Source organism: Lineus longissimus, chromosome 12 (genome assembly GCF_910592395.1).
Source record: "Lineus longissimus chromosome 12, tnLinLong1.2, whole genome shotgun sequence".
Classification (NCBI taxonomy): domain Eukaryota; kingdom Metazoa; phylum Nemertea; class Pilidiophora; order Heteronemertea; family Lineidae; genus Lineus; species Lineus longissimus.
The window spans coordinates 17,293,551-17,578,429 of NC_088319.1; the positions used below are offsets into that span (position 1 = coordinate 17,293,551).

General features: G+C 42.1%; 20 protein-coding genes and 2 long non-coding RNA genes across 45 annotated transcripts in view; 10 read left to right on the forward strand and 12 right to left on the reverse strand.

Moving 5' to 3' along the window:
* The first annotated feature begins 4,562 nt into the window (after positions 1–4,562).
* Positions 4,563–12,171, forward strand: LOC135496747 (uncharacterized). 2 transcript variants are annotated; one of them, XM_064786227.1, is made up of 3 exons: positions 4,563–5,470; positions 10,437–10,604; positions 11,213–12,171. In XM_064786227.1, exons 1-3 carry the CDS (start codon positions 5,335–5,337, stop codon positions 11,272–11,274), a joined length of 366 nt encoding a protein of 121 aa, XP_064642297.1. In that variant the 5' UTR covers positions 4,563–5,334; the 3' UTR covers positions 11,275–12,171. The 2 variants fall into 2 exon arrangements, with proteins under 2 accessions (XP_064642297.1, XP_064642296.1); XM_064786226.1 differs by lacking the exon at positions 11,213–12,171 and adding an exon at positions 10,956–11,191.
* Positions 12,172–13,446: 1,275 nt separating this feature from the next.
* Positions 13,447–21,238, reverse strand: LOC135496746 (ubiquitin carboxyl-terminal hydrolase 48-like). Its single transcript, XM_064786225.1, has 17 exons — positions 21,148–21,238; positions 20,391–20,670; positions 19,689–20,080; positions 19,278–19,386; positions 18,905–19,124; positions 18,409–18,606; positions 18,042–18,253; positions 17,730–17,805; positions 17,420–17,574; positions 17,043–17,203; positions 16,147–16,859; positions 15,847–15,971; positions 15,467–15,642; positions 15,081–15,200; positions 14,511–14,814; positions 14,224–14,415; positions 13,447–14,120 (listed from the first exon to the last, which is right to left on the reverse strand). The coding sequence occupies exons 2-17, from the start codon at positions 20,664–20,666 to the stop codon at positions 13,896–13,898; spliced, it is 3,654 nt and encodes a 1,217-aa protein (XP_064642295.1). The 5' UTR covers positions 20,667–20,670; positions 21,148–21,238; the 3' UTR covers positions 13,447–13,895.
* A 462-nt stretch (positions 21,239–21,700) lies between these two features.
* Positions 21,701–27,718, forward strand: LOC135496700 (trichohyalin-like). Its single transcript, XM_064786168.1, has 13 exons — positions 21,701–22,097; positions 22,518–22,614; positions 22,866–22,985; positions 23,205–23,380; positions 23,578–23,763; positions 24,020–24,101; positions 24,403–24,480; positions 24,668–24,801; positions 24,988–25,151; positions 25,467–25,553; positions 25,731–25,808; positions 26,147–26,315; positions 26,445–27,718. Exons 1-13 carry the CDS (start codon positions 21,917–21,919, stop codon positions 26,945–26,947), a joined length of 2,055 nt encoding a protein of 684 aa, XP_064642238.1. The 5' UTR covers positions 21,701–21,916; the 3' UTR covers positions 26,948–27,718.
* Positions 27,719–30,832: 3,114 nt separating this feature from the next.
* Positions 30,833–59,585, forward strand: LOC135496463 (calmodulin-binding transcription activator 2-like). Of its 7 annotated transcripts, XM_064785789.1 has the most exons (22): positions 30,833–30,951; positions 33,612–33,645; positions 37,861–37,953; positions 38,966–39,043; positions 40,007–40,101; positions 42,380–42,447; positions 42,689–42,824; positions 42,947–43,154; positions 43,346–43,398; positions 43,710–44,849; positions 45,121–45,247; positions 45,431–45,574; positions 45,710–45,810; positions 46,029–46,295; positions 46,495–47,299; positions 47,480–47,857; positions 48,022–48,170; positions 48,446–48,639; positions 48,972–49,046; positions 49,668–49,706; positions 52,043–52,073; positions 53,182–53,354. In XM_064785789.1, exons 3-22 carry the CDS (start codon positions 37,908–37,910, stop codon positions 53,233–53,235), a joined length of 4,188 nt encoding a protein of 1,395 aa, XP_064641859.1. In that variant the 5' UTR covers positions 30,833–30,951; positions 33,612–33,645; positions 37,861–37,907; the 3' UTR covers positions 53,236–53,354. The 7 variants fall into 7 exon arrangements, with proteins under 7 accessions (XP_064641859.1, XP_064641860.1, XP_064641861.1 ...); XM_064785790.1 differs by lacking the exon at positions 49,668–49,706; XM_064785791.1 differs by lacking the exons at positions 49,668–49,706; positions 52,043–52,073 and adding an exon at positions 50,254–50,282 and having other exon boundaries at positions 53,182–53,290.
* A 3,251-nt stretch (positions 59,586–62,836) lies between these two features.
* Positions 62,837–65,668, reverse strand: LOC135496739 (mitotic spindle assembly checkpoint protein MAD2B-like). Its single transcript, XM_064786216.1, has 5 exons — positions 65,545–65,668; positions 64,942–65,060; positions 64,547–64,719; positions 64,055–64,316; positions 62,837–63,851 (listed from the first exon to the last, which is right to left on the reverse strand). Exons 1-5 carry the CDS (start codon positions 65,585–65,587, stop codon positions 63,813–63,815), a joined length of 636 nt encoding a protein of 211 aa, XP_064642286.1. The 5' UTR covers positions 65,588–65,668; the 3' UTR covers positions 62,837–63,812.
* Positions 65,669–65,704: 36 nt separating this feature from the next.
* On the forward strand, positions 65,705–68,584 carry LOC135496575 (small ribosomal subunit protein mS22-like). The gene is made up of 8 exons (XM_064785937.1): positions 65,705–65,840; positions 66,025–66,206; positions 66,512–66,676; positions 66,941–67,084; positions 67,261–67,344; positions 67,536–67,681; positions 67,984–68,095; positions 68,403–68,584. The coding sequence occupies exons 1-8, from the start codon at positions 65,705–65,707 to the stop codon at positions 68,496–68,498; spliced, it is 1,065 nt and encodes a 354-aa protein (XP_064642007.1). The 3' UTR covers positions 68,499–68,584.
* Positions 68,585–69,369: 785 nt separating this feature from the next.
* Positions 69,370–77,362, reverse strand: LOC135496740 (DNA excision repair protein ERCC-6-like). The gene is made up of 17 exons (XM_064786217.1): positions 77,224–77,362; positions 76,828–76,994; positions 76,340–76,524; positions 75,985–76,110; positions 75,469–75,634; positions 75,166–75,291; positions 74,888–74,980; positions 74,417–74,583; positions 73,834–74,269; positions 73,528–73,690; positions 72,966–73,155; positions 72,577–72,725; positions 72,196–72,296; positions 71,802–72,056; positions 70,437–71,478; positions 70,015–70,240; positions 69,370–69,854 (listed from the first exon to the last, which is right to left on the reverse strand). Exons 1-17 carry the CDS (start codon positions 77,261–77,263, stop codon positions 69,728–69,730), a joined length of 3,759 nt encoding a protein of 1,252 aa, XP_064642287.1. The 5' UTR covers positions 77,264–77,362; the 3' UTR covers positions 69,370–69,727.
* Positions 77,363–77,982: 620 nt separating this feature from the next.
* Positions 77,983–80,910, forward strand: LOC135496862 (protein SCO1 homolog, mitochondrial-like). The gene is made up of 7 exons (XM_064786421.1): positions 77,983–78,125; positions 78,470–78,628; positions 78,955–79,045; positions 79,306–79,503; positions 79,699–79,791; positions 80,039–80,154; positions 80,405–80,910. The coding sequence occupies exons 1-7, from the start codon at positions 78,048–78,050 to the stop codon at positions 80,540–80,542; spliced, it is 873 nt and encodes a 290-aa protein (XP_064642491.1). The 5' UTR covers positions 77,983–78,047; the 3' UTR covers positions 80,543–80,910.
* Positions 80,911–81,760: 850 nt separating this feature from the next.
* On the forward strand, positions 81,761–88,074 carry LOC135496707 (OTU domain-containing protein 3-like). Of its 3 annotated transcripts, none has more exons than XM_064786177.1 (10): positions 81,761–81,937; positions 84,258–84,484; positions 84,744–84,868; positions 85,124–85,272; positions 85,476–85,588; positions 85,815–85,937; positions 86,207–86,365; positions 86,733–86,838; positions 87,168–87,358; positions 87,502–88,074. In XM_064786177.1, the coding sequence occupies exons 2-10, from the start codon at positions 84,395–84,397 to the stop codon at positions 87,673–87,675; spliced, it is 1,230 nt and encodes a 409-aa protein (XP_064642247.1). In that variant the 5' UTR covers positions 81,761–81,937; positions 84,258–84,394; the 3' UTR covers positions 87,676–88,074. The 3 variants fall into 3 exon arrangements, with proteins under 3 accessions (XP_064642247.1, XP_064642246.1, XP_064642248.1); XM_064786176.1 differs by lacking the exon at positions 81,761–81,937 and adding an exon at positions 82,785–83,006; XM_064786178.1 differs by lacking the exon at positions 81,761–81,937 and adding an exon at positions 82,799–82,870.
* Positions 88,075–89,334: 1,260 nt separating this feature from the next.
* Positions 89,335–93,645, forward strand: LOC135496933 (DDB1- and CUL4-associated factor 17-like). 2 transcript variants are annotated; one of them, XM_064786530.1, is made up of 12 exons: positions 89,335–89,708; positions 89,908–89,969; positions 90,171–90,212; positions 90,303–90,402; positions 90,715–90,918; positions 91,189–91,281; positions 91,436–91,640; positions 91,957–92,093; positions 92,275–92,384; positions 92,697–92,883; positions 92,961–93,140; positions 93,333–93,645. In XM_064786530.1, the coding sequence occupies exons 1-12, from the start codon at positions 89,595–89,597 to the stop codon at positions 93,510–93,512; spliced, it is 1,614 nt and encodes a 537-aa protein (XP_064642600.1). In that variant the 5' UTR covers positions 89,335–89,594; the 3' UTR covers positions 93,513–93,645. The 2 variants fall into 2 exon arrangements, with proteins under 2 accessions (XP_064642600.1, XP_064642601.1); XM_064786531.1 differs by having other exon boundaries at positions 92,985–93,140.
* A 653-nt stretch (positions 93,646–94,298) lies between these two features.
* Positions 94,299–100,392, forward strand: LOC135496736 (F-box/WD repeat-containing protein 11-like). 2 transcript variants are annotated; one of them, XM_064786211.1, is made up of 13 exons: positions 94,299–94,432; positions 94,653–94,824; positions 95,193–95,361; positions 95,565–95,683; positions 95,849–96,023; positions 96,292–96,413; positions 96,590–96,676; positions 97,038–97,124; positions 97,237–97,325; positions 97,921–98,143; positions 98,433–98,555; positions 99,018–99,186; positions 99,510–100,392. In XM_064786211.1, exons 1-13 carry the CDS (start codon positions 94,310–94,312, stop codon positions 99,706–99,708), a joined length of 1,857 nt encoding a protein of 618 aa, XP_064642281.1. In that variant the 5' UTR covers positions 94,299–94,309; the 3' UTR covers positions 99,709–100,392. The 2 variants fall into 2 exon arrangements, with proteins under 2 accessions (XP_064642281.1, XP_064642282.1); XM_064786212.1 differs by having other exon boundaries at positions 95,208–95,361.
* A 9,173-nt stretch (positions 100,393–109,565) lies between these two features.
* LOC135497030 (uncharacterized) lies at positions 109,566–114,677 on the reverse strand. Its single transcript, XR_010448753.1, has 3 exons — positions 114,272–114,677; positions 113,143–113,216; positions 109,566–110,928 (listed from the first exon to the last, which is right to left on the reverse strand). It is a non-coding gene; the product is annotated as an uncharacterized LOC135497030 (long non-coding RNA).
* Positions 114,678–114,725: 48 nt separating this feature from the next.
* Positions 114,726–176,442, reverse strand: LOC135497031 (uncharacterized). Its single transcript, XR_010448754.1, has 3 exons — positions 176,366–176,442; positions 175,010–175,133; positions 114,726–114,814 (listed from the first exon to the last, which is right to left on the reverse strand). It is a non-coding gene; the product is annotated as an uncharacterized LOC135497031 (long non-coding RNA).
* Positions 176,443–180,731: 4,289 nt separating this feature from the next.
* On the reverse strand, positions 180,732–197,007 carry LOC135496602 (uncharacterized). 4 transcript variants are annotated; one of them, XM_064786009.1, is made up of 3 exons: positions 196,380–197,007; positions 186,791–188,149; positions 180,732–185,559 (listed from the first exon to the last, which is right to left on the reverse strand). In XM_064786009.1, exons 2-3 carry the CDS (start codon positions 188,124–188,126, stop codon positions 185,318–185,320), a joined length of 1,578 nt encoding a protein of 525 aa, XP_064642079.1. In that variant the 5' UTR covers positions 188,127–188,149; positions 196,380–197,007; the 3' UTR covers positions 180,732–185,317. The 4 variants fall into 4 exon arrangements, with proteins under 4 accessions (XP_064642079.1, XP_064642077.1, XP_064642078.1 ...); XM_064786007.1 differs by lacking the exon at positions 196,380–197,007 and adding an exon at positions 193,127–193,461; XM_064786008.1 differs by lacking the exon at positions 196,380–197,007 and adding an exon at positions 191,211–191,259.
* A 13,418-nt stretch (positions 197,008–210,425) lies between these two features.
* Positions 210,426–221,632, reverse strand: LOC135496795 (dynamin-like 120 kDa protein, mitochondrial). 3 transcript variants are annotated; one of them, XM_064786311.1, is made up of 23 exons: positions 221,493–221,632; positions 220,199–220,529; positions 219,677–219,808; positions 219,320–219,425; positions 218,587–218,622; positions 217,979–218,055; positions 217,599–217,760; positions 217,300–217,386; positions 216,837–216,913; positions 216,405–216,669; positions 215,694–215,793; positions 215,337–215,540; positions 214,904–215,092; positions 214,414–214,555; positions 214,004–214,096; positions 213,468–213,696; positions 213,163–213,271; positions 212,688–212,821; positions 212,405–212,491; positions 212,054–212,170; positions 211,719–211,812; positions 211,381–211,491; positions 210,426–210,987 (listed from the first exon to the last, which is right to left on the reverse strand). In XM_064786311.1, exons 1-23 carry the CDS (start codon positions 221,513–221,515, stop codon positions 210,923–210,925), a joined length of 2,970 nt encoding a protein of 989 aa, XP_064642381.1. In that variant the 5' UTR covers positions 221,516–221,632; the 3' UTR covers positions 210,426–210,922. The 3 variants fall into 3 exon arrangements, with proteins under 3 accessions (XP_064642381.1, XP_064642382.1, XP_064642383.1); XM_064786312.1 differs by lacking the exon at positions 218,587–218,622 and adding an exon at positions 219,124–219,141; XM_064786313.1 differs by lacking the exon at positions 218,587–218,622.
* Positions 221,633–224,343: 2,711 nt separating this feature from the next.
* On the forward strand, positions 224,344–230,302 carry LOC135496697 (general transcription factor IIH subunit 2-like). Its single transcript, XM_064786165.1, has 12 exons — positions 224,344–224,661; positions 225,538–225,758; positions 226,609–226,723; positions 226,952–227,038; positions 227,305–227,516; positions 227,774–227,952; positions 228,308–228,384; positions 228,511–228,541; positions 228,803–228,866; positions 229,035–229,138; positions 229,351–229,502; positions 229,763–230,302. The coding sequence occupies exons 2-12, from the start codon at positions 225,700–225,702 to the stop codon at positions 229,901–229,903; spliced, it is 1,221 nt and encodes a 406-aa protein (XP_064642235.1). The 5' UTR covers positions 224,344–224,661; positions 225,538–225,699; the 3' UTR covers positions 229,904–230,302.
* A 205-nt stretch (positions 230,303–230,507) lies between these two features.
* LOC135496758 (beta-lactamase domain-containing protein 2-like) lies at positions 230,508–235,406 on the reverse strand. Of its 2 annotated transcripts, none has more exons than XM_064786244.1 (7): positions 235,213–235,406; positions 233,403–233,591; positions 233,057–233,156; positions 232,693–232,921; positions 232,277–232,482; positions 231,586–231,831; positions 230,508–231,224 (listed from the first exon to the last, which is right to left on the reverse strand). In XM_064786244.1, exons 1-7 carry the CDS (start codon positions 235,344–235,346, stop codon positions 231,036–231,038), a joined length of 1,293 nt encoding a protein of 430 aa, XP_064642314.1. In that variant the 5' UTR covers positions 235,347–235,406; the 3' UTR covers positions 230,508–231,035. The 2 variants fall into 2 exon arrangements, with proteins under 2 accessions (XP_064642314.1, XP_064642313.1); XM_064786243.1 differs by lacking the exon at positions 235,213–235,406 and adding an exon at positions 234,342–234,551.
* Positions 235,407–235,931: 525 nt separating this feature from the next.
* On the reverse strand, positions 235,932–241,688 carry LOC135496696 (splicing factor 3B subunit 4-like). The gene is made up of 10 exons (XM_064786163.1): positions 241,651–241,688; positions 241,257–241,340; positions 240,826–240,971; positions 240,445–240,573; positions 239,924–240,104; positions 239,354–239,572; positions 238,924–239,061; positions 238,520–238,636; positions 236,949–237,104; positions 235,932–236,626 (listed from the first exon to the last, which is right to left on the reverse strand). The coding sequence occupies exons 1-10, from the start codon at positions 241,682–241,684 to the stop codon at positions 236,493–236,495; spliced, it is 1,338 nt and encodes a 445-aa protein (XP_064642233.1). The 5' UTR covers positions 241,685–241,688; the 3' UTR covers positions 235,932–236,492.
* Positions 241,689–242,465: 777 nt separating this feature from the next.
* On the reverse strand, positions 242,466–246,760 carry LOC135496880 (Y-box factor homolog). Its single transcript, XM_064786449.1, has 7 exons — positions 246,600–246,760; positions 246,285–246,348; positions 245,033–245,156; positions 244,631–244,820; positions 244,227–244,387; positions 243,821–244,039; positions 242,466–243,468 (listed from the first exon to the last, which is right to left on the reverse strand). The coding sequence occupies exons 1-7, from the start codon at positions 246,658–246,660 to the stop codon at positions 243,400–243,402; spliced, it is 888 nt and encodes a 295-aa protein (XP_064642519.1). The 5' UTR covers positions 246,661–246,760; the 3' UTR covers positions 242,466–243,399.
* A 375-nt stretch (positions 246,761–247,135) lies between these two features.
* On the reverse strand, positions 247,136–250,606 carry LOC135496995 (uncharacterized). The gene is made up of 4 exons (XM_064786613.1): positions 249,998–250,606; positions 249,493–249,664; positions 248,652–248,726; positions 247,136–248,349 (listed from the first exon to the last, which is right to left on the reverse strand). Exons 1-4 carry the CDS (start codon positions 250,062–250,064, stop codon positions 248,100–248,102), a joined length of 564 nt encoding a protein of 187 aa, XP_064642683.1. The 5' UTR covers positions 250,065–250,606; the 3' UTR covers positions 247,136–248,099.
* Positions 250,607–252,034: 1,428 nt separating this feature from the next.
* Positions 252,035–263,032, reverse strand: LOC135496830 (peroxisome biogenesis factor 2-like). Its single transcript, XM_064786373.1, has 8 exons — positions 262,912–263,032; positions 262,456–262,533; positions 262,020–262,082; positions 254,095–254,301; positions 253,704–253,856; positions 253,474–253,521; positions 252,946–253,137; positions 252,035–252,502 (listed from the first exon to the last, which is right to left on the reverse strand). Exons 1-8 carry the CDS (start codon positions 262,948–262,950, stop codon positions 252,395–252,397), a joined length of 888 nt encoding a protein of 295 aa, XP_064642443.1. The 5' UTR covers positions 262,951–263,032; the 3' UTR covers positions 252,035–252,394.
* Positions 256,446–284,879, forward strand: part of LOC135496828 (rootletin-like) — a 50,908-nt gene continuing 22,474 nt past the window's right edge. For 3 of the 7 annotated variants that reach the window (XM_064786364.1, XM_064786365.1, XM_064786363.1), the window contains exons 1-3: positions 260,199–260,399; positions 268,922–269,215; positions 280,260–280,451. In XM_064786364.1, coding sequence (XP_064642434.1) covers positions 260,223–260,399; positions 268,922–269,215; positions 280,260–280,451 — 663 coding nt within the window. In that variant the 5' untranslated portion in view covers positions 260,199–260,222. Of the gene's footprint in view, positions 256,605–260,198; positions 260,400–263,480; positions 263,500–267,278; positions 267,693–268,921; positions 269,216–278,660; positions 278,805–280,259; positions 280,452–284,879 lie in introns of those variants that run through there. The other 4 variants (XM_064786367.1, XM_064786369.1, XM_064786368.1 and 1 more) reach the window with 4 other exon arrangements.

The window sequence follows — 284,879 nt, forward strand, 5'->3', positions numbered from 1 at the left end:
TCTGTACAACTATCGAAATATACGATTACTTGGAACTATTTCGGTAAATCACTCTGCCGCCTGCGCGACCTTGTCACAATTGCGGCGCGCTCGTTTGCATATCGCATATAAGAGGCGAATAAAATCGTCACTTCAGCACGAAAGCCTTGACGGTTCAGCGCTGAGAGTGTTTGACTGTGGATCAGCTGGTCACAGATTCGACTCCCGGTGGATCTGCCGCAGTTTTCTCTTTTTTTTTCTTCTTCCTTATCATGTTATCTAACCATCCACGTACAGATGTGAAACTTTTCATTATTATCATTATCATACCCCGTACCCAAACTTTTCAAACTGCAGCACATACTGATTCCGGGCGTTCGAGGACTACCGAGGATGGTTCTAATCGGCAGCTGGTATTTTCGAGGCTACATTGGGGCAAAAAAGTATTGGTGTCGGACCGTGAGTTTCAAATCAGAATCAAAGAGTTTTCTCAGGTACTGGTACGGCAGTGGCGCGCGTCTTTTTCATTGAAACGACCTCGCACGACCGGCACCGGCACATATGGTCGGTGATGATGGAGAGAGCGGTCGCCGGTACATATTCAGCACGGTTCACTGGCAGTTCAATGTGCTCATGACATGACGAGAGCAAATCTCACGGGTGGGGCGGAAATCTGCCATATTGCTGACATCATCGGCGCCAACAACGATGTCTTTTGACCCTGCCAGAGCAACACTCTGTTGATTGACTCTGACCCTGCTGACCTCGATTTTTTAAAACATTAAAAAAGGCCATTTAAACGTTAAATCAACTGCAAAGATAATCTTTTATATCACTGAGGTATATAGATACAATATGTTGAGAAAAATCTGTACAACTATCGAAATATACGATTACTTGGAACTATTTCGGTAAATCACTCTGCCGCCTGCGCGACCTTGTCACAATTGCGGCGCGCTCGTTTGCATATCGCATATAAGAGGCGAATAAAATCGTCACTTCAGCACGAAACCCTTGACGGTTCAGCGCTGAGAGTGTTTGACTGTGGATCAGCTGGTCACAGGTTCGACTCCCGGTGGATCTGCCGCAGTTTTCTCTTTTTTTTTCTTCTTCCTTATCTTGTTATCTAACCATCCACGTACAGATGTGAAACTTTTCATTATTATCATTATCATACCCCGTACCCAAACTTTTCAAACTGCAGCACATACTGATTCCGGGCGTTCGAGGACTACCGAGGATGGTTCTAATCGGCAGCTGGTATTTTCGAGGCTACATTGGGGCAAAAAAGTATTAGTGTCGGACCGTGAGTTTCAAATCAGAATCAAAGAGTTTTCTCAGGTACTGGTACGGCAGTGGCGCGCGTCTTTTTCATTGAAACGACCTCGCACGACCGGCACCGGCACATATGGTCGGTGATGATGGAGAGAGCGGTCGCCGGTACATATTCAGCACGGTTCACTAGCAGTTCAATGTGCTCATGACATGACGAGAGCAAATCTCACGGGTGGGGCGGAAATCTGCCATATTGCTGACATCATCGGCGCCAACAACGATGTCTTTTGACCCTGCCAGAGCAACACTCTGTTGATTGACTCTGACCCTGCTGACCTCGATTTTTTAAAACATTAAAAAAGGCCATTTAAACGTTAAATCAACTGCAAAGATAATCTTTTATATCACTGAGGTATATAGATACAATATGTTGAGAAAAATCTGTACAACTATCGAAATATACGATTACTTGGAACTATTTCGGTAAATCACTCTGCCGCCTGCGCGACCTTGTCACAATTGCGGCGCGCTCGTTTGCATATCGCATATAAGAGGCGAATAAAATCGTCACTTCAGCACGAAAGCCTTGACGGTTCAGCGCTGAGAGTGTTTGACTGTGGATCAGCTGGTCACAGGTTCGACTCCCTGTGGATCTGCCGCACTTTTCTCTTTTTTTTTCTTCTTCCTTATCTTGTTATCTAACCATCCACGTACAGATGTGAAACTTTTCATTATTATCATTATCATACCCCGTACCCAAACTTTTCAAACTGCAGCACATACTGATTCCGGGCGTTCGAGGACTACCGAGGATGGTTCTAATCGGCAGCTGGTATTTTCGAGGCTACATTGGGGCAAAAAAGTATTAGTGTCGGACCGTGAGTTTCAAATCAGAATCAGTCAAAGAGTTTTCTCAGGTACTGGTACGGCAGTGGCGTGCGTCTTTTTCATTGAAACGACCTCGCACGACCGGCACCGGCACATATGGTCGGTGATGATGGAGAGAGCGGTCGCCGGTACATATTCAGCACGGTTCACTATGAAGCAGTTCAATGTGCTCATGACATGACGAGAGCAAATCTCACGGGTGGGGCGGAAATCTGCCATATTGTTGACATCATCGGCGCCAACAACGATGTCTTTTGACCCTGCCAGAGCAACACTCTGTTGATTGACTCTGACCCTGCTGACCTCGATTTTTTAAAACTTTAAAAAAAGGCCATTTAAACGTTAAATCAACTGCAAAGATAATCTTTTATATCACTGAGGTATATAGATACAATATGTTGAGAAAAATCTGTACAACTATCGAAATATACGATTACTTGGAACTATTTCGGTAAATCACTCTGCCGCCTGCGCGACCTTGTCACAATTGCGGCGCGCTCGTTTGCATATCGCATATAAGAGGCGAATAAAATCGTCACTTCAGCATGAAAGCCTTGACGGTTCAGCGCTGAGAGTGTTTGACTGTGGATCAGCTGGTCACAGGTTCGACTCCCTGTGGATCTGCCGCAGTTTTCTCTTTTTTTTTCTTCTTCCTTATCTTGTTGTCTAACCATCCACGTACAGATGTGAAACTTTTCATTATTATCATTATCATACCCCGTACCCAAACTTTTCAAACTGCAGCACATACTGATTCCGGGCGTTCGAGGACTACCGAGGATGGTTCTAATCGGCAGCTGGTATTTTCGAGGCTACATTGGGGCAAAAAAGTATTAGTGTCGGACCGTGACTTTTCCTGTCAGAATCAGTCAAAGGGTATCCTGAGCTTTATTGTAGAACACCTTCGAAGTGGTGTAAGTACATCTCCATCAAGAAGAGGTAGACATCAACAAGATGCAGGAAACTCCAGCTGGTTATCTGGTCAGGTTGGGAAGACATTGACACAACCTTCAAATGGTCCTTTAGCTGTACAAGACAACATAACACTCAGTGATGTAACGTAGCGTACGGCGTATGATGGCTTTGAAAATACGCCAGACTGCTGCCAGACATCGATTAGGTCTCAAGAGAGTCACTATGCCTTTTTCTACCAAGGTTACGACCGCCACGGTTCACTCCTAAAAAGTGACCGTTTCTTCTTCCTCCTCCTGATTGCCAATTATGTACGCTTTATGCCTGGTAAAGGACGCTTCGAGTCTGGTATAGAAGCTAAGTGTAGATATCACTGGCCAGAAGGCAAGGTTTATTCTAAAGAGACCAAATATAGCTGCCGGGTAATATCTGTTCCCTCAACTATACCAGTTAATGGCCAAATCACAAAGCTGAACCGTGCGCGGCAAGACTGTCTAAATGCATGCTTTCAACGCCTGAGTATCTCCAAACATTACACTTCCGCTTTTACGCACGAAATCAACAAAATGTGGAAGTTCAATATTATAGTATCGATGCGTCCTTCTTGACGACGGAAGGTGAGGGCGGTACGGGATGACGTCATTTCGATCGGAGTATAATATGCCAAAACAATCTTGATAGGCAAAACGTTCACGGCTCATGCCATGCGAAGTTGTTAAATACATGTACTCTCTTTAGGACGTGTATAGAGGGTGATGGCTAACCAGCTATTTCATGGAGGAGGTCTCTGTAGATTTGTTATTGGCGCTTTCGACTCTATCACCGAATAGAAGCAACACTAGAGCGGCTAGTTGTGTTTTGATTGACCGAAAAACTTTTATACGGGAAGAGACAGCAGTAGAAAATTAATTTGATTATACAAGACTTATCGAATCGCAACTGAATAATATAAGAGAGTGTGTCCCGAGATAGGTCAAACTCCTGACTTCGTCCTAAGTAATTTTCCAACTGCATGGGTAATATTCAATTCAATCATAAAAGGAATACATGATTGCCAAGTTAACGCGAATTGCCACAAATATATGCATGAATTCAGCGTATAATTCGGTCCGAGGAGTTAGCACATCGATAGAAGTAGCGCGTGGATCACTCGACTTTTGGCGGAAGGTTTAAGTTGAGAGAACTCGTCTTGAAAGGCCGATATTCCTCAAAGCTGATCCACGGTTGGCATCAAGAGAAGGGAAATGAACTCAGAAAGAACAAGGACAAATCTGCGGAGGTTCGAATGGAATGTCATCGGATTCGTTTCAGCGGAAGATTATGTGACGGACTGTGAATTGTATAGCGGGTTTAATAATATTATACCTTGATAGGCCGGCTGGTCAGCTGGAGGGTCATTACTGCTATCAATCTACTTGGAGAACAGAAAGGATAAAAAGTAGCGAGCAGTTGTTTGTAAGAAGCCAGAGATAACAGGGGACCAGTGTGGTCAGCGGTCAGCTGTCCCGTCACGTGAGATTACGATAGCAACGTCATCACATTGCTTCCCGGCTTTAAGGAAATGACGGAAACATGAGTTCAGCTTTAACGACGCTTTGGCGCTGAAAACCAGCAACACTCCTGAACCAAATACGCACTATATCATAAAATTCCAATAGGGGACGCCAGAAGCGCAGTCAACGACGAAACATCAAATCTATATATTTTGCGGTGAGGATCTCCCTTTGGATCAAGGCGGCTTTGGATGTCTCTTTCTAAGATCTGGTGACACTGGGGACGTTTACTAACCTGTCCATAACGTGAACCTTACTGGTCGTGTTATGGAGATTACGAGAGTGACTCAAGCAGAGTATCAATCAGTCGCTGTTTGCCTGTTCGTTGAGGATAAAGCTTTGGCGGCATCGCATATAACGAAGAATATCACAGCCTACTGCATGGAAGACTCTCTTTTCCTTTCGTTCAGACCAAGGATATTTGTCAAGATGGGTAACAAGAGCTGAGGTGCTTGGAATTATAGACAACATTGCTTGGGTCTTAATTACATTAACTCGTGATAATCACGTATCAAATGCACTGAAGAAAGACTTTGACTGGATTCTTCAACAGAATGGGCAAACTGTCTTGAAGGTATAATGCAAAATGCGTAGTTTTGACTGGATAATGTAAAGATTTTTGATAATTTGTTGGCTGTAGAGCTTCTAAGGATTTCATTAATGCCATTATGGATAGTACCATGAGCTGATTTAGGATACGGTTGACTGTCATCCGGTTAGGAAATTGATGATTTTGACAATGGGGATGTATTTCAGACATCGGCGATGTGGCTTCTGGATGTGTTTGGTGACGCTGCTGATGCTGTCGCGATTAGGATCAGGATACACCACTAATGATATTTTAGAGAATGCATCGAGGCCAGGTGAGTATGACTTCAAGGCCTATACCCACATGCGCGATTAACAAAGCGTATAGCACCCAGGTCTTGAGCATCAAGCGCTCTCAAACGCGTACCATGTGTGGGAATAGACATCTCATTATAGTTTCAGGTTTTAAATGATGAATGGCTGGTTTTGAAAGCGTTATTAGAGCCTATCCCCTGCTGAAAAGTAGTCCTTTAGGTCAAAAGCGGTTCAGGTCCGAAATGCTCTGGTCGAAAACTCGTCTATGTAACTGCCATAAACGTACTTGAATGGAACCAGCCTCCTGACTGTGACGTGCACCATGGAAGTTTTATTATTTGACCAATAAACCAATGTTTTGATATTCATATTGCGATGAATCAAATCGTACTCGTGATATAATCATATTGATCCGAGGGAAACAACCTCTCGGTTAAAGTGTTATGAACGAATCATTAGGAGTAACGCTGGTTTGAAAGTGCAATTGTTTTTTTACTCATATTATGAAAATATCGTAAAGAGCAGAGTTAATTTCAGCCACCAGTATGAAAAGGAATACACGTGTTAGCACATTGCTCGACAATGTTTGTGTATTATTACTCTATATATGAGATATGCTTGAATGGCATACTATACCACAACCTAGATATGAATAATGTCGCGATCCATTCTGAGGCGAAAGCCCTAAAGGGCTGTTGCCGTTAGTTGGAAAAAATAGCCACTTTTACGACCACTAGGTGACCATGCTTCGCAAGATGAATGATGATTATGATGATGATGATGATGATGATGATGATGATGACGATGATGCTAGTTGCGCAATTGCACCTGTTAAATGGTACCCATGAATGCGCTGGTCGCCCTCGGTATGCTGATGATGGGTGACAATAAAAATAAATTATATCATGAATGCCGAACTTTACCTTTAAACCTGAAAAAATTGTTGGCACTACACTTAGCAAACATTTCATATCACAATATGATATATTAAGTCCATTCTTAGCTAATCCATACCAATTCAGGCCATTCATGTCAGCAGAATACTGAACCAATAACCCAAATCTGATCGTTAGAAAAGAAAATATTTATGTTGAATATGCTTGATATGCTTAGTCAACATTATTATTATTTTATAGATTGATAAAAACATATACATTTAGAGGTCTAGGGGCGTTCATGCCCCTCGTGACCCGCCTCTATTAGGCCCCCAATATCAACAAATCGAGTTTTTATGACAGACGGTCACGAAAATCATTCTATATCGGTTCTAGAAAGGTGAACTGTACCGCCGCCAGGCTTGTCTGGTAAGGAGGACAAAATCGAGAGATGCTGGTGCAAGAAGGTTATTGCGTTGAAATTGAGGTGTACCATCGCCGGATCTGGTGTCGCCAATAAGTAAGTGTGTGGCATTCCTGATGCATGTTCCATTGCCAATCCTTCAAAGAAAATTGATAAAACACTGCACCATTCATCTTTTTTATCGTTTGCAATACTATATCGTCGTTCTTGCCTGCGTTATATCAAACTAAGAACGAAAATCCAAGGCCAACAATAGGTGGTCGTGATGGCAACAGACACACACACTAACCTAATTAGCTGATGAGCAGCTGGCCAGACCCCGCATCATTATAGAAAAAGCCATCGCTTTGGTCCCTTTTCAATGTTTGCGACTATAATGATATCATCTCCAACTGACCGCAGACGGCCCCCATAACAACTCATCTCTTATCTACCTTCTCGCCCGATAGTCAGTTGATACCAGTCAGTTTGTGCGTGGTGATCACCTTTTGGTTCAGACGCAGTGTGTCACCGCCTCCGATCGTTGACGTAAAGGACTGCCCCGGGAGTCTAAAGCGACCTTGGCGCGATCCTCCCCTCTATTCTCACCGACTCCCAACTCCCGCTTTCAGACTTATCTGCGCCCTAATCTCGCATCATCAGGCAGACGAACAGATGAACCGCATACGAAACTACTTGCTCGACTTGGCACCAAGCAAAGCCGTCGTTGGATAGAATTGAAAATTAGTGCGTCTCAGCTAATTACAAAAGATTGTCGAGCCCGATAAATGAGGAGCGGAATCCCCTACTAATTCAATTACATCTTGTAAGAAGTGTAATTTGCTCATCTTTTCTAATCTTTTCCTGCTATACGCCCTGTCACCACTCTCCAAGCTGAGATAATGTATAGCCTAGTCAAAGCTTTGTGCACAGGCGTAGTTTTGTATACATGCTTGGAGGTTGCCTTCTGTCACATGATCTAGCAGACGACAGATTAATGGGGCTATGATTGGATTAGCGTGATTGGTTGAAAATCAAGACAAATAGCAGTTGCTGGACTGACAGACACTGACCGCTTCCTATGCCGCCAATGATTTAATCCAACATTCGATGCCCGCCACCTTAGCAACAAATATCTTGGCATAATCAGTGGTTTTCAACACACTCCGCCTCTCGATATTTTTTTGTATGACGTTGTAGTGAAAAAAACCTGAATCTCTGGATGAGCAGCGTCTCTAACCGAGCTAAATCTTCATCCACCCATAAGATATTCGTGCCGGTCCTGATATCAATCCTCCTGACCGGTATTGACAATATTATCACAAAGCAAGCAACCAAAAAGATTAGACCCGAGTAAATATTTGACACTTTGGCTATAGTGATTTGATCTAACTCTACTAAACTGTATACGGAGGCCACCAAATCAGTTTTTCTAAGTCAATTTACCTTGCTCTTGGCAGACCGAGATCTGGCCGGGGAAATTATTGATCAAATAGATGAAATAATCTTGGAGAACTATTGATTACAGAGGTTGGTTTCCTTTCCTCACTCCAGTAGACTTTCAAGCTTGTCATGAAGGGAGCGTGTCTCGCCATGGGGCCACCCCGCCTCCCATTAGTCAAGTATCGCGGCAAAGCAACCGACCTCTGTTCCAGAAACATAATACTGTAGTGGAGCCTAGTGGCGCCAGGATTAACCCTTTTGCCTCCATCGCACAGGATTTCGAAAGAAAGATAGAAAGCATGTCTGTCTCTTCCCACGTCAGCGTTGTCATTTGAGATCTAAGCCTATCTATTACCTCAACACTCAGACTGATCACATTCCTCGCTTGAAGGATATCTATCAAATCACTGTAATAACTGCGTTTGGCAAGGCCATAATTGCATTCCTTGCTACCCAGCTGAGTATGCTAGAGTCATTACCACCGCCTTCTTCAAGTGTTAACGTTCTGGACCATAACGCAATGACATCGCATATGATTCACCTCTCAAATTTGGTCGGCAAACCCAATTACCCGTGGCCAAATCTATCATGATAGTCTTAAAAGGAAGAGTTACCCTCCAATCGGTAACCCTACTTGTAATTTCGGTGTCAAGAGCGTTTCGGAGTTGATTTCAGGCGACTTCAGGCGGACTTCACCAGATGAGGGCTAATCGTGGCAGGGACATGCGCAAATCGTCGAACAAAGGGTTAATCAAACTTTACAAAGCAGTCGAACATCCACCAGCAATAGTGGCGCGTTAGCCCAGAGCATAGAGCGTCGGACTGGCATGACCTGTATTGCGGGTTCGAATCCTACCTAGCGCAACTTTAATAATGCATTTTTTTGGTCTGTAAAGTTGGCTCCCAGTTCCCAGTTCCTTGTTTGTGCCCATTTTGAAAGTTGTTATTTTGCCTGCCAATACTTCCAGTTCGGCCACGAATATATCAGGATAAGTATTCCTCAGTTCCAAATTCAAATTTCTTTCAAATATTAACCCTTCAAAGTCCGATAACTCCATCGATTGGTTAACCCATTGTTACTCCAGCTCCCGATTCAATGACCAATCAGTTTAACCCTTTGTAACTCCATTTCCCGGTTTGAAAAGGTAGCTCCTTATTCGTTTCCCGATTCGTTTAACACTTTCTAACTTCAGCTCCCGATTAAACTGACCTGTAGTTGAATAGGGAGCTAGCAATCGAATCGGGAGCTGGAGTTAGAAAGGGTTAAACTAACTGGTCGTTGAATCGGGAGCTAGCATTTGAATCGGCAGCTGGAATAACAATCGGTTAAAACCAATTGATGGAGTTATCGGACTTTGGAGGGTTAATATTTGAAAGAAATTTGAATTGGGAACTGGGCAATGCTTAGCCTAACTCCCAGTTCCTTATAATCGTGCCCGAACTGGAAGTATTGGCCGGCAAAATAACAACTTTCAAAATGGGCACAAATAAGGAACTGGGAACTGGGGTAGGAACCAACTTTGCAGACCCCCCCGAGACTACACTGTCGTCGAATAGAACAACACTCGCTGCGAAGCTTGTTCGACTTCACTGAGAGGCTGCACTAACCTCACGGAGCGTTCATGTGTGAGCAGACGACAGGAGATATAATGGTGCATGGTCACTTACACCAACCAACAGTATGGACTTCCTCCTCCGCCAGGCTTGTCCTGGTTTCACTAAGTAAGACATTCGGTCATTGGTCTCGTGGAGCGTTCTTCTGATAGATGACAGGTTGATAACATGAGAGACATTGGTGGTCACTTCAGTCAGCCCATCTTTAAATGCAATGATGACATCTCTGCGCTCACCTGGGAGAAGGAACTGTTATCAGCAGAGATTCCATGACTACGAGTGACTCTTAACCTTTTGGTTATGGGTAGAGATGGTTAATATGATAAAGATCCCATCAATTAATCAAGACCCTCCATAATATGAGAGGAAATGAAATGATTTATAATGGTATCATGATGAGATCTTTGTTGAGCTGATCAGACTTGAAATATGTATGGAGTCTAATCAGTAATGACCGAGACATTCAGCCGTTTTCTTGGTGTAGAAAGGGTCGTCCTATCTCTGAAGTGGCCATGATCTTCCCTATGTCTTTTTGCCGCCGATGGAGCAACCGAGCCATGGTTAAAAAGAACCAGTCTCCTATATCTGTCAATGTGGGATACAATCAGAAATCTGTGACAAGCTTCTATTTCGATGTGCCATCTCTTCCAGCAAAAGTCAAAGCGTTCGTAGCCTGTCGCAAGGAGTGTATCCAGCGATGTGACACGCTGGTCTACCGATTTGAAAGGAACCAGTACCACTGCCACAAATGCCTTGATGAATGCATGCGACTCTTCCTGAAGCAGGCACAGAGTGTCGGGGTGGAGTTTGGAAATACAGGTTTGTATGGCAGGTCTTCGGCTTGATAGCAGAATCCCTGACAAATACGTCAAGGAAGTGTTAGCCATTGAACGTTTCGGCAGTGATGACCTCTTTGGGGGGAATTGTCAAAGTTTCCGCAATTGAGCCCATGTAAATAATTTTTCTGGATCATTGGTATAAAATGTTTTGAAAATTGATTGTGAGCACTGTCCTTCGGTGGTCTTCCATCCTCATTATACTGTTTGAGATCATTAGTCAAGCCTGAGTCTCGGGACAAAGTTTCAAATTTGAGACAGGAGGACCAAGACCACGATCACGTTATTCCCAGGAACTCTAACTAGAAATAGTGCATAACTTGTTTCTTTTCAGGTGAGGATCGGATAGAATTCAAACGAGACAAAACGGCCAAGCATAGATTAGATCACATTTTGGACGGAAAGAACAGTTACTCCTGTCGCCATGGTTTCTGAGACGGACATGTGCGACAACTTTCTCACCCAGCTTTGCAATATTAACCTTGCAAGTTCTGAGGGCTTTAAGAATAAATGATCGTAACATGATGTTGTTTCCCATCCTCCTCCTCAAAGCTACCCTCAGACCTTAACAGGTTAATTATCTGCTTTCAGGTGGCGACAAGAAGAAGAGGAAGAGAAAAGTCAAACGCATCGCTAAGAATGACACGTTGTGAGGAGGAACCAGCGGATGGTATGATTCTAGACTGGAGCAATGAAAACAGAGGGATTTCATTTGTCAGAGATTAGCACTAACATGAGGAAAAATTAGTCCAAAATCACAGTGGCAGAGCTAGATTTCACTTGAGTTACTAGTCACGAGCTACAAGAGACTCGCCCAAATTTCTCAATGGAATTCTAGAGGGATGAAACACACTCCTCAGCTTCACAAGGCCTGAGAGATTGGTTCTGGCAGATTTATTATGGCCCGTATTCATTACGATTGGCCACTGTGTAAGTAAGTGCGGTAAACGGAGGTGACTTTGGCTGGGAAAAGCACAGAAGGCCTACCTCGTCCAAAATATCGTTCAGGTATCAAATCTACTTGGAGAGGCTTTAACAAAGGTTTTTGAATTACATGTGAAGTCAAAATATTTACATGGTTAAAGATGGAGGGGGGTCGATTTCTGGGTTCATATCAACCTGCTTTGTAAGGCATCTAGTGTGAATAGACGGTTTCCCTGGGATATGTCAGTGTTTGACAAAAATCAAGAGTGGGTGGGTCGTTCTCAGTTTTTTTCCTAAATGTTGTGGTTTAAATGATATCATTGGTTTGTACATATAAGACATATACACAAGTAAATGTGTGTTGTTGAATGATTCCAAGAATATAAACAGCGAATTTTTGATTATACTGTACTCCTCTCACTTGTGGTCACATTGAGCCACCAGAGTTCAGGCACTGTGGATGACGTCACATATACGCCAACCAATCGGGTGACGGTATCTCAACCTGCCAAATTTGCTGTGAAAACCACCAGATGTTGTTGTTCCTCTTGAGGTTGACTGGTTCAAGTGATGTCACATCACCAGGGAAAAAGAGAACACTTTCCATCCAATGTGATTTCGTCATTTATTCTAATAAACTACACTGCAAGAACAACAGTCTCAAATTAATGAAATCAGTTTTGTCTACAAGACAAATCAAATAATATAAATGCAACGAATCGGACATTCAGACTACCAGGGTTTTAACATGATTTGGCCTTATCATAACTTACACGACAGGTGTTGGAATATCAGGCTTTCTTTGAAATAGTGTTGACAACTCTCACTCGTGATGACTCCAGGAAGTTCACCCCATGGAGAGCTTTCATCACTTATCTTAAACGCCAACTGAGGAGTGTGAAGCTCTCCAAAATACAAAATAAATCTCCAACATGTCCATGGAAGTGGCTGATCGCTCCCGTTCAAATCTTTAACAGGTAAGCCTCCAATAGAAAGCCTTTGTGTCAAGAATAGATGAATACCAGTATGGCAACTTGACTGAGATAGTTACCATTTTGACAAATGTTGTGCCCAGAAAATGATTTAAGTTTGAAGTACCAAGATGCAAGTCATAGGACTCCCCATATATTTTGTTTCCAAATCATGCATGGATTGGTGAACAAACAAACCATGGTACAAACAAGGATGTCAATACAAATGACAACAATAGAAACCACTCATGAGTCATATTGAGGTAGACCAGCATAAGAGTACATGAATTAACCTCTTAATACATGAACTAACAGAGACCTGTTTGAAGCAATTAAGGAATCTTAATGAATAGACGCGTTATAGAAGTCACAACAAGAACAAGAAATCAGACATTAGCACAACAAGTCATGAACAAATGAGTATTTTGTGGCAAAAGAGCTGCACGATACAGTATGTCCCAAAAAAGTGTCATTTTACAAAATCTGCATGAGGATCACATCGCCTACTCTGAACCATGAACCTTTTGTGAGCATTTCATTTTTTCAATTCTCGCCAATGTACCGTCAAATGCAAACTTAGAAAGCATGAACATTTCAACTGTGATGAATCGATGATACATTCATGCATACATATATACATGCTTCACATTTTAGTCATCTTGTTCACTCTTAACTGTGGTATATTAGGAAGAAAAAACTAAAGATGCAGGAGTAAGATTGCAAAGCCTTTGTAATAGAATGAGCGTCTCATGTGTATATCTTATTTCTTTCAATAAAGAAGATTTAAACAAATCATACTTCACTCATTTTTCATATCAGTCCAAGCGTTAAACAAGTTTGTTCTTTCCCCCGAGGCCATCTCCCTCAAAAATGATTTCCAAAGAAATATTTTAAAATACTAGAGAAATGCAATTCAACGCAGTGTCTTGTAGAGCCACCCTACCGGCCCGCTAGTAACCCAGTGTCTTGTAGAGCCACCCTACCGGCCCACTAGTAACCCAGTGTCTTGTAGAGCCACCCTACCGGCCCGCTAGTAACCCAGTGTCTTGTAGAGCCACCCTACCGGCCCGCTAGTAACCCAGTGTCTTGTAGAGCCACCCTACCGGCACGCTAGTAACCCAGTGTCTTGTAGAGCCACCCTACCGGCCCGCTAGTAACCCAGTGTCTTGTAGAGCCACCCTACCGGCCCGCTAGTAACCCAGTGTCTTGTAGAGCCACCCTACCGGCCCGCTAGTAACCCAGTGTCTTGTAGAGCCACCCTACCGGCCCGCTAGTAACCCAGTGTCTTGTAGAGCCACCCTACCGGCCCGCTAGTAACCCAGTGTCTTGTAAAGCCACCCTACCGGCCCGCTAGTAACCCAGTGTCTTGTAAGGCCACCCTACCGGCCCGCTAGTAACCCAGTGCCCTTGAATCCCTCCTCCGGTGCAGATGACGGAATCTCCTCGATAAGATAAGCACCATCCATTGGTTCGTCCACTTTCAACTTGAGCACAGATTCAGGTAAAACACCAAGACTCGCCAACGTAGCGCTCTGGTCCATTAGCTTTTTCCCGTTCAACACAAGGTGTTGGTCGAATGGTGCCACTGAGAAGAGCTTCATCAACTGGAAGAGGAATGATAACAAGGTCAGTGAGCGTGTGGTAACGTTCATGGACATTGCAGGACTTCATTTAGGTTAAGAGAGGTTTGAGGTATGAGATTGTTACCTGTAACTTGAGGTCTCTCAGTGTATGGCTAGAATCGACAGTCACAACTTTCTCCCCTCGGACCTTGCGGTGACGAGAACTTCGCCGAATAGACGCATTATTGCATCGTGTGACCTTGGCTGGAATGACTTCCTCTGGAACTGGAGGTTGGCCATCTTCACCAGATAGACGCTTTCTCTTCTTTGGTCCTGACTGAAGTGTGAATAAACAGAGGTTTTATAACTGCAGAGGACTAACAAAATCAAAGGAATCAGTGTTTAAAAAACAACACATGACTTCATCCTCACCTCTGAAAATTCTGGATCCTCCCGATCAGAGCTGTTCCCAGAATTACTCCCATCACCGTTCCCCGATGGTGCAAAGTCCGACCCAGGAGAAAGTCTTTGCACATATATTTTGGCGTTTTTATAATCCATTCTCTCAAAGTCTGCGGCGCTGAGGCGCATTGCTATACAGTCATCACAGACGTCTGGGTTTGTTATGAGTATTGTCGAGTTGTCTTCTTGTTTTACAGGTAAGACCGTCACTGTTTCATCCACGACCACGTAACGTTGCAAGATTTCCCACTCAATGGGAGTTAGCAGTGTTACACTGGAATAAAGAGAAGACTGAACATATACTGAGTGGAATGAAGTATTACTACAGGAATCCATTTCATTTTACTTGAGGGAAGGTCCAGCAAGTTACCAACTCCTCACAGACCACCGATAAATTGTGATTATTTCTGCCTCTCTTGACTACTGATTCGCCTCGTCTCTTCGGCCAAGCTATCGCATCGTGTTTGAGACTCGTTTGGTCCATTGCCAGGATGGAGGGCGTGCAAATGGTACCCAGCCTGCCACAGGCGCCAAACTTACGCATTGTCTTCACTGGCATCACAGGCATTCAGCGTCTCTGGTTGGAATGTTAGTTTGTCATGGTCGCAGAGTAAGACACAGTTATTCAGGTCGGTGATCCGATCACCGCGGCCTGGATTCCTGAAAATCAAAAGTCAGAGTTGGATTTTAGGTCCTTTTGTCTGTGTTTGAATTCACTTCCTAAGTGAGATGTAGCTGCAGTAACTAACTTATAGATGCTGTAGAAATCTCCCTATTGAGCGAATATCAGGCAGTCTTTTAACCAGTTCACCCTCCAGAACCTGTGGTTTTATGAGCCACTTTGTCGCTGCATGAATATAATAACAAAATCATGATAAACAAACACATCAGTGGTGACATTAGAGTGAACCCTTTCATGTCCTCACCTTATAAACTTTCTCCAAGATTCCAAGAATATGTTGTTGACAACATACAGTTCTGTTTGTGAAGTGTAGAGTTTTGGCCTCACTTTGCCATGATAGAGGTCTGGAAGAGACTGCTTCTGTTCAGCAGCGAAGGTCTTGCTGTCTTCCTTGGCTCTCGCCTCTTCAAGAGCTTTAGCCTTAAGTGTAAATATTGGTACCATCAATGATTAAAGCAAGATACAAATGAATTGTTTACACGTAAACTGTATCGGGGATCAATTTCTTCTTCTTTGAATATTTGATCAATGGCACCTTGACCAGATAACCTCGATTATCTCTGATTCAAAGAAGTGGTCTTACGAGGACAGTCACAACAAGAAGCCAGGATAACGTTAACTTACTGTGCAATCCTCACAAGGATTACTCGTCTCAAGATACTCCGGTGCATCAGGAAAGTAAGACTTCAATCTTTTCCACACTTCTTCAGAGACCAGACGACGCTCGGCTGTCTGAGTACAAAGCTTACCTGAAATTAGAACACCATCACAACAACATAACTGACTAAGAGAGGTTGGCCGACCCAATTAGTAGCTGGCAAAGAAAGGAATGCTCATCTTGATATGTGACTTTCACTCAAATAGTATGTTTTATTCTTGAGGTTGAAGCAAATTGGACAAAGAGAAGGACCGCGCTTGACTCACCATGCTCCTCACAGAGGAGATCTTCATTGAAAGCAAAACTCTCATCCTCCGCCTCTTCTTCCTCATTGCCATTGGCAACCTGCGACGTCTTCTCGCCGCCATCTTGGGAAGTGCGTTTATCGCCAGAGCGTTTTTCAGAATCTTTGGATGTTTTCTGATCTGTTGATGTGCAAGGAAGTCCAACAGAGTCTGAGAGGTCATCTACCTCAGAGTCTTTGATCGGTTTCTGGGACCTTTCAACACCAACAGAATGATCCCCATCGTTGGAAGAACTTCCTTTCTCTCCTTGACTAATTCCACCTGAAGACCTCACATCAGCACTTACAGACAATTCTTCCAAAGTCGTTTCAATCACACTTTTCAATGTTGATGATTTGCTATCATGACCATTGACCTCTGATGTTATGTCGCATGCTCCACAACCTTTGACCTCTGATGTTGTGTCATCTGCCTCGCATGCTAGAGAAGAAATGTGGTGAGACTGTACACCAACACACCTAGGGGCATCAGAACTGTCCTTAGCCGTCAAACTCTCACCCTCTTCTTTGATGCCAGAATCTTTGTTACGGTTTGCTGTGTTCTGTGATGCTGAGCCATACTCGGCAGTTTCCTGCGTCAGGCCGTTTGTAAGCGACTCGTCAGAATTCAGCTGTTCTAGCGCCATCTTTTTCCAGCTGCGTAACGATTCCTTCCCGACCCAGTAGCATGTTCCTCTGGAATGAAGACATTTCATAACTTAGCTACTTCAACCCAAATATTACAATTAGTGGGGAGAGTCGCTTATCCTGACAAAATATCTCTGATCAAACAGAACAAACATTGCATTGAAACTCCAACAACAAATTCGCAATATCTCGACAGGACTATAATATTCAAACTTAGGCCAACATACTAACTCTGGAGTGAAGTTCTTGAGAGCCGCGGAGATGAAGAGACTATCCTCAGTCGTCTTGGTCTTGAGGCGAATACTACGACAGCGTTCTCTGACGCAGTCCAAGCAGAGCATATCACTGGTCAGCCTTGGTCCACCATCGTACTTGCAATAGAGAAGGTCTGCCTGAAGATGTGAAAGGAATAATCGCATGGAATTCAAACATTTCCACCGAAGTGGTGAGCTGCTTTGGGGTGAAGTTAGGGATAGAGGAACAATGGGAAAATGGTGTATACCATGCTGTAGGTCCTAGATTGTCTAATCGAGACTGTTCGGGTAGACCTCAAATTACGTCCAAAAACCTCTACTGGGGCCTTGTGTTTCAGGCATCCATAAACTTACCCCTCTTGTGTTGACACACTTGAATTTGGTGACTATGTCTGGGTTCAGCTTCTTGTGCACACAAAGCAATGCTGTGTTTTCAATTTTCTTCACGTTGTCAACATCCGTCAGCCATTTTGACAACCACTCCGTGCTCAGCCACTCATAGTCACAATCTGAAAAATCGTCCATCGAAAATCGTATTCATAAGTCATATTTCACATTTTGTACTCGAGTATGTGGAAGCATCTTTGTACATAATCTTGACTTGTTTTACTCAGCTGGATAGCACTTCTGAACAAGAACGACAACCATGCATGCGAGCCCTTACCCTTTGTGAGCTGTATCAGGTGATACATGGTCTTGATTTCTTCCTGCTTTGCTTTACCAGTAGCTACATTCCTGTCCTGAAATCGGATCAAATATCACACATCAGTCCTGTTATTGCTTCATCAACATTTCACAAATTGAAGCCCATAAAGGGTTAAAAACAACTTCAAAATGCAGTATCGCCCTCTTTACAGGGGTTGGGTTTGAATATCTGACAGCTCTCAAAAATGCATTTTCTAGGAGCATGCCTCCTACCAACACAAGGCAAACACTGTTAAGAGCAGATATCCTTCAACCATTGAGCAGTACCTACCCTCATCTCCACCATTTCTTTGCACCACTCCTCAAAGCTGACATTATCCTTGGCGACATGCTCCTGGACTGATACTGGGATATCATAGCCAATGGCGTCTGTAGACTGGCCTAGTTCATCTGCTTTCTTGTAGTAGACCAACATGTAGGCGTTCTTGGAGGCATGTGTGCCCTTCATCAAGCGGGGCTTCTTGCTGGGCTTGGCGGCATTGTCTATAGAAAATGTAAATATCTTGTTGAAAATGGAGTAATCAGAAATTTTTTCTGAATTCATTTGCTAAATTGGGGACATCTGGTGCCTCTTACACCAAAACCATGCAATTGAAAGTCTGGTGGAACCACTCAGCTACTAATCTCCAAGTTCTTACCTGGGTTCACCTCTATCTCCTCTTCATTGCCAAGCTGAAGATTATTGCCCTTCATCTTCTCAACTTCCTCATCATTGAACTTGTACCAGGCTGCATTCTTCTTGTCCTTGATATGGGCGATGTAATGGCCACTGTAAGCTGTTGGACCACGGTGGATTAGAACGGCTTTCAGTTCGTATTTGTACGGCTCGGCATTTTCTGTAAAATGAAGAGATTCAATTAAAAAAAGGTTTTCTTTTCTCATGTTATCAAATGCACTAGAGTTGAAATGTTCACATTTTCCTCCCGAATTGCAGAAACCAACCGGCTAAGAATATTCTTGGCTTACAGTACTCAAAAAGTAAACTTTTGGTCACAGCAGACATCGTCTCTAAGAGGCATCATGCTAGACAGAGTTATCAAACTCTTTCTAGCACTGACTGGCTGGCTTTCCAGGCAGTGCGACAAAGAGACATATACTGCCCTTGGGTCCAGCTACTCTCTTGACAATACGTACCAACGTCATGGTCCAAATACTGACTCATATCAATCTCCTCGGGAAACTGAATGCACGTGTTTAACTTTTTCTTGTGGCCCGTATTTCTATCAAATACAAATCTGAGTAGTTGTAGATTAAGTACTCTTGGGAGATGAGTCAACGCTATCTTCCTTCCAGCATTCTGCTTTGACTGGCACACATGACACATATATTGGTTGTCGCCCTCCAACTTCTCTTCCTGAAGAGAAAAACAAGAAAATCTCACACAAAAATGCCACGGAGGGGTTGGTTTATGGCTTGGATTCTTTCTTTCGTGTATCTAATGTAAAATCAAAGTGTCAAAAACAATATTATTGTGGTTTCCAGTCGTCTAAAGGCATAACAGACTCACCTTCAGGAACTCTTCTAAACACTGATGAAGGTCTTTGTGACCTTTGATGTTCAAGTCAAGCTCATAGAATTTTGAAGGACGCTTGGAGACGTTTCCACATTTGGTGCATCTGGAAATTCAAATGTATAGAAACAACTGAAAACATCATCCCTACCGGTATACACACTTAGGGTCTTATTCTTCCCCAAAAGGTCATCACTAGGAATCTGTTCTAGTCATGGTAGCATGACATCAAGAGGCAACAGACATATCTTGTAGTTTACACAACCCCACCGCCTCTCAAAATATATCCTCTCCCTTGCGTGTTACTTGGACAGGATTCACAGCTTCTTTCATCTGCACTGGTGGACTTGATAATGATGTCCAGATCCGGGAAGCTGTTCACAGCATTTATCATAAAGTTGTTCTCACCTTGTAACATAGGCATATTCTCCAGAAAACAACTCCTGCACAATGCTCCGGACGAGAGGATTCATCTGAGAGGATAACATGTCTTCTAAGAGTGAGATGAAGAGCTTGCTGAACTCCTGGGCGTCCTGCTGCTGCATCGTGTCCAGACCAAGTGAGTTGATGAACGGTGTCGGGTCAATGTATCGACGCATACTCTTCTCGAGCAAGGCGAAGACTAGTTGTAAGTGGCCGCAGATAGTTTGTGGGTCAGATGACGAGTCTTTATCTGACTTTGATGGCTCTTCTTCATACTGATAGATTGCTGCACGGAATATGGGGTTGTGGAACCAGACTTGGAGGAGCGAGTTGACGTAACAGGTGGCACCGAGGTTCTTTAGACCAACAAACAAATTCTGGAAGAGACAGAGTTGATAACAATTCAAAAGTATATAAACGTTTTTTGAGGTCTGTTAGAGTCATCAAAGATCGACTGTCGGTTGTTGTATTGTAACTAAATATTTTGACTTAGCAAAGCTCTTTAATGGATATCAGGCCTCAGGGTTTGTTTTACTAAGGTTACATCAGTGGCCAACAGCCGAAGACATTTTGAGCTGAGCCTGAAGTCTCACATCCATTTTACTCATGATTTCATCTGAGTTTACTTTCAATCAACTACGCTCTTTGCTGATTACTCCTCTTGTCTCAAACATGTCTGTTTGGTACCTTTTGTCTCCTCTCTGTCTCTGGATCTTCGATGTCGTGCCAGTTCTCATCAGCGATCTCTCCAAGCCATTCCTTCTCTCCTAAGCCAATCAAGCACATAGGATTGCCCTTACAGTTGCGGCGCTGTCCAGTGTGGTCACACCGCTTCAGGTTGAGACGATATGCCAGCTGGACGTGCTCTTCCTGGATGTCAGCTGGGTCAGTCGTCTCAGCCCATTTCCAGGCCAACTTTTCAACATTAGCTTTTGATGGACCTTTTGAAGATTTAGGAGGCATCACTCTAGAAAAGAAGAAGAAAGAATTGGCAAAGTTTGGACTTTGTCCTTGGACAGTTGGAGTGTTGCAAAGACTGTGCAATGCATTGCATTGCCTGGCATGCGCGGCATGGGGCTGGGAGAAAAAAGTCCAGAGCGTATGCACACTCAGGCCACTGCCTCTGTTTGCGGAGCAACTGCAGAATACCCGGGACACTCTGTGCTAAATGATAGGAATGTGGACATAATGTACAGAGGGACAGAGTGTACATAATGTACAGAGCTACTACTGTCCCGGCTATTCTGTAGTTAGGCCGTGATCGCGACAGTGTAGCCTAAAAGTCATGAAAGTCAAGTGTTTGTCATGATTCACTCAGGCTTGAGGCTTTACCACAAGTCATGGAAAAGCAGAGAAAGGCAAATATCTCAGAGACGAAAATTAGCATCGTATTCAACTAATATCTTATTGGTAGAACTTTTATCATTCTTTTTTTTACACGTACAGTTGTAAGATTTAGTCCTTGGAGAACGAAGCAAATAGGGGAATTTGAACATCAAAACTCAGAAATTTGTCCCAAGACCGCCATGTTGTTTACGAGCTTCGCGCCCTCAAGATTCATAAATATCATCGATAAAAATAAGACAATTTGCTGTCACTTGCAAAAGTTTAACTTAATAGACTTGCCTGTGCTTTTAAATATTTTTGATAAATTCACTATTTTATTTTGATCAGAAAAAGGATCACACTAAACAGCGTCAACCAGCGTCCACCAGCGTCCACCGGATTTCATATTTAAAGTCAACAAAATATCTGATCTAATGGTCATAAACGAAATAAGCAGGACATTTTCCAAATTTTCTTATCGTTTCATGACATTTGTGTGCTAGATTAGCGAGTTATTGTATAAAATGTACCAGCGTCCACCACCCAGTCGGCGGCCTTGATGACTTTATAAGGTCTGACTTTAAACCTGGTGGACGCTGGTTGACGCTGTTTAGAATGACCGCAGAAAAGAAAAGGTCCCGGATGAATTTACATTGGTTTCAAAATGGTGGTCCCTCATTTCATTGGAACCATTTCATTTCACTCCTAACAAAATATTCATGATATTGTTGCCCTATTTTGTATATTTAGAGCTCTTTTTAATCGTTATGTACCAGCTCTTCGTGAAGGCAAGTTAAACAATCAATGAATGATGTTGTTATTTCGAAAAAGTCGAACACACAAGCTCTACCTTTGAAATTGGATTACCAAAACAGTAAACATTTAAAATGGCAGAGGAGTCCCTAGAACGTCACATACCAGAGCATCCACTGCCATCAGAGATACAGAAGATGCAGAAAGATGACACTGTTTGTAAATTCTGTGGTGTCAGTTACCTCATCCATCATGAGATGAAGCTGCTGGAGGAGCGGGTGAAAGCTGCTGAGGAGGAGTTGAAGTATTATAAAGGTACATACGATACATGTACTTGTCTTTCTCATCCCATGTCATGTGTCATCTCCCGCACCGCTAGGACCTTGATTGAATAGACACTTCATATTGAGTGTCTTGCTTCAAATGTGGGTGTTGATGTGGCTGTCCTTTCTTTGTGTTGGACGAACATTTGTTTGTCTGTTTAATTGTGACATTGTATTGTAGTGAGTTTTGGACAATGGACCAGCCCAAATTCTGTAGCATGGTAGATGGTGCTCATTGCAACTGAATTCACAAGTCCATAAAACTCAAAGGATTGGTCAGCTTGGTTATTGAGGCTGGTGGTTGGGTTGTTTTCTTGAGTCTGTTTAATTATCATATCTTTCTAATGAAACCATTTCTTCTATAGGGACAACATTTTTACCTTGTCCCTGAAATATTCGATTGATTTTGCAGGTGCTGTAGAGAGGGAGGTCCAGTTGAAGGAGGAGGTGCGAAGATATCAGGACGCCGTGGAAGAGTATCAGAAAACACTACGGATGAAGGAGGCCTTGTAAGTCTTCAAGAGGATTCAGTCAACATCCAAGTTGGAGACAAGTTTTCAAACTGATTTTACTGAACGACAATTTGGTGGTGTAAAGATTCATATTTCTGTTTGTCTAGGCTTCATAAGAGTAGTTTTATCTGACAGTTAATCTGTGTTTGTATGACAGAATTCACTTTGTCTTCTCTCCTGGTGTCTTGAAAGATACACATGATGTTCTTTGCATGTTCAAAGAATAATGTTTTTCATGCATATTTCAGAATATCGACATTGACGTCGGATAGTAAAGTATTAGATGATGAAATACTGGACTTGAAGAAAACCAAGCAGGTCCTTGAGGATAAACTAGTAGAAGCAATACGCGACGGCGAAAAATATAAGTAAGTGGTCTCAACTAGAATGGTAACGTGTCTCAAACAATAGCACTCCATTTGCTTCAACCCCTTCTCCAGAACCTTGTAGCTAAATACTACGCTCTATTGCACAAATAACATGAAAACTGGGACAGCATATCAGGTATAACTGTTGCATGTTTAGCCTCTTTGTACACTGTATGCAATTTAGTGAAACGATCTACACGTAATTGAAATATTTTTCAGGTTGTCGCACACCTCATTAGTCGCTAGACTGCCAGACATACAGCGTCTTGTTACCAATCAGAAAGCTGCCCTGGTCTACATCAAGTCACAAGTTAAAGATTCAGACCGATTTCTCCAAGAAAGAAGCGAACAGATGAATGCTGTGATGTCGGAGTTCTGTCAGAAACAAAAGCAGGGTAGGTAGGATGTTCCGTGTTCATGCTCCGGTCCTATTTTCATGTCTTGCATGTCTTGAATGAAAAATGTTGTTAATAGCTTCAGCTGTCGGTTATAAGAGTGTCACTGTTGAAGACTTAGTGTAGTAATATACCAATATATCCGAACTAAGGCGATAGTTTGGCACCTTTCCCATCTTCAAATTGTCAAATTTCAGTTCAATCGATGATGGAGGTGCAGGTGTCCTCCCTTCAAGCCCAGAACCTGTCTCTCCAAGAGAAAGACGAGAAAATCAGACAGGAACGAGAAGGGGAAGTTGAACACATGAAACATCTCAAGCAGGTGGAGAATGAGTTTAAGGATTTACAGCAGAAATATGCCCGGCTTGAGAAGGACTTGCAAGGTAGGATGTATGAAGAGTTTGACTGGTGATTGTGAAGCCATTTACTGTAAATGCTCACAATCATATTATTTTCACAATTTGGGAAGCAAACACGAATATAGAACTCGCTATAAAACTCTAATACATTGACCAGTTAATTCTGGCAGCAAACACAGTAGTGAAATGAGCAAATTTGAAAACACTTGGCTTTTCAAACCTTACTGGAAATTTGGCCTACTGTCCTCAAGAATTGATATTTGCTCACCATATTTTGCAGCCTCTAAAGATTTAGTGGAGAAAGAAATCTCAAGGAGGAGGATGATCAGTATCCAGGCGGATCAGTATAAAGAACAGCTCAAGTAAGTGAAGGACTGAAGTTCATTTCCTCTGACCTTAATAGGAGATACTGACTTGGACTCTATCAAGCCATAACTCACTAATACACATTGTCACAAGGTTATAACCAAGTCCAACTAAGTCATGATACAAAAGAGATCAAATGATTTTACCTCAAGATTTACCATGAATACTGGATGAAAGTAGTCCTAGCTTGGCCCCAGGAAATCATTTACAACCATAAGTACAGGTTATTCAAGGATATCACTGCATAAGGCACCAGCCGACTAGGCTGTTCGACATTTCTGCTTTTGTATTTTTCAGTTCCAAGACGAAGGAAACGGAGAACATTTTGTCAGCAGGAAGGACGAATGAGAAGAGTCTTGCTCAAAGCATTGAAATGTAAGTTACAGGGTGATACCTCATCCATCACTCATCCAAGTTTGTCTTATCAGGTCAGTCGCAATGAGAAGGCTGGAATTAAGTTTTTTGACTTCTTTTTTTGTATGTTAATTGCTTCGAGACAGTTACACCATCTTTTCCCTCTTCACCTGAAGTATTTCAGTTGATAACTTCACCATATTTTCAGCTTACAAGACAAACTTCGTAACAAAGAAACAGAGTGGAGAGAAGTGAAGGCAGAGTGTCTAAAGTTGATGAGACAGACAGAGGAGCACAAGGCCCGGGGAGACGAAATCAGCAGGAAAGTCGCCATGTCTCAAGGTATCTGCCTTACTTGAAATATTCATCGCATCCGCTGGCTGACAGCCATGTTGGTGCCTGGTAGAAAATGCAACAGAGTGTGTAAATTTCCATGTTGGCGAACATCTCGGTGAAAAAATAATGTCACCTTGATCAAGTAAGAAACTGTTGTTTTGTCAATAAATAATGTATTCCATTCTGTCATAGGTGAAAGAGAGGAGTTAAAGGAGTCATTAATACGAAGTCAGGATGAGTTGATGTCACTAAAAGCTGAGCGTGAGGCCATGATCTCGGCTCATCAAAATCGTATTGAACAGCTGCGAGAGAGCTTCAAAAACAAGATGGCAGAGGCAGAGAAATGGCCAGAAAAGGTTGGTTTGTAGTGGTAGGGTTGTAAATGGGGTCATTCTGACTCCATTTTCACCCAGGAAATCCATCCGAAATACTCATGTTTCCCTCTTTGATAGGCTATTTTGCATGCCCTGGCACTGGAATGCCAGTTTTAACCCTTTTCAAATATCATGGCCTAAGAAGTGACTTGTCCATTAACTGATGTTCCCCTTTCTGGTACCGAACTCATAGTATTCAGATAACAAGTTGGACATCTCCACCACTAGACCACATGGCCCTCATTCAGCAGTTGTAGTGGATCACATTACCTACATATTGTGTGTATCTTGTTGCAGATGGAGGAGATGCTACGACGAGAGCGGGAGAAACATGTTCAAGAACTACAGTTACTAGAGGAGAAACTGAGGGAAAACTTTGTTATGGTAAGAAATGTTTTGGGATCGATCTTTGGAATTGAGCTGCAGCTTTGGAGGTCAAGCCACTTATCTTTTGAGGATGTCCATGTCATGTCTACAAGTACTTTAGCATTAGACCCAGTTGTTTTGTCCAGTGTTACATCAAGTGATGCTTCCACTTTAGATCAAAACATTCCGTTTTAGGAAATGCAGATTGAGAAACAGAAACACCAGCAGTTGATTGATCGGTATGCAAAGGAAGCCAAGGAAACAGAAAATAAGGTCAGTAATCACTTGGTTGCGATGCTGGTGCCAGTTTACGAAGAATGAACCAACAATAGGGGATTGCCAATTTTGAACATGAATTTTTGTTCGTCAAACTTTCTCCAAATGTACCCATGGACACATTTTACTCTTCCAAGATCTTCTTTGCTTTCACACCCGACTGCTATATACCTAGCGGTCATTCAAAGTCTACCTGACACATACAACTTGGTCACCATCATAGTCTTCTGACCTGATGTCAGTGTCCAAGTTGGTGGACACACAGGTGTCTGCTCCTTTCTTCAAGAAACCATGTGACATGCACTTCAACACTTCATTAGAATTTCACATTCCAGTTGAAATCACAGCTGCTGTCATCTGTGCACCACACGCACAAGGCTGAGGTGGAAGACTTGCAGAGGTTGCTGAAAGAAACGAGAGAAAGAGCCAAGACTATGGAGGAGCAGCTGAGAGCAGAGGTTGAAAGTCTCAAGAAGATCATTCGCGATTTGGAGGAAAGACTCGGTAAGAAATGAGAAAATTTTGGAAAAAATCGTGGCTGTGCGCAGTTTGTTGCTCTTACTGCACTCTGTATTCGAAGATGTTCCATTTGCTGAGAAGTAACACTCTGATTCAATATATTTCCAATTTCAGGTCGTGTTGATCTTGGTAGTCAGGAGAAGGTTGTCGCATTACAACTTGAAGGAAAGGAAAAAGACACTGAAATTCTTAATCTGAAAAACGAGTTAAACATTCAGGAAAAAAAGCTAGCTGACTTGAAAGAGGAGGTGGGATTTCTCCAGGACACTGTCCGTAGCGAATGTGAAGAACGCTTCGAGTTGACAGAAGCTCTAGGCTTAGCAAGAGAGGAACTTTTGACACTAAAGAAGCCAGCTGGGGGTTATCAGACCCCAACACACGCTTCCCGCACGTCTAGCGTGTCGTCATTATCAGAACAATCACGCAGGGGAAGTTTGAATGGTGTGGTGCCTCCACCACATCCACCTGTGGCACAGTCCTCACAACGAGAGCCTGTCAATTCAACAACCATGGGTTTTGAAGGAGAACCTGTTGCAAGTGTTTCTAAGAATAAATTTAAGGGGAAGAGTATGAATGATAGTCGGAAACGAATCGCGGCAGCTGTTGGTCGTCCATAGCTTGACTGTGATGTAGAACCTCCATATCCATTACAGAAATGATTTAACTGAACCTATCCGTCCAAAATATTCCAATGGAATTTACATGTATCCTTTCAACAATAGAGGGTATGAGCTGTGATCCATGATATCGTAAATGATGCGAAGGTATACTTTTCCCTGGTAGTTAAGCAGATGGTGATACTGCCTGAGGTTCACTGTGATAGAATACTGTGACACAGCTGGGAGAGTTTTTCCTCAGTTTCTACTCTGTGAAGATTGCGAATTGCTGTGTACTGTCTGATGGTGAAGATTGCGAAATGATTTCCTGTTTTCTGGTGACATGACTGCTTGATTCTGTTTAAAGGTGTTCATTTTATTGGCTGCTGGCATCACATTCAGCCTCAGTACAGCAATGAGTGCGTCTCAATATGTGTTTTTAAGAGACGCAGTGTACAACAGAAAAGTAAAATGTATTTTATGTCCGGTTCAACTTGTGTCCTGTGTGTGTGATAGGTGCTATTTTAAATGTAAACAACCAAGTCTGTGTCATTTTGTGTCATCCTGAGAAAATATAGGTTATTTTTGCTTCTCTGACCATGCACAATACTACAAAGCCAGAGAAATTAGATTTTAAAGGATTTCTTCAGGATGCTTTGTATGAAAGCGAACATGATGTACATCTTCTGGCAACTTGCCTTGTCCTTCAAAAATGACTGTATGTTAAGTACATCTAGAAATATATTTATTATTTTGAATTGAATGGAATAAAAATGACTGAAAGAGTTCTATCCTTCTTCCGCATATTCTTTTTCTGATCTTAAATTGCTTTGCGTCAATTAAAGTTCGCCAGGCTTTAAGTGTCAGTGTGTCAAGGCCTTCACAATCTGAATAGATGAGCAGCTGGCAGAGGTTGATTGTTTCGTCATCCCACACGGAGAAATGAGACAGTCACAGCCAGGCCAAATCAGTCTTGGCTACTCTGCCAAGTTGTTAACATGGTGAGAGAGATGAGACAGTCACAGCCAGGCCAAATCAGTCTTGGCTACTCTGCCAAGTTGTTAACATGGTGAGAGAGATGAGACAGTCACAGCCAGTCCGAATCAGTCCTGGCTGCTCCACCGTGCTGACAACATGATGAGAGAGATGAGACAGTCACAGCCAGGCCGAATCAGTCCTGGCTGCTCCACCGTGTTGACAACATGATGAGAGAGATGAGGCAGTCACAGCCAGGCCAAATCAGTCCTGGCTGTTCCACCTTGTTGACAACATGATGAGAGAGATGAAACAGTCACAGCCAGGCCGAATCAGTCCTGGCTGCTCCACCTTGTTGACAACATGATGAGAGAGATGAGACAGTCACAGCCAGGCCGAATCAGTCCTGGCTGCTCCACCGTGCTGACAACATGATGAGAGAGATGAGACAGTCACAGCCAGGCCGAATCAGTCCTGGCTGCTCCACCGTGCTGACAACATGATGAGAGAGATGAGACAGTCACAGCCAGGCCAAATCAGTCCTGGCTGCTCCACCGTGCTGACAACATGATGAGAGAGATGAGACAGTCACAGCCAGGCCGAATCAGTCCTGGCTGCTCCACCGTGCTGACAACATGATGAGAGAGATGAGACAGTCACAGCCAGGCCAAATCAGTCCTGGCTGCTCGACCGTGCTGACAACATGATGAGAGAGATGAGACAGTCACAGTCAGGCCGAATCAGTCCTGGCTGCTCGACCTTGTTGACAACATGATGAGAGAGATGAGACAGTCACAGCCAGGCCGAATCAGTCCTGGCTGCTCGACCTTGTTGACAACATGCTGAGAGAGATGAGATGGTCACAGCCAGGCCACATCAGTCTCAGCTGCTCTGCCAAGTTGTCAACATGGTAAGAGAGATGAGACAGTTGACGTGTACCTGCAATACGCCATTGCCGTAGTGTGTAAACAGATCTATTTTTGGACGAAACTCAGCCCCTCACAAACTTTGGTCCATTTCGCCAATGATGACACTGCTTCTAGACTGTACCACAGCACTTTAAGCTGTAGCAGCGCTAAGCAAGAGTCAAGACAAATGTCCACTGCCAGCCGCTGCTGGACCAACCCCCTCGCCCGCCCCCCATCATGATATCAGATTCAGAGGCCTGGCTGAGCCCTGTGATTTAGCCAAATTCAATATGATTCTTTTCTACTTTGATGTTAAGGCCCTTGTGTCATGCAGCGTATTCCGTTGCACCGGTACACAACTTATGTTAAACCGCGACGTCTGCTGCAATTCAAATTGCATATGACGCCAACGGAATTGTGACGACTTTTTTCGTCTCCAAAGTTTATTAGTGGTAACCTCGGTATAATTTTTAAGTTGTTTCAAGGTCTTCCCAACCTGACCAGCTAACCAGCTGGCAGAGGGTAGTTGTTTCAGAGTTTTTAGGTTCCTTCAAGTGGACCAATGATCCCAGTGCTCTGGCATGTGTCCATTGTCACATTGTGCGGTAGTTCTCATCACTCGGACTGACGTAACAATCACAGACTGCCCAGACCTCAGACGAAGATTTAAGTTTTGCAACAAACCAATGTAAACTGCATCCTGAACTTCCCGCTGCAACACTCTGCACTGGACTATCATAATGACCGAGTTGTGCGAGGGGAGGAGCATACAGTTGACTAGGCCCACTGGTATCTGCCCATTCCGCCTCAACCTTATTCGCCTTATCCAATTTTGCCTTCTCCCATTTAGCCTTCTCCTAACTTGCCTTTTCTCAATCCGCCTTCTACGATTTCGCCATCGTCTTATCTCGCCTTTGTTCCAATTGGCCTTCTTCCTAACTCGCCTTCCTCTCATCTTGCCTCATCCTAGTTTGCCTTTTCTTATTTCGCCTTTGTCCTATTCTGCCTTGGTTCCATCCTGCCTTATCTCATCTTGCCTTTTCTTGATTGACCTTTATGTCAATTCGCCTTCTTCCCGTTTTGCCTTCTCCCGTTTCGCCATATCTCACCTCGCCTTTTATCAATCCAAAAGTTGGTTTTGGAGATACATGTAAGCTTACATGTAGATGGTTCAGAAGTTATGAAGATTTGAAAATATTGGTAATTAAGCAACAGCCTTGGGTAGGGTACCAAAACATAATTCCTGGAAACACTCTTATATGAAAGATTGGCCCCACAAACATGGGTAAAACATGGGTAAAAGAGACAAAAGTCTTTTGTAATATGGTATGTAATGTAATATGACTATAATGGCTGAGAAGTTATCTACACTTGTAATTTTGGCAATGTCCACCGGGTTTTGGTTGCGGGTACCCCCGAATGGACCCTAGAAGCCCTTCAACACTGTTGAAGACACTTTCATATGAAAGATTGACTCAACAAACATGGGTAAAGACACCAAGTTTGTTGCAAAGTAGGAAGAAGGCGAAATGGGAAGAAGGCGAAATAATACAAAGGCGGGGCGGGTAAAGGCGAGATAGGATGAAGGCGAATTAGGACAAAGGTAAATTAGGACAAGGTGAAATAGGAGAAGGCAGATTAAGACAATGGCAAACTGAGACGAAGGCAAGAATGGATAAGGCAACTTGTGATAAGGCAAGATAAAACAGAGGCAAAATAGCATAAGGCGAAAAATGAAAAGGCGAAAAAAGACAAAGGCGAGATAGAATAAGGCGGATTGGGAAGAGGCAAAATTGGAAAAGGCGAAATAGGAGAAGGCGAAATGTATATTTTTTAAAGGCAAAATGGGAAAAGGCGAAAAAAGACAAGGCGAAATGGGCATGAACCGGCCCACTTGGTATCCGGTCGTTTCGCTCACTGACTGTTTCGCCCCCAGTCGTTTCGCGAAAGGTCAGGGAGCGAAACAACCGCAATTCATATACTTACTTCCGGATGCGCACGCGCATTACAGGGAAAATAAACCTGCAGAAAATTCTGACTTGACAAGCCCTAACTTTGCAAATTGTGGAATATCTCGAAACCAAGCCAAAATTTTTTTTCTCATTTGCGTGGTTAAATCATCTACACTGTCGATTAGACTAGGTAAAGTCAATTATTATATAACTTCTTTCGTTGTGTTTTGATTTGGTCGGGAAATCGAGAAATTTTTTAATTTTTTTCAGATATCTTGACAAATGTAATGATAAAGTCAAATGCATATAGGCCTAGGCCTAGCAAATTCAACTTCAACACCAACACTACACTACAGTGCTTGAAACATCTACACTCGGCAATTAAAACCATCTCTGAGTGAGCTAGTAACTCCATGTTTTGAATGGAGGACGGAACCCAACATAAATGAACATGCTGCCAAATAGTGGTGGTTGGTAGGCCTAGACTTATAGTTTAGTTATAGGCCTAGTCATGTCATTTCACATTTGCATGCCAGATGCACTGTGACTGTCGGTATCACCGGTAACATTCTTACCACCTGTGCCCTACGGCTAGGGTCGGACCAACAAACCATCTTTACAATAGATCTTCACGGCAAAAGACGCCAGAAATGCGATTCAGCTTGAACGAAGATGCATTGTCCAAGATGGCTTAAGGCCTTTCTGACCTGCGTGTTCCGCGCAATTTGCCGATCTGCGCTATCTTAAGATCGCGCTGCGCGTTTTACCGATCCTATGATTGCGCGGCCATCTCGAGATCGCGCAAGGTGGTTTAGACTTTAGGCCTATGCTGTGCTGGTTGTAAGATTGTGCTGCGCGGACTTCTCTCTGAAGGTCCTGGAGTGTATCCAAATATTCTTATGAGTATTCTTATGAGTGAATATATTATGACGATTCTAATTTAATTTGCATAGGTCATGGTCGTCGGTCATGATATGGGTGGCTGTCTCGTCAAAATTTTGTGGATATTGGAACAACAATTGACCTGCTACTACAGTTTGAACATCTTTATTGACACCCTTCCCTTGGGACTGGGAAATTGGCTGCTCATACTGTCCTTGAATTCAGAGGTGTCCTAATTCAATGCCAAAAAGTGTGCATTGTGTCATTCTAATATTCAAATATTCATGATTCGGAACACAATTCTATTGCTATATTTTATATTATTTCCAACTATAAGCGCCCCATAGATGGGTAGGTAGTGGTGTAGCAAAAATTCAATATTGCCGTCAATAATAATGTAAAAAAACCACCACCGAATCGCCATGGAATGACTATAAACTCGGATCCAAAAAAGCGCAGATCCTAAAAACGCGCAGGACCGGCCTTGTGCGATCTCGAGATGGCCGCGCAATCATAGGATCGGTAAAACGCGCAGCGCAATCTTAAGATAGCGCCGATCGGTAATTAGCGCGGAACATGCGCATTTGATTTGTTTTGGCGTTCTTCGAATTCGTCTGTGAATGGCGATGGGGACATCAATGAGGAAAGTCAAGATTCTGAAGGAGACAGGACTAACACTAAGAGAGTGCCTCAGCTCACCTGCTGTACTGCCCCGACATCCCCGTGTGGAGTTCTGATGAGCCTGGACATAAGATAAGAGAGTCATACATGTATAATGTATCTGTAGGATTTTATATGTTTATCAGTTGATTGGAGGCTCATCAATTGCTGTTATGATTCTGATCTTCATGTGCCTGTGATCACTCCTAGAATATTGTATTAAAACTTCGGTAGTGGCAGCCTGTGTTGGGTGTAAAGGAATGATTTCATCAATAAATGTCCACCGCACTTGATTTTATCAGGTTAGACTTCGCTTGAAGAAATCAAACATTCTTGCTGCCTTTCCACAAGGTGTTAAAAGGGTTGTTATGATCACTTGGCAGCCCCAATCCCTAGACCGCTTGTCCTCACCAGCACAAGCATATCCAATCCCTCCATATACCTGGTATAGCATCATTTTCTGTTTCCATGGTTACCTGGTATCTCATCTACTGCAGACCTGAATGTGTATGGCATTGGGCAAATAAAAAGAGGATCCATCTTCCATTGAACCGAACTGTCCGACAGTGTAGTATTCAATGCATTTGTTGTTCATTCATATTGTCTCCGGATGAACACTTTCAACAAATCTGTCTCTCAAGTGTCTGAAACATCCAAATTTATTTGTGAAGTTGTTCATAGTGACAGTCCAGCATTCGACAACAGAACTATGAAGAAAATGATCTATTCACAAGCTGAGTTCAACTCATTTCATTTTGCCAGATCAACCAGTATTGACGGCAGGGAGTTATCAATTTTGGGGGAAGGGGCACATGCATCAGTACTGCCAGTGCGCTCCCGAACTCTGCAATCTAATCCATGTAATCCCCTGATGGCGAGTAAAGGTGCTAATGTTCCTCAGCGCTGGAAACAGGTGAAGAATATCGCCCAGTTTCCAGCTGAGGCCTTGTTCTTGAGTTATCCGCAAACATCGATGATGGCCATGGATGCTTTCTAAATGGATATGCCAGGTGTTCAACTGTTTAGGAAGAAGGTTGTTTTTCAACCCTTGGAGTTGTAAAGGTTATGACAGAGTTGTAATTATTAGAAGAAATACTGTTGCCAATAAAAAATTTCATTGGTGGAGGTTATGAAAACATTCAACTTTAAACGGCATGAGAGCAGTCGAAGTCTTTGACTGTCAGTGCCCCCCCATCCTTTTATACCATGCCCCATAGCTGTAGCTTCAAGAATTTGAATCATCACAAATAATTGATTGATTGAGGATTGATTCCAAAACTTGACAGTTTTCTGTGTTATGTTTTTCAGGACGAGCGGTAAATCACATAGTGATGAGAAAGAGGTAAGAAACATTTGATTTACCATTGAACATATGATAGATAAAACTTGCAGGTTAATATCACCTTGATTGTTCCTCTTCTCCCCCCCTCCCCCCCCCCCCCCCCCCCCCCCCCCTAGCACGAAAGAACTCATCGACGTATTGGCGTCATTCTTTCCAGCAAGCATACACAGCATAATTACCAACATCGTTACGACTGCACTGCCTGCGTCACTGCCAAGACTTTTGTTTATACTGGCCTGTCAGCGACAATCGTCCCTCGATTGCCAGGTTTGACGTCAGTGGCTGATGACATCAGCTGGTGTTCAAGCCATTAGTTAACCCTTGATTAGCTCCTGGCAAATTATAGTTGTGAAAAGGTTTCCAATAAGCTGTCTTCCATGGCGAGGAATCGTTTTATGCGGACTGGAATATAAGAGTAGGTCAGAGAGCTCTTTGCCTCTGGGTTGTGGTGAAATAGTTATTGAAAAAGACTATAAACATGAGCAATTTATATATATCTTTGTATCATCTTATGTTTTACTGTCATGTCTGGGATAATTGTCTCTTCCATGGTTCCAAATATACATTTGGTGCATTGGGAATCAGGACGTGTCTGTTGGTTCCGTAACTAACCTCGGCTTTCTTCCATCCACAGATCTTGGAAAAATAAGAAAAATAGGATTTTTGTCATCTATAATCATGATAGGTCGCGGGGATGAAAATCACTTGTTTGTTGGGTACTTAAATATGCAGCTAAACTGTGTTGACATGACAGGATCTCATCCGTCAATCAATATCATTTGATTTGGTTCCATTAGCTGCACAGGACTCGGCATCATTGATCCAAAGAATCTATTCAAATCATGATCAAAGGTCCGTTGTTTTCCCGGCAACATGAATTGATCACTTTTATGCACCGCTCAAAATTGCAGCACACCATTTTGATATGAATCAGGCAAAAGAATTTAAAAAGGACGATGTATTTTATCTCTCCCACTCGATAGATTTTTTAACAAATTCTACGTAAATGTGGATTTCAGGACCCACCCTCCATCGTCTACACACGCACCTCATGACTGCTTTAATTTCAGTTATCATATACATGATCAATACATCCATCGGCACAAAGCTTGCCTCTCTGCTTGCCCTGCTATGACGTCAATTGGGTGAGAAAAACGTGTGGTAGAACTAATATCTTTTGAAACCTGGCCTCGTGTTTGCCGGCAGAATTATGAATGGAATGAAAATTGAAATGATGCAAAATTCTTGTTAAGCTTTTTGACCCTGCAGCCACATTTTATGTCGATTGCTGAATCATGTCAATTTTTTAAATGATGTTGGTGTCGTTCTTTGTGATCATCTGGATGGTGGGATTGGTTGTCATGAATTCTGTATCATTGTTCAGCTGTGCAGCCACATGGTGATTTGAAGTCGTTTGGTTGTTCTGCCACTTTCCTTTAAAATCATTCCGACTCTGAAACCACGTCCACGACACACATTGTGACTCTCATGCCGCAGCCTATTCACCGTCAAAGCATTCATTCAGAATATTGCGAGCGTGGATCACGTTGAAAGTCATTCAGTATCTGGTGTTCATTGGAAGCGGGAGCTATGAGGTGTCATCTTATGGAACTGATGGTCGGTATCGGGGTTCCTTCAATGTAAGACCAGCATAAGAGTGTGATTGTTTGTGCAGTGACTTGGGAAACACTTTACATCTTGAATTCTGCCCTCTTATGGTTGTAGTTGATGTGGATTACCACTGAACTTAAATAGGAGCTTTCTCTTGGTGAGTATTGTTTTGCAAGTGTTTCATTCAGAGGAAAGGAATTGATAATGGAAGATGTGGTGGCTACATCAAACACTGTGAGGGTGGGGCTGTCTTATTGTCGAGAACCTTGCCGTCACTGATGATAGTCTGGTTGCCTTGAAATGCTCAAGTTGTAGTGCTATTCTTTCACAACTTGCACTTTAGTTGAACAACAAAGTTCTTCTCCTGCTGAATGCTGTCTATCTTAATCATGGTTGCACTTGTAGCCAGTATGTAGCAAGTGTATAGGCCTGTTTTCCCTGTAATCTAGCCTTCTTCTTCTCAAACGGCCTGTGGCTGAGATCTTCCTACTTGATTTGATGTAGGGTCTGTGATGGTTCACACATGTAAACCTTACAAAAGGATGTTCTTCAGTTTTACCTTGATACTCTGGCTTCACCAATCTTGGGCCGTTTCTGAATACTAACAGAACGGGAGGTCACTGCGCCAGAGACCAAGTTTGGAACTACACCCCTCAGCACCCTGACAATCCATCTGATATGACTCAATTGGTATGTGGTGATTATATAGGTGTGTTTGTGTAATATGAGCACAATGGCACTACACATTATAGCTGTTATTTGGCTACATGCAAAAAGCAAAAACAATTATTTTAGCAGACAATTGGTAAAATAATTTGTTATTACATCAATAATCATCTGTATTTGTGACAGTTGAGTTGTTGCATTGTATTGCTCATTGAACTGATGAGTTCAGTCTGGCTGTTAAAAGGAGTACTTACAACAGTGATACACTATTACTGCCTTCACTATTAGATTAGATGCAGGAGCTCAGAGGAGGAGGAGGTTATTACCACCATGCAGAAACAGATACCTTGGCATTTCACTGCCAAGTCATTACACCATTGAAGTATCAACGTTTTGAACATAACGTAATCAACCGGAGCGTCACAGATTTCTGGCACGCATGAAAACTTGAAGCATTTTTTGACGCAGTGTGCACAGACATGTATCATTTTGATCAAATTTTGTAAAAGAAATCTTAACGAAACCGCACTCAGCTTCCAAAGGCAAGTTACGTCAAATCAAAGAGAGTTTGAACTTGCCCACACTTATCCATCAAGTGTTCATGGATAGTATGAATTTTCTGCCCCTCGAAGCCGAAATCATATGATAAAGTAAAGCAGACTGATTAAGGGCAGAATGTCAATGAGATGGCTTAAAACAAAATGTTGTAGACAGTTCCATCTCCTGACTTGCAGACACTGTCATGTGAAGAATCAAGCACCACTCTACAGGGAGTTGAGGTTGTCAAGACAAACCTCGTTTGTGAACAATGGATGATTGCTGTGAAATGGGTACAAGGAAGCTTTCAACATGAATTCAGCATTAACTTTGATGCAAACAACTTTAGTTGCACTTGGCACATGGTGACACGAGGCCTTGTTCAGTTATGAGTGGTAGCAAAATGTGTATGTTGACTTTATGAAAGTGAATGCAATGAGTGTAATCACATTGCCTCAATCAACCCAGATTACACAAATACTATGATTGGGTGATTAATACCATAACAAATACAATGGGTCATTAACTTGGTAATGCCACACCATTAGACGAATCTCAAAATCTTACAAATGTACACATATTCAATTATAACCTGATAAATAATGGGGCAATGGTAGATTTGGTGGACAAGCTTGAATACGATACAGGAAACCCTGTGTATGTACTATGTATGCATACAAGTACTTTTTAAACCAGAGCCTCTCATTTGAGGAGAAGGTCATCCAAGTAATTGACATGCCAAGTCTGTTTTGATGTGTAAAACAGATATTGTGGAACGGATAAAAATGTTGGTCTGGTTGTGTCACATTGTAGTTTGGTTTGCATGACATTGAAAGACTGTGTCAATCAGATTGAGGGAAAGCTCGGGCCAAATGGAAGCCTCAATCAAATACTGAACCTTCAGCAATACACACTGCCCAGACCAAAAGCTGTACGGTAGTCCTAAAAAATGATCTTCGAAACATCTAGCTCCCTCATCCAATTGCATCGCCGCCAATCAAATCAATGTTATTTCCTCGGTGTAAAAGTGACATTACTTCAATCACTTCTTGAATATCCATCGATCGATAATTAATCATGGCGGATCAATGGACGATTATACACATTGAGTGAGACTTGACCTGATTGTGTGACAGGTCGATCAGTGTTCTCTGGTGCTGAGCCAGTGATCGGTGTGTGTAATTACCAACTCAGGCTCCTGGAAAAGCTCTTAAGCCAATGGTTAGGTTACTTCAATAGTTTTTGCGAATTCCCCCGCACAGAAGCGCTTTTTCCAGGCAACGTACATCCTGGAAACATTTGGGTAAGGATCGTTGAGACGATCGTCTGTAAAAGGTTAACGGGGAGGTTCTATAGTTTGTTTCCCACTGCTGATCATATGCCCACCTTTTATCTTTCCAGCTTGAGGATGTGACGTATGAGCCGTGGTGGTCGAAGGACCCTTAATTATGGAGGGCTCCAAGTCCAAGAAAGACGCTGAGAACAGGCCGAAAGGTAAACGTTCTCATCAATGTTAGAATGGTCAGTCAAATCATGTTGGCGATGGTGTAAATGGATTTAGAGTCCCTGTGACATGTCCTAGTGTTGTTATTGTTACTGAGATAAATCTGTAGCAGAATTCAATGTTTGCTGTGCCAGTTGTTTACAAGTCTCAAACTCTGAAATAACTGGTCTGTTGCTCATTGAATTTGAACGCAAGCAAATTCCGTGTTACGCACATTAGAATGCAAATACTTCAAATTCGTCAACAGTTTAAACAAACATCTGATGTAAAGGGCACTGACAGCTCCAATATTGGAAATCTCCACAATCGTATGATGTGTTATTTCAAATTGTTTCAATGTTGATAACGATCATAACCCCTCGAAACCAAACACTGAACTCGTGTAGTGCCGTCATTTCTCCTATTCCCACACGAAAATCCATTAATCAATGTCGATGATATTTTGATAAAAATACTGGATATAATGGCACGTCACTGTATCATCCTCGGTTGGTGTGTGACTGTTTTTAGTACCAATAAGTGAACCCCGTTTGATGGTATTTTAAATCCAGTTATGATTTTAGGTCATGTGATGCCATGCGATCTTAACACAATCAAACTTGATCTGTGACATTATTGATTTGAAGAAGATTTCAGCGTGAAATCAATTGTAATATATATTGCATGGTACATGTATTGTTTTGATGTAGTTGCATGTTGTTATTTTGCATTGTATAACTCCAGACAAACCTATCTCTCCTGATTCCCATAGAATCCAGTTATGAGCTGCAACCAAAACTGTACACAAATGTTCTACCAACGGATATTTGTGTAAATGTTTAGATGAGTATCTGTGGCGTCCTCTACACAATATATCAGTTACTAAACGATGGAATGACCCTTGTCTTTCTACATGTATAACCAAGAGCTGTGACAGGTTGGGTATCCTATCATTAAACACTTGGTTTGTCTGGTTTGTAGCTTTTTCTGTGCCTTATTTGCTGATGTTTTATTTTGTTGTAGGTTATTACACGCTGATCAAGTCACAATTTGCTTATGTCCCTTACCCAGAGGTTGATGAAAACCCCAACAAACAGCATGGTTAGTACGCACCGCACCAGGCAGGGTCATAGCTTGCCAACACACTCCACAAGGGATCTTGCTATGCTTTCGTCTTTATACTCATGAAGCTTATTGACGATCTGACTTGCCCGGAAAACTATTTTGATGGTTATAGTGCTTTTAGAAGGGTGGCTGGCTCCAACTATGACATGACTGCATGAAATGGCTTTAGATGATCTGGGCTCCTACATGCCTAACCCCTCCAGTTTCTTCCTCCTACCTTTTAAAAGAGTCCCCAGGTGGAGGCCCTAAAACCTTGAGAAACCATCCACCAATTTTGTATTTTGTTTGTGTCATTTGCTTCTTCTTCTTGGATCATTTGATGTGTATAATACTCCATGAAACTGACTTCCTCTGTCCTTACTTTTATCCCTTGTTCATGCAGGTTGGTTAAGTTGGTTCAAAAATGTTCCAAAGTTAAGAAAACTCACAGACATTTTGCATGAAATTTGATGCCTTTGTGCTTCTTTGAATGACCACTAAACTTGCATGAAGATCTTCAACCCAATCACCAAATCACTCTCGCTTCTCTACAGTTGTTTCTAGTTCTAACTTTCTTGGCCGTGTATTAGTCTGGACCTTTATTGTCAAACTGTGTGATTTTGTTACCATTTTGATAAAATTGTGGTCTAAGACATTGAAACCGAACTCACAGAGGTTGTCTTACCAGTTACCAGAAGATAGGCCAAAACTGCGGCTGCAGTTAACATTCTTGGCAAAATGGCTGCCCCAGGAATGTCCTACCTGTCATCTTTATTTCTAGCTTTTTACGAATTGGCATTCAAATTAAAAACCCATGATTTCATTTGCTTTGTACCTTAGGACAGCATCTATAGCTCAGTGACACTAACTGCATCCTGTTAACAGCTCGTGCTTTTTATCATTGAAATCCATACCTGTGACAGCTGTATTCCTGCTGACCCTGTGACCTTGACCTTTCAGATGAACCCAAGGTCATTGTGCTCCCAAAACAACTGGAGGAACTTCCCAAACCTTTGGAGTTTCCAACAGAAAATCACCGATGGAATACAAATGAGGTATGTGTCGATTTTCATCTTCTATTCCTCTCAATTAATGAGGGCTCCCTTCAGGCCGTTACAACCATCATTCACAAAGGGCACGAGGATAAATCTTCATGTTTATTTCATCCTGACATGAACATGTATGAATTAATGATGGGATTGAACTGTCCATGTCTCCTCATTATTAGCTGACCTTTGGGAGGTAACCTCCACCTTTGGGGCATGTTATATTGTATCAGGTGAAAACAATCTAGTGCATGATGTATTTCAAAATGCTTGACGTCAAAATATCTTATCAAAAGCTGAGCATAAGCTGAAATGATTGCTTTTGAGAGTGTCATGGACAATTTTGTTGAGGAAAACCAAAAATGGTGAGGATATAGGGGCACCAGCGCACGACCTCTGATATGTCACAGATTCACACCATTGGAGTTTTCATCAGCATATAGCGTCCGGTATCAATTCCAGGACACAATATCTCTAGGTCCTCCAAACCTTGGCTGAGACCGGTCCCTGGCTGCACCCACTTGTCCCCAATACCTTCCTGACGTCAACAGACCTCAAAATGATCAACTGCGCACGTCACAACCACGTCGCCACCAGATACATTTATGAATGAAAGATGAATTATTTAGCGTTGCCGTGGTGATATTTTTGTTTCTGGCAAATGTTTTTGAAGCGTTTCTCAGGGAGAATTGTTGTCGAGCAGAAGATGGTAGTCTAAACAAGCTAGATGGATGAAGATGCTGTAAACATGTCTTGCAGTTTCATGACATGGTGTATCTCTGTATCGTGTCTTGACAATCCAAAACCACTTAGAGCCGGTTGAGCATTTTCCATTCCCTGACAATCCCAAAGTTTCATTTTTTTGTGATGTCTGCAAACTGAACAAACTGTGAACATCAAAAGGGTGGTAACTACATGAATGAGTGCCACCGCAGCCTATTGGTGTCTGTCTTCATGCTCGTATACTCATCACCGAAAATATCACGTTAGTTTTGTGATAAGCATACACCAGAGAAATCATTGAAACGGTGTTGTCCTTGTCTCCCAATGGGATAGGCTGTTACCATGGAAACCAGTTGTGACTGCTGGTAGCCATAATAGGGCGAGAGCCTGATGTTTGTTGATATACAGCTGTAAGTGGGCGTATGTGGGTGATGTACATGTCAGCAGGAAATCTTAAGGGGGATGAAGGGCTTGATTTGACATCTCATTTTAGTTCTAGATCTTCTAATAGGTGGTGTTAGTTGACATTTGAGTTACATCTCGGTAATCGATCATTTCTGTCGTCCAAGGATGCATAACTCCCTGGTCATGGTTAACACTTTGCCAACTTGGCTGCTAGAGCATGTCTGTGAAATCACAGTGAGATGAAAATCCCGGGATTGACAGATGCAGTGTTTGTACGATGCCTCCTTTGATTGAGGCCAGTCGAGATCAGAACTCAAGAAAATGTATACTTCGGGGGCAACAAGGCCATCAGAGAGGGTACAGAGGCTGGTAGAGGACGATGTCAGGGATGGCTTGACTGTGGAAAAAGACACTGAATTCTGGTTTTCAACTTTCTGAACCATCTTTTGTTATTGACAGTATGATTAGGACTGTTCTCATAAATCATGGTCATGACTACCTAATCCAATATGGCTGCCATATTCCCCGTGATTTATGGAGCAGCAACTAATCGCTGTGTTTGGCCATTAACGTAATAATGCAGGAACGAAGGATGATGACATTTTAATCAGGCTAAGAGCTAGGCAACTACGAATGATTTGTGTGACGTATCGCGAACTTGTGAACTAGTTGATTTGTTGGTCTGAAGTGCAGAGGGTTAATCACCAATTTAGCAAGGATAGGAAGGATAAGAACTTGTGTTCATCATTGTTAATTAACAGCAAGTCTCGGTCAAAAATCTCTAATGAGAAGTGTGTTGTGGAATAAATTTGGCGGATAATTTGAGACAAGATAGAAAATTCTATAATTTCTTTTCACGCCCGAATCGAAGTTTGTTGATTTGGAGAGAGTTAATTAGGAGGCTGAGTTTCTAATTAGCTGTATCTGTCTGGAACGGCACGGTTTTTATTGATTACTTTTCACAGTGTTGTGAATGGTTGACTTATTTTAGAACTGACTCGCCTGAATTTGAAAAAAGTCTTAAAATATCGACATTTTCTCCTTCCCTACCCACCAAATGTCTTCTTTTACCAGAGCAGAGCAGTCATCATCAAATCAATGCTTATTGATTCGCCACAATCCTTGAAAATAATGTGCTATACCTTATGTGTGATTTCAGGAGATCGCTGGCTTGTTGATATCGTTTGATCGACATGCGCAATGGCAGTCGTCCGAGGTCAAGCAGAGGTGAGAAACACACATAGATAAGCAGACGACGTTGTGTGGACGTCTTTCAACAGCTGTGCTGTCGTACACTGAATGATGTGAGCCTGCTTTCGACATCTGGAAATGCATTACAAAGTTAGGACAGTTCCTAGGCCTAGCACCATGTATTGCTCAAGAGGGTTGGAGGAGACACTGTCCTCGCCTAGAGATTACTGTGCACCTTTTCTCTTCTCTTTCCAACATATCTTGTCCATTGTTGCAGACCAACCAGTGGGTCGATGGTGTTGTACAACCGTGCCCAAGTCAAGTACCGCAACGATGGCTACTTTTGGAAGAAACGGCGCGATGGGAAAACGACACGGGAAGACCATATGAAACTGAAAGTTCAGGGAATCGAGGTGGGTAGATGTTCTTCTTCATCAGATCAAGTAGTTGTGCTTCTAGCAACTTACCCATAATGCGGGCAGGGTGAAGTGGCTGCATTTTTCCTTGCATAATGCTATTCTCTGACTTATTCCAGTGCATCTACGGAAAGTACTCACACTCTGCGATTCTGCCGACATTTCACCGGCGGTGCTACTGGCTCCTTCAGAATCCCGACGTCGTGTTGGTCCATTACCTCAATGTGCCGTACACGGATGACAACAAGGTGGCTCTCACAACGCTATCAGCGGCCGAGAAGAAGAAGTGGACGAGAGAGGAATTGGTTGGCCAGCTTAGGCCTATGAGTGAGTTGATGCTTTAGCTTATTTCTGACTCAAGAACTTGTTGTTATAGAAATCTGTGAATTCATAGAAGTGCTCACAGTCCAACCCAAAAGACGAAACTGATGAGGGTTTACAGCCCAATATGTGCTGTGGTGCCCGTTGACATCCACCATGGCGTGCCTTGCCTTATTAAAGCTTGATTCTCATTCCAGTCTCAACTTCCAAGATGTCTGATTTTCAAAAATTACCCGCAGCTGAACAAATTGTAAGTAAAGCAAGAGTCAGGGGATCGTACGTGATCTGAATTTCAAAAATTATTTTTCCGTTGATTAATTGCAGTGGGGAAAAGACAACATGAATTTCAAAAGTCAGGGCGAAGTATGCTGGTACACTTTAAAAAGGTTGTCCTCATTAGAAGGATGTCTGGATTACAGAGGTCTTACTCATTCCACTTGGTGTACTGAATACGGAATATCTCCTTTACTCACTAAGCTCTTTGTAAAAAGCCTGTCGATGGGAGGTACGACTAACACACATCAATGGGCTTTATTCTGTATCTCTGTTTCCATATTTCAGATGGAAGAAAAGGTCGAGCACATTGTCAATCATCTGTTACAGCAGCAGCCAGGTGACGCTATGGGCAATGACGTCCAGGATGCTGGGAAGAAGAAGAAGGGTCTACCTCTCCTACAGGCAGCGCCAAGAGTCATGCCGCAGGGAGCAGCGTTACCAGGACAAGCTGTGCTGCTGCCTGGTGCCGTCAATAATACCAATCAGATGTCAGCGACACCGTTTATATTGAATCTCTCACAGTTTCAAGGCAGTAATGACTTAATCATCTTAAGTGGGCAAAATGCTGCCCGGATCTCAATCTTTAGTAATGGCCAGAATGTCCAAGGGGGTGCCACTGCGGCTCAAGGGGTGGCGCCGAAGATCGTCAATGTTGGCCAGGTGTCGCCAGTCGTGGGAGTGGAAGATATGCCTGATTCGTCTGTCTGTGATACAACTCTAACCTCGTCTGTGTTCAACTCAACTCCTACGTCTGATCCTGCGTCATCAACATTTCATGCTTATACTACACTGCCCCCTGGTGTAGCAACAGTGTGTTCATCCTTCACGACGTCAACGCCTGTGATGTCTTATACAGCTGCGTCTGACGGGTCAATAGTTAGTTTATCATCTCTCCCCACTGCTTGTATGTCTGTGGCACCAGACCAGCTACCAGGGATTAAGGAATCAGTCTATTCACCTGCACCGTTCATGACTGACGCACAGAATGAAAACAAACTTCATATGAACTTGGTGAACTTCAACCCCAATCAGGTCAAGAGTGAAAACATTGATGTTCCTGGTCTCCACCTGACCCAGGAGGAAATACAGAAAACACTCGCGGCGAACATGCCGTCAGAATCATCCGAGGAACAAATTACCCAGAGTGCAGCTGATATGACAGACATGCAGCAGAATGTATCAACACCGACGAGTGCCGATTTGAACTTTGATGCTTTTGATTTGTTGGATCTGAACGATTTAGGGGAGTTTGATAGTCTGAACGCAGACCTTATGATCACTGAGTCGTGTGAGAAAGATAAACTGGGACTGAATGCTACTTTGGGGCACGATCCAGATTTGAATGAGAACTCTTCTGTGGGGGAGGAAGGAAAGACGGGGCAGGCCGACGTGTCAGATTACAGTCCGGACTGGTCCTACCCTGAGGTAAGTTGATAGAAATGATCTGAGGCATTGGCTATTAAGATTATCGCTGGCCTAAAAGACAGATTTGCCAAGTTTGGTCGTATCTGCTCTGTGACACTATAAGTGTTGTCTTCTACAAGGGAAAGGTGTGACATGGTGTGATGTCAGTATGAAGTGACAGACAGGTTGACATTTTTGGGAGGTTGCTGTACCATTCTTTGACCATGATGTAAAGTTGCATGATGACAGGTACTCCAATATCTAAATGAGAAGACTTATTTTGTTGTTTCAGGGTGGAACAAAAGTGTTGATCACAGGCCCGTGGTACGATTCCTCTGCCTCCTATGGCTGTACCTTTGATGGCGTTCTCGTGTCTGCACAGTTCATACAGAGTGGTGTACTACGCTGTGTTTGTCCAGGTAAGTCTCACCAACGTATAACGTGCCGTCTCTGTTAGCCGAGAGAAACAGTATGAAATGCAGTTTGCTGCGTTTTATGTGAAGAGTGGCTTGAGAGAAAGCTTGGCCAGCAGTGATGACAGTACATATCTTTCAACCGATGATAGCAAGTACAAGTATGTAAGTCTGTCTTTATCTTTGCAGCACATGGCCCTGGTTTTGTGACATTCCAAGTGACCTCAGAGAGTTATGCGATCTCCAAAGACTGTGCCTTTGAGTACAGAGTGCGTAGTCCTAGTCAAGCAGTGGATGGGCTCGGTGAGGATACCAGGTGGCTTATCAATGAAGGTATGTATCAAACAGCTTCTTCTTGCCTTCAGCTCCTGTCAATATTACAATTCACATTCAATCCCGGTCACAATTGATGTAAACTCATCATATCGCAACAAAAATGAGATCATCTTAAAATGTTGGTATTTTCAGATAAGCAGTTTAAGTTGGCACTTCTTGAAAGGATGGAAGGTTTAGAGAAGAGATTAGTCAAAGGTCCGGCCAGTTTTCGGACCGCATCGGCTATTAATACGGTATGTATTCTAGGCGCTGGAAGCTGACGTTTATTGAGAAGCAATGGCTTTAGAAACAAACATACAGGCTAGACTACAGACCATCATGATTCAACTGATGGATTCTTTAGTCCAACAGGGGTGATTTTGATTAGAGTTGAATGTTGTCCTCACTGAGTGCAGACACTGTATCATTGGATGAAGGTCATCAAATACGAATGTTAAATTTTCTTTTTCAGACCAAGTTGTTGGTAAAAAGCTGTGATATATTTGAGGAGCGAATGATTGACTACTGCGAGGCCTGCAGTCGTCAAGCGTGGATCAGTGAACCAATTGTGCCATTGCCGAACTCGTACAAAGGCATGACGTTACTCCACCTAGCGGCGGCGCTGGGATACAGTCGTCTCATCAAGACACTGATTCAGTGGCGGACGGAGAAGTCGTGTATGATCTTGGAGTACGAGGTTGATGCGTTGAGTTTGGACGACTGCTCTTGCACTCCGTTTGTAAGTAAGAAGGATTGAGAGCCCAGAGTTGGCTTGAGTCTTTGGGCAGGTCTCCTAGTCCAACATGGCTCACTCCACCCATTCAGTGGTCGCATTAGACAATAATCAGTCAGCATGTGATGCCGTAAACAGTGAATTGAATGAAAATGTGTACTTAGGAACTATGATGTCTCAGGGAATATTCAAATTATATTTTCAGCTCTGGGCATGTGCATTGAATCGACTTGATGCTGCAGTTGTCCTTTACCAATGGAATCAGAGTGCCGTTAACGTCTGCACACGAGAGGGTCTTCTGCCTCTGATCCTCGCAAGAGAGAAAGGTCACGTGTCCCTCGTCGACCACATCGACCAATTAGAAAATCTGCGGGAGTACAACAGTTCACAGAACATCATATCTTTCTTGGAATCATTTAACTGTTCAACATTATCTGAAGATTCGATGACCTTGTCACAACCTCTGACCTCCACACCGGAACGATCTCAGGCTTCCTTCAAAACATCTTCGAAATTCTCATCGACACTAAGCGTAGAGGGCCAGTCAACACTGACGGTGGAGACTCCGCCTTATAGCACTAGTCCCAAGCCCAGCCCAAAACTTAAACCGGCATCCAAGTCAAGCAAACGATCGGAACGTTTACGGAAACGCCTTTCAGTTGAAATCTTACCCTCTAAGGGTTCACCACAGGATTCACCAACCAATCCTGCTCCAGTTGCAGTGACAGTTGATCTCGGTAAGAAGAGTTTACGCTCCGTCAACTCCGACCCCCATCTGGCCGCTCTCACGTCGGATGAGAATCCCATGATGTCAGGTGACCTGGCCAGTCCTGTCATCTTCATGCAGACGGAACCACAGCAGCTCGCAAGTAAGGATTCTGACAAGCCTGTTGCCATGGACACAGATGAAGTCTCCGAAACGAGAAGTTCGAGTCCGTTTATTGACGTGGAGCGGGTGTCGTCTGATGAAGAGGATACGACTACAGAAGTTACACCCAAGATCAAAACAGGTAAGCATACTTCTTGACGATGCTATTGAGTGTTGACATTATTCAGAGGCAATTGAGTGTGGCGTCTGCTGGAGATATCACCAGCTTGACTTTATTGGTTTGAACAAGTCCGCCCCGAGGACTGAACTGTCCTTCTTTCCGCAGCTTGCTCATGCTGGTCAATCCGTATTGTTCTTTCAGAATCATCGAGCAGTCAGAACCAGATGATAACCCTGGCAAAACAGATTATCGCTGCAATGCCGGAGAGAATCAAATTGTCACCAAGCCGGAGCGATGACTCTGGTATCGTGCGGGATCGAAGCAACTCGTACGGGTCATTCAGCTCGACGAGTACAACACCACCTTGTATGGAAGGCGAAGGTTTTGGTGCATTTGATGAGTACCGTTACCCTGATTATGGTACACCAGCGTCGTCTTTGAGCCCAGAGTCGTCATGCCTACAGAGTCCTTTGAGCTTCACATTAGACTCACCTCCACCGACCATGTCTGACTTCAAGGAGTATTTCAACGCACCGTCGACGTTCATGGAGAAAGATTTCTCACAGCTGACACTATCGGGTAAGATATGTCAGTGTAATCACAGTATGATATGAGTAAACTGGACAGCATCCTAGTTTCCATAAACCAGCTTCTAGAAACAAGATTTGGCGACAGATGTGATGATATTTGATGCAGCACTCCCACTGAAATTCCTTATTTTCATAAGAAGTTCCTATTTTCAGATCAAGAGCAGCGCCACCTGTATGAGGCGGCAAGAATCATCCAAGATGTCTACAGGAAGTACAAAGATCGTCAGCAACAACAACAACAGCGACGGAAGGAAATCAGTGCGGCCGTGTTGATTCAGAGTTATTATAGGAGATACAAGCAGGTACGCAATCTCACCTCCTGAAGCAGAACACGAGTCTCTCACACAGAGCATTGTCATGTGAAACCTTGACTCGCCCTCTCAACGAATAGCTGAGAAGCGTTGAAGTCAGTTTGTACGTAATCACGTGGTAATCATGTCAGTGTAGTCATGTATTGTCAATGATAGCACTTGATGGTACTTCAGTACTGTTGAGGAATGGGATTGATAGCCCTTGAGTGCAGGTGTCGAGAAGGAAGGGAGGGTGATACTAAGGCCTTATGTTCCTCCTCTTCCAGTATGCTTACTATAAGAAGATGTGTCAGGCAGCAGTGTTGATCCAGAGCCAGTTCAGGAGTTATCAGGTGCAGAAGAGGTTCAAACGGAGTCGAGATGCGGCAACGGTCATTCAGAACCAGTACCGTGCGTACAAGGAACACGAGAGGTTCAAGAAGAGTCGAGATGCGGCCAAGATCATTCAACAGAGGTTCAGGTAAGTCAACAAGCCCCACAAAGATGACATCAATAGCACAAGGATGATTTACCTGTTATCTGTTTCACTGTCTGACACAACAACACAAGCCAGTGCTGATCTCCGCTGATCTGTCCATAACAGTGTTTGTTCTTACTGTGGTTGATCATCTGTTATTGTTGACATTTTGGTTTGCCTGCTGATGTTGTGTTCTGATGAGTTGTGAATCTGTACCGTTTGAAATAGGATAAGAGAAGTAGAAGTTGTCACCTTTGGAAGGTCCAGATACATCTGACTTTTCCTTTCGGCAGATTTTACCCTCCTTTTCACATGGTGTGTTTTTCGTGTTTCAGGAGTCACTATCAGCGTTCACAGGGCGGCGAGAAGTCAAGGAAGGGCCACCCTCTAACAAGGCAGTCAAGTCATGGGTAGGTATCTAAACTTGCCTGTTTCTCCCTACTTCTTATGCCTGTCACCCGGAGCTGACATGCGACAGGGCTGTGTGAGGCATATTGGACGTGTCCACAGATATTGTGTGTTGATCTCTTGGGCTTTACGATTTGAGGCATGGTGATAGAACGGAGGATTGATTGTGTGTGTGCATCCCCTCACTGTATGGTGTATTGTCCATGCTTTAGCTTTGTTTAATGTGTGTTGCTTGGAGCAGGGTTTCTACTGTTTGGGATATCTTGCGGTGTCTGTGGATTGGTTATAAATAGCATGATAGTAAACTCTGCGAGGACATGTTTGTGTGGACCTGTTTGTCTACTAATGGCTTGAATTTGGGGCGGTGACAGTGCTATTCACCCTCTCTCATTGATACTTCTGAGTGGTGTGTCTTGCTGACAGTTACAATTTGGCTCTATCATGGGCAAGGAAAACTGTCATATTCAGTGATACGCTTTGTCTTGTGTTAAAAGTCATAATTGAATGAGTAAGGAAGCCACAGTGACTATTAACGGGCAAAGTTGGCCCTGAAACTGATGACATACTAACGTGACAAAATGTGACTATTGAGAATACGTTGTTGACTGTCTGTTTTCTGTTAGCTCTATAGTGTGTGACTATTTGAGTAGGGAGGCAGGCCTGTAAGTCGTTGTTTATATATGACCTCACGTCTGTCGTTGTTGTCAGGACTGCACTTAGGTTTCAACACAATTGATGTTGTCAGTGTGCACAATGTACCACAAGTCTAAACTTTCAAGATTGCACTCGACTTTGGATAAGATGTATTCATGTTGTTTAGCCTTAAGGGTTGGATTTAAATAAGAAAATGAATGTGCTCCAAACACATTAAAGATATTCTGACTAATTGCATGCTAGATCTATTTCTTCCTTTCATGGGGTACCAGTAAATCAGCCATGTTTCAGCTTTTCTGAGATAGGAACCCACAACTGTGCGACTCCCGTATAGCTGTAGTTCTTTGAAGTGAAAGCCTTGCAGCTAGCGATCTCCGGCCATTATGCTGCCAGCGCTAAGTCATGTGAAGTCTTCTGCCAGTGTTGATCAGACATGACTGACCGGCACACTAGAGCAAACCTTGACTTGGACGGGCAAACTTGCTGGTACCTTGTGAAGGTAGTTTGTGTCGTGTACTGCTAACTGTGATGTGCTTCTCGTCCGTTCTGTTTCAGCTCGGAGACATCATAGCACATCATTCATCGTAGGTACATGCGGCACCTAATACGCCGCCAAAAACTTCAATGCAAAAATTACTCTAAATTTCACAACATCTGTTCAGATTCATTTTACTATGATAATGTGGAATTTATGTTGTCTTAAAGTGAATTCATATTGTTGACAAGTTACTGCAGAGAACAAGAGAAAGAGTCACAAAACTAAAGAGATTAAGCTGAACTTGTGATACTTTTAAAGGGGGACTATAGGGAGGAGAGGCAGGTGCTGATGATGTCATTGGTGGTCTCCACGTCACTAATAGGCACTCATAGAGATCTGCATCTGCTTGACTTTGTGATGAAACTATTCCTCTTAATCATGAATAGTGTTGATTATAAACCTCGAGGTAGGGGAGACCCCTATTGGCAACTTTGTGTAACCTAATCTACCTCCTGTCTATAGTCTCCCTTTAAAAAGTTGCAGTCTAACGATTGCGTGAAAGTTAGAAGAATTTTTCGTTTGAAAGTTTTGCCTGGCTAAGATTTACATCACTCTAACTATCTTTGATATTTTAGATATCCGCAACTCTGCTTTTGGTGATGGTGTTTCCCTTGAGCACATGTGATGTGTATATAACTGAGACAGCGTTCACACCTTGCTCCACAGTGTATGATATCCCTTAGATTGGTACATGTTTCACCCATTTATAGTGATGTGGCTCAAACAGGAATCCTCTCCATTTTGCTTTTTGTGCACCACACACATACTGCTGCCAGGTTTTCAAAATCTAAATGAGCCAGGCTCTCAATGGTTTCCTAAACACCAGACAGCATATTATCATAGGATTGACTAAAGATAGGTTAGCTTGTTTTCTTTACCCAAGTGGGTTGGTCAGGAAACCTGTCCACTTTCCTGAGAACTACACAATTCTTCACAAATTGGCAGCCTTTTGATTATGAGGATAGCAATCTCCATTGCTCTAGAACACCAGAGATGTTGAAATCGGGTCTTTGTTCTCATCCAGATCTGGAGAGTTAAGCCCCATGATTAACTACTGACACCATTCAGGTAACACCCAAGCTCTTTGTTATTCTACGCCACTCTGGCCACAAACCAAGGCCTTGGGCACCTTAGTTATGCTCTCAATTGTACCTTTCAGTATGGGGATTAACTTTAGTTTTCAACTGTTACTTGTGTGGCCCTCAGTGTATTCTATATGGGCAAATGACAGTGTTGATCTCTCTTTGAACCAGCATAGTTTTAATTGGATTTACTCTTGACAGTTTTACCTTCTTCCTGTAGCACCATTTTACAAGTTGCTTTAGGTAGTGTTTTAACAGTCTTTCATATCTCTAATATGCACTTCACTAATCTCATTTTTACAGAATTTTTCTCTCACGTTTCCGATTTTGTCTATCTTGAGAAATTTCAATTTGATTGTTTCCTCAAAGTGCATTTGGACATTCGCAATGTGGATTAGGAAAGAATTGTCAATGAAAGATTGAAATAGTCTCTCAACAGGAGAGCTGCTGTTAAAATGGGGAAAGGTTGTGTGTGTTTTCATGTAGTTTCAGTAAACATAGTTATTGCTGCCTGTAGCATGGAAACAAGGGATTTGGTGCATTCTCCTTTTAATAGTCTTGAGAATCTTCTTTTTTGCGGGCTGGTTTAGATCTCGTGCATTTGTGACGAACAAATCTCTGACAAAAAATGCTTTCTTCTGCTCAGGTATGATATTTATTGTCACTGGTACTCCTGTCTTCAGTACATAATGCTATGTTCTCATATTTTATGCGGCATATGTAGAGATTTGTGGGATATGATGCATACAGTTCGGGTGAGTCTCACTAGATCGGTGTTGTCATGTCTCATTGTCTACTTCTTGTGTTAGAGTCGGGACTGGGGACAGAACGGGGATCTGGATGGGAGCAGTAGGGGTTGGGGGTGGGGCAGCAGGGGTTGGGGGCAGGGCAATGGGGGATGTTGTTATGTGTTCTCTCATAGTGTCGTGCATTACCGCTTATCAGAGTGGTCGGCATGGCTGTCTATCTCTCCTGTTGTAATCACATCATATTCACCAAGTTAGCTCACATCTCCTGTGCTCCAATGTAGTCTCTCTAATCTTCCTCTCCATATCTCCCTCCCTCTCATCGCATAACGACTCTGTAGGTGATGTCATCACAGAAAGAGATGTCATTTGGACGTTGAATTCACATGATTGACCCGCCGAACCCACTCTGAAGTGTGGTAGTCAGTCATGACGTCATCAGCAACATCAGCAGGGTCAAAGGCTTGAGTTGGATGACCAAATGATGTCTCTGCGAAGCTTCTTTAGGAGAGCACTGTTAACTTCACCAAGTTATAATATATTCATTTTCAGTAAAGAAATTGGCGACAATAGTGCAGTGCTTTATTTCGTCAAATTTCCGCCAAACGTGCTGCTATTGCTGTGTTCCAATGAATTGTAACAGTATCTTTGATTCTCAGTTACAAATCTTTTGTTTATGCTCTCCCTAGTTTATACATGTAAGTTTTACTTTAGCTGATGATTCACTAGTCATACTGATGAGCGAGCTTTCCCGTCAAGTCCTGGTATCTGTGCGCGCAATGCTTGCACTCGGCTTAAGATTTTACAATGAATGTTGCACATTTTTGATTGACGTTTATCTTTTTGAGCTTTTTGCTCAATGTTGCAGCGTCATTCTTACGATATCCATGTCATGTTTTGGAGGACACTTCAGTTGAAGAGAGTCCACAATAGAACACTGTTCTTTCTACTCTTGGTTCCTGGCTCATAGCATGTAAACTAGGATTGAACAATGCTTGGTCATCACAACAGTACAGATGGTCATCATTGTCTAAAACGTTTTGAAAACATCTCAGCAAGTGCCGTTCAACTGATTTTTGTCTCCTTCACTAAAATGATTCCATGTTGATCGTTTCAGTTCCGAGAAGGAGGGAAGCTTAGAGACAGACAGAAGCGACAGAACAGCCAGTGAGGCTAGCAGCAGCTTTGATGCCAGTTTTGATGCTAGTTTTGATGCGGAGGAGCCACCCAGTGGTGATTCATCTAACTATGACAATACACAAACACATTCATCTTCATCCATTTCTGAGCAGTGTTCTGAAGGGAGAGGTCAGGAATCAAGGTCAGGTTCAAGGTCAAGCAGTAGAGATGAGAGGTCGAGGACAAGGTCAAAGAGTCGTGATTCGAGTTCTGTGGTTCGCGAGCATAAATCGAGTGCACAAGATCGCGATCGGGAACCAATTCGCAAGTCTAGTTCTGAATGTCAAAATAGAGAGAAATCTGATCGTGAATGTGGTGCTAAAGCTGGGACTGGTTTTAAACGAATGCCGCGTTCTGTTGTACGGGATCCTCAACCTGTGTCACGTGAGTCGCAGTCCTTGAGTCGCGAGCCATGGTCACAGGCAAGGGAGTGTCTCTTACCGTATGAGGCTCAGTTAAATCGCGAGCTAAGAGCTGCGAGTCTAGATCCAAAGATCATTACTTGCAGAGAAGAAATGGGGCCACCGGCGACTTCTCCCACGGAAATGGGGCCACCGAGACATACGATGATGCCTCGTGAGTCACTGAGTAAAGACGACCGTCCAAACCAACCAACGAAGAAAGAGTCTAGTGTATCATCTGGCCACCAGGGGGCACTCAGAACAGACGAGAGAAATATACCAAGTGTTGAATGTACAGCAAATAACCCTGGTGAAAACACAATCAAACAATTAAAAGGTTCTACACCAGAAATAGCCAGTACAGAAAAAACTGGGGTTGAAATTGACAACAAACATTTGGGGGATTTGTGTAGTGTTGAGGACTCGTCGCTTGATTTGAGCGAGTTTGACTTGGATTATCTGCAAGCAAGCGATATCGGAGCAGACTATCTATCTTTGGAGGAATGTTCAAAAAGGTTTGCTCCGCCAATGTCTGATGTTGATCTGGCCAAAGAGTTTCCCGACGCGGGGGGTCTCGGGTTGTCTCAGGGAGTGAGGATGGGAGGATTGGTACCACAGGAGTTGAATGTTATGCCAGTTACCACGGTTACAACACCACCAAGTGCGCTGGCTTCTGAGGAGGAGGCCACCGAAGAGACAAATGTAAGTAAGGTGCTGGAGACGATCAAAGACTCTGGTCCTGGGAACGGCAAGAATGAAAATGGCTGAGTGCATCACCAGCACTTAGCAGGTTTGTTATGACCAGCTCCCACTGCAGTGGATACTGTGTGGCTTTCACAGGCGTTGGATTACTTTCAATGCAAGTTAATGGCTTGGTTAATGTTACTGACCAGAAAGACTGTGACGGTAACCGCTGTGTTACTTTTTGTCATGTGACATTGCGTTGTGTTTTAACACATGGTTTTTGTACAAAATGGCTTTAACACTGAATCAGTGACAATTTATTCAAAATGGTTAAAAACGATTGAAACTTTGAGGTTGTTTTTGGAAAGTTGAAAATGTACTGCACCAACTGCACTTCTTATTTTGAGAGGGTTGACGATGGAAATTTGGATATTTTTGTGAAAAAGAACATTTCTGAAATCCGTCCTTGCGACTTGGCATGCCCATCTTGACACTCGACACTCGACACTTGACACTCGACACTCGACACGTGACACTCAACACTCGACACTTGACACTTGACACTTGAAATACATCCAGTGCTAGTGCCAATACAAACTTGGGTGAAATTTTCTTGTTGATTCATAGTTGGTTCATAATTATCACAATTTCTTGAACACACCGCTTCATAGGCTATTCAAGAAATGTGTTCCTGTTACGAAGAGTGCCGAGGGGAGACCAGGTTGGTGATTCTGTCAAGATGGGCACTGTTGAGTTTATCATTGAACAGAAACCTAACACTGTTTTTCATTGTAATACATGCTCCTCATTGTTGTGATAAATGAGTAAGAAAAGTAAGAAATTGTGTCTTTTTTCAAATTTGAATATGATCTCGTGTAAATGTCATTTACATCATGCACCATTTCCTTGGTAACTAGCACATATGGTAATATACACTCACTCAATGTCATAATTATATCAACAACATAAAAAACTGTAAGCCACACGTTTTCACATGAATTTTTATTTTGTGTCCATTGTGACCAGCAAAGTTCAGGAAAATAAGACCCAGTGAAAAAGAAAATTTGAAAAATATTCTGTAACAGGAAGTTAAAGGTACATTATACAAAAGCAACTTGATAGAGAACTATTTTTTCTGTCTGAGACACAATTTACTCTTCTGTCCTTACAGACATACCAATTGTTGTTACTTTCCTTGAGTGTACATTTTGACAGCCGGCCCATTTCCAGTTTATAGCGCCACCTATCATGATCTTGTCTTATTCTTTCTAACACCCCAGTACCCAGTATGTGTCTACATTTCAATTGCACATAAGCAGAGCTTCAAGGTTACCCATCTTTTAGTCTTGCGGTAACAATCAGAACAGGCGAACAGTGTCTACCTTCTCACAAGGTTTAATGTAGGTTTAACACTAGGATAACCTTGGTCCTAGTATCCCATGACAATCAAGATGATATTTTTCTAGCCACTGACAGGACTGAAATATATTTGTTACTTCTGGCAGGAAGAGAATCGAGTTGTTATGACCTTGATCTACTATTCAAGGTCACGTGTATTTTATTAACCTTTTGATACGAAAGTCGAACAGGCCAGGAATTAAACATGTTGAGTGGTTGTTGGGGAACAAAGTGGAGAGGGGTATGGTAATAGGGCATTATCTGTAATCATTTTTAAATTGCAAAAATGTCGCCTTTAAAAATAGCAGCCTGTACACTGTGTTTGAGAATCTGAAGAACATGGAATGTACAGGAAGTTTGGTGATATTAGAACATTTCTCCAACTTTTAAAATTTCAAATTACTAATATTTTATGCTGTTTTTGAAGCTTTATGAGATAAGATATTTTGATGTTTGGAAATCAGAGGGCGCTTGAGTACATTTCACAACAATTGGTATTTCTGGTGCAGTTTGTGCTTCAGTATGAACATGTGTGAGAGATGAAGCCAACAATGCCCACTTCATGGCTCATCTCAGGTGCCCTCATCTGCTGTAACCTGTGATAATCTGAGCTGCAATGTGCAACAGCATAATTGCTTGTTTGCGAGTAACATTTGTCATCATCGGTTTTGATATCATCACAGTTTGTAGTGACGACTGATTCTAGTTGCCGCTGACATCTGTCATTATGATCATTATCACAGGTGGCTGCTTCTGCGGGGCACTTTTTTGAGGAGTCGCTGGGACACTATTGTATTAAATCTGATTTTAGCGAAACTTCTCTGTTGTGATATTCTCTTTCAAACATCTAGTATAAGCCAATGTTGTTATGTGATGTCAGTATAGAATAGCTCCCTTTCTCTCTTCTTCAACAATCGCAATCTCAAAAGAGATTCATAGCTTGCTGTACGTAATCATCATTTAGACTTCATCCTTCTCAGTAGTATATAAGAGGCTGTTTGGGTTTCTAAATGTTGACGGCTTGAAGTTAACGATCTCATCAGACAGATTACTTACTTGGAGTGAAACTCGGCCAACAACTGCCGATGTTCTGTGATTTAAGGTTGGCTCCCTATATTTTAAATCAGATGGATATATATGCTTAAACCTCACCCTAGGGTTGTCTGTCCCATTTGAATGACGGTTGAGCTTATGGAAATTTGTTAAAAACCTTTTCGGTTGAGGTTTGTGCATATTACTTACGTCAAGGTCACCAGTGGTACTTACCAGGTGTACTTTTTAACCTGTCACCCCCATTTCTGTGAATAGACTCTGCTAGTCTACTGTAAATGCATTGGGAGAGTTCATTCAGGAAAGAGTAGAGGTTAGACCTTGCTTGAGTGTACACATAGACAGCCCGCTCTCTCACAGACCCTTTTATTCTCAAATGGTATATTTTTAAGATGATTGTCAGATGTTTTGGCCCCAAAATACGAGCAAATGTTCATTGTTCTTACCAATCCAATGTACTGTTGTTAGTTGATCTATGAAAATATTTATTGTTATTGTTATATACTCGTGTCCGACCTCAGTGTGACAAAATTGAAGGTAGGCCTACTGGTTTCCGTGTGCACAGTAAAACAATGTTGTCTGATCAAATTCTTCGTGAATTGGCTGAATCAGATCAGTTGGCCACTTTTAACCTCATCATTTTGTCTCTCTCAGGTCAACAGTGAGTTTAGTTATATTGTGTATATAGCGTTGGTACTTAAAACTTTTCAGCGTGGTTTTCCAACTGTTATTTCTCATGTAAAGTTGATATTAGTTTACCAGTGTAGATGTACTATGGTACTGTAGTTTAAATCTCTCGTTACAGACAGCCAGAATACACTTCTTACTGGATCAGATTAAATCAAATTTGGTGACGCTCAATTCATTATTTTGAAAATATCCCTGAATATCCATATGCCTTCAGTTGTTTATGAGAAACAAGTTAAATTTCAAATGTTTATATAAACTCACATATGTCAAGGTGTGCTATATCCAATTCAGTTCAGTTCAATGGCAAATCAAATTTAGATCTGACATTGAATTGAATTGAAGCCTAAAAAGTGTACAGACATTGTTATGACCTTATTGTCCGGGATATTGTAAAGTGTGCCTTTTCTATTTTGATATGTGATTGTATAGTGTTGTTACCATGGTGATAACTTGAAAGATTTTGACTTGGAACTTCAGTGATCACTGATGTTGTTCTTGCCTCACCACGAGTAGATACTTTCCTCTTAGCTTATTGTGTTGTGAAGCCTGGTTTCTTGAACTTTGAAGTTATAAAAGTTAAGGTTATTTTGCATGACCTTTAGTGATCCCATGACCTCTACTTTACACCGGTAGCGAAAGTGTTCAAGTGCATTCATTTTCATGCCTGTTCTTTATGTTGCTATGGTTACAGTTGCTATGGTTACAGTTGCCACGGTTACTGTTGCTACATTGTTAAAATTCTTTGAAAGTTCTATGGCAATAACTTTGAATTTGTTTGTAGTTGCTTAACAATTGAATATGATTTCTTGTCTGACGTATAATTGCATATTCATATAGAAAAGTGACAGTCTTCGAGATGTTATGTTGTCAAGTGTAGAACGCCAATACATGTTTCATTAATATATCTCAGAGGAATGGCTTCTTGAAATATGATGAATATGATGAATATGATGAATAAGATGAATAAGATGAATAAGATGAATGAGATGAATAAGATGAGTAAGATGAGTTGGACTGAGGTACCAGTGTAGTTAATAGCATGGCTGCTACCCAATCCTGTGACAGTAGCAATATTGAATGAGCAGACGATGTAGCATTTGTTTGGGCAATGTCAAGGTCAGCGGATTGGCCTTCAACAGAGGAATGTGTTTTACACATCAAGTAACTGATGCTGTCCTCATTGTTTTGACTGTAAGTACCTGGAGTTCAACCAAGTTGCTTATCAGCGCCATCTGTTGTGATAACTGATACCTATTTGATCGCTTGAGGGTCAAGATGAGTTGTGAGGTTTATAAAATCATTAATGTTGATTATTTGAAGAGAATATTCTGTTAATTGCTTAATTAGTTTACGGCCTGATTATTTATCCAGCAGGTGTTTTCATTTCATTCTCAGTCGTAAAGTGCTTGGCAGGGTGAAACAGTTGTAGAAATGGAAATGGTTTCATGTTGATAGAGTTTGCTTCCTCCACCACAAAGTAGGCTACAACACTGATTTTCTGTCAGCCTCAATTCTGTCAAAATACTACACAAAATATTAACATGTCTGCGTCCCATAAATCGCATTTATTTTGTTCTCAATTGCTCCCTTTCGACCTTGATGAAGAATTGTCATGAGACTTGCTGGTATAGTCAGCACTCTTTTGTTGTGACTCATTTAGTTGACGTTGTCACTCTTGTGTGTCGTTCTACTTGGTGAAGAAAAAAGCACAATATGAAATAAACTGCAAAAACTATCACTGAAATTATGGAATGAAAATCATGAAAAATGATAAATAAAAAAGATAATACTGCAAGTCTGGAGAACAGTTATTCAAAATTGGGCGAAACATTTGGTATTTGGATAATTGTCTTCAATTAGGTGATCATGGGGACCATGGCGACAGTTTTGATAAAATATTTTCATACACAGTGATAGATCTTTGGTATTGAAATTAGATCTTTGTGGGGGGGGGGGGACAATATTCTGTTGGTGTTTTTGCGGCCTCTCTTGTGCAGATTTGGTGTTTGAGGCGTGCAGTTCAGACATGTTGACGCCCTGCCCCCTGTGGGCAAGTCTTTGTACTTTAAGCATGTATTTAAATCTTCTTTATCTGAATAAACTAAATAAGGATGTGAAATTTTGTCGTTGCTTGCTTTCTGTCTTTCAAACACATCTGATGTGTCTGGTCTGATCAGGCAGTTGTTCCCCCCCCCCAGATAAATACGACCCTGTCCCCATCGGCTTCAACGCCAACATGGTGAGAGAGATGAGACAGTCACAGCCAGTCCGAATCAGTCCTGGCTGCTCCACCGTGTTGCCAACATGGTGAGAGAGATGAGACGGTCACAGCCAGGCCGAATCAGTCCTGGCTGCTCTGCCAAGTTGTCAACATGGTGAGAGAGATGAGACAATCACAGCCAGGCCGAATCAGTCCTGGCTGCTCCACCGTGTTGCCAACATGGTGAGAGAGATGAGACAGTCACAGCCAGGCCGAATCAGTCCTGGCTGCTCTGCCAAGTTGTCAACATGGTGAGAGAGATGAGACAATCACAGCCAGGCCGAATCAGTCCTTGCTGCTCCACCGTGTTGCCAACATGGTGAGAGAGATGAGGCAGTCACAGCCAGGCCGAATCAGTCCTGGCTGCTCTGCCAAGATGTCAACATGATGAGAGAGATGAGACAGTCACAGCCAGGCCAAATCAGTCCTGGCTGCTCCACCGTGTTGTCAACATGGTGAGAGAGATGAGGCAGTCACAGCCAGGCCGAATCAGTCCTGGCTGCTCCACCGTGTTGCCAACATGGTGAGAGAGATGAGACAGTCACAGCCAGTCCGAATCAGTCCTGGCTGCTCCACCGTGTTGTCAACATGGTGAGAGAGATGAGGAAGTCACAGCCAGTCCGAATCAGTCCTGGCTGCTCCACCGTGTTGACAACATGGTGAGAGAGATTAGGCAGTCACAGCCAGTCCGAATCAGTCCTGGCTGCTCCACCGTGTTGTCAACATGGTGAGAGAGATGAGACAGTCACAGCCAGTCCGAATCAGTCCTGGCTGCTCCACCGTGTTGACAACATGGTGAGAGAGATGAGACAGTCACAGCCAGTCCGAATCAGTCCTGGCTGCTCCACCGTGTTGCCAACATGGTGAGAGAGATGAGACAGTCACAGCCAGTCCGAATCAGTCCTGGCTGCTCCACCGTGTTGACAACATGGTGAGAGAGATGAGACAGTCACAGCCAGGCCGAATCAGTCCTGGCTGCTCCACCGTGTTGACAACATGATGAGAGAGATGAGACAGTCACAGCCAGGCCGAATCAGTCCTGGCTGCTCCACCGTGTTGCCAACATAGTGAGAGAGATGAGACAGTCACAGCCAGTCCGAATCAGTCCTGGCTGCTCCACCGTGTTGCCAACATGGTGAGAGAGATGAGACAGTCACAGCCAGTCCGAATCAGTCCTGGCTGCTCCACCGTGTTGCCAACATGGTGAGAGAGATGAGACAGTCACAGCCAGTCCGAATCAGTCCTGGCTGCTCCACCGTGTTGCCAACATAGTGAGAGAGATGAGGCAGTCACAGCCAGTCCGAATCAGTCCTGGCTGCTCCACCGTGTTGCCAACATGGTGAGAGAGATGAGACAGTCACAGACAGGCCAAATCAGTCCTGGCTCCTCCATCGTGCTGACAACATGATGAGAGAGATGAGACAGTCACAGCCAGGCCGAATCAGTCCTGGCTGCTCCACCGTGTTGCCAACATGGTGAGAGAGATGAGATAGTCACAGCCAGGCCGAATCAGTCCTGGCTGCTCCACCGTGTTGACAACATGGTGAGAGAGATGAGGCAGTCACAGCCAGTCCGAATCAGTCCTGGCTGCTCCACCGTGTTGTCAACATGGTGAGAGAGATGAGACAGTCACAGCCAGGTCGAATCAGTCCTGGCTGCTCCGCCGTGTTGCCAACATGATGAGAGAGATGAGACAGTCACAGACAGGCCAAATCAGTCCTGGCTGCTCCACCGTGTTGCCAACATGATGAGAGAGATGAGACAGTCACAGCCAGGCCGAATCAGTCCTGGCTGCTCCACCGTGTTGCCAACATGATGAGAGAGATGAGACAGTCACAGCCAGGCCGAATCAGTCCTGGCTGCTCCACCGTGTTGCCAACATGGTGAGAGAGATGAGATAGTCACAGCCAGGCCGAATCAGTCCTGGCTGCTCTGCCAAGTTGTCAACATGGTGAGAAAGATGATGAAGTCACAGCCAGACCGAATCAGTCCTGGTACGCCAGATCTTTTTCTGACACTAGTACTCTGACTGGGGGTCAAGTTTCTCCGGAGACTTCCACCAGGGTGCAATGGTAGTCATCTCCAGTGAAACAGCCCTGAAAATTATAATTTACCACAAATGAAAAATACCTGACATTTGTACTTGAGTGAAACAAACAATGGTGTGGTGCCGAAAATTAGAATAAGACAATCTGCCTGCATCTTAAACACGTAGGTTATACAAAATATGACGCATTTTTCTTTCTTGACTTGCTTGTGGCATGTATATGTATTTCTTATACAAACAAACTGGTGAATTCCCAATACATTTTTTAAAGACGTTCTTGCAAATGCAATGAGACAGTAGTGCACCATATCTCTTGTGGATGTGACCCACTTCATAGCTCGCCATGTTGCCTGAGAGTGTACCAAGTCTTTGCTGGATGTGCCATGCCCCTTCACTATGCGTACTCTGTCTGACCTAGATGTGTACTCTCCCAACGCAGTGCACCATGTTTCTACTGGGTGGGCCTTGTCTCCACCCCTAGGGAAAATGTGACCTGGCCCACACCTGGCTGCCCAAGGTCAGTGAGCCACCCTGGGCCAGGCCTGGTTCTGCCCTGGCTATATTGATGTATTTTTGGTGGCACGTTCTGCGTGAGAGAAAGGACTTTGGGAGGATTCACCAGTCTTCTAAGATGACTGTGGTCCCTGTAGTACTCAAGTTGAGTTGTCAGATGGATATTGGGTACAACCAGTCTCGTGAGATCAGATAACCAGCTGGCAGATGTTGGTTGTTCCATTGTCCGTCCTTGTGAGATGATTACCACGGTACAACCAAATCAATTGTCTTGTATCACAGTGTAATGTTGTCTTGTACAGCTAAAGGACCCTTTGAAGGTTGTGTCAATGTCTTCCCAACCTGACCAGATAACCAGCTGGAAGAGGTTGGTTGTTACGTAGGCTGTCACGTTGTCTCCAAAGTGTATTAGTGGTAACCTTGGTATAATTTTTAAGTTGTTTCAAGGTCTTCCCAACCTGACCAGATAACCAGCTGGCAGAGGGTAGTTGTTCAGGGTTTTATTTCAAGAGGCTTTTTTGAGAGAAGAAAAATTAACAAAAAGAATGAGTACATTTAGTGTATTTTAGTATTACAAAATATTCTGATAGCACAGACTTCAAATCCTACAAACAAATCCTGGGACCTCTCTACTTTACAATGAAATACAAAGGAAAATAATCAATAAATTTGTATCGATCCCTCTGGTATTATAATGTGAAGAGAAAGTTGAGGTACAAGTATGTCAAAGCCTATAACTGATGTACATGTATAGGTGATCTACATGCATGGTCGTTTTAGGCAGCACATGTTTGTAAGCACTGCAGTAAAGGAACCTGTATCTTAAAGCAATTGAAGTTCTTTTTTAAGCCTTCACAAACAACAATATTTTTTCACACTTTGCTTGGTAAAAATCCTCAATATTATCAAACTTACAAAATATACACAGGTTTGCAGTGTAGCACATGTACATTTTGGGAGTAGAATATCATTTGAGAAAAGACATTGGGGATTGTCTTTACACAATTCCTGGCTGATCCATCACTTGATCTCACCACAACAAAGTCCATTGCTGCATCCGTTAATCAAGATTTGGGACAGAAATGTGCCACCATCAGTGACCATAGCATACTGGCCGTCACAAAATCATTCCCAGTAGTCATTACGACTTTCTCAAGGCTGCCACAAATCGCCTGCCAGTTCCATTGCACATAGCAATATTTTACAACTTCTTCCTGAAGTCCACAGAAAAATCATCAATTACACTTTGAACATTTGCTGCCGTATTAAAATCTTTAAAATGACAAAGTAAGTTGTACAAAATATATAGCCATTACATCATTAAAATCATGAAGAAATGTTTTATGCAATGTCAAAGGGACCGTGTCTTGCTGAAATAAGCACCATGCTTATTCAACCAGCCATTCAGTCCACATGGCTACAAGTCTTCTTCATAGCCCAATTGCTCGACCATTCAGACCACTTCATATTTTGATGATTTCAGCAGCGTATTTTGATGATGTCACAATGGAGATCAATTGTCTGCATCACGTCTTTGATGCACTCTCTTCGATATAAAGCTGCATCTGAAAATAAATCATCAAAGGTTATTGCTTTTCAAAAAGTTACGAGTCTCTCCATTGTTTCTCTGCAAAAATGGCTTCCAGCATACCTGCATATGTATGTTATCAGCTGATATTTGCATTAAGTCCTTGAAACACTGGGCCTACCGTATATTTCATACTTTCATCAGAGATCGTGAGAAGCTACTCCAATAACTGAGACTCACCTTCATGATGGGTGATGTCATGGCCTTCAGGGGGACCAACTTAGCATTGTTGATTTTAACCTGAGATTCGTCAGCTTCAATCCACGCAAACTCGTGTAAGATTTGTTGTTCGTCGATACCAAGGAGGGCGGCATTCTCTGTGTGGACTTGTACGGCCCAGGTACAGTCTTCAGGCAGGACTTGTAGGCTCGCATCACAGACGTTCAGCTTGAGAAGAAAGGCTCGTAATGCCTGTTCTAATCTCAATAGATATGTGTCCTCACTGAAAAAGAACAATAGTAGATGACAAAATTTTCTCAATTTCTGAACATGGCGAATTCCCCACAAATGCAAAATATTCACCAAAGTCAACAATCATAGTTGTTTTTGAGTTAGACATTTGACAAACTGCAGGTATTGCTTGAGTTAGACATTTGTTATAAACTGTAGCCTGTTCTAGTGATGGGGTGTTACATTGAGCCAAATACAAACTAGAGATAAAAATAGTGTTACCTGAGCATTGGATTAGACACAGGAGATATGTCAAACACAAACTTCTCTACTGGTAATTGATCAACACTGAGGATGAGTAGGGCTAGTTTGTCCAGTTGTTGTTTATCCATGAGGGGCTTCAGACTCTGGATTACATCCACGATGTACTGCTTCACTTCAGGGTGGCAACACATCTAGAAGAGAAATGTTGCGCAACTGTTAAAATAATGGTGAACATGTGTAGCACCAAAAATCAGTTACATTGATTTAGGGAATTGATGAATTTGTTTCTTACTTGAGGGTGGAAAAGGAATGTTGGAATTAAGTAACATGTGTCAGACATATGATCGTGCATATTAGTACTATGGTTTAACAACTCGCCGCATGTTTCACCACCTTTTATCAAGTAAGCTCACCTGAACAGGAACGTTGTACTTGCGACATCTTTCAAACACGCTGTTTGGATAAATCTCCCTGGCGTATAGAATACAATGGAAGGCAACCTCAAGGAATTCACTCAAGATGTCGGTGGCAACTGAAAGAGAATGATGGATGTTATTACAAACTTCTTTACCAGTTTACAGATGGACTGTTCGTCTTTTAGTTGAAAACCAAGCATCACGTTTGATGGCACTAGCCAGTGGAGGTCACTGAAGAAAAAGCAAATTCAAACCAAAAAGTAGAACATCAAAATACCATGGCATGGGAGATGCGCTCACCGCTGCCTTTTTGACTTTGCCCCAGGCCCAGTTGATTTGTTACTGTTGTTGGCTTCTACATTACAACAGGTCAAGTGAACTACAATACATACACAATACATACACAATGCACACTATAATACAGAACAGGCTAAAAGCATGTTTAAGTGTGTTTGTACGTACTGTAAGCAACACTGCAGTGTTACAGTTACACTGCTACTAGTGCTGCAGCATGCAGCAGCTGCCTTGATTCAATCACCTATTTTCGGCAAAATAGTTCAAAATACAGCCAATCAAACAAGGTGAAGAGTGTCTACAAACCTTGTGCTACTTCATACTGCTTCGATGTGCGATTTGTGGTCATCCTTTATGCACTAATTCGACATTTTTATGGCCAAAATATCATTTTCTGAAATTCGACTTCCATGTTGGCTTTCCCTAAAATACGTCATTATCGAAATCGAGGCTGGGATTTCCCAAGATGTCAGCCTCCTTATTTTCACGTTTTGGCAAAATTTCTGTGAATTTATCATCAAATATAGGCAAATGCATTGAATGCCAACGCCAGCATTTTATACGAACATTGCATGTAACTTCCCGGATATCTTGTCATAATGGTAAGTTATTTCGTAGGTGGTGGTTTGGTGGAAAACGTGTTTTATTATGTGGAATTTTCTGAATTCCTCTGAGAACTGCTGTCCCGTGTGCATGCTGTAGTGTAAATACATCGTGCATGCAGATGCAGTTACTGCATACTTTAGTGAGACGTCATGACGTGACGTCATTTGTTTTTTTCCTTAGCAGATACGTTTCCACCCACAGACCCACCAACTCGTGATATAGAGGAGGCATTTCTTGATGAGCGTGTGCAAACCATTCTCCATCAGATCACAGGGCTTGATATCAAGAAGGTGATGCATCCGCGCCAACTTCCGATGAAGCCACCGAAGTATCTTCTTCTGACTGATGAGCAACTAAAAGAGGTAGGTCAAGGTCAAGCTGGCTCTAGGCTGACCGCAATGCTCGGCCGCCACAGAGATTTGACCTTGATGGCTGCATTTGAGCTTGGTTCTCCCCAGTCCCCTGTCTTGTCTGACTGACATCGTGGAATTGGTCACTCACCTGCCACCCAGCTCTGTTCATCATCATCATCATCATCATCATCATCATGTTTGTTTCCAAAGAGATTCTTCGCATTGTGTAGAAAATAGAAGATGGACAAGAATTATGATCGCTTTTGTTAATCCACAGACAGAAGTAAAAAGAAAGATTTCTTCACTGTTTGTAGATTCAAGATGATGCCACAGCTCGAGCTGCAGAGAAACTCCAGATGCCCCCAGTGCTGAAGGCCTGTGAACCAATTGATGAAATCCTCTCTCAAGATCCTGACCTTAAAGGACTCAATAAACACAACATTCTTTTTACGGATATCACATTCGGAATATCTGACAGGGTAGGTTTATTGTCACTATTTTGTAGACAGGCTAATATACAAAGTAGATCCACTCTATCAGGGAGACCTTTGGAACTGACAATTGCTGTCCTTAATTTAAAGGTGTCCTGATTACTGAGGTCAAATCAGTGAAAATGACCAATGGGACCAAGTGTGATGTCCTTGATAGGGAGGTGCCCTGTAAGGGAGTTTCCACTGCATTTTGTTAGTAAGGGGGATAAAGTTGCTCCAGTAATAATTACCTTTTTTTGCCTTTATTTCCAGGACCGATACATATTGGTGAGGGAACCTGGCGGTACATTGAGAAAAGCCTCTTGGGAGGAACGACAAAGGTGCCTACAGATATATTTCCCACACGACGGCCGTAAACTCAGAATGCCCAAAATGTTTGAGGAGCAAAATCTTGAGGTATGACCAAGGTCATCTTTTTTGACAAGGCTCGTGAATTTCAGGAACATTCCTTTCTCATGCACAGCTCATTGCAGTTTAATGAATTGTTATTTATCTTGTTAGAGAAGTCGTGGTCTTACTGGAAGTCATTTTGGTATGAACAGCCAACCCACGCCTTGATTTCTTTCTTGCAGGATGTCTTGAATGAAGAGCGTTATGAATATGTTTTAGACCGAGCGTCTATTCAGTTTGAACCAGATGATCCACTTTATATAAGGGTAAGTCACTACAACAGTCTATCAGATGCAGTGGCCATGCTGATCTACCAGTGTTGTAGAGAAGAAGGGTTACCTATCTTGTAGTGTTGTATAGACATAGCGGCACTGTACATCATCTTTATTAGCAACGGTTTTCATGTATGGGTAATGACTAATGATGATTATCTGATGAGAGTAATCCCTTGTTTCAGGTCATTGGGAGAACATACACACATATAGATACAAATAAGAAATATGACGTGCTGCGGTCAACTCGGCATTTCGGAGGCATGGCATTTTATCTGGCCTGGCATCGAAAGGTGGATTATCTCATGGCAGATATGTTGCAGAGAGATTTGTAAGTTTTGAATCACTGCCGATTTCTTATTTCATATGTTATTAGCTCTAACACTTTAAAAGAGGTTTATCTAGATTTGATAGTAACTGAAGTGCTTTTGATCCAAGGTTCTAAGATGTAAAAAGCATGATGTAGAGTATTATCCTTGTTTGCATTGTGTTTTTGATATGATCTACATGTATTGGAGATGTACTTCACTTTTGTGAATTTGTAGTCACAGTGAAGAGGACATGAATGAATGGAACTGCAATACAACATTTATGATCTGTTGCTGTAATATTTTACCATTGTTTACATTTCAGTTTCAAAGATGCTGTACAGCTCGTTCATCTCCATATCATCCTTCATCCCGACTCAGAGACGGCAAATGATGTCATTTACCAGAAAGTCAAGAGCCCTATGGATCTGATTAAGGTATGATTCATCCCAGTAACTGATTCCAAATCCTGATGGGTTTTGCACAAAATGTTGGTCCAGTTGAGTCCAAGTTTTACTGCAAGAATTCCCAGAGCAATGTGGTAAAGTGGTTGAGTGAGGCCAAATATCACTCGGCACTCTATACACTGTATATAGTCACCAGCCCTGTTTATTCCACATTTGATCTAGAGTCCAGTTTGCCCAGCTAACCAGCGGAGCAGGATAAGCGTGACTGATTCAAACAGGGGGAGGTTATTTGTCTACCCCAGATGATTATTCTAAAACATTTGAACATCTCTTTCAGACGTACATTGCCAAAGATGCACCACACAAGGGGGAACTTGAACTCGCCTTACAAAGTTATGAAGAAGAGCACTCACAAGATATCGAGTCTCAGTGACGGATGCTGGCCAGTTTGTTTTCTTTGAAAAGGATTTGTAGGATGTTGTAAATGTCGGATTTATAGAAATAAAGTATTGAATTGGATTTTGCTTCTCAGAAATACTTTATTGGGAGTCGTGTTGAAATCGTTCCTACATATTTGCAAGCCATTGTACATTTGGAGGAGACTAGCCCCAGTACCGTTGATAAGCATCTCATACCCTGACCACTGAGGTCTGTCATCAAGTCTATATTGGGGACATATCAGTGACAGACGACAAATTGAAGGTACAACCTCATCAAAGCACTTATGTAACAAAAAATATCCTTTGACCAAGGCTTTGGTCATTGAACTGAGGAGACAAAATCAACGAGGACAGATTTGAAGCACAACCTCGTGAAAGGACAAGGACATTCTGGCCAAGGAAACTGATGAACCACAACTACACCAAGGCTCAACTCGCCCTAGTGAAGATAAGCTTAACTCGGCACATCTTACATTCTTGGTTGACCAATGGGAAAGGACAAGTCATATCTGTCTGAACTGAGGACATTCAGACATTTGTACGTAGCTGAGGACTGAGGAAGCACAACCATACTATAAGGCACATCTTAAATCTTGTTCATTGAAAGAGTATGATTGACTGAGGACATAGTGACAATCCAACCAAGGACGATAATAAAGCACGACCTCACTGGCACATCTTGAATATGGTTTCCGAGCACTTGTTGGCCAGGATGGGAACAAAGAGGGCACTGGGAGAAGTGTTTAATGTAGAGCATCTCAATCACAAGGCTGCCGTTCATCCACTGCCACTGTCGCATGGTCTCAGCAGCCATCTCTTTGACAATGGAAAGAAAAACAAACTCAGTATTTCACCTGGCTATGATTGACTATTATTCAAGTTATGATTGTAACATGATTGCAAATATAAATCTGATTAAAGTAGGAATTAAGACACAAAGTTACACACAACTGGTGAACCTGATTTAGAGCGAGACATTCATAAATGGTCCCTAAACATACTTGAGCACATGATGTAGCAGTTTCTCCACAAACACTATTCAAAACAAATCAGTAGAGAATTCTTGTATTGTGAAAACAACTTGGTGATTTCACTTCAAAATGTTCCATACAATGTCAAACCTGCTTTGATATAAACACAGCTCCCACACACACATACAGACACAACTATTTAGGATATTGTCCACAGTATTGTCTCGTCTTCCTAAAATGATCCCGTGTGATTAAAGATTGCAGTTCTTCTTTAGAATGTGAACAATCCCGAGCATCTTTTCATCGGAACGGTCCAAGTTGAGGGCCTTGATGGCGTAACCTAGAGCTCTCTTATACTCCTTGGCGGCGATGTGTTCTCTAAAGGAAGAAGTGAAAGAAGATTGTGAAGAAGTGTGGACGACACAGTAGCATTTTCAAATTCAAATCATAAGTACTTTAGGTGTGTCAATTTCATCAAAAAGATAACAGCTTATTTGAATATTGTATCCCAGTGGAAACACTGGGAAAACATGCTTACTTCATTTTAGTCTTGAGTTTGTTCATCTCCATAGCAACCTCATCATCAGATTCTTCTTCCTCCGTTTCTTCCTCACTTTCCTCTTCTCCACTCTCCTCGTATTCTGTCAATTCCTCCTCCTCTTCTCCCTCATGACCTGCAGCCTCCTCAATGGCATCTGCTTCATCAATGACGTCTCCTTCACCACCAGATGCAGTCTGCACAGACCCCTCATCACTTTCTGAATCTGAAAAGTGAAATGACGAAGCATATGACAGAGTTCTCAAACTCTTCAACAGAAACACAAACTACCTTTTCAAAAACTAATGACACGTATAAGACACCAAAATATAATCATTGGGGATTTTAGCACTACATCTCAACAACCAGAAGGAACACTTTGTCAAACAAGTTAATATGTTGCAGATTTATCACTAAATTACCAGCAGGTCCAGTGTTCCTAGAATTATCAGTCTCATCGTCGACAGATTCCTCCGTATCAATGCTCTCATCACCCTCGCTAACTGCAGAATCAGCCCGATGAGACACCCTCCTATCAACTCCTCTGGTTTCTGGGCCTTCCCTTCCTTGACCAGGCTGTTCTTCAGATGGAGAAACCATACAGGAATCTGACTGTCTCTTGCCTCCATCAAGGTCTATGGATTCTCGACCAACAGATACGTCTGCTCCTGGACTTTCATCCTCAGAATCAGATTCGATGATCCGTCTGCTGCTGGTTGGCTTGGAGACCGTCCTAACAGGAGAACCGTTATCTTCAGCAAGTTTCGAATCTGGCAGGAGATGGGGCCTACTTGTGTTAAGAGACTGGTTTAGGCCTCGTCCATCAATGCTTTCCGATAACAAAGATCTGCGGGAATGATTGGTGACGGGTGACGCCATATTCACATCCTCGTCATCCGAGGCAATGATGGCTCGCTTTTTCACAATAGGAGAGTCCATCTCCACGTCACTATCCGCTATCATTCTCACAGGAAATTCTGGTGAGTTCATCTCATCATCATGTAAAGCTAGTCTCTTTTTCTCAACAATTGGAGAGAACATTTGGACCTCATCTGCTTCTAATTTTGCTGCCATGATACGCGTCGGAGCCGGACTCTCCATCTGAATGTCAGCACCAATTCCAATCACCTTCACTGGAGATTTATAATCCTCATTCTCAGACTCCGAAGAAATCTGATTGTTTTTATTACGCGGTTTCGGCCGCCTAATCACAGGTAAATCATCCTCATCTGAATCTGCAATGGCGATGGGCATATCTGGCGAATCGCCAGGATTCAGGGAATCATCAGACGTCTGCTCAATCAAACTGTTTTCTGCTGATTCTGGGACCTCGATCACCTCAGTTTTCCAAGCAGACTTTATCATTGGAGAAGGGTGTTCAAGAATGGCATGAGCACCGTGAACTTCAGCAAAACCACCCTTTTCTTCTTTCAGTTGACGTCTGTTCCCATGATCGGGTTTTTCCTGAAGCAGAGGTATTTTGAAAACTGTGAAAATTCAACCAACAATTGTTTCATCAGTTGAATCCTACTCCACGCCAGACTCTGTGATGGAATAATGCACCCAATCCAGATGCAAAGATCAGCAGAGCAATACGGCGTCCTGGGACACCGCTTCAATTCATCCACCTTTAACATGCCAATGCCACATGAGACTGAACTGACGTTAACAAGGGGTTCCGCCTGCAACTCTTGGCAAATGACGGCATTGAGTGCCTCGGGAGAAAACACAAACACAAGAAATCAAGGTTTTATATCTTGAGACAAAAATACATCTTGACCCATTACCTCTAGAGTCAGCTCTTCCAAAGTGCGATTGATTTCATCATCGTCAATCACTGATGTATCCATATTGCCGAGGTCCACCAGATCCTCTTCCAGTGGGAGAGGTCTAGGGAGAGGCTGGGATGATGGCACCTCCCATTGTCGAGGAGCAGCTGGTCGTGACACTTTAGGTTCATCAGGGATCATCGGTCGCGAGAATCCATCAATCTGTGCTGCTTGATCTGCTTCCATGGACAATAGCTGTCGAGCTTTCTGCACCTGAAAAAAGTTGAAATTCTCAGGTATTGTCCAGAAGATTAGCGAATGTTTGGCTATAACTGAACGTTTCCTGATCTAAAATTATGACAAAGAAGATGTTTCCTCCATTTCATGGTGGATGCCCGATTGGTGTACGTACTCGTGACTCAATGTAGTTATTATGTCCCTCGTCCTCCTCTTCATGGACGTCGTCTGGCTCCTGAGAAAACATGAGGTCATGGTCACTGATGCCAAAGATATCTGAAAGTAACATTATTATAATTGAAAATAACATTGTGAGTTGAGGCTGAACTCCATGATAAAACCAATACTGTTGTCCTTTACAAATTGCAATTCTAACTTCTATATTTGATGATAATGGAGGCTTTTATAAGTGCTTTCCACTGATGTGGGTCTGCCCTGAAAAGCTTTCCAACAATGATCACTATCGTAAGCACCCACAGCAGCAGCCCAGAGTATCAATGAGCGATAGGAACAAGACATTGAGGATCCTCAAAGAGTTTGAGAACACTCTTCATACCTATTGAGTAGAGAAATGCCAAGTGGTCATCGAGCTTGGGGTCTGTCTTTCTGTTGTCACTGTGTAGGTCCTGGAGCTGAAGCTGAGTAGTGGAGTGGTGGGGGTCGTCCATGGTAAACAGCTCACGCAGCTGGCCCTTGGAGAAATACCTGAAACATGGCCAGATTTACAAGCATTTGCTGAATGAAAACAAATAGTGAATAAAGAAAAGCCTTTATCTGCTCTCTTAGGCCAAGTTTGCATGAAGTTCAACTTTGAGGTTAGCCTTCTCTTTACGACTTACTTACAAAACTGCGAGACCGTGTTTCTGAAAAAACCAAAATGTAAAGTGCATTTTGTTCTTTGACTTTTCGTTATTGAAGAATACTAGAACACCTTCAAGACATTACCTGTAAGGATTGGTAGAATTCCCTGTTGTCTGTTTGTTGATAGAATCTTTGAAGATCTGACGGCGATATATCTTCTCTTCAACAGTCCCGCACGTAATCAGACGATACACGACCACATTCTTGTCCTGGCCGATACGAAATACTCTGTCAACTGCCTGAGCGTCAGTGGAAGGATTCCAGCTTGGATCAACTAGAAGAATCGCGACAGAATGAAACATTAGAGTGTAAAGTCTCTGCCGCCATATGTGGTGGCAAAATGGATACTCAACACTTGGATTAGAGCATCTGTTTGAGTCTAGCCATCAGGTTTTTCTTGATTCTTGTGTTAGAATCAATGAGCAGTTTCTTTTTATAATATTTGGTGATGTCTTTTACACATCAATGCAAGAGCAGCTCACTTAGCAGCAAATACAGCCCAGGTAAACTAGTTCTTGCAAACGTTTGGAGACAGCGAATTGGCAGGTGACATACACATGAAGAAGCAACACACCAAAGGATTTGTTCAAAGCACTGATCACAGGGTGAGAAAGATTGTAGGAGGAAACAGGAGAAGCCAACTTACAGATGATTACTCTGTCGGCCCCAGTCAGAGTCAGGCCAACTCCACCAACCTGAGTTGTCAGCAGGAAGACGTTGTACGACGAATCGCGCTGGAATTTCTGCACCAGTTCCTCCCGCTCGGATGTGAACTTGACCGTACCATCCAGACGCATGATCTTGTGACCCTGAAAATAGGTGAGCGTGGAAATGCCTGTAGCTGCGCTAGGGGTAATATAACATAACTTCTTTTCCCACATTTCTAGCTTGAATGTTGAACACTATAACCAACAAAACAATGGGCCTTCAATGGCCTTAATGAGCTATTTACCTCTTCTTGTAGCACCCTCTGTATAATATCCAGCATCTTCAGTGACTGCGAGAATATCAAGCACCGATGTCCCTCCATACGCAGCTGCCGCAACAACTTCACTATGAACCCAAGCTTGCCGCATTCCTCGAGCAACACGCTTACTGGTATTGCTTTCACCTGATTGGCTGCACACTCTCTGCTTCTCTCATCATCACTATCGTACTCATTCATCGAGCTCGAGGCAAGCCCCAACTGTTTACATGCCAATGTCGTCATCAGCCGAGGATGGTCGCAAATCTTCTTGAGCACAGTCAGTGCCACCAGTGGTGACTTGGTGGTCATGAGGAGCTCTTTGACACTGTCGAGTTCGAGGAAGTCTGAATAGATCTTGATCTGAGTGGCAGTTAGGAAGAGCCAGACGACCAGGTCGTTTTTTCTGCTCAGTGTTGGCATCCTGAAATGAGTTGAATATGGTACTGACACAGGCTGGTATAAACAGAATGAGTTAATGAATAGCTTAATGAGTAGAAACAAAAGTGGAATGCCTCAACAGAAAGGACATTAGTACAGAATAGGACCAACGGTTTATTTTCTGGCTTACACTGCATTGGGCGAGCCGGTTCCATCAGGGCGGGCGTTCTCTTTATTCTCCCTGTTGACCTGAGCTTTGGTTCGCTGCAGAAAGTACGGCCCGATGATCGACTTGAGACTCTCAGCCATCTGTTGACCAAGGCGTTTCTCTCCCATGGTGGCATCTCTCTCTCGTGACTGAAAATAAGTCAGAACATACCTCAAACTTCCGCCTACGGAAATTTACAACATAAAGACAACACAAAAACAGAACTGGTTTTAACCTGATCCCACAGAAACTGGTACAGGATATTCCCAAATGATTGTAGGTTTCCTCCTACATTACAGTGACTTGTTTTGGCCACAGATCATCCATCAACATGGAGTCAATCTAGTCCAACAAGGTTGCCATTTTGTGATTGTACCTATTTTTGATCCGGCACTTTATTCGAAAGAAAGAAAACAGATAAGAAAGAAATCGAAGATTACAAACTGATGTTACCCTTGTTATAGGATTCTCGTACTCCATCTTGAATGTTTTCTGGGTGCCCAACAATCGACCATGATGGACAAAATCATACAGCGCCCACAGTTCCTGCAATCAAAACAAAACCTCCTCAAGATCTAAAACCAACATCACGTATTCATTCCTTATAGCTCTTATTGTGGAGCACAGCTACATCTACATGAACATTGAATCAAGCAGAACATCACCCTTTCATGTAAAATACCAGCAGCGATTTGATCAATATGAACACTCCAACAGTCGCAACTTCTCACCCGCAGATTGTTTTGAATCGGTGTACCGCTGAGAATGATTCTGTTCCTCGCCGGGATGGCGTGCACACCCTTGGAGGTCTTTGTTGGGTTCTTGATCTTGTGTCCCTCGTCTAAGATCACGTAATCCTGAAATCAACAACAAAATCTGAAACTAAGGCTGAATTCAAAAGTCAAATTTCAATTTTAACATTGCTAAAGAGTGCACTTTCAGATTCACCCAACAAGCCACAGTGAATGCTCAACGTTGTTGAAGACCACAGCCTGAGGATTTAAGACAAAAAGATTACTTGGATCAATTCTCACCCAAACAAACTCTCGTTCATCCTTCTCTTTGAGTTGCTCCCACGACGAAATGACCATTCCGTATGACGTGAGTAGTACTCCGCCTCGTCGCTGCGTCCGGTAGAGAACTCTCTCACGCTCTTTCTTGGAGGTACCGTGAAAGGAATTCACAGTGATGCCTGGGGCCCTGAAGAATTGAACCAATGAAGTTTTACCAAGACAGACTTGAAGGAGTTTTGTAAGAAATGTGACTTCTCAAGACTCATGACAAATCTTACACTACTCAACAGAGCAGACAGCAGGAGTGCCAAATGAAAATATTCCTGAGCTTGTCAAAATGGCATCTTAAACTGCTTCTAATAGTGAAGATTTCCCAAACCTTTGGTGGTTTGGTTATTGATAGTCAATAAGCTTCACATCCCAGCATCGGTAATGGACTCATCTAATTTCATGCGCTCTAAAGAGGTTAACTGAATGGTTTTGCACTGTCCCACTGGTGATGACCAGGTATTTAGATCTAAATCAAGCCAACTTTACCATTTCTCAAACTCTCTCTCCCAGTTGGGGATGACGGATACCGGCATGACGATCAAGCATGAATTGATTTCTTGGTTATCATACATTCCGGACAGGAACGCTATCACCTGGATCGTCTTTCCCAACCTGACAATGAGACAGACAATGATTGTCATGACAGAGATCATTTGTGAATTTGAGAACTTTGTTGCCAGTGAAGAGAGTGAAACATTGAACTTGGCTGCCTTGATGCATTTTCCTTCGGTCCCATTGTAGTTTTGGCCTATTCTCTGGAATTATTAAAGTTTGCCCTTGACTGCCTTGCACTAGCGAATTCAATTCAATTCATTTCTCACTTTCTCTCACTCTTCCTTACCCCATATCATCACCAAGGATTCCACCTTTGCCTTTCTTGTACAAATTCCACAACCATAGGACACCCTCTTTCTGATGTTGGTAGAGCTTGGCGTATATCTCATGGTACAGGTAGAAACCATTACCCAACAGTTTCATGTTGTCCTCCTCTTCTTCTGCGTCGGATTCATTGTCTGCCAACCAGGCCTAAAATATGGGGACATACCATAAGGGGAAAGTTTAATCAGGATCAATTACATTTTTCATCATCGATTTTGTATTGGTTTGAGATCCCGACAGAAACTCTCAACAATTACAGCAGGATCAGTGTCTTCTTCAATTTCATGTTCTTCAACTGTCTACCAAATGAAAAAGTCATTAAAATGCTCAAAATATTTTGATTTAGAAAAGGCCAATTATTATGGTCACAAATTAATAATGCTTATCGATGATGTTTTATTACAATACCAACCTATTGGCGATTTCAATTATGATTTGTATTTGACTTACCTCCATTTTCGCTATCTTCTTTTTCAGTTTCCCTGTTGGGCACATTCCGTAAGCTTTTCTACTCATCTCCAAGGCAGCCTTGACATTACCATTGGCGGCACATTCCCGCGCCTTCTCTACAAAGCCCTTGAACAAGCGCTCATCCTTCTCTGACAAGGCAGCAACCTCTGTGAAACAAAAAGTCTAGTACTGATATTGTGAGTTTCTAGAGAGGGGCATCACTACCCCTAGTTGGCCACTTTACAGTCATGTCTTCGCACTCTTATCTGTTTATAATATCATAGGTTAAAAAATTTGGTGTTCACTGTTAGGCAAATTTGGTCTGTTTGCTCCATAGTATGAAGACTGATGTTAGATTTCAACAGTCGCCTGCTTCTTTCTCTATATGTAGCATACCCGAATTTAATCTCTGACGAGACTCTGCTAAAGGCTCCATTTTGATTTCTTGGTGTTCAGGCAATGCCTTGTTTCTTTGTTGTCCTCAAGGTAGTCCTGATCAGGGAGACTGGGAGGAAACCATGAAAGAGCTCTGAAAGTGAATGGATCATTAGAATTCATACAATAGTATACCGTTTGATAAGACCATGGTTATGAAGACAGGCTGCACCAATTATAACTTTGGGCCAAACTAAACTTAAGAGACCAGAATCTACCTCAAAGCTTTTATTGTTTTAACAGATATCATGTCTAAGGCATTTTTTTAAAAACCGCTTACAATGCCCGATCATGTCCCGAAGGCTATGCCCTGCCCCCCATCATTATCATGGGGGGGGGGGGGGGGGGGGGGGGTGAGGATGTTGGGATGAGCTGTGACTGTACACCAACACACTACACTAGGCCTCATACATCCTTTCAAACTCAATATTTTTTACAGCAGATACTTTCAAAAATTCACCCCTGAATGCGTTCAAAATATGTTTACTTTGTCGGCTATACACTAAAGAATAAGTACAACACAATGTATCTACTAATTATCGAAGACTTTAGCAGAAATCTGTCATCAATATTGATGATGACAAGTAACTTGCTTCAAAATTCGCTCTCAATTTTTCTAACCTCGTACCCTTGTCGGAGCCTTATTATTATTCCCTCTACCCTTGTGTACAATCTCATGTACATTTGTACAGAAGTGATGACCACCTAGGAACTGGGAAAAGTGTCATGGCTGCGCCCATCAACAAAAATTCTATTGCGTGAGAATCTTCTAAAAAGTGGTCATCATGCAAAGCGCATCAAGAAACTTTGTGGGAAGGTCTCGCAAGCTTACCTCCACTATTCTGGCAAAGATATATCCTCTGGTAAGCTTTTGTCGGTCTTAAGTTGGTCCCTTATGTATGCTGTCAAAGTTTACTGTACTGTACTGTATTGTTATGTACACACTAGATGCACATGATGTTGTTTCGACTTATGTCACCAAAGGCAAGGTCATTTTGTGTGTCTGACAGAGAAGGGAGATGGAGGGTCGTTTTTTAATGGGTATGGCATATCAATTATCATTTAGGGGAACATAACCCAAAAAGCAGTCTTCTTTTAAACTCTCCTTTGTTAATGTTATCATTGACATTGTAGCCTAGAAATCTGTTCAATTCATGTCTCGTGACGTTCGTCGTTGTGTTTGATATCCAGGCCTTTCATTTTTCAGACATCCTGTTCAATAAGGAGAACGTTACTTACTTTCCGTCCAACAGCACATTCCAGCAACACAGAATTAAACTGTGTCCATAGTCGTAGATGGTTGTCGGAGGGGACGAGTGAGACGCCAAAACCTAATAAAGAAGTCAAAGACGGAAGAGGGAAAGGGGTTAGTCTTCATTCTCAATATTACCCACAGATAAAACGATTTCGACCGAAGCCGACCACACTATATGATGTCACGGGGACAATGCAATAATTCCAAAATTGGTCTTGTTGCCAATGTTGGCACGAGATTAAAACTTTCAGATACATGCAAGTGTATGATTTGGTTGTTTCCTCAAGTTTCGTTTTGAATTTCAATATTTGTAACCTCTGTTCTTGGAACTGGAAAGTAGATGTCCCTAGTCTTGCCATTCCAGTGCTACCTATGACAGCTGAAACATCATTGTAACAAGGTACAAGGTATCTTGATTTTCGAATTGCCATTTTCAGCCAATCTCATGGAAAACTTTAGCTGTTACATTTGGAGTGGGAGGTGCACTTCTTGGGGGAATGCTCTATGTGAAGAAGGAAAAAGAACTAGGTAGGTCACAATCACCAGGTCGGCAGTTGTTGAGCACAGTTTTCAGGACAAGGAGATCTCAAAGTGAGGTCTTACCATGTTTATATGAAGAAATAGATATGGTTTGTTAAAACTGGATGTAGGATGGTGTGAAAATATCAACTAAAAATCTTTGGAACATCATAGGCACTACTTCAGGCATTTGTCACATTTGTATCTGATTGAAGCTCTTTGTTCTTTTGTAGCTTAAAACCTCTACAAGTCCTCTTCTTCATTTTCAGCCATAGCTAGAGAAAGGGCGAGATCTCTCGGTAAGGCATCATTAGGAGGACCCTGGGAGTTAGTCGACCATAATGGCAAGACAAGAACAGACAAGGACTTCCTTGGCCAGTGGGTGTTGCTATATTTCGGATTCACACATTGCCCCGATATATGCCCTGATGAGATTGAGAAAATGGTCGAGGTGGTTGATAAAATGGGTAGGTGTACTTTCAGATTGCTTGTGATGAACATCTCCATGTGGAATGTTGACCTACCTGTTGTTTCAGAGTCCTGGTTTTACCTGTTGTTTCAGAGTCCTGGTTTTATCTGCTACAATTTTGGATAGAAGAACTGAACAGAGGCTGAAAATCATCATTCACTCTTTCTACAATTCTGATGTTTCTTATTTCCAGAGACAAAGAAGGTTCTTCCAAATTTGACGCCGATTTTCATAACAGTTGATCCGTACAGAGACAATGTGGAGGCGGTGAGAGAGTATGTAAAAGGTGAGTTGTGTCCTTGGGCAGAGCACTTGAAACAACTTGTACTCGCCGGTCAGCACTGCATGGAGGAATGTGGTCAAAGATCAATTTGGGAGACAATGAGTGGATGAGAGAAAACATTGAGGAGCCAACAAGCCTGCATCGTTTTGTCTGCTCAAAGTACATGTATCACAAAGTCTCTTTCAAACAATGTATTCATTCCTCATGAACTTGCTTCTTCTGATAATTATCAATTGCTTGTTATTTGCAGAATTCTCGCCTAAGTTACTTGGCTTCACTGGTAGTATGGACCAAGTTCAGCAGGCTACACGAGCGTATCGAGTGTACTTCAGTCAAGGACCGAAAGATGAGGATGAGGATTATATTGTAAGTTCAAGATACCAATCTGGTATTCAAGGTGTCCATTTACTGTGCTGGCTTGGTTGCAAGCAAAGGGGCTAGTGGCATGAAACTGATTAAGCCCTTCATCCTTTCTACTACCTTGAGTAAAAGTTTCCACAGTGTAAATATCCAAAACAGAATTTGATGAGTTAGTGAGTATTTACATTTCACTTCAATTAATGCCATATTGGTAACAATTCATCAAAAAAACTTAGATTTTCTCCTTAATTTGCAGGTCGATCACACCATTATCATGTACCTGTTGAACCCTGATGGCGACTTTGTGGATTACTATGGACAAAACAAAACTGCTGAGGACATTGTTTCTGGTATAGGTGTTCATATGCAAAAATACATCATGCTTCACAAATGACATCCTAATTATGATACATATTGAGGTTGGAGTTGAGTGACTGCAAGGAAATTACTAGCTTGATAGACAATACTGGATGAATTGTAAAGTGACTTAGGAGACACCAGAGGAATTCTGCACTGTCAGTGAGAGTTGTCCTTGTATCACAAAAAGACTTGCACAGGCCTGTGACGAGGCAAGAAGACATAGCATCCATTGTTTATAGTGTTTACCTCAGGATGGGTGAATACTGATAAGCCAGGTTAAGAAACAGCAACTCGGAAGTGATTAATTAACAAATAATCATGTACCACAGACAAAATCACTGCATAAACATGTTACATGTATTACACCTGATGTACTTTTTTATCTCGGAAATAAATTATCTGCGAAAACTTTGTCTTTTCTTCCTTACTGTAATGCAAAAGAGGAGTCATCTAAGTTAGAAACAGACACCTTCTCCCTGCTGAAGTTTTAGTCATCCACAGACAAATAACCAGAGGCGGCACCCAGCCAACTGCCGGCCCAATATTGAGGAAGTCCTGAATCGAAAATAAGTCGCAAAGTTCCAAAATAGGAAACTATGTCTCTTGCCCGCCTCAATTTTGGCACCACCTCCGCACACGTTATGCAGATACCTTTTTCTGATGGGAGCGACAAGCGGTTTTGATGGAATATATATTTTTGGAGAATTTTTTCGGTGCGACGACCACAACGAATTGCTAAGGTCTCGTTAGGGAGTTTTTCCCAAATGTACGCGATGATGACGTGCCCCATTAACAGGGCGTAACATCTATTTTAAAATGCGTTTCCAAAGTGAATGCATGAGGAAAACCCATTTGTGTTGTATATCACTGGAAACGCCCGATTCCCCTGATTCTGCAGGATGTTAAATCACACGCACACGTTATGCAGATACCTTTTTCTGATGGGAGCGACAAGCGGTTTTGATGGAATATATATTTTTGGAGAATTTTTTTCGGTGCGACGACCACAACGAATTGCTAATTGGCTGTTCTTCATGCCATTGTAAATTTTTAGTCTCGTCCCAGTATTTGGTACATATTTTACCAGCGATTCACTCCATAAAGTGATAATTTTTCTCTTCCAGATTTGACTTATTTATGTTTCTTGTGATTATCTTACAAAGATTTACAATTGTCACATGGTGTATTTTGCGTTTTATTGTACTTTTGAGAGAAAACCACAGCGCAAAGCTTATCCTGGAAGCGAGACTGAAAATTATTTCACTCGTTGAAGTTTTCTCAAAAGGGTCACAGGAAAAAAACAGTGAGGACTTTCGAATTATTTGTCGAATAAAAACCTCGCAGATATTTTTGACAGTTTGCCGCATTACTTGACATTGGCAGATAACATAGATAAAGACGATTCGGTATATAGGGGCTCGTGAAAAAGGTAAACTGGGCTACATATCCTTACATTTTGACGGACTTTTATGAACCCAATTCTAATCATAGGCCCTAGGCAGTGAGTGATGTCTTGACATGACATCACATTGTCATTGACATTCTCTGGAAAACCTGAAAACAAAGCCAAAGAAAGAACTACCCTCTCAAGGCTACCCTCTCAAGACGTCCAATGTGGAAGTTAAACGCTTCCCCTGGAGTGGAGATCTTTTCCTCCGTATTACTATAGTATTAGACATTTTAGGGACTGACGGATTGAAGGAGTGACAAGAGGTTAGCCAAAAGGTTCGCCTTTAAAAAAGTTTTTGTATTCTTTTGGTCAAATTCACTTTGTACATGGTTTTTCATGGTGATTATATTATTCAATTGAAAATGAGAAAATGTAGCCTGTATTCTTGATGAGGTGTGTTTCACTGTTTGTCATGTCAGTCTGACTGACTTCAATCAAGGAGACGTTCTGTCACGTCAGCACTGGAATTCAGTTGTTAGAACGTCAAAAACTCAATAAGTGAATGGGATTATAATGATAACGATGGTGTTCTTGTGTCATGAATGTCATATCAATACCTTCAGATAAAAGAGAACCCTTCGTTCATAATGTCATTTTTAAATGAATATGTGGGCCAATGCTTTTGAGGGCTAAGGAATTCCAGAAATATTTGGCCTAGACCACCACAATAGCCTAGGAATTTTGGTCTGATCCCTTTTAATCACCCCTTTTATGACGACTGTTGTGACGAAAATGCATGTTCATTTCCCACACATAGGAAATGTTGAAATTAGGTCAACTCATTCATGTTTTGTGAGGCCTACTTGACTTGAGTCAGTATATTTGTGTGATCGGTGGAGGTGTGACAGCTCAAAACATCTTATTTCCGCTGGATAAACATTTGATTCTGGATTAGTTTGGACTTCACTTGAGGTAATACGTGTCTCAGCAAAAACAAACCAGAGGCTGCTTTGGGTTGAGATTCTCTCTGATTGTGCTCCAAATTGTGTTTGCCACTGTTTATCAAATCATCATCACTATTCATTTTGGATTGATCCCTTATTCTGAGGTAAGATTTTGTTCCATGGATATTTGTTCTTTGGTTTGTTTCTATTTTCACCTGGATTTTGATTGTCTCAGGACTTAGGCATGTTTTCTATCTGTTGGTTTGATAATTGATACCAAACTTGAGGAGAATGGTTATCTCACCAAGGTAAGCACTGTGAGGGTGGAAGGAGGACAGGGGTAAGGTGGACCCTACTGTATTTTCAACTCGTCCCCTGACACATCATTCAGGTCACCCTGCTCAGGTCATCCCCAAACAGGTCATCCCCGAACATACGAGGTGACTGGGTTGAGCACTGTCATTGATTCATGGGCTTGGGGTCGATTCATACATTAGCTGTCAGTTCTTGGTTTCACTTGAATAGACCGGATGTTCTATATGTAATTAGAGTGAATAACCAAGCCATTCATAAATGCTGTACACTCATTGAACTAATGTATATCACAGCCATTTAGACCTTGAGTGATGCTTTGGTTTATTGAAGGTCCCATTGATTGTCTCCTTGAGTCCTGTGGCAGTCAGTCCCATGTCATATTTGGCTTCTCTTCAATGGCTTGGCCCGCGTCCAAAGCAATGACCCTGGTCCCTCCCAGGCCTGCCTTCTCGGCTTTGTCCACCAAAATCGAACCTATTATTGTTGAGGAATTGCCAGTTTTTTCCATTTTGAGGCAAAATGACTTTCGTTATGATTTGCCAGTGTAGGGCTGGTGTGGGCCTATAGATTATCTTGGTGGTGTCCCATTACAAAAAGTATTGAATTTACCAACAGAATATTACAAAAGGTTGCTTTCTCTATGTTAACGAGGCCTGTGGGAAAATCAATGTTGTTTCATGTTCAAGTGTCCGCAATTCGTATTAAAATTCCAGGGGTTGTCTTCAATTGTTCTTTCTCACTAACTTTATTCATTTATTCAGCCTTCCTTGCTTGTTATTTTGTGCTTATCTTGGCTGTCCGGTTTTGGTTGGCTGGCTATCATTGGCTTCAAATCAAACAGCCTCAAGTCTAATTGTGTTGAATTATGCATCTGCTAAATATTTCTAGCATTTTGAACCTGTTGTTCTCCTAATTGGGTCACTACAATAACATACAAACATGTAGTGTACTTAAGTCTTGACTGAAGTTAATCATTTCAGTCATCAGTTTGTAAATTTCTAGGTGTAGCGAAGAGGCTTGCCCAAGATCACAGGCACAGGATATGATAAGAACTACAGCGCTCCACTCCTTCACTAGTTCTCTCATGTTCTCACTTTCAGGTCTACTAGACAATAACATCTCTTGAATTCATCCATTTAAAGACAAGACTTCTTCAGAATCTCTTCCCTCGACTCCTCCTTCCCTCGACTCCTCCTACTCAGAATGGCGATGTCTCCCCCATGCTAACGTGCCTGCCATGTCTGCAAAGTCTCGATCAAAACACACACAACAGAAAACACGTGGTAAGCGGCTGGAAGAGATGGCACGCAAGAAAGTCGAACGTCAGGTAAGTGTTGCATGATGGGTATTCAGAAAGCAGAGCTCAGGCAGACAGAAGAAGGTGGTTTTATGAAAGCAATTGTAACCTTTCAAGTTTAGGTTCGGGGACAGGGCTCTCAATTACTCTAAATATATACCCTGTGTCTGCTCGAAGTAGGGGGCAACCAAATTAGGGTTCAAAATAACCAAAAAACAACCACTTTTTTTCAGGCCTTATATTCTGTTGTCAAATAACCTTGACTTGACCTTTCAAATATGTGTTGCAGGTCCGCCATGCCTACCAACAAGAGAAAATGATGCAGTCCTATTTGGCCGATGATGAAAATTATGGGAATTTCACGTCGCAGCTCGGCAAGATGGGACTACAGCTCAGGGATATTCCTGGTGACGGGTGAGTAGTAGGAATGCATGAGTTGCCTTGCTCGGCAGAGGGCTTCACGTATAATGTCACTTCCTCAGAGAAGGGCTCCATTTCTTGACAAGGGATGACAAAAGAAAATACCCTCGGGGTCACTAACACACATTGAGGGGAGGACACTCTCCAATGAGGTTCTGTAAGATGGAGTGACATTAGCCCATATATTTTCACCCTACAACTCAACCATGAATGCTTATGACCTTCTCAAATCATGCACCTTCCTTTCAGGAATTGTCTATTCCGTGCCCTTGGTGACCAGCTTGAAGGTCACTGTCGTAACCACTACAAACATCGGCTCGATACGTGTCAGTTTATGGTCGAACATCGCAAAGACTTCGAACCGTTTGTAGAAGATGATGTGCCTTTTGAACGATACAGTAAGTTTGACCTTGGTGACTGTAGTTCAGTGGAACTGGGGGTGTCATCAAAGGTTTAGATTGGATGCCATTGTCAGTTCAACCCTTGTTTCATTCTCAGCTTATTTGTAGGTTTTAATACTCAACATGTCGGTATCCACGTGTTTGTTCAGCCTGAGAAGTTTGCTGTTGCCTGAAGGGCTCATGTCTAGTTTCATTTTCAGTTATTCAGTTGAAGAAACCCGCTACGTACGGAGGTAACGATTCCATTGTTGCTTTTGCCCGTCTCCACGGCGTCAATGTTGTGATACACCAAATGAACTCCCCGCCTTGGATGGTGAGTAATATATCTTACCTGTGACAGCTGAACTCGATAGAGTAACCTTTACCTTACTACATTAGCTGCGGCTTCATGATGACCAAGTGTACCTCTGCTGAAATCAATAACAAGAACAGGGAATCTGAGGAGGACTCACACTGGATAGCTACATGTATACGAAAGCTGCATTTATTCCTTATATTGTACATGGATTCCATTTGATTAATCTTTTCATCTGTTTCAGATTCAGGGCAATGATAACACCAAATCGCGCCAACTCCATATCTCCTACCACAATGGCGACCATTACTCCAGCGTGAGAAAAACTGGCGACAATACAGAGTCACCGGCATTTATCAAGTTAAAGGTAATAATAGGAGACATGCATTCTAATGGAAACCCCAGGGGTGATACGATGATACAAAGTGGCATCTAAATCTCACTGCCAGAGATGGATATCCGTCCGATTCAGATTCAGAATGGTGATTACAATATCGTTGCCGAACATGTCAAAGTTTTGTCACAGACCTGACCTCCTTGTGATAAAGTAGAGGGTATAAAGCGTTGTGACTGAGTGTGGTCTGTCCCACAGCAGTACACTGTATAGAGAGCTTACTCTGATCTCTCCCTTTCCAGTCCCCAATCTCATCAGCGGCCGACACGCCGAATGGCACCACAACATTTGAAGAAACTGTGATGAATTCCTATGTTGAAGATGAAGAAGCCCACGTGGCACGTGTTGTAAAAAGTGCCGATGATGTCGAGGACCATATCATGAAAATGACGGGTTGCTCAGTAAGTGCTATATACAGTAGAACCTCTCTATTAAGGACACCCTCCGGACTGGCAAGTGCCATCCTTAAGAGAGAGGTGTCCTGATTAGAGAGGTCAAATTGAATTGAAACAGCTAGTTTTGGTCCAAAACAAGTGTCCTTAATAGGGAGGTGTCTGCTAAGGAGGTTCGACTGTAACTTAAATATCCAAATGATATAAATCATATAGAACTGAAACTATCAGAAAAAACTGATTGAGTGATGTCAAATGAATGGTCTTGTCTTTGAGTCAAGAATAAAGGGCCTGTGGGGTCCATTCTGCCTGAACAGGAGGACCGTAATAATCTCTACGAGTTGTGTTTATAGAGTTCAATATCTTTCCTCTTTAGGATCGGCTGATGGTCCGTGATACTTTACAAGATAATTTCTACAACGTGGATTCCTCCGTCGATGCCATTTTAGCAATCATGTCTGTGTCGAATGGGACGCAACAAGGTCAGTGGAAAAAAAGAACTTCTTCCTGTTAAAAACCCCTTTGCATTTGAGAACGATCATGGCAAATTGGCGAGTATTGGTGTCGGCCCTAAAAAATCAGGTGGACATTATCAGAATGGAATACCAGATAGTCCTGTGAGACGACCTTTAGCTCACTCCAGGCGGTGTCGTGATCGAACATAGTCAAATAAGGTGTGATTATTTGAACTTTCCCCTAGCTGCAGTCGCAGGCTTTACATAAGAACAAGTGCAGATGCTGAGGAAGAAGGACGATCTGGATTAGTTTGATTTTTAATATTTTCAAAATTTTTAATTCAACTTTCTTCCAGACGACACCTCATCTTTAGGATCTCACCAAACGTACGATAGCGGTATTTGGTCGGAAAACGGCACGGCGACAAGGATATTTGGTGGCGATATTACCAACGGTGATTCGTGTGAACAAGCATCTTTAAGTTCTGGCTACGATTCAATAAACAGTCAGGGAGGAACAGGCGCGAGACCAAAAACGAAACCTCAGGTAAAATCTTGTCTTTGTGTGGAATATGAAGCCTTCCAACAGGCCACATTATGGATGCAGTCTGACAGTAGTACTCGAGTTGTGGGGTGTCATGATCATGATTCATGTCATCATCTCCTCATCATCTCTCCCTCCATTTTCAGGCACATATGGGCAGCAGACAAACACGTGTTGTGAAAAAACAACAAAAGAAACAACGCGCTACGGAAAGACATCGGCAAAAAGTTTCCGGTCCTGGAGGCCAGGTTGTGAATAACTGTGACAGTTCAGACCCAGAAGAGACAGTTGTGAATGGAATGGGAACACTGAAAATATAGGGTGATGTCATCATGTCACAACAGGTCTTAGGTTGTTAATGTAGAAGTGGTTTTTACTTTGTCTTGATACTATTTTTGGATTTATGAAATTAGGGAGTTCAGACAGGTTGTGACTTTGTCTTTAAGGTAATATTTGGATACGCGAGATATTGTCAAGAATGGTAATAACGAGGTCTGACAGGTTGTGACTTTGTCTCCGAGACTGCTTTGCAGCAATACTGGGCTGCCTGTGGTAATGATCTCGGAATATCCAAATTGAATTTTCGTTCAATCTCAAAGTAAACTCCACTGACCCATCTGAAGATTGTAAAATAGGCTAACTTTAAAAAACAGTTGGAATTTGTAATATAATGTAAATAGGACAATGATGAAAGGCAAATAAACTTAACTTATTTCGTACTTGTGTCTTTGGGTGAGACAGCATTGCCTGTTGCTTAGAATGACCCTCCACCGACAGCAGACAATACTGCTTGGGACTCGGAACAACACTGCCCGTGTGTGGGTGACAGCACTAGTGGCTGGAGACACTACTTGGGACTTGGACAAGGTTGCTAATGGGGCCTGTTTTCCCCACCATCACCACCACAATCTTGCCAACATGGCGAAGAGACGGTCACATTCTGACTGAATTGATTAACCTGGCTGCTCTACCATCATGGTGACACAGTGAGAGAGATCAGCCAGTCATAACCAGATTGAAAATCTGGCTGCTTTACCGTGTCTCCAACAGTCGGAGAGTTGAGACGGGCACAAACTGACCGATCTGGGCTCCACTGTGTCATCGTCTTCTCATTAAGGTGAGAGAGATGTGACAGCCATAACTAGACCAAAAAGGGCCCAGCTGGCTCTGCCTCCGTCTTGCTAACACGGTAAGAGTGAGACAGCCATAAGAAACCAATCGGCCCTGGCTCCTTCTCCGTCTTGCCGACACATGTACGAGGTATTCTACTGTCTAATCTGGATGTTTGCTCTCTCATCGTACTGCACCATGTTTCTACATGGATCGCCTTTGTCTCTATTGGATGTGCTCTCAAGGGTGCACAGTTATTTCTTCAGGGTCTGATAGGTCTTCCCTGGATGTGCCATCCCACGACGGAGTCTGTCATGTTCGGTTACAGGGTGTAACATGTCTCTACAAGATTGATGTGTCATGTAATCTGTACCTTGTCTCGACTAGATGTGACATGATCCAGGTTGTCTTTTCTCCAGGATTCTAGCTTCACCTGAGGAGAGCAGGAGATCAAAGTCACCCTTAATAACATAAGGACTAGTCTTTTAAGGCACTGTTATACCAGGTCTGGTCAATTTAAGGGTCGACCAAAGGCACCACCATTTTGCTAGAATGTGAAATCATGAAGCGATTAGAACCAATTCAAAATGAAGTGAATGTTAGTTCAAGGATGCGAGGCTGTTCTCTAGAAAACAAAGAACTGACTCCCACCCTAGAAATTCTAGCCAAAATGGTGGTCCCTATGGTCAACTTAAACGAAAGTCTTTCCTCCCCAGCTACTCCATAGCATGTCCCTTCTCTAATGGATGTTCCTTTAAGCTACCTGGCTGTGCGCCTTGTCCCAGTCCCGGCAAATGTGGAAAATATTGACGTTCTTTACTTCTTCGTACATTTTGTACACGTTGTAGTGAGTTTATTAAGGAGAGTTTCATTCGACGCGAACACCACTGATATGATAGCTAACAAAATTAATTCGACAAGTTTACTCGCCAAAGTTGTCAGTGTTGATTGGGGTCCAAGTTAGACTAGAAGAAGCTATCATCGATGAAGTAGATAGGGCCACTCATAGTACTTTAAAGGAAAGAGATAGCTGCCTGGAGTTTGTCGGCATCCTCTCAGTCTCTTGCTCAGTCTCATAGTGACTGATAGACTAGTAGGCCTACTTTAAAGGAAAGAGATCCCGGGGGTGATGCTTATGAAGCAGGGTGAGAATGTGTGCATTTCTCTGTACCAGAGGGAATATGGTGGAAGTATCTCGCCTTATCGGAGAAACTTAAAGATTTTCAGAAAGTTAGTTTTGCAGGTGAGTCTGTAACAACTGAAATGATAACAATAAAATGAATAACATGATGGCTACAATAGAAAGACCTAGTCCAGTGATATATACCTGATGGTTGTGATCTTTGGCAAGACACTTTACGTCTTTATACTTCAATTGCATATCCTGATGATTATTGATTCGTTGTAATTCGTTAATTCTATGTATTATTGTCATGTTTCAGAAAGATGCTAAGTTCAAGAAAATGTTTGAAAAGCACAGCGGTTATCCTATAACTTTTGAGAGGTACGATAGGCCACAATTTTAAATATTAGCTGACATTGCATTTTGAATTCAGAAATGGTGAATAAACGATGTCCCAAGTGGTCTTTTATCAGAATCAGGGGAGGAACTTCCCTTTGATGCATGCAAACACCCCTTGGCTTCAGGACTATAAGTATGTCATAATGCAATGCAAGTCTTTTAATTTTTTACACACTTTTTCAGAGATCGCCTGTACTTGAACCAGCACCGGATATGTTATGCCATGTAAGTGAGATTGATACCAACCTTTCAATTCATAACAATTGCTGTTTTGTGGTTGGAAACTGCTTGAGACTTGATCTTTCTCTTTCACAGACACGGCCATGGCGGCATTCCTCAGAAAATATACGAGTTGCCATCATGTCCTGTTTCACAGAAGATAGTGGAACCTTTAGTGATGGACCATGCATATCTAGTGAGTGGTATTTTGCTTAAAACTTCTTGTGTAAAGGATATAACTGTCATCTGTTTTGGTGACTTAACAGACCTGATTTGACAGATATTGCCTGAAAGCGTCACGTGCCCAGCAGATATTTAGTTGGTAAGTGTTCAAATGTTTGTTTCATTCGATATATCATCCTCAATAACACACAATTTTTAGAAGGCAACGGAGCAATATCATGCCCAACAGCATGGTTGGATACAGTGGTAAGAAATGCTTCCCATTGGAGCCCTTAGTAAACATGGAATTGAAGATATTGAATTGTAAATCGACCCTTCATTTCAGGATGAGTTACCCCTGCTCCATAATGGATACAAACCGTCCTTTCTCGCCCTGACTGCTCACAACTGGCTGATGCGGTATGATTTGGACACCGGTGAGGAGCTGCAGAGAGTCTATCTCTCAACCTTCTGTAAATTTAGGCGGATTCTTCCAGAAACTGAATGTGAACGGTTCACCCTCAAGTCAGTTCACCAGAAAAACAGCAGGGTAAACATGGTTAGATTCATCCCCAGGTCCTGTTAGTTGTTTTCTGTCCTTCGAATGAAAAATAAAACCGCTCTCTACCGGGCATTCCTGGTGCCTATGGTATCATGAGCAAATCATCTCATCAAGGTGAACAATAACTTGAGAGAAACTCCTCTTCTTTGCTGAAGAACAACTCTCATGATGTAGATTTTTAGTCTTGTGACCTTCGAGAACAAGAATCTCCTGTAAAGGTGAGTATTCCTTTTAATGTCTCTTTTCTTTGTGTTTCAGCTTGGTGCTTCATCACTGAATGTGCTGATGACAATAGCTCTGTTTACCATCTTCCCACTCGAGTTCACTGGAATGCTCGAGATAGAGAAAAAGGTACGCAGAAATATTAGCATCTTTGCTCTGTGACTCTTCTCAGTTTCTCAACCATCATGTCAGGGAGTCGCTGTGATAAAAATCACTTGTTATATTTGATTCTTTTTAGAGATTGGTAAAGTGTTATTGTATGAAAGTTTTGTTTTCTTTACAGATCTTTGGCAAAGATATAACCGACGTGATGTTGTCTCACAGTCTTCTACTCATCATGCACCAGCGTGGGAAGATAAGTATTCACTCATTGGAGGAGGTTCTAGCTAATGGTAAACTCTACACCGCCAAACTTGGCCAGTTTATCCCCGATCATGGCATCGTTGGCTCGGCTGGAGTTGGTCTCCCAATTAACATAAAGTTAAAAGGTATGCTAATTTCAGTATATCCTATCACAGTCTCTACACTGTGGCTGTATCGGTGTAACAGGATCCTCATTCAATCATTGAAGTAGTTTGCCAAACCTGCTCTAGACTAGAATGATGTGTGAGGTATTTTTGCAGAGTGCATGACATACATAAGGTCTCCTCTTCTGGTGTAAGCCATTTTGTGCCATAAACATTTGTCTTGTTGCAGAGGTACAAATTAGTTTGATGGCCTTGCCCTACCGTAATCAGATAAGTGGGTCAAGACTTGACGTAGTTTGCCCAAAAAACTATTTTGTTTTTGTTTTCTTGTCAACAGAATGTCCGGCAGTGCTATTTGAAGTGAAGTGTGCTGATCATAATCTTCAAATGGGTGGTAATCCTTGGCACTACATCATATCACCACATGGCCATAGTGGAGTGTTCAAGACATATGCTTTGAAAGATGATCAACTGGTAAGGACACATTGGATTCTGATACGTGATCACCAAAACTAAATGCACATCATCGTGGTCAGGGTGGCTTACGATTTCACTCTTTGTTATAGTTGTTATAACATAGCGTAGCAGCCATTTCTTATCTGATATTGCAAAATATTCACTGTAGCCAAATTGGTGATGATCCTTTCTTCAACAGGCAAAAAATGGTGTTTTGGAGTCGAGTATTTATTCTGTTGAGGCTGAGCGTGCCATATTCCATCCTGACGACTCTGGTAGGATCCTACACATAATTGCTCACGAAATAAAGTAAGTGCTCTTGTGAAAATTCCTGAATACGATTACAAGGAGAGAGGAAAGGACCCCTTCTGTCGTTCCTCCCTCTATTATAACGCAGACTCACCTGCCACATTCCCATCATACTCCCATCACAATGACTTCATTAGGCTGCCCTGTTGGAGAGGGTATGTGCCTGAGACAGGAATTGGTGGATCACCCACGTATCTCTTACTCGTGTTGAAGATTTGTCCATCTTGGCCTTTGTTAGGGGAGAAGGAACATCACCTCGGTGGCCATCAAATATTTCAAGCCAGTTGAAGATTTACATGACTCTGCTTTCAGAATCTACAGTATCAAAGAAGATGCTTTGGACGGATTCTATTCGATTAAAAACTGTTTCTCTATCTACGCCAGTGGTAGGGATGCATACACAGATACTACCGCAGAGCCAGAGACCGTTACAACATCGTCCGGACGCGTTGTCCGAAGGCAGATTTATCGTGCAGATGAAGTGGAGTGTGATTATGATGTAGGTACAGTTATAATTTTACTTGTTTTGTTTTCATCTCAAGTTGCCTGGATTTAGATGGGTTATGTTTTCTCAAGCTTGTCGTTCTGTTCCATTTCCAGAGCATCCAAGGGATTGACTATGAAAATGAGTTAGATATCCTTGCGGTGACAGCTGTCAATCAACATGGCGATGCATGCCAGGGCATGGTGCGTTTCCACGACAACGCTAATGGGGCGCTTCTCAAGGAAATAGTCTTAGATGAGCCGTGGAATCAGGTGAGTTGGTGGAACACAATATGCTGCCCTTTTATTTGAGGTTTCATGAAATTGTAGTCGTGCATCACGTGTTGGCCGTCAATCGTGTCATAAAGCAGGATCTTTGCCATCCATCGCGTCATGTAAAGCAGGATATCTCCCAATGTTGATCTGGAGTTGATAGTCCTCTCACCAATCTCTTTTCCTCTGCAGTTTCACGATCACGTGATTGGTGTGGACATGGACACAGTGGTGCACATAGTCAAGGGCCCAATGAAGAAGTTTAGCTGCTATATATATAAATTGGACAGATCTGGTGCTACGGAGAAGGTTGCTCCTCGGAAAAAGTCAAGGTCAAGGTCAAGTCGACCTGTTCCAAGATCAGGGAGATGACAGACGGTGTGCAAGAGACCTATCAAAGTGATCATATGCAGGCCGTCTGGTTGTGACTTTGTCCTCAAAAGACCAGATTTGGGATGAATGGAAGTTATAATGGAACGCCATGGTTACGTATGATTTGTAATGTTCATTTCATTAAAATATTTTCATGAGAAATGATTTTGTTGGTTATTTGAGATGCTGGCAAGATTGCACAGGAAACCAAGGGAGACTGTCAATGGTTGTGCTAACAGGCTCATCATACAAAGACGTATGAGGTACTGGTTGTGACTTTGTCTCCTAATGCTGACAATCTTCTGATGTCTCACGAGAGAGGTCACATCCAAGTCAGGCCCAACATATTTGACAATGGAGACAATTTTACATTACAGAGGCTGGTACTTGACGGCAATTCACTCGTCATGAACTAGATTAGGGGGCGCCGGCTTTCGGTGTCCGGTAACGTATTTCCCACAAAGATAGCCAACCTCGAGCCTAGGAATACCAGTGTACTCGGTATTGACAGTGCAGCCACTGTATGCACGACTCGCCTCCGGTAAATCAACGAGGTCCTGGACTCTCCGCTGCGCGGCGGATAGGGTCGAGGTGACAATTTCCATCAACCAATGAAATTTACAAATCCCAGCCGAACCAAGGAATTTGTGCACTTTGATAATTTAGAAATACATATAAATAATTTTTTTGGGGTTAGGGTGGAGATATAAGGCGACTACTGCAAGTATTTGTTTTTTATTTGATGATTTATTCCGAAGATTTTCGCTATCGTCGACGTTTCCAATATGGCTGCGCCCATGGAAAACGAATTGGCGAATAGTTCTCTCAAAAATGAGCTCAGAAGACTACGAAAGAAGCTCCGACAGATCGAAAAACTTGAAAGATTAGACAGACAACTGTCTGAGGATGAGGAGGACAAAGTATGAGATCGTTTGGATTTGTAGTTATTTTGCGTTTGTGCTTTGAACATAATTTTTCAGGATATATGGGACGCCATTTGTGACATAATGTTTTGTTCTGCCTCTGGACTGGTCCACTCTCGGCGGTTTGCAGCAAGTTTAGCTTCAGACGGAACCTATAACTTACACCTGTTTAAAATCTGACTTCTTCGGAAATTCATACTCACTTTATCTGATTTAGGTATTCAAAAAATTTGAAATCCGAAGCCATATCCAGGAGCTTCTGACGCAATGTTCGGAAGTAAGCAGTGTGGGTTCATCCATGGATCCCTGTCTGACGCCAAAAGACACGCCAAGTAAGACAGTGACACGAATGCAGGAGATACAGGAACAAGTTGAACATCAGCCTGAAGGTAAAGATTTCTCTTTCAAAATCTTCAAATTAGACTTGAACCTCCGATCTCATAGCTGTCTCCTTTGTTTGATTATGGCTTCTGGTAAAGGGCTTGCACATCCTTAATTAACAATTTCACCACATCCCAGTAATATGTTTGTGAAGGCACCATCTACTCTTGGTGTACCTGTGGTCAAAAACATTAGGCCTAAGGTGAAACATGTCTGGTGGCTGAAAAAATGCTTGGAGAGAATACCTGGCTTGTGAAAATGCAAAAATGCAGACTTCAGAACACAGTTTAGAGTTAGCAGGTTTCTTCCACTGAATTCATTGATGTCCGCAATCCCTATGCAACATTTCACGCTCTTCCACCTGATATTTTCATAGCTTATGATTATGAAGAGGAGAGGGATCGAGGCTATGGTGGTGGTGATGCTGGTGGCGATCAGAACCAGGCTAATGATGATGATGATGATGTCACAAATGAACCACCATCGAAGGAGACACTTGAGGAGAACACCAACCTACGGAAAAGACGGATACAGGAGTCAGAAAAGTAAGAAGGAGTGTTACATTTTGATTTAGATTTCATTTTTGCTGTGAGACCTGCTGATTATTCTTTCTCTTGAGTGCTGAGATATGATTGGTTAGAATTGACAACTTCCCAAGTTTAATGTTTGCGTTTGCCACCCTTGGTGCCTGTTCACGACAATACCTGGCCGATAGAATCCTTTTATCAAGATTCTTTTAATGTTTCAGACAAGCCACAGGGGAGTCTGCACCAAAATCCAGTGACCCCAGACCATCATCCAGTTCACCAGCTCATGTTGAGCTACCAAAGAAACCCAAGGCTACAGTCACAACACAAAAAGCTAAAGGTAAGCAGGACGGGTGTGATCTTGTTAGGAAGGATTTGCACGATTGTGGTGCCCCTTGATTGGTTGGCTGTGTAATCCCATCATTCTGTCAATCACAACACCTCTGCACTGACGAGTCTCTGTATTGATTTTTAGCAAATATTATGCTCTTTTTTTCAATCTTAGGAAAAGAAAAGAAACAGGAGAAGAAAGTTGTGCCACAGTTAACGAAAGAAGAACAGGATGCATTACGATTTCGTGAATCTTGGAAACATTGTCCATTCAGAGTGCGTTACCTGGAAGGTCATAACGATACAGTCCTCTCTGTTGCTGCCGACAGCCATCTCTTGGTCTCAGGAGGGTAAGATTGAGCACCTCACAAACTAGAGGTTTCTGTCCAATACTTATCGGTTCAATAGGCGACAATAAGATCACTTATCTACCAGTAAAACTAGGTATTGGTCATTTTTCGGGAGTCACTGAAAGGTGTCTACTGTCTTACAGTCCATCAAGACAATCATGGTTAGTGAGACCCGTAACTGAAGATAGTGCCATGCAGACAACCAACTGAACTCCCAGCTCATGTCTGTAGTCCTCCTTTAATCAAAGCTTCTCTTCTCTACATTCAGGCGTGATACGATGGTCAAAGTGTGGGACATGGATATCTGTGCCGAGTTGAAAAGTTTTGGCGGACACACTGGAACAGTCACTGCTGTCTTGCTGCTGTCAGAGGAAGAGACGAAGACATTTGGTAGGATGAAAGATGGGCTTTAGCAATTAGCGATAAGTAAACAGAACAATTCTGAGCATGTTTTTTTTTTAAAATTCTTGAAGAGGCCTTAAATAATGTTTGTTGACAGCTATGAAATAGATTCTGATTTAACTTTTATCATATTTTGTAATCATGTTTGTTGGCACCTTTTTCAGCCGACACATATGAGCTCGTCGATAAGGACAGAATCATCATCAGTGGCTCCCTTGACTGTAGCATCAAACTATGGTCATTGAAGACAGGTAAGCTGGTATGTGCGGCTCCATATTGAGCCTCCTTGATCTCGGGTGCCTTGGTCATTCCGTATCAACAGACTTTGGGTCACGAACTAAGAGTCAGGTGGTGCTAATCAGAAACATCTCATGACCTTAACCCATCAGCCGGCATATTCTAACCACAATCATCACGTTGTTGTGGTTCCGTTGCAGGTTACAGCAACTAAAATTGTCCATTTGCCCGAGGCTTTACTTCCATCAGTGTTGCAAGTTACACTTTTGAGCCTTTGAAACATTTCTTCCTCCTCTTTGTAGTTTGAATACAATACGTGAGTTTCTGTACTGCTGCAGGCTGAGCTAAAGTGAAATGATCCTTGTTTGTTTTCAGGGTTTCTACTTCACTCTATCTACACATACAACAGTATGACTGCCCTTGGTTATCTTGCTGCCTCCAATCTCATAGTCTCTGGATCAGGTGAGTCACTCCTGCACTCAAAACACCGCCGTTAAAACCCAACCCAACTACTTGCACCATGAAAAGATTATCAACATGACTCCCCTTCAAGATAAGCTGGTCTCTTTTTCAGATGGAGGCAAACTGGAATTATGGGATGGACTAACGGGGAATAACGTCCTTTCTAAGACAAGTCATGAAGATTGCATCAACTGTATTCAGGTAAAACCAACAGAATACTGTAAACAGTGGTAACAAAGATAAAATCAACATCGCTATTAGGTTTTGAATACACAAGTTGCTGGCCAGCCATAGCATGTTGGCATTTCCAGACCTGGCAGAGAAAGAGGTTAAAAAACATCAAAGACATACTTTACATGATCACAACTAGTTCAGAGGGTCACCAGTTGGTACAGCATAGCAACCAAGAAACCCCAGTAAATGTTTGATAAATTGCTATGAATGGAACGTTCCAGATGAATGGAGGTGGGGGAAACGTGTGAGGTTTTTTCCCAACGTAGCTTGGCAACTAACGTCATGATCATAACAGGGTTGTAATCTTTGTTTCTATTTCTTACGTGGGTTTTCTAGGCCAAAAGTTAAATTCCATGTTTGCTGCCAAAGGTTAATGGTTTTTGCCAATCTTTGCCTTTTGTAAACTAAGTTGGTTATATCATCAACAATTCCAAGTCACCACCCACTGACTTGAGGAGTGAACATTACCAACAGATTTCTGTAGCATGGGATGATGATCTCCAGCAGGGCTTCTTGTGGGCCCCCAGAGTAAAACGATTAAGATTGTTCTGTATTGTTTCAGGTCACTGCAGAGAATCTCATTTTCACTGCAAGTAAAGACTCTCTGATAAAGATACATGAATACGCTGATGGAACGTTCCATAAACGGTACGAATCAGAGGTGTTGAGGACTCGACCCGGAGTCAATCTGACGCCAACGCCCATTCGCTGCATAACCACTGCTGATGATCACATTTACTATGGAGATGAAGGTTTCAATATAAAGGTCCTGGAATGGAAAAAAGGTGAGATAAACTCAAGATTAAGTTAAGATTTTTCTGGAAGGCCTCAGAAATGCTCCCACCATGAAAAAACTGACTCACGCATTGCAAAATGATTTAAAGCCAACTGAGTCACTATCTGGGTGCAGCCGTTATGCTGGCTCATCTAACCTTTTTGGGAGAATACACTTGGCATCCACCATGTCAAATCTCTCTTGATATGGCCAAGACAGTTTCTTGTATTTAGTTTTCACTTAATTTCAAGCTGACTTGACCAACTTGATGTATGATGTTAATGCTCGGACCGTTTCAGGTTTTGTGACTAAGATCAGGAACCACGTGTGTGAGTTTGGAATAACCGACTGCCTCCAGCTGATCAACCCTTTACTCGTCGCTTCTGGCTTCGATTTAGACAACGCGTATGGCTTCCTAAGTGGTAGGTAAACCAACACTCTGTCTAACTTTTTGATTTCCAACCTGCACCATGAGAAAAATGTTTTAGAAAGAGAGAAAATGATTAAATAGACATTCAACTTTAGGTGGAAAAAACAAATTCTTCAGTTGAAAATGATAAAAGGTGCACTTTTCATCCTGCCATTGCCATTTTGCCATGAAAACAAACACCAAGGCCAATTTGTTTTCTGAATTGAACTTTCTAGGTGATAGTAATGATAGCACTAACACGTTACAAATAATGGTAAAGACATCCACAGGCTAGCCACACTTGCTTGTGACAAGCTTACAGTTTCCTGCATCATGGCGTCGTGAGAGCCAAACTAAACAATACATGGGGACATTGGATGTGTTACCCTCCACGACGGCACCATCTTGTCTTACATGTACTGTAGTCCATTCAATTTGTGAATAGTAAGATCTTGATGCCTTTGTTTCATTTCAGTTTATACCTCTACGACTCATGAATATCTGGGAACGTTAAATGATGAAGACACTTCACGCATCCTCTGTATGTCTTGCACCAAGATGCGACATGGGAATCGATTGCGTTGGGTTACCGGAGGTGATGAGCTGAAGGTCTGGGACCAGTTGTCACTGTCAGTTGCCACCAGGTGTGACAGGTTTTTATAAAGTTCTTGTTCATCATTCATTTCAAGAATAAAGTGTAAAATTGATACGTTATTCAGACAAGACTAGTATTCGCATAATTGGAAGGAAAGTGTGGGTATTATCACAGAATTGTTATGGCTCGGGCCTAGCAATATCATCTAAAAATCCAGGCAGGGTTAGCCATATCATTCTGTACAGATGTTGTACTCGATTTACTGCTGACCCCCGTTTAGGAGAACTCTCACTGGTTGTGCTTTAGTATCCTGTGTCTTCAAGGAATGGCAGCTATTTCAATGTACTTACTCTTTGCATTCTTTGTTTCAAGCTCTCAAGAAGATGTCGTTGACACTATCTATGACCCACGGTTCCTCCACACGCCTGATAACTCGGACCTAGACTCGGAAACCGATTCTGGGGAAAGTGATGGAGAGATCGCAAAGCATGGGCATCGATTATGGCGTCAGAGATCGCGGGAGTCATCAGAGCCTCCTGGTGGCTGGTTCTCATGGTGCAACATCTTGTAGTGTAACATTTGGTGCTGAGAGGTTTTTAAACGTCCTCTTGATACCTCCTACTGTAAGGTTGAAGGAGAAGTTGTGCTGACCTCTGTTCCATGTAACATCCTCAAGACTGGATAAGCCCTAGTCTAAAGCGCAAGTCCTGTTGAGATTTTGTACATGAGTGGAGAGAAATAAGACACCCTAGGCGTCTCTGTTGCTGGGACACAAGGCCTTCACCATCTCTCCCCATCTTGTCCCTGACCGCTCTTATCACTGTAGTGACAACGATAGAGTGGTGTTAATCTTTTGCCTTAAGGGCAGAAACCCTGGGCTTTATTCCTTTTTGAATGGTCTTGTCCCAAACTCTGTGAAGTATCCTTGTCATTAAATGAACAATAAGGGAGATTTGGTGATTGTATAAGTTACAGTATGTATTCTTTGGAAAGCCTATTATCAGTTTCATAACTATGCAATTGCTGTATTCAAATAAGGTGTATTCTACATGTATTAACACCCTGTTGTGACAGGTGTCACTGCCATTCTCTCTTGATTCAACGAGTAAGCACGCCTTGACATCGTCAAACCAGACTCAAGCTAAAACTATGGTATATTTCTATTCCTCAGCAATACATAAGCATGTAAATGAATCATTTTGATTTTATTGTTGTTGTTATTCATGAATATTATGAATTAAAGTCTATTGGATTATATGCCTAGCTTTGTGTTGTCTTTATTGAGAATCATCCTGAAAGAGAGGAAACAGACGGGTTTCAACACCTCAGCCTTATTGTAACACGGGTGTTAGGTCTAACTGACTTTAAACTGAAGGAGATCACACCAAGTTTATTGCAGCGTAAGCAACAAAACTTGTTTTGAACAACCAGGCTCTTGGAAGCATCCAGAGTATCGTTAACTCATGTCGAATGTTTTCATGGAGATGGTGCGATGCAAGACTGTGGAGCTGCCCGTCACAGACAGTCATAAGCATGTTTGTGAGAGAAAGACGCAAGCCGTTCCCCCTTTTGTGTTGTGCCATGCTCCACCCAAGTAATGACAAGCACAGGACACATGACTGGCCCATTTCACTTGTTTGTGACTGTCTCCTCTCTCTCTTACAATGGGGGAGACGGTGGCGGTCTCAGGACTAATTCGGTCTGGTTGTGACTGTCCCATCTCTCACTGTTCGTTAACAAGCATGACAGCAGAGGAACCAGGCCCAAATCGGTCTGCATGGTTGTGACTATTTCATCTATCTCATCGTGTTTGCAAGCAAGACGTTGGAAGTACCAGACCCACTTCAGTCTGCATGGTTGTGCCCATCACTCCCACCCTATTGACTAACAACTCCCACTGTGTCTTGACAAGCAAGAGGGTAGAGGTCCCAATACCAATTTGGTCTGGCTGTGCCCTGTCTCATCACTCCCACTGTGTTGACAAGCAAGAGGCTGGAGGAACAGACCCAGTTTAGTCTGCATGGTTGTGACCGGGGGCGCGTAGTCTCGTCGGCATGATCTGTCTCCGTCAAGCTAAGATCATAGTCCAAACCTGATCACCAAGGGCTACCACTTCGTCGACGTTTGCGTATATACTATGAGCTATTGATTAGGCGATCTATGATTAATGTCTAGACTGTATCGATCAAGTTGGCTCCGCCGCTGGGACGCCGATTGGGTTACCCGTGTGCGCTCTAGGTGAGAAGGTAACATCAACTTAACTCATTGATCTAATCCCGATTGCAGGCACCATGCAGCGTTCTATTAAAGGATGACCACGCTAAAATGCTCTACTCTCCGCCGTGGAAGTTATCTTTTAGAAACTTTGTTTGTACAATCAGCCCCTCCCGAAGTCACCCTCTCTATGCTGATTTCTCGAGGGCCGGAGACTCCCCCGGCCGGCTCGAACTAGTGCAGTATGGAGTTTGGCAACACTATTCACGGACCCCTCCCCCTCTGCGTCCCTTGAAAAACACGCACAAGAGGCATGCGGCGCCTCCATCCTAGTGTCGACGGTCCGCGGCCTCCCAGCCCATGGCCACGGTCTTCCATTTTCGGTTCTCCGTCACTGATCTGAACGGCTTCTGCTCAAGAAGACCAAAATCAATGCGTGATCAGTTGCCGTCTGCTAATGCCATCTATCGCCTGCCTTAGTATTAGCGACCTATTTATTTTTTTATTTTTGCCAATAAATCAGTTCAGACAGTACTACCAAGGACACGACTAATTTATTGATAGCCCGGCGGCGCAGACGACTATCCAGTGGCGCTTCGTACGGGAATTCGTGGAACCTTTCTGGTCAACGCCTGCATTGGCGATGGATCGATCACAGCCTAAAGAAAGAAATAAAGCTAACCGATCTTTTGGTTTGATTAGCTGCGCGTCTTGCTCGATGTGGAGTCTGACTCTGCATTTGAAACATACATTTTGTACATATGATCAGAACCTAAGACTCCTCCGATTTTTTAAACGGCCGTTGATACGAACAAAGAGAAAAAGCTCAGAGTAACCGACTTCTCTATCTAAGGCAAAAGCGATTGATGTGCCCGTCTCAGTAAATCATTTTTTGTATGTAGCCAACGTGACGGCTGTTGATACCAAAGATGGATAGCAAACCCGTCTCCTACAAGCCAGTGCTGACCCCTATCAAGAAACCTTGGCCATATTAATGATTGACCCAGAATTGAATTGGATGCATCAAGCAAATTGTAGATACATGTAGATAAACCCTGGTAGGTGGTGTCCTCTAACGACTGTCACATCACTACAGAGCCTCGCTACTGACCCCACGTCAGATGGTACGTAGATCTCGTCGTCTTGGCAACGGAGTTTTTTCTCTCCATTTTTTTATTATCGACGAATTAGCATAGCTGGCAGACGGCATGGCCATCAATTCTGCATCCATAGAGAATGTTATTATTTGCCTCGTTGGTCTAAAATGCTGTATTGCCGCATAATGACTCTGGGCCGCCGTTGGCAACTTCTCAAGGACAACACAAAATATCAGTTGATTAGCAGTTGGCATTTATCTCGGCTGATTGTGAGTGAGCCCAAGGATTGAAAGTGGAAATAAAGCATCACTTGGCAAAGCTTCTCGGTAGACCATCCCGAGGAAATCGGGGGTGTTCGCCTGTCCGGCCCAGCACACAGGCAGGGCCGGAGAAGCGAACGTTAACCCCTGATTTCCTCGGGATGCGGTAAACCGAGCAAGCTCAAGTATCTTCATCTTTGAGCCAGCGACACTTCAGTAGGGATCAAGCAGCGGTTAACAGGAATGACCGATGGCCGTGCGGGCGACAAAAACAAATGTTTTTCGAAAACATTTGTTTTTGAAACAGTTATCGAATATTAAACATGCAATATATTTTTCACCTAGTCAAAATGTTTTTCGTCAAAACGTCGCCCGTTTCCGGGTGACTGCAACGAAACGTAAAACATTTTTTGCGTCATCATCGTCATTAGCCAATCACGATGACGTTCAGCGTCATGTGATACCAACCAAGCGGGGGTGTGACGTATGGCGCAACCATGGTTACCCCCTTTTGACGTGATCTGTGACGTGACCGTGTCATTTTGTCTCCCATGTGCGAGTGATTGAAACAAACACGACAAAGATGCAAAACATTTCGAAAACAACTGAAAACAAATGTTTTCAGTTTCGCTGTCATTTTGTTGCCCGTGTGCGCTCAGCTTTACCGACCGCCTGGTTGTGACGTTTTCCTCATAACTCTGTGATAGGAAGTCTTGATTATGAAAAAAAAAGTTCCTGCCAGAGTGGGGCAAGTGGGCGGCTTATGAAAGTTCAACCCTCCAGATAGGAAATGTTGCAGAAAGCGATCCTTTTCCGGTTTCCTGATAGTCCGTCTAGCAAGGTCCCCCCAGGACACTGTCAAGGGGTCACCTCATAAGCGGGGTGTGGGTCCTTTTTCTGCGAATCGCGAGGACTCGGCACCTCTCTGAGCGCTATACCTCCCTGGCTACGTCTCTGTCATAGAATCTCCTAGAACGACCCACGCACATAGTTGAGAGATAGCCAATACCTCGTGTCGGTCTAAGATAGTAGTGTTATACTCCATTAAGACCGTAACGCCTCTCCCTACACTCCGGACCTGGCGGATCGGCCTTGTCCCCGGTACGACAGGATGCCGAAGTCGTCGCCTGTGCCAAACAGCCTATAGTTTCGTGGTCAGAATTCATGGCGATTTCACACGGCCTCCAACCTGGAACTCCACTGGCGGCCGTGTGATAAAGGTGCTTGGACATGTTGGACACTGCAAGTAATTAACATGACCATTTAAAGGACATACACAGTATTGTGCATAAAAACTGACAACTATAGGCTACACCGTGTCTGTGCATAAAGATGGACAACTAGGGTTTTTTTTAACTTTAGAGATGATTGAAATTGCTTTACACGTACATGTATTAAGAGTCTTCTAATATCAAAATTTACCTTTCGAGTGGGATATATTCTTTCTGGTCCGTATTTGGTCTGCTGGAGAGTGGCCGTGGCCCTTTTATCATGAATCACAGTGTCAGTGTTCTCAGTTTTATTTTAGGCGACCATTAAAGGTCAGTGTCCCATCAACCCAAAAGATATGATAAAAAGCAATAATATCAACATCAAACGGCTCAGTCTCCGCCAGCGCAATGCACCGCAGCACTGCCGTACAATGCACCCATGACCTTCAACACAGAAAATATCGTGAGTCGTAAAAAATGACTGTCTGTAACCATGGTTACGGCAGAGTATGACGGAGATATTGAATGTATATTCATTTCGTGCCCCAAGAGCCAACCAACTCCCACGGTTTTTTTCGGCAACGACTGTGCATGTATACATCAGACTCGGCTGGAAGGAAGGAAACCATATGCCTAGTCACAACCGAGATTAAATCACTTGATGTTGATTTTGACTTCGAATATGAATGCCAGTTTATCTTGACTTCCTTTGGTTCTGTCCTTTACGGGATGGGGTCAACCCAACAAGTCCGGCGCCGGGTTGTGTAGCAGTTCCTCTTCTGTTTGATATGTCTTATGGAGGGTACATTTCCCCATGCATCTTACCCTTTAATGCGTGGTAAATGACAACACTATTGAATTGTTTCTCAAGATTGGTAAGACGTCCAGCCTTAGGCAAAAACCTCTATAAGTTCTAATCTGAAAGGAACACACTGGATCAGACGATCAGAATCAGAACACACTGGATCAGAACACACTGGATCAGACGATCAACACATCCGTGAGGACATAAGGTTTAAACTATAAAACAATGGAAAACGTAGGCTTAGAAAACATATATCGTCTTAAATGTGTTACCTACGCGCCAGCAACAATTCAATTTCATCATCATGTGTATAAGCCTTGATTATGCTGACCCAACCATTCGTATCGGGGTGAGGTCCGACAGGAATATGTCAGTGAGGAAGCAGTGACCTGTTGGATTTGAGTAAGTCGAACGAAGTCGCTGATGGTGTATTTACGAGTATTCTGGTCAAGTCGAGTTGTGCACCTCAGTCGCCTTGAAATCACCAACTGGAACCCACGACCTTCTGCCTGTAATAATCTTCAATCGACCTGTGTTTGGTCTATTAACATTAAACATTTCGTTCAAGTATTGTTCTAAGCTGCAAATGTAAGCATACTCCGAAGACATTTGCAAAAACCAGCCATTGATGAACCATGTATGTAATACAATAACCGTACCATACTGTCGCGTTCAATGTACTTTAGCGAAGCGGCAAAGTCAAGACAAGTAAAGATCCCGGAGTGCAAACTATCTTGTATCAGCAACGTTGACATTTAAAGCGAAGACCCATACATTCATTAACTGCATATTTCACTAACCCACGTTAAAAAAACAAGACGGTAAAAGGTTTTTAAGTGCTGCTAGAATTCGAAATTGATTTTAGGAAAAAAACGCCGCAAAGAACATATCGACTCTTAAAAGAAACTCGGCCTCTCACACGCGCGGCTCAGTCGGAGTCGTGTGATTTTTCATCCGAAATTGCATTAAATTGTCTTTTTACGCCGATCGTCTAGCATGTCTGGTATACACGGGTTTTTTCTCTCTTATACCGTTAGTACTGATACAGATAGCAGACAGCGAGACGGGAAGAACGCAAAGGTTGAAATTCGAACAATATTTTTAATGAGGGTTCAAATACCTTAGAGAGAGATTGGCTCGCATTCACTTGGACTTTGCGTCAGAGGCGGTGAAAGTTCAATATCATTTCGTTGAACACTTGTTCGCGCCAGAAACATAAACAATAGCTCACATGATAAATTTCATTTCACTTTTTGAAGGAATTATAAACCCGGGTGTAATAAATAACACTGCGGAAAATCATTTCACTTGCATGTTGTATTTGCTGAACGGTTACCAAAGAAAAAACAGCTGTTGCAAGTTTGAACAAATAGGAAACCTAGTTTGCTCTTTCTCACGCTTTATAGAACAAAATATACCGTTTTCATTTATGGACAATATCAGCAACATTCGGTATCCATCCCAAATATGCCTAAGGTTTGCGCTACTTCAAAAAAGGCGGATCTGCATGTGGGGCCTATAATAACATGAGAGAAGATCCCTAATCTAATCCATTGTCTCTTGTTGATCATACCTCTGTCAAACCATTCAGACCAAATAACCTGAAACATAACCGTTTTTTCTTTTCCCCCTTTCCCGCTCACACATAAGCGACGTGGCTCATAACCTTAAGCTCCCTTTCAGCTTTGGGTGTGTATGTAAACAACGATGGTTGGATCACCCAACGCCGGCATCATCTGGTATAAAGCCTACCTTGAATGCGTGATCTTTAGTAAAAGCAAAGATGTATACATGATACAGAGGGGACACCCCAGGTCAATGGGGGACAATGCCACAGCCTGCTTCGTGGCTGGGACTGCATAATTCCCCTGTCGATATTTGAATAATAGCATCACAACACAATGGAATACCCCCGAGTTTGACTGCCGCCTAACGCCCTATTGCAGCCAGCGTAATATTAACATGATCATCCTGCAGGAACAGCAAACAGAAGGTGTACGCACCTCTCAGCCTCCTCCGGCTCACATCCAACATCAATATAATGCTACCTTCTATTGTTATCTTGTATGTTTTGCATTATTGTAAATTTTTATCCAATGCGGTGCGTGGAAACTTTATGCGTCAGAATTGTGTCAAATGAAATGACATCCCAGGGTCGAGGTGTTCTGAGTCACGAGACCCTTTTCCACTACTAAAAATCTGCGGGGCTCGACCCGGGTCGGGTAAAAGACGTGTAACGGAAATGGGTCGAACGGGCTCGGCACTGTGCCATTTTCATTTTTCTGCTGCATTACGATGAGTTTTCGTGAGATTGTCAGAAAATATCAACGGCATCGTAACGACCAAACGCAGCATGATAATTTGAATTATACTCTGCCACAAAATAGCCAACATGGCGCAGCGGTATTCATCAATAATATATTCAGCCTTGGCGAACATCGATTTTTTTGTGTCTATTCAAATGCCTGCTCTCGACATTATGCAGAAGTCTCGCTAAGAGTTTAAACTATACATGTAGGTATAGATAAAGATGTTTAAACAAGGAAATTTGATAGTTTTAATCATATCGAAAGTACAGGCAAGTCGTTATTCTGCGATATAAGATAAAACTCATATATAAAAGGAGATTAAAACTCCTTCAACACACCAACACAGGTCACTGAACCTTGCTGTCTTTTGTATCCGTATCCAACCAAACAATGCCACTATAATAAATAAACGTGATTGTCGTGTAAAAAACGGCTGGACCCAAGTCCTCCTTGTCTTATCAACTCTAATGGGATTTGCGTTCCCAAACAATCGAAGGTTACTCCCAGCAATCGGTGATATTATCATGACATGAATGACAGAACTCCCTGTTTTTATGCCGATGGGATTAACGTCAAAAACAATCCCTGGAGATAAAAAATACGAAAATGCGAAAATTAGCTCTGCACGCAACTCGCCCCACCCACTGGACGCCACATGGCGCACGCGGCAAGACCTTACCTTCCGCCAGTGCTCGGAGGATCGCGACACAGACACTGGACACCTACCATTGTTGGCTCGTCTTCACTTTTGTTTCGCAGCTGTTCGTGGCCCACGTCCTCTCAAGGCCAGCGCAGGTTATATCGGCGCAAGATTAGGTCACTGAGGAGAAGCTTTTGTCTCCGTTTTTTACGGGACGGCGTTCCAGAGATATTCATGGAAACCAATCAGAAATCGTCCTTTGTGCTGAGTGCATTTCATGACCGTCCTCCAGAAAAAAATAACGCGATTATTAACGGAATAATGGTGTTTATTGGGAGAGCTACCTAATCATTTTTTACGACAAAGAGGTGAATTATGCTGTTAAATTTTGTCAAGGACAAGGGCTATTTTTAGAGGAGCAGCGCTTAACTCAGATGAACTTTCGTTTGGAGAAATTGAGGTTTTTTCGGCATGATTTATCTTGGTTTTTGGCAATGTGAAGGGCGTGGTGGTGCGTCCCGCCATCTGTTTTAGTCGTCGGTCCTTGGTAGTGGTGATATCAGGCCGTAATCATTGAGGGCTCTTAAGCTTTAAGGGTAGGGGAGGAATATGAAATACTATGTTGTGTTTCAAGTAGCTTTCAGGGCAGGGATTGTCTGGGGTGTTCCCGATGTGGTCTTGACCGTATTTTCAAGCACTGTTTGTTGTTTTAGGCTGAGCGGCAGATTTTAATTTCTTTGGTAGTGTTGCTGTTCTTCGCCAGCCTTCAAAAGGAAAACACACAAATTCTTCTGTATATGCTTTATATCCATTTAGCCACCCGATCGTCCTAACAGTGACGCGCACCTCCCGGCTCCTCAGACACGGATTGAATATTTTGACTGGCAATAACTGATAAACGTCAGTGTTGGTTAGTTCACGGTTTATAAGAGTCTTGACCGTCACTACGCCGAGGGCTGATCGTCTTCCGTATATTCAATTCAAATATACAAGTGTCAGTTGATTGGGTATAGGATGCGGCGCCGTCAACGGGGCAAAGAAGGTCATTCCTTTTGATTTTCAGCTCCAATGGTAAGCGAAATGTCCAGTTATCGTAACTAGTTTTCTTCAAAAAGTTATTGGGAAGAAGACATTATTTCATTAAAAGTACTAGGTTTTACCCGACCTAGAACGTTCAGAATATTATCTTATTGTAGGACACAATTCGCCACACAATGCGCCGACCCAGACAGCTAGAAATATAAAAATGACGACAATTTCACTTACGAAAGAAACTTTAAACACAGTAACTGGAACATGCTACTTTTTGTCAGTCGAAAGACGTTTTGAAAATAAAATGAACCAAGTCATTATTTACTTCTTTGGTGCCTGCCATGTCATTCATCGCAGGTTCATCTTTTTTAAAGAACACATCCTCGATTTTGCACAACATTCGTTAGACAGACGTTCTTTTCAATACAGTTTGGTGTCCAATTATAGTTCGTTTGCAAAACAAGCAAAATGTAAAAGCAATTCAATTTGATTAAAGTAATCGTATCACAGTATTCTTGTTGTTATTACACAGGCACAACAAAATCCTCCAGTGCACTCGTGATAGTGTATAAATCATCGTGTTTCCTCAGACAGCGCAGGCCGTGCCCATGGCCGTATCATGCCGGTGTGCAAGGGATAGTAGTCCAAGGGCTGATAGTCCGTGTAACAACAGCCCGCATTGCTAAATGTTTTGGTTAGGGTTAGCAGTACAATAGATCATGCTGCTTAATTGGTCAAATACAATGCTACCGGACTATGACTCCAGGGGGACTATATCCGCTGTCACACCGGCAGGCTTTCGTGGAGAAGTTCGGGCTCCACTGTCACAGCCCGCTGACAAAATGAAGAACACTTGCATGGATAACACCACTCCAAACTTTTATTTAACAAACGCTGCACTTGTAAATTTATCAACAATATTGTTGTACTCGAAGTGCAAAAAAATCGCAGGCGTCTCATCATGTACTTTAGTATAACCCGTGAAACCGACGCTTCTTCTCAGCTTACGGGTGTTTTGTTATGGCGGTTTTTTACATTGGTAAAAGTGAGAGAGAACACCCCAGCTGCAAGTTTTTTTGTCGACCAAGACATGAGTTTTCGATGTTTAAGTAGGCTTACATTGTATCTTGTGTCTTTGGCGAATTTACAGTCAGGCCTCCATGTTTTCCTGAATAAGTTCTTTGCTTGAAGAGCTAAGGCCGAATCGGCTTGGACAGTTAAAGGACAAAATGCATGAGAAACTGCGCCCTCTTTAAAATACCACTGGAGCACCCTGTATACAGAAAATGAACAGTTCATTCATACACCTGTACGCAAAACCCATACTGATTAAGGCTATGATAGGTTTTTGATGACCGATTTAAACTGGTCTGGACAACATGTTGCTCTAATGGGATTTTAAAGGAAGCACGTTTGCTCAGCAAAACATTCGGTTTATGCTTAATTGGTCTCAAGGCAGCAGTGGTGAAACATCTTCAACTTGCTCATTAAAGAAGATTTAGGAATGACCTAGGCGCCATAACATTCATAAACATCATAATTATTCGCATTGCGCACGCGCCATCTGGGTTCATATGTACTTTATAGTTGCGTATATATCGGTCGTATAAGCAGGGCATTATCTGAGACAGCTTTCAAGTAGAGATGGCGGTGAGGTCCCATGATGACCTTATGTCAACGAGACTCCATAAGCAGTCCACAGTCATCCGAAACATAGTCTCCTATTGGGAGGATCGAATGGAGATACACTTAGCATGTTCAGAGGGCCTCAGTGGCGCGCTCAAGCGTGAAGTTACTCGTAACAGACACAAAACCGTAACATTAACTTTTTTAAAGTTTTTTTCTTTTTCTTTTTGTTGTTGTTGTTTTTAATAGTTTTTTTTAATAATGTTGACGTACGGTTTTGACATCTATCGTTTCTATAGAAGCACTTTTTGTTATAGTTCTTATCATCATGATGTACGTTTATATGACTATAGAAGTACGTGAATGTCATAATAATCAAGAAGGTCATTGCTGCATCTCCCTTTAACAACCCCGTCCCAAAATGATCGGCAAACACCACTACCGCAACACGCATCTGATGCATAACAGAGTAACCTTGGGACGAATTAATAGCATCCCGAATGATTCCAATTGATTATAATATCACTCTGAGATCTCGTTATCTGGTCGTAATCTCGCGGGCGTGGGCAGATTGGTCCAGACGTTATCATGCGGAGTCTGGAAGGAAATGGAATAAAGTGCGTTAGGCGATAAACATAGCGATAATGAGAGGTATAAAATGATAACCAATGTCTGTATTTGTCAATTCCAAGGGCATTGGTCATGTTGGTGTCAGCTGTACTTTTGGGCGCGGCGTTGTTATCAGTGACTTGTCCAAATTCTTGAAAATTGCGCCTTTCGCCTGCATTCAAGCCTTATCTAAGCCCAGCTCGACTGGAAAGATAATTATGAAGCGTTTTTAGATTAGTCTTGTCCCGATTCTTTAAAAATGCAACTTTCGCCTGTATCTTGTCCATTGTAGGCCCTATTTAGCCCTAACGCGACTGGAAAGTTCAACATGAACCGTATCTACAGAGAAAGAAGAAATAGATATACTAACATACACGATACATAATACAATTTTTTTCCAGTAACCGATATATATGTTCCTTGTCAGGAATAACTAATAAGAAGTAAGCTCCCAGACTGAGGCATGGTTCCGGCTGTAACTGGTGTCTGTCTGTCGCTCCCAGCGCTGTCTGGCTTTGTTACAATTCTGCTCTATTTCAAGATTTATATATTGAAATAAGTAGCGGCAGAAAAACATTTAATAATAGCTCCTAAAGTGCTCTGAGGGCTTAGGGGAAGGTAGAGAAGTTGGAACCAATGATTTGAAGTCGAAATACAGTTGTAGATTGTTTTATATTTGTTTAGTTCTCCAGTTGCAACACATTACAGTGGGTTGAAAAACAGTTCTTATCACACAAATTCAGTTAGGAAGTCATGAGAACTGGATAGCCTACATCCAATGGCACAATCATAAAACCAGTTTCCCGTATATGATATACGTTTTCTCCTTTACCAAGCTAGTGAAATTTGCCAGTTTCGGCTCCTTGATTTTCGCCATGCTAAAACAACGCCTGCTTTACCCCACCAGGGTTAGGTTTTTGTCCAACATCAATAGAAAAAGTGTCCGTCCATAACTCGATTGCCAACTCTTGGTAAACGAGAAGTTGGTTGCATGCGCCGTGGCTAAAACAACAGACAACTATATCGCATTGATGCCCTGGGTGCAATCGATCCTCGACCAGTATGATGCCTGGGCCACGGGTCTGGGTAGCGTCTAGCCACGTCCATCGGCGGCTTAGTGTCGTCTGCGACCTCAGCCTCTTCAATCCGGGTCTTTCGTTCCCGGGATATAGTGCAGCTCAATGAACGATGGGAACGAGGTCAGTATCGCCTGCTACACGGAGAAGAAGTCTGGGCAAATGGAATGTTGGCCAATTATTGGTATTCCGCCATCAAGGATGCTTGACTAATTCCCCTCTAAAGCATTATAACATGACCGAACATCACATGCAGGGAACCGCGTCCACATTGTATAGTAAAGGGTTCGGGACGAGGTAGATATCACAGTAAACCGGATGTCTCGTTTCTAAGGATTACATCGGCAAAGATGCGGTTCAGCGCTACTGACTTGAAAATACGACCGGAAGTATTCGCTGTTGTTAATTGATCGTATAATACCCTCTCACGGATGCCTTGATGTGTAAACGCGCAAGGATCAATTAAAAATGGCCGAGAATCGAAAAAATCAAATTCGAAACTGTTTGGACTCGCATCGTTTCTCAGCGACCCTGCGGTCGATACTATGGCTTCCGTCTAGCTCTTTCGGTCGATCTTTACGATTGTTTATATAAGTGTCTCGGAGTGACGAGCTGATCTGCCTCGATGGTCAAATGAACTGTCACAAGAACGTCTAAGGCAACGGGCTGTTCATTAGTTTCTCTGAAGGGTATTAGGAGGTCAGGGCACCAATGATTATATAGCTGTCTTCAGAGAACAGAAAGAAGCTCAATGTCTCTCGAAAGTGGAAAGAAACTTACTCCAATCGGAAAATGGAAAGAAATAATGCATTGATTGGCCTTTTAGGAAATTTATGAGTGGTCGCGTTACCGGGGTTCCACTGTACACGTAAAAAGTTCTTCTATCATCGATAACTTCACAGAAGTTTTTAAACTGTCTAAAAGTTAAAACTCCTACCGACCTATCTTCATATTCAATGTTCATGACTTATGCGCACTCCACGACCGTTAAGAGCTAAATGGAGCTAGCCGCTTAATATCTAAGATAGCACTCGATGACAATCACTTTGTTTGGAATCTATCTGATTGCTTCCTTATAGTACTTTCAAGGTACATTGGTCATAACAAAGAGAGATGAAGTACTTACCGAGCTACTGCTGAACCCACCATGGGTAGACAGCGCCAGAATCTACGTTCTGCACCTTCCAACGGAAGTTATCGCTGTAAAAAAAACCAAGCGCACTGAATGCCTGCTATTCAAATTACCCAATATTGTACCAGCCAAATAATGTTACTACAATATTATGAAATCCCTGTGATCTATTTGCATATTTTTCCGATACCTACCACGCAGTTTGAATAACCGAAACCTAACATCACACTCTTTGTAGTCGGTTGCAATAAACCGATAAAACGCTTTGGAAATACGACCGAATTTGGCATCGCCTTATCTATCGTTGATGTTCTTTATATAAAACATAACTCCACCCCCCTGAACCGATCAATAAATTATTTTATGAAATTGAAAACATCGATACCCTGAAGAAATGTCTTCGACCTGTAAAACAACAATGGAACTATGCAGACACTTTTTGTTGAGTTTTAAAAAACATCAATGAACGTCATTGTCAGCCATCTTTAAATGGCACTCTCTATACAATGGAGGTTAAAAAAACTCTACTATAGCGTTGTTTTGCATGTATAATTAATATGATGCTGACGTCATTCGAGACAGATTTGTAGGCAAATCGATGGAAAATCGAGGCTCCAAGGTCCAACTGTATGATCATTCATGTTCGTTCTTTTCGTTAGCTTGTTATGTTGTTATTCCAGACAGCCAACGCAGAGTGCTTTTTTTTACATATTATCGAATTTTGATCGCTTTTAGCTCGTAGAGATATTCGGTTGACATAGTAGTTTCTGCGTTAGCCCTGGGGAAGTTTCTACTTCAAAACAGAGTTGTTAGTGCTTGTTCAATTCTGTGACGCAATTTGTGGCATTCACCACAAAGCTCAACTGTATTGTTAGAGGGCTGTCATTTGTTTCCAAGTTATCGATTTCTCATCGGTTGATCCAGAACAAAACAAATGAAAACGAAACATACTATGAACGACCTCTACGTAACCTTGATGGCACAACGGAAGCAGACCCACGCAACAACCGGAAGTTCGGCATATCTGGGGCTCGAAGGCCTACGTAACAAAGATGGATCGATTTTATTGGGAAAGATGTTGTTGGCGGTTTATACACTACTTATCAATATAGAAAATATATACCTGTTGATAAGTTCCATCTATCATATAACATGCAGACATACTGTACCTCCCCAGAGGAGGAAACGGAAGTTCGTCACGTCCACCAGTCTCAGTTATGCTCATACGTGTAATCAGCTGAACTTTCTATACATCTTAACGCTTGCAGCTAGAATAAGACAAAACCTATCCAGACCAAGTCACCCCATACACTTGCTCCGCCCATTGACAACCTTATATCGTCAGGCTTTTTGGACCACAACTTGATTTGGAAGGTAGGAAGGACAAGTGACCTCAACACGGCATTTCCAGTCGACATATAAGAACTGCCTTGTCTGTTTTGCGCATTGAAACCTTTTTTTCTGGCAGTGTAGAGAGATCGATAATATTCAGCCTTAGTTTCAGCACCTTGAGGTAAATTCTATATCCCCTTCCAAAGTTGTCCTCTGGCGGTGTACCTGTATATATAAATCCATCTGATGAATTAAGGATGTCGCTCCTAATATGATCGGCCGTGGTGATCGTTCGAGTCCTGTGCTTGGACCACCTTTGTCTGGCTGTCACTGACTGAAATAGATATTCAATATTGACATTAAAGAACTTCGATAGTTCACATCCAACCATTGACGTATGACATTCGTTCTCAGCCAGATTTACTTCCAGCAGATACAAACATAATAGATAACAGACTGATGACTTGACTACATGGATAATAGCCATCTGTTTGAATTTAAAGCTTTTGATGAGTAGAAATTATGATTTAAGTATCGTTTTCTACTTTAACACTGTAACAAATAAACACTATGACAACATTTAGGTAAACTCAACACTCATGGTTGAAGTAAGTGATATGCATAACTTCCCAAGACATATTTCTCAACTAACAGTGGCACCTATCGGTCGATCGTGATAGGTTCCTTGCTTTACTTTGGCCAGATATATCCCCAATCAGACTGCTCGCCGAGTCAGACAGAGTAGTCAGAGTATAAAGGCCACAGACCAAAGTGAAGGCGGTATTAGGATAAAAGCCGTAGGAAGCGCCCAGGCTTTAGCGTCTAGCCACGAGTAGCTTCCCTTGATTTGAGCTCTTCCTTGATCAAAGGGCTTTGGTGAGGACAGAAGGTTAAGTCGACGTCTTTGTGGCTCTGTGAGCCTAATGGAATGAGATAGAATATAACCCGGAGGCCACGCAGACCAGACGGTTCCAATTATCGGATGGATTTGTAAAAGGGCGTTTGACTGGTCTGTACAAAGCCAATTAATCGATACTGTCCAATCGGATATATGCTTGCCGAGACCATGGCAGATCTATTTCAGAATGGATATCTCAGACTGCTGATGAAAGAACAAGGTTAAGGTGGACCAAAAAGAGGTCATGGTCACTAACTTTACGCCTACCTATAAACCTGAAAGCATTAGTGATATCAATCCATTAAGCCGGACTGCGGTGTTCGCTTACAAGGAGTCCATGGATGTGCCACACAGTTGCCTTGACTCTTGGCACGTTTAAGAGTCATACTCCAGCTCCTCCCCCAATATTCATACTTTGGAGAGCTTTAATCACTCCCCAGTGATTTAACTCTCCAAAACCAACCCAGGGAGCAAAAAACAGCTCTCCTGCAATTTTCAAATGCGAAAGCTGAAAACGTGTTCAACCTCTGTACCGTTTAAAGAGCTGGAGCTCTTCATGACTTAGTTCAACTCAATGATACGAATGCCATCCGCACTTTCTGATGAGGTGGATGACATCTCCTTATGACGTACTTGTACCACAAAGATGTAAATATAGACTGGCCTTCAGACGCTCACAAAGGCAAATCTCGTACAATCCATAAACAACTGCCAATAGTACATTAGATTATTATCACTTTAGCATGTACCAGGATTGTTTGTGAGATTTTGGTCAGGTGGATGGTAGCCCTCTGGGCCCAGGAAGGAGGGTCTCTCAGCGGGAGGAGGAAGAGGCCGAAGAGGTCAAGACATCCATCGTCCCAAGTTTTCAAGAAAAAAACGTGTTCTTCATGTTTTGATGAGACATCAGTCGAACACGGCACTATATACTTATATCTGTTTCTATAATTTTTGTGTCGGCTCATTGGAAACAAGAAAGATTCATGGAAATATTTTTAAATATCACCTGACAGTGCTAATTGCTGTATTCAAAGAACAATTGGGCCAATATCACAGGGCGATAATAGAATATTACAGTCCTTCACCAGTGCGTTCCAGTCATGCCCAGTAGAAAACCTGTTGTTGTACTTTAAGACTGAGACCCTGAACAGACAATGGCCTTTTCATACCAACAGCTTACCACCATAATACTAGTAATTAACCTTTTGCATTGAACAGTTCTGTCAACCACTCACCCCTTCTTTGTGTGACACAACACCTGACGTATGTTCTTGGGACAATGGATCATTTAGACAATAAAACTAAGACATTTCAACCACCCAGATTTAAAAATGTCACATATTCCATATCATCTTTTAACATCGTCATAGTATCAAAATGTACTTTTGTGAAGCTTCACTAAAGTACTGAATCAGATACTTTTTTGATTAATAACATCGCGTAGAGATTGAGCTATCACGAGAAGCTCGACCATTTCCTCTGTTCAGTGAATCCTTCACATTGCTGCGGCCATGATCGATACATCACACATGTCAGACTCAATGAGGTGCGGCCGCCAAGACAAGTGATTTGAGTGGCTTCTGAGTGTCCAAGGTCAGGGTGTCACAGAATTACAGCAAGTCGCCAACTTTGCCAAGTTCATCGATTCGTCTGTTGGCCGTTGACCTGCCGAGCCAGAGTTTCTTGTCAAGATAGGAATGCATTGGACGACTAGCAACAGCTACTTTCGATCAAACGGCATCATGCCATCTTGTTGGTCAACCAGAGGCTCTTGATTTGGATTCTCCGAGGATATAGTCTTGGGAATTGAACCGATCACACCAATGAGTATCTTTATGAGGCTTCCAGTCATTACATGCACTTTGAAAGAAGAAGGTAGCACATTACGTCCTCACAGACAGTTATATGCCAAGTTATATGCGATTCTCGATTCCGCTGACATCCCCTGTATCTCCAGCGTTCCCCGTGAGGGCTGTGATTGAAGGTCAATGCCAAGGTCTCTGGCGATAGCTACTCCAGACGAACACAGCCGCGGTCGATCGTATATATTTATAAACATAACAGGGATGCGATCGATAGCTCGACAGGGTACAAGGATACAAGGCCGTCTCCGATGAGGTTCTTGAACTCTGAAGGCGCGTTATTGCTTGGTCAGTGGATCAGTGGTTCTTTTGGGTGAGTGGGGAAACCATGATTGACTGAGCTCAACTCTAAGGTCGGGCGTTTTAAGAGATTTTGGACAGTAGCTTACCATTGCTTTCCCGTAACTAGTCAGATAACCTAGGGAGACAATTGGCGCTAGGAGCTAGAAATATTCCTTGGTCGAATCTAAGTGATTCGTGCAGTTAGGGAACTGGGTGTGGATCCTCGTACTAAGTTGTCAATGAATGAGCCATCCGCGGCCTTCGGTGATGCTGCGTTACCCTTTCGCAAGAAGAGGCTGCACTTTGGACGACTTAATCGAGAATGACAGTTAGGACCAATCTGAGAACGTTGTATTGTTGTTCCTCGGATTGTCTAGGTGGTGGTACCACGCCTTACCCTTATCTTATGACGCAGAAGATTCTTGACGAGACGACTCTGATGACGATGGGCAGTGAGTGACGCCTGCAACAGCTAACCAGGCATGCTCAACATATCCGTGGCCATACTCTGATAGCCCGTTGGAAACGTATGGCACATCATCACACATAACGATTACAATTCTTATGATATCACCTGTCATTACTTATCAGCGTACACGTTTATCTGTTGCACCTTTCAGGCCCCCGAAACCATCCATCACTTTTAATAAGTGCTCCCTTCCGTACCTCCACCGTCTCGACAATAACACAGACAAGGTCATTCATGACACCTGTCACCCAGCCACTATTATTGATTAGTTTTGCCTGGAAATCAATGCCGAGGACACGCGCTGTAGTAGCTAGTCGATACTACAATGGGATGCTGTAGAATTCAATATGGCTAGGCCACAGTTTATGGACATGATCACAGTCAGTCGCCACTGTGACCATCAGCACTCAGGAGTATGATGAGGTCGGGTCATCAAGTACGTGTGTCAAGGACCATCGCAGGATAATTTCAGTGCTCATTCACAAAACGAGAAAAAAGCAAAAATAGGAAAATTGTCAACATGCTCGTATGGTACAAGGTCAGTCATGCTTCCTTGGAGGAAGAGAATGGAGACTGCTTGAGCTTGACTAAAGTACTATTGATAGTAATACACTCATCATATAAAAGCCCACTCGTTTTCAGTGCATTTTCCTGTGTCGCATGTGAATAGAAATAGTTATTGCCGTAGTGCAATTACTATGACGCAAATTCGCTAAATTTCGGCCCTTTTTCGGCCCAGGTCGTGAATAAGACTTACAGCCTATGACCAGGCAACACTCAACAAAAGAGAGTAAAACGTGTACTTTATCTTCTTAACACTCATTTAAGGCGTTACCTCATCAAATATGACAGGTTTTCAATTACACTCATAGTAGACTGTTAACAAATAGGAAGTAGAGTACTGAATATCGTATATTTGATCGGAAGTCCTCTTTACGACTTTACTCCTTCACATTTTAAAACCCATGATATTACCCGCTGCCTTATGGCGCCCATAGAGACAGATGTGAGGCGTCTAACGATTATTTGTCGCAAAAAATGGACCACGTAGGTGGAAGGAGGGTTGGGTGTGTTTTTTATGAGGTGCCTCACCCCCACTTAGATGTAGCCTCAGGGAAGGCCGCAACCAAAAAACTCGAATATTTTTTACGTTTTTTTTTCTGTGATCTTATCATTAGCGCCTGGGGCGACGAATCTGAGATAAAAACATGCCCTAATTGTGGCAGGGCTATTTTGTTCCCAACTAAATCAAACACATTGCCTACATAAAAACACTCAAAAATAAAAGCATCCGTTTTTTTCTTTGTGGACTTTGAATAGAAAGGCCATAATTACTGCAAAGTGAGAAATAAAACAGGAAAATCTGCAGTTATAGCCGTCGCTAAGGGCACGAAATTGACCTACTGCGCAGGTGCACGACTTTCTTTCGGCATCGTCTGCCCGAGTGATCAATGTTCTGATAGCTCGCTGCATAAAATAAAGATTTATAACTCTTCCCTGTGCGTGATTATTATAACCTTGCCAGTCATTATCCGCCGATCCTGTATTTAACTCGCCTTTTTCCCATTTTTTTCCACGCCAGATTTCTTGATACGGTGCACCCCGGAGCGACCTGCGTTCCTGGCCGTTTTTTAGACCTGAACAACAATGGCGACAGCGGCGTTGCTATTATCTAAACGCTCGCGTTTTTTGCAAGGCATTTGTGAAGGCCACACCCCACTGTGGCGTAAAAAACCCAATGATGAAGCTAAAGGACCCATTGTTGTGTGGCAGGATGGAATAGCTATTTTTAACCTGAGACGTGGTATTTTGCAAAAAAATATCAAGATCTTATGGCGATGAGCAGAGAACGTTAAGGGAAAATTACAATCGCGTTGATTCATAACATTATTCCATTGTGAACTATATCGGATCAAAATTCCAAAAAATTCTTTGTAATTTTTTTTCTCAAATTTCTATTCTTGTCGTGCGGATTACGATCTTCAGCTGATTTTCCCTATCGACTTCCATGGCCGCCAGATGGATACTAATTTGGGACAAAAGGTTCATTTTTTAGAAAATATTTTAATCAGAAGTGCCTCGAACCTTTTTTCTCGGTTTATAATTAACTTACATCAATTAATCAAGATTAAACGCCGCCAAGAAACGAAAATTCATGAATCAGAACTATACGCGACCAAAAAAATGGTATTTTTGAAAGTCATGAACGTGGGAAAAAAATTAATACATACTTTGTTAATCTTTAAAAGATTTTTGTTTGTAACGAAGTAGTGAGAGGTGAGTTAATTCGGAGGGAAAACTTCGTGAAGTAATTGATGGCAGTGCATACGCATATATTCCGAGGTAACTGACAGAACAGTCTCAGGTAATTCCATGACGAATGTCACCAGTAATCTAATTTTAATAAATGGGGGGGGGGGGCTATCTCCTAGTCTATGTGATACCAACAGGCGGTGCCACCCGTAGTCAGTAGTATTTTCAAGGCCGGGTTTTCCAAAAAACAAATACGCATATTTGCCTTGTTTTGATATAGGAAAGCCATCAAGTACTTGTCTCGCTGCAGTTGAGAACTCTTCAAGTGATCCCAGCCGAGTACGTGCTCAATTTCGGAAGCGTTTCGTACGATATTGACGACGGCCTATGAAAGTTTATGTGTCCTTTTAGTTCAGTTTACATGTGTGTTGTGTTGCAAGGATATGAAAGCACTAGTTTCCGTCACTGCAAGCGGCGTAAAAATGATCGAATTTTATAATTTTTATATCTACATTATTGTAAATCTCACCGTCAATTTGCTTTCCACAAAACTGAAATTCTTCAATATCTTCGTTTGCCACGATTGGCAATTTAAAACATACCTTTTGTATTGCTGTGATTAATTCGGTCATATTCTTACACAAAAAAAACTAATCATAGCCCCAAGTGGGAAAAATAATTACAAGAAACTCCATTCAAGACGGATACTATGACGTCAGGATTAACCGCCTCAAAATCAATTTAATTTTTTTTCTACAAGGGCACATCAATCTTGGAACGAAGTGAAGGACAAATTACGTAGATTATACGCGCCCAGGGCATCGTTGTCACGGCTACCCGGCTGCCCGTTGCGTCTGGCTTTTGATTCAACCTAATTTTGCCCTGATGCAGACGATTAATCAAATGATTGAATGACAACTACAAAAAATGAAATCGAGGCCAAACCATATGATTAGCAAAAAATTCCAATTTTCCGTGGAAGTACACTGCTTGCAGAAGTCAAAACACAGAACATGCTGCATTTATGTCCGGCGAACCGGTGGAAGGGGAATAGTCGAAACAATGCTTCCCGCAGTTGTTTCAGGACCAGAGTACTTTGTTTGCGTTCGTACGATAAAAAATGATAAATGGTAGAAATTGTCCACAGTAAGGTTGAGTGCCGTCTGGACTGGAACTTCCATCCCTGGGAGCGTCAGGTGCACCAGCCAGAGCTTGGTTGGGATCAACATTTGAAAAAGTACGATTTCCTATTCGAGGACGGAAATCACCTTTGAACAAGAGACGACTTGGACGGGTTATTTGCCAGGTTTTCTATGTCTTTCAGTCCAAGTCTCTCTCTATCAGGATGATGTGTTATAGGTTCTCACGACGGTAGGTAGTTGTACGAAGCGATAAAACCGTTGAAATTCTTTTCCAACAGACTTTCTCTTACACAATATTTTATAATCCGTATTACCTGGTTTTCATTTATATTCAAGCATCGATCGGTATCATGATTACCCCTTTTTACTTTCATTTCTTCGGTAATGTTTGCAAGATGTTGGATTTTCTTTTTTTGTATTCAAAATACTCCATATGCTGCTCGGGACTTTTAAAGCATTTAAAAAAAAATTTCAACATCTGCTGGGTGTGACAATAAAAAAATGACCGTTATTTTCTTTTTTATGTATACAAAGGGAATATTTGGAAAAATTGCTGGACTTCTTCTGAGGACGAAAAAACATGATAGCATTAATTAAGAACTGCGGGGAAGTCCTCTGCAGTAATAAAAAAACGCCAGACGCCGGCCTACTCATTCTTTCAAATTCGAGGTTTTTATTTCGTTTTTTACGAATTAAACTTTATCCTTGACCGTAATCATTTTTTGAGGCTTTGTCCAGAGGTGAGTGGGGTTAATGCATGGCCCTAATTTCATAACAAAAGACCTTTTGATCATTTTTTACAACACAAAGGATGCCAAGCTTAGCTAAAAGAAATTCGAGCATTTTTAATGAAATTTCCGCGTTTTTTAATTTTGTGTTCCTGAAAACGCGCCTTGTGTTAATAAAGAAACGACAGATGCTATGTCAATTTCATGTCGAGTGACAGCAACACAAACGATCATATGATTTTTAGAGAATACATTCAATTATTTTATCAATTTGAAGTTATGAAAATAAATGGCCAAAGTCCTGAGTAGAGACTGCTCCATTTGTCTCGATTCACGACGTTCGACCGGAAGAGATATACCACACTTTATGCTTTAATTCCGAATACCTTTACAGCCATGTTCACAATCACAGACAGAGTAACGCAGAAATATCAAAACTAACCAAAAACCGAATTTTCTCTGTATCAGTATTGCAAATTTTTCAATTAGAAAAAAATATTGCAAGAGAGTGGAAGATGGTGTGCGTATCGTATAAAATGTCAAATACCTTTTTACACCAGCAAAAAGCAAAAAAATAAAACTGAAAATCTAAAATTAGTTTCCGCGCCAAGCCGTGAGTAATTTCAAATCCGAGAACAGACTCCGCAGTTGGATGGTGGTGGTGGTGGGAGAATTTTTTATTTCATTTCACGGCACAAAAGACTAACCTTGATGTAAAAAATAGGGGACCATTTTTTGCACTTCAAATCTTTCAAAAGATTGTATAATAACGGCAGCGTATTTTTTCCTTTCATCGTCGACATCTGCAGTGCGGAAATGCAGTGAAAATTGACCTGGAACCATCAGACCGTTGACAGGGCTTTTAACGAATTTTTTACCAACACAAAGCAAATCCTTGAATCCGGAATAGAGGAGCATTTTTTATCCCGGCAGTTCACTGTACCACCTCAGGTTACGCATTTTTTTGCTTTCATGTCATGCGGGAGCAGCGTTCGTAATCGACATTTTCCTCAGTTACCCTGTCATACACGTGCCTTGTTGGCGAGTTTTTTCAACTTCTGGGCTCGGAGGGCCGGGAGGGACAAGGTGATCCGTATCTGCTTACGAGGAAACTGGCTCCTTAATCATGGCTGTTCATGATTATACCAGTATCGAAGAACATTTTTTGATTTCCTTTCATGATTCGTTTAATAGAGAAATTTCACTCAGCAACGACGAAAAAGTCAATTTTATGAGATAATGATATCCTTTTTTTTTGTGATTTCACAAAAGAACGAGCGATGAAGCAAAACATGGTCAGATTTTCGATTTTCAGATTTGTTACGAGCAGAGTGGGGCAAACACTAACGAAATTAACTATAACATTTATTAGCAATGTACTTTTTTTGGTAGATGTAAACTAGCTCTTTCGACACAACCTTGCCTTTTTCAGGTCTTAGAAGAAACTTCCTCAGAGTCGTTAGGCCTCAACAGTATCATTTCCGTAACTAAATGTAAAGGAAGCAAGGCAATAAAGAAAGCACATTGAAAAAGGCTTTGCTATTAGATGTATTGCATACTTCCCAAGGTTTATTTTTATACCTTTTTTAATAACAAGCCGGCAACTTGCTGTCCCGCCTACTCTTTTGTTAGATATCTTATATCATGGTGTCACATATCACAATGGGCTCCTATCCTTGTATTCTTCATACCAGTGTCTTCTTTTTAACGTTCCCGTGTTACTTATACGTGTTATGTATCAGACGCTGTTCCCGATAGAATATCTTCCTGAGCGGCGTTCTGACGATGTGACCAGTACCGGTATCTTATGTCAGTGTCTCAATCCAAAGGGAACACATACGTATACTTGCTCTTTTGAAGTCAGACTCATTTACATTATGCAATGTATACATTTATCAAGATCATGAAAAGTATAAGAAAACATCAAGGTGTGTTTGTGTGTGGGGGGGGGGGGGGGGGGGGGTGTCAGCTTCTGTAGACTATATCAATGTATACTATTTAGTAAGCTTTGAGGCAACATATACAGTAGTTAACAGAAGTCTCATTGATTTCTAGATCAGAGTGAATCAAGGGTAACAGCTCTTCAAGTCAAAAGTGCACCGCGTTCATGTGTACAGCACTTCTGTAGAGTGGCTTGCACTGTCGAAACGCTCATGTCAGCGGCATAAGTACCGACTGTATTGATTCTAAGCGAAGTGTATGCATCAGATCCAGGGGTAACGTGTCAAAATTGGCGCAGAGAAAAATTCTCGATATGCTTGTAAAAAATACTGTTACTGACTGCCATTTTGGTTGATTGAGTCCCAACTCACGTGGACTATTATATGACCTATCTCTTTTCCGATGAAAGTTTCTAAATACTGACTTTTCTCAGTTTTTGTGGTTCAACCAGTTCGTCAGGTTCCAACCAGGCGGCAGACCAAGGAACCGAAATTATGTTTTTACCCTGCAGTTGAGCAGGTGAGGAGATGAACCTGTGCTGCTATCAGTACGAAAGGTAAGGAGGAGTGCAACAGTATCAACAAAATTGCCCTCTCCGAACTTTACTTCAAGGTCCGGACTGGTTGTTCAGGCTTGGCTGAGGGTAACATACATTGATGACCTTGAAGGCCTACTCGTGGTGTTAGCTTTGGCAACGATGTTGAAATGGATCGCTTCAACAAAGAGAATAGGTAATGCTGTCGAATCGTACCAAGAAACACTTTCTTACAAAAGTGAGCTTTCCCTCAATTACAAATGTGCTGCCAGGACGCTGTACGCTGTTGGTAGAATTCCACAGATGGTTCCACATAATAGTAAACTACGAACAAATGCTCCCGTCAAGTGTTCAGTCTGGGGGAGCTAACTTAACGAAACATAAGAACAAGAAGAAATGAGACTAAAAAGTGCCGGTACCTGCCGAGGAAAGGTCACAGGCTGATTGATGCGGTATATTGATAGACGTGGGCTGCTATTTTGGAAAGAATCGGTAAATACAGCCAGGCCTTGCGAAGGTCGGGCCAAAGACGCAGTTATCAGATGTATAGTTGTCTCGAAGGTCGTAGACTTTATTCTCAATATAACCACCCCCCTCAATCCGTCATTGAGCAAATACTGGAGAGCAAATTCGCCATGGGGACTACTAAGTTACTTTGATTCACTTTTTGGCCGGTGATAAAAAACAGCAATGAAAGGGTTGAACTCAGTATTTTAATTTCACAGATTAGGTTCAAAATTACCAAAAAATAGAGGAATGCATACCATCTGCATTCAACGAGAGGGGTATGGCTCAACGTTTTAGACCTATATACTAGGTATATCCGGGACGTATGAGTCATCATTCAAGGTGAGAGGATTCCTCGAATATCGTCTGCTCTGAAAACCTTCCATGAAAAACCGCAAACACGGAATAGTGCGTTGTCGTATACTCGTTTCCAGGTTTCCCCTAAGATACGAGGCTCTTACGCAAGTAGGTACGGACGTGTGTAATGGGGACGAGGATTGTTCTGCAAGCAGATGGTACCGGAAAGTACACCCACCTATTAGGAGGAGGAGCCATCTGTAGATTACAACAAATATGTATTTTATAGCCAACTTAAACATTTTCTTGTTTTCATTCACTTCATTATAATGTAGAGTATTTTGAGATCACGCAAGCAAATGTTCGAGACGAAGGCCTACACCTGGGCTGTAAAAAGTCAAGGTAAGCAGGTCACCTGAAAATTTGGTGCTTGAGTACCAAAACGAGAGGTTCTCATAATACATGGTACCAAATGACAAGAAGCTATCTACCTTAGGAGAAGAAAAGCAATTACTCACACTTCCTGGATATTGGTGTGAAAGATTCTCGCAAGACAATGGATTTCGGAAAGGATGAATGACATGTTTTATCACCAGGCGGCGCCACGCGGCCTATGACCTTCATATTTTCAATAAAAAAATAAACATGGCCTAGATAATAAATAGTCCGCCACACCAGGTGAGCAGATGACCTATATTCAGATCTAGAGAAAGCGTCAATACAACTTATACTTTAGTAGGCAAATGATTAAAAATAATGTGCGTTTACATTTTGGGCGATCGCCCATGCCTGGTACTACCTTTGACAGCGCAGACATTTTTTTCTCGATTTTGATTTAAAGCCTACGGATACTTCAATTGAAGTAAGGCAAACAGTCAACCTTTATTGTGATGTTCGGCGACACACAATGACTATAGTCATTTCAGTCACACCTAACCTCGAAGTAAGAACTTGATTGTATGCCCCCCTAAAGGACGCAGCAACACAGAGCCTAGGAAGAGTATCTTCATTGTTTCTCTCTTATCCAGCCATGCACTTGTTAACCTTGCGTACGGCCTGTTGAACATGAAGACCAGACAGGTCAGAGCAAAAGCTAGACATTGATTTGAGAGAATATGCCAACATTCCCAGGCAAATTTCAAGAGAAATTCACCTTTCCCTGGCATGTTTTAGGCTAAAAAAGACTGCAGTATTGCTGTGGCTCTGAACTAGCTTTGCTCAATACATGCCAAGTCAAATGTGGATTTTAGCATTTCGGAAATATCTTGTTTCAGGGCAAATTGACGCAAAGCTCAAGCCAAACATGACGTCCTGATCATTGGAGAAATTGATGTCGTCTGCCCATTTTCCATGCAAATTAAACATGTAGAATGGCATCGAGCATGTGGTGCTGAATGCTGAATGTGCAGGATAGGCATTCACACTCAGAAACGGCCGTAAATGCATGCAATAGCTAGTTACCAGAGCAGCATACCTTTACTCAACTGTAAATGGCCTCCACCTCGTGTCGGAGCGATTTGACGCAAATCAGGCTAATATTAGATATACATTGTAACTGTGAAAAAAGGTCAACCAGGTAAATAACTTTTTAACAAACTGCGAGGTCACTCTTATTCTACATTAGCGTTCTCTCCCTCATATTATGGCTTTATTGATGTGTTTTCATTGCGATGGTCTCATAACCTGAGGCATATGTATTTGCTGTAAGGATAAAATATCGACAATCTTGACTATTTCAATGCACAAAAACACGCACAACAATACGTAGCGTGTGGGTGTTTGTCTCGTCCAGGGACATCAAAAGGCAATTTTCACGCAGGCCCCAAATGGGCTTGGTCAGTCAGTATCGCCTTGGAGTATGGATATTGTTAATACGCAGTTATGATGTGACGTTATATTGCAATTACCCTTTTTATGGCCCAAATCCGGTATAAAGAGGAAGCGACTGGACAATGTAGGTGATCGTATGACAACAAGCGGAAGTAAAAAATGTCGGAATGATCACGAGCTGTCTGAGTGGGAGCTCTCAAGGTCATATGGGTCGAATCGAAAGTACATGTCAGTGCTGACAAGCGCTAACACAACCCATGTCATCTTCTGACCATCAAAGAAAAAACAGGTTATCTGAAGTACTTTTTGGGTCGACCACCCTCTACCAGAATCCCTTTTCATCCCCAAGTACATATCCCTCTCTCTAATCAGAAGTAACAGCTGTCTCATGAACAGAGGAACAGGAAAGTTAAAGCAATCCTCGCCTGCCCTGTTTTAAAAAAATTCTGAATTTTGGCGGGGTATATGATTGTGGCCAAACAGGCCAATCACTTTACTTGAAATATTGTGTAATCCTGAGCCCATATTGCATTTGTCGTCCTACTATAATTGATACATACTATTACAAGGTGACACCATAGGTGTACCCCAGTTTATACCGAATAATAAAATACATTCCAATCCCACACAAACCCAGTTGCATGAGAGGAGTCACCTGATTCGAAAGCAGGACGTAGGCATTGGCCAAGGCCAAACGTAAATTCAGCCTCGTTTCCTGAGGTCAATTTGTTATAAAACCCTGCTAGAAAGCACTGTGAAAGAAGGACAGAGTTCAACGAAGTTACAAATAACATATTTTCAGGCATGAGTAATTCTTCCTGGAAACCAAACGCGTCTTTTTGAGAAGTTTGATTTTTTAACATTCTTGACCATCTGCCGTATCCGGTAATGTTCTGTCCAGTTTCTCCGAATTCAGATTCGAAAATTGCACGCTAACAAAGAAAATAAACTTGTAGTTTCCGTTATGCCCGCTTCGTCCAAGGCCATCATCAAAAAGGTTTTGCAATCGGTACGAACGAAGTCCAAAGGTTTATCAGTCTGTGGTGTCATCAAATCATATGCTTTCAATTCATTTACGTGACACTCGGAAATCCTCCTAGGAGGAATCGGAAAAGCTCGGCCCGCCTCTTCTTTCTGTTCTGAAATATACGAAATCACAGGATGAGACTCTCGATTCCACCCTTATCTCAAATTGCGAGGCAATAACATTTTTTCCAAAGGGAGACCGATAATAGATGCTGCAGATTCGCTCTGTCTCTGACAGAAAAACCTGACTATTGATGTTGTCTCTGGCTCTAATTAGGTAATGCGCTGTTTAAATCTGACAATACCAATAAATATGATAGCAGGTCGTGTGAGAAGTTAATATCAAAATCATGATGACCTCATTCACAAAGTGAAACTCGATTAATTGGCGATTTGGTTTGGGTAGTTGTTATTGTAAGATCAACTGACGTTTTGATCCAGTAATGATGTCTGTATTCATGAAATGAATCATATCCACCAGTTTTCTCCTAACACCACATCACGGTGAACATACTCTAATTTCACAATATCTAATACCGTTTCCGATTATCCTTTATATGACATTAAAACTATCCAATTTTGATAGACAGTGGGTTGGAGACATGTTAAGGCTTGGCATAACTAATATCGGTCTTAGTTTGGTGAACTGGAGTATATCCGAGCATTGTGTAATGCTGTCCTCACGAGCCTGGCCCAACAAAATATTGCTCATCCGATAACAACCACTCAGTATCGCCGCTCCAAAGGGTGAAACATTTCTCATTATTGTGCGAAAAATTTTATTATCGGATACCCAAACAAGAGAGTTTCAGTTTAAAACAAACTTGTTTTTTCCGTTTTGTTCCAGGCTAGCACAACTGTAGGCCTAAAGGCCTGAACAACAGTCGCGTTGATAGGGCCAGTGTTTTCTCTTCCTCCGGAGAGAATGTCAACCGAGGTACAAAATAACATCACCAAGGTTCAAAATGACGAAATTTAATAGTACTGTTGCCATCAAAGTTAAACCTCTCCAATCCTTGCACCTGTTAGATGTTGTTCGTGAATACCATGGCCTGATCAGAGAAGGTCATATGGACTTTTTACATATTCATCGATTATTCTGGGCGATATTGAAAAAAATCGATACCCAGGACATTCATATGCAATCACTGGAACAACACGTGCATTCCTGTCCTTGCCTGGCCTTTGTGCGAAAACCAGACATGCAGAAGAGGAAAAAAAGTACGGCCCATTCATTGGTCGATAATCGTTCCATAAATATCTTGGCAAACCTTGGAAAAAAATGAGGCCAATGTCGTTGCAAGTTAGATTGAGGACATTCGTACATCATGGAGCTTTTGTAAACATTTAGTTGACAGGCTGAAGAATTGGGTTATCGCTCTTATTCCATTGTACTAAACATTGCAAAGTTTAGGACGAGTTGGGCAATGTTTATATTCAAGAGTTGGAGTCGTCTGATCGGCCCTAAAAGTGACGACGCACTAGTGATCATTACTATATCAAGCAATCCCTGTGTGATTGCTATGACATTTAAAAATTACTTTCTCAAGTCAAACCGAGATGAAATAACTTTTTAGGTGGTGGTATCTCTGCTTCAAATCAGCAAACGGGTATTGGGGTATAGGGAGGGTAAAAAGTCAGAATTCTGACTGCCCGTTGAATGTGAGGAGCATCATGTTATCAACTTATCAATTGTATCATAGATCTTGACATTCGCAAATGTGATCAAAACATGTAATAGACCGAGTTGGGCATGTATAGATGAGGGAGTGTTCAGGACATCTAACATGACTCGTCTGAACTGTGGCTGTAACCTTTGTGTCTCATATCTAACGTCTCTTTCCATAGACTTTTGAACGTTGTGGTAGATCTTCGAGAGTTTCTCATAAATATCTCTGGAGTAAAGGGAAAAGGGCGAGAGGGTTTTCTCAAAGTAAAAAAGTCTATATCTCAATAAAAATCCTCGTCATTTAAAAAAAGTACTTTTTTACTTGTTTTCATGACGAATACATTTTTTAACTCGACATCTGTCTTTGACCCCAAAAGCCTACGTTTGATAGAGCAGGTCAATTTCTATCAGATCATCTCATATATATTTGAGACTTTGATAACAATTTTGACAGGTCAAATATTCACTTTGAGATCGGCCTGTCGAGCCCGATTCCTCTCCAGCGTGTGTCAATAAATCACTACGTTCAAACATGACACCGCACTCTGACAGGGCTGACAACACTCTGGAGATGTGAAGCAACATTTAGGGCCAGGGGATTTCTTTATTTCTAATGAGGGGTAGCGGGAGTATAAAGTCCCTGGTGGTTGAACATATCGCTCCTTGAAAGGTGTCGGCTTTGCCCCCCCCCCCCACCCTGCCCGATTTTGAGATAATGAGAAAAATTTCGGACGAGAAATTCGTTAAAATGTTTACCCGGTATGTATGTCCAAGTCTTCAGAGTGCAATTATTTTTATCGAGAAATTAATCAGCATGCCCAGATGTGTGTCAAGAAGTACATGTACCACCGTCATTGAACCCGACGCGAGATGCTCCATTGATTGTCAAAAGTTAAAGTACATTTTGCTTGATTTGAGTTGTAAATGATAGAAGGAGCTGGGAGTACTGTTGCTTTAGAACTTAGTGTACCTCTTTCTCATCACTTTCTTGGGCACTGGTAAGGCATTACGGACTAACTCAACTACTCGTTACAAGTCTCCTTGAAATGTTGTTAGTAAACAAGCTGTTACCGCCGTAATGTGGAAAATGCAAATATGACGTTTAGTACTCAAGAACAAGGGCCATCTCAACTCTGCCATCGATCTACAGAAAATAACTTTTGTTGAGCATTTCCCGATATAAAACTTGACCAGCTTTGATTTGGATCTTTTCGGATAGCGCGCATATTCAGCCCGAAAAAATGAGCAACACGCACTGGAGGAAGAACACTCCCTCGAGAACGAAACCTCTCAGTGCAGTGCAAACGCCGAAGGAGAAGGAGAGAAAACTGTTTTCTAAAATGAAGCTTGACAGCTTCCCTATCCAGAGGCAGCCAATTATAAGCATTCCAGATTCCTACCAGCATCAATAACTCATATATTGTTTACATTGCTGGAGCAGTAGTAAGCATGACCTAGGCCCTTTACCTGGCTGTTGTACTTAGATCTGTTTAGCATGATCGGCCTTGAACATTATGATGAAAATATGATGTTACACGTCTCATTTCTAATACATGACCTAAGCCTACATCTTAGACTATTTTTAGAAAATGTTGTTTTCCTCCACAACGTGTACCTAGGCCATAGCATGATTTACCAAGACTCCCCCAGCCAAATCAAGTTTTTGATTAGCTACTTTATGATTTCGTACCTTTTCCTTCTAACCAAAGGACAACTCTTAGGATGTGCATTTTGGCACATGTGATTGGACAATCCACGATCATGCCCGACATATTCAAGGTTTGTTGTTGTATTTTTATACAACAACCACATTCGGCGACTGATCCCAAATGAATCGCCTTGGCCAATAATGTTCATAGCAAACCAAAGAAGGAATGTTCCGTTTGAAGACAACCTAACAGGGATACGGCAGTTATGATTTACACATTATATATGTGTACTGTACGGCACAAGTGTCAAATATCTAGTTCCGTGGATCTCGGCCGAAATTAGAGTTTTTAAAGGTCGGCAGTTAGGGCTTAAGTTCACTGGCCAAGGCACAGTGCTTTCAACCGGTCATAACCTGTGATTTCCAAGAGGCCCACAAGCTGCTCGACACTTCATTAGACTGGATGGCTTCGGTCTTCGCAGTAGTTGAAATCAACTGCTTACGACATCGCTGTCTAGCCTAACCCTGCTTAAAGGTACTTGACGGACCCTTCTCGACAGATGCCATCGCAAAGTTCTTGAATGGCAAAACAACTCCTTCACAGTCCGTCGTCCGTAATGTTTGAGGCATAAGCTGGTATAGAAGTACTGTGATTCAGACTAAGTCCTCCGCGAAAGTCCAGGTGGCAGAGTTCGCCTATTTCATCTCTTTTTCTGTGTCAACGGATTGATATTATCCTTAAAAGCCAGGCCTATTACAACCTGTATATGCCAGGCACTAGCAGAAGGCTGCATTATATTATATCCCCATAAAAAGGTAAAATACAGTCCAATAAAGAAAATGTTGAAGAGAAAAAAACAACGTTATTTTGTGGCCCATTTGTTGCACTGAGGTGTAAAACTCGTGGTGTTTCGAACCAGGGCAAAAGTCCATAATGACCTCGTCCAGAAGAGCTTTTGTTCGCCGATAAAAGAAACGCATAACCTGACCCTTGGTACGTGCGTAACTTGTCAGGTATTTCATATCAAGTGTGCATTGGACACATGTACATCAATGCCAACTCTATACAAACAATGCACAGGCGAACCAGCAAGGTGACATGAGACGGGTTTCCTATTACACGCCGAGCTTTTTGCTCTATTGAACTTGAATATGAATATGTATCCTTTTTTTCGTGTCTGCGCCGTTCAGGATATATATTTAGGTCATATTTTGTCGTGTCAAATGATTGAGAGCAAGGCCAAGTGACGTATGAGGCGAATGGCCTCAATGCACACAATAACTACACATTGTATGGCCATTTTTTTTTTGAAAGATTGGCCTGTCTGGGCAAAACGCCAATGACATTCTCAATTGCTGGAGACAGATGGTCTACAGACTTATTTATGTTTTTCTCTTCAGAGCATTCATTTTATATTTTCATATGCTTGTACAGACATATCAACACACATTATATCATGTAGGAGTTGGGGTGAACAATCGACCTGTTGATATTATCGACGAGGTGCATTTATTAGTTGTGATATAGGTTAGTATTGCTACTGATAGCAATTACCCGAGGATGACAACAAAGCTGACCATTCATCATACCTCCCCTCGAGGACCCTCAATCGAAAATCATTGAAGGGCACTCACCCAACTGTACATAAACTTTGGAAGGCCAAGAACAAGGACATTTCTTAGTTTCTCTCTTGAGCGATTTAAGGGGAAGTTTTCCCCACTTCGACTTATCGAACGACTGACATAGACCATCAAAAGGACGCCTTTTGCAGTCACCATCTTATATATGAACTCAAGGACACATCCTCTAGTCATTTGTTTCATTAATGCTACCAATCACTGGTGTTGCGGCTTTAAAACTGTTTCTGCAGGAAAGGGCTAAACATCTGGTTACTCTAAGATGTACCGTTGCGCCCTTTCTTTGAAGCAGTAAACTCATCAAACTCATCGGCAAAGAACAGATGGAGGCCTTGAGTAACCGAAGAAGCCAAGTCGGCCCTCACCTCGCTTTTTCTTCTGACATGTTTTATGTATGGAATGGCAAAACATTACATGGAAGTTAGCTTCGGAATCCCAAGACATCCATCATAACAAGAAGGTTTAGAAGTCAGAATCAAGGTTAAACAAAGGGTTAATAAGGACTGGCATGCGCATATACTAGTAGAAAGTCACCAAGTTTACAAATGTCACATCCTGACAAGATGTGCGAGATTGGCAGCTCTGAGAAAAGACATCTGGCCAGAAGGTACCAGCCCACAAGACCAGCTCTATGGAGACCTCCAACAGCTGCGAAACACCATAGAATACATCAGAAGATCGGACTTGACTGTCTAGAGCGAACGAGAAGAAGAAGAAGATGCTGGGAGGGTCGCTTGATCGAGTTTACCATGAAGATGAGACTAAGTCTGTCTGTGAATAGGCGACGAGTTGCACTTGGGCCTTGTACACCAAGGCCAATGTCTGGTCATGCTATTTCAGTGAGGCTCATGGTTTCATTTGGTAATTACTTGTATCATTCGATCCGCTCACCGACCTATGATTGACCCCGACTTATCGGCTGCTGATCGTGCGTGTGCTACCTGCCATCAGTCTGGAGGACTATCCGTGTTCCCAGGTTGTTTACCACAGTCTGCTCCTGAGAGATCGATAACTACCTTAGAGTATATCAAATGGTTCCCAAATGATTAATTGCCAAACAAACTACGGGATGTACCTGTCGAAACTTGCCTCGAACTGCATTCTCGAACTTTCCAAGGTTTAGCTTGGAACAATGTGTTCAGCTATTGATTGGGGTTAGATTCACCTTTGAGACGCTGTCTGATCTTGACGCTGTCTCTCCTCAGCTTCTAGTAAGAAGAGTCTATACATCGACACATGGCTCACACAATGCTCTTCCATTTCACCGATGTCACCTTTGGTAGCATCAATGTTTATGGTCCGTTTTACGTTTTCCATAACATTTTCATATTCGTTCCCATTAAGCCAATATATGCTGGCACTTTACGTCCGACTGACAACTATGAGACAATGCTGAAGCTAATCCCTCGGAAATGAACCGAGCTTGATATAAAGCTGCGAATGTATCATGCGCTGTTGTCCAGCTTTGAGTGTCTCATCAGGTGAGGCCTCATCGACAATCAGAATCAATAACAGAGACCTATCCTTGACCCCATAATCCATACTTATTACACTCATTCTTCTGGCAGAGAAAGCAAGCTGGCCAATAAAAAAACCATGTCCTATTTATTGGAATAACCATAATAGGACTACATAAGCCGATCCCTGCATTCTGACATATTCATAGCGATTTACATATCAATATTTCATGAGTATACGGGATTAAAAAACAAAACAACGGGAATAAAAAAAAACACCTGAATTATATTTGAGCCCATATAACAGATGGCTCGTATGCCGTCTGAGTTCAGGTATATGCAGGTTGGCCTTAGAGCACCTGCCCTGGCAGTAATCCAACCAACAAGGGCTCTTGGGCTTAATCTAATGGCAAGGGCACGACTATCCAAGGCCAAATATCATAGAACATAACCTCTCATTTAGCACACGGCAGACTGTCAGAAAATAGAGTCAAAAGGTGGTCCAGAATGCGAAGTCATGCATAATTTGTCAATGGCGCAAAAGTTGTCAGACAGCAAGAGAAGGCAGTCAAAGCCAGACCTGACCCTTACTATCCAACATTGGATGATGCTTTCACCTGTTTAGATACCTTGATTGGAGTCCCCCAGATGGTTCTCCTCACTACTAGACATATTGAATATGTCTAGAAATCAGATCAGGCAGCCCTGTAACTTCGATGCACTCGCCATCTGATTTATCTGCTATACTAAAGTTCTTCGTAAGCTATTTATTGTTGTTTATCATATGGTTCCAAACTGGCACTTAACCATCAGGAAAATATGAGAAGCCATCACCACTCAGCGCATTAAGAGAAGCCATTACCCTCTCCTACAATGCTGTTTTGCCAGATTATCTGGACGACTATGGCAACCGCACCACAAGCCTTGCTATCCGGAAAGGAGGAACAGTCCAATGGCCACCTTATTTTATATTTAGGGAGGACTATTGCCATTTTTAATGCCGAAGATAAACAGCCGATACAAAGACTTTGACATTTCAAAAGACGTACAGCCTTTTTTTGGCGAATGGTAACCTTCGTAAGGTAAGAAAGCAGCACACGTGGCATAAGAGCATGCCTAGAGAGAAGGTGACCTTGCTCGATATATACCTTTACAACAAAGAGTACGAGGATCTTTTGCTCGGTTTGAACTGGTTGATATTAGTGCATGAAACCTTAAGATGAAACAAGAAAGATATCACAAAGACTTTGAATGTAAAGCAGTTTACTGTGAAACAATACGTCAAGGTGAGCGCCAGAGTGGGTCGGGTGTGACCTGCCAGTATGAAGGGAAAACATTGACAGTTACTTGCCGACACCAGTGTGAAGACAAAACCTCAACCTATTGGCAGCAACACCAGCGATTATTGAGCCCCCGAACCAGTGCAGAAAGTCCTTTGGGACACAGCTTTCTCGTGAGAGGTAAATAGTTAAATAGTATTTGTTAATAGGTAAATATATCCCCTCATCACAAAGTGCCTCCAGTCTACATCGATACAGCCTGCTCTGGTTTGTGGACGGCCATATCTTTTATATACTGGCTCATTTGACTGACTGATCTGCACGTCTAACTGCGTTACTCGAGACAGTTGTTTTTCTAAGTCACAATGCAGTGTCCTTTATTGTGACCTTCCAATGTCCTTATTTTACAAAAACGTGTTCACCCTTGGCCTAGTTCGTCTAGACCTGAATGAAGGTAATCTTTTTTAAGGCTTTCGAGCAACCTTACAGGAATACTGAGGCTCGTTTCGCCGACAACTAGGCTATATCATCATCTCGTCTGACCGATTTATAAAGGGCTCTGATGTGTACTTTTACACTACTCAGATCATAACGTGAGAGATCTGTATGAAAGGTAGTTCAGAGATTTCTTTCGAGTGAAATACTTTTCTTACCTGGGCAAATGAGCCTAATTTCCAATATGACGTGATAGATTTATGTTATCATCCTTCATCCTTATAGAAGTTCATTTTGGCCTACAACAAACAGCTTGGATACTCTCTAAAATAATTACGGAGAAGGAAAAAGCCAAAAGAATATTAAAAGTTTTATTTGATAATTTATCGATTTCTGACCATTATAAGAAAATATTGCCCCAACATCAGACTTTGCCAACTATACGCCCTTTCTTTAGCAGTGCAGCATGCAAAAAAATTAAAGCTGACCACTAAAAGGGTTTCTTTATGGTGTTTCGCTTCAAATCCCCCATTCTTTGTCATGCACTGTCGACTTGGCAAATATCAAAATAACTTTGTTTCCTCTGTGGAATCACAAAAAAGTCTGAGTGTTTTTCCCTCGCTGGTGAAATGGACGAGAATTATGGTTTTCTTTCTCAGTTTTCTTTCGGCACCATGTCGTTCTCCGAAAAAACTCGGTCTCACAGACAACATAATTGCGCGAGAAAACTGGCCGATTTTTCCTGGTTGTATTTTTATTTAGGGATGTGGGAAGAAGCTTGAAAACATCCTCCGGCTGGTATCCGAAAAGGAGTGTTTAATGTCTTCTTCTTGCCGTCAGTCAAAAATTTTTGCTATTGATTTTTGACTGCAAGATTTCTCATTTTTTTACTTGGTGCACATGTCGGCCATCCCTTCTGCTAAAAACGGTAATCCTAATGCCAAGAATGAGGGTGATCTTTTAAAGCGTTTCTTCCACCTTAAGATTGGCAAGAGATAAAGTTATTTACCAAAGTCACTAAACGCTAAAGCTGAAATATGACTATCAAGTGGCGATGGCATCCGGAATTCAGTACAGGGCCACGTACTTTAACCAATGAAGTGACAATTATCATTAACTATTGAAAACAACACCCAATGTGAAATCGTTACGAGCTAGTCTGATCAATCCTCCATGTGGAGTTGGAGACAATGAGGTAGTCAGTCTGAAGGGTAGAGTGCAACTGTTTAAAGAGGTTCGGTGACTGATTCATACGTGTTTGTCACTTTAGACATTGATGAAGCTGCCCTGATACTTCAAAACAACTCGATAACTGCTTCCTCGTAAACATATCCTGTCATGCTTGGATGTTTATTAGCATGTTGATTATTCTGTACCATAAAGTATTTTTACCTGCACTTTTATTTCACTCTCAAATGCTGATTGGCTGGAACCTTAGTCTGCAGTGACGAATAGTCAGCAGGTATAGTTAGCTACTGTTCTACTCATCTCCACATTGTGCCGCCTCAAAAATGTCTTTTGCCAAGCTTTAAAACGCAAATTTTGAGTTGGGATTATACCTTTCATTTGATACGCTGAGCCCCAAAATGATGCCGTTTGTTTTTGTTTTAAAAAAAGATTCAATCATGAAGCAAATGCATCACACAGGGAAATGCATTGCAGCCTTTTTGTCTATTCCCAATTACTATTTCTTACAAAGTCACTGGCCAATATTCATTCTCGGTTCAATCGGAAGCCATTGAAGAGTCATTCTCATTGTCATGTCAATGCAATAGACGTAACACAAGAGTTCAGTAGACCCGGATTGAAATCTAACTCAGCGAATCGACTCCTGGATCAAGAAAAAACCTTGACATCGATACGTGATCTAAAATAGCACAAAAATCGATCGTCTGATTGCATGCCATCAATCACTCCACAGACAGCAACAACTTCCGCTGACGCAACTCACTGTTTTTTCCTCGTTGCCGTCTGTCATGGTCGTTTTCCATTTCCGCCGGGATGGAGACATCCGCGGGCGTGAGCAGAAGAGCGCCGAGAGCAGCAAACTGCAATTGCCTCGCCAAGAATAGCTCCGCAGACGTGATGCAAACGTTATCTATAATCACTCTCTGAACTACTGGTACAAAGGTAAATGGGCCAAAAATGTCAATTTTTGGTAAATCTTACAAATATTGGTGCGTTTCTCATGTTTTCAGTGCATAAGGAACTGTGTGCAGATGTTTGCTGTATCTTTTTGAAATTCATACACAAATGTATTTTCAATGCCATTGAGGTGATACAACTATCACCTTGGCCCAAAATGACCGGCACCAGTACACCAGCAAGGCCTTCAATCAACACTGACAAAGATTATGAGTTGACATGTCCATTGTCTATCATGACATGGCCAAAAAAATTAATCGCCGTCCCAGTCTCTCTAAGCTTGTCCTGGACAAAAGCTGTGGCCTTCTTTCTCACATCCTTGGCCTAAATACGCGGCGACAACCCGTTTACATAACCTCGAAAATCATATACTGGTGCCAATTTCGCTAATGGCAGGACGAAGGCGGGTCATCTTTTTTAATTCGTTTACTCAAACGACCCCTTACCAAAAGGTCGGTGCTGAAGTCTTCAAAGTTCACCTGGCCAAGGATGGGTATCAGGTCGATTTTACAATTGAGGTTGGTCACCAAACTTTGACCGGATATTTATCATGTTACGTTTTCAGTGCAGAGAAAGAATGTTATCACTATATGCAGGTTGAAGCCACAGTAATAGTTTTGTAGTCGGTGTCAGTATAGAAGAAGTCAGGGTCACGCATTTCTCTCGACTTCAACCAACTTTTGGAAGGACCGTGATTAGTTGATTTATTATGTAAACCTTCTCTTTGTGTGCATTTTGTCGCCATGCCTTTATTTATAATTCAAGGACAGGAGCAAGACAAAAGCGACAACGCTTTTTTACGCTCCCTAAAGAAATAGTTGACAATTAACAGCGCAAGATGACCTGACCCCATTACGCGGCCATTCCCAAAATTATGTCTTCGACTTGGCCTGTGCAATGTGGCGATTATCTCTAGAGCTTTTTCAGCTAAAAACCTACGTTTTTCAGAATCTCCAAAACTTTAAATAAAACCGACAGTAACTCTGAACCCAGTGCTCTTAACTGCGGTGAAATATAATGTACATTTTCAAGATGAACAACTTAATCCTACACGGAGGGATTTACTTCTCCTGGGAATAGGGATAGGTGGGATACCTCCGGCACGACATGTCGTGCACAGGCTTTCATCATAAGCTGCTTAAACGATGCAATTGCCATGGTTTTCTACCATGCATTTCTGTTTTTCACACACCCGTAGGCTTTCTTAACAAACCATTTCCACACGTTGGTAATGACAATCTGCAAAAATGTGAGACAGACGCACAAGATGCCTTTATAGGCAAGAACAAGGGAGTCAAATTGGTGGATATACCTGGGTTTGGTTTCACTTAGTGATAAAAATATTCTTCATGCGAGCGTGAACAGTGCAGACGTACTTTCAGATAGAGAGAGACACGTCGTGAATCTTGATAATGTCATCCTGTTAACAGTCACCCTTCCATGATTCTCTAAGGTTTTAGTTGACGACACCCCCATCCATCGCCTGGAAGATTTTTGTTTCTAAGTCCATGCTCATATTTTGGGACACGCCCTGGACAGTAAGTCATTGCCCCTTGACCTAATTTCAGTCGCCCAGGCCACTAAACGTGTTGCCAAATCAGGGATTTCCGATTGCCAAAAAAAGTGGGGTTACTCGTTGTGGCCGATTGTCATAATCACAGGTGACATACTCATTAGAAAAGAACCAATCAGAAGGGTTGTTGGAAACGATTGCATGAATGTTGCATTGCGGTAGTTTTGTTCTCTTTTTCAACTTCCAGAAAGATAATAATCCCACTGCTAATGGATTGTGGGAACTAAGCACGATGAAAGTTTCAGAAATGCGATGACAAATAACCGAGTAATGTGTGTTAGCTTTTTATTCTTGTTTTAAAAACCCAAAAGGTTTACAGGGTGGTAATTGTTTTTTACTGACTTAGTAAACTACAGATGGCTCCATGTTCTCCTTTTTTCTCTGCACACCCTTGCGGAATGATCCAGCTCTATTTAGGGCAATGGGTAGACTTTTCAATTCATGTTTGTTCAAAGAGGAAATCAAAAAACCTTCGTGCACCCTTGTCCTAAAATCTTGCCAACACTTGATGCATGGCGTTCACTCTTCAAGCTTTCAGTAGGTTTACAAGTAGGCCTTCAGCGATAGACGTTGTATGACAAACTTGTTATGTTCGGTTGTTAAATACCAACGGCAGTTTCTGATCTATGTATCGTCACAGCGTCGTATTTTTTCGACCAGGTGGAAGACGGTCATTCGCCGAGAAGTTGCTTCCAGCCGGAAATGTTTTGATTTGGATACACCTTACATCAGCATCAACTTGTTGCTCATGGAAACTGCATGTAGGCCCTACAGGGTAGGGTAGATTTCCACCGTCTGCGATTGCAAGAACATTTCGTCATCGAATTGCATCCAAACCGAACCACCGAAAGATTTTGCTTTGCGAGGTCCACATCGCAAGTGACTCCATCGCAAGCAAAATTCAAAGGATCCCCGCGTTAGTAACTATACGTATAGATACGATTGACTAATATCAACTAGGGCCTAAACGTTTGAACAATAATGCATTTAACATTAATTTGTTCACATAATTAGAAAATCTCATTGACTTGTCATCGATTTTGGACTGAGTTGAGGCTAGGTTCGCTTAGGTAGGCCTGCAGAGTGTCAACTGTCGACCGCTGGATCTGCAGGACGTTCCGTTTGTGACATTTGAACACGCTCTGGACATCGGTCTGTCAACTGTTTTGACACAGCAGCACTCCGAGTGTGAAAGAAATCGATCAGCTTATTTACAGTGTCAAGTATCTGAACAAATAGGATACATATAGGCCTAGTCAGCTGGAGTAGTTAGGGAAGGAAATCGAAGGTCATACGTTTAATATTGAGGCGAGTATTTGACCCCACAAACCTCACGCCATCAATTTTATTTGGCCTTCCTGTATTCTGGTGTGTATGCTTTTGTAAGAGCAAAGGCAATGTCCGTACAGTATGTATAAAAAAATGATTGATATGGACTTGACCTCTCCAAGAGAGATGTAGATGCCAATGCTCTATGTGGTCACCTGTGAATTGATCAAGGTGCTTCACCTGATATGATGTTGGAGCGCTCACCGCTCTTTCCTGTACCGATTCCGATGGTGCTTCAGCATGGCTTACACTTGAGGTGAGAGGTGATCGACAGAGCAAATTGGTCTGCTCCGTCATGTACCGCCAAAAACAATGTTGTACTGATAACATACACATGCATCCGACATAACTATGCACATAATCGTACAGGTACTGAAGCTGAATATGAACAAGATGACCACGCAATTCTGGCAAGTTCTATTTTACCTTGGGACAGCCACCATCATAAACAGAAGCAGAGCCGAATCTTACATCCAATGTACAAGTTTGACCTTTCATTTCGCAGTGGTTCCGCCCGGGTCCTTCAGCATCGCATGACATAATTGCTTTGAAAGCGCCGAGAAACTGAAGTGCTTAAACACGGTCAATGCTTTGGCCTTGGAGAGCTGTAATAGAGTGGTGTCGCAGAGAAGTCGTAGATGGGCTGTGTTTGCCAACTGGACGTGGCTGCTAGCTTTCAAATCAGTCATTCGCACTGCGCAACCTTCCAGGCAAAAGAGTCCTTTCAGGCTGGAGTTATATAGGATTCACTTGTCACGATTTCACCGACTCAGGCTTGAAAACATCACGTGAGGGGAAAGGTGACATCGTATGTAACCCGCTCTTTGGAAATGACTTGTTCGTTCTTCATGTCGCGCATGAATTGAACAGTGACATGTTACATGTGAAAACATGAACTCTATATATCGTGGCCTTAAAGTACACCCTTCCATCTGTCAAGCCTGTATTTAGGGGTATGTACTTCCTGGAAGGTTCATTGTTTATCTGTCTCCTGCATGTACCATACTGTGATTCTCCTCGTGGCACTGTGAAGCGTATTTCACAGCCTTGGAGCACTTATGGAAACGATTTAAACTAAGACTGCTTGAAACTTGGCTCTTGTCCATCGCAAAGAACCACGAGAGCGCCTTTTTTTATTCCAAAGACAGTTTTAACAATCTTCTCAGTTGCTTTGTCGTTTAAGGTTTGGTTGCGACTCGGTCCGGACCAATGTGGGGTTTTTTGTGTGACAACAGTACTTGAACCTTATAAAGTAGACACTCCAAAACAGCTGCGGTCATTATTTCATTGGGCAAACAAATCTGCTCACCTCGCCTCCACGAGGTGCAGTCTGTTGAGCTCGACTGGTACAAAGAAACCAGGTACTAACAATAAAGCGTTAAGAATAAGTATCCCCTTTGGGTTTTTTTGTGTTACGGTTAGGACGTCTTTAAGAGGACCTTAACCTATGCTGGTGAAAATGGAGCGAAAAGGACATCAGGCTTTTGGCTGAAAATAAGATAAGGTTGCATGCATACTTTTCAAGGCAAAGAATTTGAAGAGATTTTTTGGTAGAAGTTTTTGTTAAATTGAGGACAATTTCTATCAGCAGCTTCACCGTATTTTGGCGGTAGGGGTTATTGACTTGGTCCGAGGACGTACTCGGATTTGGTCTGTCCCTAAACACAAGAAGTCTTATACAATCAGACTCCCAATGTGTTTTCGAGGGAGATATCTTAACTCTCATGAATGTCTATCCTATTCCAATGGTAACGAGTCCATGCCATTGGGACAGCAGAAAGAAGGTAAGGAATACAACCCAATTAGTCTTTTGTTTAGGAGAAAGATCGGTGTTTTTGAATTCCAGATCTGATATTATCTCTATAATTGAATGCAATGGTAAAAATGCAAGGTCGATTTCTTTCGATAGCGATTCGTAGAAATAATGTACTTCGTAACGAATGGGATGAATGAATGGGCACGAACCTACCAACTCGCTACATCCTCCTAGCTTTATTACAATCATAATGCCGTTTGTAGTAGTTACAAACCAAGAGAGCGTTGTCCGAGGGTGATGCGATTTTAGAACCATTAGTTACAAGATGAAGGGCGTGTCTGCTCAATCTCACTTAAAGACTATACTTAGAAATAGCCATTGGTTTATGACGTGTATTATTTATCAACCAAAAAAACTAGCTTTCATAACTATAATCTTCGAGTCACTCGCGTCACATTTTGACACCAACACACGTTCATCTTGCAGAAAGGGTGATGCAACCTTAGCCATGACGCCTTTGTACTACTGAAGAACCGTATTACCTCAACGTTACTGTGGTCTAATATAGGCATGATACTTTTATTAGTCTTACACGACATAGAATCGTGCCCATTTCATCACTCCGATCTCGTGCATGAAGGAACAAGCGGCGGTAGTTTGTGAGAGATTGACAAATAGAGAGAGAGAGCTAAAACGTTTGTCATAAATAGGAAAGAGCCAATGCCTTTTTTAAATAGCAATCTCTATGCTGCCAAGATGGTGGCTGATTGCGTCATCACGTCACGTGATAAACTTCTACTTGTGGTTTGCAGTTACATATGACAAAATGACCACATGTTCTTTCTGCAATGCCCCGCTGAATGATAGCCGGATGAGTTTCAATGATGCCCGGCCGATGCAGTGCTTTTAGCGTTCGCTTACAGTGCAACCTTGGACTCTCCTTTGAGATATCGAGACACTGGTAATCAACAAGTATTGAACTCCTACCGACCTTTGCCCGGAAGCCACATCAACAACTGCAGCAGACAACAACACGGAACCAATTGCATATGAAATCACCATGAACTTGTTATTGGATATTGGCTATCTGTCACTTAGCATAACATTACATTGAGAGGTTATTATGAAATACTTGTACTTTGTATAATCTCAGAGAAAGCTCGTTGATTCATACAAGGTATAACATACACCAGCGGTAATATACCCGTAAGCGGTATATTAATTTGAATCTGGAAAAAGGATAGGAAATTGCAGGGTTCAAGTACGATCAATTAATCTACAACCTTGGCAGTGAGGAAACAGTAGGTGTCAACTATACTAGGGTCAAGCAGGGGCTATAGGTGGAAAGGAAGCCCCAAGGATGTGATCATTAGACTTGATTGGTACATGATGTATGTTGACATGATGCCGTAATTAATCGGCCATTAACAGGCTGCTGTATGACTTATTGCCTGAAACCTTGACCAACGGTGAAACCTAGAACAGATTCATATGAGACCGACAGAGCATCTCTCTCGCTGGCTCGACCCCGGTCCTTGCCATCACTCCCCGACCCACACGACTCTGCTTACACTGGCCATGTAACATCATTTTACTTATTCTCTCTGTAAGAAAAGATTTGTTAGAAATACGTTGACTCTTTGATGATATTATTAACATGCTACATGACAACCCCCCCCCCCCCCCCCCCATCTTTCCCAAAGGCGTGAAGAATGACAGAGCAATTAATCAGCCGCCTACGTAAATAGCAATACTATTTACGCCGCTTGAGTCATTAGCTAAAACTAAACAGTTCAGTCACGTGATGCCTGTCATGTTTCGCCATATCACGGTTCCATTGATGAGAAATTTTCTGCAAAACTTCAAGGTGATAGCTACACGAGATGATGACTTTTCACTTATCTCCATTTACAGCAACAATCAGCATTTAGTGTTGACGTGACCGTTGAATGAGGTCTATTTGAAGAAAACAAATCAGATACATGTCGTTGTTTATCTCTAGCATCGACACGAGATCTAAAATGTAATCAATAAAGTATACATCAAATTTATTAGATAATTGCTCATTAAAGTTTCCTCGAGGAATATATGGGTGGCTTTAAAGGGTATCTTACGTCAAATCATCAAAGTGGCTTGATATAGTTCGCATCATTACCACCAGGGGCGATAGATGAGACTCTAACGCAAACGTATTAGTTTTACACCCTATACGTCACGATATTTACAAAATGAAATAACACCAGGTTAGATCCATGTCAGTGCGAGTGGCCGATCCTCTTGCAAACTTCCCTGTTCTACGGAGGAGAAAATTCCTGTCAAGAAGGCCCCCTACTGTTGACACCAAAAGAGCAAATGTGTTATATATTCCAGCAACGTGATCTCTCCTTTTATTGACTACGCCCTCCATTTAGACATATGCGATAGCAGTAAATATCAGGTTCTCTCACAACCCCGACTTCCAGACAGTAATGATCCGCTGTCACCCCCGGGGCCTTCCCGCGGCCTTGCCCGTCTAATGAACGTAACGATCTCATTTCCTCAGAGAATATTGCATTTCGTTCCCAATTCACCAATTCCCCTCTCGAGGCCGCGAATCTGTACGACAGGACTTAACCCAAATATGATAATGTATTTGCCACGAGCCCCCACAACGTTGTTGGTGTTGTGGTACAGATGTTTTTTCATGCAATAGTCATACACTGCTGATGTCATAGAATATGTACTGACTCGACTCAGATACGATCAATAATGTCCTTTCACAGTTTTCACTTTCAATAATTGTGGTAAATGCATCATTCTCGGACGATTTTGTCAAAGATTTCCGACAAATGACCACGAATATTTGACCATGATGGGTTCTCAGTTTTGTAACCTTTTTCTAGATGAAGGCCGAGTCTGCTGGATCTCAGGTTGACAATGAACGTACTATGAGAGTATGATTATGTCACAATTAGAGTGACATTGAAAGTCTGAACGAACAACCACCAGTCGGATACCTTATCACCATTTGAATAAAATCCTTGTCCTACGGTTGCTGAAAAGCAAACTGACCCAGCTGCAGGATATGTTTGCTTGCTTTGGTTAGAATGCCCTTAGGTAAATGTAAATGACCATCAACTGGGACGATATCTATGGTTTTCATCATTGTACCACGGTGTGTCGTCAAGTATGGTTAATGAGGAAAAACTGACGGGATAACCCTGTTGCAGGATACGCTTCGTGACTTTGGTAAGAGCCTCAAGGTCAGTATGACTTATCCAATATACATCTGTACAAGTACTTCAGTCACAATGAGAGCGGGAATAAACATGCCGGGTGCGGAGCATTGATTGGTTGTTGCATTGGCCCAGTAAAATGTGACGTGCAAGAAATCGCTTTTGTTTCATCTCCCAACACTGTCAAGAGAATAAGAACATCAAATATTTCGTTCTCAACTGAGCTGGCTCTCGGTCTTAAAGGACTGAGCGCATCCTTTGTTCTGGCTGGATATTTTCTAGGTCCGTGTCAGTAACAATCAAACCATCAATCCCATGGTAACATGCAATCACTCGTATTGTATTCATCCGCCTACAGAGTAGACGAGTCGGCAAAGTAATCCCTTGGGATATTCAAATTCATACGCGGCAGACAGTCAGTTGAAATGGTTTGTGCCAGAGAGGTCAAGGGCATTCATTCCCTTGCCGAGCTCATGGGATATATACTCTGAATGATTGCGTGGGGCTTGATTTACAGTATTCTTCTCATCATACAGACTACATCACTCCAGGCCCAAGACGTGTATATTCAGTAATATGACATGGCATGGGACTGTATCTTGCTAATGGAACTGATAAGGCGGGAATGGAGTCAACAGGTTTCCATCTGGGCATCGAAGAGAGTTCTAAAAGAGTTTTGGCATACTCCGCGTATATGCTGGGCGGTAGGGGACATAAATCAGAAGCATACGCCTGATAAAATACCTGCCGAATATACCTCCCGCAAAAATCTCCCGTAAAAACTCGCCTTAAAATTCCGTCTTGGCCAATGGTATGTTTAATTAACTAAACCCATTCAAAAGCTCTCGCCCATTTCAAAGAGCATTCAGCCATGTATTGTCAATTACTATTTTGTAAACAACAGGATTAACTCCTGAATTTTAGTTGCATATCTATTGTGTAGGAAGTGTAGTTTGACTCTATTGTTGTACTCGGAGTACTCGGTGGAGGTGGAGAAGTCATTCGGGTTTTATCCTAGGAGTAACGTATTTCCCTTAAAACGGAAAATGTAGAAATGACTGATCACTCGTTTTATTTTTCAATCCCACTGAATCCCCGCTTAAGTTGGACTTCTGCAACTGACAGACCTTGCTCTAGTTTCTGGATTAAGGACTAAATGTTAAGCCCTTTGTGACGTCACAGTATCAAGTGCTATATAAAAACTTACATTAATATGATTTATGTATTTTGGACACTAAGCCCACGTTTTGACCTTAAAGTACGTTATCATATTGATGTAGATGTGTTTACGAAGTGAAGGCTGTCCAAACACAAACACTATCTTATTCATGAACCACATCGCTAACTAATTCTATAGTAACGTCCTCAATAACCGACAAATGGTCTGGAACAACACATTGATAACGTGTCCATCCCAGGTAGTAATGCACCGTGTGAATTATTTTCAATTGTTTATAAAACATTAATTTGCTCTAGGGTTCCCGGGAAATATTTAACCATGCCGTGTAGGCCTTTGCTCCATGTGTCCTGAACGAGGACAACAAGTGAAGAAACATCGTGTCGATTTAAATGATTTAATAATGCATAAAATAGGCAAGGACCTCAAACTGCCATCTGCCCGGCCTGTACACGTAATTTCTCTCGAATCTGACTGTGGAGTGCAGCTTTAGAACAAAATATATACTAAAGTCAATTCTCTTGAGAATACTTGATAAAACTAACATATGGTAAATCGTCATCAACAAGTCCCCCAATGTCTACTCATATCAACCCCAGCACTGCCGCACTAGTACAAGTATCAAGGCGTTCCCAGATTGCGCCAGATCATCAGAATCGCACTATATTTCAGTGGGATTTTTTCTGTCGTACTTGACACAAGATAACCGAGTCCTTGGCAGGAAATATAAAAAAAGATGGGTCAAATCGATGGCGTTAACAGGTTAATGTAATAAGTGATAAGGGGTTTCCTTGACCGGACAAACGGACCCACATCATAATTATAAGGCCCACGCCCCAGGTTCGTCATAGACATTGACTTATCTACTGACATAACTCACAAACAATGCCTGTTAATTCGAACCAAGCGTTTCGTTTACTGTTACGGTATAGTTATGTTCAATTTAGGGCCGATGTGACGGGGATAGTAGTCCTAGGGCTGATGGTCCGTGTAACAATAGTCCGCATTGCTAAATGTTTTGGTTAGGGTTAGCGGTACAATAGATCATGCTGCTTACTTGGTCAAATACAATGCTACCGGACTATGACTCCAGGGGGACTATATCCGCTGTCACACCGGTCTGACAAAAAAAGTTTCTTGATGTTAATATGGACATCATTCTAATAAGAAAAAAATGACCTTAACTGGGGTGTGAAACAGAATGATGTTGATTAACATGGGTCCGCTAGTTAAAGGTGACAAGGTTTTCACCCATCCAACGGCTGATGCATGGAGAAAACTGTGGAACCTTCTTATTACCTGCATTTGCTGAACATGAAATCTGTCAGAAGATTATCTCACTGTTACTTAAAGGAGATGAATACTATTTGAAAAAAAACCAAAATCTCTCTTTGTAAAACAATATAGCCTCTTTGTCTACCTAACTACACGAGTGACAAAAAGCGTCATCTAATTTTTTAACAAAGGACCAACTGTCCCCGGATTCAATTTTCACACCTTTGGAAAAAAGTTTTAAATTTGTTAAGAAGATCAGCGTAACCTTGGCGAGAAATGTGATAAGAGAGACAAAATGTCATTTCAAGTGTCAAATATAAAATCTCATTTTGTAATTTTTTTCAACTTAAGCACGCAATCTGCCAATTGCCCCCAATCTCTATTCTCCGTCAAATTTGATAAAAAGATCCTTATCTTTTTGTTATTTGTAACATGACACAACGGAGGAGTTGATTTACTTCATGGTCGGCGTTCATGGTCATTTTTTGTCTTTTTTATCTTTCTTCACAAACAGCACGATACGCCTGGGGCATTGAAAATGACCGCTTCGCCGAGAGTAGGTCACCGTCTGTCACCGAGAGCCGACACCCAGCTAGAGCAAAGATGCGGGAAATTGTTATAATATTTGCAGGTGTTCTGGTTAATGTAATGCATGCATTTCCTATATAATACTTTAAATGGACCACAGGCGTACTCAGCGTGTGACAAGCATACACTTATTACTCTGATCAATACGTATTTTCCAGTGTTTTTCCAATGGAGGACACATATTTCAAAACTTTACAGTCTGACCTTGGCCCGCGGATTGGTGAAAGAACGGGATATGCGAGCTGCATCTCGCCCACGGTTTCCCCGGAATCGACACAATCAACCAGCTTTAAATCTTGGGTAACTTGTGCAATCTTTGTCATCAAAATAGATAACGACAACATTGTCATTGTCAAATACAGTACAATGTATTGAGGTTTATCAAACTTTGAGTGGTGACACCACAACTTCGGTGTGCCAACTTTGGAAGCACCATCTTACCACACTTAAAAATTTTACGAAATGTGACAGCACGCTTCCATATACAGTAGAACCTCTCTACTAAGGACACCCTCGGGACTGACGAGTGCTGTCCCTAATAGAGAGGTGTCCTGATTAGAGAGGTCAAATTGAATGGAAACAATGAATTTGGGACCAAAACTAGTGTCCTCAAGAGAGAGGTTTTCCTTAATGGAGAGGTGTCCGCTAAGGGAGGTTCAACTGCAGTTTGTTTAGTACCGGACGTCACTTATTGCATAAACAGCAATATCTTATCTCTTGTTTATGGTCAATATTCTCTTTCTAAGAAAATGATTACCTATCATGGATTTCGCGTCAATTTTGATTTATGACCCAGGAAGAATACAGCGCCGGGGAAATCCCATTTTACAGCCATCACAACCAATCGAGTGGTCAATTGAGTAATTCATAGAAAAACTGGCAATAACATAGATATTGACATAGCTATTTTTGTAACTGAGAGAGGTCGAACGTTGTTTCACTGTATTCATCGAAAAAGAGAACTTTAGATATATCCCACAGGTTTCTTAGCTAAGATCTTATTTAGTTCCTAGTATTTTTAAGGGCTTCACAAGATCAGTGTAAAATTCTAAGATAAAGATCTTGTAAGAATCTTGTAAATATTTTATTTGTACATTGTATAGATCTCAATACTCATTTCCGTATGATGCGAATAAGATCTCAACTAACGGGTTTCTAGTGTTAAAACCCCTAACGGTCAAGTAAGAAAACACTAACGCCCGTCCGCCATGTTTTCAACGACCAGTCGGCCATGTTTCAAACGCCCTCAGATATGACAGACTACCACTAGGCCGCCTTGCCGCTACCGTATTCACCATGAGAGCACAATGGCTTCATAGCAAAGTGGGTTAGACGGCAAGGATCAAGTGTCGGGGGTCCCGAGTTCGAATCCGCTGGAGGAATGGTTTTCATTTTTTTTTTTCACGAGAGGGTCGTCAATGAACTTGTTGTTTGTGCAGTCAAGTGAGACCAGTCGCTGGGTGTATATCATGTTTCAGATGCAGTTGGTCGTTTGGTGGTCGGGCGTTTGTGTCATTTAACTTGGCCTTTAGTGGTTTTATGCATGCATGTCAGCTTTAATTTGGTAAATCTGGTCAATTCCACCCAAACTCAAATGAATCTCGCATATTCTATTTGTCAATTTTGCTCTAAATCAAATGTAAAAGTTCTCTTGATGTTTGCTTTTCCTTTTTTACAGCTGCCGCAGGGGACATTAGTCACAAGGACAAACACAGCACTCATCCGACCTTGATGGCACAAACGCTGCCAGCTTGTTTTTATTACCCAAGTTTCATTGAAGTCAAACGTCACAGAAATTCACGAGACATCCCGTGATGTCATTGTTCTCAAGTCTCGCAGTGCAGTGGTCAAGGTCCCGCAGTAAAAAAAATATGGATTGCGCCATTCTTTACGGGCTCGTTGACACTCTGGGAGGTCATACGCCCTTGAGAACCGGCAAGGTCGTTCGCTTGACCTTGCAGAACGGCCGGCCATTCTTCGGCCAATTTTAGATTGATAAATTAACTGTGTCGTGCTAATTAAAGATTTAGTGACCACAGAAACGAATTCTCAGTTTCACATTTTGATCACCCAGGCTCTTCCATTCTGTTTTTACTCTTGGACATGTGTTCAAGTCTTATGTGGTTAATAATAATTGAACAGAAATTGTGCAATTTTCATATCAGCACCAACGGAAGACTCGCACTCCATATAAGAATAATTGATATAAATGATTTCTGTCAACTTCACATTGAAATATGAAGATATTATCCACTTTACGTTGCCCAAGCTCTACCGGCTAAGACCATGGTTAGTACAGAAAAATATATTCTCATTCCATGCGGCCTTAATGTGAAGTGGCACAGTTTAATATTCTAACACAATATTGCAATGTTTGATATGAAAAGAGATCATGCTCACGGACACCCCTGGGCACAGGGTCTTGGCATGTCCTCTCCCAACCGGTCAACTGTCTGTGTCCTCAAGTAGCTTGCACTAAATCTTGGGATTATGTTGTTCGAGGTTTCAGGGGGAGTCCCGGGTTTTGTTCGCTTATTTAGGCCAATGTCACCCGCCGGGGACGATTTCCAGGCGAGGAATTGACAGCCGGTATTCTTGTCCTAACCAATGGAATCCACCTCTGAAGGAACTGGGATCATCTCAATCCAATTATCTTTTAAACAGCAGAACGTTGGTCATATTCAATGTCTTGAATCATTTGCGCAAGGTGGTCAACTTTTTTGTTGTGTTTTGGCTTCATCAGCGGGAATCTCCCACGTTTCTATAACATCATGTTCAAGCCATCATTGAAAATCATCCTGAAGGACGTATCGCCCTTTTTAAGAGGAGTTCGAGTGTAAGTCACAGTCACATCTCAAGATTATTTGGAGGAGTGTCCATCATTTTTACTCTCAGAAAGATAGCCTGAGAATGCAACGCTGCCCAATGTGTTCTAGCTTTCTTCGGTCTCTTTATTCTGTGATAGTTTCCCTCCCGCCCATCTTAGCGGTAGGTCCTTCATGTCTTTGATTCAAACATATCAGGGCTAGATCAGGTGAGACAAGTTCAATATGGTCGAAGAATGAAGACCTTGACGGTCTCTCAGGTCAAGGCGACCGATTGTCCTCCTCTGCCTCCATCACAGGCCATCAGATCTTGATATGGGCTAATCTTTACACTCTATGACAGTTAAATTAGATTGGGACTGGGATCTTTAGAAAGTTTTAAAGGACGCTTAATGGCTTACAATGTTGAGTGCGAGAATCAGTCACGGAATATCACGAAATTTGTAAACACGAATTCGTTTTGGTCTGGTTGTATTTTTCTTTGGTTTGGTTGATCTTGCTAGAAAAAATATTGCAAGTTTTTCCTGTTTAGTGGTAAACCATTAATTTTGGTCTGGCAATAAATGTAAATGAATATATAAACGGGCTTGTTATCTGAGGTAAAAGCCGATAGTTTGTGGTAGCAAATATTTGCAAATCCAATTAGAGTGCTTGATTACTTGACTTTTGATTGAGGCTTCAAATTGGCTAAAAGAAGGAAATTTTCGTCAACCCCTCGGATTCATGAATATTTCGTTATTTCCTTTTTTACAACATGATGAGTATTGTCAGCAGTGTATCTCTAGTATTGTACATCTATCATTTCTGCTGTCATTGATTTACATGAAAAAGAGAAGCACGTTGAACATCATTGCTTTTATGTCAAAACAGTCCTTTGATAAAAACCAATCAAATCTAATAAAAGAAGTGGATGTACTCTCTGATAATGACAGAGACTTCACTATCAATGGGTACATCGATTCATTGACAGTAAATCGATAATTATTATGTAAATTATGTGTTGTCGGGTGCATGGTTTTTACTTTTTTATATCGAAAGAGTAAAAAGTATGTTGTCGTGCCAAAGAGCCCGTTGTCACTAATATAAAAAAAAGGAATTGAAACTCTTAGAAAACTTTCCTTTAAGTTTCAGGCCACACGTTGGGGAATATTTCAGACTTACAAAATGGTATAAGAATATCCATTTTCTGTCATTCTTATATTCAGGACAAGCAGATGGACTTGTTTGCAAATAGGTCGAGACCGTGTCCCATAACCAGGTCATATTCGAAGCCTGTTGTGTCTGTCTTGTCTGATAATCGTAGGCGTGAATTCCATGTCATAATCATACACACAAGTGTTAATAACAATAACATCAGCATAAAAGCATTTGTATATGATACAAAAGTGTATGTAATGAGACCATTTTTATAGATAATTATATTGAAATAGTTTTACTAATCATGATATTTTAGTTAATTAACCAAAATTAGAATTTTAACGGTGGTTTCGCACCGATTCGCAAAGCGCTTCATTCTACCTATCAGATCCAGCTGTGATACATCGATTTTTTTTAATGGGCATAATATTCCATTGTTCTTCTCGCAATACACTGTCTAGATCCTGGGCGCATATGTCACCTTGTAAAATATTGTTTTCTAACAGTTCCACAGTTCTAAAATTCAATAAAACGCCTGCACAGTGTTTATCGTCACAGCTGCATCGCACACTGAAATGGGCCCTACGTATCACCGATTGTGCAAATAAGATATTGGGGTGAACGTCTTCTAATGAGGACAGTATCTTTTATACAAAATATATTAATTTGATTAGTTCTTGTTTACATTGGGGCAATTAATTGCAAAAACCAGTACAAACTAGTTGTCTTGCACCGAGTTATTGAACATGCGTTCAAGGATGAAACAAGGGTGATCGTCTTGTTATCAAGAAAATCTGTTTAATATACGGGGTTTTTTATCGGTTCTTTTTTCGCAGTTCTACCATTTGGTGGGCATTGGTTCTTCACCTAACATAAATCTTTGCAAGGTTACACTGGGGTTGATTCCAGGTTATCGACAAATAAAGAGATCGCACTTTGATTTTTTTCACCAAACATAAAACCAATTCAGCGGGCATTGACTTCATAACGCCTCCTCACCAGTCATAGAAGGTCTCATTGAGGTTGGTGCCCAGGAAGTTTTATACATAAATGTACTTTGTAACTAATAACCAGAAAATAAAAGAAGATGAAATATTGTCCTATTTGTTTCTTAGCATTGTCCTTTACTTTTATATTTCATGTTGAGTTCAGTGACTTCAACTAGAAATTTACATTCAACCCTATTACAATGTCTTCCGTATGAGATAAATACTTCCTTTAAAAATGGTTTGAAAACCTTCTTGTTCAAAATGTGCTGTGATCAAATCGAATCTCTCACATTCCATGTTCATTACTGGGGACCGACTCTTTGTATTAATTTATGACACTGTTTCAATCGAATCTTTAAAACAGAGAATCATAATGACAACAATAATAATGTCTATTATTTATAGAGCGCTACTGAGAAGGAGAAGCTGTTAAAGGGCGAAATGACCAAATGACGACAGGATGATATTCACCTCGGATTTAAGATTTAATCAAGACTTCTTCAATGTCCATATTGCAGCATACTGTTGTCCCCAGCAAGAACTTTTGATTGGTAGTAATAGTGTTTAAGAAGGTGTTATCTCGCTGTTTATGGCAAGGCCTATTACGTCCTTCATCAAGTAATAAAGAATCGGGAAGAGGACGTTGACTCTGCACTAATAAAGATATATTTTATAGTGTAACTCTAACTGTAGGCCGTTGCCCTTTAAACGCAAGAGAACGTATTCGAAGTGCACAGGACTCTCTGAACTGTTGCCAGAGACCGATAATACAGGTTAATTTCATGTATTGTCTTGTCTCAATAACTAATAAGTTAACAGCTTTTTTGTTCCCTCTTCCCTGTCAATCGTTGAACTCGTGCATTGTATATCATCTTTTAAGAGGCAATGTCCGATAAGACAGGGCACCTACCTCCCTAGAAGCGCCCTCTATATCAGCCAGAAGACTTATAATGACTCGGAATACTGGTATATTCCAGCTCTGTCCGTAATCGGGTGTTGTTGGTACTTTAAATATGATACAGTTGAAATTCGAGTTCCACTGGTCTGGGTCCTTTCCAATACTCCGTATGCTTTAAGAAAAAGGCATTGATGCTGCATGGTCTCAACGCGATCACTGTCTATATACCCGTATACAATTACAAATGTGCATATTATTTTTTTATTTTTTTCTCTGCAAGGAAGCTTTGTTCTTGAAATGGTAACTTTATTATACTCTATGTTTATTCAATACGCAACCTATATAAGCTAATTCCATACTGAAGACGAAAGACGAGGAGAAGTGACAATGTCAGTTTGGGCGGCCTGACAGGGACATCATACCACTTTGGTTAGGATGACAAAAGTACTACTCCCACGCTATGATAATTGGTACCCAAATTTCTATTACTACTCATACTCGGACTTTCATGGAGTTTGAGAGGATGGTCCACTGTACATAAGCTTGGATTTCTGACGAACCCACAGGTCGAACTAGTATCTACACCCCTAAATCACATTACTGAAGTATGTACAAGCTACATGTACCTGTAACTAGTCTACACTAGTTCAAAAAAGTGCTCTGTACTTTTGGTTTTTTAGGGGTATCCAGGTACAGTGGAAATACACACCTCAACAGCCTTGGAAGCACTGTCAGATTATTTCAAGAGCATTTTTTAAACGCTGCTGAGAAATGTTATGACCTTGCCAAGGCCATGTTAGAAGAGCATCCTGATTGGTTGGATATAACATGACGAGAGGGCTCAACCAATCGATGCTCTTCTTGCAACCGTATCATCCAATCAGATGTTTTGGTTTTTTGCATGCAGGTCGGTATTCCGACAGACTTCTGCGAAATTCATACCTGCATATTTGTGTGAAAAAAGTGCCACAGTTCTCGAACGATAAAGGTTGAATGACGTGTGCACTGAGGTAATATTTTTGGAAACTAACCTGTTCATCAGAAAAGACTTTGTCTTGAACCAAGTCAAATGGCATGAATGATATGTTAAAATCGAACATTCTGGAATGTCTTTTAAACCCAACCCACTCCCCTTGCCGCATAAAAGCTCTCACACGTAAATACTTCCTTGAAGATGGGGGTTTCTTTTGCCTGTACTTGCTGTCCTCCGTACTGTTATTTCAATGGAAAGTGTAGGCCTAAGCTGCAATACTTCTTTCAGGATATTGAATCAGCTTCACAATTGGCAAAAGTTGGAACGAAGTTACCAGATTTGGTAGCAAGTTGTGCATGCCTACGAATGATTACCACAGTAAATGCCAAGCACATGCGCCACAGGTTACAACATCTAGACATTTTGTTCTAACTTCTGCAAAGTCCTCAAAGGAGTATCATGACTTGAACTCGGAATATTTTTACCAAATATTTTTTTTAAGTTTCGATATTTTGTTATTCGTTTGTGAATCTAAATGGTAGTTAATATAAATCTATGACTCATAGTCTATTTATAAATATCACTAGGCGACCATAGACGAGTCGTACAACCACATGATATCTCTTTTCTACGAACTCATTAACCGAATTGCATATAGGGAACGCCATCCGACCAGGAAACAAGGAATCCTTGAACCTAGGAGTGGGTGGTATGTTGTCATGAAGTATTTTGGTCGATGTGACTCGAAGTGCCATTGACCATAGCCACGACCAAAGTAGGCTACCAGGCTACATCCTGAAACATTCCTGTGACACTAACAACAGGCAACATGGTGTGTATCCGTTCTCAGAGCTTTCATTGCCATTCAATGCAAAGCTGGTCGAGATAAACTTTTGAAGATTTGTCGAAGATTGATTGTCGACCATAAGACTAACTTTACACTTCCTGGTCATTTTCCGTGTTAGCTTCAACCTTGTAGGCTCGAGATAAAATTCAAATACAATTCAACGAGACATGGGAGAGGTTGCCCATGTCACTACCACAACAATTTCTGGTAAAGCACTGCAAGATCTTCAGGATACTGAAGAGAAAAACCTGATAAAAGAAGTCCATTGACTGGTAATAACAGCCTACCTGGCAAGATAGATAGATTGCAAGCTGTCAGTTCAGACAACAACATCCAGCTACAAATTCTCGAGATACTACCTCGTCAGAAGAAAATGTGGAAGTTTAGATGTTGTGATTTCTGCCCTGATTGACAACTGCGGGAACTATTACTGAAGTCATCTGAAGTACACCTACATTCTATTTGCTGAACAACTGTATGGTTAGGCCCTGGTTGCACGGAGCATGTCACTTTAATTTGACGTTATACCATTTGAATTAACGCCAAATTAAAGTTAACACCGAGATGAGTGTTAATTTCTTTTAAACAACCGCGCCCTAGCTCTTACTTCATCAATGTTGCCTCATGCATGGCTAGTAATGTTTGGTTGAATTTGCATGCCGGCATATTAGGTTCATCTGACCTACCCAGCTATTGAACACCTGGCACTTTAGGTGGGGTTTGAACGCCAAGGACTTCATCTTCAAATTGAGCCAATTTTTGGTTATCCATCCCTGAGTTTGATTTGTTATGTCTAGGTCTGTGTATGTAAATAGTGTGAGGCATGCGATGGGGCAGCTGTACTTGTACGTATGTCTAGACTCGTTGAGGGGGAGAAGAAGCACTCGTCTCACGGAGCTACATGCTCCACGCATGAGTCATTCAAGGTTGAGGCGATCAGGCTGCGCCTTTGGAGATTGAAATCTGCACTGGAATCACCTTCGACACTAAGCTGTGTGGAGGTTGTCCTTTAAGGAAATCGAATACTCAGACAGCAAATGGACTCTCATCCAGGGATATACCATTTAATAACTGACAACACCGCAACGATCCCAAATACCACACGACACAATGACCCGCCTCTTCGTTCTTACAAAGTTAACTTTTAGCATTGGAGCCCTAGGCATTCCAGAAACTATTTGTCAAATGCCATCTTCTAATTCAGCGCCATTGAGTAAATACTGCATGAAAAAAAATTCATAGTATATTTTAAAAACTGTATGAAGAGGCAAATGTGTTGAGTTATACAATCTGAAAACCAGCTCCTCCTACACGAATTCTTGTCAATGAATGACAATAGATATGCCTGTTAGAGGTTACCACATCGGTTTACACAACATTCCTCCAAAAGTCGCAATTCAGCGTTGAAGCTGATGCGCTGTTTTGTAACTAAACAGACTATTCAAATTCTAATATACCCCTGAGTGAACTAAGTATAACTTTCCAGCACTCTGAGAGGTAACCATTTCCCTTGTCCAATCAGATCAGCCGGATTTAGTAGCTCCCAGCTATCAGTATGTTAAAAAATGGACAAATCAAGAATTTGTATTTTGGTGAACACCCTGTCTCCTTTTTAACAAAGACTTCAACGATGCAAACCGTAAAAAAGTGTAAAAAGGAAAACTCAATATATCAGTAAGTAATTTTATGTGCGTTGCATGTTCAGTTCATCTGGAAATGTCAATAGCAACTTGCATTCATAAGAAACTTTCTTCCCGCGCTTCTCGTAAAATATGTTTTTGGGTAAAGTTCAAGCAAAGACCTATGAAATATGGAATGCATAGATAAATTGTGCAGCAAACTGAAGTTCCGCTAACAGAGATAATATAAATGGCAGAGTACGTGGGAAGTAATGCTTCATGCTTCAGGCAAACGGTATCAAATAAAGGGGGATTGCATTTTTCGATACCATTTCGCTAATTCCTTTTTCTCTGTGCATGCATCAAGCTGCAGGCTGTCTGCAAACTACCAAAACCGATAATGCAAGAGGAAAGTGTCGTAAGTCTGCAGAAAATGTTGCTTTCTGCATGCTATTGTGATCTGATTACATCACGCAGTTCCCTCCGGACATGTGGAACCACTCTTTTTAAATACGCGGGTTTACTTAGGCCTTTACGGAAAAGAGACCGAGTGGAGAGTACAGAACCCGCGGCGGGTCGATCATTGTGAGAGATTCTGCCAAAGACAATGGTCGACCATGTTGAAAGAATTTTATCAGAACTTCTTCCTAGTTTCTGTTGGATGTGCATTTGTACCAATGATCAGAAAGATCAGAAAAGCCTACCGCCATTGCGTAGGCTACATCGTCTCTCTGCCACTTTCCCTGCTGTGAGCAGTAAACTCGCGAAGGGGTAATATTCTTTACACAAGTCGAGAGGTAGTCGACCAGTGTGTTAATACACATGCAGTTGGGGTGGTTGCCTGCCTGTCAGATTTCCAGGCAATTCTTTCAAACCGAGTCTACTGCTGTTGACATTGAATAGTGCACTTGTCCGACATGTCCTGTCCGCTCTAGTATCTATCTAATTACCGCTGTCCTTTGTTGTATCACAATCTATTAAATGTACAGTATTGAATGAGCCAATTCAATGTTCGATTTTTAAATTTGTTGTGCTGTGACCGACTCAAATACCAAAATGTAGTTTAATACGTACATCGATTAGTTCTTTGCCTTGAACCAGACACCTGTAGTGCTTTCTACTCGTATTGACCGTGATTTGCAGTGTATTGCAATTTCCATCATACTTGATGGAGAGCAGTACTGATACGGGAGGAGCCATGTTTTCCATTTCGACAAAATGGGCAACAACAACGATAAGGCTAATGAGAAACTTTGAACAACATGATTCAAATTGTGGTACTGGCCATTTAAACCTTCATTATATACACACCAAGCCTGGAGAAGACCGCATTTAAATGATATCAAGTATGTCATAAAAAAAACAATTTTTTAAAAACACCATGACTTGGCAACCACATCACATTCAACCTCGAATTCCCTTTGAAGTACTCTCGAGCACGTGAGGGTTACTCCTCTGTCTGAAGAGCCTATTACTCGGGTCTTCACCTCACAGGTAGCCATTATCAAGTTTGTGTACCTTCCTAGGTGGTCCAGGTGGGAAGGTAACTTTTTACTGGTACCAGCAATATCGGTATTTGATACGATGACACATGCAGGTGGTGAAGGCCTATTCTCAATCGAGACAGACAGAGAAAAAAAGCAATTTTTAACGAGCTGCGCACTTCCGTTTTTGATAGCGAGGTTCCCGTGTCCAGCGGAAGGTTGTTGGTGCTAAGACAGCAAAGACGACCTTCCTAAATAGCGCCCCCCCCCCCCCTCCCCCAAATAATGTACTGCGTTGAATCTTTGGGGATTTTTAATGTATTTGATCGGTTAGTCATGAAACCACTGACGAAAAACGAGGTTTACTCCTTCAAATATTGATCACATCCAATACGATGCAATCCCTACGGACGAGGTTTATCAGTGGCTAAGCCTCACCCATTGACATGATTGAGCCTCACCTTGACCCAGCTGTCTGAAAACGAGGCTGGACCTTGATCCAACTCTTAGATAATGTTCTAGTGGAGAAGCAAATTCCAATCTAACTATGAACAAACACATGTACGCAGCCCTGTACATTACATGTACAAGCCATCACTAAAGCAGCGTTAAACGATATATCTTATAATCAATAATCGTCTGCCACTGCTTCCTGAGCTTGTCACGTGACCACCAATCAATGGAAATTGGCTCTGATTGTCGTCTGCAAGGATTAACCAGCTGCGCGCCAATGACGTCATTTGTAAACAAATGAGGTGACCAGGGGTATTTTAGTGTGTGTGTTCGGTTTCATATTTATCAAATGACAGAAATAATTGATAAACGACTGTATTTAATTAGCACAGCCAATGTCACTCTTACAGGGAGAATCAACAGCAAAGTCAAACTGCCAGAAATGCTGCACTTATTAGCTGAAGAGGCCATGAGTGGTATGTGTATGCCAAGTGGATCATTTGGACAAAGGACACTGTGGCAAATCTCCAACATTCCTGTGCAGTGGCCATCAGGGTTCAGGTTCCAAGGGGTTCATTGACCATTTGATTAACTGCGTGGTTACATTTTTCGGTTACAGTGAACTGATGACGAAAAGGAAATGTACGTAGATTAGTTGCAATGGTCAGGAGACATATGAACTATAGATAACCGAGACGGGGGGAAATCAGTAACACAAAAGAACTTCTTAACTATCGCTAAGTCTGTGTGGTACATGTGGCACGAAGCCTACAGGGATGTCAAAAGTACTCTGGGAAAAAATGTACTTAAGACTTTTGCTCGGTTGGATTCCGATTGGGGTATAATAGCATAGCTATCTAAACCGTCACCATGGTTTTGTTCCCTTTAGATATCCGGTGTGTATTGTAATATATTGCTAGCCTCGGGAAAAGTAAGAAAGTTTGCAGCTTACTGCTCGTTCTGTTTCATATCTATAAACCGTACAAGTCATGTCGTGTTATTTGTATTTTGAAGTGGACTTATGCAAGTGTGACACTTTTGTTGGCATCTATTGTCTTCTAGTTATAAAATTGGCACGTAATAGCTATGGTCCCTCAGGGAAGTCATACATCTGAGACCCTACATCCGAAACAACAACCCAAAAAAAATGTTTGGCTTATAATGTACAGTTAGATGTTGACAATAGGTTCGGGGATGGAACAAATATTTCTGACGTCGACGTCACTTGAGATTACAAAAGCAACATCGCTGCAGGAAATTCAGTTCTAACTATAGGAACTGATGCAGAATATGACAAAAGGGACAATTCCGGTTTGACAGGATTTGTTAGGGCCAGAGGAATTCCTAAACGTTGTTGCTACAGCCACTTTATTCACCAAAAGAGATGCATTTTACAGCACATCTTAGCATCGATGTAATGACAATGATTAAGATAATTCCTTTTTAACTAGCCAATCAGGGCGTTGCTCACAACCTGTTTTTGCATAATAGAAGAAGCTAACGCATGAGGCTCATCAAGTGCCACCTTCTACGTTGGCATCTTCAGGTTTGGTATGAAGACTCATGTTGACCTTGCCAATAAGCCAGTCTGAAGGATTTAACTTGCTTCTCCTGTTTCCATGAGCCTCAATAAATGGCTCTTGCGTCCTTCTTATACTATCATCTTCAGTAGTTGATGGAAGCATTACAAACATACACAAGTCCGCCCATTGGTACCCCTAAACAAACCCTCGTTCCACCTCAACCATAACCTTTGTAAACGACCAAGGTTAATCCTCAAAACGTGACAATCGTCCCCCACCCAGAGAATGGCCTTTCATAACAAAGTCATTATTACCCGATTCCCCTTATAGCCCTCGATCAATAGAACTATTAGTGATGCCATTGATTCTTCCTTTCATCAATGACAAACCACTCATCTTCAATCAATTTTCAGTCGATACGTTAATACATCAATACGACCAGGTTGGAAAAGGTCAGACACTGTGGAATTGACATGATCAGGCTGATGTGGCGTTGTTTTAGAAGGTCGTCAGCACTGAGATTTATATTTGGGCGACTACACTGAAGAGCCGCTGCAGCGTACGACAGATGGCTTCCAGAGGTTCGCCCCACAACTCGGTTCGTGTAGGACGACTTACGAAGAGACTATAGACTGAAATCAATAAATTATGTTACATAGCATAAATATGACCTGATCTGCTGACATTTGCAAATGTATCAATAAATTCCTTTCTCATTGGGTTAAGAGCATTATTCGCTTGATTATGGTCACAGAAGAAAGATTTCTAGGCTTGATAAGTAAGATTGTGTCTTCACCTAAATCGAGCACAAGATGTCCACACCGTTGAAAATAAAAAATATACACGTTATAAAGTGTTATTTTTTATCAATACTCTGTTGTTCATAGTCATTGGCTTAATGTATAGTCTCCAGTCAAGTTCAGACCAGCTTTAGATCATCCCATTCAAATCAAGAACAAAGGGATCCCGCTGTGAATAGGATTGCCGTCATAAATGATAAAGGCCTATTGACTCAGTTTTTTAATATAAAATAATGTATGACTGTGTAACAGGATGTCGTATACACTGACATGGTTTCAATATGGGGTGAATTCGTACATGGTATTGAAGTACTTGTATATAATGAAAGTAAACCATGGAAGGGCTGTTAATATTGAGTTGAGAGCTGAGCGCCAACAGGGACAGCATAAACAATACTGGGCGACCGCTGTCACAATTATGATTTTGACTGCTTCCGTTTTTTACTGTTGCCCCTTGTTCTTAAGGGCACGTTATCGCATTGTCTAAAAAACCAGGAATGACATGCTTCTTGTTTCCATATTGAAAGGTTAAGGTCTCTGTAGCTGTAGAAACACTGATATACGGCCAACATCTAAAACGTCACAAAGGCCAAAGGTAAAACGGGCGAGAGACGTATCTCATTAGTTCTTTGTCTTGGTTTAAACACCTTGTGTGTGTGTGTCATTTAGAGTCTTTTGAATCATAAGAACCGTCCTCATTGGCAGAAGCGTTTGCGTCCAAAAGATCAAGGCTGTGTTATATTTAGGAAAACAGTTTGGTTACTGGTTGAGATTTCTTTTTATATCATTATTTAGATCACCGGTACGAAAGAAATATCGCTTTTTCATAAATCGTCATCTTAAGGTTGTGGTTATGTACATTAGGTATGTGAATCAGCTTTGATATGTCGAACTGCCAGAACCCGGATAAGTGTTTGTCTCTTATAGAGAAATAGAATGAACTATTCGTCAAAATAGAATTATTTCTACTTTCGACATTTTGTGGTTTTTGTGACAGCTGGTCTTTCTTCACAATAATCCATCATCAACTCTTTCTTTAGTCGCTAATAAAAAACCCAACCTGGCCTGAATAAGGTCTCTTTGTTGACTTGTGTTTTTTTATCACAAAGCATTTGGCAGTGAACCTGGTTGTGAAAGCCGCAACAATGAAGCGGCATTCTTATTGTGTGGCATCATTTTTTAAATAATTTTGGCCCATTTGTCCTCAAAGCTTTGACTGATGGTGTCACAATGTAAAAATAATGCGAAATTTTCCATTGTTAAGGTGCATTTTTTACGACAATAGTGCGACCTTCGCGAGGTCAACATTTGAATGATTCCAAGATGGCGGCGAAAAATGATCGTGATTTTTTAAGATCCGCCATTGTATGTTTGGCTCGAACGACCTGAATATAGAATAATACAGCCTCTCGTCTGCTCCCGTCAGCGCCAGATGGGGATGTAAAAAACGCTATCACCATGGCAACGCCAATGTTATTACGATGTGTTTTTTAGCTCTATGTACATGGAAGCGAGAACATAGAGTAAGTTGTTTCTCTATTGATGTGTATCGTCCCGTGTTCTCTTAACGATTTTCCATAATGAAAGAAGGTGGTTTGGTTCAGACTCCTTGGGACACTTGAGGCTGTAGTAGGCAGCACTGGAAACTTGGGCACTTGTACTAGATCGACAAGAACCTCATAAAGAGAGATGGGGTGGTTTTAGTACGTATTTTGTTTGAAATGATTGGTCTAAACCTTATTTTTAGATTGCACTTTAGATACGGAAGTAGCAGGCCCAGCAATGATTTGACATATCTGTTCATCTGCGATGTAAACTTTCTCCTGCCAGTCACATGATCATAATATGATACACATTGCAATGTACCGTACATCGGGTATGTGAATTTGTGATCAAACACTCTGAAATGGGTAACACATGCCTCAGACAGGAGTGTTTTTTCTGCCAAGAGTAGATTACATGACAGGATTAGAGAAAGTTCAAAAAGACCATGAAACATCCCACACATCTTCCTTTATTCTTTTTCAATAGCTACTACCTATATGTAGTAGCAGCTGTGTCTGCGTCATCTATAAACATTGACATAAATATGCAGGATACTGTCCTTAATCTAGGCCTATATAGGCCTACAGTAACAAAGGCCAGCCAGTTGTCTTGCCCGAAGATGCTAAACCTGCTTCTAAATCCCACTTCTATATAAATCAGTCAACAAGTAATTTAAAGTTGAATTCTGTTGGGATATTCTCTTCGAATCTGAAACAAGAAATATAATTATACTGTGAAGTGTATCCAGAAATCGAAAAATCTTTTTTGATTCAATCAGATTCAATGTCATATTCCCGGCGCGGCTGATATTGGTTTGCGCCATAGCAGCGAACAGTGTGAAATTTTCTGAACGAGTTCCAGGAGAAAGTTCGCGAACTTGTACTCAAAGTATCTAGATATGCATTTTGATTAAATCCCACTAGCGTTTTCACTCGAAATGCTGTTGCTAAGATTTCCATCTTTCGATCGTGTTCTGTCGGTATCTTATGAAATAGCATTCAATGAACAAACCCCCACTCCGAAATCAAACGACCGAATTCTGGTAAATTAATTATGTAATAAAAAAAATCGAATGGCCGCATAAATTTAAGTAAACTAACCAGGCCTGTTTCATTGATAGTTTATTAAATATTTTCTCGAAATTCTGTATTCTCTCTCAATTTCAGTGAAATCTACCCTCTATGGCCATGATTTGAAAATAGTGTAGTGATCATGTTATTACATGTAGGCCTACACGTAGTTATGCTGATATCAATTTTGCCAGGAAACCTCCCGATGCGTTTCGTGGACTTCTTCTCGGACGGGATGGGTAAGGCAAGTGATTGCTTTTTATTGGGGAAAAACGCTGTGACCGATGCAAACATCTTCAGATAAATAACTAAGGAGGACGCGGCCGAGAGAAACACTTGTGGGACACGAAATGTAGAGTACGGGGAGGAGAGAGGCCAAGATGATATGGTTGCTGTTGCCGTTGATGAAACAGGAAAATTTGCGGCAAATACATTCTATCTTTGCTGGACGTTATTGTTGGTCCGCATGCATGAAAATAACCCACTGCTTGGGTAAGTTTATCCCTAGGATGACAAAGAAATCGTTCATTATCAAAAGGCAAAATATTGTGCGTCCCATTTGCATTGATCCTGTTTTTATTATTCTCTGGATTCATTTTTGGCAGATTTCTACAATAAAAATTGCGATGGTTTTGATATAAATCTACCTCTATGTGGCCTAACAGTTTTTGTTAACAAAATTCCATACCGAAACATTCATGACCTTGTGCAGTCAGCTTCTGAACTATCATTCTACTGTTCACAGAGTGGGAGTTTAACTCCCAGGCACATTGCCCGGAAAACGCTTCTCTACATTTCAATAATGCAAACAAACTTCGAAGCATCTTTATTTAGAAGCTGTAAATTTAAATAAGAATAATCACCACCATAACAAAAGTTGCGAAATCAAAGGAAAGAAGAGTCTAACCATTCATGAAGGATTCTCGATATTTTTTTCTAAAAAGCGAATAAATTAATTTTTTAACTTTCCAAAAAAAATTGAATGGATGACGAGAACGCATCACAGTAGGAAATGACCTAGTTCCACAGATTTCCGGACTTACCCCTCCGAACGCTGCTTTTCCTATTTTCAGCGTTTCTGATTTGGGGTTTAATTAATGCTCCAGATAGCAATGGGTTTCTTAGGACGATCTCCGAGTGATGATAACAAAGACTTGATGAGAGGTATATGACTTAATGCCGAGGAAGATCCATTCTCGACTTGGATTAAAAGGTAACGGTGTTAACAGACGATCATTTTCTTTGGACAAGAACACATTGTTACGGTGTGCACATCTAATTTTTTAACAATTCTGAAAGTGAGGAAGTAACTTCGAAAATTCGCCTGGTGGACCTCTAAGGCATAGACTACAGGAGACAATTGTTTCTAGTCAATATCGGAACGCAATCATTTTACATAAAAAGTCGACTAGACAGCAGAGGCAGGGTCTCAGAGTAAGAACTTTCCTTATAAACAGCAACATTGATCGTGGACAGAGATATCATCGCAGGCAACACTCGAAACATATATTTGAATAAGACAAACGGGGCGGCTGGGTCCAGACTTTCCTTCCCTAAATTCGTTGCGATCTTCATTGTCAACGCAGTGGGATATTCAGCAATGAAGATTTATATAGCACTCACTGTAATGTTATATCAAGAAGAAGCTAAGTACTAGTTTCACCAATTTTCTTATGACTATTCAAAACAACTTGCATCCGTCAGTTCCAATACCTTCTTCTTTTTCTTCCATCCTTTATACCAATGTCGACGTTTGACATTTGCCTGGCATAAGAACCCTCACAAATGATCAAACGCTGCCAGTGGTTTTTTTATGAGTATATTCACATCAACGGCCCACAATATTTGCCCAAGGTTACCCCTCCTACTCTATAAACAATCAGTAGCTTAGATCACACTGGACTATCATGAAGGCTCACCCCCAACAAAGAAACCCTTATTTTTTAATTCATATCAAAGCGGATCCCGGTAACACGACCACTCATGGGACCGAAGTTGAATGGTCGCGTTACCGGGGTGGTCGCGTTAGTGAAGTTGAAAATCCGAGGACAAAATGCATGATTAAGTTTCCCGCCAAAATTGTTGAACTTTTTCATGAGTTCAAAATTCTGAAAAATTTTCAAAGCCAAACTTTTTTGGAGGCTGATGATGTTTCTTCATTTTGAGCAAAATACAAGTGAAAAAGATATTCGGACAGATGAAGTTTCTTCATTTTGAGCAGAAAAAAAATGTGGACTTGAATTTCTTTTTTCAACTGTAGCATGACAAATTTGCCGCAATCAATTTCAACAATTTATCAGGAACCAAACGACGTCCACAATAATGGGAAGGTCATTTCAACATACATTGTTATATTTTTCACGTTTTTCAGGAAGATTTCAAAAGGTTTTCAGGTAGCTGATGACACAAATATTAGTCTAAGGGTAGTTTATGCTGGCCTTCTGGATATTGATATACTTTTCAAGCCAAATATAAAAATTATAACCACCCAGGTTTTTGGCGAATATTTCCAAGTACCTGCAGACTTTATCTTTCAGTAACCTTTACGTCTTTTTGGCATTTTAAGTCTATATATGAAATGAAGATACTGCCACGACGGGATAAATAGTTTGACCTTGGCCTGATTACATAAATTAATATACTTTTCATAATCGCGTCAGAGACGTACGACCTTGGAAAAAAGACGTCCTTTATAAAATAAATGCAGAGACGAAACCGAATGTTGTATTTCATTTTTTCAGATGTAACATTTATGAATTTTTCATGGTAACATCACACTGGTTGTTGGCCTCTGCTGTATCTTTGAAACATGTGTCGTGGTCGTTAGAATGATTAGAAAGCCTTCATATATGATTAGCCTCACTTCGTAGGCGAGTTGTGATGAAGTTTTTCAGGCCGACGAGACACATCACAAGATTATCTATGTTAAAGACAACCAGTACTTTGCGAAAGAATCCTTTTATGAACGAATTCGCCCTCACATGAATGCATCACATTACGTTTCCATTGCAACATCCCGGCTCCACATTTAGAGAGTGACGAACACACAAAAAATACATTGACGCTAAACTATAGGCGTATTTTCAACAACCAAAAATTGACACAACTTTCAAAACTGAATAATAAGATATCTAAATACACAATGTATATTCATGTAATTGTATCAAAATGTTTCGTTAAGCTGGTGAACATCTGAGACAGGAGACATATTCAAAGGATGAAAAAGAAGGCGAAATAAGTTGCATTCATACTTTCAAATGACGCCATGACCCGAAAATGGATCAGGTATTTATCCGGTCGGTCAAAATCATGATTTAGAGAATTTCAGGGCTTTTATAGTAACTCAATTTTTGTAGTAACCTATACCTCAATATTCTAAATTAATATCCAAAAGCAGATTTATTAATATTTCGTTGTACCTAGCGTTTAAAATTCCCAGCCATATCGACTTTGATATACCACACCAGACGCTTTCAAAGCGTTCAGATCAAAATATACAGAAATAGTGCAAACAACTGTTCACCAAAACAAAAAAGGTTTTTGAAATCGAAATTCAAAGTTCTCTCGTACTTTATATAGTTTTGTATACCTTTTAATAACGATAACTAGAGCAAATGTTATTTGTTAGTTTCTCCAATGCAACGCTCCCCTGCATTCCCATCAAATGGTGATAACGGAGGACATTCCCTTTGAGAAAAACACAATTTATCAATGTGCACCTTATCGTATTCGAATGCCACTGACATGTGTACTTTGATGACAGAACATTTGAAATGAAGATAAATATGCAAAAAAACTGTTTCAGGCTTAAATGTTACAAACATCATAGGAGATGAATTTCGTCAGAGTTGACGTTAAATTGTTCATAAAAACTCCATAAAGAGGAAGTGTACTAGTAATCATATCTCGTCAGATTATGATTATTTCTGGCAAAAAGCAGACAAAGCTACCATTTTACAAAGCAGTTGTTCACTGCGAACTTTGTGAATCATCGCGATTTTTCTTAACCCCGATTTAAAAATCGTTTGAATCCAGACATGTTCTCTTATTTGCATACGTCAGTCTCTAAACGAATCAATATTCGTTATGTTGATTATATCCCGATTTTCTCACAAATCTGGCATTGACCTTTAGCCATTCCAAGCGTCCTTGATGCTGGTTTATTTATTATGCAGCAGCAGCAGAAGATACATGCGTGACGTCAGAGGTCACATGATGTCTGTGATAGGTTTCTTTTTGTAGGGTGACTCGTTCTGATGCGAAGCCACGCCCACTATCGCGACACGAATTTGTGATGCTCGCTTCGTTTTTTCATCGTCTGGGAAACTTTTATGCTTTGCAAAGCGAGATGGCGTGGTCTGTCATTTTTTAAACATTCTCTTCATTTATTTCAGCCTAGGTTGGCGAATAGAACACGTATAGGTATGTACAGTGGCCTTCACAAACAAAGTGGCAGCTACTTAACCAAAATGAAAAATGTAGAGCAAAAAAAGACCAAATAAACGATGAAAAATACAGATTTCCTGTAATCAAATTGTATTTGAATTTGTTTGGGAAATTTAGTCCAACCTGCACCAGTGACTAGTGTTGATTTATAGGTGAACATTTTATTTAGGTCAGTACGGTCAGGAATGCAATGATGTACAGTGTTGAACCACTTGGGCCTTTAAACCACGTCTTATCCAAACGATCTATAAAAACGTACTGTCAATTTGTGAATGATAAATTCGTACATGGATTACAGTATTCCAATAGACTCAAACGAAATTTTTTGTAGTTTTTGCTGGAGGGACACTTTCTCCACGATTTCCGACTTCTGAGGTTCATAGTAGATATGTCTTCTTTCTCTCTTTTGAGCTGAAATTGATTTTATAAAGTGAAATGTACAATTCTGGTTTGGGTTTTTTCGACACGCAGAGACAGAACAATATTACTTTCACATCAGAATGTGTTCGAAAACTAAACATATTGTCAATTTCAAACTCTTAACAAAACTACAAACATTTTATTTCGTGCCCAAACTTCATTAGGGCAGCCACAAACACTTAACAAAATGTCACCTTCATACGTATACGTTCATAAGAGGAAAAATGTCGAGATCGTCCTTGCAGCATTGTATGCGACCTGCATTGAACTAACGGTGGAATCGCCACCATCCACATAATAATCTGACGCTGTCCGATATTTGTTCAGCAAAAACCTTGAAAAACTCAGACAATGATGGCGAAAAAAGTGTTTTATGACCCAGCGTCTATCACTGTCTCCTCTTCAGGTTTCACGCTACGCCCTGACCTGATTTTTTTATATAAAAGTTAATGTCTTTTATTCTTACTCACGAAGCAGCAATTGGTGCTTTTATACTTAAGTCATAACTGGCCTGAAATAGAATATCTTGCGGACTCCCCCGTAGAGTGAGGGAAGGACTTTCACGGTGACCATTGTTGGCGCGTCCGTGAGGAACGCACCGAGTGACCACGTCAATCACCTGCGGAGCGTAGGTAAGGGTGATTCAAGGACGATCATGGCATCTCAAATGACATGTTTTGACCACGGAATTCAAATGAAGACAAAAATCATAAACTAGAAGATTTAACTACATTGTTTGCAGTGAAATATGAGTTTCCTTCTGCCTTCTCCAACGTGGTCATGTAGGCAGGAAACCAAGGCAATAAAGACAACACTTTTACGTATCACGCAAAATGAAACGAAAGACAAATGAAAAATCCTCATTTCTTAGTAAAATGCATTCCCCAAGGTCAAGAAACTTAATGATATACCGCTGTTATAATCGACGAGAAACTTTTTGAAGGTCACTGGTTGTAAACTGTGTGCCGATTATATTGGTTATTTTTGATAATCTAGGTCTCATAATTAATCCAACCAATATTTTTTTGTACTGAACTCAACTGCTATCATTTTCCCATACAATGACAGCCGATATTTTTCGAGAGATTTCTAAATTCCTTTGTTGATATAATGAATCCTAGCGGACGACACAAAACATTTCATTTAAGTTGAGAAAAATTTTCGAACAGGGATAAACCATTCTCCACTACATGTGAAAAAATTCTATTGAATTTCTGATAGACCGAGCGTTGTGTCTGATTAATATTTAATTGTCGACGAAATAACTTAATCAATGCTTTTAAAACACTGTGTGATTGCTCACGGGAATTTCTAGGTCAGCGCCATTGATTTTCGCAAGGTCATAAACCGGAAGTGACGTAAACCAATACGGCAGACGACGCAGCCTCGTTTTCAATTGACCAGATATCGATTCTTGCATAAAATAGAATATCATAAAAAATTGTCATTGTTAACACAGCAAGCTGGCGTGTATTTGAATGCCCTGTCTGATGGATTTTTTTAAAATCGATTCAGTAGACGCGGTCAGGTGAAGGTCTGTGTGTACCCTATATACAGTTGGAAATATGGCCCCATTATAAAAGAGGCCATGTGCATCTCTTTTATATTATTTTGTATTCATGTAAATCAGTAATATTTACATAGTTTAGTAGTGCACGGTGCGAAAGGAAGAAGGTGCCTACATTTTACAGGTCACAATTTTGTAATAATAAGAAAAAACATAATATTTTTTGTTTATTCCTCCTATTTAAAGAAGATTTACAAAGTTTTAAAGTGTAAAGAATGAAAAGAAATGGATCAATACAGTAAACAGACAAAAGTATATATACATGTGCATTATGTACAGTCGTGGTCAGGTTATTTAATACGGAGCTCTTCAAGCGGTCACGGTGGCAACAAATGCAAATTGATGGCTCTCGTTGACACTCCAGCGGCTGTTCTGAGGGAAATATTGGTATCTAAGTATAGCAAATTTCTCGTTACTCAAAAAATTGCATTTCGACCCATCTGAGGATCAGGGAGATGAAATATAGCCATGAATGAGGTAGCTTTTTTTAAACACGGCCTCCCATTTAAAGTCATCGCCGACATTTCAGCAAATAAAAGTACATGTAAAAGCTTGGAGGAAAATCGCCTAATTTACTTGTTTAATTTTTTTTTCCTGAAAATTATTTCGATTAACACTTGACGATTTCGCATGGCTTCTGCCACACTAAACCACTTCAGACAAACAGGCAGGTGTATCGAAATAGACTCCATTCAAACAATGCATGGAGAACTTAGTCTGAATAGTCTGAATTGGTAACAACATTGCTTCTCGAATTGATCTGACCACTGTAGATAATAAGGCAAAGAAGTTTGGTGCGTCTGTTTCACACAGGCCTATTTGTACAGGCGCCCTTCAGTCAGCGAAATAGCGTCTACACACTACACATGTATAGCAAATCTTGGAAGTGTTTGAAGTCCAACCAAATGTTAAGATCGATCAAATGGACTTATATAACCAGGTTAAATCGACAGTGCCCTATTCTAATCACAGCTGCAGTTACTTCAAATATTTCACCGGCATTGACGATGAATTAAACAATGTAATTGATAGTTATCAAGTGTTGTGTTGTCGACTTGAACGGACAGACCAATATTCAATGAATGTATACACCAATGTCCACTCATGGGGACTGACATCTAATCTGCCAACAACCTCGAAAGCTTCAGCTATTTCCTTGAGAGACATTGAGGAGGGTGCGAACATACACTTCTCAATGAGCCTTATACGTATACGGGTGAAACTTTGGAGCAAGAGGACGGATTTTGAGTACATTTCTATCGGTATACGTATGAGGATCGTGATGCGTTCCTGATCTCAACCTTCCTATTCTCATTCAAGCGTGACTTCAATACAATATTTGGTTCTTGAGCACCAGTGGTCATAATAGATATTGTTAAAAGGCTGTTGACTGTAATTATACATTCACACGTGCTTGCCCTTTGTTAACCCTTCATGTAATTCGTGTAATGTATGTTAGTTCATGTTGTACCACCAGAGAAGTAAGACGTGGAGTGAAGTTCCTCCGAGGTTGCCTTACGATTGTGTTGGTGAAGTGTGGTGGGTCATCCCGGGGGAGGGGAGATCTTGCCTGAACTGCGCGATGGCAGCGGCGGGATCCACGCCATTCATGCCCAGTATAGGCAGGACAACCACATAACTTCAGCAACACAATCGCAAGGTAACCTCGGAGAGACTTCATTGCAACGTATTACGTCTATGGCCGGGTACAGCATAGACTTAACAAATGTGAATGTATATAAATGTATACCGAATCCAGATAAAAAAGGTAAGGGGAGTAGAGTATTTACTGACGGGAAATTGACAGAGAAGCGCCATTTAACATTCTTGGCGCGGAGAGGGTATAGGGAGAAACTGTCCGCGTCTTTTGCTAGAAATGATGTAACAATCACTTCCTGATACGCGTTCTGTCTAAAGTTCAGATGGCCCTGTCGCCCGGACTAATTACTGGATCACTCGATTCGAGAGTATGGAACAGAGGGTGTTGTCGAGTTTGGGGTGGAGCATTTCTACCGCCTAAAGTACGAGTTGCTCCGCACCCAAAGTACAACGGTCTCGAAACGAGCCGTGAAGTATGCCAAATGCGTTTCCAAGCACGAGATGTGATCTGCGCTAAAAGTACAAAGGCCTCGAAACGCACCAAAAGTTCACAGTAAGCACGTGACCTGATCTAATCGAAAGTACATGTACAGCGGCCTTGATAGGGGAAGTGAACTGTGTGAGGTTGTTGAAGTGGTGCAGAAACACGTCAAATATACATAAGTTGAATGAATGGTAAAATATATCGGAATTGTTAGGTACAACATCAAGTTGTGAGTGTCCAGGAGAGCTCTTGGTTGAAAACTGGGTGGGTTGAAATATGTTTTCAAAGACATTTGAAAAGTACATTGATTAACGATGAACTTTTGGATGGTCGTTGTTTCACCTTTTCCACTAGATTTGATACTATCATCCATTTCAGTTTTCAGTCAAATTCAACATTAACTTTTTTTAGTTTATATTTACAATAATTCTTTTTTTGAATACTGCTGGACGAGGAAATATATTATGTAGATGACACCAATACCAGTTAATGAATAGAACTGTTGACTATTCCTGACAAGCCGAGTCCTAACTGTCTGGGTGAATTATTACATCATTATTGTGACTGTTTGGTACTCTCATAGTCATGAATAGCCAGATCTCTACCAGCCGTTGACGGATGATGTACTGATAGAAAGATCTGAAGAGGAAACTCGCCAAGAGATCAAAAAATTTTGCAATGTTAATATTCATCTAAGAGTCATCCTCAAGGATCGAGAGGCTGCTACAGACTAACCTAAGCCAGTCCCATACTTAACTGAAACCGACTGACGGATAGATACTGAACGCAGGGCAAGTTGGCTTACAGTGGTTTTCATAGTGCGAGGGTGCATGGACATAATCAATGTTATTCTGCTACTCGTAATAATGAACAATTAATAAACCAGGAGTCCTACCTTATGCGACCAGGTGGGGTACGTTGCTGATATCGTCTGCTGCGAACCCAGACGTAATCTGCATACTCATTCATTCCAGCTACAGGCATACAACTTCCCCGACACTAAACATGGAAACGAGTTGCTGCGGAAAAAAGTTTCAGAAAGTTACGCGAAGTTTCCCAAGCCAATTGTCCCGGGACACGCCCACTGGTTCGCCAGGTCAAGCTGGCGTAATCATTACAGTACAATCTATGCATTGGCCGGTTGCTGGGTTCAGTGCGGTCCCAGGCCACGGAACTGGACATATCTGGGTCGGAGTCTGTCCCGGGGCGGAAATTACGACAATATTGCAGTGAAGATACAAAATTTTTGTTCTGAGGTAACAGATTATGAGCGAATACGTAACGATGATGGACGAGAATATGTGGGGATTGTCAATGAAAAAATCAAACCCAATGGGTGTACAAAATGTAGTAGACCATGCGCCATGCATTAGTGAGGTTTCGCAACCGCCCGGTTAGGCCCTTTGACGACGTTTATCTATTGTTCAGGTAAACTCACACAATAGATAAACCTCGTCGTAGGGCCTAAACGGGTGGTTGCGAAACCCCACTAAAGCGTTCACGCAGTTGGCTGTGGGCGTGAAGGGTTTCGATGTTTCGTTTAGGGGTTGCTTAGTAACCTATTTTGGATCAGCAGCAGTCTTGCCTCCTGAAGAGCAATCACTTTCAAAAATTCAACTTTTTACACATCAATCAAATCAATCAATCAATCAAATATGACATTTCTAAATAAGACATCAGCGGTATTCCATTCAGCATTCCTTTTCTGGCGTATGGTTTGTTGCAAAACTTATTCGAACACAAAAATCGAAGGTTTAAAGTGCAGTATACATCAAAACTTATTTTCTGGTATGTGACCTGTATAATTGGATCAGCTGGTCCTGGCATAGGCCCACTCAGACCCAGTAGACAGTACCGAGTGACCTCTTCAGTCAAAACAGACAGGTGAAGCATCATGACAGTCTTACCAACACTCTTACCAGAATACTGAATTATCACACCAGTACCATTGCACTGGCATTTAACCTCATCCTCAATCAAAACTAAAATGATTAGCTGGTGCAATATTCAGCCACACCTCATATTTATGGCAATCAGTTTTTGCATCTGTAGGCAAGGCAAGCTTCAACAGCAAGGTAACCACCAGGCGCCAATATTTTTCATCCAATACCGTTCGTGAGAAGGATAAAAAGATTAGACTTGCTCCTATTTTTTCTGATCTGAAGATGTGTTTGGTTCAAATCTCTTTGAAATTTATCTAAAATAAGCTTAGGCCTGATGTTTTTCATGCTTTCCAATGTAGTCTACTTACTTCTGTGTTCCAGCGATTTTGAACTTCCAGAGGTTTGGTCCCATTCCTCCCGTATAGCTTCATCTTCTCCATGCCGCCTAGTCTGAAAGCCAAGCCATGTAAAACATTTATTTTAGGGTTAACATGTAGGCCTCAAGTATTCTGTAGTACAGCGATCTCTATTGCCACTGTGCACGATAGGCCGAACATCCAACCCAACGAATTCCTGTAATGTTTTTGAGTGTTTCTGTTTTTGAGTGTTTCCCCTCATTGTTTGGGAACGCTCAAAAATAGATTGACAAGTTTTTCTGTGTATCCCCCCTATTGAAAAGTCGTGGTCTCTCTAGCTGCCTATTGTTTGGAAACACTGACACATGGGAAACAACCACAGATGTTACACCGGGTCTATTTGGCAAGCCGCTCGCCGAACAGGCATCTTTTTTTGTCCTGTTTGGAGAGCCGCTTACCAAACAGCACTAAAAAGCCACCCTGTTCGGCCAGCCGGGCTTGCCAAACAGGTAAAGAATCTACCCTGTTTGGCGAGCTGGAGACTTTACTTTAATATTAATGAGTTCGGCTCTCCATTCAGGACAAGAAAAAGTCGCTGTTTGGTAAGCCAAGCTTGCCAAGTAGTCACTTCCAAAAGAATTACTGCATATGAAATACCCATCAATGCATACGGCGGACTCGTTGCATTGTGTACACAAGGATATCGTAAGAAGCACGCCGAGGTCAGCACGCAAGGCTACAGGCAAATAATTGAAAACTCGGTCATCCAGGGACAGTCTCCGCACCTTGCGTCGTGTGGCGTATGCTCCTCACCGTGCCCCTCTTTTGAAACTTGTTACCTCCGAGTAATGGGCGGGCCCTTCCATGACACCAATTCTCCCTTTGTTACCCCTGATATCAAATTACAAATTACTTCATAACTATTTCTATTGGTTTTCATTGTGAGCGTATGGCTGGGGGTGAAAATTTGCTCACAACAAAATTATTGAGGGGTTGACTTGGTACTTTATTGTCCCGTTGATAAAAAGGGAATATTGTGAGATGAAAAGGGGCATAGGAAATGAGGCGATTCTGGGGCGTATCATAGGATGACAAGCGGGCTAGATTGAATGGGAGTTATCAGGATATCTTGGAGTCGTGTTGCTGGGATGGAGAGATTTCTATCTCTGTCGATGTGACACAAGCCTTTCGACATTCATTGACGGGACAGGTCACAGAGAAGAAAAAATGAAAAATATTCCACGCGCGGGATCGAACTCGGAAGCCTCGACACTCGATCCTAGCGGTCTTACCAACTATGCCATGAAGCCGTTGTTGTACAGAGACATAGTTTTCAGTTTTTGACTTCACTTACAAGCGTGACAGAATGGCGTCTTTTGTGCCATCTGTACCATTTTCAGTTTCAAAGTGGCCTTTAATACTTGCCCTTTTACAATATTGGCAAAGTGAATTCATAAGATACATAATCACGAGATGAACATAACACCCTGTGATGATTATAGGAGCACACAGCTATTTTTCGAGTTTTAAAGATGCAAAACAATTTCCCGTTTTGCTAGTATTAAAACCATGCGAGTATTGAGGAACTGTCCGATGAGGTGGCAATGATCGCGCCAGGTACACCAGTGCTCTGTTGGTGAACACGGTAGCGCCACTACGGCCTGCTCAGAGTGGTAGTCGATCATAGCTGAGGGCGTTTGAAACATGGCCGACCGGTCGTTCAAAACTTGGTGGACGGGTGTTTCGTGTTTTCACATGGCCGTTAGGGTTTTCATGAATGCATGTCAGCTTTAAACTTGGCTGTCTTTTTTATATATTAGCCCCATTGAGGGGAGTATGACCACTTCCTTTCACTGTGGCATCTCCAGCGGCTTCCCTGAGAACAGACACTACATTGACAATAACATATGCCACACTACTCATCCGAACTCATGTCATATCCCGCAGATCAATCGAAGGCTTGCGTGTACATGTATATGAACATTATAAGGAACTATGCATTTGAAAAAACATTCTAACAGCTTTGCCATTGCAGTGTTCATGCGATTTGTGCATTTTTTCTGAATATCATTATTCTTATTCGATCGATAGTCTTCAGCTGTTGTCGATTCTACCAAGGTTCTCCACATTACACGGTTTTTTTATAATAATTCTCGTTCGTTCACGCGTCAAGTTCTAACTTCAATGTTTACGCAGACAGCAACCACGTACCTAGGATCAATGAATCACTACGGACGAGGTTTTAGTATCCTAGACAGACACGTGCGTATTGATCGCATGTTTATTACTTTTTTGTCTCGCGATCTCAGGACCTAGACAGTCTATCATTCATTTTAAAGGCCTGAGCGACCGATCGATATGTACGCTTTTCTTGGGGTGATTGCAGATACAATGTTCAGTGTCCTATCCTGATCAGTTAGTGTTCAGTTTGACTATCTATCAGTGGTGACATATTCAAAAGTCTGAGCCAGTCATTTGATTAACTAAACTGAACACATGTTTCTGATAGTGCGTGGTCGTGTTAACGAGGTATGATGCACTACTGTACCATGTTTACTCGTAAGAGAACGCCAATACCAGAACAGAACCATTTCGATGTTGAATGTACGGTTAAAGTACACCAGGCAGTCGGAGTCAGCTGTGTCCAAGTGTACTTTTTTTTAGGAACATATGTAGGCGAAAGTTCAATCGTACCAGGTTACATCGGTGTATGCCTACTTGCAAATTTAACGAGCGATCTAAGTCCTTTAACTTTTCCTTCAGTAAAATATGCAGCAAATACAAGTCAGCTGGCCCTTGAAAATAGAATATGCTGCCGTGCGTACGTGATAAAAATACCACTCAAGAAATACCTTCGAAGAAATAATATGTCATTTTCCTGTGGTATTTTCATATCGCGCGCCTCACTTTACGGTGCACCTCACCAAAATTCGATCTGAATCTGCCGTATGCAATGTACACTATCTGTATACGATATGGCGAACCCGTTTTTCGATCACTCATGGCCACTGCGCTGCTAATATGAGCTGGATTTAATAATAACTTCACAGGGTTGGCCCTTTTAATCTTCTCTAGACGCTGCGTAAGTTTCAACTCGAAGCATATTGTGGTTTTTGAATGAGACACAAAAACGCTACACTCGCCGAGATATCAGCCCGCTCGAGCAATAACGATGGTCAGTGGCCTCACGCTAACTTGTTACCATTGTGTGTACAACGATGCCGTTTATGAGTGAGTCATAGCAGATCAACTTCGTTTGAAATAGATTGCATACAAATGCATGCTGTACTTTTCGTCAATGGATTGACGCGTGTTGTCTGTATAGGTGAAGAATTTTACAGAAAGTGGAAGCTAGAAATTTGGGATGATTCTCGGAATCCAAATGCTAAAAACAAATTACGCACTTATAGGTCCTTCAAAACGCAACTCTGCTGTGAGAAATATCTGACTTCAATTTCAAGTTTTTCTTTAAGAAGATCCCTTTGTTGTTTCCGCATTAGCTGTCACGATCTAGCCATTGAAAGAGGTAGATACAAAAAACTTAAAGTTGAAGAGAGGGTGTGTTCTTGTGATGGGACTTCAATAGAAGACGAGGTTCACTTTCTAACTGCCTGCCCAAAATATGATGCTTCAAGGAACGATTTTTTCTCAGTTATCAATGAGAACAACATCAACTTTTCAGGTCTCTCACCAGGAAATAAGTTTATCTGGCTTCTTTCAAATGAGGACCCTGGAATTTGTCAGAAGCTATCATCATTTTTACAGAAATGCTTTTCTGATCGCATAAAATAAGGACCTCCTCTCTCCCACCTACTAGTATCTACTCCAGGTTTGACCCCGGTAGTAGACTTTATATTGTTACTTTTGTCATGTATCCTTTGTATGTCTTATGTACTTTCAATCAAAATCATTGTATTTCTATTGTACCATGTGTACCTTTGCCCTCCGGGCCTTTTGATTAATAAACTAATTTGAATTTGAATTTGAATTTGTATAGCTTAGCAGTGTCAATACATTGAGGGTCAAGATGGATATGCTGATACGACCAAGAGGTTGATATGCATGCTGCTGATCCGCATGAATATGTTCCAATTTTACAGACGAGAGCTCAATGATCGTCTTTCAATGAACATGTTGAAGGATCCTTTTGTCGGGGACAGGAAGAGTCTTCGAGTAGGTACGAGTAGGTACGAGTCTTCCGTACCACAACCCACCTAGCGTATCTACCATGTCGATAGTTTTAGTCGAGTCCTTTCGCAAGTGATGGAGACTCAAATGAGAAGAAGAGGGTCATATTGTAAACGAACGTCCACGTTCGAAATAGGGAAAATGGCCACAGAGACGAATCCTTGAAGAAAAAGAATCAACCAACGAGATATTTCAATATAATAAAAATTCACTATTTTACTTGCAAGTTCACAACTTTTGACGTTTTCTGACAAAGCACACAAGTGATGATGATGTAATTGATAGAGACACACCTATCTCATTTAGTCACTAAAAGGAGTCGTCCCGTTGCTAGGCGTGTCTGCGCAAAGCAACGGACGATCATAACCGGGTTAAGCATAATTCATATACATTAACATGTATTTAAGACGGACATCTAAAAACGAGCAGATATTGTGCGCATGCGCTGTTGCAAGCACTTCGTCAACCGGAATCTGACAACGAAAACGAATCGGGGGACAAAAATGATTGTCGAGATTGAATGGATGAATAGTATAGTGTTAACGCCTTGCTGTGTGTTATGTGTGCCCAAGGTACGAGGCTGAACAAAATGGCTGACAACAAGATGGCCAGCAGTAGATTTGATGGTTTCTTCCTGAATTGTAGGAATTTATTACTTGACTTGAATTGAAACTCAAAACGAATTAAATATGTCATAAATGTGGCTGTTTTTTGCGGCTGTTATTACTTAACTAGTGCTGTCAACAAGTTCATTTGCTGAGTGGTTATGTGATGTATAAAGTTGCAGTTGAGTTTCGTACTGCGCATAAGCGCTAAATAGCCTTCATAATTTGTTTTTAGCCCGGCCAGATTGATCAACCTCGTACCTCGACTTAATGCAAAGGCACTGTAGCCATGGAAATAACGACCACTCTGATTGACCAGCAATCGGATAAGAAAACAGATCACGTGGTTTAACCTCGTCCAAATGCCCATCATGTTTTCACAAAGGAGTCACCAAACAGAAGTAGACTGATCCCGTGTCCTTCATTTGATGAGCGGACAGGGAACCAGTTGCAATCAAACAGAGCCATTAATAATTCACCGGAAGTCACGTGGGTGACAAAGCCATTTGTGACTTCACGAGACTTTCAATCAACAGGAGTTCGTAATTCAGAAAGAGTATGTGAAATCAACAATACTGATGACGTCATTTAAACAATTGTTCTTACAGTAACCATGGTAACCGGGATCCAACTTAATAATACTTAATTATATTATAGTGTACTGGCTTCTGAATCCATCAACAAAGAAGATGGTCGGTTTGACACTTCCATAAAAGGGACACAGTACCAAGAAAAATGAGGTCGAATTGGATGTCACCTCCAATGACGAGGTCCCAAAATACCCCTCGAGGAGTAATCGTGGAGAGAACACTTACTGATACTATTATGCAGTTTCTTGAGAAAAAGCATCATAACAGGGTATGATGTAACATTCGACCTTGAAATGTTGGTACTGTGTGCCTTCAAATGCATTTCAAATCAACTCAAATTGGTACTTGGTACAAGCTAGCAACGTTCAAAATTTACATCATTTCGTCGACGTGATTTTTGGCGATTAAAAACACACAAATATGATCAATATTATAACCACAATAGCCCTACTCCGAACAGTACAGAAACCATATGTGTGTATCACGTGACCATTCACTGCGGGATGACTATCTGCTGCTGAAACTATCTAATTCGAAAATAATATAACAATTTCAAAATCTTTGGATTTCATCGTATTGAGCAAACTTACCGGGATATTCTCATTCATTATTAAGCATGGATTACACAATGGTCTATAACTGCCAGCTGGTCGTTTTCTCGCGAGAATGGTCACGTGATGCTGTGTATGAATAGTTTGGAAGCAGCAGAAAAGTTGACGAATGCTATGATATTTCTGTTTCTGGAAGCATTTTAACCAATGCTGAAATGTCGTTGTACGTATTGTGTGCTTGCCGTCATAATCAAACCACAATGAATAAGCGCCTAGACGTCATTTTGAATGACTCGCTCAACAACTGAATAATCTACACACTAATGAGTTCGTGTTTTATAAACACCATCAAGCGAAACGAACCAACCTGGTCAATAAAAAATGTGAAACTGTATTTCTTATAGGACACGAAACACCAACACGTCTTGGCTTCCATATATACGTGGAATGTACAGGGCAACTTAGAAGCACATGTGTAGCGTTTGACGCTTGCAATAATAAGCCCTACAGAAACTGAAGTCTTGACCACAAAAATGTTTAAGCTAGACAAGACGAAAAATTGCGACGGCTTTTAAAATGTTCAAATGTATTTTGCACATAATTGTCAATACATTGGGCACCGGGCGAAGGCCGGATGTGACGTCACGACACGTTGCCATTGCTACGGACAAAACTGACCAATACAGTAACGACAACAGTTTCAACATCACCAATGTATTTCACTCGAGTTTTATGCAAATCACAGAAGCTTCTCAGTCACCGACAATTGTCTATAATTTCACCAGGGACCTTGAGACTGTGAAGGAATAGTCGTCCTATGACTATCCTCACAGTCTGGAACGGAAATCTACCTAAAATGGGTGAAAACCGGTGTTCTAAGAAACCAGCAATATGATTGGCCAGATACTTTATCATGTGACTAAACAAATTGGCACGTGATAAAGCATCAACACCAGTTACATCGTTAAAAAAAATATTTGCAGAAGCGTTCGAAAAACATTTTGTTCTGAAGCAGAGGCCTGGAGATCACCGACCTTGTTTCGTGTTGTCTAAGCCGATATTGCCCTATCAACCTCTTGGGAACTTGATCAATGGTACACGTGGCTCAGTTTTAGATTTGATTTATCATGAGTTTTAATGTATTCATCGAAATACCTGTTGACACGTCAACTTTTTAAATGCTCACACTTTTAGATAATCTGAAGGTGTCATCCTTCGAATAGTTTAAAGTCCCTAATGGGTTAACATACATCTGTTACGGGAGTCCTAGTCTCCCCAATGTGCGGAAAAAATCAAAATATTCAAACGGATGGATCCCCAATTTGAATTATGTGTATCGTCTCCAAGAGTAGCAAGGAGAAAAGTGATTCGATCTGTGCTTTTGCTGTTAATTACAGGGAGTTGAACTGATCAGTGCCCATTCCGGCAAACTGTAAATCTTTGATAGATCCATGTTAGGTATTTGAAAGAGCAGGCAAATTTACCTGAGGAAAACGCCATGCTTAATAAAAACCCAGAGGGATGTAACAAATAAGCTTGACTTACCATTGGAGTTGAAATTTTTTCGAAGTTGCACTTTTTTATACCACAGTGAATTTGCCAATGATGGTACGGTTATGATAATGTTCACAGCATTCTGGCAAACTAAAGGTGGACTTTTAAGTTGAAGGATCCATCCTTACAAGTTGCATAGCGGATTGAGCATCTAAAATAGGTCACGGCAAATCATGTTATTGGTTGTGGCAGCGATGACGTCAGAAAGACATGTGCAATAACGTCACAATAAGAAACCAAGCAGACCACACCAGCAATTAGTCTTCTGTGGCTATAATTAAATTGATTTAAAGGATGTAGGTAATACATGGATTTGAAATGCACTGAGGATTATTACAAAATACCAATATTTTCAACATACCTTTCCCCATAAATCCACCAATACCCATTGTTTGTTTTATAAAAAGAATTTTTTGGATTCAGAGTAAACTTTGTGCAACTATTGTAAATTTAGCAGTAGATGCATTATTTGCAAGAATCCCCAGTATGTTATCTGGATGCTAACGACAAGCATAGCTTTTATGATGATATTCATCACTGATGATAAAAGCATTGAAAGCATGACAGCATACTAGTCAAGTAACCTCACACCCAGGATATGCATCTCTGTGAAATGCATTACATCTGTGTGTTTCATAACATTGTCACATTAATCTTTATGCTGGACATTATTACTGAAAGAGTTCCGTATTGCTAGGGTTTTCGCAAAAATAGTAATTCTCCATATTTCCCGTTGTGGAATTCATTTAAATACTGTACATGCTTATAGAGTAGTAACGCTAAGCGTCCAATTACTACCAAATTTTGAAAATAAATTGCGCAATAAATAAAATATAAATATATTCATAAAGGAGAGCACATGTTGCACACACTTTCCATTTATGAGCGTTTACCAAGTGTTCGAACCCACGCCTCTTTGAGCTATAAACACGGCCCCACTGTCCGCGACCTTTGACAAAATACACTGCTAGACAATGCTTGACACAGTTCGCCAAGTGAACCACTTTGAAGCGACTTAACTTTCTTCTTATATCACAAAACAACACCATGATAATGCTCTAAGAGCAACAAGTCCATGTATGTTCGAATCAGGAGAGTTTTAGCAGGAATGTAAAGATATAGTCTTGAAAGTTGTCCAGGCAATCATCCCGTCGTGCCAGTTGAGAAGTTAAAGCAAGACCAGTATGGTCAGTGAAGACTAGAAGTCAGTTCAAGGTCTAACCACAGAACCATATCAAGTTTGTTCACATTTCCTGGCAAGTCTCGCAAAGAACAGAAACGAGATCCAACCAGTCAAGAGTGAACCACCTGTGCGAGATTTCATCGAGATCAAAAGTCACATGGTGCGAAGTCACGTAGCGACGAGAGTTCGAACGAGATCCTATCGTAACTTTCGACCAGTAGCCAAAGTTGTGCCAAATGCTCTTTTGAAGAGGAATATTTGGCAAATAAAGCGTTCTTAGCTGAATCAGTGGACTAGACCGACTTCAGCATCTCCTTCAATAAGACCGTGACGTCAGTGTCGCCAGTGATATGCTTACAGAATAAATTCTCCATCATTTTGTCGTCTATGCTGTATAAGACCGGGAGCGACATGAGAAGTTTGGCGTAGCGCATGACGTCATCGGGTCGCGTGACCTGCACGTGCTGCTGGAGACACTCCTGCACCTGCTGTCGGACACTGTCCACTATTTCTGGTTTTTCGAGAAACCCAGCATCTGCAAAGACAAGATATTATGGGAGATAAGTCAACGTTATCTTGAAGCCAAAGGAAAGGGTTTGGGAATGATTGAAACCTGATTATGATATATCATTGCTCTGAAAAGTAATACCGGGAGAGTAGGCATGGTCGAGAAAGATTTGAACATTTCTCTTTAAATCCATGGGCTGCACTTGGTATTTCACCTGGCAATTGCGTCTGCAATTGTATGCTGTTTTCCATTGGTTCAAGCAAAAAACCGAGGTCACCGAACTGGGATCATTATGCACATAATATTAGCCATGACACTCGTTGCCATGGCTGCGCTTTTTTTTAAATTATTGATTAATCATGGTCCCATATGAATAGGTTGGAGACTAATTATGCATGAGTGAAATAGTATGGCCCAGACAGTGCATAATGCATAGCTTAATATAACCATTCATCAATCAACAACGGTGGATAAAAAACCTTGCCAGGCGTCCTTTAGCTGGCATTGTGAGCACATTCTGAGAGTGTTCCAATTCCATGTCAAAGCCAAAGGAAGGTTCCTAATATCATGGGGCATTGGCTGTCAAAAACTTTCGGCTAGACGACACCGGTTGGCACAAAGAGGTTGTTTTTGAAATATACTTCTGTTTCCAAAAACCGCTCAATTTCGGCATAAGAAAGGTTTTCTATTTGGTTTCAAAGACGGTACCCTTCACCTTACCCCTTGGTGTGGAAGGTGAGAAAGTCCCAGGGCGAAGGAAGTAGTGGAACAGTCTGGAACTTAGACCTTTCATCTGCATGGTGTTAATAGACCGAGGCGAGAAGTGAGTGTGGTGCGTAGGCGCACGTCATGAATAGAAGATTCTAGTTTCATTCTAAAAGCTTGTTGGTGAAGATAGTGTGAAGACACGAGGTCACTCGGGGTGCGGGGGGGGGGCATCATCACCATATTCATAGTTACACCTTGGTTCGATTTATACAGCATGTGAAAATAATAGACCGGAGCCAAGGGCTGATATTTCCCTGAACCTGGAAATGCCGGATTAAGTTTTGTCTTTGCCGTTTTCGAAAACACACCAGATTATGTTTTTAGATACAGCCTAACTCTCTTTGCTATTTTCTGAAACATTCATTGGGGTTATCGCCAATACGTACATCAAACCTGGCGTTGTCCATGTGAAGTTTTGTTTTTAGCGAAACTCGGCCTATGATGTTGTGCAAGATGTCCATGAAGATAAGAAATAAAGAAAGTCACTTACCACATTGAAAAAGCACTGCTATCCGTAACATCAGATATTCTTTAGCGTCTAGATTAAGGGTCTGGTACTTCCTTATTAATGAGAGAACCATCTCCACTGACTTCACGGTCGGGACGCTAGGGGGCGGTGGCGTCTGCGAGTCTGCTGAACCGTCTTTATTATCTGGACTGACCACAAAGTGGAAATTGTTCTCTGCCATATAGAGTAATAAAACCCGTGACCAGGATGACAGAAGAAGCGTCACCTTATCATTTTGGGTCAAGTTCTTAAATTCGGGGATCGATTCTGAGAATTGCACAATTTTCATCAACCAGTCCGACACGCGTGCGCTCACCGGTAACAGATTTTTCTTGGCTAGTGTGACTTTAGTGTAATGTGCTGTATTGCCTTGTGACTGTTCTTTCTGTGCTCGTGGTGACTCCTGTCCCCCGGTCCGCGAGAGGAGCTCTCTCAGGTACTGCGTATCCGCGATGGCAATGTTAAAGCACCCATGACTGCCGTTTTGAACAGGTTCAGGTGTCGGCGGTGATGACGATCCCGACACCGAGATGGGAGTGGAATTTCTCCGACAGGATAAGTCCATTGGTTCGTCTTGTTCCGAGTCAGTGTAAACACCACTGTCAGTGTCTGTCTTATCCGGAGTCAGAGCTTCCCGGGTCGTAGTCAGTGACAGAGGAAATGACTGAGTGTCCATACTCTCCACCGAATCACGGTGCTCCCGCCGCTCCACATGCGCCAGTGGCTCCTCCCGTGTGGCTTCAACCCGGGGTGCTTCAAGCCGTCCGGGGGAACTCCGTTGATAGCTACCAGCTTCGTAGACTTGTGTCTGTTGTTGCGCTTGCTGTACTTGTTGCGCCCTGGCGAGCCGAACCTGCTCCAAGTATCGTTGGTTGGCCAGATCTGTGTCCACTTGGTGGTGATGGTGGGTGTGGTGTCGTATGAACTTCCGCTCCCGATCATTGTCGAGAACATGTTTCACGGGTTTGATATCCTCAGAATGTCCTAAAGGGCTACTGATGGTGTGAGAGAGAGACACCGGCGTTCTGAAGTGACCTGTCATCTGTATCAGCTGTGGAGGCGGTCGGTAGTCCGGCCGGAGAAGTGGTGGCCCATCAGGGCTCGCCCGTGCAGAGTGGATTCCGCTCGGGACCTTCCCGTGGAGTGCATTGTACAGATGAGACGGTACTCGACTCTGGATGGGCGCAGTTTGGTAGGGACTATCACACAAGTCATGGTGACCTCCGTGCTGGAGTTTCCCCTTGTGAAGCAGAGAGGAGAGGATGTTACCATTGGCAGCGGGCAGTTCGGCTCGGCAATCTTTTTCCTGACTGTACATCTTCAACACTGTACCGAAGTCCTCTGTAACGACAGAAATAATGGAACATGAGTTTCAGACAATATCACGTATTCATACCATGATCTAAAGTTGGACTGAAAAATATCTGAAAATTACAAGTTATTAAAAATCAAGACAAAACTTCGGTAAAGTCCGTGACAACAGCAGAAATGGCCATTTGCAATGAAATGTGACCTTTGAAAGGAATTCCCGAAACAATCCAAAATACAAGTCAAGATACGAAAAAGAGCAGGAGTGTGCAAAACAACGCATTCCACAAAAATCAATCCGCGAGCGAGGCTTACCGAGATGCATGGTGAAGTTCTCTTCACTTTACAATTGGTGAGAGAAAGATCGATATGAGAATTAAGAGAGCAGACGATACCAGACGATACCAGACGACTGTATTGATTAATCTCCAGCAGCAGAATTGACTATCTCATTCGGTCCTGCCTTATATATATAGTCTCGACACCAAGAATCCTTCGCCAGCCAATGAGAGCAGGCCTAGATGATCCCCACATGAGTTTGCCCAGCAACCTTCATTGTAAACGGAACTCGTGCCCAGTCTTCAAGGCCATACATCACAGTGCCTTTTAGGAACATAGTAGTGGCCTGTAAGCGAGCTTGATTAAGGACCCTGCAAAGTCCAAATGCTAAATAAGTTATCGCCAATAGAAACCATGACGACATCGTTTTTGTTGTGAAAGTGACGAGCACTGCCTTCCGAAGGTCAGACTATGAGAAGTTATCAAACATCACATAAAGATATCAGTTTGTTCACCTCAAAGATGCTGCTGAGTCACCCCAGGTTGTTCACTCCAGTATTTCCCCGAATAGTCGTATAAATCACCCAGATATAGGCCTACACATATTATTCACAAATACAAAACATATTGAGCGTGTGATGGGGTCATCTTGTTCTTAGTTGCAATCATCGCCGCTAGGGGGAAAACTTGTCAGCTCCCGCGCGCTAACTGTCGATTAGCTTAGTTTCGAATGACAAATTTCGACCGTGGACCACAGATATCACTGTCGGAAATGACTATTGTAGCTGACTTTTCACGCCGCTTTGAATATCAAGCTAAAATCTCCTGCCTCAGTATTGCCATTGCAAATTGCGGGCAAAACCGCCCGCCACGGTCGAGGGGAACAGTCACCCAGAGTGTCTCAACCCAACACAGCTGTCGCCTTTAATGACTGAATAGTATCTCACAATACGTGTGCCTATCAAAATATATATCAATCGTGTCGACTGTTTGTATCTGCAACGTATGCATAAATCGTTTTATATGCTGACAATAATCTGGCTGTGGCATGGAAAATAGGCCTACTGCATGTCTGAGAGAGGACAATTGGAAATTAGCTCATGTCGGGCATTAGACAGACGCGTAAAAATCATCTGATGCATGTCTCTTCGGCATTGTCAACATCAACAAACAGAGCTTATTCGATAGACTACATGCAGTAATATTTATACACATAATGTGTACGACTTTCTAATTCTTTTCGTTTCTGGATACATGAAACCTTGGACCGAAATATTCTTTGCTTAAAGCCCGAACCGGTTTTCAAAAGAGAACTCGACTTTCGATGCTACCCGCCTGCCTCACTATTCATTACATGTAATTGTTTATAAGACTCTCTAATGACGTGAGTAGGCCTCCCCATTCAATCGTAATAAAAAATGTAAACATTTTAACCAGTGTCATTGAGATAAGTATCTTCAATAATAGATACACGTAACCACTTAATTAGCAGAGTCCCATATCAAATGAAACATAGTGGCCGTAAATTAAAGAGTTATATAATTGATTGTTCTGTGCAAATCAACTCCAATTGTATACTGGTGAAATGCCAGTTAAACCAACTTGTCAATCGTTTTGCAGCGTCCGTGATGGTCAAAATGCCTAGAAGGCCCCCTTGAAGTTAAATTCAGCATGTACCCCTATATTTTATACTAAATCGAGTCTAATTATACATTAAAAATGAATATGCTTTGCGGACGCGTTGAGCGTGGTCAAAAGTAGAAGTGTTTCACCCCTGCTGAAGTTATACCGACATGGTTATTTTGAAAACTATTAATCGAGCCATTTAATGCCATCATCAACTTGACAGATATTACCGACTTAATAATCATGAAAGAAAACGTAATCATTTGTACTCCGACTACGAATTAATAAAGCTAATTCGACCAGGATGTACAGCTTAATCGGTAGAGGTGCACATGTTACTCATTAGGTGTCGGTCGGTCTCCATATCCAAATGTATTTTGAGTAAGCAAAAACGCATTCAACCTATAAAATCTTATATTCCCTCCTGCCCATATCATCAAGTTTTGAACTACTTTCCTTAGTCTACCAAAATAATATGAGAATTAGGCTAGGCACTCGACCCAAAGACTCAACCGAGCAGGAGAACCGTGTAGCTCCAAGGCCAATATGACGTTTTTGAGTCAAAAGGCCTATCAACTGCTGAGGCGAGCCCGTTAGTGTGAGCGTCACCAGGGTTCAAACAACTACACCAGCTGGAGTGACCCTCCCTTATTAATATATTATGATCTCCACAAACAAAAGCATTGCTGAATAAAGAAATGAAATACCAGTTGCTCTCCAAGTGCACCGCGATTTCGGGGGAACGAAGCAAAATACTGCGTAAACAAATCCACCAGAATCATAATAAACCAGTCACTCACTACATATAAACCGACTTACCGACACATGAATGTACCTCGGCCAGTCACAACAATGGACAAAAACACTCAAAGAAGCGCCAGAAATAAACCAAGATCCTCTAAAAAACCTTCCATCTTTGACTAACAGAATCTCACTAATGCTGTAGCCGACATTGCTGATGGTTGGTTGCTACAGCCTGGCTACCTGGCCGCGTCTGATCTGCCGATGCGCATGCACGCCGTGGCAGACGCCATCGCCAGACATAATTCACCCTTGACTCGAATATCGATGACCTTGGAGAGGACATGCTGCGTTCTCTCGTCGCTTCTTCCATTCACCAACAAAACCTTCCAATGAAACCATACCTCGTCCTGAATAACATCTCCCTTTAATCCACAGCAAAGCTTACCAGCCATTGACGATCATCCCTTGCTGCACACATAATATATAGTATGAACACTCTCCCAGTTTGTTATTGCAGTCAATGACCTGAATAAATTATTAACAACAAGTGGGCAAGCCAATTGATATATACGTTGCAGGCAATAAGTGCAAATTTCATTAATTTGTACTGGACTTTCTAATAAATTATCCTATACGATAATGTGTTTCTGTCTTCTAGTGGGTGTATCATGCATGCTTAGTCACGGGTTCGGTTCATGTCTGTATGTTATGATGTATGTTCACGGTGGCAGGTTAGTCAGACTTATGGATGGTTAAGTAGACGGGAAGTGCTCTTGAGATGAAGTCTGCGCTGACTCGGTTGGTTGTGGCAACGAGCCAGCGTCTGTCAAGGCCAAGACAATGACACATTTTAACTGGTCCAATAACGACGAGTTGAATATCGCTTTAAAAATAACCCCAGTCAAGGGCATGATTTAATAGATAGCCCAATTCCGTCAAGTTTAGTCCTTAAACCAAATTCACGTGATGTAAACAATGCAATCTGCACTGTCTCCGTAATAATCATTAACTTAATCTGGTGTGAATTAAAATATCATATGATATAGATGCGCAGTTGATGGTGTCTTTCAATTATTTCACTGATCCATCCTGAGTTAGTCATTACATTCACCAACCTGCAGACAGTTTTAAAGGTCATTGGGCCTATCAGCAGCAGATTGCAACAAGCAGTGGACTGCTGAGGTCAGCACTTTACTTTTATACATGTATATACGTGTAACCGACTCACGAGCGCCTTTTCATGTCACCTATAAGCAAGAAATGGTCATTTCGTACAAGATTTTACCGGGAATTTCAAATCACCGAGACTGGCACTTTCGGACAAGATTTTACGAACAAGTTCAAGGAATAATCGTGTTGGTCGAGGTTTCACCGAACTTCGATGGATGACAAGGCAGACGATTTTCCCATTTTAATTGGCAATACTATAGTAGATGGTTTCAGACCTTTGTGCCGTGTATAGAATTGATCTGACCGGCAGGTCTATCATGGGCGAATCCGAAGGTTCATGTGAGGCAGACTCTCATACTGAACTTCCAGCGGTATTGCCTCCGTCGCCTCCGCCCATTGGACACGCGCTGTCTGTAGGCATAGCAATGTCATTATATTGAGGGTCAAAATGTAATATCTAAAAGTGAATCTTTAGCCCTTCCTCCCTTATGTATGGGATTCGCGGATCAACGGAAAAGGGTTGTCCCCCGGTCGTATATATATTTCACTGTATTTTCAAAGTTATATACATAGGCCGAAATTTATTTCTTGCTTTCATTCTCTGCGCAAAGCTAGGGTTGGAGATAAGAGTTTGTTTGATTAGATGACTGGTCAGCTGTATAAAATACCGCTATGTTACTATTGACAGTTACCTGCATCAAGTATAGATACTTGCTTGCATATGTATCATTCACATGTATCTTTTATTTGACCAGTACGCATAAAAAATATTTCCAAAAAAATTATGAATTACCATATATATATTATAACACGTTGACACAAGACATAAACTGCATATTAATTTTATCAAAAAAGTTTTCCCGGCAAGCATAAATGTTTATTAATATTAATACCAATAAAACTAAATAATGAACCTCACTCCAAAGACTGAGCGCGCCCAGTTGACTAATACCAAACTGTGTTAGAATATCAAAAGTGCTCGGGAACTGCTGTAAAGATGGGAAACTGAGTGCAACGTACAGCCAAAGGCCAAATACATTCCGACCCATCAGTACTGGGCTGATAACCATGACCACCCTGACTGAAAGTACGTCGAGTCTAATCTAGACATCAGATCAAAAAATATTTCCCCTAATTTTATTTAAAAACTACTGTACATACGAAAAAAAACCGTTTTAATGTAATGCTCACCATAACTCGATATTCCAACGTGCATGATGACAGCAAGGTCCTTAGCGTGTTAATCTATATCCAATGTTTGTTTATAATTTCCTTAACAGTCCTCATACCCTAACCTTACAGAATCTTCCAATTAACTGTTTATATAATACTCCTATAAACTAATGATAAATCCGGCAGCTTTTTTTCCTGGATACCATAGCCCTACTTTTCCTTCATTTGTAAATGATGCAGTCCCAAGTTTCTATGAATTTTCAAGTTTATTCCTAGTTGTTTCCTAAGGGTATCCTGTTCTGACGGAGACTTGCTTCTGATCTGATTCCCGGTTCATGTGCTCCTGGTTTTGTGTCCGTGCCCGATACCACTTCTGTGCGGTCGTCTGGCGCATAGACAAGTGCTGCCACCCAGCGTTAGGATGAGAAACTAAATCATTACTTACAATGCGCGTCGAAACAACTTGAAGGTGAAAGTACTTTCTGATGCTTGAAATTGATATAATTTTTTTCACCGAGTCCAGAAATAAATCTTGAAACGGTAGTATGGTATGAAAATAGCCAACTTGAAGGTGATTTGTTGCTTTTTTCACGTGAGAGAGTGATGAGGAATTGTTTTCCTTCAGTACGACCTGTTGAAGGCCGCGTGGATGGGGTCAAATATTCTGCTGACAAAGCAAACGTGCTGTGAAAAACGAAAATGCCTCGCCCATGCAGACACCCCAGGTGGTCAGAAGATGGTCAACGGATAATGCAACTAGGCATTTTTCACCATGGCTAAAAAACACCAAAAATATGCTCGTGTGATTTATGCGCTTCTGTCCTCGGAGTGACTATCTGACCAATGCGACATTTGTGCGACACCGATCTTGGAAGGATGGCGAGTGATGCCCCCGACTTCGACCTCAAACAGGTATATGTTATAGGCCTAGAGTAATGTGGGTCAGAGGGCATACCCCGCGGAGCGAACAATAATATTTTGAAGTGCTATCTGACTGACAGAGGGTGATGTTGGGTGAATGATTACCAATTACCCTGAAATATAGGCCTACAGTGTAGGCCTTTGTGAAGATTACGCACAAAGAGAAACCGCGGTTGAAATATAAGCCTAATTTGAACACACTCTTAATTCCAAGAATCGAGAGGGCATCGGACACAAAGAAGGCCATAACCCCAGTTTTAAATAGAGTTTAAATTGCGCAATTGCGTCTGGCCTTGTTGACCACGGCGAATGTTGACCCCTGCAAAAACTTTGACCGGACTTATATTTTAAAGGTGAAATGTCCTGTGGAACCAGATGGTTCTGTCGGGCTGACCACGAAACGTGTTGATCTATAGGCCTATTCTATGACGAGCACTGGCAAATCATATTAGGCCCACAATATCAAGTCAGTTTACCTTGTTTGTTTTGGTTACATGATGACTCATGCAGCGCCTACATTATCCCCGAAAAAAACGGGGACATAACAGGAACAAACAAGAGCTTTGGACAAAAAGGTCTCGAGGTCATATCGGTTGGAATGTGCTTTGGCAGTGGTCCCAAGGCCTTGCCCCGTCCAAGATCCCGGTCACGAACTCCCCAGGTGGAAATAGGCGTAATCTTACCCAGTTTTTGTAATCAGGCCGAGAATAAGTTCAGATTAGTTTCTCTGTTGTCGGCGATCTTGATTTTTCATAACAGCAAAACAAATCAATGTCCATTGAGTTGTGCCACTTAAATAGGCCTTAAAGATGCCAATTAAAACAGAAACATAACTGCGCCTACGTATCGGGCAATCCGCAATGTGGTTTGGCACGAACTTTTTTTCCCGGGAACTAATCGCTGAGGCGAATCACTAATAAACATCAGCTGGTGACATTAGGCGGCCTAATTGTTTACAGGTCAACACTAAAGCAAGAAGATCTCATGAATAATTTGACAAAAATAGGCCTTCTATCAAGAAGAAAGGATAACAGGATCGGTATCTTTCTCATTGTTTCTGGGAATTCCCGAATAACTGATCAACAGGAAGGTGAACTATTTGTTAAGTATGATTCATCCGAGATGACCCGTGACCAACGTAGAGGTCAAGCTTATTTGGAGACCTACTCCACGAGACACACTCCTTTCCGTCTTACTTTCGCCTGGTAACAGAATATTACATAAGTGATCCCTCAAAGAAGAAACCAGAAACTTTTTATCAAAAACATTTTCCTTCTCTTTCATGTTGTGTTAGATTAACCTTAAAACATGTTGGAGATTTCAGTCTGAAAAGTCAACAAATGCACAGAAAATGTCGTCTATAAATTGACTTAAACCTTACATTATTTAGCATTACCTGACTATTCCACATTACACAAACACTGATATCAGGCACTGAAACTGGAGCCCGGTCACTTCTGGAAGCAAAGGTCAACTATATTTAGTTCAGGAACCCGTGCTCAGGTTTTCTGTGGTCAGTTTTGTTACGTAATCCAAGGCCAGGTCTTGACCTTCTCTTGACCACTTGGTAAGAATAGCCCTGAGTCAAAGGATCTCATATTGAAAGATTCTTTTAGCGGGAGCTCACCAGACAGCTTACCGCACAATGTCTGCGAAAAAATCCGGATATTTTTCCGACGAGTGATTCGCGAAAACACACTTCTTTTAAAAATCACTTGGCAAGTCCTTGCTGACCACAGCAGAAGTAGACCCACTTAAAAGCCAATATTTAAGTAACATTCACCTTCAACTAACTTGCAATGGAAATATATAAAGTTTAATTGTGAACCGAAAAAGAGGGATAGTCATGGTCGGACATACACAAATTCCTTTCACTATACCGATCAACCGCCCATGCTGATGACTATCGAACCAAGGTAGGATATTCATGTAGGATATACATACCGCGCCTTCGAAATGATATTTTACCTCGAAAACCCAATCTGGCCATGAAATCATAAGAAAAATCGTCATATAAAGTTGCGACAAAGTGGCGGAATATATATGAAGACTTTCTTTTTCGCGCCAACGCGATAATATCAGAAATTTGAAACCATTTTACAAGTTTTGTGTTGTAGAAAGTTCTTTAAAAATCCAGGCCAGTCTGTCACCAGGTATCTCCTCGCATCATATTATGTGCTGTCATGGCAACCTGTCCCATCACAATTAAGTAAACAAAATGTATGCAGCATTTGGTGATGCTGTTGGTGTTACCATGGAAATTACAATAAACAGGGCCAATACTACTTCAACATGCAAGAAGAATATATGAATATGACAGAAATGAGGGAAAGATATAAATAATCCTTACCAAATCATTCCTAAAATGACTACAGAACATCAAATTCTGGTACAGTTATACCGCTCTCTAAGTTCGAAACTATGGATGATCTTCACCTCCTACGAGTTTTGTCCTTTTAGTCCAAAAGTCCCTGTGTATAATCGGTCGTCATCCAGTCACTTAACATGCGGCACCTCTGAACGCACTGCACTGACCCAATTCCTGACATGCAAATGAGGTCAATATATCCTCGCAAGCAGCGTGTAAACTCGCAGACTATTTTAATATTTCTCCAAAAAATTGTCTGGTAACGGGGTTGCTAAAAAACCTCTTTAATCTGCTCCAGAGGAGAGTTCCAATGACCAGAGAGCTTTCGCTGCGTGATGGTGCGAGGCAGGCGTGCATTCGAGACGATTGTTTTGGTTTCAATGGTCAACACTCACGGTGTTGCATCGCAGACGACAGTCCGGCAACCGTCTCTCGATGTGACCTTGGCCATGATCCAAACAAATTCACATTTTCTCCCACAAATTCCAGATCAAAAACACAAATTCCGGAAACTCCTGAGCGGATTTGAATCTTTTCAAGATATTTCTTTGAAAAAATCTATGAAAATGATTAAGAATGAGTGATTTGATGCGATTTTCATTCGACTGTATCAAAACGGTGTTGATAAAAGGACATTCCATTGACATGATCAATACTCCGTATATAGGACTATAATCATATACATGCGCGCCCGAGCGGCAAGGTTATCATACATCAGTGACACCTAGCCGCCGTGCTGCAGAACTATTTTATCTTTTACATTAATGCAGCATTCCTTTGGCGCATATTTTGACTTTTTTGGAACGTTTATGGTCGCGCAATCACTAAATTGGTGAGGGTTAAGGAGGATCACTACCGCCTGGTCATTCCGGAGAATCGAAATCCCGCGAGGAGCATCTGGTGTTCCGAGTCTCCCCGTCATATCGGCGTATGCTGGTACTTTTAAAGCTGATGTTTGCATTCGGATCAAGAAATACTGGACCTGCTGGCTGAGGAGAGCGGTCAAGCACCGTAGCTCTGTATCATGAATGTTCTTGGCGAATGGCATTACTTGCTCGATTTTACATTTTCCCGCCGACCTGAAAGTCATAAAAGGCAATGACTGATACCCAAAAGTATGTCGTATATTGAGTCCTACAAACAGACAAATATGCCCGATTTTTACGCAAAAGTGTCCATTTGTGAATACATGTATTTTAGGCAAAGGAATGAGCTCTGGTGGTTAATTAGGGGAACATTTCCCTCTACTCTCGAAGCTTCAATCCAAGCAAATCAGAGTCTTAGAAAGAATCTTGGGTGTTGCGGATGACGGCAAATTCTCGTATGATATTTTCATACATGTATAGCCACGCGATGAGCCCAACAGGTACGCTATTGGACGCGTTTCGAGCCGAAATTCCGACCCGGATTAACCCAAGGCCGTGACTGACTTGGGGTCGTGCCACGAATCGAACTGACACTGCGCACACGCCTGCCCTGTTCAATTAATCCATGTAATTTTAAGCTTATATATCTATCTTAACCCCGGTTGACGCAAGTCGATTACCGCATTAATGAACAATAATCCAAACGTAATATTTTCTTTTCGTCACTATACATATATATATCTTGAACCAAGGTCAGAAGTCTCGCGCAAACCAAAGCTATCATGTTTTTAAGGGGAAACCATAAAAAAAGTATTCTAACGATTCGGTACAAACGATGAGACGGACGCTATACTGCTTTCAAGTAATCTTGCGTCTATTACACTACGGATGTAGTCGATATTTTAATTAACATTTTATTGTATATGACGTAGGAGTAAAAAAAACCTGATATCAGGATGGTCGCGATTGGCGTGCTCATTGCTGATTCCTTTGCAAAGAAGCACCGTTTCGGTTTGAGCGAGACAATGACACTGGCTGATTTCCTGGACACATCGCAGGTGAACGATCAATGACCTACACCAAATAAACACCACCAAATGTAAACAATTACAAGGCCAAATACCACACGATTGCAGTGTATTATTAATGAAGTGTGACTGACAGCATAGTTATTGACCCTGACATGCGTCAAGGTCGAAGCAGGGAATAAAGGACGACTTTTAGTCCATGTTACTCAATTCCGTAATAATCATAATAGTCGTCACTCAGGAATGAGGGGCGTTAAAAACAACATATTTTTGTGCCACCTTGAGCCATCCTCCTGACGTCACCGTCGCTTTGGTGGCGAATAACATTGACGGCAGTAAAGGTATTCTGGGAAATTTTTGTCCCAGAATAATCCTAGGCCTTCAGTATGATTTGGCAGACTTTATGCCGGTGTAATGTTTTTGAGTGTTTCTATTTTTGAGTGTTTCCCCTCATTATTTGGGAACGCTCAAAAATAGATTGACAAGTTTTTCTGTGTATCCCCCCTATTGAAAAGTCGTGGTCTCTCTAGCTGCCTATTGTTTGGAAACACTGACACATGGGAAACAACCACATATGTTACACCGGCGTCTGTGCCGAATAGCTAATAACAACTCCGTGGTCAAACAAACCCCCGAAGAACACCAGAAACTTCTCTATTTTCATCATCAACGAGATTATATCCGGAATTGCTACACTCCGGACGTAGTGGACCGGTCTAGTTCATGAGACAGTATAAATATGATGACGAAATGGACTGCACCCGGAGTCTATTGGGGATTGCTAGTATGTGAGTGACGGCCGAAGATGGCCGTGGACTGCCCGTCGGGAGCCTTGATAAGATCTTAGATTAGTCTGGTTACTCTAAGATAAGATGCGAGAACCTTGGTGGTCAAAATGTCCTGTGGGCTGTCCCCATGGATGATCAGCCAATGCACGTTGAAGTAACGAAGCATGGCATGCCGATCTACTGGCGTTGAGCGTAGGCTATCATCAAGGATGAAAGGTTCTACCCTCTTTGCCGGTAAGTCGGCATGTAACATAACAGTCCGATCGTCTTCAGATCTCCTCATGCGTCGTGCCTGTGATTTCTGTTCCTCTTCCTTAGTCTAAGATTCTATTCAGCCTCCTAGGACAGGGCCATACTCCCACAGTAAGCCTTTGTATCGTTCCTACACTCAATCAAAGTAGACTCGCAGGGAAGTCCATTGCGTCATCCTAAATGGATCTCATTATGGGCGAGGGAAGAGGCGTCCGGTGCGTAATCGAAATGAGTGAGTGACTTTAGAAACGACCCAGAGCCTGCCTAGGATAATGTATTCGGCGCCCTCTCATCAGTCTCCTCCTTCGATGAGGGCATCCTTGTTTTAACGATCTTAGACGCCCGTGATGTGACGTTGTCCTCGACCACTCGGTTCCGATGTGAACCTGCCACACCATTCCATCCACAACAACAGATTGACAAGAAGTGTAGCCAGAAGCACATAGAAGGCAGCACCAGTCAGTGGCGGTGACTCTTTCACCCTCACTACAGAGACTGGTACTTGACGGCAATTCACTCGTAATGAAATCGATTTCCGGTGACGGGTCACGTGTTTTTCGATCTGCGCCAAGAGATCAGTTGAATGATTCAACGTATCTTCCCGTTCTTTGTCGTATAACCTCACAACTCAAAAATATTATTAGAAAGCAATTTGGTACCCCGGGTTTTCTCCATTAACCCGTACTTGCCTTGCTTTAAAACCACCCCTATTAAGTCCCAAGGAGCGAAACTACGACTTGGAGCGAAACGACTGGGGGCGAAAAGGTCCTGGAGCGAAATGACCGGCTACCGGTTGTGACAGGTTGTCTTGGTCAAAACGTCTCTGCCAATATACCATTGGTTGTGACGGTTTGTCTCGACCATGCGTTGATTGTTACCACGTCTTAATCACCATCGCATTGGTCGTGCCAGGCGGTTTCGAACATTACATTGATTGTGATGCCTCTGCCAAGACCTCACTGGTTGTAATACGATGTCTCAACCATTATGGTGATTGTGACCATTATATGTCTCTGCCAAGACCACACTGGTTGTAATACGATGTCTCTACCATTATGGTGATTGTGACCATTATATGTCTCTGCCAAGACCACACTGGTTGTAATACGATGTCTCAACCATTATGGTGATTGTGACCATTATATGTCTCTGCCAAGACCACACTGGTTGTAATATGATGTCTCAACCATTATGGTGATTGTGACCATTATATGTCTCTGCCAAGACCACACTGGTTGTAATACGATGTCTCTACCATTATGGTGATTGTGACCATTATATGTCTCTGCCAAGACCACACTGGTTGTAATACGATGTCTCTACCATTATGGTGATTGTGACCATTATATGTCTCTGCCAAGACCACACTGGTTGTAATACGATGTCTCTACCATTATGGTGATTGTGACCATTATATGTCTCTGCCAAGACCTCACTGGTTGTAATATGATGTCTCTACCATTATGGTGATTGTGACCATTATATGTCTCTGCCAAGACCACACTGGTTGTAATACGATGTCTCTACCATTATGGTGATTGTGACCATTATATGTCTCTGCCAAGACCTCACTGGTTGTAATATGATGTCTCAACCATTATGGTGATTGTGACCATTATATGTCTCTGCCAAGACCACACTGGTTGTAATACGATGTCTCTACCATTATGGTGATTGTGACCATTATATGTCTCTGCCAAGACCTCACTGGTTGTAATACGATGTCTCTACCATTATGGTGATTGTGACCATTATATGTCTCTGCCAAGACCACACTGGTTGTAATATGATGTCTCTACCATTATGGTGATTGTGACCATTATATGTCTCTGCCAAGACCACACTGGTTGTAATACGATGTCTCTACCATTATGGTGATTGTGACCATTATATGTCTCTGCCAAGACCACACTGGTTGTAATATGATGTCTCTACCATTATGGTGATTGTGACCATTATATGTCTCTGCCAAGACCACACTGGTTGTAATATGATGTCTCTACCATTATGGTGATTGTGACCATTATATGTCTCTGCCAAGACCACACTGGTTGTAATATGATGTCTCTACCATTATGGTGATTGTGACCATTATATGTCTCTGCCAAGACCACACTGGTTGTAATATGATGTCTCTACCATTATGGTGATTGTGACCATTATATGTCTCTGCCAAGACCACACTGGTTGTAATACGATGTCTCTACCATTATGGTGATTGTGACCATTATATGTCTCTGCCAAGACCACACTGGTTGTAATATGATGTCTCTACCATTATGGTGATTGTGACCATTATATGTCTCTGCCAAGACCACACTGGTTGTAATACGATGTCTCTACCATTATGGTGATTGTGACCATTATATGTCTCTGCCAAGACCACACTGGTTGTAATACGATGTCTCTACCATTATGGTGATTGTGACCATTATATGTCTCTGCCAAGACCACACTGGTTGTAATATGATGTCTCTACCATTATGGTGATTGTGACCATTATATGTCTCTGCCAAGACCACACTGGTTGTAATATGATGTCTCTACCATTATGGTGATTGTGACCATTTGTTACTGGTGTCATTCTAGTACTTAGTTCAATCAAACAACACCGTAATTAAACTATATAAACGTTTTCTTTTAATAAATCTTCTCACTTTCTTCTCACAAAATCGGATGCTTTCGCTAATGTGTGCCTCCAGGAGTCCCGGAGCTGACCTCCACAAAGCATGTAAAAGACACACAAGGAATTTCGGAAGTGACTTGTCACAACCTGTGACACTCTCCCCGCCTAAGAAAGATGTGTCCCCACAGCTCGAGACAACTGAAAGACATACAGTACTAAGTAAACATTATACACTAATATCTATAGGAAAGCTATGGTGATGCAAAACCTATTGCCTAAACTTTTGTCATGATTAAGATCAGTCCTTAAAACTCAAATCTCCTGCACAGGATATGACTTAAAGTCTCCACTACTATAAAAACACTAATGACGTAAACTTCTAACACTAAAATCAAAGAACATTAACTAAACAGTGCTTCAATCCACTATTATGACATGATAAAACACAAAATATCTCATCACTGAGTGTAAACACCACCAAGCTTTCTATTCACCAAATAAAGGGAACAAGGTGATCAATCTTGTCCCAAAGTCCACAGACTATAATGGCTCCAAGTTTCTGCTTGCAAGAGTCAGTTCTTTTAAAAATACATGTAAACTTCACCTGTGAACTTCAGGTTAGTATATACCTGCACAGTACGACAAACACTATACTGGAAATCATTTTATCTTCTAGACTTCAGAATTATTCCCAATTTCACCAATTTCAGCAACCATACAATATTCATGCAAGATTGTCCCAGGAATAAATCATTCCCAAATAAAGACATGCTGACAAAATAAACATAATCTGAAGTCCTTCAAAACAAAACTCAAACCAGCATCTAAAATGTCATCTAAACGTCACCAGAAACACTTTAGAAATAAACCACAATGGGTAGAGGTTACCAGTACTTCACCCATATGCATATTTCACTATTTTTCTCGATGCACGCCCAAAGTTTCGAACATTACCTCTTGTGGTGCGGTTTTATCGTCGCAAATTTTCATATAATATTGTCACAAACATTCACCAAGTATCCTGACTGGATTTCGTGTATGAATCAGCCTCGAACTGGATACACCCATTGTCCTAGGGTCGGATTCCATAACGGCTCTGGTGGTCTGAACATTTGCCACCATAGGACAGGCTGTTGTACTGGAACTCCTTGAAGATTCATGAGAACTGTTTTCTGATGTGAAACTCCATGCCCAGTGACTGAACCTGCCACACTAACTGGTACTGTAGAGACAGACGGTTTTCCTAGTTCATCATACGTGAGTCTCTGCGGTTTTCTCACATTCCTAGTTCTGGTAGCTCTAGGCTGAAATTCTTGAGCCTCCGGACTTAAACTCCCCAGACTGGACTCTGCAGTGCTAGGTCGATTCTGTTCAACTCCAGGACTAGACTCAATACTGGATCGATTCTGTTCAAACACTCCAGGACTGGAACCAGCGCTAGACGGCTGTCTACTACTGTTAGGAAATGACCGATTTTCCTCAGAAAATGACCGATTGATATCCTCAGTAACTAGCTGATTTTCCTGTAAATGTTCAAATGTACCATTCTGCGAACCATTTTCAGAGTCAATTTCAATTTCTCTAGTTACAGACACCTTATCTCTACCCCTCCCTGCTTTCAAAAGGTAGGGTGCAGCCAAATCACATAGTTCATCAAATTCATCATCACTGTCCGATTCAGGATCGGCACTAGTTGACTTTGGAGGATCAGATTTCGACACAGTTTTCGATTGTTTAGTTTTACACAGTTTGCTAGTGTCCGCGAGATCTGTGTCCAGGTTTAGCTCTGGACAAGGCATGAGCATATTCCTGTGAAGTACACGTTCCTTGCCTGAACCACTCTCCGGCTTCACACCGTAGACTGGACTGTTGTCTGGATCGCCTTTCCTGGATGTGACTATGTGAATCTTATCCTCCCAGTAAGATCGTAGTTTACCGGGTCCACCCCTCTGGCTGAGATTCCTGACCAGCACTCTGTCAGAAATTTCGAGAGGTTTACCATGTACGCGCTTATCATAGCGAGCTTTGCTCTTTTTCCCTGCAGTCTCTGATTTGTCCTTGGCTATGTCATGTGCATCCTGCATAGCCTTTTGCCAGTTTTCGACATATTTCTGATACGATGCTTTGCTGGAGTCTTCAACTAGCCCAAAAAGAGTGTCTATTGGGAGTCTAGGAGACCGTCCGAACAATAGAAAGTATGGAGAATACGAGGTAGATTCATGCTTTGTACAATTATAAGCGAACAACACTTTGTCCAAATGATCACTCCAAGCACTTTTCTGTCTCTCATTGAGCGATCTCAACATTCCTAAAAGAGTCCTATTCATTCTTTCAACCTGACCATCCCCTTGCGGGTGATAGGGAGTAGTCCTGGTTGCTGACATGCCAGAAAGTTGCTGTAGATGAGAGAAAAGTGAATTTTCGAACTCACCACCTTGGTCATGGTGAATTCTCCGAGGAAAACCATATCTGAATACAAAGTTATTGAAGAGTTTCTCGGCTGCAGTTTTAGCTTTCTTGTTTCGAGTAGGGTAACCAACTGCAAATCTACTGAAATGATCCACGAGCAAAAGGACATACTCATAACCACCTTTGCTCCGTTCAAGATGGAGAAAGTCTAAAGATATCAAGTCAAAAGGAGCAGACGATTTGAAGTTCACTAGTGGTGCCCTCGGTGGCAACTGAGGTCGCTTGTTCACCAGACAACTACACTTTTTAGCGATGAAGTGTTCAATGTCTGATTGCATGTTAGGCCAATAAAATCTGTCCCTAGCCAAATTCACAACTCGATCGGCTCCTAAATGACCCATTTCCTTGTGCAATTCTATGTAAACTAGAGAATGAAACGTTTCCGGCAATACCAACTGTTTACATCCACTTTTACGCCACAGAATACCGTGATTGTCTACCTCAAGTTTGTTCCAACTCCTGAGTAAAACCTGAACCTTGCGACTTTCCTGACGGCGAACTTTGGAAGTTGGCAATTTCCCGGCTTTCATTAGATTCAGTACCCGACCGACGACTAAATCCTTCTCCTGACTTGTCCTAATGTCATCACGAGACATTGCAGAGATTGACTGCGAGTGCTCAGCTAAAAGAACTGGGTTAATTGCAGCTACAGTTGCCCAATCTGATCCCAGCTTCTCACTGGTCTGCATAGCTTCCAGTGTAGCGGACACATCCTTCTGATGTACAGTTTCTGTACATTGTTTCATGTATTTAGACATGTCCATAGGCAAACGAGACAGGGTATCAGCATCGATATTAAGCTTGCCTGGGCGATATTTCAATGTCAATGGAAACTGAGAGAGTTCAGCCATCCACCTGTGGCCAGTCGCATTCAACTTAGCGGTAGTGAATATATAGGTGAGAGGATTGTTATCTGTAAAGACTGTTACCTCTGGCGCATAGAATAGATAGTCTCGAAACTTTTCCGTTACCGCCCACTTAAGAGCAAGAAACTCAAGTTTTCCCGAGTGCATATGATAGTTCCTTTCAGCTGGGGAAAGAGTTCTGGACCCATATCCGATCACACGAAGCTGTCCTTGCTGTTCCTGGTACAAAACACAACCCAGCCCATCCGCTGAAGCATCGGTATTGAGAATGAATGGCTTTTCCATATCAGCGAAAGCTAAAATAGGTGGTTTGACTAGGTTGTCTAACAGGTCTTCAAGAATATTCTGATGCACAGGCAACCATTTCAAGGGCGTTTTAGATGGTAATTGACCAGTTTTGGTCTGAGAGTCAGTCTTTTTACTACTGTTTGGTACTTTCGATTCAGTCACTTTCAGCAGATCATACAACATTTTGGCTTTCTTAGCAAAATTTGGCACAAAAGATCGATAGTACCCCAAGAAACCTAGCAGTTTTCGCAAATGTCCTATGTTTTCTGGTGTTTTCTCTTTCAAGGCCTGAATTGCGGCAGTATCTGCAGGATCAACAGTATACCCTTCCTCGGATACCAAACGACCAACGAAACGTGCTTGGCGCAGAAATATCTTGCACTTTGACGGCTTGAGCTTTCCCCCACTCTTGATAACTTTTTTCAAAATCTGACGTGCATCGTCAACATGGTCGTCGAACGTCTTGCTAAAACCTATCACATCATCCTGATATGGGATACAAGTTTTGAAATTTAGTTCATCAAGCATAGTGAACATATGACGCTGGAATGCTGGTGGCGCCCCCTGGAGACCAAATGCGATTCTTTGGTATTCATACAGACCCCACGGCGTGGCCACAGCACTAAGATGACGCGATTCCTCGTCTAAAAATCCCTGGTGGTAAGCGGAACCAAAATCAAACACAGAAAACCACGAGTTACCTCCCAAAAGGTCAAGAATGTCCTGAATTCTCATTATTGGATGACGATCATGGTAACATCGGGAGTTGAGTAACCTGTAATCCCCACATACTCGGAGTTTTCCCGAGCGCTTACGAACACAGACTAGCGGAGATGAGTAGCTAGAGTTTGATTTGCACATGATCCCCCTCCTGATGAGATCCTCTAAATGCTCACGGAGTTCTTTATATAATGGCTTAGGCACAGTTCGGTAATGCTGGTTGCATGGGGTAGGGTCTTTGAGTTTGATATGCATTTGCAAACCAGGCATACAACCAATGTCAGACTCATCCTTAGCAAAGGCATCACTGCATTCCCTTAGCATGTCCTCGACCTTGACCCTCTGCTCAGGTTCTAAATGACTTAAATCCACTGGAGGCAACCAAGTTTTATCCTCGGATGCATGCTTACTATTCCTACTATCGTTCCGATCATCCACATGACTTCCCAAATCAACTGTGTGTACTCTGGCATTCTTAGAATCACTATCAAAATCACATGAGTAAGACCCATCCCATTCATAAATCGCTTTGACAAAACTAACAGTTCCGAGAACAGTTTTTGCCCGGAGTCGAACTGTACGATTGGTAGGGTTATTCACTAATATCTGAACTTTTGATGAAGAACCTTGAGACAACGACACAACAGAGGCTGGGATTACAAGTTCACTGAGTTCATTACTTTCATCAACCACATCAAATCCCTCAAACAGCACTGGAGTTTCCTTGATAACTGGCCCTGCATGTACACGACACACTACATTGAGGTCACTCTTAGGACCTACTACAATGTCCTTCCTACCAGTTTTGACTAAAAAACTATCCTTAGTAGGACCCTGCTGCAAAACAGACAAAAGTTCCACCCGAGTTTTCTCTTTCACTGTAGGAAACAAACATCTCAATTCATCAGAGTCAGCATTACATTCCTTTAGGATCTCCTCAATCACATTGTAACCTATGATTGGATAGCTGATGTCATTGGTGCTGACTAAAATTGGGACCCGAAAGCAAGGTTTATCAGTACTGATATCAGACTCAGGCTCATGTTTAGTGCTCCTTACATGTTTCAAATCTAGTTCCACCCATCCCAAGTATGGAATTTGCTGTCCATTTGCAGCATTCAGCTCTAAAGGCTCATTCAGCAATTCAACTATATCTCTGATTTCTGTGGTGGGCAGGTTATCCTTTAGCCATTTTTGTGACACTATCGACACCTGCGCCCCTGTATCCCAAAGTGCAATCGTAGCAACGTCATTAAACTGGCATCTGATAAGACACTGCTTGCCTATCAATGAAACCAATTTCGAATACTTCTTAATATTGCACATGTTCATACTTGACTCACATACACTACTTATATAAGCACCACTGTCAGAAATTCTACTACTAGTCGAACTTGTAAATTCCGTCTTTTCTACATGGGACTGACTACAAACAGATTCCGGGCCTACACCGTGTCCCCTCGGGGAGACCCTCTCCGGTTTCCCTTCCTGCAGCCACGGGAGAAATGTTCACCGGAACCACAGGCCCAACAATGGTCACATTCAGATTGACCTGCCTGTTGACACTTTTCACATAATTTCTTTTGCCTAAATGTATTTGACTTTTTGGCACCTGTCTCAGTGTTTCTCTTACTAGTGCCAGAAGCTTCAGGAACAGAGCGAGTGGTCAAAGAATTTTTGACCTCCGTGACTAAAGCCTTGATTTGACTCATTTCCGCTTTAAGCTTTTCAAATTCAGGATCCTTTGAACCAGTGGTGGCGTTCACTTTGGCTTTTGCACCAGCAGTACCCGTACCGTGACTAACGCCAGCCCCTTTCGCTTCTCGTTCTTGCTCCTTGGCTGTTGCATGATGTAGGGCTTCTAACAATTTCTCGTCAGTTATGTCTCGATCCTCAAGCGCGGATTTTAACTCTAGACTGATACTAGTGTTACGTAAACCTGTGGCCACTGCATGAAGGAACATGTTTTTAACCAGCTTTTGATCATAAACTAAAGAGGAATCAGCCTCCTTTGAGGCAAAACAGACCTTCTGCCTCAAGTCCATTGCCCTAAAGATGAATTCTTGGGCACTTTCCTTTTCACCTTGACAAATGTTCACCAGGTCCTTGTAGAGCGCTGTCGGCTCCTTCTCGCTGTAGTATGTACGGAGAACCTTCCTTAGAGATGACAAAGAAACATAACCCTTTCCTTCTAGGTACGAACGGAACGTTGACCCAGCTGAAATGCACTTGACCACTGCTGCGACCACTTCTCTCTCCGAATATCCTTTGTCTAGACCAATGTCTATTTGATGGATTAAACTTGAGAAAGACAGTTTTTCCTTTTCGCCCGGTTTCCCAATCTGCCCCTGAATCTTGAACTCTCGTTTCAGCAACTTCTGCAGATCCGGTTCATGTGTTGACGATGAGGACACTGGAGCCCCACCTCCACCACTGATCCTGTCCAGGTCCGCCAGACGTTGTCGCAGCTCCTCGTTCTCGATGCGCGCCTTTTCTACCGTCTCCATGGCCTTTATCTTTCTACGTAACTTTTCGTTTTCAGATTCCAAATTCTCACGCGTAATCACCTCCTCATCCCAGAATTCATCGACGTTCGGATTCTCTTCCCAGTCCTCGTTATCCTGCGACATGATTGCAGTGCAAACAATGACAATTTTTACACCACAAGAGTCCAGAGATTAGACCTCGAAAATCACAACCAGACGGTGCTATACGATATTGTCGAAACGAACAGTTCAGTAAACAAACAGGACTTCAACAGGCAGCATCAGCAGCAAAGACCAGCTGGTCAGCAACAACAACAACACATACAAGTCTCTCAACATAGCACTAGATCCAGTCAGTCAATGAGTCACCATCATCACCCTGGATTTCATACACTGCACAGGCATTGCACACACTTCATGTATGTGGATACTGTACATCAGCATACAGGGACAGAATTTCCCTGCTACACGGCAGCAACACAGTTCAATGTATGGCGAAATGCACTATAGCCCACGAGGCTCGCAAATCGTGACTTCATTTCGCGAGATCGACACAAGTTTTTCACCTTCAAAGTCTACTTTTTACAGTCTATCATTATCTTATTAATCTCGGTAGAACCTCCAATTGTTACTGGTGTCATTCTAGTACTTAGTTCAATCAAACAACACCGTAATTAAACTATATAAACGTTTTCTTTTAATAAATCTTCTCACTTTCTTCTCACAAAATCGGATGCTTTCGCTAATGTGTGCCTCCAGGAGTCCCGGAGCTGACCTCCACAAAGCATGTAAAAGACACACAAGGAATTTCGGAAGTGACTTGTCACAACCTGTGACACATTATATGTCTCTGCCAAGACCACACTGGTTGTAATATGATGTCTCTACCATTATGGTGATTGTGACCATTATATGTCTCTGCCAAGACCACACTGGTTGTAATACGATGTCTCTACCATTATGGTGATTGTGACCATTATATGTCTCTGCCAAGACCACACTGGTTGTAATATGATGTCTCTACCATTATGGTGATTGTGACCATTATATGTCTCTGCCAAGACCACACTGGTTGTAATACGATGTCTCTACCATTATGGTGATTGTGACCATTATATGTCTCTGCCAAGACCACACTGGTTGTAATACGATGTCTCTACCATTATGGTGATTGTGACCATTATATGTCTCTGCCAAGACCACACTGGTTGTAATATGATGTCTCTACCATTATGGTGATTGTGACCATTATATGTCTCTGCCAAGACCACACTGGTTGTAATATGATGTCTCTACCATTATGGTGATTGTGACCATTATATGTCTCTGCCAAGACCACACTGGTTGTAATATGATGTCTCAACCATTATGGTGATTGTGACCATTATATGTCTCTGCCAAGACCACACTGGTTGTAATATGATGTCTCTACCATTATGGTGATTGTGACCATTATATGTCTCTGCCAAGACCATACTGGTTGTGACAGATGGTCTGGATGGCCACAGAGACATGTTCACATTAACTGGACCATGTCTCATCAGCCATGATCACATTGACTATGACACTGACAGGTCGTCTTGACTTCATTGCTCATTTCATGAAATAATAACAACAAAAATGCCTGAAGTATATTCATATTTACACTTATTATTGATATCAAATAATTATTAATACATCTTGCACATAAGTAATCCATTGGCAGACATAAATACATCACAATGGAGCCAACTCCTTAACTGAGTAAATGTGGGAACAGGACCATTTCAGGGGGCTCAAGAGACAATCGGAAGTGTCTAATGTTACAGTCTGCAGTGCCCTTCAGCACCCTCCCCTCCTCCCCTCATGAATGTCTGGCCCTCCCCTCAGAGGCACCCTTCACAAGGCTCCCTTGAAAGCCTCCATTTCACAAGTGGTCTAATAACAAGGAAAACTAGGCGTTTGATTTGGGACTTTTCAAGTCTCACCCGCTCCCATCCGCTCACCTTCAAGCAAGTCGTCCTCCTTGCAGATGCGCCATTCTATTTGGTCACATTTTCAATCTACTGTCTAACTTCCCAGGAGCTGACAAGGTTTTAACAAGCACCAACTAGCACACATGATTTAGCTGTAGATGACAACTCTCAATCCATCACCTCACTTCTCCTTGTTGAGAGCTTGAATGAATTCTTCTAATTTCTCTTGAATCTGTCGCACTCGTTCTGGAAGTAAGGTGGCATATGATTAGGAGATAAGAAGCAGAACAGCCTTGAAGCCTGTGAGCACATTCTTGGTGCAGGCTCAACTCCCTGGGGAGTGAGTAGCACATGTCCAAGATGTATGCTTTCAGTGCTCAAGGCTGGCATTCACTGGATCTTACTCCAGCATTCTGGTTGTGACTTTGTCTTCATATGGCCAATTTGAGACATTATAATCAAAACACTACAGAGTCTCCATGCTAACAACAATGATTAAAACAGACATCAAACAACCATCTTAATCTACTGAAGAAACAGAAGAAGGTTCATTTTCACAGCGAACGATAATGTACTGATAAGGACAGAAGCGCACTCTAACTACAGTTCAACCACACATTCACGCCAGAGTCTACTCACTTAATTCCTCAGCCAGCAGAACACGCTTCCCTGTCAGCAACTCCTGGAGTTTGGCCTTGTCATCACCGAAGTCGTCTAAGACTTCCTTGATGTTCTTCTCTAACCGTCGAGCTGAAGAGCAGAGGGGCAAATCAATGCTGCACTATTAACTGATTTCACACCAATATTGTCTTCCATTTAGGCCTCAATCCTTGAGGGCAGAACTCTACAAGTGAAGTTCATGTCATCACCTTGCTACACTTCACATTTTTTGAAAAGTTTTCTCGCCTTCTAAGGTTTGTTAAAGTCCTTAGTTCAAGAACACTGATCAGGGCTTCACCCCAGACACCATTGCCTACCTTCATTGTTGATGACCTGTTGTCTGAGAGCATTACTAGTGATCTGTAACATCCGGTCAATCCGCCAGAAGAGTACAATGTCACTGCACTGCATCTGTAAAACAAGAGAAAACCTGTAGCCGGGTGTCGCGAACCCTGATCTTGCCGTCCTGCACCGAGTGTCCCTCTGACCCTTAAGGCAATGCTCCTGGCAGGTCCAACTATGCCAGACAGGGTGCAGACCAGGTGGATCCAAGCGTTGGTGATAACACGCCGAGGAGGGAGTACCTTGGCGGGGAATAGTAGTGACCAGATTAGGGCCGCACTATTAGCTGATCCAATGTATTGATGCTTACCCCCGAGTCGATGAATCCCCTCTGATAGTAATAGAATCCCTTCTTGCAGTCTGATGCAGTCTTGATGGCTTGTTTGAAGAAGTGGCTCCTGTACAAGTGGTACCACGTTTCCTTGATCTGGAAAGTAAATAACCCAGAAATAGAGACTTCTTTTTCTTCACCATTTGCTCTGCACTTGGAGGGTTATTCTACAAAGTATTCCTGTACCTTAGCAATAACTGAGAAGTTGTGCACATGTCATATACGGCTCTCTTTTCCCAACTGATGGTCACGAAATAGGGCAAAAGCAAACTTACGGTGCAAGACACCTGCTTATGACATGTCACCATTAAACCTGGGAATCAAACTTACAAAGTCGTCCGTCACATCAAAATTATTTGTCTGCAAGTTCTTCCTGACTGTCGTGACTTCATCATAGGCAAGCTGAGATTTATGTTTCTGAAAGAGAAAGAAGAGGGTTGTCATTTCGTTGCCCAATTTGAAACTATCAAGAAAAAGAGGTTGGCACAATCATGTTGGTTAAGAAGTGAAATCACCTCCCATCATTCCACAAGCCACTGATCTCTAGATACAAGGTTGTGAAATTGTTTATTGAACGACCCAGCCCCTGTCTTCACAATAATAGTCTACTCACTGGATCAGCATTTAACATTTTCTCTAATTCTATTTTGGCTGCAGATCTATTCCTCTGTTCCGGGGTCTTGTACCTCCAATGCCACCACTGTTCACTCGTAGAGGGACCGGTCATCTCTTTGATATTATCCTCAACTGGAAGGATGAGAATGAAAACATGCATGAGATGTGCAAGTTACAGAGCTCACCACAAACATATCACCAGGTTATCAGTTAAGGCAACAATGGATTAAGAGATGCTGATGTGTGTAGAAGAAGAGCTCACTACGGACCACTTTTAATGTGTGCTTGGTCTTTCAGCTGTCCTGGCATAGACACCATCTCCAACGGACCATGGCTTAATGTCCGATCAGATGGATGTAAAGAGCCTCGGGTCTTAAGCCAAACGGTGCAAGATCAAACCCGGGTCTGCCATTTCTTAGGCAGACGCAATCATCTTCAGGCCATCGCGGCTCTCTGAGGCAGCACGCACTTACTTTGTTGTTGTTTCCTCTTCAGGGACACATCCATGAACTTGATGGCCTGATCCCAATGCTGCTTGTCCGGTACGGACCGGTCCTCCAGAGCATTGATCTGGATCACTCTCTGAAACACACAACAAGAATATCAGATGGTTACGATAGGTCAGGAAAACAATATCAAGCAGTTTTTAGTTTGAGCATGGCTCTGAAGATGAACACTTTCTCAAAAGATGGATATGGCAAGCAACTCTCTGTACCAGTACTTCATCACCATAATCAAATCAAAGAGCCACGACCTCATCAAGAGCTGGAGCACCTACCAAACTATCCTCAGCCTTCTCGTCCCACTTATGCCTCCGGTTGGATTCCTCCTGCACCGCCCGCTTCAGACTGTCATAGATATCATCATGGTCCTTGCCCTTCTTATCCTTCTCGACGAACTTGCTGAATTCTTCTTGTAGAGTGTCCCAGCCGACTTGTACCGCCTTCGCTGGCAACTGGGCATCAGCCCATTGTTTGAGTTTGATGTCAACGGCCGTGTTGAACGTTCTGGAGAAATAAAGAAATGATCAGGCAAGTGTTGCAAGGGTGAGTATTGAAAGAGGGAGCCTGCACTATGAATAGTGGAGATGAACAACTCGCTGTGCCATTTCCTGCTTATGAACCACAGGTAGAGATTCTCGTAGTTCATCATGCAATGCATCATCACACTAAGCATGAGAAAGCTACCTGGGTGAGTCATCGCTTCAACCAGTCGAACAGTTTTGTCACTGGATGCAGGTTACCTGGTAATAGTACAAATCGTATTTTGGATGTTATTCAAGCGTGCATGAATTCAGCCCGATTTCTCACCTACCCAATATTGTCTGTTTGAGAAGCAGGTAAATAGATATTTTCAATCACATGTGTCGACACTTTGTCCCACAAAGTCTTCGTGAATAACTCCTCCCTGAAGATGTAAACAGACAGATAAAGGGCATGCACTTTCAACCCTTCCTATATCTTACTTGGGAGGTTTAACATTCACCAAGCAATATCCAGCAGAGAATATCACTCATAGCTGTAATGTAGCCTAACTCAATTATAATACAAATAAGCCCAGGCCAGCTTGAATGTCATGAATTATATGAATACACCTCATGCCTGTCATAGTGAATCTCAATGCAAGGTTACCAGGCCTGCTGCTTATTTTGCACATGTCGCACACATTCAGTTTACTGTAGATGAGGTGAGAGCAAGCCATCAGCCCTGCAATATCAAACTTACCAATATTTTGCTGTGACCTGACTCAGGTTGATCACTTCATCCAATATTTCCCCTCTCGCTTTCTCGAATAGTTCATCTCGATCCAATTCCCGCAGCTTGGGAAATGTGTTCTTCCATTCTGTCTCCAGGTTAAATCTGGTGGCTGGAAGGAATTGATGAATCAATGAAATATCATTACTAATATACATACTTCAAAGCTGCTGATCAAAGTATGCAGACTACTCTGTGTAAGAACAAGACCTTGGTCTGATCTGGACTTTGCTGCTGGTTGCACGACTCTAAATGTGTCACTGGTAAGAACTGCCACGAAGACCGAGTCACTAGATCAATAAACGCAACTGACACCTCACAGTAGTGGCTGGTCACAATGATCATCCCACCTCGGAGGAGGATCAGAATACACCCCGGAGAATAACACCGCCAAGCGCAGAGCGAGTACTGAAGAAGAGCGAGCGATTTCTTCAATCCCAACAGCTGGAGTATCTACTACCTTTAAATGCATCAGCTTGTTGCTCAACAGACTCCTTGACCATCTTCCAGAAACACTCCGACACGGCCATGCTCAACGTCTTTGTGGTCATCTGCGTCGACTTGAGTACTCCTTCTCTGAAGAGTTTTGAACTTCTAAAGAAATCCTCCTCGTAATCTCTGATGGCTTGTATACTGTCGTTGGTATTACCTATTGCAAACGAGTGGAATGGGAGTGGGTCAAAACAAGGCACGGCAAGTGGATGTTGACTTAACCTTCTATAAGGAATCCATTATTACAGCCATTAGCCACTATGTAGAAATAGTACCTTGGAAGATCAATTTGAATACTGATAACAGTACCCTTACTTCTTAGTTGAACACCAGTTCTGGCAAATTTCTTTCAATCAGAAAAGCAACAAGCAAACAATGACATGAATAGCCAGAATGCTCACCCTTGCCCGTGACCACAGCAAAGTATCCTAGGGCTTTCATCGGGAAGAGGCGTCCCTCCAGAATCTTCTTGATGCGGTCTGGGTTGTAGAGATTAGACTCGGCGAGGTCCACCTTGGTCAAGACAAAGATGGTGCGTTTCCCTGCCGGGTCAATCTGGCTGACTAGATCTGTTACGTTGCTACGTTCCGCATCAATGGAGCCGTCTGAAACAAACATACAAGTCAACATCCTTGTTTGACACAAGTGCCAAGATAATGGGGAGATTAGAAGGACTCTTCTTACGGGCAAAACTCCGAGTCATGTGGCCTATAATCCAAATCGGCTCCCAACCATAGTGGTACCGAATAATCACATACCTTGTATACACAGGATGATAGCATTCGGATTCTCCATATTCCGTCTACAGATATTCTTGATTGCATCTTTGGTGTCAGAGGCCATATCCGTGGTGACAGTCTGAAGTGGCAACAAGATACGTTATAACAGAAGACCAACCTGTCACAGCTGGGTCGTCCACTCGTTCCACACATTAGGACTGACGACCAGGACCCCGACACAAGCCAATTCAGGATCTTCTGGGCACATTGCAGGAGAAGTTACCTCTAATTTTCTAACTGTCTTAAAGGAAGATGTGTGCCACTCTGAACCACCAATGCGGCAAAGTGACTATATTTGTTCTGATGGCTTGATGGCCGACATTTATAATCTTCTCAAGAAGTTCAGGCAGACACCTAACTACCGGTAACTATAGTGACACTTACACTTATGACACCTGGTAACTATAGTGACACTTACACTTATGACACCTGGTAACTATAGTCACACTTACACTTATGACACCTGGTGACTATAGTGACACTTACACTTATGACACCTGGTAACTATAGCGACACTTACACTTATGACACCTGGTAACTATAGCGACACTTACACTTATGACACCTGGTAACTATAGTGACACTTACACTTATGACACCTGGTAACTATAGTGACACTTACACTTATGACACCTGGTAACTATAGTGACACTTACACTTATGACACCTGGTAACTATAGTGACACTTACACTTATGACACCTGGTAAATCGACTAGAACCATCCTCTGTAAGCCGGGGCCCTTGACACTCATCGATATGACCTGCTCACTCACAGTCTGCCCCTGACTGACACTCGCTTTCATACGTATTTCAACTTCCCTCCTCAGCGCTTCCAGCTCCGATTCCTTTGTCAAGTCAAACTCCCGAGAGCTGTCCTTGAACGTAGCAATGTGATATGGTCCCTCACTGAGGGTGACCTTGACAGGGGAGCGTGTCATCATCTCACCGGAACCCCTGAAAGAAAAACGAAAGTTTCTAAAATCAGATCTACCAGCGCCAGCCTTTGTTATTCAGGAAACTAGTTAGCATGAAGAACAGTTTGTGCCAAGAGCCACATCAACCTAGTGCTAACAGCAATATGTATGTAGCAATCCGGAAACATTAGCTTAGTATCTGCTCACCTTGGAAATATCCTAGCTTGCGCAATCATCTCAAGGACGCTAGTTTTCCCAGAGCTTTGATCTCCAACTACCACCACCTGGAAACACAAAGAAGTGGAAATCAAAGCAGGCCTAACAAGCAAAATCGAGATTTCATATTTACCAAACAAAAGATCGTGCTCCCTTTAGGGGAGCGAAGGCCTAGCCACCAAAAACTATGATGATTTTCTAGCAGAAAAATGAATGAGGGGCACAGTGGTGTCGTAGTTAAGGTGTCCAACTCTCAATCAAATGGTCATGGTGCAAATGCCAGTCTTGTGCCAGCTTCACAAGGAGTGCCTCTGCAGAGACCTAGGATAGTGACAATCGTTGTAAAACAAGAGCCACGATGGTTTGGTTGCTCTAGCCGTCATGAGGTCCCTGGTGGCCTCCCCACATTTGGCCCGAGACTCTAGTGCTCGCAACAAAACAGTGTTTGACTTACTCTTGGTAGGTGATCTTGTGTATTGTAACTAGAGTCGTAATCAGCCAGTTCATCCAGGCATTCAGAGTACATGTCAATAGGAGATTTCTGAAAGTCAAGGCTAAAGGTTCAACAAGGTGAGCTGAGGAATGACTGACAATAGTCTGAGGCAGCATATGTTCCATTTCAAAGGATATGCAAGCTGAGATGCATTTCCACAAAAAATGCTTTGGATTGGTCAAACTTTCACAGTGTTTGTTGTTAGGGATCACCAAGAAACTGTGGTCAACTGCCTCCTTGACTCCATGACAGAAACCCACCTTCATTTGGCGTCGTTTCTGGTTGTGTTGTTTCTTGAGTAACATCTGTTTCCGTAGTTCGCGGTTGTCTTTTTCTAATCGCTCGATCTCCTTCTGGTACTTAATCTGTACCTGAAGGAGCTCATCTTGAACCTGCTCCAGACGCTCTTTATCATTCCGCGGCTGAAACAAAATTCACAAGTCTTAGATTGAAATATCAAATATATGAAATTAAACCTTGCAAGGATCTTAACCTTACCCTAGAATTTACACTGGGTACATACTCTCCAAGTTCAGCCCTAATCAAACGACTGTGAACCAGATAAAGCACATGAAATAAGACATTTAGCTACTGAGAAGTGTAGATCAAAGTTTGAACTTCCAGGAAACAGTCATCTTACCACTTTTATTGTCTCCTCATTTCTTGCAAATTTACCAAAAGGCAAAGCATGGTTGACCATGTCGCTACTCCCACTATCTGGAATAGAGAAAACAAAAAGGTTAGACATGTAAATGTAGAACAAGATTATGCTTTTGAATCACTCCGAACTTGTAGGAGTTCTGCTAATATGGATGATCACAATCGACTTGGTCGTAAGGAATGTATTCTAGTTAGAACTGGTGTGCAGAATACAAGCTAGAGGAAGAGGCAGTAAATCTCTTCAGATGAAGTACGCACTTGAAAGAACATATGAAATGTACATGCATGCACTTTAGAAGATCAGCCCGATTCTGATTCAGAAAGCAAACTGAGCAAAGAGTTTATGTCATGTTATAACAAATACACGAAACAGAAAATTGCCATCTGCTTTGTTTAAAAGTCATCGACCGTCGTTTGAATTTTAAGTTAGAAAACTGGCTGTAAACCCGAGTCGAAGTCAGTGCTTTGAAACAACTCAATCTGTAGCAAAACATCTGAAAAGAACAGGTGAAAGTGATTCAAACAATCACACCTGCAGGTTTCAAGAAGAGGTAACTACACTCAAAGAGAACCTTGGATTCTACACACCTGCCTGGGGACCAAGGAAAAACAAATCTTGAAGACCTGCAGTTGGAAATGAAAACAAGGCATGGAGGTGAGAAGCAATACTTGTGGTGTTTACTTAGAAGTGAATGAGTAGAAAACACATTAACACAGAAGAAAAAGTAAAAAAATCAAACTTGTTGTAACTTTTAGTAATATGGTTGAGTCAGGCATACATGTAGTGCTAGTTTTTGAGGAAGATTATAGGCAGAAGCTCCAACCTATAGTCCCTATTAAAGCTATCTTCCATAGAATATTCCATTAGTTTACAATGTGCCCCTGATACATGTACCAAAACCATGCAATGAATGAGCGGTGACAAATGGTCAAAAAGCCATATGAAAACCATTGAAAGAAAAGATCTATCAGCCACCAGAAGTTAGAAATTTTGACTGTCCTAAACCAAACTGATGTACCGGTGCAGTCATTTTTGATGCACAGCAACGCAGGACTGTCAACATGCTCACAACTACAATACATAAGCACAAGCACAATTTATCAAACAAGTTAAAGGTAGCTTGCCTTGTGCAGCTGAGCTCCCTAAAAAAAAACAAAAAAATCGAAGAGGTGTTGGGCAAATAAAGCATACACAGATAAACTTGAAAGAATTCGAGTTCCTTTGAGACTACATTATTGCAAATGAAAAGCTTTGCAGAAACTGTCAGGCCACACAGTTGCCAGGGACCTCCCTCAAGTTCTTTAAATTATTCTTGCGTACCTTCTGAGAACATCTTCGTAATATCTTCATCCGATGCAGATTCCAGCCACTCTGATATCGACTTGAATGGTTTGCTGGCAGTCTTTATATAGCCTTTCATCCAGCCCTGGAGAAAAGAAGAAATATGATCTGTAATCACAAATTCACCAACGAGCTTGATATCACGCTATATTGGAACATAGTTTTGTATAGGAGGCCGGTTAGTGTTCTTCTTGGCCTCGGCAACAATAAAGTGGCCAAACCAGTGATGCTTGAACAGAGAATTGCCATTGGAGCACAACCATCTGCATTTGTCATCGTAGTAATGATGATTATACGCCTGTTTGCCACTGGAGAACCTTGTAGATCTATACTTACTTTCTCTGGTAGACCCATTTGATTCCATTTGTTCCTGAACTGTTCACGCCACTGCTCGACCTTCTCATTTTCTGGCAGGTAGTTCTTCAACCATCCAATATCAGGCAGGCCGTCACGAAACGATTCATATTTCTGGAAGGGAGAAGGAACCAGATTTCTACTTTATTCCTTGGATAGATATCATTACAAGTTGAGAGTTCAACTATTGGGTGATATGAATAAAGACTAGCAAATGCTTTTACTCCGGTTTTGTACAGGAAGGCCTAGTGTAAATGTACATGGAGATTTAGAAAAAAGCATTTGCTAGTCTTTATTCATATCACCCATTGACTTGTCAGCAGGAAGGATCATTTTCAATTCATCTGAAAAAACATTTCTTAAACGGCCAGTTAACATATATGTCAGCATGAGGTGGATCCAGGATCGGGGCTGGCAAAATAGACAGCAGGCAACTCCCTCCGTCTAAAAATTCCCCAGCAAATTTGGGACGTTTTACGATGACTGGATGTTCCCTCAACTTACCTTGTTTATAGCCACTCCACCTCCAACAGCGCCACCAAATATCAAGTATCGTAACTTCAGGATCCTGGAAAAAGCCCGCACAATCGTTCCGACCTCCCGTCTTTGAACACCAACTCCGGCCGTCCGAAGTGAATTGAAAACTATTGTCTTTGGATACCGGAGTGAACTGAAATTGCATGTCTGCTGCTGCACTGGGTTGGTTACTCTTGGCAGCTTTACAGCAGACTTGATGGAATTTTGAAGAGATCCTCGCAGGGCAGGTCCAGATTTTATCACAGTAGCTGTTGAGCATTGGCCAAGGGGTCTGACAAGGTATCTCTGGCCAACAGACCTAGAAAGAAAAAAGACATATCTGATATTAGTAATGTCTTCTCATTGCAGAATGCCTGGCATGGCACTGCATGTTCTTCCTTCCTTACACCAAGGCTGGCTGAGGAGTAGGTGATTTCAATAGGCCATTTCAAAGCTGACCAGTCATATGTGTTTCACCTTGAACAAAGTATCGCCGTGTGTCTAGGCAGTGTCCAAAGTCGGCTTAGGCCTTCCGACGTGTTCTGAGTGTGCGCATTTGATTTGTTTTGGGGCCGATTGGTCTTCTTCGAAAAAAGGCCTCTTGCAAGCGGCACGTACCAAAAGCCTTATTTGCCCAAGTCAAGTCAAACCTCAACATATCATATCGGAATTGACAGAAATAATGTCATGCATGACGCATGTCCCAGACATTGCGATGAGACAACAAATGAAATTGAAACTGGGACTGGATGATATGGACTGGTTCTTTTGTCTTGATGCTGTAACTTGTATAGACGAATTCGAAGAACGCCAAAACAAATCAAATGCGCACACTCAGAACACATTAGAAGGTCTAAGCCGACTCCGGACAATGTGTAGAGACAGAGCGATCCTTTGTTTGTTCAAGGTGAAATGCAAGGCTGGTCAAACTTCTTCGAATTCTACATGTACATAGGCCTACATGAAGATGAAGGCAGGCGAGCACAAGAAGACAAGACATTATTTTATGACATTAATATGAAGGCCCTATTCTCTAATTCTGTATTCATTTTCACTACAATTTGAACCTATTTTTGACAAAATCAGAATTTGTCAGAATCATCAACACTGTTACCGACAACAGACTGATGGACTGAACAGTGGACACTCGAGTCAGAGTCAGTGGCAACACCACCACTCCCGACTCAGTCTATCTCTGTAATCTGAGAGACTGTGTAGTGTGTGTGTCGCTACGCGCTGTTGTTGGTTTGTTTCTGAATTAGACCTCACTTTTCGTCCTTACCCAAGCTTTCCGACATTCATCATGTTTGGTGCGCAATTAACTAATCATTTAAATCACCAAAACTATCAAGAAGGATTCATAATCGGGCTTAGAAATGACGAAATTGTTGAGAATTTGCGAAACTTGTCTCTGCCCAGTAATTTGCGGTTGTTTCGCTCCCTCACCTTTTCGCTCCCAGTCGTTTCGCTCCAAATCGAAGTCGTTTCGCTCCCTTGGACTTTTTGGAAACCTCGGCTGATTGTTCAGGTCAACTAATCAATTACGTTGCATCTATTATGCTCAAAATCAATTAATGAAAATAAAAATTAGGGTAATATCAACCAAACAAGTGCGAAGGAAGTGTAAGTTAATTGACTGATTCTGATTACTAGACTCAAAATGAATTTAAGTGTTTCAGAATGCAAACCATGGGCATAACACATCACAAAAACTTTAGATCCTAAATCTTTCCACAAGTTGTTAGTGGTGATTGGCCAATGAAGACATCAAGGCTAGCTCCATATATTTACCCCTTACACCCTACCGAGAGGTGAGTGTCCAACTCATCTCTCCCAGGGACTGCATGCTGGTGAAAACTGGCGCAGTTAGGGGATTTGTAATCAGAAGCACTATCTCGTGCTGGAGGTAAGGCGTGGCCTACGTTGTAAAACTGAAGAGAAGAAATGAGCTCTAAAGGCCAATGTACATCCGTTAACACATATTAAATGAAAATTTTATAAGAAAATGCCATTCAATGAACCCAAAAGAAAGCCCATGTAGAACCTATGCAACCTAATGCCCAGTTTGCCCACATGGTCCCCATCCGAAAACCCGGGTGCATATTCCACATTGGGTCTGGGTGGGCAAAAGTGGGGCCGACATTTAATATTTAGAATATATCAGAGGAGATGTCATAGTAGATATATCAAAGAAATTTCTCATGTATCAAGATTTGAAAAGTTACATTGCCTTAATAAATCAATTGATTCTTTTGATGTGATATTCCTGATATTTGTGCTTAAAAACCTGGCCTGTTTGTGGAGCAGCCAGGACTGATTCGGCCTGGCTGTGACCGTCTCATCTCTCTCACCATGTTAACAACTTGGCAGAGCAGCAAAGACCGATTTGGCCTGGCTGTGACCGTCTCATCTCTCTCACCTTGTCAACACGGTCGAGCAGCCAGGACTGATTCGGCCTGACTGTGACTGTCTCATCTCTCTCACCATGTTGACAACTTGGCAGAGCAGCCAAGACTGATGTGGCCTGGCTGTGACTGTCTCATCTCTCTCATCATGTCGTCAGCAAGGTGGAGCAGCCAGGACTGATTCGGCCTGGCTGTGACTATCCCATCTCTCTCTCATCATGCTGTCAACACGGTGGAGCAGCCAGGACTGATTCGGCCTGGCTCTGACTGTCTCATCTCTCTCACCATGTTGACAACTTGGCAGAGTAGCCAACAAGACTGATGTGGCCTGGCTGTAACTGTCTCATCTATCTCAGCATGTTGGCAACACGGTTGAGCAGCCAGGACTGATTCGGCCTGACTGTGACTGTCTCATCTCTCTCACCATGTTGACAACTTGGCAGAGAAGCCAAGACTGATGTGGCCTAACTGTGACTCTCTCATCACGTTGGCAGCACGGTGGAGCAGCCAGGACTGATTCGGCCTGGCTGTGACTGTCTCATCTCTCTCATCATGTTGTCAACACGGTGGAGCAGCCAGGACTGATTCGGCCTGGCTGTGACTTCCTCATCTCTCTCACCATGTTGACAACTTGGTAGAGCAGCCAAGACTGATTTGGCCTGGCTGTGACTCAATGTCTCATCTCTCTCATCATGTTGTCAGCACGATGGAGCAGCCAGGACTGTCAAACAGTTGTGTGAGCTCACTAGAGCTTGCACTTACATAATAGTGTAAAACTAAAATAAATATAATATATATACATGTATATATATATAACCGTCATCGGATGCGCTTCCGATATGCCACTTACATAACAGTATAAAACTAAAATTGATATAATATATCTATAAAACCGTCATCGGATGCGCATCCGATATGCCACGAGATCCTTTACCGCCAATTTCTTTACCGTCATCGGATGCGCATCCGATATGCCACGAGATCCTTTACCGTCAATTCCCTTACCGTCTTCGGATGCGCATCCGATATGCCACGAGATCCTTTACCGTCTTCGGATGCGCATCCGATATGCCACGAGATCCTTTACCGTCAATTCCCTTACCGTCTTCGGATGCGCATCCGATATGCCACGAGATCCTTTACCGTCAATTTCTTTACCGTCATCGGATGCGCATCCGATATGCCACGAGATCCTTCACCGTCAATTCCCTTACCGTCTTCGGATGCGCATCCGATATGCCACGAGATCCTTTACCGTCTTCGGATGCGCATCCGATATGCCACGAGATCCTTTACCGTCAATTCCCTTACCGTCTTCGGATGCGCATCCGATATGCCACGAGATCCTTTACCGTCAATTTCTTTACCGTCATCGGATGCGCATCCGATATGCCACGAGATCCTTCACCGTCAATTCCCTTACCGTCATCGGATGCGCATCCGATATGCCACGAGTTTTTTTGTTACCTCACCGTCAATTCCTATACCGTCATGGATGCCACGAGCTTTGTTCGCGTTGTAAAGGTTTCGGGGATACGACTAATGCATGCGAGCACCGTCGGCGGAACCCCAAACCGCCCTCTCGATCTATCCGTAAGAACAAATCACTCTCGTGACCGTCACATTTACGGACTCCGGACCTCCAGACTTTAGAGACCGAGCTTTTCTTTACCTTACAATTACTGTATACTCGGCGCCTCACTTATATGTGTTGTTTTTTTCACATACATTGTTCTCGTGGTTTACGGAAAAGTAGGCCTAAAATGTTATAGTGTCTAAAAACAATATTCAGTTAATGGAATTACACTTTTTTCCATTACTGCTTGCTTGATATTGCCCTAACAACTTTTTCATGAATCAATTTTGAGCATTATGTTTACAACGTAGTTATTATAGCACGAAATATGAGTCTAAAATGCCAAATACTTGCAACTATTATGTTAATCACTGAAATCTTAGTGTATTAATTGCTCGCTATAAGCTAGGTTATTGCGCCCCTAAACCAACGTACTGACAACGCTACCTCCCCGGAATTCAAACTTTAACGTGAGTTAATTGTAATCTTACTCTCTATATACCAAAGTGATTTACCTAGGAATACAGTTGAACTTCACTAAAAACTAATGATGTGTTGATGAGTTCAATGAATCCTTCGATTCCTTTGGTTTTCTTGGCGAACTGACGTCCGACAATGACCTGTTGACGTGTACCTGCAATACGCCTTTGCCATAGTGTGTAAACAGATCTATTTTCGGACAAACTTTGGTCGATTTCGCCAATGATGACACTGCTTCTAGGCTGTACCACAGCACTTAAAGCTGTAGCAGCGCCAAGCAAGAGTCAAGACAAATGTCCGCTGCCAGCCGCTGCTGGATCAACCCCCTCGCCCGCCCCCCATCATCAGATCATTCAGAGGATTGGCTGAGCCCTGTGATTTAGCCAAATTCAATATGATTATTTTCTACTGTGATGTTAAGGCCCTTGTGTCATGCAGCGTATTCCGTTGCACCGGTACACAACTTATGTTAAACCGCGACGTCTGATGCAATTCAAATCGGCCATTCAAATTGCATAAGACGCCAACAGCATTGTGATACCATGTAAAATATGCAATTGTTAATTAAAGAGCATTTTCATGATTCCTGAACATCTTAGACAAGACTAATACTCAGACTATAAGCTATAAGTTAAGGTTGTGACAATGTCTCATGCCATGAAGTAGATAGGTCTTCTTGCCTCGTGGTTTCTTCTCATTGTCAGCGAAAAAAAGGTAATTCCGATTGTAAAATATGATTGGCGTCTCAGGTCCTGTAAGAAGGAGGGGGGGGGGGGCAGCCAGTAAAATCACAGGCTGTGGGAATTACGAAGGGATGGTGGAGAATATCGCCACAACAATGTTGATATGATCACTTTTCGTTTCAGCGGGCATGACTTTGGACATCCAGTGACGCAGCAAAAAGAAGTGACGGAACAGCCAGAAGTAGCAACAACTCGCAAAAGGGGATCCTTGTCTGACTGATGATTGGACCACTCAGTTGGTCACCATCAAATTAGACCTACAAATATCTTGTTTGGACAGTAAAGATGGAGGACACGGAGCCTGAAAAAGGCTACACATGGGAAACGGAATACGAAAAAACCTGGTAATGATAAAAATATTTAATAAAAATGAGACCACGCTATAGACTATGATCTGATGCGTAATCCCTGAAAATTTGAAATCATTACACCGTCGTGTTACAGGGAAAATAGGAAGAGTGTGGAAAAAATGAAAATGCCGACTTTGAATCATGAATGGTCGATGGAACTGGAGTGGATGGTTCTTCTAAGTGTTGGAAAACTAAGTTATAATGGCAAGGCTATCGACATAGTTTGACACTCGCTAAACTGCGACTCCCTCCCTGGCCTTTCACTTGCAGTTGCAGCTACAGTAGCTAGCCTGGCCTTGGGCATGTCAGCCTGGCCTTGGGCATGTCAGCCTGGCCTTGGGCATGTCAGCCTGGCCTTGGGCATGTCAGCCTGGCCTTGGGCATGTCAGCCTGGCCTTGGGCATGTCAGCCTGGCCTTGGGCATGTCAGCCTGGCCTTGGGCATGTCAGCCTGGCCTTGGGCATGTCAGCCTGGCCTTGGGCATGTCAGCCTGGCCTTGGGCATGTCAGCCTGGCCTTGGGCATGTCAGCCTGGCCTTGGGCATGTCAGCCTGGCCTTGGGCATGTCAGCCTGGCCTTGGGCATGTCAGCCTGGCCTTGGGCATGTCAGCCTGGCCTTGGGCATGTCAGCCTACCCTAGCCTGGAATACCGTCCATGCTTACAAAGCTTTTGGAGTTGCATGAACTTGGTATGGTAAAATGTTGATGGTCAAATCCATTGGGGGTCGCTGAAACAAGCCAGAAGAAAAAAGTAGGGGTTTTGGTTTCTGTTGGCCTGAGAATAGGTCAACCCCTTCCCCCCCCCCCGAATGCTTCTTTTCATAGTCATTTTCTTTTCTATTTAGGGAAGCCCTAAAAGAAGATGATGATGGATCACTACAGGCTAGCGTGGATGAAATTATTCAGAGAGCGAAGCGGAAAAGACTGGAGGAGAGAAAGGGGAATGTCCGCTTGGGAATGGTAAGGTGAACCATCCATTGTTAACAGTGAAAATGACGAGCATCGAAAATCAGATTTCAATTGTTTTGTGTTAGTTTCACAGAATATCTGTCCTAGCAAGGTGGACAATTCAAGCTTTCAAACACGTTTTCCCCGAGTCTGATCTAAAGATATGTGATATTGTGATACGGAAAATTTCTCATTTCAATGTTATCTACTTTTACATTTGTCCGTTCTTGATCAATGCAGATGAGACACTTTTTCTTGGTGGTTGACATGTCGAATGCCATGATGGACCAGGATTTAAAGCCAACAAGATTCATATGTTCCTTAAAGGTAAGGAGAACAAAAACAAGTTTTCTTGTATCAGCCTACTCTAATCTAGCCAAAGTGACAGACAGAATAATGCAGATATATCTAGAGATGACCCATTAGTGCAGGCAAGTGGGTTTAGTGTTACTCTTCCTCAGCTGTCACACCATTTCGAGATGCCTTATTTACTCTGAAGGCCAAGTCTTCCGATGAGCTTGGTCCCATCAGCATTGTCGACTGGTTCAACTTAAAACTTGTCTTAGTATTGACACATCATCTTTCTATTTCAGCTCTTGGAACATTTTGTGGAAGAATTCTTCGACCAGAATCCTATCAGTCAGCTTGGTATTATTGTATCACGGAATAAACGTGCAGAAAAGGTGACAGAACTAGGAGGTAATCCAAAAAGACATGTCCAAGCACTGGAGACTCTGAATGATAAGACATGCCAGGGAGAGCCATCACTGCAGAATGCTCTAGAGTTAGCTTTGCAGACTCTCAGGTAAGAAAGCTTAGAATAAAAGTGGGAGAAGAACATAGAGGAGGATTGACTTGTTAGAAAATAGAAAGAGAGGCCAAGAAAAATGCCAGTTTATATATAACATACTTTAGGCTGGTACCCAAAAACACCAGCAATAGATGTATGACAGCAACAGGCAGTGAACACCTACATGTATGTATGAATGTTAAAACCTACCCAAACAATCAAATAGGCTGTATTTCCCATTATTAGTATCACTATCATTGCACAAATTTCAGACACATGCCTGGTCATGCCAGCAGAGAAGTCTTGGTGGTTCTTGGAAGTTTGACAACTTGTGACCCTGGCGACATTGCTGTGACGGCTAAAACACTTAAGGAACAAAATATACGGTGCTCTATTGTTGGATTGTCGGCGGAGGTGAGAGTGTGTAAGAAGCTCACACAAGTCACACATGGTACGTTGATTCAAAACTTCAGGTAGCTATGATTACTTGACAAAAGGTTGTTTCTCTTAGTCCTTGAGCAATAATGGACTGATTTAATTTCCTCCTACCTAACAAGATGATACTTTAAGTAGAATCTCCGATGGTCATCTCTTTAAAGGTTCCATACTTGTAGATTCACTTGACCTCAAAGGTAAGATGATTCCAACAGAGAAGATTAAGAGAAGAAGCTGTACGGCACTGCCTAATAGCACAGGATGACGCTATTATCTTGGATCTGGGGAGGTAACACATTTGGCCGCAGTGAAGGTCTGCCCCCGTCCTCCACAGTTGATAACCAACCTGACTTAGCTTCTCCACATTTTAGGGAAATATGACATTATCCTTGATGAGCATCATTTCAAAGATCTTCTCTGTCAGCATGTGGTCCCACCACCAAGTGCGGTAAGTTATCAATATCATTGTAGTATGTCTCTGTATTCCGTTCCTAGAGATGCTAGGCGCCACTTTATTTGCTACCTTTATCCCTTTCCTGCATCTATGTAGGTCCAATTTTTGTCTCTTTTTCAGGCGAATATGGAATCATCCCTAATCCGAATGGGTAAGCTATTTCAGGATTTTGGCTTTTTGCATGGAATTCTAATGAAAGGCATTTTACACGTTCATGCAAAAGAACACAAAATGCATGATAACAGACATACATAAGACCACATGGATGAAGCAACAGATCAATTACTGGTACATGTAATTGAGAGTGTAGTAAATAATTGAGAAGTTTGCAACCAGGACCAAAAGTAGCCGATCCAACGTCTTTGTGAATAGATGTGGCACCCTGGCATCACATTTTCTTCCCTTCTTCAAGGTTTCCCTCACCATAAGTTGAATGCTGCATCGGACCAGGAGGAAAAATCATCCATGTGCATGTGGTAAGCACAAATGTGTTTCGATTTTGCTATGATGAAAATCTGTGCTGCTGAGATTTGTTCCTTACCTGATCTCGCAGATTGATGAATAACTTACATAACATCTGAGACCACACTTCTCCTGCTTCTATTTCTCTAAGCCAACTAACTGATGTTTCTTTTCCCTTGTAGTCACCTGGACAGTAAAAACAGCGAGGGTTTCAGCACGAGTGGATACTTTTGTCCTCAGTGCAAGAGTAAATATTGTGAGCTGCCAGTTGAATGCAAGGCTTGTGGTGAGTTCCCCATGGCAACAAATGGGTCAGTGACATATTTTGATGCAAGTTTGACTGTCAAGATGGCCGATTTTTATGCAGTGACATTATCCACATGGTTGTTTGTTTGTAGGGTATATATCAAGGTTTGTTACAGCTCTCGATAGCTGCTTTCGACCGGTACAAACTTCACTGTATGTGCATGTATTCATGTACTCACTTGTTACTTGCAGGATTAACCCTCGTCTCAGCACCCCATCTGGCGCGGTCGTACCACCATCTCTTCCCACTGCCTGTGTTCAAGGAAATCTCACCACAAGTTCTTCATCAGATGCCACTCAATCAACACTGCTTTGCCTGTCAGGTGCTCTTCACTGAAACCATCGTAAGTAAACCGATAATGCTCATTTGTCTTTCTTAAAGATAAAAACCAATATTCATAGCAGTCTCCTTGGTGCCTGTTTTCTCGGCTTGGCCATAGGGTGATGACTTGCTTGCCCTGTATCGGGTCAGCTTCAGCGGACCGCAGTCTCGAGATGTGGTCTCACTGTCTTGCACTATTTACAAGACATGTCATAGCCATCAAGTCCCCATAGTTGGCCAGGTTCTATCTTCCTTGATACAATGTTGCTGATCTCCTTTCAGGTTTACCTCTGCGAGAAGTGTGAGTGTCTCTTCTGCTCCGACTGTGATATGTTTATTCACGATACGCTACATTCCTGCCCTGGATGTGCTAGTTCAAGATCCACACAGCAGAGTGCACCTTCTGTAGACATGATCACATGACATTTTGTACAAAACGGACCTAGTTTTGCCTGTAAACAGTCTGTGCAAACTGATTGTAGGCTTTGCTATGGTGAAAGCCAAGGTACTGCACACACTGACCAACAGCAGAGACTGACAGGACGGACATTTGATTTACTGCAGTAACCCCTGGAAGCGCGGTGGCACAGCGTCGGAGCATACGAATCCAACGTGTTATAGAAAGGTTGTTGGTTCAACCCTCGGTAGTTTCAACAGGCCTGAAATGGCCAAGTGGCTAATTCCACAACGCAGACAATAACAAACTTCATTGTCATCATGATGTCAACTGGAAGACAAGACCTGTGACAACTCAGCCCAAGTGGAATTAAAACTATCTAGTAGAGGATGTCCTACATGTAGTAGCTTGACTGTTCTTTGTAAACTGCCATGTCATATTTCTCTAATAAGATATGAATATAATAGTAAATTCAAACTGTTGCCATTTTGTCATTTTTTCCAACCACTGGAGGATCATGGTAAAAAGCGGAGGACAAGCTGCCGATTTTGGCAAGGTGACAAGAAACAACCAAATAAGGGTCAGCACTTCCAAGACAGCCAGAACACATGAAACAAGCATAAATTTGAAAATAGAGCTATTTTATTTCTACAAGACAATATACATGATGTGTAATGATTGTGCTTGCCCTAAAGGGCGATCAACCGGGCTAAAATGACTCTTAACAAAACAATGGCTGGAAGATCTGCTTCGGGTCCTCTAACCCCTACGGAGCTAGGTATTTGCAATCTTAGTCTGACGTCAACTTTTGTCGACCACCACTTCCAAATTCAGAACCATTCTCTCCAACCCAACAACTTATCTCTGCAGAGATGGCTCCTTGCATTGATAAAACACCTGTCAATATACCCGAGAACATGTCTATACAATAGAAGATGTCATCCCTGCCTGGGCTATTCATACGCATGGATAACATAATACATGGACATATCATTCTTAGATCTAAAGGTATGATCCACAGGATTAATCAAATAGTGATAAGATTCTAATAATTGAATAAATCTATAAAACACCATGCAAGTCACAACAATCATGATAAACGGAAGTAATAAAGTACACATCCACACTTAGAACTCAAATCATGGGCTGGACAGGAGATCATTTTTTGGTTTCTTCCATCTTTTTAACGGAAGAATAAACAGCTTTAAATAAGCTTTGTGTTCTTGGATCTGATACAACAATATACGTCCTTAGATGATTTGTCAGAAACCCCAGCCCAATTTGTTTCTTCGGGTCACCATGTCCCATTTGCCCTCCGAATCCCGGCGTACCAAACATCCAGTCGCCCTGAAAATGAACAGAGTGTAATGGTTAAAGCAACTTTAAAGGAGGACGCCATTTGTTTCAACTGATGGCTCTGGTTAATATAAATGAAGTTATACGATACATGTAAGTGGGCTGACTTGAGGGGGAGCAAATACATCATCAAAAACTTTTGAGGTGCTGGTCGTTTATTTCTGACTTGATGAAAAGCCTGAACACAGAATATTGAGGAGATACAGTAGACGCAAGTTTAAACGACCGGTTCATTATTTCCATGTTTTATTCACTCCCATTTTGATTGTGGGTGTGCTAATGGAAATAACGAACTGGTTGTTTAACCTCGACTCTACTCTATTACAGTATTTGTGTAACATTTTTTACTTACTGCTGGAGTTGGAAGGTGTGACATGCCTCCTGAATAAGATATCGGTAACAACACAACTTTGTCCTTGGTAATCTCATCTGGCACCTGCATAAATTCTAAAAGGACGCTGTCACTTATCAATGGTTTGCCGTTGACCATCCCGCCATCCATCGTTATCATGCCATAGATTTTGGCAAGTGCTCTTGCAGTTCCGTGCCCAGTAACAGAGCTAATCTCAACTATCTTTTTATCAATGTGGTTGTATGACTGGAAAACAAGGTCAAGTACAAGGTCAACTATAGTGTTTGTAGTTTCTATACGACTTTCATAAGCAGACGATATCCATTGGATGAGCATGCGCCGTAGGCGAGGGAAGCATGTAGAATCCATCAAGGACAAATAGGGAATAGTTTCAAAAGGTCATTTCCCGTCCAACACTTCTATTTTACAATCAATGAATTACCGTTAAATATCTTTCAACTGAAATGTTTGAAAATGTTGCTGGTATAGCTTTGGAGAAGTAGAGTGGAACCTCAATTTGCGGATAATATTTCTTGTACAGGTTTGAATACTGCCGATGTAATGTGACACATGTATAGTCGAGACTCCTACAAGGAAGTCAATCTGGACCACCAAGTAACAGCCTTCACTCTCCCTTCAATTTGGAACACATCTTGATCAAAACTTATTCAGAAATGATTAAAAATTGTACCTCGGGCATGTCAATCATTCCTATTGCCTTCGCTATCAAACTAGCAGGATTGCTGACCATTTCATAAAAACATTGCACCATCTGGAAGTCCCACGTCTCGAAGGCACACCATATCGTATCAAGCAAACCATAAAAACCAGGCTGCTCAACGAGCCGTGAATCTCGGTAACGCTCAGACGGCTTCAGGTGTAATGAGAAATCGACTCCTGAAAGTAGAAGAGCAGAAACTGAAGCTTTGAACAATGACCAACATATGGACAGGCCTGCTGAAACACTCCATCTAGAGCTGCATGTCAATGCTGGGTAGATGCTGCTTTAAATTAACCATCACCAAGACGTTGGGATGACAAAGTGCTTCGAGGTCGTGAACAGGGACAACCGCTTAAGAAGAATCAAGTTTTTGTGTTTTAACCTACCAAGCGGCTTTGCAATTTCATCCTCAAAAAACTGTGTCACATTTCGCTTTTTTGGGTCCACCCTTCTGACTACTTGGTCTACATAGGGTCCGATAGATATGGCGTGGTACCCATGTCCAGAGCCAGGCTCCCAGAAAGGTTTCTGCTTGGCCAAGTATTGACTAACTTTCGGTGAATCTGTCAACAAATCCTCTAGACTCAGCGGCTCATCAAGACCAATCAGCCCAGCCTGAAAGAAAACAAAGATGCTCATGAGAAATACCAAAACAGACTAAAAACTTGCAGGGAATGTAGTGCATGCCCCCTCTTTTTCAGGCTCCCTGATCCTTGACAGACGTTCGAGGGCCTGATTCATGCAACTCACCTCATGATTCATAAGAGTCCTCAAAGTGATACTCTCCTTCCCATTGGCAGCAAACTCTGGCCAGAAGGATGCCACGGGATCGTCATACTTCACATGACCTCTGCAATCAGAACAAAGTCATCAATGAATTCAATCAAAGGACACTCAAGTCAGAGCACAGAATATAAAACTGGTGTTGGAGGTGGTCCGTCCTGGTTTCACAGTCTGGCTCACAAGCCAGGGGGGATTCAAATGTGGCCGTTACTTTCATATCCTTAATTTTTGTCTCAATTACCCCATTTACACCCGACCAAGATTGGGGAATTTAAAAAGAGGATGCCTGGTTGAATTCTGATGTAAACCTCACCTTGTGACCAAGACTCCAATGCAGAGAGCAGCCAGCCCCTTCGTCGTTGAGAAAGCCATGGAGATGGTGTCCTTCTCCCAGCGTTGTTTGCTATCCACGTCTGCATAACCGCCCCATAAATCAACCACAGGCTTCCCCCGGTAATAAGCTGTGAAGGCACCACCGTACATGCCATTTTTGATCAGTTCCCTTAAAAAATCAGAGTTTGATATTATTCATCAAATGGCTGTGAGTGTGATCGTGTTTTTTTCTTTGGAGTGATGGGCGACATACGATATAAATGGATGTCTACTGATAAGACATAAACGGGTGTACATTGGACCTTTTTTGGCCTTAGCTTCTTCTCTACAGTTTTACAGTGTAGGCCAAACCTCCAGCACGAGGTAGTGCTTCTGAATATAAATCCCCCAACAGTGCCAGTTTCTACCAGTTTCTACCTGGGTGAGATGAGTTGGACACTCACCTCTCTGCAGGGTGTAAGGGGTAAAATGTATGGAGTGAGCCTTGATGTCTTCATTGGCTAACCACCACTTATGAAAGATTTAGGATCTGATGTTTCTGTGATGTTTTATGCCAATGGTTTGCATTCTGAAACACTTGAATTCATTTTGAGTCAAGTAACCAGAATTAGTCAATTAACTTACACTTCCTTCACACTTGTTTGGTCGATATTACCCTAATTCTTATTTTCATTAATTGATTTTGAGCATAATAATTACAACGTAATTGATTAGTTGACCTGAACAAACAGCCCAGGTTTCCCATTGGCCATGTGCATGTGATATCCCGTGTGGGCCCAACTTATGCGACACATAACAGTGAGCCCGCTATCAATTTCACTCGCCTGTCGCAAAATGGCCAGCTAATGATCAGATTCAGAGCCAGGGCCTACCAGGGGAGCCTAGGCCTAGGCCTATACTTTAATTACAGTTTTCACACCTAAAAGCATCGTCGACAGCTTCAAAGCCTGGCTCAACAGATCCTCCAACATGAAATTCAAGTTTTGGCGCCGTTTGCTTGCGAATAAACATCACTGCACACGCAAAAATGAGGACAAAAACAGCATATTTTATGAAAGTCATTTTGCTTAATAACGGGTCATTATGCCAAGTAATTGTTCATAGCCAGTCCCTGATAGACCAACCTCGTCCGCAGGACCCACAGACGAGGAGAAGTGTTTTTCTGTAGGATTGCTAACCTCGATCCAAGTGACTAATATGCAGTTATGACCATGACAGACCATCTACTGTATGTTTACAGGGTGTCACTGAATAACTTGGCACAGGTTTCTTCATCCTGACGCAATCAGTGGTTTTAAATACACTCCGCCTCTCGATATTTTGTACACGATGTAGGAGTATCAAAAACCTGTATCCCAGGATAAGGTTTCTTTTATACACCTCACTGTGCTGTTTAAAGTTAGGCTTACCATGTCAACCATCAAAATGTAACCGTCCATGGGTTACAAGGATCTAAAGATTCTTATCAATGCAACAAAGTCAAAGACAAGAACTCTGATGTTGGTGTTATTTTTTACGTCGAGATGTATATTTTCCGAGTATGGCATGAAGCAACCTCTTGCAAACAGGGCCTACAACACGACTTCTCCTTACTCAACCTCTTGCAAACAGGGCCTACAACACGACTTCTCCTTACTCAACCTCTTGCAAACAGGGCCTACAACACGACTTCTCCTTACTCATGTCTCCATTGAGGGAGTAAGTATGTATCGAATGAAATGGTCTGATATTGTCAGGATGGGCATGAAGGCACAGGCCAAGCAAGTCAGCTTACTGCCGGTAGCTCTTACCTAAAAGTCTTGTCCACTTCCTCAAATCCAGCTGCTACGAATCCGTCAACATGAAATTCAAGACTTCGTCTTCTTCTGAGGACAACCACCAAAGCAACGAGAAGGACAAGAACGGCCAATTTGAAGAGAGCCATGGCTGACCTTCCTCTGTCCTAAGCCAAAAGAATTAATGACACTTGATATTGGAGACCAAGTTAAAGCCTCTGATGACCCACTTTCTGGCTTTACTACTATCATGATCTCATTGATTACCATACATCACATGTTTTTAAGTGTTGTAATCAGTCCTTAGCCTGGTGTTAGGTGCAAAGTCACAACCAGGGGTCATCTCATGACTTGAGAAGTTTGTCAGTGTATGTTGAGAGTTCTGTGGACATACAGAACCTCCAACGATTGCTACACTGACCATAGAAAGTGAACCAACAGCTTATAATGTGAAGTCATGCTTGTTTCATGAAAACCACTCCTGGCAGCTCTGTGACTAAGGACAGGAGTACCCGGCCTCACGATTCATGTACTTGAGACGAAATTGGGTCCCACAGTTTACAAGTATTGTTTTTATTTGTTAGGCATCCTTATATCAGGGGAGGTGCCCGAGTTATCACAACATTGGGCAGCCATCAGTCAGAATGTCAGAAAAGATCAGACCTCAACCCAACCAGGAAGACTTCATCCATCGATGGATCAGCGCACAGACAAAATGAAATGAAATATCTAAATATTCACAAATAAGTTTATTCCATTACATATACATGTATTGAATATGCTACTCACAAAAAAGCCCCCGGGATGGATGCTTTTACCGAGGCCCTAGAATCCTCTTGCTGATTTCAGTCACTGGTATTTAGGAAAGATTCATGAAATTTCACATGAACAGCATAAAAATGAGGTTCTCGAGTATTCCACCAATAGAAAAGTTATACTATATCCCTCGCAGTGTCTTTAATCCTTTTTTACTGGATACTGTCTTCCCTTGAGAAGGCCTTACAGGTCTGTAATTCACCCTCACCATAATTCTTTAAGTCATCCCAATGGCAGTGACAATAACAGTTATCGATTATCGATTCTCACCTTTCAGTGAGAAGTCTCATCCACTTCAAAGATGGTAACAAAACTCAGAACAGGCAGAGATAACACACAGTTCTCATTTCCTGCAATGTTTCTTTTCCACGTATGACGCATGGACTGACTTTCTTCTCTGTGCAAAACATAAAAATCAAGGTAATCCTCAGACTCGATATTTCAAAAAGTTCTAGGCGTTGATCAGGCAGCAGCTGTGATCAAGAGTCGCCCCAGTCTCCTTCTCTCATCCGAGGCGGTCTTGGGGGTGGAGGTCCCCGCATCCGTGGCGGTGGCCTCATTCCTCGTGGTGGAGGGCCACCTGGTGGTGGGCCACGTGGTGGAGGTGGTCGACCTGCAATCATGAAGACAGATTAGATTCGGAGAGACGAAATAATGTCAGTATTCTTCATGGGATGCCTGCCTGTCAATGTGTTGACAACACAGTTTGGAGCTTGACTGCCAGATGTTTTATAGCAGTAAGTTATTTGACACAACTTTTTAGGACCTGTGGTTAGCATGATGGACTTGGAGGGCAGCAAGGACAAGTTAATGATTGAATGAATGCGATTAAATTGGTCTCCAGAACACAGTGAACTGACACATTCAAACAGTTACTTACACAAAGCTTTTGTGGGTTTTTTTTATTACACCGCAAAGATTTTTCAGATGCTTACCAAATGGTGGTGGGGGTCCTCGCCATCGGGGTCCCCAGCCTGGTGGTGGCGGCATTCCTGGGGGTGGAGGTCCTCGCATACCTGGTGGACCACCTGGTCCCATGCCTGGAGGAGGTGGGCCTGGTGGGGGTGGCATACCCGGAGGTCCAGGATAACCTACAAGTCAAACAAATGAAGTTAAGAGTCAAATGTGGAAAATGTGTCACTGTAGGTGAAGTAGGTGAAGTTAAGAGTCAAATGTGGAAAATGTGGCACTGTAGGTGAAGCAAGCTGTTCATTCAAACTTAGTGAAATACAGATGAAATGGCCAGGGCCATTGTGCTCACCTCATGTGGAGGAAAGATGGATAAAGAGCATTGTATTGTGTCATGTAGTGTTAGGTTTGATGTAGGTCCAAGCAATTACAATTTCCCCAAAATGGCCAATTTACAGTACATTCGACCTCTGTGACCTTGAAAAGTAGGTCAAATCAAAGAAGACCCGGGTGACACATTGAATGGTTGTTAGAATTAGATGTACCTATGATATAAAATTGGTGCCAATCGGGCAAGTCATTACTAGGAATAATGGCATTTTGAAGTATTTAGGATTTGGCCCCCTCCCTGGAGGCCAAACGGCAAATCAGATTGCACCAAACTTCGGTACCTGAGATCACCTGACCAAGGGGTACATGTGTACTTAATTTGTGATCAATAGTCATTGCAGTTAAGAAACGTGCCATAGTTACGGCCTGACAGCGAATTTACGCCATTTGACCTCTGTGACCTTGACAAGAAGGTCAAATTAAAAACCTGTGTGACATATACTGTATGGTGGTTAGATGTACCCATGATATCAAATTGGTGGCAATCGGGCAAGAAGTTAAGGAATAATCACATTTTTAAGGTTTTTGGATTTTGCCCCCTGGTGGTCAAGTGGTGAATCATATTGGACCAAACTTCAGTCCCTGAGATCACCTGACTAAGGGGTAAATGTGTACCAAATTTGGTATCAATAGTCATTGCAGTTTAGAAACGTGCCATCGTTACATCCTAACGGCCAATTTACACCATTTGACCTCTGTGACCTTGAAAAGGAGGTCAAATCAAAAACCCGGAGGATATATGATGCACCTTTGCTAGAAGTACCTACCATATTTTTTTCAAAATTTCCCGACTACTATTAAGGGAGATATTGCATATTTTCACTTTTAACGTTTGGCCCCCTGGTGGCCAAACCATGAAACGAATCGGACCGAAACTTGGTCTCCAAGGTGTCATTACATAAGGGTACATGTGTACCAAGTTTCAACTCAATAGCTCTAACAGTTACGAAACGTGCCCTGCTAACGGACGACGGACGACGACGGACGACGACGACGACGACGACGACGACGACGGACGACGGACGCCACGGTATGGGATAAGCTCACCTCTGCTAAGAGGTGAGCTAAAAACCTGAAAACCTCGACAGCTAAACAGTAGAGTAGTGGACCGGCAATCTGCTGTTCAAGTCCCAGTCAAGACGATCTGATGTTTCTGATTTTCTTTTTTTGGGTCGAAAGAAACATTCAAAGGGTTTTTCAAGCTCACCTGGTGGTGGGGGCATGCCTCTCATCTGGTTCTGCATCTGAGAATCTGATGATCCAGAGTCGCCAGTCGAGAATGGAGGAGGCGGAGGCCGCTGCATTGGGGGATGTCCTTGGCCGCCTAGTGACAAATAATAGCATTGATAAATAAGAAACATTTCTTTAACATCAGGCCTCTCAAGTTTATCTTTCCATTTCTGCTGTTAGATTAAACCAATTTCAGGAGGAGAAAGAATGGAAGTCCTACAAACACTGGAAGGTCACATCCCTGCATGACACAAATACTACAGAGACTACACCAATGAGATCCCATTGGCATCAATCTGATCTTGATATACTGAACATGCTGATGCATTCAATGCCAAAGTGTTGAACTCCACGCAGCACGATGACTGGACAATTTCTTACCTGGAGGAGGTGGCATCCACGGAGGAGGTGGCACTCCAGGTGGTGGCATTGGTGGCGGAGGTACATTTGGGGGAGGCGGTACTCCAGACGGGGGTGGTACTGGAGGGGGAGGCACATCTGTGTCCATGGATGAAGCCACTGAAAGGGGTGATTAAGAAGTTAGCTTATGGAGTGCTTGACGTGAAGAGGTCTTGGCAATCTTGTTTGAAGAGATAGTCACCAGGAAAAGCATGTACATGGAGAGGAGTATTATAGCTTCAGAACTGCTATTAGTCTATTGATTCCCTACAAAAATACCCTTTATCATTGCCACACAGGGGACAGGACTCAATCCAACAGGTTTTTGCCAATGTGGTCTTGGTGTCTAAGTGCCAGGGCACTTTCGGCAGGACTGTCCGATGCGACGATGACGACCAACTCAAGCTCTTACTTGACATGCCCGATACAATAGGTGGAGGTGGAGGAGGCACTGATCCAAACTGCATCGACTCAGATGTCATCCCCTGCGACATAGGTGGAAGGCCGCTTCCTCCATGCCCGTGTGGTGGCGCCGGTGGTGCTGGTGGTTGCGGAGGTGGTGGAGCATCAGCAAACAACTGATGTGGCCGGTCTGCTTGTGATAATGGATTTTGTGCAGCAAGTAGACGTTCTGAAAAACAAACAAGGAAAGTTTTCAAAATTATGATCAAGGGAGTGAAATATCTCGCACCAAAAGGAACTTAATCAGTGTCTGAAACAACTATTTTTGGTCAACTTTTAAGGTACGTGGAAATGTTCTCCATGTAGATCAAAAACAGCACTGCCCTCAGCTCCACAGTTGAATACCAAGGGATAGCAGCATCCAAACCATCCGAGTATAACTGTGTAAAAGAGTGAACTTGATTTTTAACAGAACTGATTTGGTTGGAGAGGTCAGTTGACTCATTCCTGACCAATCATCAGTGATGGCGATCTGACTGGTCACCCTCCCATTCAACTGTGTGCCATGACCTAGACCTACCTGCTGCTGACCCATGTCTCTCGCCTTTTGAATCTTTTTTAAACGCATAGGATATGGATATCGGTCGATTACACAGGTACTGTCCATTCATAGCCTCAATGGCCGCATCTGACGCCTCGAAGCTGGCAAAGTTGATGAAGGCAAAGCCTTTAGAATTACCACTCTCTGGGTCTCTCATGATCTGAAGACGATAGCAGCAATCACATGTGACTTATCATATGGCACTCATTTTTAGGAAAAAACAACTTAAACAAGAAAATATCAAACTTGAAGACCTGTTTCCTTTCAGCTTGTTTTTACTGAGGAAAAAGTGACGTCGGCTATTTCAACCAAGTGCTAAAATTGTCTGTGGCCAGTCTTAGATTGGGAGATCTAGTAAGACCTCCACTTCATTTGACAAGCAAGCAATTTATCAGTACATGTACTTTGAATCCAAACTTGTTAACAGACATATCTCTTCAAATCTATTCTCACTTGACATAAGAAATGATATTGAAATCTTCTCTTCAGCCAGGACTCACCTTAGGTGTTTGTAATATCACACCAAAAGCACTGAATGTGTCATATAATAATTTCTCATCCACCTCGGGATCCAAGTTCCCAATAAATATATTTGCCCCAACATCCAGATTCTTCTGATGAGCTGAAGCCTGCAATAGAAGTAGGAATAATGTTACACTGCAAAATCCTACAATCATTGTTAGTAGTCATTTCGCCCAAAACACTAATCCTGCCTTGGAAGAGGAATACTCCTTGGAGAACATCAACTCCTAGTGCGGAGCAAATGCTAAAGAGGAAGAAGAAGGTATGGTATGAATTCCTTCAGCCTAAATCATATAATATAGGTATCATAACATTAAAACATGTCAAACGATCTGCTCTGTTAGGTCTACGCTGCTCACCTTATTAACTCGAATCGGCTTCCCATATAGTTTTATCATGTTCATAATCTTGATTGCATAATCGGCATCCTCTTCGCCCATGAATTCCACAAATCCATAGCCCTGATGTGACTGTGTGATTCGGTCCTTGGGCATGTGTACATTCACTGAAATCATAAGAAGATGAGGAGCCAAAACATATCTTCCGGATCATTCAAAATAGTTTCACCTCTTTGTCAGAACAACAAGTGTCAATGACTGAATGAGGTCTGGGGTATTCCGTTACCCGTGCCAAGTACACCCAAGCTCGTCCTGTGAAGGACAAAGAAATAACCAGACTGTTGCTCCAACCCACGACCATTGGATTGAGTCAGACCCCTACGAGTATGTCATCACAGTCAGTGGGTTAAGGTGTTTTCAAAGCAAGAGTAGAGTAGAGGGGAGTATCTTACCGACAGGCCCTGCCTGGAGAAATAATTCCCATAATATAGCTTCCGATACCTTTTCATCAAGACCACCCACATAAACTGTGGCATCTGAAAAAAACGACACAACTCAATGAGTACATTGGGACGAAAAATACATGGCTAAACCTCTAGTGGCGCAATTAGGCCTATCTAGCCCTTCTACATTACTATTACATACAATACAATGTACGATACATACAATACATGCAATGCACAGACCTAAAACCGCCCACAATAAACTCTCGATTTTCAACCGAAAACGACCTTGAATAATACTGAAACAGGACTGTCCGTATTCTTAGATTAATAATAAATCAAAACACAATTTCCTTTTTTCCGATATTTCGTTTCCTTTACAAAAAATTGAAGCGTTTTGTACCTTGATTTCGTTCGGCAATCGGACCGGCCGCCATGCTTACGTTTACCTACAACTTCCGGTTGGTTATCCCAATAAACACCAGGAGGCGCCAGCTGACAGAGCCTGGAGACAAAGTCACAACTACTAGCGCCGTTCTTTTAACTCGGTGGTATTCATTGCTTTAGCCTTAGGGGAAGGGGCAGAGTTTTCATTGTGAATGAACGTCAATAAACAACATGGCGATATTTTATGATTATATATAAATACACCGAGACGATCGAAAAACCAACTTTTATTTCGTGCATGGCCTATATATAGCCAAGGACAGGCCAACAAAGTTCGAGTGTGCTGGGCACCAGTCCAACGACGGAACCCTAGCGGCAAATCGAAGAACCAGAACCAATATTGAATTGCTCCGGACGCAGTGGACAGGCCTCGTTCCTATCTACGAGCTTGCATTTTAGTCTATCTTGGGAGTGTACAACCACAGCCCAGCCAGTATGTCACATACAATTCTCCTCTTCCTCCATTATGACAACTACATGTATTAGCAGAGAGGTCGTTCGTAGTGGTCTTCCCCAAACTTGAAGCGTCGATTTGGACGAAGCCAAGTTGACAGTTCACGACTACAAGCCGATCTTAAAAACATCAAAGCATACCATTGACTGTAAATCTTCTCCCATGTGAAAGTTCCATCAGTGTCCCTGCACAGTACAACATAGAAGAGCACAACCAGTCTCCTGCACAGCATGGAGAAGGGGTAACTCTCTCTGCACAGTAAGCCCAGTCCCTGCGTGAACAACTGGCTGTTCTAAAGACTAACAAGAAGATGAATGTATGGATTCCATCCATGTGCTCTCTTTTTATTTCTCAAATGCACTGCATCCATGCCTTACCAAAGCTGCTGGTACAAAGTTGTCGTAAAAACAAAAACAGTGTATAGAAAACAAGTCAAAAGGCTCAAAAAGACGCTAGGTAGGAAAACAAACATTTGATACTATCGGATTCAATCACACACCTCATCATTTCAGGCAGTATTGGTTAGTCGTTCGACCACGAGATGGCGTCGCAGAGGTCATTTAACGGGTACGGTGCAGCTGTGCCAGTGCAGCTCACTGCCGAGGTGCATGGTACACTTGTTTATTCTTCATAAATTAATAGCACAATGTCGTTTAAAACTTATCAAAATTTCATGCTGCCATAATTTAGTTTTTGTTCACCATTACTGGCAATAATTTCAGTTTGTTGGTAGCCACTGCTGGCTGTACTTTTAGTTCCAATGCAATCACTTCCAAATGCATCACAAAGACATTAGATAAATAGGGGTTTTAGATTATTTTCTCAAGGGGGTGGAACGCAATCGCCTGGTTTGAATGATTTTTTGAATACTGGTGTATCCTGGAACGGTTGTGAACAAATTGGAGCAGTAGACCGACCGTAGTTGGTGTCCAAGATCAATCTTAGCAATTCATTTACAAAGGTTCTCATGACACACGACAGAGAAGATGAAGTGTGTTCACAATTAAATATACAGGGTACTCCAAAAATCGTTGATAAATTCCACTATCAATTCATTCCTGACATAAAGGCTGACAGCTGACGGTCTGCCACAATGCATTCGAGGTCTAACGCAACTCGGTTAGTGCTTCAAACACAATTTGATCATGGTATTTATCAAAGTTCTCTGGATACCCCAAGGAGGCATGCAAGCAGGTAACCAAGGCATGTCCATTGTCATCAGATGTTCTATCTTCTGTTCGTTGACGCTTCCTAAACGCTGGTCTGGCCTTCTTCAGCGTTTTCTCCGGTTTGTCCTCCCTCTTCTCCAGTGGATTCAGACTGGAAGGAAAGCAAGACACAATGTCATGTCAAAAGTGGAAGGAAAATGTGAGACACTACTTTTATGAAAGTACTAATAGCGAGTCCTGTCCATGATTTTGGGACCAAACATTGACTTGGAAATGAACTTGATTGATGTTGGCCTTGAAAATCTTGCGATCTGGCAAACATGATGAGGTCAGCCCAAGATGTGGCCATTCCTTTGTTACTAGCAGTAACAAGCCAACGTCAGCAGCATAACACTGCACGCCATCACAAAGATCACAGAAACCAGATGAGACACATCGACATGGGGCAGATTGGGTGCCATGTCAGTACCTATCTATCATCAACCACAACAGAACTGGCTCACCTTCTCTCCTTCTCCCTTCTCGGTGTTGTTGTAGTTTCCACGTCCCCGTCCCCGTCCACCACGACCACGACCACCCCTTCCACGTCCACGGAATCCACCACGCCCTCGTCGTGGGAATCCGAACGGGCCAGGTGGGCCGTAGTGCCTTGGTGCGTTGTAATAACGGGGGTACCAGCCATATGGTGGGCGACCTCGACCTCCCTGGCGAACTTGACGCTCCTGCAAATCATATAAGAAGGTTAGGCTAGAATCAAGATAGTCCTTACTATAGTATGGCTCTGGTATAATCGTGTAATGTTAGAAAATTTGCAATCAATATGGTAGATCAGCTGAAATCATTATCTCAAACTGGTCAATGACAACAGGCCTACAGACCACGAAACAACTACTCAAGACCGATGCTTACCTCTCCATTGCTCTCACCATTCTCCTCTCCTTCCTTCACAGGCTTGCCCCTCTGGCCGCCACCACGTCCACGGTAGAAGTAAGGTCTTGGGTAGTATCCACCGTAACCATAGTAAGGACGTCTTCCCCTTGGTCGGCCTCCTTTCTGCTTCTTTTCATCGCCTGCAAGATGAAGCAAAACATGAACATTTATGTTATTTTACAGTCAAATAATGAGAAATGTTGAGCAGTAGAACTGCACACAATATTGCAATACGTGCACACCTACTACTGAGGCTCCAGGTAAAACCAATTCTTGAAAACAGCTCAAGTCCCTAACGAAACCACGACTGGCATTTTCCCTGCAGCCATATTCGTCCTTTTTGCCCCTCAAGCAACAAAATGTCGGCTGATAAGAATATTTACCCTCCTCGCTTTCTTCGCCCTCCTCTCCCTCTTCACCATCGCCCTGGCCTTCCTCCTTCCGCTTGCCGCCACGACGGAAGCCGCCCCGGCGACCCCATCCACCGCCACGGAAACGACGACCCTCTGGCGCATACTTGCTTCCTTGCACAGCATTCCCTTCAGGTCCAGTGACGTTTGCCGCCTCGTTGCCCTACGAATGGAGAATGGAGTCGTTCTTAAATCAGTCCATCAAGAGATTTGGGAAACCATATTTTGTCGTGATCTCACAGGCGACTGAAATAACCAGTTTGACCAGATGTGCTTTTAAGCTTTGCAATCAGGTCACAGGCAATTGATGTGTGACTGTGATATGTCCCTACAATAAGAGATCAGTTTCACTTGGGTATGAAGAAAAGATCATACCTTCTCCCCTTCCACTACGTCGAATTCGACCTTCTCACCATCTCCCACGCTCCTTAGGTATTTCCGGGGATTGTTCTTAGTGATGGCCGTTTGATGTACGAACACATCTTCCTTGGTGTCATCCCTGAAAGAAACACAGCAAGAATTCTAAACAAATGGAAATGTGTAAGACTAAGGGGGTTACAATACGTATTGTACAAGAACATGAACAAGAAGTTTGTCAGAATCGGCATAAAATCAATGGTCCACAGAGAGGTAGGAATGTTCTGTACTAAAACACATGGCATTTTGTTATTGGTTTATTCTGTGCACAGTATGGCTTAACTGCAGCACACCACAAAGGTTCTGAAGAAGATTTTTGTTCGATAGTTGAGTATTGGAAAATATGGTGACTGAAGATATCCAGCAGCCCAGAGGACTTTGACAGCAGTAGTAAACCCTTGTAGAAGTAACTAAGTCACTCAGAGACCAGTAGAAAGACCCAGAAGAACTACCAGATTCCCAGCAAATATACAAGCCATAAAATCATTTGGGGACTAATCACAGGTTACCATGGTAACCGGATTGCATATACCGGCTACAAGTGCGAATCAGGACAAATATGGTAATGTCAGATTCCGACCAAGACAAAGGAGATGATTCATCCCAACTCAAGTTCCAGGAAATGTTTGACAACAATTTTTGGCACATTTACAAGTTTCAAGAGATGAGACATTCTGAAGCCTGTTCTACAAAGGATGTTAGATCTTCAATCGATTCACGTATGGCTTTGCAAATGAGTCATCTTTTTTGAGCACCGTGCATGCCCAGGGTCGTCCAGATTGTCTTTATTTGAGCAGATAACCCTTCACAATCTGGTGTGCTTCAGTTAAGATGATTTATTTCATTATTCACTACAGTTACATACTACTGGCACTCAGTGGCAATGAATATAAAAAGCTCATGCCTAATGAAGTTAAGGAGTCAAATTTGCCGAAATCCTCGAATCAATTTTTGTTCCTTTAGACTTGGTCCTTTGACCATCAGTGCCATGGTTAGCAAACAGAAGCTGGAATAAAACCGAAGTTTTAAAGATTACAAATTGAACCTTGGTATCTTCCTACACAAATCCCATAACATCAACAAAGGATGCACAGAAAGAGCACCCCTACATCATCAATATGCATGGCACCCATCATCAGTCACCGCATATGCATATATGCATGCCCAGCCCACTCAACTGTACCACGTGACCTCTCAGTCAATGACTCACCGGTTGATAAAGCCATATCCGCTCTTGACGTTGAACCATTTGACCGTACCAGTCACTTTTTCCGCTAAAACACACAAAAGAAAGGAAAATAAACTACACCAGCCTATTCTATAGGTCATAGGGTCTAAATACATCTAATATTGGGAGGGCAATCGGCTTACTTTTCACTAAAACTGGGGTTGAAAGTGGGTCATCCAAAACACAAATTCCCGAACGGCGGCCATGTTCTGATGGAAAGCATGTAGGATGAAAATTACCGGTGATTTACAAATGTGGTTTTCGAGTTGAAAATCCGGCCGGATCAACGATATTTACCTATGAGTTTCTTCTCCACGGCAGCGGGTTCTTTCTCAGCTGATTTTTCTGAGTCGGACATGGCTATTTGATGGTAAATCCGGTGTTAAAACGGTAGCCCGCGTGTCACTGGACTTCTCTTGCAGCTCGCTTTTGTTCCACTGCTACCGGGTGAACCCACATGTCTGGCAGGAGCGCTGCCAAGACTGACGTGATTGGTCAGGATCCGTGACGTCACATGGGGAACACCCAAGTGCCCAGACTTGCTTGTAATGAATGTCACATTATCTCTTTATTTGCTCGAAATAAGCCCCAAACCGCGAAAATCAAATTATTCTACCACGCGTATCATGTCATTCTTGGGTATTGGATAGTAGGGATAAACATTAAGATGCTTATTGGAAGATGCTTTACACCCTCAAAGTCACTGAATGAATGAAATGATGACTCACTCGGTCTACAGTCTGTCAATCATGACTCAATCATCTTTGAACCGTGAATTAATTAACGATCAATTAAATAAACATTGTGAACGAAAGAAAGAACAAATACAGTACTGAGAAGTATATGGTGTATTTTGAAACGTAAAGGCAAATCGTAGGCAGTCGAAACATCACTGTCTCCTACAAAACTTCCTTGGTTTCATCTGAGACACCAACCAAAAGGAAACAACAGAGGCCGGAGAATAGGCGAACCTTGCCCCGATTTCCTCAGGGAGTATTTTCATGTGAAAAACAAGAACATGCGTTGTACATAGGGATTGATATAAATGGATAAATCATTACTGTCAGAAACTAATATATAACAAAAGTCCTCGAGGCCTGGTACTCAGCTGACGCAGTTTCTCCTGTTGCTGGTGATGTCCTCTTCAGCCGTCTTCGAAGACAGGGGCAGCAGCAAGCCGACATTCTGATTGCGACTCACTCAAAAGATTCATTTGGTATCAATGGACTCAAATAGAGCTATATACCATGATTCAATGATGAGCCTGAGATGGAAACGACAGCGAGCAATGTTAGACCTTGGAGGAATTATACTTCCTCCAAGGTTAGACTGAGCTAGAAACGATGGAAATGGCGTCAGACGAATCTTTGCAGCCGATATGACGAGTCGATGTGTACTATAGACTCCCGGGGCAGTCTATTTCGCCATCCTATTCACACACTCTCAGTGTTGGGTGAGGGCCGAGGCCGGTCCACTGTGTCCGGAGTGTAGGCCTAATGTGTGTGGACATAACGAGAAGCATGCAGGTACCTGGAGCGCGGAGACCTCACACCAGACCTCACACCGGAGACCATAGTGGATACATACAACTTGAGCACCACCTGTGATTCGATTAAATAACCACACTATGAGTAAGTGTACACCGCCGCCTGGATGCACTGAAATGTCTTCCCCTATATGTGAGATTTTCCTATGTGTGAGGTCTCCGCGCTCCAGGTACCTGCTTCTCGACATATAAACCAGTGGTTTTGAATATACTCCGCCTCTCGATATTTCAAACGAATATTGTAGGCCTGGCTAGTGGAGACATTGGTGATAATTTGACTTGACGCAAGGCGTAGGCCTATTTTGAAACGTCTTCCACCCAATAATAGATGCGTCACAACTGTCTTTCTTGCGGCAGACGCATGGGATACGTTTGAAGAGGCCTCTCAGTGCGGTCCGGTAGATCCCACAAACGGAGAAGGAACCCTCCGCACAGTACGCCCGCTGTGCTAGGTGAGACACCAATTCCTCGCATTCGCAGAAATGCTGAAATTTTACTCCCCTGAAGGAAGAAGACAGAGAGACTGCAATGCATGGTTTACCAAGAAAGACGGGTTTAACAAATTCATAATTAAGTCTTGGCGAAAAAGTTCTTCAAAATAGCCCCTGTTATGTAACGAGTACCGGTGGCTGAAGGACTACACTCACAAGCCAGTGGTAACGGTCTTCAAAATGGCTTCAAATAAAACTTTCATGTTTTCTTTGCTATTGAACTAAACCATAGCCAACTGGAGAAAAAAATCATAGAACGTAAGAAAAAAGGTGACATTTGATAAACGGGTGGGTGGAGAGCGTCTTACTTACGTGCGGTTACAATGAACGCAGAAGTCATGTTGTAAACAAGCATCGTCCAGGTCATCAATCGGTCGCATACAGCGTCTGAAATAAAACTAGTGATCAACAGACAGCTAGTCAATTGATGTCCTCGATGAGGTACTGATGGATCCTGGCTGACACTATATAGCCAACCGATTAGCTCTCTTTCAAAAGCAGGTCACTGCCCATGCCCAGAAAAAATAGGTGTTGCGGAACTCGTGTCCTGATGACTCCTGACTGGTTTTACAGTACATCAACTGCCGAGAGAACGACAACATTCCGTTTTTATGAAAGACTTCACTTTTTATACGACTAGCCATTTATTGGCGTTTTGATCAACAGATTCGGCTAATTGATGCTGTGGAAAGCCGAATGAAAAGCTTGACCCCATTTCGAATCAATGAAATGCACAAAAATGTGTATCGTGTTGCAATTCTCAGGGACAATGAATAAATCGGCACATAACCGAGCCTACATCATTAGGCAATGGGTCTATGTAAGCAAAATAAGTGAAATGCACTCTTTCCTAATATTGATGGGTATTTCTAGGGTTAAACAAAGGTTAGATAGCGTTCAGCTAATTGTGGTAGGAACGCCTGGTGATATATTTTCCAAAAAACCTTCAGCAAATGGGCGACGAAAGTTACTCCAATATACTACAAAAAAGTGGGAAGGTAGCTATAGAGGGCTTTAAGTCTAAAGTCAGTCAGGTGCCGACTGGCTACTGACTGACTTCACAATAGGCGGCATTTTATCAGCAATATGCAACGTTTGCGAGGCTTTCATAACATCCACTGATCCAGAAACATAACGGTTCCGGGAAACTCACCTGCATTTTGCCACGGACTCGCCGCACCCACAACAACCATTGCTATTCTTAATCCTCAGCCACGTGTTCTTCTTGCCGCACCAGTTTCCATAGTTACCGTGGATCACTTTTTGGTATTGCTCTAATTTGCTCTTGGAGGTACTGAACAAAAATGGGGAGGACAAGTTTGGCCCTGAAGAAGGATGAGAAGGAAATTAGCCGTGGCAACAACGCGTCCTGCATCTACGTTGATTGTGTACCAGTTACCGTCGTTTGTTCCCTTGAACACATGCCGTTATTGCTCCTGCACGCACTGACATGACTGTAAGCGAGGACAGGTCGTCATCTCATCCATCCTGAGGGAATCAGGGGTCAATGTTCGCTTCTCCGGTCCTGCACACAAACAGGGCCAGGGGGCGAACATGAATCTCTGATTTCCACAGGATGCATCTGACCGCGAAAGGGAATGAGAAGACAAGCGCCCCCCCCCCCCCCCCGCCCCTTGATAACAATAAGTCCTACTTACCGAACACGACCACCATCGCTACAAACAAGAATAAAATCTGTCCAGTTTGTTGCATGCCTTGCACCATTTTGTAGTTTTCTGCTGATGTGGCGGGATATGCGAAAGACACCCTCGAAGTCACGATATGTCTTCGTATATCTCCAGGAGAACAGATCACTGATCAGTAGCAGAGCTTTTTCACATAGAAGATGGCTCAAAACTCAGGTTATATTAGCAGTTATCCAAACACTGTCGTTGGGTTTTGACAAAGTGTCTTCAGGTTGTGACAATTACAAACAACCGTATTCCAAGTGGACAATCGCGAGAAAACGTCCGAAGCAGCTGGTGGACTCCACTCAAATGCGACTAACTAAACGTTTATCATCCCTAGATTTGAGGGTTCAACACGAATACACGATATGGTTACAAACTGGAACCATGAATTTTATATTTTGCAATTAAGAATGCTGCTTGCTCTCGATCTGCACCATTCACAGCAGAAGCAGAGTTCCAAAATATTATCCAATGAAACATATAAGGTTGTTCCTCTGCATGGTCCCAAATCTTATATTCACTCTCTGACGATAGCATCTATAATAATTAGAATGTTTTGCTATAGCAGCATTTCAAAACTAACTCTATGACTATTGTTGTGTATTCATCAATAACCAATATATCACCCTTGTCCCCCGGAGCGCTTCCCGATTCATGATGACACACGAGCTCCAATAGGTACATTTGTCACAACAGGACGAGATTGCCTGTTCTAGCCATTGTACAAACGCTCTCACAGAGCGTCTCATTAACTTATAATGTCGCCAACTCTGCTCTCATATTGTATGTGGGAATTAGCCTGGCAGCAATTTGAGGAGGAGTGGTGGAAAAACAGCTCCACCGAATGACCTAACCAGCTAAAGCAAACTGCCATTTAGTTGCATGTGGTGATGGCTTTCATTCCGTCCTTGGGCAAGTCACTTGATGTGCCCAGTGGTGAGAGCTACGACCTCATACAGTATACCTGTTTGTACTTGGATACAAACCACCGCCTGGCGCTATATTGCAGAAACGGCCAACACATTTTTTCATCACTCATGCTTCAACAGACTCTTGGGGTTTGGCAGTCTCTGTGGAGACATTCAGAGCACTATAGTGTTTTTATATAGCCTCCAGACAGTGGGGACAACCACCATCTAGTGAATTGTCTCTGGTTCGGAAATCAAAGTTTCAGACCATCACTTCCAATCTGTGCAGTCATTGGTTGTGACAATCACTGGGGTTTCAGACCATCACTTCCAATCTGTGCAGTCACTGGTTGTGACAATCACTGGAGTTTCAGACCATCACTTCCAATCTGTGCAGTCACTGGTTGTGACAATCACTGGAGTTTCAGACCATCACTTCCAATCTGTGCAGTCACTGGTTGTGACAATCACTGGGGTTTCAGACCATCACTTCCAATCTGTGCAGTCACTGGTTGTGACAATCACTGGAGTTTCAGACCATCACTTCCAATCTGTGCAGTCATTGGTTGTGACAATCACTGGGGTTTCAGACCATCACTTCCAATCTGTGCAGTCATTGGTTGTGACAATCACTGGAGTTTCAGACCATCATTTCCAATCTGTGCAGTCACTGGTTGTGACAATCACTGGAGTTTCAGACCATCACTTCCAATCTGTGCAGTCACTGGTTGTGACAATCACTGGGGACTAATACATGCAGGTTGAGGATGGTGACATCAAAGCTGCATGGAGATTCATCCAGGTCTCTGGTTGGGAGACAAGCAATGGTACTTGGCACCGGGCAAGTTGTGCCAATCACCGCCAACACCTTCATGTTCAGGTCACAGCTGTGATTCAGCTCAGTAAATGTAAACCTCCAAGTCTTCAGTTGTGAGCAAACACTGTGACAACATGAATCTGGGTCACAGCCCATCTCTCTCGTTTATCAAGTGACTGGTATGAAACATCTGACAAGCTTGGTGGTACAGCTTGTTCAGTCCAAAGAAATGAGTATAGCATCATACCAAACAAACCTCAAGAAAACGAATCTGCTAGAAACCATGAATTTTATTTGAAATCTTTACAAAACAAACCCAATTTGGGTCATAAATTACTCTGTGAATGACAGCTATGTACAAATTCAATATGCAGAGAATCAATCCAGTCTCGAGTTTCTCTGAAGAGAAAACCTGCCTTTATCAACACATTTTCTGTCGTCTTAAGTCCTTGAAATCAGGTTGATCACATACCGAGTGTCTACCACCTTCACAGACTCTTCCATGGACACATTCTCCAAAGTCCTTGCCATCACGACTTGATTTCATACCAAGTGTGGTGTATAAGAATCCGACCTTCATTGCCACTTCAGTGGAACATCTCCAGCATCTCAAGTCCATACAAATCTTGGTCAGTGCATTCATGTATTCACACCCACTTCTAACTGTACCAGTCTGATATTGTTTATAGTCTCCACTGGTTGACGACATCCTGGGCACAGATAACCAGAGTCCGCCATCGTGTTGCTCTGAAACATAACAATGAAACAGGTCAGAAATGTATTTCAGGGTTGTTTCAGGATCAGCAGTGTACACGAGCATGTCTTCAACTGAAGCATCGCTAAGGACTGACAGCCATTTTTGATTACAAAGCCTTTGCTAACTGGCCAAATGTTGGTATGCATGATGGTCTCCTGTCATAGCGGCAAATCAGTGGCCTCACTTTTGCTTTGTTTCAAGGGATCCCAGTGATGGCCATTTTGGGGCTTTTGCAGTGCTGCTCTCTAATTTCTGTACCTTCAATTATAGGCCTAGAAGAGCGTGTAGAAGTTTCTTGTCAGGGCACTAAGACAGATTCACTGGTGATTGTGTATAACCTGATCAGTGAGGACAAAGTCACAACCAGACAGACGCGACAAGATCCCTTGAAAAGCTCTTCATTGTTTTCTCATTTGCCAATAAATAGACCTACCGTTATACAATAGTAACAGAAAACATGCGAACATCCGATGTGGTGGGGATTAGTTGGCCACTCTCCGCATATCGTACATTCTTGGTAATCACGCCGTCCACCAAGTGTCCGTGATTTTGGCAGGAATGTCTGGCTGAGGAAACTTTTGATTCGTCGGAAGTTGATAAGTGGAAGAATGAAGAATAGGAATTCCTGAAGAAGAACGCTTCAAGAATTCAAGAATCTTTCATGCAGTTTAGAGAAGACTTTACATGCTTTAACTGGGGAAATACCTCGACGATTGGGGGTCTCAGTTAGCTTCCTCATGTACGACAGCAGTTCTGCATGGTAGATGAATAGTTCAGCTGCTTTTACGTAGGTGGCAGTACTATACCTCTTCCTCAGGAAAGCACCCTCTCTGGTAGCCACTGTAGTTTCGATATCATGAAGATGTAATCCACGGCCATGGTGCAGATTTGATGATGATAATGAAGACGACGACAGAACCATCATCAGGACAGATAAACAGTGAAGACAACCAATACTTACAGCAAAACCATGCCAGAGCAGCTCTCGGGAGACATAGTCAAATCCAACCTGAAACAGAAACAAGATTGGTTTTTGATGCACCAGATCAAAATGGTGTTTGCTGGTACTAGCTTTGGGTAGGATTAACCTTTCCAAGTAATGGTATTTAACTTGCCTGACAAGTCTGACATATTGGGGAAGATGGCCCGATGTGATTGATATCATATTGTTCTCTAAGCTAACAACCTCACCTGCCTCACAGACTGGGGCCTGGGGAAGACGGCCCTGATGCCCAGGATCCTCTCGACCAGTAACTGGTACCGTCCGTTCAGAAGAAATACAAGGAAGTTCAACAAGGATGCCACCTTCCATCCATCTTCCGCATAAGAGAGGACTTTTGAGATCTAAAATGAAGGCTAACTGTCAATGTTGGAACTGTTTTCGCAGGAAATGTTTAAAGTGGTTGAAATAAAAATGACTATTTCATATCAAAAGAGGCTGTTTAGTGACCTGTGTCCTTGAACTGTGTGCCACCTCTTGATGATGTCATGGTTGATGTTACCAGATTTCTTCAACAGGTTGAGGTTACCAGATTTTATCACTGGTTCCCACAACACTACTATGATTAAAGGTACAACATACCACAGAAGATTGCGGCCAGTCACTCGTCACTCGTTTGAGATCATGTGACCTATCACTGGCCCAGTTTCCACCGATGACAAGCACAGCGTAGAGTAGCTTCTGGCGCGGAGACATCCATGAATGCCGCTCAATACTCGACCGGCCATCTTTGTACTTCAAATTGAGGATCTGCTGTCCGATGGTCGACTCTAAAACATTGATGGAACACTGAAATGACGGAGAGAGATGTCTTAGTACAGGGTTCAGGTCACATCCTACCACACAGTAGAATAATTAGGATAAGATGGGGTGGGTTGAGGAGATCTTTGATAGTGTCTGGGGCCATCTAAACAATGACTCTGCGGACCATTTTCGGGGTGACTGCATCTGCTACGATGGATGAACTGTATCTGCAGTCAATGATGCCATGACACAATCAATGCAAGTAAATGATGCAATGTGTCATGATGCAATGTGTCATGATGCAATGTGTCATGATGCAATGTGTCATGATGCAATGTGTCATGATGCAATGTGTCATGATGCAATGTGTCATGATGCAATGTGTCATGATGCAATGTGTCATGATGCAATGTGTCATGATGCAATGTGTCATGATGCAATGTGTCGTGATGCATAGCGGTCTAGTGCCACCAAAAGCCAACCCACAGCAATATCATACCGATGAAACTTCAATTTGACAGTAGTGACAGAAGGGTGATTATCAAATTGTATAGGCCTATCACACATAGACTGAATGTTAAAGGGTTGATAAATTTCAATGGAACACCAAACCACTTTCATGACAGACAGGTGAATGGGCACTGCAACAAACAAAATCTTGAAATGGGCTTTTCATCTTTTGTCACGGTATTTTCAGCGGTGTCTGGTCTCTAATCTGCATGTAAGCAAATCTAGTATTAGCACAAGATTATAATTGGTCATTAGTGCAGGAAAGACTTTACTCGTGCCTTGGTTCTGTGGGCAAATGTTCAATCTATTTGTTGTAATTCTTTAATCATCTTGTGTTCCTTGCAACGTTGCCCTTGATGACAGCTTGATCAATAACAGAAGGAGAAAATCCTTGGCAAATCTCAGAAGAGGGCACATGAGGGCAAGAATCAGAAACAAGAAATATTGTTCCCCTGGCCTGATCAGACATCACATTCAGAGAAACCATGCAAATATCAGGCCGAGCCTCTAAGCTAGAATTATCATGTATTTCAGCGAATCTCTCTCACAATGTGTGAGCCATTAGGTATATATTATGATACCAGGCCTCAGTATTTGTATGAAATATGAATAAATTCCACACAACTTGGAGACGTCCTTCATGTCAGGTGAGGACATCCGTCAGATACCTTCACCCATCACAGACAGTTAAGCTGAGTTGTTTTGAGGGCAGGGGGAGTACTGGGGGAGAACTGGCTCTTGCTCCCAGCCCATGTGAGACCTGTGACTGCAGAATGAGAACTGGCTCTTGCTCCCAGCCCCTGTGAGACCTGTGACTGCAGAATGAGAACTGGCTCTTGCTCCCAGCCCCTGTGAGACCTGTGACTGCAGAATGAGTCGTGCCTTGGATCGATTGATCAGGTTGTCAGTGGGAAAGCTCTCGTCCAGCCCTACAAAACCATGGATTCTCTGTACGGAAGGGCAGAACTGATATTACCAACTGATACCTCAGATATGAATGGGACTTGATGTGTCCGTTTGGAGTCTGCCTGATGCACAGCCCGGTGGTATTTTCTCAACGGCCAGTTGATATGTTCACGTGTTTACCTAAGAGTATAAGAGTAAACAAACGAAGCCTCAGGCAAGAAAGTTATTGGCGAACTTTACGATATTCCAATAGAAACCATCGAGAAACATGCAAATAGCAAACTCAATTTCACGCTGAGAGCCCAGCGTCAATGCACAGTTCATCTTGTACATTTGTTTTAGAATACACAGTCATGTTCGTGTGAAATCATTTACAAGTATCATACAGTCTATCGAGGATTAGAAATGCACTGTTTCATCTGTACAAGAGTATTCACCCGAAGCATAACAAATCGAAAGTAGTTTTCACTTGAAATTGATATAAAATGCACCGTATAATAGTAGAATATGTCATTAATTGTATCGTACTGTGGACAAAAAGGTATACCATCATATCTATGTTCAGAGTAAAAAAGAATCTTTTCGACATAAATCATCAATAGCATGATAGAATGTGTCTAAAGAACCAATAAAGTCTATGAGTTTCCTTTCAAGTAACATTGGAATAGAATAAAGTATACACAACTATAAAAGACATATAAAAGACATATTGATACAATTGCGTGATTTGAGATCTTATTGATTGGTAGGCCTTTGCAAGTTGAAAGCTGTTGTTCGTTTGTGACGGGCTGTGGGTTGGGCAGCGGCGGACGTGTTTGGCGATGGACGAGCAAGGACACACAGACGACCAGCGTGAACAACCCGAGGACGCACTGTCAGACGTTAAAGAGGAAGTGGAGGAAGTCACCTCAGCTGAGGAGAATTTCCAAGAGGTATGGCTGACATTTCGCATTTATTTCGTTTTAGTTTTTGTACAATCATATTCGAATCTTCAAAACAAATTGATTGTCAGCTTTTTGTTCAACATAAGTCCATCATTTATACTGTAGACATGACTTTCTACACGCCTTCTGGTCTTGAAATCACTCTCCAGATCTAAGCATTTACTTCAACATTAGAAGGGTAACAACTTCTTGGTACTGCAGGTATTACTTCATATTTTGTTTGTATCTTGTTGTTTCTGAGCACAAGTTATCTGCCAGTTTGGATGTTTCAGAGTTTAGAGTAACAATAACAACCAAAAACTGCAATGAAAAGTCAATGTAAACTATTTCCAAAATCAATCAACTCCATGGCAGCAAGCCTCAGTGAGGCGAACAATGGTGGATATAACATCCTAGTACACAACTTCAACTAAAATGCACACATAGCAACCAAAAGGCCCACTCCAAGGTATATTTATCTGTGTCAACTGATTTCCATAAACATGTAAAACGAGACCCATGTCTGCGTATTCTGGGATGAAATGGAGATCATTTTTTCACTCATCTTCTCCTGTAAATATGAAAACAATTTGAGCCCCATTAGCAGGTTTTCAAATACAGTTTTTGATCAAATACAGGATTTGATCTGGGTTAGAGAGCATGCCTTTTGACGTGAGAAACCAAGGTCACCTTACAAGGTCAGCTACCTTCTAACACTTTCAAGGTCATACTCTAGGTCAATATCTTATATGGAGAAATTTTGTCTCTAGACGTAGTGACCTTGTATATCCAAGGTAGGAGTTATTGGCAAACGGTTTTATGCCCATGACTAGCAAACCGTCTAAACCTTTTTTTATTCCAAATCTTTACTTGCGGTAGAAGAGCACGTCTCATCTATGACATGCTCTATGAATTATGATGATTATTTAGACTAGCCATTGAAGATTAAAAAGTTCTCAAGACTGGGCCGGAACCTTTTCACAATTCATTTCTATAACTGTATACATGCATTGTAGAAAACCAACCACCGTAATAATAAGACTTATTTCATTCTGTGGTTTGCGTGGGTAGAATTTAATTTGAGATGGACAGAGATTTTTGATAAATGGTTGTCTGAATGGTTAAAAGGTGTCATTGCTAGTCGTTCATTGACTGGTCTGTAGATCTATCTAGGCATATGTGGCTGAGGTGCTGTTATTCAGGCATTTTTGTCATTACCAGGCATTTCCCTAAACTATCTTTGGTCATAGCCAAGACAGTCCCCGGCCTACTATTTCAAAACTAAACATCGCTGGCCTTCCAGCTTACATATCATAATAGATATAATATAAAGTAGGATAAAGTCAATCTTGTCATAACCCCTGGTTTGAATCTAGGCCTGTCCCAGAGACTAAGCCAACAAACTAAGCCTCAGTACAGAGACTAGAGGTGAACATAAGCCGAGAGCTAGGCCTGGGACTGGTGACCAGGGAACGGGACGGCAAGGTAAGTTCTCCAATTTGACGTTTTTTTATGTTCTCATCGGAATTCCTGGAGATAGATATTCAACAGACCATTCTCACAACATTTGGTGCTATTTTATGTCACAAGAAGCCATAAAAGATCTACCCAATTTTCTCTTTACTGCCCTTTTCAATCTAAACTCTACAAATTTCACCAAAAAATACTATTCTTGTCATTGACATTGCATTGTGAAGAGTCCGAGAGACATCATATGGATGTGAATACCATTTCAAAATCATTTTATCTGCGATTTTATGTGCCATTCTGTCGTTCTCTTAAAGCCATCAGACTCACAATCAAATAAAATGTCAACTAGTTCAGACATTCAGAATATTGCTTACTAAACCTCTTAGCATTACATGTTCAATATGGCCTATACCCTTAGCATAGTTATAGAGATTATAGGCCCCTACCCAGGAAGGATAAAAGCCAAAGGCATGATAGTAGACTACTTTCACAAACCAGGCCACACTGCATCTTAATTGAGAGCTGATTGGTCAGGGAAACCGCAGGTGAGGCGAGACTTATATGGCCTATCTGGTCTCGATTCAATCTCAGAATCGAAAAACGTCTAAACTTATCTTACACGATTTCCCCGTGGCAAGACACATCACAAGGAGACACCCCATCAGATGTCTTGCGACATTTCCCTATTCAAATGCGATCAAACATTTGATAAGATAGTCCCACAGTCAACCGAGACACTTTCTGCTCCAACAGACACGATATAATTTTTTTCATTTCCTGTTTTTCTACCATGCTCACAATATTCAATAACCCTGTCTGGAATCATAATTTATTTCACTTTCTTGCTGACATTGGTCTTTCTCATGGTTTGTGGATTTGAAAATAAGACCATCAATCATGGGAATATACCCATATGATAATTTAATGGTCTATACGGTCTTTTTCCGAAGGGGGGGGGTTCTACCAAAGTCAAGTTTGCTGATTTTTTCAATACGTCATAACTCTCAACATGACAGGAGCTGCAATGAACCAGTGACTCACACTTTGGCATGCGGTCAAAAGGTACCTGGTTCAAACCCCACAGTCTGCCTGAGACCTTTGGCAGTTGGGAAGAAGGGATTCTATGCAGGGTCCAAATGAATATGTGAAACCTTTTGTGGCATTTTCAGCCAGACTTTTGAAACAAACTGTGAAAGTGACTTACATCAACAAATTGCCCAAAACAAACCAACTGGCTTTTAACGGACTTGATTTTCGCCCAAAAGTCAACAGTTTTTTATCAACAAACTGAGCCAACCTGAGTGTGAGTAATCAGAAAAGAGTAACTTTAGTTTTTTACATTGACTTACAAGGAACATTTTTGTCACCAAGGCAACCCAGACCCATGCAGTTCCCAAACTGCATGTGCTGTGCATGTAAGCCCCCCTCCCCTCCCCGCGAGATCCTGTAGATATTCCCTAACTGGTCTTACGAGGACAAAGTCACAACCAGAAGGTAAGGATAGCCGCTTGCAGCAAGTCATTCTTATTAGATCGCATCTTAAATCATCTTTTCAGGTTATTCATAGTAAATCAATTCGCTAATCCTTCTTATTCTGGTCATTCTTATTTCTCAATGGGAGGCAATTGGCTCATATTGATCACAAACACAGTGACTAGGAGATAGTGGTAGGGGATTTAGAGGCGTACTTGGTGGCTGGGGACAGTTCAGCTCAGAGGAAGCAAAGAGAGAGCTACTGTGTACATTTCATGCAGAGACAAGAATGTGGCCATCCATTTCTTTGTTTCGGATACTTCCCCCAACACCTTTGCCGCCATCATATAATTTGAATTCTGAAGTGCTATTGAGTACCAACAGGAGATGTGGTGAAATGTCTTGTGAATGGAATGTGTTTGATGGTTTTGACCTGTCAGGATACACTCAGGATACAGTGTGTGGAAATACTCAAATGATTTTCAAAAGTTTATTTTGACGGAATAGTTCAGCCCATTCTTCATTCAGTATAAGATGGAACAAATAACCATGCCTAAAACCAAGCTGTTGAGAGGTTGAAACTTCTGAAAAGTCATTGCCTCTGCTACGAGAATTCGAAACATGAAGACAGAGGATATATATGTAGCTAGTTCGTAGGTCAAGGACACTTGTAGCTAAACAGCGATGCTGTGCATCAGGGCACTCAACGGTGTCCCAAGACCACCGGTAACGCCACAGGATAGCGTGCTACGTGGGGCTGAGGGGGGTCGGCCCGAGCAGCTCCCTCCAAGGGGAGTCACAACAACAACCAGTACATTGAGTACAGTATGCAAGACTATGGAAATGAATGTGATCACATGGGTAGGTTGAGATAGTAGAGATAGTCATAAGTTTGTTAGAAATAGAATTGTTGATTTAGGACTCTTTTCCCTATTTCTTTTCCCTGAAATGACCGTCAACCTTGTCATGATATTCAAATCCTTAGCTATATAGGCCTAGGTGTGTGTTGATGCCATTCTAGACAATGCCAATAATGACCCAGTGTTATGTTTGGAGAATACTTCAGACCACATCCCTCACTCTCACCCCCACGATGTAAAATAAAAACCTTCTAGTAAGCTTTGTTTGCATCACACCCTGGGCTTCAGGATGTTTTTACTTTGTGCCTATCAAACTACAAGTGAGTTTTAGGCCATTTTCCTCAAGAATGTCGCTGCAAAACCCACAAGGGCAAACATGGTGAAGGGCATAGACTGTGTTCAAAGCAATGAGAGCACTTCATGCAGCTAATACTCACACATCGGTGTTAAAATTGATTGAAAATAGCAAGTCTGTTGCAATTTGTAGTACGCTAACCCAGGAGGTACGCGGGTAAATCAATCACCTAATCAACGTGATATAAGGGGATTTGATCAAGTCCATTTATCGAACACTAACATGATTGATTGATTTTGACTGCGCTAAGAACTTAATCATATACATACAGGCAATGTAGTTACTTTGTATATGGTCAATGGATGTGGACAAACTATTAACACTAGCACCAGGCACACACAAGAGAAAAGCTCAAAAAGCGTAAAGAGCTTTCATGTTTTGTGTTTTATGAGAGAGTGTATATTGATTAACCGGTCGGGTATCTTCTCTCTGAAATGAGAATTTGGGGGGCACAATCTTGTGGTTAGACTTAGCACGCATCAATACGACACATGCTCTCATCTCTAGAAATACCCCCCCCCCCCCCCCCATTGAATTAAACCTATGGGGAAACTATCACCAATAGAGAATATGATTATACTGCAAATTAAAAATTCCAAAGTACCACATTATCAATCAATACCATAGTGTGACATAAATCATCACCATGACAACTGTTATTTTTCCATATCTCGTTACAAATCAATAAAGTGGATCTTGAGAGATATGAAAACAACAATAACGATTAGTAAGTTTCCACGGTAACAATGTAAATACGTTGTAACCGCTATTCTGGCTGCAACCTTGAGGCCATGATATCTGCACCCTGTCGCCAATTACCATCGGCATGACAGCTTGGGTTAAAGATGGCTTTCTGTATTATGTGAGTAAGGTTGTCACGTTGGAGGAGGGAGTGGTGCCAAGGACAGATGATGGCTGGGAGGCGGCAGAGCTACAGGATGTTATCCAGGTAACCTTTCACTAATGAGCTTTTCATTATGGATTTGTTGCAAAGACTCACAGCGGGTACTGTAGTACAGTCAGTGTCTGGGAGATGGAAGGTGTTAATGTATGGGCTACAATAGATCACACTCTTGGCTGCGGGGGGGAGGGGGGGCAAGCTGAAGGTTATCAGAAACCTTCTTCTGGTCGTATGTCTTACTCAAAGTTTAAGTACAAGCTGAAGATCACTCACAACAGACTTTGATGAAAGTGCCAAGTGAGGCAATGTGACTTGTCACCAGCAATTGAACTGTCAAGAAATCAAACCCACAATGTAAGTCATACCTTCCAAATGACAAATCTGAATGCTGCGTTGATCTCTGGCTCATACTTGGTCAGGAGATGCGGCTGGAAGAAAACAAACACTTTGCTGACGCAAGAGAAGAGAGCGGGTAGTGTGGGGATCCCATCGCATCAAATAGTTGCTGGTTCAAACCGGCCGTATCATCAGCGTTTTGTCCCCCGATTTCTCAAGCTCTAACTTGGATGATGGAAGAGCTATAGCTTCAGTTTTGTAGGCCAACTTGTTACCCAAGACTGCCTCTTTTTCGATCTGTTCTTTGGAGAACTTTTAGAATATTGTGTACCATTCAAGTTCGGATCAGAAAGGTCAGAATGGCAGGTAAGGATTCGCTACAGTAGGCCCGTTATTGTGGCACATGAAGTCATTTCCACATGTTCTTTGGACATTCCGTTGACTGGAAACCAAACAGTTGCTTACTTTGAAATATTTGAAGACATTGCGAAACTGTGCTGAGAAAATGTTGTGTATTTCATGGTCTAGTTCTGAAGCATCCAACTGGAATCAAGAAGAAAGAAGATTGTATTCTCTGGGACTGGACTGGTGGTTCTGGAAGAAGTGTTTGCTCTTGACGAATAGTCTTGTGAGCTTCCATCAAATATGCCTCTTCGTCAGTTGGTTGGGGCACTGACTGGAGACCTTGCTCTGAACTGGTCTTGAGCCATAGAGTAGGAAAGTGACTTGCCAAAGGTCACATGCTGATTGCTATCATGTCATGATACATGTACACAATACTATTCAATATCAAATTGCTTAGTATTCACGATAACACTACAAACTGACAATGATATGGTGAGCGAGACACTGATCTGGGCTAACACTAGAACCAAAAACTTTAGAAATTGAACCACCAAATGTCAAGAAATCAGAGTTTACCTGAGAAATACGAAGAGCAACTGAAGTCATGTCCTCCATAGTCCAGGTTACCTCGACCCTATCCGCGGCACAGCGGAGGGTCGAGAAGGTCTCGTTGATTTACCCGAGGCGAGCCGTGTATACAGTGAATGTACTGCCAATACCACCGCACTGGTATTCCTAGACTCGAGGTTGGCCAACTTTGTCAGAAACAGGCGATCGGATACCGGAAGCCGACGCCCCCTAATCTAGCTCATGACGAGTGAAATGCCGTCAAGTACCAGACTCTGCTACGAATGAATGGCGGAGACTGGTGAAAGAGTCAATGACAATGCCGAAGCCCTATACAACGCAGCGTCTGATTGGTTCAGCCAGAACATTTCTAAACATAGACCAATATCATCGGGGGTGGGATTCCCAGGTTTCTCTTCAGCCAATGAAAGGGCGTGTAAGAATGGGTCAACCAGGTCATCCAAGATTGTAAACAAACGCACGTGCTTTTGTTAAAGGACAGGATGTGCACAGGCTTGCACAAAATACTAATCAGGCTTTGAATAAATTTATGTGTGAACCGGGCCATAGCTACAATACACAGGGAATAGACCTGAGGTAAGATCGTATAACTTAGAACCCTATTTTTTTATCCCAAATGTGTCATTTCCCTGTCTCCCAACTTAACCCAGCTGTCACTGTACTGTTGGCTTCCTTAGCAACAGGGAAACGAGCAGGGGGCATCTTGGCATTCTTTGTTGTTCTTTTTTGGGTGGGCTATGTCAACCTTTGCTATAGTGTCAGACACAATGGTATAAAGCTAAGGCATGTGTCCGCCACACTCATACTATTGTCATGATTGTTCATATACATCAATACCCTGTCCTTAGGAGCCTTAGGCTTAGTTGTGTCCCTATTCAACACCTGTCATATATTTTCAGTTAGATCTCTCAATAAACCCCCTAGTGCCCGTTTCTTCAACATCTCTATTAGGGACACACTTGACACTGGGAAATGCCTCAGAAGAGGGGTGTCCTGGTTAGGAAGATCAAATTGATTTGATTGCCCACTATAACTATTGGGACCCAAACTAGTATCCTCTTTGGGTTTCCTGCCAGCAGATGTGCCCCATGTTCCACTGCACCTCAGTTTAGAGAGGAAAACATGCAAGCCAGTGATACAACTAGAGATGTGTGTGCTGTTTTCAAGATATAAAATCAACATCTTCCTAATCTAATTCCCTGAGAACAATCAAAAGCATTTTTACAATCAAATCTCAAAACTCAATTAGTGGAAAAAAAGAGTTAATAGCACTTCATTAACTCTATGTCCAAGCCAGAAACACATGGAATAGGGAGCCCAGGGTTGTCATTATTGAATATTATCCAATATCCCTGTCAAGAATCTTTGAGACAAAAGGCCACACTATAACACAACAAACCACTACCCTGTTATCAAATGACTATGAAAGTCTTGCTGTGCTGTAATTTGAGTGACAATCATTCCAGGTTTGGATATATATTTGCAAGGAGATATCATAATAAAAACGCATTAGAGCTCGCAGGAATGATAGAAACCTATGAACACAGTCAATGTCAATCACAGACAACAAACTGAATAGGAATTGAACTCTCCAGTGGAGCAGTCAACCAATGAAACAGTCTACAATGATATGCATCATGCATTTTGGACAATATTTTTGACCTGGTTCTGAAGATTGTGCTTTTTTTAATTCAATATGACACAGAATAGTAATATATTTGCCGATATACTACTATGGTTTCACGGTTGGTTGTGCATTTAGGACAGCGGATAGATGTGCCTTGCACATCCAGAGACCAAGTTGTCTCGGTTTATATCTCGCTGAGACCTAGAGCTCTGGCCGGATTATACGTCCACAGGATTAAAGATCTGTCAAATTCACCCAGAGTGGGTCTTATAAGCCAGGTAAATGTGTTTTGTTTGATATTATTTTTATCTTTTGAAATATGACACGGTAATGTTTGAACATCGATGAGATAAAAATGCAAGATTTCATAATTTCTAAAGGCCTTTTAGTTTATAGTGGTCATCCTTGTCTGAGCATGAGGTTTTGGTTTAGATATCTCAGGCCTGGTGTAGGATTATCTTTCACAATCCTACCTATACTTCTTACTTTCATCTGAAGGTAGGTGAATTTCTCTCTGTTCTTGATCAAACAGTCAATATCTTGTGTTGTATCCTCCAGGTTGAGATTTATGTCTCCATTCACTACGTTTTGACTCATCAAGGGTTAACATTCACAAACTGATCTGGTCATAAGCTTCAAGATGTACAGGGTACACTCCTTTACAGAGTTAAAAAGTACTTTGCCTCGATAGCCCCTCAGTACTCAGCTAGTAGAGGTGACCTTGAAATGGTTAAGTGAGGATCTTAAGGACACATACATAAGAAGCCACCATACCATGTACCAGGCCCTGTTAATTTCAGCAGTTTGAATCCAAAATCTAATTTTCACCCAAATAATGATATTGAAACAGGTTGTTTAAACATTTGCCAGGTTAATTGTTCTCTGTCACTAGTCTCACTGGAGTGCTGTCAATATGATAGGTTCACTTGTGCTTTACTAGATGGAGACACAAGTGATATCAGAGTGAGATTTCATGCCAGATCAATTTCATGGGGCAACTACATGAATTATGCATGGGGGTTCTCTTGACACCTCAAATAGCTACATGAATGAATCATGATTATCAATAACATACAACACAGTGTGTTACAAAAAATATTGTCAAATATTGCAAACTCTTCTACAGACGGTCAAGTTCTGCAAAACTGTCAGTTGGAAACAATACTTCAGACACACCCTGTATTACCTGAAGTAACCCTGATCAACACACTAATGGTAATTACACAAAATCAATTAATAATCACTTAATGATTTTCTCCCTTTATCCTGAATGGCTATTGATACACTTTATATCAGAATGGGATACCCTTTAGGAACAGTTATAAGACTTAGGTGTAAGCAACCTGTTGAATGTGACCCATAAACAAATAATGAACTTCGTTACATTTGTGGCTTGATGAATTATTGACTTGAAATGAATTTGGACGGCTAATGAACTGGGTAACTGCATTGTGGGGTGCATGTTGCAGCAGGCATTTAGGAATTAGGTTTGCCTATGACTGAGATGCAATATGTCGGACTATGTAAGTATTAGTCACTGCAAAACTTGTGATTCATATGTTGAGATTTACTTTTTGTTATCCTGAATTTCTCAAAGCTTTTTCATTTACTTGAGCCCATCTGATTTGATTTACCCTAGCTTCAACATTGTGAACTAATTGGATGAATTTAGGTTCCAACACCAACAGGTACCAGGCACCTCTCGAAAGTCAATTATCACGAACTTCTGAATTTCCAAATATTTATCCCCTAAATGATCTTAAATGGCTTTGTATGGGAATGGCCAACAGAATACTAAAGATTTTATACATAAGCTTTATTCAGTTCCCAAAGTGTTTGAATAGGCTGAAATTAACTTAGGGTCCAGGTGATTATTTGTTCCGATTCATTCTTTGTCGTTAAGTAAACCTGAGACTCATTGCTTGATTGATATCCAATTGAGAATGGGTTGGGTTTTCTAGCATTCAGGATCAGGTAAGATTAAAGGTCCTCCTCACCCAGATGCAGAATCCCCTTGCCATCTATGCAATGAAAACAACTTTTAGCTAAGAGGCTGCATTTTGCACAGTCAACTAAACTAGAGAAGACAAGCCAACTCTGCACCAAATTCCTCTTGGAACATTAGCAGTGTAATCCTCTAGGTCTGGATGCTTTTTCTTACAAACTGTATTATTCATTGTCAAGATCTAACATTTACTTCCTGGGGTGGTTTTTGTAGGTGACCCGAACTTGTTGAACGACATTGATAAATCTGCCTAGAAAAACTTCATGGGGGATTGGTCCCAGGGGCTGTTTTTACAATGGAATAAATTAGCATCAAATTTCAGTACTTCGAGATTTGGCCATAACCTAGCATTAAACTAATATCAAAATGAACATAACCTACTTAATTCCATCTTCCCACAAAGGTCGTGTTCCCCAATCCTTTGGGTACATAAATGATCATTATTTTTGAAGTGGACATAAACTTTATTTAATTAGCCAAACTGCCTGTACAACTATGTCAGCCAAAGAGTGACTAAACACGAGGCATGGCTTGTCAAGATGTTCTTCAAAGGTCCCTGTGGTGGCATTTTTTCAGTAGGCTATTATGAAACACTGACAGAAACGTTCCAGGGTTAATGTGCAGTGGCACATGTTGGTAACTTAGCAACTCAGACGCCATCCGCAAGAGGCCGCCAAATTTGCTCTCGCCTCGACCTGGTTTGTCACACAGCTGCTATAATTGGGCTGGGGCAATTGCGACAGGCTTGACCTTATTCTCCGTCCATCTCCGATTTCACAGCTCTCAACTGTCTAGCAGGATGACTTAGGACGGGAAAGTCTTTGCCACGTGAGGAGTGTTCGATTAGTGGCGAAACATCGGTCCAAAAAGAGCCAAAGTTTCAGGAAATTTCGCGTTGATTGACAGTTCAACATAATTGGAAATCTGTTCTGGCTGTAACATTCATCCCGGGTTTTCCCCGAACTGTGTTTCCCAAACGCTGATGTTTTTCGTTATTCTGCCTCTTATGCACTACGGTTTCTTTTTCATGGAATAATACATCATTTGATATGTGATAAAAGGAGTTCTTTTTTGGCTGGAATCACACCGGACGAAACATCGGGTCCAATGTCGGAAAGATTAGAAAGTGTTATTCAGGTGCATAACTTTTCTATGTTTTTCACTTTGTCCCGACTTGTTGAAATGCCTGTTTTACTACCAACTTCATATGCTGTTTTACCATGTTTCTATAGAAACAAATACAGAATTGAGAGGTGCTGATGCAAAAGTGTATGTTGTACTTTGTGAATATGTTGTCAATATTGAAATTAATGGTTCACTGCATTCAGAAAATTGATAGTTTGTATGGTCAAATTCCACTGGTGCTGCAGTGCTCAGCTCTGCTGTCGCACACTGACAGCACACTCTGTAAAGAAGTTGATGGGAACAACTGTCCTCAGTTAGGCCTACAGCAGTTACAGCAGTCTTTAGTTGCAGCGCAGAATATGCTTCCAGCTATCTTAATGCCCCGCCCCTGAAGATATCTTCTCGAACTAATGATCGATATATGCCATAGGGAGTGTTTCTCCTGATTTCCTTAAATTCTGATGGCCTAAAAATTAAAATCATAGTGAGTGAAATCCAGCAATCAACCTAATTACCGAAAGATTTCCAACACAATGCTCAATAGCTCACTTAAACTGTCTGTTTCTCTGCCGTCAGTGTGTTTGGTTGTTTTGGACACACTTCATTGTGACATCATCGATTGTAGCGATGGAACAACCGGCCTAGCTGTCTGATTGGTTGGCCTGATAAGTGAGTGCTGATCACCACTCTATGTCTGTTCAGCTTGGTTGGCCAAGTAGGCTGTCTCACTCGCCTCAATCAACCACTCAGTCCACTGAGCCAACAAAGAGTGAAGTTCACCAATCTTTTATTCCTTATGTAACGTATCAACTAGGCAGTGTGTATGATTACAAACACTCCTTTAACTCGTGTCATGGTTGTTGACCATAATTAGAATGTGTTCAATTCATATGTCCTGGTTATCTTTCTGCACCGGTATGTGAAGTTGTATGAAACCTGTTACTACCAAGCAATATGTTTACAAACAATCAAATTCAAGTGCGTACTGTTGATTATTCTTGAATACAACCTGTGATACACTGCCTAAGTCAGCTGAAGAGACAGTTGGTTTGGTCACCGGCCACAAGGAATGTTATGAGTTGGAATCAATGTCATGTAGGACGAAGACAAATCTGAGAATTTAAAGCTACCATCTGATAGAACGGTCTGCATGGTCTGTAGAAATAACCCTAAGTAACCATGGTAACTGCTAACAAACCAATGGCTTGTTTCTCAGAATCTGTTATTCTCACTATTTGCAGAAGTTGGAGGACAGTGTTTTGAAGAACGGCGAAGACTATACGTTGAAGGGTACAGACGATTCACCATCAGAGACGGTTCCGGCCCGGGTTCGAGGGATCATCACTAAGAATTTCGACTCTGACGATTACGGCCTCGGCGGAGATTTCGACACGATGGCGTCGTTGAATACGACACACATTCAAGAGGAGAATCGTATGCTGCAGTCGGAGCTGAGCCGCGTCGAGGATCTGCTGGCGGCAACAAGGGCTGAGCGTGATGAGATCGGCATCAAGTATAATGCGCTGAGCGAGAAGGTATGTGTTATGAAGGTTTTGACTAAAGCCCTTCAGAACTTCCCTCTACCGTCACCTGAAGAAGGTGGCAAAAGCACAGGTCTATTTGAGGTTCAACACAAATAGACAGTGTCTTAAGAACTTGTTTAATCAAACACCTCAAGAAGATAAAACTGGCTGAGCATGTGATGGGCTGAATTTATCAAAACTGTCCACATATCTGAAGCAGTCAGATAGAGCACTTTGTTTTAAATTTGCTAAAATAAGTTGTTTTCTTTCTTTCTCCACAGACACTGAATGTATGTATACTCATTTTGCTGCCTGTTCTTTGCCTTCCTTTGACTTCCAGGTTCTGATTCTGAATGATATGAGCTGTAAATAAAGCCTTCGAAAGACTCGCTCTCCACTTTGCATGTTTGCTTTTCAAGTCACGCTCAATGAACCAGCGTATTTTAGACTTCATCGCATTTGGATGAGTTTACCCCTTATCGGCCCAGCATGCCTGGCTCTGAAACAGTCTTCACTACACCTATTGCATGATTCAAGAGCCGTCTACAATGTGGTTCCAGGTAGTCGTATGCTGTGTGTGATAGAGAGAATAACCCTTTCCATCCCACAAAGAAGAGGTCCCAAACTCTTTCCCACAGTATTTGGGCTAGGAGGCTATTTATGCCTCTTCAGAGAGATGAGTACCTGAAGTTGTCTGGGTCTAGGAAACTGGATGGGACACCTCTTGATGCAGCATACTGTTTTGAAGACAACAAACCGTTGTGCGTTTTTGGGTCATGCTTGTTTTCAATGGTGGTTGATCACACATGCTCTCAGTTTGAAATAGATGGAAGTGGAGTGCCGCGGTATCAGTGAAAGAAAGTCATTGGAGTCATGATACAACTCTGATAGTGCAGAAGCAACAATTCAGTCATTGGAGGACCTCGATAGTGTACTCATATTTGGTTCAATGATGTTGCAGTACAGTAGTCTGACACTGTGTCAACTGTTTTACATAAATGATGAGCATTTAGAATTGAACTACGGAACATCAATACACCCCAACATTGTCACAACCCTTAAACGTAATAATTGACTGCAAGAAGAGAAATACTAAACCATTGTTCTACTTGGAAATGCTGGTAGTCAATTTCTCAGAAAAAAAGACAGTAATGCACAGAATGTTGGTAATTATTAAATTGGGGATTCTGATATATGAATACTACTGTCCCACTTGGAAGTATTAGCCACGTTTTATACGGAGCCTTGTTTAGATGACATACATCAATGTATTTATCATCATTATCATATTATCATCTGATTCATTATTACTGATTGTAGGCTGCATCTACCCAACACTGTGTACCATCTCATCAACTGATCATTATCAATGGAATTAGGTCATCTGCCATGATCCATTGAGTGATTTTATCTGGAGGGCCTACAACATGTTCCTCTCACACATTCATTGGTTAGGTAATTTCTCTTTCCTTTTAGGAAGTAGGGTCAGAGTACTATTCAATATCCTGGCACTGTCAGTGAAGCACCACTATATGACCATGTTGTGCCTCGTCATTATTCGAGTGGCCGACATTTCAAAAATATTGAAAATGTTTATACCCCAAGGCCGAGATTTAGTGGAGACAATTGAAATGTGTGAACATCCTTTGTTGGCGTATCGTCTCCAATATACCCAAAAATAAACAATTGATTACCATTGGCGATGGCTTGTTTCCGTGGAGACTAATCATATGTTATGCCAGACAGATTCGCTATAACCACGTATGGTCCTGCGCTGATCACATTGCAGAGGCTCCAAAACACACCTGAGGTATTCTGGTCCCTGGCCGTGTAATGATTTACTCCCTATAATTAGCAAAGTAAATGAACCGCTGAATGTAAATATTACCATGTTCATGGGAAATCAATATCCTGTTGCACCATGAATGGTCCTACATTCAGCTTGGAATGAGAAGTTGTTAGTCCGTTCATCGAATTGAAATGACTGGTTGAGCCATATTGACAATATCAAAGGATCGTGTTGAAGATGTTCATAGCTAGAGAAATGTACAAACATGACCTGTTATTGGTTCTTATTTGCACAACAATGTCCCGCTCCTTTCATTATGGTTTTCATCAATCAAAATTAGATTTGTGTGAGGTGGGGCAATTTCCTGGGTCTCAGCTTGGCAAATTCGTCTGATCATGATCACCCCAGCCGTCTTGGCCTATTTCTGGTCACGCTTCTGAAGTATCAGGTTTCTCTTTCTTTGCCAGCCCCGACCCATTTGATCAACATATTCTCAAAGGATGACTTATTGATCACGTTGTTATATTACCGGCCTGACTGGCTGTAAACCACCATTACACCGATTTCCATTTGGAAGCATTTGCATCAGAACGAAGAAAAGTATGAATTGACCGTCATTGTGGCAGCCAAAGTACAACCCCACTAAGACGATAATCTGAGAACTCTGCGATGATAGGTTTTATGCGCATTCAAGCGATATTTTTCTTGCTCATAAGCCCACGTCTCAGTAACGAAAAGAAGTGGTGAGATTGGTGTGTTGTGTCATGTCCCACGAGGAATGAAGATTGATTAGATAAGATGAGGATCTGTCAGGAAGACCTCTTGTTTGTGGGTGCTATAGCAATACAAGAGTATCAGGGAGGGAAAAGAAGTCTGAATGAAGCTTGCATTGGTGCTAGTACTACTAGAGTCAACTTCTGAATCCAACCCAGACTTTGTGCTTTAGATATTGACATGTCTCTCATCTGGCGATTCCACCCTCCAATATCCACAACATGACTGCACAGTGCCCGAGCTTGGTTAGTGCAGTGTGTAATGTCCAAAGAGCTGTTCTCTGAGATCACAATCCCATACTTCTAAAGCCGGCGAGATTGATGGATTTAGCCCAAGGTTGTTTGAACCAAGTTACCTGTTGCGTGCATTGTGCCTATTCCATATCTGCCTTGATTAGAAAGGTTTTATGTTGAGTGACAGCCTGCTGGTAAGTGGCTCAGCTATTTCCTCAGGATGACCAGGTTTATGAATTACTGGCCGTATGGGCTGGATTTAAAGTGGGATTGATCGAGCTGGGCATGACGTATTTGGAGGAGATACATCTATTAGCCTGACAAGTGATACTGGTCGGGCTGATTGTTGTTGTCCTATACATTGCAGAATGTCAAGATATCAACCAGTGATGAAGTTGACAACATTGTAGGTTACCCATGTTGTCATGTATTTTGCCTCTGCTACGCGAGAGGTTGACGTGCTGGGTTGGAAACAAGCACCAAATATTGAAAAGGTTCTTCTGGTACAAGCATTGAACCACATACTGCTGTCATTGCCGGCCATGTAATATCAGCGATCAAGCATGGCTTATCAGTCGTCAGTGTTGGTTATTCTCAAGCAACTCACCCGCTGCGTCAGGTTATTAGCCATATTGTTGTCTTTCCTGGTTTTGTTGATTTATAATATGTGATCAAGCTTGGCTTATCAGTCTACGGCAGATAATCACGCAGGGCGGTGTTGGCTATTCTCAAATGACATGCTATCGAGGTGACAGGTTATTAGCAAATCATAATCAATCAAATAGTTTGATTGATTGTCATATTGGCTGCCATGGGGAATATTTCAAGTTGGCAGTCTTGGATCACGCTCTGTGTCGTGTGGTATCGGCATATGTTCCATTCACCGATCCAGACCTTGATTGATTCCCTTAACGAGTTCTTAATTGACATCAGTGATGAGAGTAATCTCTGGCTACAAATGTGAAAGTGATTGACACATAGTGTTGTTATAATGTGTCATCAGCAGATTTGTTATCCATTGCTACATGTAATGATAAAGATTGAAATCGTAACACTACAACCAGAAACTGATAGTGGCCATTCGTTTTGCTAAAACCGACACTGATGAGCGCACATGGAAAATCCATCCGACAGGAGTTGTTTGTACCGTTGCCATGGTAATGGCTTCCTCTAGGGGTTGGTTAATGGTAGTGATACACCAAAGATACACGGGTTACCATTACCAGTACCATGACATCGTAAGGTGACAAACATTTTCGATGCTTTTGGCTTCATATGTATTGTGTTTAGTATGAAACCAAATTGGCTGCTTCATTTTTCAGCTCACGCCTCTCTACCTAGCTGAAGCAAGCACAGCATTCAGTCAACAGATAAACAGGGTTAGTTCCCATGCATGAAACTTTTGACTTTGCATGAGAAACTGCATGGGGAACCTATCGTTTATCTTCTCGTGACAATGCATGATATTTGCATGTCAGGCTTGTCCAGCTTTCCATTGGGATCCTGCTTTAGACTTTAGTTTACTCAAAATATGGGAGGCATTGCCTCCTCCCCCTTGGATCTGGACCTGCATCAATCAGTATCATAATGATAAGGCAATCTGACATGCCATTGGAGACATCACCTTTGGCAAGTGCTGCCATCTATGTCTTGTGCATGTCAATACTTTTGGTGTGTCCAAGTTCTTTGTCGTAGCGATTACCGTTATAACCTGTTACCCTTCAAGCTATGAATTTCAGCACACCAATATCATGACAATGTTTTCATATGAAATAGAAATAACAAGTATCGTCAATAGGGTCGAAATCTTATCCAAATACGGGAGCCGATTCCCCTGTGTTTTGACTTGGTCTGGTCATGTTTTTCCTAAATGAGTGTATGGTTGTCGATATTGTTACATTTTAAATGCGTCCAGTGTGACGGTTCCTGTTTGAAGGAATCGCCTTTGATGTGGTGTGGATGGCATATTTCTGGGCTGATTTTGGCCCGCTAGATGACCACTTATCAATATGGCCGCTGATCTTTATGATTTCCCACAGGATTTTTCAGATGGCAACACAGTACGTCCCCCTAGTGGGATTGTCAGGAAACGTATCTCGCAAGTATGAACAATCCTTCCATTCTCATTGAAGTTATCGAGTGAACTGTTGCTTGTTTCAACTAATCTCGTTGATTTGCTGTTCAATTCTTAAAATTGGTTGTTGTTATTGTTAGCTTTCATGAAGTTCTGTGTTGACCATTTATGAAAAACTTGTGAGTTGTTCTTGGAGAAGTCACCAGGTAGAGTCCCAGGTTGGTGACACTGACACCTGTCCTGCTAGTTCACCAAGACTTTGACAGGTGGCACCACATGTCTTCACCTTTGATGAGATGTAAGTGGTGCGATTATACTAGAGGGGTACAGAGGGTCTCAGGTACCATTATAAAAACACCATGTCCTTGTTCTCCATAGCAATTTCGACCGAATTCTGAGTCTTGCACTCTTTACTCTCAAATAGCCAAGTGCATAAAGGTTTCTGGTTAAGCCTTGGGAATGATTGATTGTTTAACAGTGAAAGGCACTATATGATAACTTCCATTTCATTTCAAGTCTCTAGTGTACATATCGCCCTTGGGTAAGAAGTGCATGTATCGTCAATCACAATGCATCTTCATTTACAGAGAAAATAGTAAACTTCAAAATATCATTTCATGCCCATGCAAGCACTATTAAGGCTGTTGAAATGGGTATACTTTCGATGTTAGCTGTCTGGCTCATTTGTGCCCTAATTATGCGAACATGCTGTGATAACCACAGGGTACACCCTGATGATAATGACAGCGGTGGCCCGCCCATCTTCTATTAGACATATCGCATTTGTTCTGCCATGTTATTGTGCATTGTTGGTACCAGAGGAGATTCCTGGCCATAAATGTCAAAATGACTATGCAGAATAACTGCACACTATCTGACACACAAACAAGGAGACGCTGTGTTGTATTGTCACGATCCTTACATGCCATCATCATCATCAATAGTCAGTTTTTAAACTGCTGTTTTTTCTTCGTGGGGCCAACCGACCCCATGCTGATGTCTTGTAGGCCTTTGTCGGCCTGGTTAACAGAAGCTTTAGATGGGTAAATGTGGAGCATCCCGTGTTGGGATCTCATGGGGCTTGTTCGGCCAGTGTGTGTGAGCACAAGTGGACGAATTGTCTGTGGACAATCGGGCAGTTTCATTCAGGTATATTTGTGTACCCGAATGTTAATTAATCATATGTTCATCTGCTGTCAGCTTTTGCCGGGTCAGTACAAGTGTGGCTCACGGAATAATGGTGGAACCGCATACCATGTCGGCCATGAATAACAACAGCACATAGACTTTATATCAAAGTGGCTTTGTGGAAAAGAGTTGTATTGTCACACACTTTGTCCGGTTAAAGTCACATTGTGTCGTATCATTGATATGATAAGCTCAATATGATGTAGTAAGATAGATAGTAAGATTACAACCCAGAGTGTGGTAAATTGGTATAGTAATGGTTCATGAAATGATAAAGGCACACTGTACGTGTTTGCAAGTTCATCTGTTTGAAAGACGCAGGGCCATGGTTCATTGCAACCTCAAGAGTGTCTTTCATATAATCTGCTGTTCACAACAATTGGCGTGACAATACTGACAGATGATAATACAAATGGATAGCTGCTCCTTTCAGATATAACTGGATTGATTCATCCGATGATAAATGACCAAAGGAAAGCAAATAATGAAATCAATCGCAGCAGCTTTATCTGAGTAGTTTTCATAGCTTTTGCTTAATAGAATACATGGAATTTTAATCACCTTCCTTTGTCCTGATGTTTGTCAGGTTGTAAGTCTTGCAGTCAAGAGATTGTCCACTCCATCTTGAGTTAGCTCCGTACAGCAGTGAGATTTCTACGGCACGGTATTTGAAATAGGTGGTAAAGATAGGATGGTGTCGATTCAGAGGACACGGTTTGCGATAATTTGGGAAGAAAATCATGTTTTGGGCAATGAGAGGACGGGTTTCATGTCGAAATCTGCCTAGTGGTTGGAGGTTGACACAAGAGGGGTAATTTTGGAAGTTATGCGTGAAATCTGTTGAAATCATTTTAATTTTAGCTATTGGACTGTGCAGTGCCTGGAGCCTTATCTTGACCCTGCATTTGACTTGTAATCATCTGAGATTTTTTGCTTTCTGTTTTTGCGCGATTTTGTGGTGCTGGATTGCAACTATTTTGGGATTTATGCATATTTAGATGCACAGGACTATGGAGAGGCCGCCCCCACTAGCGGAGAAATCGCTGAGGCAGAAACGCCGTCATCCTCACCATCATTTTCATCATCATCAACCACATCATCTCCAAGGTCAACTAGAAGGTCATAAGAATCCTGAAGGTCACCATCATATGCATTCTCATGCTCATCGTCATAATCCACAAGGTCATCACTCTCAAGTTCAAGGTCATCATCACAAAGGTCACCATGTGTCATCTCAAGGTCATCAGAAGAGTCAGCATCATCTTTTGAACAATCAACACCAAGGTCATCTTCATCGTTATCAAGGTCATCATGTTTTGAACAACAAGATTCAAAACAACCATCATCTGAACCCATTTCATAGCAATCCGCACAGTCACCGTACAAAATCAGTAAGTCTTTCACATTCTTTGATAATTGGTCGCCTGTAGAAGGAGACCGGGTCATAGCCAAACATTCACTCCTTCAGCACCATAGGCAGAGTTCTCATAGTGCATCAGCCTTATGCATCATGGTATTATGCATTAGTAAGCTACCTGGATGAGGCATACGTTGCCATGTGGCAGTGATTCCCTGCCTTGAAGGAAACATGGGATTATCGAATTATTTTGACATGACCATTCATTGGAAAGCTCTTGCTCATCCTGCCATTTCTCTCTTGGTTAGGTTTACTCCTGGGGTAAATAACAATTGAGATTCTCACATCTCCCTAGTCCTCAAAAGGTTAAGCAAATTCGAAATGAAAATCATTTTTTATCCCGTTACCAAAACAAAACAGATAAAAATGAGCAGGGAAATTCCTGTTCGTATGCACAGTCCAAACATTGTGGAGTTACACACATCACTGGGACTAAAATGTAAACCTATTCTGGCCTAACTTAGCTTGAAGTTGGTTGAATGACTTGTCGAACCTCACAGTCTTTAATATGTCTTGTAGACCTTCCCTAGGCCTGCAGCAAGTCTTGACCCATTCTGTGTGTTATCTTAAATGCTTAATCCCTACGAATTGACTTAGCATATAGATCCGTGTTGTATATTTGTAAATATCAAATCTGTGCCCGCTCTGGTTAACTCAGTTGAGGAAGTGTGTGGCAAACATCTCTGATGGCAGGACATGCTCTATATTAGGGACACTGATCTTGGTCCCAAATTGGCCTTACATTCATTATGACCTCCGTAATCAGGACAGCTCTTTGATATGGACAGCTGTCGGTCACAAGGGTGTCCTGAGAGAGGTTCTACTCTACCCTTGATGTCTCTGTGCTAAGAGAAGAGATGTTTGCAGCCAGGTCATTACACTCCAATCCCCTTCACTGAAACATGTGTGACTAAGTTGATGGTACATATATAAACTTGCCAGTGAGAATACTGAAGTATGTCCTGATTGGTCAAACCAGTTGCTTTGAGTAGTCGTTTTGCACCTGTAGCATCGGTCCAGCAACTTTTATACCTCATTGGCATCGGTTTTGATGGACTGGCAGTTTAGGGCGCTGAAGGTTTTGATGCCTAATACGGCTTTCTCAGATCTCTGGCTTTGTGGATTCTTTCTGAAAGACGCTTGTGGTCTTTGCTTTGAAGTTCAAGTTCGAAAAGTTCTGATGGGGTTCACTTTGTCTGTCTTTCTTTGGAGAGTAGGCCGAGCGTCTCATTGAATATTCATTGAAGAATACTAGGCATTCTCCAATGACGGGGTGCAATGGTCCTATTGCATTGAAGCATTTGAAGCACAGATCTTAGCCTGGAGTGCTGGCACACTCCATAGCCGCACTTACACCACCTGAAAATGGACCACCAATCTTGGTTCGGGAACCAATGCCGCACCATCGAAAATCCACCAAGCGCTTACACCAGCGCTGCAGCTAGTTATAAAATCCGGCTACAGATGGCGCGCAAACAATAAGCAGAACGCAGAAAGCCTTGGCAGAAAGCGCCATTTCGAAAGCGCCGCCTGGAGCCGAACCATCTAACTAGCTAATTGCCGATCCATTTGCGCTTACACCACGACAAAGCCGAGCTTTTAACAAGCCGGGCGAATTTGGACCATCAAGCTTGGTGGGACAAATTCGCTCGGCAATTTGTATCGGCAATGGATTGCCGAACCAATTTGTCGCGGCAATGTGGTGGTGTAAGTGCAATTGGTCCACCAATATTTCGTGGTGTAAGCGCAGCTGTAGTTAGAGTCATACTAGGCCTGCCCCATAAAATGTTAACATTGACATTGGAGAGTCCAACCAATCTCCATACATGGGCATTATAACAGGTAAGCAGGATTAAAACTGTTTTAACTTAGGCCACTCTCCAATCTGGAGGCCTTATCTAGCCAAGCCTGATCTCCTACCTCGCCTTGGAGAGTGTCAAAGGCCTGACCATAGGCCCACAAGCTTGTGCCTGCACTCCTAGTGAATGGCTAACAGTAAAGGCAGCTAGAATACATATTTGTATTGGGCTTGTGCATATTCTTAACCCTATAATTGGACGGATGACCTTTCTCTGAATCTCGGCCGTGTGGACTAAATAAGGATGACCTGGTACCCATCTTACGATGTGAGTATACACCACGCCCACTTTATCTCCAAATCTTTGCCAAAAAACTTGGCAGGCGACCCATCGTAAAGCCTATCCCAGGAGGGGCCCAGGCCTTGTGGCATACATGGTTTCTATGTGCTAGCTTTCATGTGTGATATATGAACAATGAAGGGCTCTAACCCCTTTGGGCTGGTTTGACATATTTTGAACCCTTTCCAAATTGGCTTGGGGTTGATTCAAACGATCTTTCAAAGTTCTATGTACAAGTTATTGCTACTTCAACAGTCTCCGCTGCTTCATTTTATGGTTTCCGACCAATTCAAAACTGACGTCAAAACGCAAAATAAGATATGCTGAGGCGGCAGTTTCACAAAACCATGAAATATCCGTGACTATTTCTGGGTTAAGGGTCAGGAAGGGGAAGAAGCATGTTGACTATTTCTGGGTTAAGGGTCAGGAAGGGGAAGAAGCATGTTGGCACCCCACCCACTTCACATCACAAAAAAGACTTCAGCAAATTCTTCACAAAGCCACATTGAGTTTTAGTTTGATGCCTCTCGTTTGACAACAACCAATCAATAATTTGAGGTTTTGAACATTGATTTATGATTAAATACTTCATATTTTGGAAGAAATGATAATACTAGTTAAGCATGCCACTCTATAACCTCTTGATGTGAAGTGGTTGACCTCTTTTGATTGACCTCTTTTGATTGAGACAAGTATTGACCGCCTGAGAAAATCATTTTGATGTGCAGTGTATTCATTATTAGAGAAAATCAAATTGAATACCAGTGGCCACTTCAAGGAAGAACAGGAGGTGGATAGGACTGCTCAATAGAAAAACACAAGATCAGCCAAATTGATCGGCAAATTTGAAGTTGCTCTTGCAACTTATGCGGCTGTTGAACCGAATGACAGTTTAGGCCCCGTGGAGCTGACAAGAAACCCTTCAACAAGTATTCCTTAGAAAACCACTCATGTGGTTCAAAGTTCTCTCTTGGGGTTCAGAAAAAGCAATCAACATTAATCGTTTTCTGTTGACTTGATCGCAATCTTCATGATTCGGGGTGCGTGAATGTGGTGTCCCACCTATATGAGGGGCTAAAACTGTCGGCAATTTTCTAAAGTGTTCAACTAATGGAAATGGGTGGTTTTTGGACATACATGTAGAACTACTGGGTTATGACTGTACATGTTTGTAGACAAACACTTGTACCATATGTTGATGGTTTCGATAGGAAGCACAACGTTGGTAAACCTTGGCAAGTTGATATCATAGCTGATATCATTCACTTCCATTGCCTATTCCCCAACCCTTCAAAAGGGAGGCAAGAGAGCGTTAGACAGGGAGGGAAAACTGCTAGAAATGAGAGCCTTATAGAGACCATGCCCCAGCCAAAGTTCACCCCTTTTCAGAAACTTCCTTAACACCATCATCTTAACAAGTCTTCTCCCCTCTTCTCTTTCTAGCTTGAGTCCTCTCTGAAGCTTGACATTGGTGATGCCATGCAAGAGGACTACGCTTCCAAGAGCCTCGTCCAACAGAACGTCGAGCTACGCAGGAAGCTGGAAGAAGAGCATTCTGGGTACAAACGGAAGCTTCAGGCGTACCAAGATGGCCAGCAGCGACAGGCGCAGCTTGTACAGAAGCTCCAAGCGAAGGTACGCATGATGAGAGGCTCGGAGTGTTGTGTTTGTTTTCACCTCCTTCACTGAACTATATCCACTTCTGTTCATTGTTAACTCTTGAATGCAATTTCTTTGGGAGTTGTAGGGAAGTCTCTTCAAACAACAGTTAACTTTCATTTGCAGTTAATACTCTTATTGCATGACAGGATCAGCAGAGTTAAAATGTATCATTTGGTCTCTGCTTCTTACCCAACTGCTTGCAGAATCATTGAAAGGAGACGGAATAGGGTCTTGGCTTCCCCTCACTTGATTTTCTCAGTATAATTTGACAAGTCTTTGGAGACCCTGCACGAGATGTCTTAGTTGGCAAGCCCCTGCTCTACAAACACACCCTTCTTAAAGAAAATATTGAAATCAAACAGAATTAATCCAATTACCCTCTCACTTAGCTGAATAGTTCAAAAGTGTGACCGAGAAAAACGTCTTTTATGATTTTGACAAAACTTGTTGTCTTCTCTGAAAGTTTTCTACACCACAAAAGCAAACAGCTTGTGTCATGTGAAAATCTTCGTTTTGCTTGTGGGCTTATGTCAAAGGGCCTGGGCCAATATCTTGATAATTTTACGGAAAGATTATACAGGCCTATTCATGCCGGTACTGTTAATCTCCAGTTATCCTATCAAATATAGGTGGAGCCACGACATGCATGCTTTTACTTTTTGTATAGGAATTTTGTAATCTCTGATTGGCCGGAATTTTGGGTTTAAATGGTATCAAAATCCCAGCTTAGGACACCAGTGTTAGTGTGAAACTTATACAGGGGATAGAGGTCGGGGATGATTTGGATGAGAGCTGGCCGATAGCAGTCTTGGGGAGAGGTTATTCATGGCAGCAGAACAGCTGCTACCTTGGATGGATTGCAGCAGAGACATTGTCTTTTGTTCAACATGTTTTGCCTGTTGGGAAGCATTCTGACTCTCTGGTCTAGCACAACCACATTCAGGGATAAAAACACACATACTTCTAGGTTTTCATTGGTCTGAGTACTATGTAGGATGAGTTGAAAGTGCATTGAACCTGTTGGCTCTTACAGCGCACTATTAGGAATAGAATTTCATGACTGGTTGGCAGTATATTAAACGCAATGTCATCTTGAGGTCAGACTGAAGAATTTTTCACAAAGATAGGTATAAAAGGAAGTGAATAGATCAATAAGTTTGGAAGGTGAATAGGCCTGGACAGAAGTCGGGTGAGATGGGCCTTTCAGTATGCTATGGGGGGTCAGAGATCACTTTTAGGAATGAATTGATCTATTCTACTATCAATATGTTAGGAAAGGTAAACAGGGTTAGATATCATCTTGTTTTAGAAGACGGAAGGACTTTGAATTCTCTGGGGACATAATCGTTTCTCTGAATAAATAGACTGGCTGTGACTGGAGTATGTTGAAAGGGAAAGTGTATGGCGATGCTAAATCACCTTGGAGACACCCACATAAAAACAGACTGTAGGTCACCCTTAGTAGGACGTGGGCAGCTGTGTATTTTACTGTTAGTAATGTACGCAACTTTCATTGAATTGTCTCTCATGTATATTAGTTCACAAATATATCAAAGAACTTTCCACGAATAGACGGAGGGCAAGGGGCATCCAGGTCAGAATTTTACGTTTTGGCGAATGCCCAAATATTGTACCAGCAAATGGCAATGGGCTCACGTCATTTCGTTCCACGTCATAATCTTAAATACCCATAAGAATTTTGTAATCTGAAATGTTAATATGATTTTCGCTGTCATTTTATGATTTATCAAACGTTTGATTAAAAAATTGTTGAGCCTGCCCTGGCCCATTCTATTTGTAGTAGATTTCGTGGCTAACTTTAGTATGTGATTTATACTATCCCACAATGCCAAATATACTACAACCGACTCTCGGAAATTACTAAACGATCAAATCTATACCCAACAATTGTTCCCAAATCTAGTCCTGCGTAAAATCTTACGAACTATCAATCTATCATTTTGAGGTTTCCTGTTAAGCTATTATTCAGAGTAAGCAAGGTTTCTCTCGTTGACCCAGGGTTGTAGGCCTACTCTGTTAAGCTATTATTCAGAGTAAGCAAGGTTTCTCTCGTTGACCCAGGGTTGTAGGCCTACTCTGTTGAACTTGGGCTTTAGTGTTCTTTACCAAGTCTTTTAATATGTTTCACAATGACATATCCTGGGGTGACACAGGCCACTCTACCTGCACAGAGAAGGAATATCATACACACAGGTAATCCTGTGCATGTTGGTGCATATCCAACAAGATATCATGTATTCATAAGATATTTCTGAGTGCTTAGGGTGTTGTCTATACCTTAGCCATCCTACATTCTAATAGAATCTTGTATATCATATCAGGCTGTTTATTCATTAAATGTTCATGAGGTTCTTGAGGAATGGTGAAAGTACTACTTGCGAACCCAGATATTATGATGAAAATTTAAACGTGAAAAGAACATGAGTTGGGGACAACATTCACCAGTCATCATATTACATGTGGATCTTGTCCTTCCAAGTCTAAGCTGCTTCAAAAACCTAGTTGAAATTGCCAAAAGAATTTGACACGTCTCAAAACCAATGACAGTGATCGTTATCATCAGCTTCCGTTGTCGTAATAACAATGAATATTACTACATTGACAATGTATTTCCCTGCCAAATGAGCTGTCAAACAAGGCTGTCAATGTTCTACTCGATAATACGTCCATGTGCCTCGTGCTCATGAATTTTTGATAACAATGGGAAGTTGCATTCGCACCATCATATTTGGACACGCTCATTTGTTGCCATTTGTTGGATTATGAACGGCGGTGAGTTACTACCAACGGGGGCCCAAGATGGGTTGGTATCAAAAAGCTCCACACTCACGGTATTGATTCCTATATGAAATAAGTCCTTTTTGGTCCCCTGTGAGTGTGAGTACAACCGATGTAGGCACAGCTAATAAAACTGCTAAATATTGTTAATTATTCAAAAAGCAAATATTAAACATTTGTAGCGTGTGTACAGAGTTGTGAAGTTATCAGACTCACATCCGTCCGGCAGGTGTCCAACTCTAAGGCAAGGGTAGCATACCCCAAACATCAAATAAAATCAATTATGCATCCTGTGTAGTTCAGTTAATGGTAAAGGACACAGAGTTTTATATATGGGGTCGTACTCTCCGTAGTGGTCAGTAGTAAGGAGTGCACAGTGTAGGGGGACCAGACGTGACTAGGCAGCCCATGTAGGATTACATATTCAAGGGAATCATGGACAGGCGAAGGACAGGGGAGCGTAGGGAGCGTTCTTCACCACTGGGAGACGCCACGAGTCCACGCTCAGGAATCCCAATCCCGAGTGCAGCATTGAGACGTACGGGGACCTGTAGTCCACCAGTGACTGGGTCACGGACACCAAGCCCTAGATCTGTGGGCTCTGTGACTCCAGGACCTAACGGGACCTTTCAAATAGCTTCACTTATAAGTCAGGACGCCACAGACTCCCCTGTCCCTAAAGTCATCTTACAAGTATGTTTTTTTTTTAATCAAATCGATTGATGGTTGTTTTTTGATTTAGACATCATTCAGGTTGGCTGTGCAGAGGCTGATGAAGAATATTTTTTGATAAATTTTATTTCTATTTCATTTAGTTAAAGATCGACTTGGCTGATTTTTATTTTGGTTTCCCAAAGGTATTGTAACATTGAATGCGCCCTGTCCAATGTCAGTCCTCTCTGCATGAAAACCACGGGGGGGGGGGGGGGGAAATTGGGGTACATGGTCAACATGGAGTACATGGGCAACTAACTTGTATGCATCCATGGAGAAAAGCCAATTTCAATCAAGTCCTATCCCTTCGAAAGTGTATGAATGTCTCTGGCTGAGGTTATCTGCTGCTACTGCAGGCTGTAACCTTCCACTTTGCTGCACAAAGAAGCTTTGGGGGTGTCTAAACTGGGTTCTTGCTACCAGTTTGACTGTAGCTTTGACTGTAGCAGGTAGCGGGTTAAGCATGATAGTACCAGGATGTTGAGTTGTGACTGATAATCATCTCCACGGACCCTCTCGACCCTTCCTCCAATACTCGGCATGCGGAGGAATATACAGAATATATACCAAAGCCAGAAATAGAAACCAATGGCGTACCCAGCCACTGAGATGTTGGTGTATTCCTGTTTCGCCTATTCCTGTTCCGCCTATTCCTGTTGAGCCTCAGGCTTGGCAAGGGAGGGGTGGATCCAGAACTCCGAGAATGAGGGGGTACCCCTGTAGAAGAAAGGGCACCCCAGTGTTTTTTACATCAATTTCTCTGATAAAAAGGTGCATCCATGCCAACTTTTGGCGTTTCAAGTTTGAGATATTCTGGTATTTTACTTCTGTCTACACTGAACTGTATATTCCTCTATCATTTCACATATGAATGAGTCCGTATCATGT

What these genes read in the sequence shown, in the direction of transcription:
- LOC135496602 (XM_064786007.1), bottom strand. Translation starts at nt 193,151, where the DNA reads ATGCACGTTGGAATATCGAGTTATG. An exon ending in CGTTGGAATATCGAGTTATG is followed by an intron (nt 188,150 to 193,126) that starts GTGAGCATTACA and finishes CTGTCGTTACAG; the next exon opens with AGGACTTCGGTACAGTGTTG. An exon ending in AGCAGTGCTTTTTCAATGTG is followed by an intron (nt 185,560 to 186,790) that starts GTAAGTGACTTT and finishes TTGTCTTTGCAG; the next exon opens with ATGCTGGGTTTCTCGAAAAA.
- LOC135496933 (XM_064786530.1), top strand. Translation starts at nt 89,595, where the DNA reads ATGCTTATGAAGCAGGGTGAGAATGTGTGCATTTCTCTGTACCAGAGG. An exon ending in CACCGGATATGTTATGCCAT is followed by an intron (nt 90,213 to 90,302) that starts GTAAGTGAGATT and finishes TCTCTTTCACAG; the next exon opens with ACACGGCCATGGCGGCATTC. An exon ending in TGATGGACCATGCATATCTA is followed by an intron (nt 90,403 to 90,714) that starts GTGAGTGGTATT and finishes CCTTCATTTCAG; the next exon opens with GATGAGTTACCCCTGCTCCA.
- LOC135496995 (XM_064786613.1), bottom strand. Translation starts at nt 250,064, where the DNA reads ATGGTGCAAGGCATGCAACAAACTGGACAGATTTTATTCTTGTTTGTA. An exon ending in AGCGATGGTGGTCGTGTTCG is followed by an intron (nt 249,665 to 249,997) that starts GTAAGTAGGACT and finishes ATCCTTCTTCAG; the next exon opens with GGCCAAACTTGTCCTCCCCA. An exon ending in TGCGTTCATTGTAACCGCAC is followed by an intron (nt 248,350 to 248,651) that starts GTAAGTAAGACG and finishes TTCTTCCTTCAG; the next exon opens with GGGAGTAAAATTTCAGCATT.
- LOC135496747 (XM_064786226.1), top strand. Translation starts at nt 5,335, where the DNA reads ATGATTTTGACAATGGGGATGTATTTCAGACATCGGCGATGTGGCTTC. An exon ending in AGAGAATGCATCGAGGCCAG is followed by an intron (nt 5,471 to 10,436) that starts GTGAGTATGACT and finishes CATCTCTTCCAG; the next exon opens with CAAAAGTCAAAGCGTTCGTA. An exon ending in GGTGGAGTTTGGAAATACAG is followed by an intron (nt 10,605 to 10,955) that starts GTTTGTATGGCA and finishes GTTTCTTTTCAG; the next exon opens with GTGAGGATCGGATAGAATTC.
- LOC135496575 (XM_064785937.1), top strand. Translation starts at nt 65,705, where the DNA reads ATGTCAGCCTCCTTATTTTCACGTTTTGGCAAAATTTCTGTGAATTTA. An exon ending in CTGATGAGCAACTAAAAGAG is followed by an intron (nt 66,207 to 66,511) that starts GTAGGTCAAGGT and finishes CACTGTTTGTAG; the next exon opens with ATTCAAGATGATGCCACAGC. An exon ending in ATGATCCACTTTATATAAGG is followed by an intron (nt 67,345 to 67,535) that starts GTAAGTCACTAC and finishes CCCTTGTTTCAG; the next exon opens with GTCATTGGGAGAACATACAC.
- LOC135496700 (XM_064786168.1), top strand. Translation starts at nt 21,917, where the DNA reads ATGGCAGAGGAGTCCCTAGAACGTCACATACCAGAGCATCCACTGCCA. An exon ending in CGCGACGGCGAAAAATATAA is followed by an intron (nt 22,986 to 23,204) that starts GTAAGTGGTCTC and finishes AATATTTTTCAG; the next exon opens with GTTGTCGCACACCTCATTAG. An exon ending in GAAAGTCGCCATGTCTCAAG is followed by an intron (nt 24,802 to 24,987) that starts GTATCTGCCTTA and finishes ATTCTGTCATAG; the next exon opens with GTGAAAGAGAGGAGTTAAAG.
- LOC135496740 (XM_064786217.1), bottom strand. Translation starts at nt 77,263, where the DNA reads ATGGAGCCTTTAGCAGAGTCTCGTCAGAGATTAAATTCGG. An exon ending in GGCATTTCTCTACTCAATAG is followed by an intron (nt 72,297 to 72,576) that starts GTATGAAGAGTG and finishes TGTTACTTTCAG; the next exon opens with ATATCTTTGGCATCAGTGAC. An exon ending in TGGAAGAGCTGACTCTAGAG is followed by an intron (nt 71,479 to 71,801) that starts GTAATGGGTCAA and finishes CCTCTGCTTCAG; the next exon opens with GAAAAACCCGATCATGGGAA.
- LOC135496696 (XM_064786163.1), bottom strand. Translation starts at nt 241,684, where the DNA reads ATGGCGGCCGGTCCGATTGCCGAACGAAATCAAG. An exon ending in TCTCCAGGCAGGGCCTGTCG is followed by an intron (nt 240,972 to 241,256) that starts GTAAGATACTCC and finishes TTATGATTTCAG; the next exon opens with TGAATGTACACATGCCCAAG. An exon ending in TGATATTACAAACACCTAAG is followed by an intron (nt 240,105 to 240,444) that starts GTGAGTCCTGGC and finishes TATCGTCTTCAG; the next exon opens with ATCATGAGAGACCCAGAGAG.
- LOC135496795 (XM_064786311.1), bottom strand. Translation starts at nt 221,515, where the DNA reads ATGATGAATGTCGGAAAGCTTGG. An exon ending in TCTCAAACAGACAATATTGG is followed by an intron (nt 213,697 to 214,003) that starts GTAGGTGAGAAA and finishes TTATTTCTCCAG; the next exon opens with AACGTTCAACACGGCCGTTG. An exon ending in TTGATGTGACGGACGACTTT is followed by an intron (nt 212,171 to 212,404) that starts GTAAGTTTGATT and finishes TTTACTTTCCAG; the next exon opens with ATCAAGGAAACGTGGTACCA.
- LOC135496758 (XM_064786243.1), bottom strand. Translation starts at nt 234,484, where the DNA reads ATGACTTTCATAAAATATGCTGTTTTTGTCCTCATTTTTGCGTGTGCA. An exon ending in ATTGGAGTCTTGGTCACAAG is followed by an intron (nt 233,157 to 233,402) that starts GTGAGGTTTACA and finishes TTCTGATTGCAG; the next exon opens with AGGTCATGTGAAGTATGACG. An exon ending in GGACTCTTATGAATCATGAG is followed by an intron (nt 232,922 to 233,056) that starts GTGAGTTGCATG and finishes GTTTTCTTTCAG; the next exon opens with GCTGGGCTGATTGGTCTTGA.
- LOC135496746 (XM_064786225.1), bottom strand. Translation starts at nt 20,666, where the DNA reads ATGCCTCCTAAATCTTCAAAAGGTCCATCAAAAGCTAATGTTGAAAAG. An exon ending in CTCAAGAACTTCACTCCAGA is followed by an intron (nt 16,860 to 17,042) that starts GTTAGTATGTTG and finishes TCTTCATTCCAG; the next exon opens with AGGAACATGCTACTGGGTCG. An exon ending in TGAGAGACCTCAAGTTACAG is followed by an intron (nt 14,121 to 14,223) that starts GTAACAATCTCA and finishes TTCCTCTTCCAG; the next exon opens with TTGATGAAGCTCTTCTCAGT.
- LOC135496862 (XM_064786421.1), top strand. Translation starts at nt 78,048, where the DNA reads ATGCAAAGCGCATCAAGAAACTTTGTGGGAAGGTCTCGCAAGCTTACC. An exon ending in CGAGGTGGTTGATAAAATGG is followed by an intron (nt 79,504 to 79,698) that starts GTAGGTGTACTT and finishes TCTTATTTCCAG; the next exon opens with AGACAAAGAAGGTTCTTCCA. An exon ending in GGTGAGAGAGTATGTAAAAG is followed by an intron (nt 79,792 to 80,038) that starts GTGAGTTGTGTC and finishes TGTTATTTGCAG; the next exon opens with AATTCTCGCCTAAGTTACTT.
- LOC135496463 (XM_064785785.1), top strand. Translation starts at nt 37,908, where the DNA reads ATGGAGGGCTCCAAGTCCAAGAAAGACGCTGAGAACAGGCCGAAAG. An exon ending in CGCTGAGAACAGGCCGAAAG is followed by an intron (nt 37,954 to 38,965) that starts GTAAACGTTCTC and finishes ATTTTGTTGTAG; the next exon opens with GTTATTACACGCTGATCAAG. An exon ending in ATCATTCAACAGAGGTTCAG is followed by an intron (nt 48,640 to 48,971) that starts GTAAGTCAACAA and finishes TTCGTGTTTCAG; the next exon opens with GAGTCACTATCAGCGTTCAC.
- LOC135496830 (XM_064786373.1), bottom strand. Translation starts at nt 262,950, where the DNA reads ATGGAGGACATGACTTCAGTTGCTCTTCGTATTTCTCAG. An exon ending in ACTGGCCGCAATCTTCTGTG is followed by an intron (nt 253,857 to 254,094) that starts GTATGTTGTACC and finishes CCTTCATTTTAG; the next exon opens with ATCTCAAAAGTCCTCTCTTA. An exon ending in GGCCCCAGTCTGTGAGGCAG is followed by an intron (nt 253,522 to 253,703) that starts GTGAGGTTGTTA and finishes TTTCTGTTTCAG; the next exon opens with GTTGGATTTGACTATGTCTC.
- LOC135496736 (XM_064786211.1), top strand. Translation starts at nt 94,310, where the DNA reads ATGGAAAACGAATTGGCGAATAGTTCTCTCAAAAATGAGCTCAGAAGA. An exon ending in AGTTGAACATCAGCCTGAAG is followed by an intron (nt 94,825 to 95,192) that starts GTAAAGATTTCT and finishes ATATTTTCATAG; the next exon opens with CTTATGATTATGAAGAGGAG. An exon ending in TCACTGTCAGTTGCCACCAG is followed by an intron (nt 99,187 to 99,509) that starts GTGTGACAGGTT and finishes CTTTGTTTCAAG; the next exon opens with CTCTCAAGAAGATGTCGTTG.
- LOC135496707 (XM_064786177.1), top strand. Translation starts at nt 84,395, where the DNA reads ATGTCTGCAAAGTCTCGATCAAAACACACACAACAGAAAACACGTGGT. An exon ending in GCAAGAAAGTCGAACGTCAG is followed by an intron (nt 84,485 to 84,743) that starts GTAAGTGTTGCA and finishes TATGTGTTGCAG; the next exon opens with GTCCGCCATGCCTACCAACA. An exon ending in AGGGATATTCCTGGTGACGG is followed by an intron (nt 84,869 to 85,123) that starts GTGAGTAGTAGG and finishes CCTTCCTTTCAG; the next exon opens with GAATTGTCTATTCCGTGCCC.
- LOC135496739 (XM_064786216.1), bottom strand. Translation starts at nt 65,587, where the DNA reads ATGACCACAAATCGCACATCGAAGCAGTATGAAGTAGCACAAG. An exon ending in AGTACAACGTTCCTGTTCAG is followed by an intron (nt 64,720 to 64,941) that starts GTGAGCTTACTT and finishes TTTCTCTTCTAG; the next exon opens with ATGTGTTGCCACCCTGAAGT. An exon ending in TGACATCACCCATCATGAAG is followed by an intron (nt 63,852 to 64,054) that starts GTGAGTCTCAGT and finishes ATTTATTTTCAG; the next exon opens with ATGCAGCTTTATATCGAAGA.
- LOC135496697 (XM_064786165.1), top strand. Translation starts at nt 225,700, where the DNA reads ATGGAGGACACGGAGCCTGAAAAAGGCTACACATGGGAAACGGAATAC. An exon ending in GGAATGTCCGCTTGGGAATG is followed by an intron (nt 226,724 to 226,951) that starts GTAAGGTGAACC and finishes TGATCAATGCAG; the next exon opens with ATGAGACACTTTTTCTTGGT. An exon ending in TGGTCCCACCACCAAGTGCG is followed by an intron (nt 228,385 to 228,510) that starts GTAAGTTATCAA and finishes TCTCTTTTTCAG; the next exon opens with GCGAATATGGAATCATCCCT.
- LOC135496880 (XM_064786449.1), bottom strand. Translation starts at nt 246,660, where the DNA reads ATGTCCGACTCAGAAAAATCAGCTGAGAAAGAACCCGCTGCCGTGGAG. An exon ending in ACGTAGTGGAAGGGGAGAAG is followed by an intron (nt 244,821 to 245,032) that starts GTATGATCTTTT and finishes CTCCATTCGTAG; the next exon opens with GGCAACGAGGCGGCAAACGT. An exon ending in AGAAGGGAGAAGGAGAGAAG is followed by an intron (nt 243,469 to 243,820) that starts GTGAGCCAGTTC and finishes CTTTCCTTCCAG; the next exon opens with TCTGAATCCACTGGAGAAGA.